The sequence below is a fragment of the Pelobates fuscus genome, chromosome 4, assembly GCF_036172605.1.
Source record: "Pelobates fuscus isolate aPelFus1 chromosome 4, aPelFus1.pri, whole genome shotgun sequence".
NCBI classification, from domain to species: domain Eukaryota; kingdom Metazoa; phylum Chordata; class Amphibia; order Anura; family Pelobatidae; genus Pelobates; species Pelobates fuscus.
In genome coordinates this window covers 312,441,757-312,730,114 of record NC_086320.1, presented here as the reverse complement: position 1 = coordinate 312,730,114, position 288,358 = coordinate 312,441,757, and the positions used below count along the sequence as shown (strand labels likewise).

At 40.5% G+C, this 288,358-nt stretch overlaps 1 protein-coding gene across 7 annotated transcripts; it reads right to left on the bottom strand.

Moving 5' to 3' along the window:
- Positions 1-60,893: 60,893 nt before the first annotated feature.
- Positions 60,894-254,570, bottom strand: SATB1 (SATB homeobox 1). Of its 7 annotated transcripts, none has more exons than XM_063452302.1 (11): positions 254,473-254,570; positions 158,600-158,835; positions 154,890-155,066; positions 153,972-154,098; positions 152,978-153,101; positions 142,209-142,320; positions 137,933-138,387; positions 108,487-108,699; positions 100,287-100,442; positions 72,125-72,328; positions 60,894-62,679 (listed from the first exon to the last, which is right to left on the bottom strand). In XM_063452302.1, exons 2-11 carry the CDS (start codon positions 158,808-158,810, stop codon positions 62,170-62,172), a joined length of 2,289 nt encoding a protein of 762 aa, XP_063308372.1. In that variant the 5' UTR covers positions 158,811-158,835; positions 254,473-254,570; the 3' UTR covers positions 60,894-62,169. The 7 variants fall into 7 exon arrangements, with proteins under 7 accessions (XP_063308372.1, XP_063308374.1, XP_063308375.1 ...); XM_063452304.1 differs by lacking the exon at positions 254,473-254,570 and adding an exon at positions 161,819-163,505 and having other exon boundaries at positions 60,894-62,676; XM_063452305.1 differs by lacking the exon at positions 254,473-254,570 and adding an exon at positions 161,819-163,505 and having other exon boundaries at positions 60,894-62,667.
- Positions 254,571-288,358: the final 33,788 nt, after the last annotated feature.

Genomic DNA, 288,358 nt, shown 5'->3' with positions numbered 1-288,358 from the left:
TACCTGTACCTACATTCACTGCTCTACCTGTACCTACATTCACTAATCTAGCTGTACCTACATTCACTGATCTAGCTGTTCCTACATTCACTGATTTAGCTGTACCTACATTCACTGCTCTACCTGTACCTACATTCACTAATCTAGCTGTACCTACATTCACTAATCTAGCTGTACCTACATTCACTAATCTAGCTGTACCTACATTCACTAATCTAGCTGTTCCTACATTCACTGATCTAGTTGTACCTACATTCACTGATCTAGCTGTACCTACATTCACTGATCTAGCTGTACCTTGGTTCACTGCTGAAGCTGTACCTACATTCACTGCTCTAGCTGTACCTACATTCACTGATCTAGCTGTACCTACGTTCACTGATCTAGCTGTTCCTACATTCACTGCTCTAGCTGTTCCTACATTCACTGATCTAGCTGTACCTACATTCACTGATCTAGCTGTTCCTACATTCACTGCTCTAGCTGTTCCTACATTCACTGCTCTAGCTGTACCTACATTCACTGATCTAGCTGTACCTACATTCACTGATCTAGCTGTAACTACATTCACTGCTCTAGCTGTACCTACATTCACTGCTCTAGCTGTACCTACATTCACTGATCTAGCTGTACCTACATTCACTGCTCTAGCTGTACCTACATTCACTGCTCTAGCTGTACCTACATTCACTGGTCTAGCTGTACCTACATTCACTGATCTAGCTGTTCCTACATTCACTGCTCTAGCTGTACCTACATTCACTGCTCTAGCTGTACCTACATTCACTGCTCTAGCTGTTCCTACATTCACTGCTCTAGCTGTACCTACATTCACTGATCTAGCTGTTCCTACATTCACTGATCTAGCTGTACCTACATTCACTGCTCTAGCTGTACCTACATTCACTGCTCTAGCTGTACCTACATTCACTGATCTAGCTGTACCTACATTCACTGATCTAGCTGTTCCTACATTCACTGCTCTAGCTGTACCTACATTCACTGCTCTAGCTGTACCTACATTCACTGCTCTAGCTGTTCCTACATTCACTGCTCTAGCTGTACCTACATTCACTGATCTAGCTGTTCCTACATTCACTAATCTAGCTGTACCTACATGCACTGCTTTAGCTGTACCTACATTCACTGATCTAGCTGTACCTACATTCACTAATCTAGCTGTACCTACATTCACTGATCTAGCTGTACCTACATTCACTGCTCTAGCTGTACCTACATTCACTGCTCTAGCTGTACCTACATTCACTGCTCTAGCTGTACCTACATTCACCGATCTAGCTGTACCTACATTCACTAATTTAGCTGTAACTACATTCACTGATCTAGCTGTACCTACATTCACTGCTCTAGCTGTACCTACATTCAAGGAATTAGAGGGTAGTAGACTCAGTTGTTTACATTTTCCTTATTTTATTTTAATTCTTATTTATTATTTTTCAAGTCAATGCTGGTCAAATAATAACATGTTACATATATAAATATGCAGTATATGACAGAAGATATCATGAGACATAGTGGAATATATGCAAAAAAAGACAATAAGGATTAACAATTATATGTAAGATAATACAACTGCGAGTGACCTGATTGACTATTATATAAAAATAAATAAATAATCAATTATCCGTAATATAGGAAAAGTAATGAATTCTCTCTTAATGTTGTCTGTGAAGTCATGATGAGTAATTTGTTTTACCAAACATAACGATAATGCACTCCAAGTACCAGACCATAAGTAACTGGCTCAGTATAAAATGCCTAGCTCAGGAAACACACAGAGCATTTTGCATCTCTCAAAGGTTGAAGAGACTCGCTGTTGTCTAATAATAACCCTAGGGCTTTTATATTCACAGGTTATTTGGCAGACCTACTGAGAAACTGAGAAAAATGGCACAAGGTGAGATTTGGAGTAGATGGTAGAGGTGAGAATTTGTGGGGAAAATAATACTGGGAGTATGTAGCTTGGAACAATTAATTGTAGAATATGGCTGAACTCAATTAATTAAGGGAATAGGGTAAAAGGAAAATGTAAATGGCTGAACAACAGGTTTGTGACGGAACAATCCAAGCACTGAATTCTAATTTATTCACCAATGGTATAGCAATGGAAGGGGTCACATCAAATTAGGGTAAGGATATTAGTAGGTATATTATTTGGAGACATTCTGGATTCGAGAACAATCTGGGAAGCAGTGGTACATTAACTGCTGGGAACAGCAGAGAAAGTAAAATATGAATTTTGGGACAGGAACTTTCCTTAAATAAATATATGTAGGATTTAATTTGGACATAGCTTTAGGATGTTGAGGTTTGGTGTGCCATGTGGAAGAATACATTTCATTTAGACACCAGAATATATTGGGCCAAAGCTGATTTTACATCCAAAGCACATCAATCACATCCCCTGTGTTTCTGAATGACAATGAAAAACCTCACTTCTATTTTTTTTTTATAAATCTTTATTTTTCAGTGCAGTAAAGAATACAAGTGTTTGGTATGGCCACAACAGCCATGTCAAAATATTCAACATTCAACATTCAAATATGGTATATGTCCATACATGTTAAAGGGTCGGGTTGCACCCTTTTAGATATGGGTAAAGGTCAGGTTTTGTCAAAGCTAGGTGGACAGGGGTGCATTCTGGGTTGCCCTCGGTGGTTATACCTGGCATCCCCGTGATAGCCCGATGAGGTTGGACCCCCGCGGTTTTTAGAGCAGTTGGCCCTCTGCGCTGCCGTATGTCCTGTAAGTAGGCGTGAGGTGTGTGTGGGCTGGGTGATATGCTATTGTTTGTGACAGTTGTTCTGTGTGAGGCACAGCTAGTCTATATAGTCTGGGTGAAGTGGGGCCTGTGTGAGCAGTTGTGGTCCGACTATGTGATCTGCAGGTTGCAGAGGCGTGTGAGGACAGACCAGTACTGGGCTCACGTAGGGAAGCTCCATGGAGTGTAGCCCCCCTGTACCTTGGGGCCAAGGGGGGTGGGGGGTGCAATATTGTGCACCGGAGCACAGAGACCCAATCTCTGGGTGTCACAATCATTTCCTAATGGCCTGGTGGGTAATGTAAGGCAATTAACTTGCATGAAATATGCCCAGCTGTCGGTATGTGAAGGCTAATTAAAAGTAAATCAGTAACATAACATAACATAAAGTGTCCCGGAGTTAAAATACAACTTTGTTGCAGTATTCTTGTGGTCAGGTCGCGTTGCCTCGTTTCCCTCTGGGTGTGGGGATGTCTGTGTCCTCCATGGGCGTTGTTCGAGGGCGGAGGGCGGCGGCTTCAGGTTGGTCAGCTAGGCCCAATGTGGCTAACAGGGCCGGGCCCTCCTTGAGATCTGAGGCCTTATAGTTTTGTCCTTCCTTAGAGACCCATAGGGTTTTTGGCGTTGCCCATCTATAGGTGATCCCTGCGTTCCGCAGCTGTGCGGTGAGTGGCTGCATTAACTTGCGTCATAAGAGTGTGTCTCTGCTTAGATCCTGAAAAAGGGATATTTGGCTTGTTTCAAAGTCATATGGGGTTTTTCCACGAAAAGCGGCCATGAGTCCTAGCTTGTCTGTCATCGAGCAGCAGCGGAGGATGAGATTGCGTGGTGCCAAGGTGGGTGCCTGTGGTGACTTGGCAATCCTGTATACCCAGTTGAATAGGAATTGTTTGGCCTATTTCGCAGGCAGGACTGAGCCCACTAGGTGCCTGATGTAATGAGGCATTTCTTCTAAGGGAAGCGTCTCAGGGATCCCCCTAATTTTTATGTTTTTTTCCTCCTGCCCCTGTCGTCCATTATGTTAAGCTGTCTGGCCATTGTGGCCTGTGTGGTTTGGATTTGTGGGACCTGGGCACTCAGGGTACAGTAGTCTTGTGTTAGGCCTGCGAGGCCTGTCTCATTAGCTTGGGTGCGCTCTGCCACTGCTTGTACTGTGGTGGTTAAAGCTGCTAGATCTGCCTTCCACATCTGTTTCAGGTTACTCTGCAGGCCTGTTAGCATGCTTTGTATGTCTCTTTTAGAGGCCGGGCCGGGATCCCCTGCCGTGTCTGTTGGCGCAGGGTGTGGGCTTGAGGGTGAGCTGTCTAAGTGAGTCTCATCGACCGAGGACGCTGGGGAGGCCGTGGTGGTAGGGCCTGTTGCGAGGGGGAAGTTGACAGCATATGGCTAATGTACCGGTGCTGTTTCGGGCTTTGTATAGGCAGTTTCTGTGTCTTGCGCCCCATCTAACCTTCCTCTCGGAAGGCCCAGGTATTCCTGTATGTCCCAGCTTCTGGATTGTCTGGTAAGGTCTCTAGGCAGGCCGCCCACGCGGTAGGCCTTAGCGCCTCGGGTTCGGGTTTTTGTGCCCGATGTGGCAAAGAAGGGCATCTGCGGGTTCGGCAGTAGATGCTGCAGCTGTTCCCTTCGTTTCCAGCCTGTGTCTGTGCAGGATGCTCTTGGATTTTGGCAGATAAGATTTTTCTATGCCGGAGCTCAAATTAATGGCGTCCTCTCCGGTGCGGTGACAAGCCCCGCCCCCTCACTTCTATTTTTATCCATACAAATTTGGACCACACTATGCTTCTCACGGCTTATCATTGCCTTACAAATTTGCAAGATGTAGTGATATTGGTGCCTAGAGGATCATTTTAAATGCATACATAGCAGCCATGCAGAATTTTAGCTTGAGGTATACAGTAGACCTCTGCTTATTTTTAAGTGTATAAGGGCAGTCTTAGCAGTACCCACAGCCATTCATACTAAGACTGATGATATTTGTGTGTGTTTGTGTTCTATATTCACAATATGGGTGGCAACATATGTTTATTCTTTTGCTAAGTAAGTATAATATAGTGTGATGTACATGACCTGAAGATGTGTCACAGTTTCCCATGAAGTTTTTCCTTTAGTTGATATTCAGGTACTGTTACCTGGCTTTAACAGCACAATTTAAAAAGTCTTTATATCTTATTATTATCCAAACTTAACTCCTGCTTTGATAGGGCATAATTGCTCTATTCTTTCTTATAAAGCCTCCCTTTTAATGACCTTCTGAAGAGAGATGACTAGCATTCTCCCCTTTACATGGGCTTAATCTAATCATCCTTAGATGCTGCTTAATCTATATATGGTCCTCTTTATTGAAACAATGAATATTCTCAATTTATTATCGTACCATATGATAAATACCGCCAAACGCAGACTTATATTAAACTGGAATTGATCAAAGGATGTATGTAAAAATGTATGTAAGAACAAGAGATGGATTTATCAAACAGACACTTGCTTTAAACAAAGCAGTTCCTGCAATGAAACGTACTTTAATTCTAATAAACCTGTTAAGCCATCTTGAAACCAGTGGCACATTAGAAGAGGCATGAATATTATAAAATATGTAAATATGAAGTAAAGGAGGTGTAAAATTAGAGGCTTGATTAATGTGAGTAAAAACTGGAGCCAAGAATATTTTTATGGCTCCTAAAGGCTTGATCTGTTAGCAGAAACTGTCTCCAAATATTTACATCCAGTTAAATAATTGCTAAAAAATTCAAGTTCATGGCTTGAAATTGTCAATATACAGTAGTTGAGCTTCAAAGCAAATGTGACTGTGGATCCACTACACTAATTTTGTAGGAACACAATTGCGACATTTACCAAATGTTTTTTTCTCACTAAAAATAGAGGATTTTGCTGAGACTATCAAGAGCTTTACCCAAGAATACACATGATATGTATACAACCAGAAGATTATTTTTAACTGTTAGAAACCCATGTTGATTTTAAGTGCTTTCCATGGTTAAAGTGGGAATGGAATCCATTGATGTAAGGTTGTTCTCTTAAACACTCTGTGAAGATCTTTTGGAAACTCTTGGCAATACCACCCTTCTGGACCTATAAAACTATATACCACCCAACATTAGGATGTATGAGATCAGGGCAATACCTGAGAGGGCATCGCCAGTGATGCAACTGGTGTTACTGACAACATCCATGATGGGTGTGCCCACTTGGCTGAAGCAATGTCTGCATAGTCCTAGCGCCCATTCACGGCACAAACACGTCTAATGATATGCTCACACTGTGCTGCTGGAAGATAATTTCTTCTAAACAAACTCATTTTCCTGGCACTATAGTGTTAATAGGTACCCCCCCCCTACCCTCATGGCCCCCGTCCCGCTGAGCTTAAGGGGGAGGAAGGGGTTAAAATCTTACCTTTCACCAGCGCCAGGGGAAATCTCCCTCTTCCGACGTCAGCGCTGAATGCAGCATTCAATCAGTCCATAGGAAAGCATAACTCAGTGCTTTGCTATGGACATTAGTGTCTTCTCACTGTGATTTTCACAGTGAGAAGCGCGGTAGCGCCTCTAGCGGCTGTCAGTGAGACAGCCACTATGTGCTGGATTAACCCTATTGTAAACATAGCAGTTTTTCTGAAACTGCTAGGTTTACAGCTGCAGGGTTAATCCTAGATGGACCTGGAACCAGGGCCGGTGCAAGGATTTTTGGGTACATAGGCGAAGTTGCATTTTTCCGCCCCTCCCCACCCCCCAAAAAAAACCATCTTCACCTATGTGCCTCTTAACCAGCCCCTCTGCCTTCCCTGTCCATTAGTGGCCCCCTCCCTTCCCTGTCTCTTAGTGTTCTTCTCCCCTCCCTGCTCTTTCCCCTGTCCCTTGGTGTTTCTCTCCCATTCCCTCCCTGTCCCTTGGTGCACCGCCCACCCCTTTAGTGGTCACACTCCCCTTCCTGGTGTGCCTCCTACCTCTCTTGTAGCATTGCCGAGCGTAGCAGATCCCCTACAGGAGCTTCACAGGTACAGGAAACAGAAGCTCCTGTAGCGCGCTCCGCTCTGCCACGCTACACTCAGTGGTGAATACACACTGACAGTCACACACTCAATGACAAACACACAGACGTCACTGACAGACACAGACTCATTGATCTGACACACACTCATTCATTGACACACACACACTGACAGACACACACTGATTGACACTCATTGACAGACACACTGATAGTCACACACAGACTTAATGACAAACATACTCTCACTGATTTGACAGACACTCACAAACACACACTCATACACTGACAAACACACTCATCATACACTGACAGGCACACTTATACACACACTCATACAATCACTCACAGACACACACACACTCAGTCACAGACACACACTCACTCACACACATACACACTCAGAGACACACACACTGTCACTCACAGACACACACACTCACTCACACATACACACTCAGAGACACACACACTCAGTCACTCACAGACACACACACTGTCACTCACAGACACACACACTCACTCACACACTCACGTACACACTCAGAGACACACACACTCAGTCAGACACACATCACATACATTCACTAATTATTATTTTTACAAATAAGCATTTTCCACCCAGCCTCCCTACCTGGAGAGCTGGTGTGGTTGATGGATCCCTGGGATCCAGAGGGGCTCCTGGTGGCGTGCAGCAGTGGTATGATCAGAGGCGGCGAAGGAGCTCTAATTTCCCTGCTCTCAGAGGGAGCTGAGCGGGGAAATTAAAGCTCCCTCGCCACCTCTGATCATACCACTGCCGCACGCCGTGCCGGGGGTCCAGAAGGTGGCCTGGCAGGAGGGAGAGCTTCCCTCCTGCCGGTCACTGAAATCTTGCGCCCCAAGAGCCGGTGCGCTCTAAGGCAGATGCCTGTGCCGCCTTATGGACGCGCCGGCCCTGCCTGGCACCCAGACCACTTCATCAAGCTGAAGTGGTCTGGGTGCCTATAGTGATCCTTTAAGGAGCATTACATTAGGAGATATTGTACATGCATGCTCTATAGTTCTCCCATTCATATGAACAGGAGAAACTGGACTGACTATGAGAATCCTGGCCATTGTCTAGTTGGCATGGTAGACTGAAGAGATGTCTGAGACGATGAATTGATGTAGATTAATTTAGAAATAAACAAATATGTTTAAATGTCTATCTGTTCCTGTCCAAATCTGAGATGATTAAATTGCGTATACGCAGAAGTAAGCTCACACTGACACATGGAGTTCAGGTTAAAAGCACTTCAGAAAATTTAATGGCATCGCGTTGGAAAACAGTTATGCAGACCTTTTTAAAGGCAAAATGACATCATCATTGAATATCAGATAATAACAAATAAACATCATTAATTGGATTAAATGTTATGTGACTATATCAGTGTCCACCCATCAATTTTATTAATTGGCTCAGGGGTTTGAGTGACTAGCTAGGTGTCCTCCCACCGGGAGGTGGTATTGTTCTGGACAAGGGTGCGGACAGAAGGCTCAGGCGCCATCTTTCCCAGCATGAGGTTTACTCGGTGGAAAGGGGGGCTTGAGCGTCATTTTACACAGTCAGTGATGTCAGGTCTTGTGGTCAGGTGCAAGGTTCTCTTATGAATAGAACATTTCATTAGTACAGTGTTCTCATGGCCTTGGCTCTGGCCTTGGTTATACTATGTTGCAAGTTAAAGGAAATTCAGCAGTTCCTGGGTTAGTCATGTCTTTATAGAAAATACAGTCTCTGTTCATTGTATTAAATGTTGCTGGGAAATTCTGTCATGTAATGTAGTTTAAGATGGAGGATCTGTCAGGTAATGAGAACAAAATGGAGGGTCTGTCACAGTGTAAGGTTAAAATGGAGTTAGTACAATAATTCAATACAAGTTCAATAAAGATTTTTAATAATTCTACATCAAACCTACTACAAACCTAAAAGATTTGGGTTGGGATTATCTTATTAACATATTTTATTGGATTTTAGTTCAGTATCTAAAAGGGTAAAAATCCCCTTATGGAGTGCCCTATAACATATTTAAATACAGACCGCAGACTGCCTCACTGTGTGTGCTGATTTGTTCATAATAACTTAGAAATTGTTGTTCATAACTATAAACATTTGTTCATTGTATAATATGGTAAAGAAATGCATTGCAATTAAAGAATTCCAACCTATGTTTCTGTTTATATGTTGGTTTATGTTAAAGGCAAACAATATTTGTTTGCTCTAATTAAAAAACAAAATATAAATAACAGTCCTTAACAACTTTCTTTTTCTGTGCTATATAAAATATTTGCACCTCATTTCTATTTAAGTCATCTTCTTGCAGTTAATACACAGCTAATCTGTGGATTGCATCATAGATATTAAAATCTAATTGCTGAATGTGAATCATGCGTGTGTGGCATATGTCTACAACTTTCAATTATGTCAACTTGGCTATAATCATCGTATTCAACAATAAACCCTCACTGTCCATTTTTCTCTCACATTGTACTTTAGGCATGGATTCTCAGTTCCTGTTATGTGTTACTGACAAAGAACACCCCAATATGTGTTCACCAATATCTCCTTAGTACAGTGATACCATCCATGTATAGGTGTGTCGGATTCTCTGGGGGCTAAAATACCTTATTTGGAGGGTGCGCATTCCAGTTTTCCAACTTGGAATTTTCACAGCAGGTCATCATGCAGTCATGTCCCATTTGGGACATTTTTTAAGCCGGCCAATGTAATTTCCCCCCATCAAACCATATATTTTTGAAAAGTAGATACACTAGGGTATTTCAAATGGTGGTATTTTAACACTTTCCATGCACTAATTCTACCACCAGTCTCTGTCAAACTTATGGGTAGTCATTTTTTGTGTTATTTTTTACACAAATTCTAGGCATTCTAGGCATGGATTCTCAGCTCCTGTTAGGTGTTACTGCCAAATAACACCCAAATATGTGTTTAGTGAGTACAGTGATACCAACCATGTATAGTTTTGTTGGGTTGTTTGAGGGGTGCAATGCCAAACATCTGACACGTGTTTTTCAAATTTGACATATCTTCTTTGCCTATCTTCTTTTTGGGGGCCTTTTTCTTGCCATGAGGGTGCAAATATTTGAAAAGTTGACACCCCACGGTGTTGTATATGGAGTGTTTTCATGCCTTTGTGGCAATTGTTTTAGTCAAGTATTGATTATTGCAAGAAAACACTCTAGGTTGTTTTCTGCAAGGCTTCCTGAGTATACCCATGTCCCCCATACATAGGGTAAACGTAACCAAAGAAAAACTGAACGGCAAATGTAAAAAAAAACTATCATTTGTGTGTGTTATCATTTGAAGCAGTCCCCAATGCAGAGTCCAGTCTTTCCAGGGCAATCAGGACAGTGATATACGGTATATTTTCTCTGCCCCCTCTTAAAGCAGACTCTGCATTTATTTTGGGCATTCTGCTTTGCTGCAGATGGAGGGATTTAAAAAATAAAATGTGTAGCCCCAACTCTGCTCTCTCCCATCATCATCGCTTTCTTGTGCTCTCAGCTCTGCCTCGTAGAGAGACCTCCACAGTCCTCTCAGTGTGGATGGTGGTAAGTCTCTGTACTTAACTGCCAACAGCTCCTCTTGGCGCAGAGCTGAGGTCTCCCCTCTTCGTAGCCAGGTGCGTGCAAGTTGTCCTGGGAAACCTGCGTGGTTATTTTTTATTGTAGCGCAAGCTACTGTATACAATACAGTAGCTTGAACAAAGGGACACATGTATAAAAATTGTCTGTATACAAGTGGTACCCTTTGTTCATCAGGGGGAATATCAGGTCCCAGACAATCTTGCCACTGGTTCCCATATGTTCTGGGCAACCTGGAGTGTCAAGGTAGCTATCCTTTCCCTCGTACACCCGGAAGGCCCAAGTATACCCAGTCTCGCTATCACAGAGCTTATACATCTTTTTTTTTTTTTTTTTTATTCTTTATTTATTTCAAGGTAGAACAGTACAACAAAAGTGTGATATTTCAATACATTTTTAAGGCATCGTTACATTGTGTATCCCGCAGTCCCATCAATCTATTAAGAGCCATGGATTAACACATCCAAGACTGTTACTGTATCAATGTATCCTGCAATGAGAACCATAGACAGGATCATGCTGAGTACCTGTTCTCCCTGGTATTTTAATTTATAATATAAAATGAGAAACAAATATAACATAAAGATGTAACATAGTACCATACAGGCAAAGCTTTGGTCGATAGATCATGCCTCATCATTTCCAGGTATCAAAAATGCGTATCTAATATATCGGTATCTTAAACGCTTACAAATCGATATCTAGTTGTGTTATTGAGCATAGGCCCATATCCTTTCGAAATGCAAGTCGGTTGCATTGTGCATGGTTCTATTGTTACATTTGCCATCATATTTTACGATAAGAATAGATATAGTGAAAGAAAAGAGAGAGGGGTAAGTAAGGGTTTTAAGGTAGAGATAAGCAGGAGAGGGGGTAAAGGAGGGAACTGCAGGGGGAGAGAGGGAGGGGGCCTCATAACAGCCCCCACTCCCTCGGTACAATCCTGTCCTGGGAGGTCTCCGTTGTGTGTGAATCAGGCACTCGCTGCGCTGGCCATCCAAGGGCCCCAAACTTTTTCGAATTTTGTCATCGTGCCTCTAACCCGGGACGTAAGGTCATCCATGAGATAATTATCCTTAATCTTCTGGATTACCACCGCCAATTCCGGAGCCTCACTCCTCAGCCACACCTGTGCCAAGGCTCTCCTAGCGGCTAGGGTAACTTTATGTAGTAAAGTCTGTTCCGCTCTTGTCCACTTATCAATAGATCTAGATAGCAAGAACACCCATGGGTCTAGTGGGATCTCTCTCTCAAAGATATCTTGCAATAGCTGCGCTATTTGCCGCCAAAAGACTTGCGCTATTGGGCATTCCCACCACATGTGAACATATGAGCCTTTGAGGCCGCACCCTCGCCAGCATAGGTCCGTAGTGATTCGGTTCATACGACTCAGCTTAACCGGTGTAACATACCAGCGAAATAACGGCTTATATGATTGTTCCTGCAGCGAGACACACATAGAGGACTGCGCGGCTGCCTCCCAAATTTCCTGCCACTCTATTCCTTCCAGCGTCTCACCCAAATCTGCCTCCCATTGGTCTATATATGTCAGTCCTCCCCATTCTAAAGTGGTATTGCACAACTGCGAGTAAAGTAGGGAGATCAGTCTGCTCGGAAACTGTTCCTTCGCACACATTCTTTCAAAAAATGTCATCTGTGTTACAGCGACTTGTTTAACCCGAGTGTCTTGAGCATAAGCTCTAATCTGGAGGTACCGAAAAAAATCAAAGGGACGCATAGGTGATTTGTTTCGCAGTTCCTCAAACTTGATAAACGACCCCCCCTCGTACAGCTGGTGTAATCTCTGTAACCCTGCCCGTTCTATACCTCTAAAATCTCGGGCCGTCATCCCTGGAAGGAAAGCCTTGTTCCTCAACAGAGGGGTCATTGGGGAGGGGGAGGACGCCAGTCCGTACTTAGGGGCGGCCATATCCCATATCCTCAAGGAGTTGAGAATCGCTGGGCATGAAACTTCGATATTCGGCCTGTGCTCCCTAGGGGTCCACATAAGGAACTGAGGCATATCTAACCCCATAAGGGACGCTTCCAGATCTACCCATCTCCTTTCCTCCGGTGGAGTGTGCCACAATGCCACCTGGGCTAGTTGGGCTGCCTCATAATAAAAATAGAGGTGTGGAAGACCAAGGCCACCCCTGTCCTTAGCTCGGTAAAGAATATTACGGGAGACCCTGTGTTTCTTATTCTGCCAATCATTTGTTGGAGTGGACCCAAGTCAGATCTGGTTATCTAATCGGGAGTGCTTGAAACAAGAACAGTAGTCTAGGGAGTACATTCATTTTCACGGAATGAATCCTCCCCATCCAAGATATTGCTTTATCTGTCCATTGCTCCATGTCCGTCATCAACGTCTTTATCAGTGGCGTATAATTCTGATGAAATAAGTGAGTCGGATTTGCTGTTAATCGTATGCCTAGATACTTTATGTGCTCATTTGCTATTCGTATGTTATACCTTGTCCCAATGTAAGTGATGTCCCGATCTAGCATACCTAAAGGTAACACGCTGGATTTGTCCATATTAACCCTGTATCCCGCCAATTTGCCAAAGTTCTTCAATACTTCCGTCAGCGCCGCCATAGACGCTCTCGGCTCGGTCAGGGTCAGCAATACGTCATCGGCGAACGCCGATACTACATAACTATGTCCTCCGACGTCCACTCCTTTAATGCCCGGGGTCTTGCGTATTGCCTGAAGGAGTGGTTCTAACGATAAGGCGAACAACAAGGGGGACAGCGGACAGCCCTGTCTAGTGCCGTTACTCAGCTCGAATGTATGAATCTGTGCTCCCGCGATGCGAATGCGCGCCCTGACGCTGGTATACATAGCCCGTACCGCCGTTGTAAACTGGGGTGGGAAGCCGAAATGATCCATTATCGCAAATAGATAAGGCCATTTAACCCTGTCGAACGCCTTTTCGGCGTCTAACGACAGTAACATCGTCGGTATTTTTCTTGTGGTTTGTCTCCAAATGAGATCTACATTGCGCCTGGTATTCTCGAAAAGTTGTCTATTTGGAATAAATCCCACTTGGTCTGGATGTACAAGTCTGGAAAGCATCGGGTTAATCCTGGCGGCCAGAATTTTCGCAAGTATTTTGGAATCGTGGTTAATAAGGGAGATCGGGCGAAAGTTTTCTGGGAGCGTCAGATCCCGTCCCGGTTTCGGTAATAAGACAATATCAGCCAGTGACATGTCCCTATCGGGGGTACCTCCATCTATCAATTCGTTGAACCAAGCTTCCATATGCGGCACTAAGTCTTCCCTAAAGGTTGTATAATAGGAGCCATCGAAACCGTCCGGTCCCGGTGCCTTGTTACTCTTCAATGCAGAGATCGCTGCATCTACTTCCTCTGCTGAGATCGGTCTCTTCAAGCCCGCCCTCTCCGCTCCACTTAGTTTTGGCAAGTCCAGCCCATCAAGGAAGGTGCAGAGGTTATCGCTCTCATTTCGCATTCCGGTTGGGTCTGTCGTGGAATGATTGTACAGTTTTGTGAAAAATGCTGTGAATACCTTCGCTATATTCGTAGGATCAGTATGGTGTTGACCCGAGGCATCCTTGATCTTAGTAATTTGGGTTCTATGCTGACGTGGTCTGAGCGATCTCGCCAATAGGGTGTCCATCTTGTTCGCTTTTTCAAAGAAAGTCCGTTTAGACCCTATAATTGCCCGTGCCGTGTCGTCAAGCAGCGTTTCCTTTACTGAGGTCCTCAATTCCTGAACCGCTTGGAAGTTGGCGGGTGTAGCGTCCGTCTTATGTCGCTGTTCCGCCTTACGTAAAGTGTCCAAAAGGGATGATAAAAATAGGGCCTTACGTTTCTTCTTCAACGTAGCCTCACGAATCAAGATGCCTCTGATAACCGATTTATGAGCCGACTACACCGTCACCCTCGACAGACCCGATCCGGCTTCTCTAGCAAAGTATTCAGTTATTTCCTTCTGCACCGACTCCACGATCGCATGATCACGGAGCAGCGACGTATTCAGTTTCCAGGACCACGGGGACGCCACGCTCAGTTTATCTAGTGTTAAGGAGACGTCCGCGTGATCCGACCAAGTGATGGAGCCCACCGACGACTCCGATACCTTGGGGACCAAGGATGGACTAATCAAAAACAGATCTATTCTCGGGGGGCGGAGCCTGGCAGAGTACCGGAGCAGACACGCTTTCTCCGAGCTCCGCAACAATCCATGAAAATCGCAAGTTTTGCGGCTGATAACGGGCACATAGACGGTCCACAAAACATATTTACGGTACAGCAACCGACATGGGCCGAAAAAACAAAAAGCCGAAAGCCGATAAGGACTTCCCAAGTCGAGATATCGGCGAACTATTCCGCAATAAGCAGCAGGCCGCGTGGGACAAGATGGCCGCCCTGGGAGAGGATTTCTCCTGTTCCTCGGAGGAATACTCCGTCGACCCGGAGGAAGGAGCTGCCGCTAACCTAAGTGCTTGCCCCGGGCACAAGAAGCAGGACGACGGGGAGCCTGTTACGGCAACTATGCTGAGGGCGATGCTTGCTGAACTGCGCGCCAACATTGCGGGAGACATGGCCCACTTCCAAAAGGCAGTGGACTCCGCGACAACCAAAATTGCCCAACTGGAGGCAGCGCACAGCACCCACTCCAGACTATCTGTAGTGGAGAAGAGGTTGGAAGAGCTGGAAAAGCTACACGCTAATACAACGGGCAGACTGGACACGCTGGAAGATGTGAGGAGAAGGTACAACCTCAAGTTCAGAGGGGTGCCGGAATCTGTAGGGGTCTCCGACTTACCTCACTTTCTTCGAAGGTTCATTGCGGCCTACATGCCGCCTAAACAAGCGAAGGCAGTCAAACTCGATGGTATGTTTCGTATCCCGGTACCAAAAACTGCTCCACCCTCCACAACTCCGGACATCATAGTTCGTTTCCAGTCGCTACAGGACAGGGCCCTGCTCCTCGCAGCAGTGAGGGGGAAGAATCAAATAACATTTGAAGACGCCACGCTGCAGATCTTCCCGGACCTCACCAGAAACACACTAGCCTGGCGCCGCTCCCTGCGCCCACACCTGCAGCTTATGCGGGCACAGGACATTACCTACCGCTGGGGCATGCCGAGGACTCTCCTTTTCCAGGTACAGGGGGAAGCATACCGAGTGAGCACCCTGCAAGACCTCAAAGAACAACTGCACAAGCTGGGCTTCCCCTCCCCGACTGCTACTTCTGGGTCTGGACTGGCTCGTATTGACCCGGCTGAAATCCGGGAGTTCGTGCCCCGCGCTGCACGGGTCTCCCCAAAACCCGGACCTGCGACCTGACTGCAGAATCTGAGACCGTCCCAACAGCAGCATACTAGGGCATTACAGCCCCTTAACTATCAGGACTAGCCGAAAGATGACATCCAAATGTTTTTTTTTTGTTTGTTTGTTTTTTTTACACTCAGTTTTATTACCACCGTATGGTCTTTCATTTTAATGTATTCTATTTCCTTTTTGTTTAAAGTACCGTGCACTTGCTATACTCTGCCATAGGTACACGCATACGATAACTACGACACATAGTCACATAACGGGGAGAGCTTTTTATTGCCTTATAAGTTTGCTTATACAGCTCGGAACACAGACCAAACCGGCCCCTAACACGCTGATACTCTGTCTAACATGACACATAATCTACTGAATTACCCCCCCCCCCCACCTCTCACTTATCATAACCCACAGGGACTCTTGAGCCCCCTAATCCTACCCCAACAGGGAAGAGAGGGTGACCCCATAGGTGGTGGCACCTATTAGTTCCCATAGAGATTTGCATCACCACCAATGTTATGCCTTTTCTGACACTAACTTTCTGTTAACATAAAAATGTGCTATGCTTATAATGTCACGTATGTATACAAATATGCGATTGTGAAGCCTGCATACGCTGTCGTGGCAATGTATGCTTCTATTGTTCTTTCCTGCACAACCAAAATAAAGAATTAAAAAAAAAAAAAAAGATCTATTCTCGAATAAGTGTCATGAGGAGCTGAGTAGAATGTAAAGTCATTATCATCCGGGTGGTGCGCCCTCCAGACATCGACGAGGCCCGTAGCTTGCATAAAAATATGTAACAATTTGTCCTGCCCGCCCCGTCTATGTGACCTGGGGAGACCCTTAGCAGGTCCCCTATCTCTCGCCGGGCATGGAACCGCGTTGAAGTCGCCCCCTACTATTACCATTCCATGCGGCAATGTGTTGATAATCTGGGTTATCCCCTCCCAAAACTCTTTAGACGGGCCGTTCGGACCGTAAAGATTTAGTATATGAATACTGTGAGAAAATAACGTCCCTGATAAAAGCACAAAGCGACCTCCCGGGTCCATGTGCACCTTTGAAACATTGAGCGGGCATCTGTGGTGTATCAAAATAGCTACCCCATTCCTCTTATTAAGGGCCCTAGACTCATATGTAGTGCGGTATGTATGGTCCCTAAGCACAAACTTTGCCGTCGCCTGGATGTGTGTCTCCTGCAGGAATGCTACATCGGGATTTAATCGTTTGAGCTCCCTAAACATGAGGCGTCGTTTTTTGGGTGCATTAAGGCCTTTAACATTCAATGATAGCAACTTCAGCGACATGGGACCGTCCTATGGGCTGCGCAACAATTAGGTGAAATGTTAAGCATGTGCTGTAAAGTTACCTCGTTTACCTTTTTCGTGGATAGATGGAGTACTGTGAGCCAGCGCTTCCTAGTCCGTTTAGAGCCCTTGGGATCAAGTAATCTACGTCGGGCTTTCCCCCAACTGCCTCCTCGTAACCGTCTGTACCGTCGGATCTCCTCCGCTCCCCCCCTGAGGGGTAGAATGTAAGGGATGGATAGAGTAAAGGGATGGGTAAACAGGAAAGTGTAGAATAGAAATAGAGGGAAGAAGAAAAACATGTAATACAAATATTGCCTGGTCTTACCTATAGCCAGGTCCAAACGGGGTATACGTCCCATCTCCCCCGGGTTGTATATACAATTTCCGGAGCAGCGGGGACGCAGACCAACCTACAAAGGTACCTCCAGGGTACCCACATAGTTACAAAACGCATCATATTATACATATAAGTGAAAACAACGGCGGATATAACAGTAACCACCGGCACATGAATTATGAGGCCATGAGGAGCTATGTCCCCTACATACATTGAACCTATATAAGCCCACCCTCTGGGGAACTCCTTCACCCCTTCTGTGGCTCCCCTCATCGCGAATGTGGGGTGTGCTCGGTCCCCCTCATGGCCCCCCGTTTTCTAGAGGGGAAGTAACCCCACCCCGTGGCCAAATGGGGGCTATAAACATAAGAAACTCACCCATAAGGCCCCACGTCCCTATTGGGTTCCCACCTATAAGTCGGCAGCGCTGCGGGAATAAGTAACCAGAGCGCTAAGTGTGGCCAAGCGAAAGGGGAAGGGGGGGGGGACCGTGGGGACAGGGGCGGACGGGAGGGGGAGAGAAACCAACAGATTACATAAAATTCGTACAGGGGGTTAACCCCATATGACCCTCCTCCACCCCCGCGTATTACCAACATCATCACAGTCTCAATTCGGGTAGTCAAATGTTTCAGTGGCCATCTCCATTGAGATTGAAAATTCGCTACCTTTGCCTGAAATCCACATGTAAGCCACCTGAGTACAGTCTCCCCCCTCCGCCCGACCCCAATGTGCAGGCCATCAGGCTACAGGCCCCTCCATCCCCCGCCCGCCTCCCAAACGCAAGCTTTCCAAAATGTGGTCCCCCCCTCCCAACCCCCACCCGCAAACAGTCACAATGCAGACCCCCCCCCCACCTCGGCCGCGGGCCACATCCCATCAAGTGGGGGAAAGCAGACCTCAATAAGAGCCCCCATATGCCTGCCGTGGATTGGGGACCGAGAACATACACATGAGAGCCCGGCTCCCGAGGCCTCTCCCCGCCGCCCAAACAACAAGGTATCTCAATCCGCCACCCTAGGGCCCAACCTTTATGTCACCCAAAAATAAAAAGTAACCCACCCAAGCAGCGCCTATTATTCCCCCACACCTTCTTCCAGTGACTCCAAGGAGGCCTCCCGCCCGGTTCATCATTCGTCGGCAGAGATCCACTCACGAGGAAGGGGTCTCAACTCCTCCAACAGTGGAGTAGACACCTCCAACTCCACAGGCTCCTGCACTCCCAGCTCCCGCAAAAATGTTGTCGGGTCGCCGTCCAGATGCAGGACTTTGGTGCGGCCCTCCTTAAATGCTAGTAGGCGGAAAGGGTATCCCCAGGCATACCTGATCTGATGTTTCTGTAGCATACTGGTGATCGGTCGCCATGCTCTCCTTTGTTGCAGGGTAGCCGGGGTTAAATCCTGAAACAGGGACAATTCCGCGCCCTTGTAGTGGATGGGGCCATGTCTACCGTGTCTCATGAGGGCTTCTTTCGTGGGAAAATGCAGGAATTTGATAATGACATCCCTGGGGGGTTGGTTCTCTGCCCGCCTCGCCCGGAGCGCTCTGTGGGCTCTCTCAATTTGCCACTGATGATCAGGGACCTCGGGCACAAGCGGCTTAAATATAGCGGTGACTACTGCAATCAGGGAGCCTTCCCCCTCCTGCTCTGGGAGGCCCCTTAAACGAATATTGTTCCTGCGCGACCTGTTACCCAGGTCGTCCAGGGCAGCTTCGGCCAACGCCAGCCTAGTGGTCAGGTGGTTGATCTGGGCCACGGCTGCGTTGTGGGATACCGTTGTGGCCTCCTGCCGCTGCTCAAGTGCCGCAGTTCTGGCACCCACAGCCTGAATTTCCCTCTTCACTTCGTCAGTGTTTCTAACTATTTCTGTGGCCAGGTATGACCTTACCTCCGCCAGCGTTTCCAGGATTTGAGCGGCAGTGGCTTCAGGTGGGTCTCGGGCTGGTGTAGTCCCCGGACTAGGTGGTGTGCGTGAGACCGTCGGGCTCTCCCGTCCGCCATCTTGGGTGCTCAGCCTCGTGGCGCGGGAGGCCGCGAACAGGTCGGACACCGTTGCGCCCTGGTCCACCAACTTTTTCTGCTGCTTCTTAGGGGGTCTCTTATCCATGGCCGCTCCCCGGTATTTTCTCTGCTAGTGTGCAGTTTTTTCGTGCTGTAGTAAGCTGTTGGTCTGGTGTTCCGTGCGGAGCTTCAGCCGGACACGTCCAGCTTGCTCCATCTGCAGACCACGCCCCCAGAGCTTATACATCTTTACACCATACCTGGAGCGCTTGGACGGAATATACTGCTTGAATCCCAGCCTTCCCTTATACTTCATCGGGGATTCATCCACGCATATATTCCTTCCAGGTTTATAAGCCTCTGCAAACCTGGCAGCGAAGTGGGTAATCAGGGGGCGGATTTTATACAGCCTGTCAAACTGGGGATGCTCTATAAGGTGGCACAGGCTGTTGTCGCTGAAGTGCATGAACTGTAGAATAATTTCATACCTCTTCCTCAACATACATTGGGAGTTAATGGGAGTAGAGCAGATGGGGCTACTGCTCCAGTAGGAGCAGGTGGAGGGCTTCTTTATGATGCCCATCAGCATAGTCAATGCCCAGAATCTTTTAAATTCTGGCACATCGATGGGAGCCCATTGCTGCTTTGCCAAAAAAAGAGTCGGGCTTTGCAGTATGGAACTGATGGGTATATAAATTAGTTTGGGCGACAATGTTCCCTAATACATCATCGCCCAGAAACACCACCGTAAACTGCTGAGGGCTAAATCCTGCGATATCACCGATGATGCCAGGATTTGTAGTGAAGGGTGGGATATCTGGCCTCTGGTGATGATGCACTACCCACTCCTCAGCAGTACTGCCAGCTGGAGCAGCACGTCTCCTTCTGGCAGGGGGACTAGCAGCCACAGATACATCATAACTAGATACATCACTAGCAGCAGACACTGTATCTAGTGATGTATCTGAGCACCTGGCAGATACGACACCCATCGAGGCACTCAGCACATGCAGAGCATCAGAAGCTTGCCTGATGGCTTCCGATGCTCTGCTGTACTGCCGGGTGCGACGTGGAGAAACCCGGAAGTGATCGCTCCGGGAATAGTGATCACCCGGTGCTCTCCAGGTGCCCGGCAGAAATGAGAGGTATTGCACGTTGCCTCGACGTCGAAGCATCGCTGCTATACCATCAGAGCGGCTGGAAGCAATCACGATCGCTTCCAGCGCTCAAAATAGCCGCGGACGTATCAGGTCCTTAAGGACCGTTTTTTGTCGGATGTACCTGATAAGTTCACAGTCAGGAAGGGGTTAAACATCAACTAGATGCATGCATACTTGCAAAAACATAATATTTGATTATATAATATTTTCAATTGTAGGGTAATAGGTTATTGATCCAAGGTTAAATCTGACTGCCATTTTGGGGTCAAGACGGATATTTTTTCCTAGTTTGCTGCAAAATTGGAAGTGCTTCAAACTGTTTTTTTTGTTTGTTTTTTTTTTGCTTGTTTTGGATCAACAGCAAAAACAAATGTGAGTAAGGCTGAACTTGATGGACACGTCTTTTCAGCCCATGTAACTATGTAACTAACTATCTAACCTCTCCTTGTTACTTTCTACGTCCATTTTATACACCAAACTAGAATTAACACGGGAGCGGCAAATTGCAACAATAATTGAACTGGAAAAATTACTGAGCAGGAGAAATGTCAAATTTTCTTGTGAAATTATAGCTAACTTTTTCCCTTTACTTATTTTTTAGTAAAGTTTTTTTTTACATTTCACAATTTTTGCCTAAAATGTTTTATTGACTTTAAAGTCCTAATAATTGCCATTTTAGTAAATAACTGTCAGCTGTTTAAACCTAACTAACTCATCATAAAAAAATATATGACAGCGGCAAGGGAGAGATATTTTTCAAGGTAAATGTTTTTGTCCAAGTTTTACATTTGCAGGTCAGATTCAAGTTCACACTGTAGCAAATGAATTCCATAAACATAAATAACATAAATATTGCTTTGGGGGCGGGGCCGGGCCGCCGAGCTGAGCGGTCGCAGGACAGCTCAGCTCCTGCACATAGGGCCGCAAATAGCCCACAAAAAGCCAATAAAACGCACTTTTAAGGGGAAATCCCGGCAACTACTTACCTGCGACCCTCGATGTAACCGGGCTGCCGAGCTGAGGTGAGGCTTGCTCCCGCAGTTCTAGTCCCTCGGAGGATGGGGCCCGCTGCACCAGGCGAGACCCATGCTGGCGGTGAGTGAAGCGGACGGCCGCCGCAGCACTATCCCGCCCGACGGAGCCCGACCCGCGTGAAGAGCCGGCGGATCCGGTCCTGCTTCCCCCCCACCGGACCGGGGGGGTGATCCCGGTCCAAACCAAACCGAGCCAGACTCCTCTACCCTCGGAGACACGGATAACGGGTAACCCGCGACCAGCACACAAGATGGCGGTGACCATGCGAGCACAGCAAGCTACCTTGAGCACAGGCCGACCAACAGCCTTCCTGTATTCCTGCATGAGGGGTAATGCCACACGGGGTCCCACACACCCAGAGATGCCCCTGACTTATGTCACCCTCCAACTACCACACCGATGCATGCCACTGTTTAGAGGCCCGCTCACTCTTCTTCTGAGCCGGGCGCTCACAGGGGAGGAATTTTCCCCCCACAGCCTGCCATACACCCAGGGAGAAGCCGGGGAAACTCCTGCTGTTTCGGCACTGATACCTTTAGCCGAACAACTGACCGACTACTGTACCGACCCAGCGGAACCCTGGGCCCACGGACCTGGTGATGGGCCCAATGGCAAAAGGCAAGAGCACCTACACAGGCCTCAGGCCGAAGACCAGCGGCCCTAGACAGCAGGGCAGCCACCAAAGGGAACGCGGCGTAGCGACGCCAGCCCACAGCGACCATCAGCGGACCCCGGGGCGCACATCAGCGGACTGACACCTAAGACCTACAAGCCAGGAATCGGCATGGGCCAAATGGGACTGTTCTGTGGACTAGTAATACCTGTTCTCTCTACGTCCCCCTGCAGGAACTCTCACCAACTCACGCTTTGGTTAACCAGTTATGCCACCCCTCACTGATTCTGGAGGGGCTACCATAAAGAAGCCTGCTACCAATCTTGTCTCCCTGCTTACCGCATGGTATAATGTTATCTGGGCTGCATAGATGCTTTTGCCAGCTAGCTTAACGTGATCTCCCATATAAGCATGTCTTTAAACTGTATGTAACCTATGGTGTAGTTTTACCGTGATTTCCAGTAACCAACACTGCAGAATCTTATGTGCCCTACTATACCTTTTACTGTAATACCCATAGTGTGACATCAGTACTTACAATAGCAAACGTAGTAAAGCAGGTACACCCATCGAAAGCGAGGACACTCAACGTAAATGTTAAATTAATGCTCTTAACTGATTGATATTCATTTGTATTAACAAAAAAAAAAGTGCTCTGTTCATCTATTACCCTATGTAACAAATGTTTTGAAACCTACGTATGGAATGCCGTTGGGGTACCATACGTAAGCATGTAATTACTATAAGCACTGCAAAAATAAAGATTTACAAAAAAAAAAAATATTGCTTTTTCTCTTCGTAAAACCATTATGACCTAGTATTTAGGAAGACCATAAATAATCATATCTGAAGGATTACCAAATAAGCATCGTATCTCGCTTACCTATCTTGCTAGAAAGGAGTTAATATGTTTTCTCTGACTTCAAGAACTGATGCACTTATTCAAAGCCACAAATTGACTTTATGTGGCTCTAAAATTGGTTTTGGTTTCCATCCCACAATACACAAAGGTGTATTTTTCATCCTGGCTATGATTGTTTTCAGTATAAATATAGTCCCACTTGATAAAAATCCTTTTAACGACGCCATTATTAATATTTGTATGTTACCCTATTATCGTGAAATTGCTTTGTATGTGTTGCTTTATTTCATACATCTTAATAGAAAACCGACTGGAAGAAAATTGAAATTTGCCTATTTATGAATCTGACTTGAGCTGAAACACACACAAAAATGCATTATATTCCTGTAGAGCTGAGAATCGGGTGGCAGTGTTACCTTATTTTGCTCTATCTAATACTCTAATCTAATTTGTTCCTTTGGCATTAACTCACCCAGTTTTAATCTGGAACTCTCAAACTAATATGGCACTATACTCATCAACACAAATGAGTGACACTTGTTAACACTTTTGACGGCTATTATTTAAAACAGCTCGTCTCTTTCTCTTACTCTTACAGTCAATGTTATGGGCATGTTTTGCTCTTCTTTTGCAAATTAAGGGTTAAAAAGTAACTCCGACTACAAACGTTATTTGCTGTTACTTTAGGGTCCAGTCCAACATTATCGTGTACTGCATGATCACAAATGAGCTTATAGGACTTCACTTACCCTGGTGACTTATGGAATTGTGTTGGGAACTTGGAAAGAGTCTGTGTTTCTTTTTCACAAATGAGATGCCATTTATTTAAATAATTGTTTATTAGATCCCTCTTGTCCATATAAGTACTTCCTCATGACATTTCACTTACATTAAAGAGACACTATATGCACCAAAACAACCTTAGCTTAATGAAGCAGTTTTGTTGTTTAGATCATTGACCTCTAGTATCACTGCTCAATTAGTAGTTAAATCACTTTGTTTATACAGCCCTAGTCACACCTCCCTGCATAAGACTTGCACAGCCTTCCTAAACACTTCCTGTAAAGTGAGATCCAATAGCTAAGAGTAGTTAATAAGTTTGTGGGCTGTAGGGAATGTCTGACCCTATTGTTTGCTGTATTACCAAATGTAAATGTGTCCAGTAAGGCTGTAAAACAGGACACAATCACTGTATAAAGGATAAAGCTTCCCAATTATTTGTAACATCTCCATCATTCTTTTGAAGAAGAGGGGAGTATTTTTTGTAGGCACCATGTACGATATGTATAAAAATATATTTTTTGTTGTTTAATGTGCAAAGTGGAATGGGAAAGTCCTTTATGAATAGTAAAAACATGGTTCCATTGATTAGAAGAGTATGTGCTGTTAAGATCATCTTCCCAAATGGTTTTAGAATGTCGGAATCTCATGTTGTAATATAATTGTTAATAAAAATATCTTGTCTGTTCTGCAAGGTGAAGCTTAGTTTGAAGGATATGACATTCCAACATAGAATCTGTTGACAAGTTGTGATATACGTGTGTGAGTAAGGGCTCTACCAAGATCTAGTTTTAAAGAAGGTATGGTAGTGCAGTGATAAAAACAGTCCCACTGGGGACTCTCTGTTGAGGTAAATATTGAAATAGTAGATGCAACTACTGTTGCGTGCAAATACAAAGAAGTGTTGTGTACTCCCAACTCCCTTAATTAGTGGGATCGTGCAACACCTTTGCTGAGTTCCTGCGCCTTTTCCCACCCACATGAATTTTGACATTTCTGTCTGTATTTCTGCAAATATGATGTAGGAAGGTATATGGGACTGCTCTAAATAAATATATGAGTTTGGATAATATGCACATTATGAAAGTAGATATCCTGTTCATGAGTTAAACAGATTTGTCCATTTACGCAATAGAGATTTACAAGAGGCCCAAACATTACTATAGTTATGTCAGGAATCACTAAGACCCAACACGCAGTGAAATACATATGTTGCCAGGCCTTAGACTTAACATAATTATAGAACGGTCAGAGACAAGACAAGGTCATGGATATAGTATGAGACAAGTACAAAAAGACTGGCCAATAAGTCATTACAGAAAGAAGAATAGTCAATAAGAAGCCAAGGTCAGAATAGCCAAATAGAATTTCCTGATAAACACACTGTCTAATCCCCATTAAATGTAAACCAGTACAGCATACAGCAGAAAATCAATGAGTTAAAATAGCCCTAGCATTGCAGGGATTGGTCAGAATAGTCCTTGTGACGCCAAAACATGCATGCAGGTCAGTCATGCGACGTCTTGAAAAACTCTGCTGGTATGATATTAGGATGACGGCCGTAGGTAAAATAGAAGAGAGACCAGAGGAGTGCTTACAAATACCAACAAGCGAGGTATTTAACCATTTTAATTTATCTATTTTGTTACACCTACGAAATGTCGGAATTTTTTTTTTTTTTTAAATTAACATTTCTGACCCTGTGTGAAATATTGCAACATAAAATACACTATATACTATCTAAGGAATTTTATTTTACAAATACTTTTCGAAAGGTTAGACAAATAAATGAAAAATAAAATTTTTGTAAATTTACATCATTTTAAATTTTATGTTTGTCTGCAAAGCAATCTATACACAAAATGACTGAGTAATAATATGTTTACAAGCTAGCTATGCATCCCATGTTTCAAATAAATCTTACGCTAGTATATTATGTAATCAAATAGTGCTCAGTAGTGAAGGGGTTAAGGAATTATAACATAACTAGACCCTTCTTGTCACGCTCCCAAAAGATAATTAAATTAATTAAACATCATAAATACAACACTGCTGTTTCAACAAGGTATACAGGCACTGCTCACTTTTGGTTGGTAAACAACATTGCCTCAGACCGGGCAACAACCAAGTCTCGCATGTACAGGTCTTTGTTCGAGGAATTCCCTTGAACATAGACTAGCTCAGTAGGGCAGGGAAATCCTCGAACTATGTTCAGGGAAATTACCTCGAACATAGACCAGCTCATCCAGCATAGGCAATCCCTCAAATCTATGTTCGGGGGAGTTCCCAAGACTCCAATTCGTGGGATTCCCAGCGCTAGAGAGCTGGTCGTATGTCCGAGCAGTCGTTAAGTGAGGACCACCTGTACTTTGAAGTCAAGTTAAAGATGACACATTGCAGGCTGCCTTGTGAGAATAACTGGACTCAGCTTGTGGATTTATTTTTCTAGCATAAGTGTTAACAATTCCCTTATGGATTTTAACTATTAAAATGAATGATGGGTCAAGCAATGCCCAGTATTCTTGTCCTAAGTAGTTAAAAGAAATTGTCAATCCTTAAAATGCTCAACCCTCTTGTGTCTATGTGTCCCCAATAAATGTGTCCCCAATAAATGTGTCCACAATAAATGTCCTTACCTTCCCCCATCTCATAACTGATGGAAACATTCACCCAACTGTATGAAGGTAGCATACATAAGCCTCACCGGTCTTGAATGCTCACTAACTATCACAGAGCTCTGATGGTCATATTTCACTTCATACTGACTTTGTAAGTAGCATGTTTACGCCATTATACATTATTTTGAGTTTTTTCCCCCCAGTAAAACTACAATGCATTTTAGTGAATAAAAAATATGTTCCAGTTCCTGTGGATTCCTACAGTGGTCTCATACTCTGGTTGGAACCCTTTACTAATTGGAATCTAGTGAATTGCCAGGATAGATAGGAAATGTTAGCCATGAAAGCAACGGAAAAATTAAGGAAACAAATTTGTTATTTACATTTAGCATTTTGTGTTTGTTGAAAACTATGAAGAGAGGAAACTTTGACAATCAAGAAGGAAGTAAACAAATCATTGAGGTAAAGGAATCAGCATTCGATAAAGACCAAACCATGACATTTGAGGGTGAAGCCGATCAGGGAGTTCCTTTGCTCAGCATTTCTGACTAAGAGCGTGAAAACAATTCTATATCTTTTCTTCGTCTCACCTGTATGGTTTTCTTATATTGGATATTACAGGTAACAGGGTATGTTTTGTGTTTTTTGAGTCTTTCATTTCTTGAATAAAAGTAGTTTTTATGGCAGTCTAACAAAACAGACAATAATCGATCATATCTGTTGTTTTACCACTTACTCCTGCAGCAGGATGAAGCTCTCTGTGTTCTACAACAAAGGTTTTAAACTATTTAAATCTTAATTTTGTGCAATTTCTCTAACATAGGTGTGTGACAGAGTTTGTAACTTAGAAAAAAGCAAAATAAAAAAAAATAAAAAATAAGATAATTTATTTACCTACAATTAAGAACACTCATTTATATTTTATCATTTTTCACATGGCAACAATTTTTAAGAAATTTACATCTTCAGTTAATTCTCCACAATTTCTACTTCTCCCCCGAAATTTGTTTTACAACAGACGGCAAGTAGTAGATTGGACCTGTTTTTATTTCTTGCTTTTATTCCACACTAATAAAGAAATTCCATTATGAATATTTAAATTCTTAGCATATTATCATTTAGATATTGTGTACTGAACAGATGTACCATACGGTTGCATGTTCTTTAAATCACATTTATATTGTGGAAATTAAGGTTATGTGAGGTTTTATATATACACATGTAATAATTGGACTTCTTGTTAAGAATCTGTTTTTTTTCCCTTGAAATCCATGTATATTTATAACTAAGAATGTCCCCCTCTGCAAACAAGAGATTTTATTAAAGGACACGGAGGCTCATATTATGCTTATCTCTTTCTTTATTATACCTCAGCAGCAAAGAGAAGGTATAAACATTCATAGAAAATTTTTTTAACAGGTTCTCCAAGGGTTGACACAACATTATACCCTTAGCCAATAGGAACAGTCCTTCTATCTATAACTACTCATGTGACCTTTCCTTTTCCTCTTTCTTTGCTGCTGCCTCAGCTAAGTACCATCTAACTTTAGCTCTCCTCAGAGCAACTTATTTAGATTGTTAAAGCTTCTTTTACTAATGTCTTTAATTTTAATGTGCCAAGGCGGATGGTGTTCACCCCACGGGACAGAGAACTCGTGTCGAAGGAAATCAGAGCACTGGAGGAGAAGGGAGCGATCTATCAGGTCGCACCTCACTCCCCTGGCTTCCTGAGCAACCTGTTCCTGGTCCCCAAGAAAGGCGGTGGGGTAAGACCAGTGATCAACCTACGCCCGCTCAATGCGTTTGTAAGATATCACCATTTCAAAATGGAAGGGATTCATTGCCTACGAGATCTTCTCAGGCTGGGGGATTGGATGGTCAAGCTAGACCTCCAAGATGCATATCTCACCATCCCCATTGCGAAGGAATGTCAACACCTCCTTCAATTCTGTTGGGACTCTCAGACGTGGAGGTTCCAGTGCCTACCGTTTGGCCTATCATCAGCACCATGGTGCTTTACAAAACTGTTAAAACCAGTGGTTGCGCTGCTACGCAGCAGAGGGGTTCGCATGATCATATATCTGGACGATATGCTGATCATGGCACAAGACACCCTACTACTACAACAACACTTATATTGGGCAATAACACTTTTACAAAACCTGGGATTTCTAATCAACTGGGAGAAGTCGGTACTAGTCCCCTCCCAGTCCTTAGAATTCCTAGGATTCGAGATAGGGGCGGTCTTAGGGACCCTAAGCCTACCACCCCCAAAGATAAAAATCATCAAGAAGGAGATCCGCAGAACATTGGCTCGTCCAATACTCACGGTCAGACAACTAGCCAGAATAATTGGACTCCTTTCCGCTTCCATACAAGCGATCTTCCCGGGACCCCTGCACTACAGGGCCCTACAGAGACTAAAAGCCGCACAACTACGCTCAGGACACTCCTACTCAGACTCTGTGCCACTCGATCACACAGCCAAGGAGGAGCTCAAGTGGTGGCTACAGCACATGGAAGCGTGGAACGGCAGAGCAATCTTCGGCAACAACCCGGATTGCGTAATAGAATCAGATGCCAGCACACGGGGCTGGGGAGCGCGCTGTGGACATACCTCCACAGGCGGAAAATGGTCCCAAGCGGAGAGGACACTACATATCAACAGCCTGGAATTAATGGCGGGATCGTTCGCGCTAAAGAGCCTGCTGGACCCCGCGACACATTGCTCCATCATCCTGAGGATGGACAACGTATCAGCCGTACAGTACATCAACCGCCTCGGCGGCACCAAGTCCAAAATCCTGGCAGACTTAGCCACAGAATTTTGGCAGTTTTGCTTAGAACGCAACATAACAGTACGGGCCGAATACATCCCGGGACTTTCAAATACCGTAGCGGATTGGAACTCCAGACACCTACGGGATACCAGCGATTGGCGCCTGAACCGAGAGACGTTCCTACGATTGCAAACACTATGGGGTCCGATGTATATAGACCTGTTTGCGTCGCGGTTGAATGCACAACTCCCAGAATTCTTCAGCTGGAGACCGGACCCAGACGCATTGGCTACGGACGCGTTCCTACAACCATGGCCGAACAAACGATTATACGCGTTCCCTCCGTTCGCTCTGCTGGCACGAACACTAGTACACCTCGACCGTGCACGGACGTCCCTAGTCCTCATAACCCCATTCTGGACTGCACAGCCTTGGTTCCCTTCACTTATGGAGATGTCCATAGATCTGCCCAGAATGCTACCCGAGAACCCACGTCTCCTTTCAGACCCAGATGGGAACCCACACCCTCTGATGACGCAGGGACAACTCAAATTGTTAGCATGGCTTCTTTCCGGGGACCCTGGGTCGTGCCAAACGTTCCGCAAACAACTCTCGAACTTCTGGCGGGAGCCTGGGCTCCTGGAACACGGAGATCCTACTCTAAAGCTTGGAACATCTGGAGTGGTTGGTGCATGGAACAACACGTGGATCCCGTATGTGCCTCTGTAAACCACCTGTTACGTTTTATTACACACCTATACGACCAAGGATTAGCATACCGAACCATCAATGTATACAGGTCAGCAATATCCGCTGGACACAAGGGCATAGAAGGATTCCCAGCGGGTAAACATCTGTTGGTATGCAGACTCTTACGCGGAATTCGATTGGCAAGACCACCACGACCCCGATATAGTACAGTATGGGACGTGAATTTGGTCTTAAACCTTTTGGAACAATGGCCACAGAACTCTGACCTCACGATGAAACAACTATCAGCAAAACTGGCCATGCTCTTATGCCTAATATCCTGCAAAAGAGTCTCGGATGTCAGGGCATTGGACGTCGACGCACGCACGTTTACTCCAACAGGAGTAACGTTTAATATTTCCAGACGTACTAAATCAGCGACATCATCAGTATCATATCCAGCATTCCCCCACAACAAAAAACTGTGCCCAATAGCCTGTCTCAAAGAATATGAGACACGGACACAGGCATTTCGAAACCCTGGACATCATGAATTATTTCTGGCCATCAACTCACCACATCAGCCAGTATCTTCAATAACGATAGCCCGATGGGTGAAGTGGATAATGACCTCTGCAAACATAGATACCTCAGTATACGGAGCGCACTCCACTAGAGGAGCTATGGCATCTAAAGTATTCAACTTGGGATGCAGGCTGGAAGACCTATTACGGACAGCAGATTGGTCTCGAGAATCCACCTTTAAGGAATATTATTTTCACCCTACAGACCACGTATCATCAACAGTCATTGCACAGCTTTGAACTAGCATAATATGAGCCTCCGTGTCCTTTAATAAAATTACCAGATTTTACTAATTACATGACGTAAAGTCATGATTTTATAAAGGACACGGAGGCGAATATTGGCCCACCCGGTAAGTATATCAAGCCTATATCGGCGAAAGAAGAGGGAAACTCCCACCCAATAAACAATAGAATAAGGGTCATTGTGGTGTCTTTTTTGTGTCTAGACTTAATTCATTTATATAGAACAACAGTTGCTTATATACTTGTGAGTCTGTAGTATCTAATACATATAGTAAGATTTAGTCACTACCATTGTGACAAACAGTTCCTAAGATCACATTTTACCACTTTTTTTCTCTATCCCATTACAGCTTAATCCACAATAAGCGACACCATGGATGACCAGTTGTCACCACAGTTCACACAGACAAGTTCCTACAAGTTCGATATGAGAATGTTCGACACAACGGATAAAGTGTTCCAGTGTCTTCTCAAGTTATAAAGATACAGCTTCGGCATGACCAAAGAAAGAGGGAAAGGAAAGGTCACATGAGTAGTTATAGATAGAAGGACTGTTCCTATTGGCTAAGGGTATAATGTTGTGTTAACCCTTGGAGAACCTGTTAAAAAAATTTTCTATGAATGTTTATACCTTCTCTTTGCTGCTGAGGTATAATAAAGAAAGAGATAAGCATAATATTCGCCTCCGTGTCCTTTATAAAATCATGACTTTACGTCATGTAATTAGTAAAATCTGGTAATTGTTTGCAGATCTTTAGGTCCTGCCCCTCCCCCTGCCTCCACCCTTCCCCCTCCCCCCTCCCCCCTGTGCAGTGAATAAAGGGATGAATGCATTAAAGCTTCCACCCAGAAATGCATTAAATCAACGCTTTTCTATGGGGTATTTAAAGAAGTTAGATGTAATTTCACCAAGTAAAACTCTGCTAGGAAGCAGGAAGTGCCTCTAGTGCCTGTCTGGAAGACAGTCACTGGAGGTAGACCTAACACTGCCATTTAAACATTGCAGTTTCTCTGAAACTGCAATGATTGACATTACAAGGTTAAGGGGACAGGTGTGCTTCACCTAAACCTCTTCAATGAGATGAAGTGGTCTGGGTACCTAGAGTGTCCCTTTAATGGCTCTCTGATCTATTGTAAAAGGTAATGTGCTATATTAGTTACTGCCATTTCCTAAAAATGTGGAAAAATATTGCAGAGGAGAGGGACAAAACATACAAACTAACAATCGCTTTGGTACAATAGTACATGGTCAAGATGGTTAAAGTAACAGCTCAAGTTTTTAGCATTACTCAAGAGGCAATAGATATCAGTCAGTGACTGTAATTGAAGAGACATCTCACTTCCCAAATACCATAAATAAATAATTGTTAGTAGATATTCCCTCAATCAAAACAAGCATACATTTAATAATGCATTTTTTTTTTTTAGATCTAAAAATTGCAAAGCTGTAGTTTTCTTGTCTGAAGAATTTGCAAACCCTCCCCTTCTAACCCTATCCAGACTTTCTCTTGCAGTCCAATCACAGACTTCCAAATGCAACTCAATGAGAACTCTTTGCAAGACAGGTGCTCTGATCAACTAACTGACTAATGGGTTTAGCTCCACTGAGCTAACCAAACCAGGAAGAAACAGGAACAGTTACCTGATTGACAATCATGAGGTGTTACAATGTAAATTTGAAAAGTGCCAATTTCTAATGAAATCTGTCCTTTTTGTAAAAAAAAAAAAAAAAAAAAAGGGGGGGGGGACGACGACACACTCTTCACACATAAAGCTTTTAAGCAAGCTAAGGACTGCATTCAATCTATTACACCAATGAAGGTATTGTGCTCGTGGTACACTTTGTGGGACATTGAGGCAATTTTGGTTTAGAGAATAAACCCCCTATGCTTCATTTTATTTCATGCGCTCACTATTTCTGGATTGCCATCACTTACTGAATCAACCACTTGCACGGTTATTCACTAAAATGAAATTGTCAGGAATGCGAAGCGAATTTCAAATGTAATGCCGCACCAGTTAAACTAGAAGCATAGTTGACTTGGAGAATTTATCAAGTTCAAATGTTTTAGCCTTAAAAAAACACTACAGGGACAGGAACAAAAACATGTATTCCTGACCCTATTCCTGACCCTACAGTGTTAAAAGATTTAGGTGTCTTGCCACGCTTAGAAGGGGTTAAACGTACCTTATTTCCAGCGCCGCTCGGGTCTGCTGGCGCTGGCCCTCCCCCAAATCCGCCTCCTTGGTGACATCATCAGAATTGACTGTTAACCATTGGGAACGCATAGAATTGGCTAAAATCGGCAAAGAGGCGGGATGGGGGCAGGGCCAAATGCCGTTTTGGCCAATCAGCACCTCCTCATGGAGCTGCATTGAATAAATGCATCTTTATGAAGAAAATTCAGCGTCTCAATGCAGAGTGTGGAAATGCTGACCGGCAGTGCTGCCTACTGTGCAGCACTGCCACAGGATACACCTCCAGTGGCCAACTGAGTGGCAACATGAGGTATCCCTTTTGGCAATGTAAACACTGCCGTTTCTCTGAAAATGCCTGAAGGTAATAATAATACTCACCAGAACAAATACATTAAGCTGTAGTTGTTTTGGTTATTCAAGTGTCCATTTCAATTTGAAATTCACTTTGAATTCCTGACAATTATCATTTTAGTAAATTACCCTGAAAAGCTTAAATGTTGAGAATTCAAAGTGATTTTAAAATTTTAGGTCAGATTAGCATAATATTAGGAACTTAGGAAACATGTCTTTTTTAATTTTTTTATAATTCTTTATTTTTGTCATGCAGTGGTGATACATCATTAAATAAAAACATTGGTTGCGCATATAAACAAAGAGGGAAGTCTTGCAGAGTTAACAAGTAATGCCTGGCTAAGCTGCTCTTTTTCTTTTTATATTCTTTATTCTATTGAGGTGAAATTTCGACATACAGTTCATTCAACGAGAGTGTAAGCATTCGTGAATATACACAGGCAAGTAGGAGCGACATACACTCCTTTCCGTTATACCTCGTTTCTTTTGTTGTTGTTTTTTTTAATAAACTTGTTCAGAACAATATAGGGACAGACATTAATAAGTTTTAGAGACAGATTGTAATTGTAGGAGGAAAATGTGTCCACTGAGCCTAATCTGTCTAGGATTGGGTGGTACTATTTTCCAAGGTCTTTGCTGTCTTCTATATGAGTTGGTGCTTTGAGGTAGTAAAAGGTGAGAACAAGAAAAGTTGCCCTGAATTGACAGGTCCTAGAGAAACCCTTCAGGCTAGACATGGGGTGTTAGTGTAAATTGGTTGGTGGTAGAGCAGCTCTGGGGCAATCCTAAAGATGGCCCACTGTTCCACTTGCCATGCTTAAGTGGTACAGGGTGCATTTTGTTGCTCTGTGAGGAGTATGTTTGCTGTGTTGAATGTCTACCGTTGAATCGAGTAAGTTCGTCCTAGGGTTATGAGTGTGTCAGGGTCTTACCTGAGTTGGGAGTCTGTAGCGCAGATATGACGCTCACCCTTGCAGATAGCCACAGGCCGAGGTGGTCAGGTAAGAATTCACCTGGCCTGTGGGTCTGTGCACGGGGGCTGTGCAGGATGCAGTACCAAATTCGCAGGACAGGCAAGGACAGAACCAGCAGGATAGTCGAGGGAAAGCCGAGGTCAAAGGATGCCAGAGGTAGAATAAACGTAGTCACAAGCCGAGGTCAAATACACGAAGCAGAATAAACAGGAACACTGGTACGACACAGGAACAAAGATCAAAGACTAGACAATGAGTGCAGGGCGAGGCTGGGTTTAAATACCCTGCTAATGGAGATCAGAGTCAGGTGAGAAGCAGGCAAGTCATGGTGCAGCCCCCGGTGTAGTAGCCAAGCCAGAATGAACAAGGCCGGAATCAGAAGTCTCAGGTAAAGCCGCTGTGGCTCAGAGGTAGAGAGCAGGACTGGGATAGACAAGTACCCCGGTTCAAGTCCCCTGTTGGGAATTCCAGGAGCGACCACGTCTTGCCGTCTGTCTCACAGGTGAGTACCCTGACAGTACCTCCCCCTTCAAAAACGACCTCTGGGCGTAAGCAGGCTCCTCATCGAAGTAATCCGTCTCACCAGTGTCACTCTCAGAATCCGTCGAGTCCCCATAGTGAAAGTCCTCAGTATGGGATCCCTGATTAGTTCGGGATTTCCCAGTACCAGCTTCTGGTACAGCTGACGATCGGTCTAGGTTCCGGGTAGGGGTGACAAAAACTTCCACCACTTCGGGAGGGACAGTGCTCGCAGCTAGCAGTGCTTTTTCGAACACTTCCAGGTCTTTTTTACAGACTGTAGTGCCATTAGAAGCAATGACACAATCCTTAGGTAAATCCTTTTCAAGTGGGCAGGAAGTAGTGGTGGTAATACAGGAAGCAACTTTGGTAGTAAAGGCAGACGACTCTGGAGCAGGAGGTCTAGGAGGGCGAACAGGACAAAGCGTGATGAAGTGTCCACCTTCTCCGCAGTAAAAACACAGACCATGGCTTCTCCTTCGGTCCCTCTCTCCCGGTGGGACTTTGCAGTGGACACGTCCAATTTGCATAGGTTCCTCAGGATCAAGTTGAACACAGGATACCTCTGGAGTTCTCCTGGGAACTGGATCATAAGAGGGTATCACTGGGGTGTGGTGACGTAGACTCCGCGATTTTTTAGTAGTTGGAGCTGGCTTGGGCTTAGTGATCCTGCACTGTGAGTCCAAAGCAATAATAAAGGACTCCCAGCTGACAAGGACAGGACTCTTCCTCTGCAACATTTGGTAAGACCAAGCTTTAATGCGTCCAGACAACAGGTTGATAGCCGCTCTGACCCTGATGAAATCCGTGGCGTAAGTTCGAGGCTTTAAAGAGAACAATACCTCGCAATCCATCCTGAATGACTGGAAGGACGTGTAGTTACCATCAAATCTGTCGGGCATGATGACAAAGGGTTCCGGAGCTGGATGTACTGCGCCTTTAAGAGATAAAAGTTCCTGCTGCAACTCCGAAACAATCTGGGCCAGGCTGGACACTTGCTGGAGTGAGGGTGAGCACATTTCTGCGGACTCCATATTGGTCAAGTCTTTTGTCAGGGTCTTACCTGAGTTGGGAGTCTGTAGCGCAGATATGACGCTCACCCTTGCAGATAGCCACAGGCCGAGGTGGTCAGGTAAGAATTCACCTGGCCTGTGGGTCTGTGCACGGGGGCTGTGCAGGATGCAGTACCAAATTCGCAGGACAGGCAAGGACAGAACCAGCAGGATAGTCGAGGGAAAGCCGAGGTCAAAGGATGCCAGAGGTAGAATAAACGTAGTCACAAGCCGAGGTCAAATACACGAAGCAGAATAAACAGGAACACTGGTACGACACAGGAACAAAGATCAAAGACTAGACAATGAGTGCAGGGCGAGGCTGGGTTTAAATACCCTGCTAATGGAGATCAGAGTCAGGTGAGAAGCAGGCAAGTCATGGTGCAGCCCCCGGTGTAGTAGCCAAGCCAGAATGAACAAGGCCGGAATCAGAAGTCTCAGGTAAAGCCGCTGTGGCTCAGAGGTAGAGAGCAGGACTGGGATAGACAAGTACCCCGGTTCAAGTCCCCTGTTGGGAATTCCAGGAGCGACCACGTCTTGCCGTCTGTCTCACAGGTGAGTACCCTGACAGAGTGTGAGTAGGGTCATTAAACCTTCATGGCCACCCCTTGGGACCCCAGGACCTGTACCTGTTTTGGCTCTGTGGGATTACATCCCCTAACCATGAGGGGGACTAGGGGGGGACTGAAGTCAAGTTAGAGCCTGTTGCCCTCTCCTAGAGAGCCCGCACTTTAGTGTGTGAACATATTAGGGAAGTACCCATTTGACTACGCTATGTCGTCTGTGAGAGGGAGGGGGGATACATTGTGTGCACTAAACAATGTACCAAATATAATGCTAATGTCAGAGTCACAGTTCAGGTTGGTGTCCCCCCGTTTTCCACTCCACTGGGGTAAAAGAGTGTCGTTCTCGCCGGGTCCCAGGAATGCAAAGAAGTAGGAGTTGCCTGTTCCATGGGTTGTGTGGGTAGCCTCAATGCTTGAAGGAAGGGTTCGGCATCCCGCATAGAGGAAAGTCTCAATGTGGCTCCCTCCTTATTTACCATTAGTGATCTTGGTAGTGCCCACTGGTAGTCAATGCCAGCTTCATGCAGGCGGCTTGTCACAGAGCCCATGGATCTGCGCCACTGCAAAATGTTTTGCGTTCATACATCTCATCTCCCCCATGTGTCTCATTACCCCAGCGGCCAAGTGTCTCTCCATGTTTCTCATTCTCCCAGCCCTCTACCGGTCTCATTCCCCCAGCCCCCTCATATGTCTCATTCTCCCAGCCCCCTCATGTGTCTCATTCCCCCAGCCCCCCATGTGTTTCAATCCCCAATCCCCCTTGTGTCTCATTCTCTCCTCTCCCATGTGTCTTACCCGCCAGTAATAATTTTGGCAGCAAATTTCAATTTAGGTTTAGTTATAGTCTTTTGACTAAAAAGCCTTTTTTAGTTTTAGTCGTATTTTAGTCATTTGAATTGCCTTAATTTTAGTCTAGTTTTAGTCGACTAAATCTTAAAAATTTTAGTAGACTAAAATATGATAGTCTGTAAAATAAATTAGGTCCAGATACCCAGGATTGCTGCAGAAAGGCAAGTTTATTGCAACAAAAAGTGCCATGTTTCGGCCTACACTTTATCAAGCTTGATAAAGGCCTCTGTATAGGCCGAAGCGTTGCACTTTTTGTTCCAATAAACCTGCCTTCCTGCAGCAATCCTGAGTGCCTGGACCTAATTTTTTTTATTTACCAAACTGGGCTTTGCCAACCCTTACCCTGATAAGCACCTGGATTCCTAAGTGTGAGTGTGGTATCCTCCGTTTGTGAATTACTAAAATTGTTAGTCGACAAAATTAACACTTATTCACTGGAAACTCATAGGCATGTGGTTTGATAACTATATTTTGAGAGATAGTAGCACTCCATTATTATTTTTAATATTGGTATTTATATATATATATAGCGCAAGCTTATTCTGCCGCGCTTTACATTAAAAGGGGAATTTAACAAATTAGAAAATATCGTAATGTTACAGGAACAACAGGTAGTTGAGGACCCTGCTCAAACGAGCTTACAGTCTAGTTTAATGCAGCAAAAGATGTAGATGTGTGAGTTTCTAGGATACATAGTTACATAGTTACATAGCTGAAAAGAGACTTACGTCCATCAAGTTCAGCCTTCCTCACATATGTTTTTGCTATTGATCCTAAAGAAAGCAAAAAACCTAGTCTGAAGCGCTTCCAATTTTGCAACAAACTAGGAAAAAATTCCTTCTTGACCCCAAAATAGCAGTCAGATGTCTCCTTAGATCAAGCAGCTATTACCCCACTAATTAGAAATTATATCCCTGTATGTTATGTTTTTGCAAGTATTTATCCAATTGCAGTTTAAACATCTGTAATAACTCTGACAAAACCACCTCTTCAGGCAGAGAATTCCATATCCTTATTGCTCTTACTGTAAAAAAAAAAAACTTTTCTTTGCCTTAGATGAAATCTCCTTTCTTCCAGCCTAAATGTGTGACCTCGTGTCCTATGTATAGCCCTGTTTATGAATAGATTTCCAGATAAAGGTTTGTACTGGCACCGAATATATTTGTATATTGTTATCATATCCCCTCTCAGACGCCGTTTTTCCAAACTAAACCTATTTAATTTTTTTAACCTTTCTTCATAAGTAAAATGCTTCATTCCTTTTATCAATTTTGTAGCATGACTCTGCACTTTTTCTAGTGCCATGATATCTTTCTTTAGAACAAGTGCCCAAAATTGCACAGCATATTCAAGGTGTGGTCTTACCAGCGATTTATAGAGAGGCAAAATTATAATTTCATCCCGAGAGTTTATGCCCCTATTTAAACATGACAAAACCTTACTGGCCTTAGCAACTGCAAATTGACATTGCATATTGCTTCCTAATTTGTTGTCTATAACAATTCCCAAATCCTTCTCATGTGTGGTTATCCCTAGTTCACTACCATTTAGGGTGTAAATTGCTTGAGCGTTCTTAACCCCGAAGTGCATAACTTTGCATTTCTCTAGGTTAAATTTAATCTGCCATTTTAATGCCCAGTCCCCCAATCTATCCAAATCCCTCTGCATCAAAGCAATATCCTGCTCACATTTTATTACTTTACAAAGTTTTGTGTCATCTGCAAACACTGATACATGGCTTTAAATGCCTATTTCAAGATCATTTATAAATATGTTATGTAATAGAAGCCGTCCCAAAACAGAACCCTGAGGGACACCACTTTCCACTTTTGTCCAGCCTGAAAATTTACCATTAATGACAACTCGTTGTGCTCTATCCGTAAGCCAATGTTCTACCCAAGAACAAGAATATTCATCAAGACCAATTTCTTTTAGTTTGAAGACTAATGGAGTGGAGGTTAATGGAGTGTTTAGGGTTAGAAGGGAATTTAGGATTAGGAAAGTGTTAGAGGTTAGGATAGGATGGTTTATAGGTATAGTGTTCAGATGAGACTTACAGGTTTATTCAATAAAGTAAGAATTCAAAGTAAATTTCTAACTTAAAGGGACACTCCACTGCCCAAATACAAAATCAAGAGAAATCAATGTTTAATAGATCCAAACATGCATTCAATTATATATCTAAAAATGGCTTACAGCACCTGCAGATCTCTTGTCTGCTGCCTTTGCAAGCCCTTGCCTTCTAACATGGCCCAGACGTTCTGTGGCTGTCCAATCACAGACATTCCAATGCAGCTCAAAGAGAAGTCTAAGCTTTGAGCAATTGCTGCCTCTTGAGTTTAGCTCCACTGAGCTAACCAAACCAGGAAGTAAAAGGACCTGTTGTTAATTTCTATTGAAGTATTCACTTTTTGTAAAATTAAAAAAGAAGACCCACTCTTCACACATAAAGCTTTCCAGCAAAGAAAGCAATAAAGCGCTTTTGGGTCTGGAGTGTCCCTTTAAGGTCAAAATAGACAAACTGTACAAATTCTCTAAGTCAGCTTTGTTAGTTTGGTCTTAAATTTGAAATTCACTTTGAATCCTCACTTTAGTAAGAAGAGAACATTTGAAGATGTGAGTATAGTATTTTATTGCATCCAACAAAAATCAGCTTTTTACATTAAACTGGGTCCTCTATTAATTTATTCTTATGTCTGGTTCTTCTGATCACTGACCATGATTCAGAATTATGATTATTATTTTTATTGGCTAAAGACTCCAATAAAACTTCTTGGAGCAATAAAATGCATATTAATAAGCAAATTGCATAGCTTTAACATTGTTAGATATTTATAGTACACATGTCTAATAGTGATGTCGCGAACATAAAATTTTATGTTCTGCAAATGTTCGCGAACGGGCGAACCGGGCGAACCGCCATAGACTTCAATAGGCAGGTGAATTTTAAAACCCACTTGGCCTCTTTCTGGCCAAAATAGTGATGGGAAAGTTGTTTCAAGGGGACTAACACCTGGACTGTGGCATGCCAGAGGGGGATCCATGGCAAAACTCCCATGAAAAAATTCTATAGTTGATGCAGAGTCTGGTTTTAATCCATAAAGGGCATAAATCACCTAACATTCCTAAATTGTTTGGAATAACGTGCTTTAAAACATCAGGTATGATGTTGTATCGATCAGGTAGTGTAAGGGTTACGCCCGCTTCACAGTGACAGACCAAACTCCCCGTTTAACGCACCGCAAACAACCGCAAACAGTCCATTTGCACAACCGCAAACTCCCCATTTGCACAAGGTTGGATACCAAGCTAGCCATGTCCCGTTCCTTGTCCTCACTGATATCATTGAAGGTCTCTTCCTCCACCCAGCCACGTACAACACCAAGGGTCCCCGAAAGGTGACAACAAGCCCCCTGTATTTTTTTTTTAAGTGTACACTACTGTTACACCAGATACTATATAATAAACACAGGTTACTGGCTATGGGGGGGGGGGGGAGGGGGGGGGGGGTAATGTATAATAAACACAGGTTACTGGCTATGGGGGGGGATAATGTATAATAAGCACAGGTTACTGGCTATGGGAGGATAATGTATAATAAACAGGTTACTGGCTATGGGAGGATAATGTATAATAAATACAGGTTACTGGCTATGGGGAGGATAATGTATAATAAACACAGGTTACTGGCTATGGGGGGATAATGTATAATAAACACAGGTTACTGCTATGGGGGGATAATGTATAATAAACACAGGTTACTGGCTATGGAGGGATAATGTATAATAAACACAGGTTACTGGCTATGGGAGGATAATGTATAATAAGCACAGGTTACTGGCTATGGGGGGATGATGTATAATAAACACAGGTTACTGGCTATGGAGGGATAATGTATAATAAACACAGGTTACTGGCTATGGGAGGATAATGTATAATAAACACAGGCTACTGGCTATGGGAGGATAATGTATAATAAACACAGGTTACTGGATATGGGGAGGATAATGTATAATAAACACAAGTTACTGGCTATGGGTGATAATGTATAATAAACACAGGTTACTGGCTATGGGGGGATAATGTATAATAAACACAGGTTACTGGCTATGGAGGATAATGTATAATAAACACAGGTTACTGGCTATGGGGGGATAATGTATAATAAACACAGGTTACTGGCTATGGGGGGATAATGTATAATAAACACAGGTTACTGGCTATGGAGGATAATGTATAATAAATACAAACACACACAAAAAAATAATAATAAAAAAAAGAATGCAGATTCAGAATTAATCTAAATTGTATGATGTCTAGGAGGTGGGAGGGTCTGGGAGGGAGGGTCTGCTGCTGATTGGCTGGAATGGGTCTGCTAACTGTGAGGTACAGGGTCAAAGTTTACTCAATGATGATGAATAGGGGGCGGACCGAACATCGCATATGTTCGCCAGGAACTATTCGCCAGCGAACCGTTCGGGACATCACTAATGTCTAATTTTATATTTAAATATTTTTAACCTTTTAAGACAAAGCTGCTTCAACACTACTGCTTCTAGGTTCTCCTGTCACCCCTACAATGTTTTACATTACTTTGCCTTGTAAAAGTTAAAATATTTACAATGTCTAAGCTCTGTTTTGTTATCGTAATTGTTACTCTCATTTTCTCACTTTTAGATTATATATTTTTAGTCAATCCAAATTTAAAACGGGGAACCTCTGTAGGGCGCAGAAACCCAGTTCCACCAAACCAGTTGCACATAAGAAAGAAATGATCTTGATTAGAACAATGATGGCAAACCATTTTGAGCCCTAAGTGCCCAAACTACAGCACTAAACCAACCTATTTAAATCTAAGTGCCAACACTGCAAATAAACCTTAAAAAGGAGGTTTCCTGGCTAATCATGGCAGCATCACTTATGGGTAGCTCCGCCCCAATCAGGAACAGGACAGGACAAAATCAATTAATCCAGACCAGACTGGGTATAAAAGGTTCCTCCTCCTTCTATCCCACAGTCTTTTTTCCTGTCCTTTCAGGACACACAGGATATTTTATTTTGGGCCACCTTCCCATGTGTACCATGGGCCTCCAGATGAAGTTCAGCCTCTCTTCATCTGAAGAACTCAGTAAACAGCCTGCACGGGCAGGACTAACTGAGTTTAGTACAGATTAGTATCTGTACTATATGGGAGAAATTATTCTAATTATATTATGATGTGGGGTCGGCTGTTGCCTTAAAAATTTCCCCTTATGGCATCCAACCCCCCCCCCCCTGATCTGAGGTCAGTGTTTTGGAGAAGCCAGGGTAAGTTTTTTATTATTGAAGAACTGTATTGGTGGATATAATTCTTTTTTCTACTTGTTCTGGGGTTTTCCCCTGGAAGAAAAGGGTCCGAGTCTTATTTCTCTAATGCTTTCTGCTCAATATAACGAATATCTCGTTCAGTTTGTTCCTGTTCCTCTTACCTGCTTCATTCTTTTGATTCTGGGTAAGACTGGCTGGCAGGGGCTGTGTTTTCCTCCGTTCCTGTCTCTTCTGTGTTCGGATTACCGGCGCATGCGCAGATCGGCCGCCGGCCGCCGACGATACTGCGCATGCGCGGGATTGTTGCGCGCTTAAAGCGATATCGCGCCAAAAAATCTAAAATTCTAAAATCACTCAGAATTGATCCTTGCTTCTTCCCTGATCAGCTGGTGACAAGGAAAGCTGCCTTTTTCCTCCAGAATCTGTTTTTTAAGGTAAAAATCCTATTTTAAATGTATCATTACTTTTTTCTTAAATTTACTTTAAGATTTGTTCTGCAATAAGCGTATTATTTTCTAGATGGCTTCTCCCTCTGCCTCAAGATCTCGCTCTAGAAGACATAGGTGAGCCGCATATATTCTTTTTAATTTAAGGGGGGGAAAGAGTGCCTTTACAGGCCTATAATATATTTCATATTGGCCTCTATTTCAGCCCAGAAAAATCTCAAGAGAATTCTCCCAGAAAATATCGAGAGAAATCTAACAGATGTGCAAACTGCAACCAAGTGGCTCCTCCAGGGAATAATTTGTGCAGATCTTGCCTGATGGAAGCAGCGAAAGACAGTTCCCCACAGACTGACTTAAAGAAATGGATATCTGAAGCGATTGCTGAAGGGTTTAAAGCCTCTAGTAAGATGACTATCCCTAAGCGTCCCAGAGTGGAAAGCTATGTGGAATCAGAAGAGGAATCTGATATGATGGGAGACTATTCCGAGGAAGAAGAGGATGAGTGTGACTCAAAATCACTGGATTCCAGGTCTGTAGATAAACTGGTTTATCTTATCAGAGACACGTTAAGAATTCCTGAAGAGAGCAGGGAGAAAAAGGAGTCTGACAGATATTTTGAAGATCTGAAGCCTAACAGACCCTCTTTTCCAGTACATTCGGCCATCAAGGAGGTCATCGGTGAAGAATGGAATAGACCTGAGAGGAAGGTAACTTTAAAGAGCAAAATTCCTAGATTATACCCGTATGCACCTGAGGACTGCAAATCATGGATTTCGGTTCCGAAAATTGATGCAGCGGTCATTCACATGGCGAAAAGAACGACTCTTCCCATAGATTCAATGGCATATTTAAGGGAGCCAATGGAAAAGCGATTGGACGCTGACCTGATTAAGGCATACCTGGCCTTGGGATCAGCATTACACCCATCCATTGCCCTTACCACCTTGTCCAGAGCTCTTAAAATATGGGTGGATAATCTAGAAGAGGATATTACTAGGGGAGTCCGTAGAGAACACCTGATGGAGGGCCTTAAAGATTTAAAACTGGGCACAGAATTCTGTTCTGAAGCTTCCCTGGATCTTACTAAAATGGTGGCTAAAAGTATGGCGCTGTCCGTAGCCTCTAGGAGAGCATTTTGGCTTCACTCTTGGGGGGCAGATTACGCCTCTAAGGCCTCTCTATGTGCGCTCCCTTTTCAAGGTGACCTTCTATTTGGCAAAGTCCTGGAAGATGCTATCCATAAAGCAGCAGATGGAAGAAAGGCTTTTCTCCCCCAAGGGAAGAGAAGATTTAGTGCTTCCTACTGGAAGGATAAAAAATTCAGAGACCGATCCTTTCGAGATGTCAGAGCATACAGGCCCAGAAGAGAATACTCCAGGAATTCTAATTGGAGAAACTATCAGTCCACTTCATCAAAACCGGTTAGAGGAAGAGGATCTAGACCAGCTAATAAAAGCTTCTGAACGTTTGCTGGCCCAGCCAGATGTTATAGGAGGCAGACTTCGCTTCTTTTATCCGGTTTGGGCCAGAAGTATTCAAGATTCTTGGGTTCTTTCTATCCTCAGAGAAGGATACAAGATAGAATTCAAAGAATTACCTTCTCAAACCTCCTTTATCCGTTCAAGAGTGGCAAAAGGAAGAAAAGAAGTTGCTCTGAACGACATTATTTCACAACTACTACGGAATCGTGTCATAGAGAAAGTACCTTACGGAGAACGTTACAGAGGCCACTACTCTACGATATTTTTGGCCCCAAAACCTCAAGGGAAATGGCGTCTAATTCTGGACCTAAAAGTTCTGAACACATATTTAGTTCCAAGAAAGTTCAAAATGGAGTCCATTACCACTATCCTGCCCAACATAAAGACAGGGACCTGGATGACTTCTATCGATCTCAAGGACGCCTACTATCAGATACCGATTCACATCAGTCATCGCCGGTTTCTGAGGTTTTGGATTTCGGGGAATCATTACCAGTTCAAGGGACTTCCTTTCGGCTTAAGTCTGGCGCCCAGAACGTTCACGAAAATTCTAGTTTCGCTGGTGGCCTTTATAAGGACGAAGAACATCAAGCTTTTTCACAATCTGGACGATTTTCTGATCGTAGGTCCATCCAGTCAGATAGTAAATGTCCACACGGCAATAACCATCAAATGCCTTCAAGATCATGGTTGGCTGATAAACCCCAAAAAGAGTTCTTTGGTGCCTTCTCAGAAGATGATTTTCCTGGGAGCCAACATAGACTCGGTGAATGGCCTGGTATCTCTGTCTACAGACAGGAAAGAACGTATAGTGAAGAAGATCAGAAGCCTGCGTCAGAAATCCTTCGTCACAGCAAGAGAATTCATGAGCCTGTTAGGGTCCCTTACTTCCACGATAGGCCTAGTAAAATGGGCCCAGTGGAGGATGCGACCCATTCAGAGGCATTTTCTCTTACAGTTCAAGACAAACTCCGGGAATTGGGATCAGTAGATTCATTCACTCCCGAGGATTTAGAAAGAGCTGTATTGGTGGACAAGAGAAGAACACCTTCTTCGTGGTTTCCCCCTGGAAGAGCCGGTTTGGATGACCATAACTACAGATGCCAGCCTCCTGGGATGGGGAGCACACTTGAACGACTCATGGATTCAAGGAGCTTGGTCATGGAAGGAGTCAAAACTTCATTCAAATTTAAGAGAAATGAGAGCAGTTCTCAAGGCATTAATAGGGTTCCATCCTCTATTAAGGGATGCCTAGGTGAGGATACATACAGACAACAGAGCAGTGGCATCCTACATAAATCATCAGGGAGGCACTCGAAGCTATGCTCTACTGATGGAATTATCCCCGATAATGAGGTTTGCGCAACTGCATTTACAAGGCCTAAAAGCGGTTTATCTTCCGGGACCAGAGAATTTTTTGGCAGATTACCTCAGCTGAACGAGGATTCTCCAAGGAGAATGGAAACTGCACCCGGAAATATTTCACTTGATCACCCTGAGGTGGGGTGTACCCCAGATCGACTTGATGGCTTCATACCACAATACTCAGGTGAAGAGGTTTTACTCCCTTCATGCAGATCATCGAGCTGTAGGACAGGATGCCCTGTCTCTTCCATGGGAATTCGATCTGGGGTACGCGTTCCCTCCCCTACCAATGATTTACCGACTACGGAGGAAAGTATGGAAGGAAGGCCTCAAAGTCATTGCCATAATCCCAATCTGGCCTCGCAGACCTTGGTTTCCCTTGCTAAACAAGATGAGCCTGGAACCTCCTTGGCCTCTTCCTCTCAGACCAAACATCTTGACTCAGGGACCAGCTGTTCATCCCAACCCCAGCCAGCTGAAATTGGGGGCATGGCTCTTGAAAAGGAGAGACTACTAGCTCAAGGGATCTCAGAAGCTGTGGTGTCTACACTCCTTAAATCCAGAAAGGTGTCAACTTCTTCCTGCTACCACAAGATATGGGAAGTTTTTCGTTCCTGGTCTCAAGTTAATAATGTGGATTTTCTTCAGCCATCTAACATCAATATTCTACACTTTCTTCATACAGGTCTGGAAAAGGGACTGAGTCTTAGTACTCTAAAAGTCCAAGCATCGGCTTTATCTGCTCTCTGCAACAAGTCCTGGGCTGGGTCTGGTCTTATTGACATATAAGACATTATTTCTGGTGGCTGTTACTACGGCAAAGCGCATGTCTGAAATTCATGCATTTTCCTGCGATGAAAATCACTTTCAAGTGTTCCACGACAGGGTGATCTTGAGACCCAGAAAAGAGTTTCTGCCAAAAGTCGTCTCGAATTTCCACATCTTACAGGAAATTGTTATTCCTTCCTTTTATCCATCTCCTTCTACTCCAGAGGAAGTGAAACTTCATGAATTGGATGTCAGGCAGTGCCTACTTAAGTACATAGAAGTTTCTACTCAATTTCGGAAGTCTCAACAGCTGTTTGTTCTTCCGATTGGCCCCAGGAGAGGGGAGGCAGCCTCTACTTCCACCTTGAGACGTTGGATTTCCAATACTATAGTCAAGGCTTATCAGTTGAAAGACCTTGTTCCTCCTAGCAGGATCAAATCTCACTCTACAAGGGCTTTAGCAACATCATGGGCTAATTGGGCAGAAGTTCCATCTGACGACATCTGTAAGGCAGCTACATGGTCTTCTCCTCTCACTTTCATCAAACACTACAAACTGGATTTGGCTTCTTCCTCTACGGCCTTTGGTAGAGGTGTTCTGTCCTCTGTGGAATCTATCTAAATTAAACTTTTTTCAGCATTATCTGGTTTGGAGTATCTGTTAATTTCCCACCCTATGGTGAAGCTTGGGTATTACCCATAAGTGATGCTGCCATGATTAGCCAGGAATACGGAAAAAAATTTAAATTCTTTATTTTTGTTTGTGCAGGTGGTTACAATAATTCAATAAGCGCCACACCAGCGTATTTCAGTTTTCATACAAGTTAAACAGTGGCATGATAAGTTGCACAATTTTAATATTTAACATGCTTAACTAAACAGTTGGAACAGGTGAGTGATATAAAATGAAGTAGATTAAAGTTATTGGATGCTTAACATTGCAGGGTCGCCTATGCTATGGTAGAGATTGCAGGAACACATTTAAGACAGAGCAGTATCTGGCTACAGTGTAACGAAAAGTAATCATGCTATGAATATTGAGGTAATAGAAAGGACATTACATGCAGTGACGAATTCAAGATACAATATATATATATATATATAGGCATAGCTAGGTAGGTAACGATTAGCAGTACCTCATTACTTGTATTAATAACAGGTTAGAACAGTGGGATATACGGCAAAAAGTGGTTATGGAGGGGTCGCTGCCAGGCCAATTTAAAGTAGCCGCAAGGGTTATATGGGACCCTGTAGCCACGACATCATGCTGTTAAGTCTCAGGGTGTGTGTGGCAGGACAGCCCAGAAATATAGGCGAGCAGTCAGCCTATGCCTAGGGTCTGGAAGCAAAGGAAAGGCAAGCGTAGGGCTTGGGGGCTTACAGTTGCCACTAGAGAGTCTTGTATGGAGTTCATGTAGCTCAGCAAGTTCAGGTGGAGGTCGGCATATCCCCGCCAAGGCGCAGTGCTCTTCCGGCCCCAGGTCTGTGTGAGAGCTTGCATCTGGGTTCTGGTTCTCTTGATCACCTTATCCTTCCGCCACCTGGGGTATGCAGGGGATCTGTGGGATGCAGGCAGCCGCCGGTGAGTGATCCTCCGCGCCTGTGGGTGAAGCTGTGAGGCTGAGCCTCGTGTGGCTCTCGGCCTATGAAGGTGAGTGGCCATGTTGTGAGGTATGTTAGCTGTGGGGATCCCTCGTGGGAGTTTGGAATTCCTCCCCAGCTCACCCTCCTCTTGCGGGTTTGCGGGTGTCCCATTCCCCCTCCGATTACTTCCATCTTGACCTCTTACTTGCTGCTGGGTTGGGGATGGTGCTGTGCGGGCCTCTATTGCTGCCCAGAAACGGTTAAAGATTTTGTCCAGTCGCTTTAATGATTGCTCCTCATAGCTCTGCTGTACACACCAGGGCTGCTTGTGCTCATGAGGTAAGGGCACTGTCGCCATCTTTGGAGATCCTGCAGTCGTGTGGGGTGATGAAGTGCCTGAGGGTGTCTCATGGCTCACCAAGATTTTCCCGGTGCGGCCTCCTGGTTCAGGCGTTGTGGTGCTCGTTTCAGCGCCCTGTGCGGACCGGGATATCCCCCACCGGTCCAAAGGGGGGAGGGGGGTAGGAAGATTGAGGAGTCTGTGAGCCTGGTCTCTAGCGAGGAGAGCGGCCGCCTCTCCACGCTTCGATCCCTGGTAGGCCTAATTTCTAGGGTTCCCGGCTAGTGTCAGGCTTGCTTCGGGTGTCGAAGGGTTCCCTCGGGCATCCCCTCCTCGCTTATTCTCCTCCAGAGAGTGGACGTGCCGGATTTCTGGGGTTTTTCCCCCCAAAACAGCAGTTTTGGTCAGGAGCTTGGGTCCTGCACGTCTGATCAGCCTGGAAGCTAGGCTCCGCCCCCGGAATACGGAAAATTTTATCATACTTACCGTAATTTTCTTTTCCTGGCTATTATTCATGGCAGCATCAGCGAACCCTCCCTTGTTATTGGAATTAGCTTTGGGACTAGACTGTGGGATAGAAGGAGGAGGGACCTTTTATACCCAGTCTGGTCTGGATTAATTGATTTTGTCCTGTCCTGTTCCTGATTGGGGCGGAGCTACCCATAAGTGATGCTGCCATGAATAATAGCCAGGAAAAGAAAATTACGGTAAGTATGATAACATTTTCTGTATTGTTTTATAGAAAAATCACTTCACACTGAACTAAGTAACTGCTTTTTTTATGAAGAACACAAAAAGAAAAGTTTTAGGGATACAAACATTTTTATTGAAAAAACCTGGTTATCGATTCTTATAAGTTAAAAAAAAAAAACCTCTTTAGAGTAAAAAAAAATAAAAAAAATAAAGGATCTATTTTTTAAATTAGTGGTTAATAGTTAAATGAATTGCAAAATCTAGCCTAAAACAGCTGAAGAGAAAAAACAAAATCTTCAATACAACACTTTTTCCTTATCGGTTGCCTTAGCCTTTTGCAATTCCCCAGCTAATTCACCATAATTCACATTTAAGTGAAAAGACCTGTAAATCTATTTATTACTGTCAGTCAGTGAGCCTGGCAGCTGACAGGAGCCAAATATATAAAACTATCTACTTACACAGAATAAGAAGCAGGACACTTTATTGTCTCCACCCTGGACAAAACTTTGTGTAGTCCACCAGATTCTGTCCTGTTTGTGTCAATCACAGGCCAGATGACTGCTGCAGACGTTTTATCAGTTATGTAGCAGTACCTGCAATGTGCCAACAGAGAGGCCTCTGGGTACCCATCGTTTCGCAGTCGCTTGTCTAGCACTATTGCAGTTGTGTGCCCTTTTACAGCAATGTATTGAGCAATTTTTTTGTCGTGACATTATTATTGCTGAAATATTGCTGTGATCACACACACAAATATGTGTCTTCGCTCTTATATAACTCTTTTTAGTCTCCATAACTTGGTAATGCAAGTCTAATATATTAATCAATTTTAAAATTACATAAAACTGCTCATAAAAAATATGTAACTGGAATTCTATATTGCTACATTCCAATGGCCCAGTGGAACATATTTAGAGATCACAAGCTAAATGTACTTTTTTTCTGTATGTTAATTTACCAAATCCTCAGATGTTTAATTTACCGTTTGCTCAGTAAATCTCCCTGGTATCATTTCTGGTGTTCAAGATTCCACAAGATAATACGTGAACATGTAATCAGTAGCGATAGCTTTTTTAATTTAATATAATAAAATATTAAAAGCATATGTGTAAACTCTAGGGTATATATAAATATGTATGTGTGTGTATATATATATATATATATATATATGTACAAAAAGATAAGTCCTACGGCCACAGTACACATCAGCCCCAATCAGGGACGGACTGACAGTGGTTTGGGCCCCCAGGCAAAATTAGGACCCGGGCCCCCTGCAGATCAATATATGTGCTGGTGTAGATGTACCGTTTATTTGATTGTATGTGCATGTAATGTGAATGTATGCTTCTGTGTGTACATGCACTGTGAACCCTGGTGTAATTATATATGTATGTCTTTGTGTGTCGTGTCAGGATATGTGGAATTAGAGTTTATTTAAAGGGAAACTATAGTGCTAGGAAAACAAAGTTGTTTTCCTGGCACTATAGCTACCCACGGATAAAAAAAACCTTCTGTCACTTACCTGAATCCAGCGCTGATGTCCCTCGGTGCTGGTTCAGGCGCTGCACTCGCATTAGGACTTCCCACATAGTAAAGCATTGTATAAAGCTTTCCTATGGGGTTTTGTATGAAGCTAGATGTCCTCATGCATAGCGTAAGGATGTCCATCGTCACTTAGGTAACCAAAAGTTGCCTAGCGAAGCAAAAGTCTCTAGTGGCTGTCTGGTAGACAGCCACTAGAGATGGAGTTAACCCTGAAAGGTAATTATTGTAGTTTCTCAAAAACTGCAACAATTGCCATTGCTGGTTTAAGGAACCTGGGACACTGCACTCAGACCATTTCAATAAGCTGAAATGGTCTGGATGTCTATAGTGTTCATTTAAATATATTTAAATAGATAAAAAGACCCCACAATTAAAAATGGGGGGGAGGGGGACTAGTAATTTCTACAACTAAATCATAGTAGTAATCACGTGGGTGTAGGGGACGGTTAGATGTCATAGCATAGGATGCAGGGTTATAAAGGCCATAATGGGTGCAGAGGTTAATAGGGGCTTTAATGAGTGCAAGGGGTAATAGGGGCTGTAGCGTGTGCAGGGGACATGGGGGATAAATGCTGCAGTGGATGCCAGGGGCATAGAAGCTGTAGTGTTTATAGGGACTTTAGTGGGGACAGGGAGTGATAGAGCCTATAGTGGGGGTAGGGGTAATAGGGGCTATTGTGGATGTAGGGGAGGGATAGGGGCTGTGGTAAGTGCAGAGAGCAATAGATGCAGTAGTGGGTGTAGGGGAAATGGTCTGTAGTTTGTGCATGAGGTTCATAGGGGCTGTAGGGAATATAACAGTTGTAGGGTGTGCGGGGATTTTAGGGGCTGTAGCGTGTAGGGATGCTGAAGGGGTCAGAAGGGCTGTAGGGGATAGAGGGGCTGAGGGGGGTAGACGGTCTGTAGGGGATGCAGATATTTGAAGGGCTGTAAGAGGTGCAGGTATTTTAAGGGCTCTAGAGAGTAGAGAGGCTGTAGGAGGTTTATAGACTGTAGGGGGGCTGCAGTGGTTAGAAGGCCTGCAGTGGGTAGGGGGGCTGCAGGGGATTAGAAGTGCTGAAGGGGGTAGATATGTTATAGGGGGTGCAGGGTTTAGTATGACTGCAAGGCATAGAAGGGCTGCAGGGGGTAAGAGGGTGCAGGGGGTAAGAGAGTGCAGGGGGTAGAGGAGTTATAGGGGCTGCACGGGAGTTGTAGGGGCTGCAGGGTGTAGAGGAGCTGCAGGCGGTAGAAGGGCTGTAGGGGTAGAAGGGCTGTAAGGGGTAGAGGGGTTATAGGGGCTGAAGTGCTTAGAATGGGTGCAGGGGGGCTACAGGGAATAGAGGGGTTAAAGGGGCTGCAGGGGTTAGAATGGGTCCAAGGGGTAGGTGGGCTACAGGGGATAGAGGGATTATAGGGGCTGCAGGGGTTAGAATGGGTCCAGGGGGTAGGTGGGCTACAGGTGTTAGAATGGGTCCAAGGGGTAGGTGGGCTACAGAGGATAGAGGGGTCATAGGGGCTGCAGGGGTTAGAATGGGTCCAGGGGGTAGGTGGGCTACAGGGGATAGAGGGGTTATAGGGGCTGCAGGGGTTAGAATGGGTCCAGGGGGTAGGTGGGCTACAGAGGATAGAGGGGGTTATAGGGGCTAGAATGGGTCCAGGTGGTAGGTGGGCTACAGGGGATAGAGGGGTTATAAGGGCTGCAGGGGTTAGAATGGGTCCAGGGGGTAGGTGGGCTACAGGGGATAGAGGGGTTATAAGGGCTGCAGGGGTTAGAATGGGTCCAGGGGGTAGGTGGGCTACAGGGGACAGATGGGTTATAGGGGCTGCAGGGGTTAGAATGGGTCTAGGGGGTAGGTGGGCTACAGGGGATAGAGGGGTTATAGGGGCTGCAGGAGTTAGAATGGGTCCAGGGGGTAGGTGGGCTACAGGGGATAGAGAGGTTATAATGGATGCAGGGGTTAGAATGGGTCCAGGGGGTAGGTGGGCTACAGGGGATAGAGGGATTATAGGGGCTGCAGGGGTTAGAATGGGTCCAGGGGGTAGGTGGGCTACAGGGGATAGAGGGGTTATAATGGCTGCAGGGGTTAGAATGGGTCCAGGGGGTAGGTGGGCTACAGGGGATAGAGGGATTATAGGGGCTGCAGGGGTTAAAATGGGTCCAGGGGGTAGGTGGGCTACAGGGGATAGAGGGGTTATAATGGCTGCAGGGGTTAGAATGGGTCCAGGGGGTAGGTGGGCTACAGGGGATAGAGGGATTATAGGGGCTGCAGGGGTTAAAATGGGTCCAGGGGGTAGGTGGGCTACAGGGGATAGAGGTGTTATAGGGGCTGCAGGGGTTAGAATGGGTCCAGGGGGTAGGTGGGCTACAGGGGATAGAGGTGTTATAGGGGCTGCAGGTGTTAGAATGGGTCCAGGGGGTAGGTGGGCTACATGGGGATAGAGGGGCTGTAGGGGTTAGAAGGGGAAGGGGGCTGATTATATTAATCTGTTTATCTTTCCCTTCCCTTACCTGTGGCATGCTGTATCACATACTGCTTGCTGTCTGTAACACTGCTCAGGCAGCTCCGCACAGCTCGTTGAACTTATGACACATGATGTCATTTCCTGATTAATGAGCAGCACGGAGCTGCCTGATCTGTTACAGACAGCTCTCGTGCTGTTTATCTTTCAGGCACACTTTGGAAATACCCCATTAACTGTCTCTCGGTGTGCCCTGCTGGGACCGGCAATGGGGAAATTGTATTTTGTAACAGGGGCCCGCGGAGTGCCGTGCGGGCCCCTTGCTGAGTATAGGCTGGCTGGGGAGATGTTTAACTCCCCAGCCCAGTTGTTACTTCACTGCACAGCGGGCAGAGTCTCGGGCTCTCGGTCCATGACCGATTTGCCCGAGTGCTCAGTCCGCCCATAGCCCCAATATATACAGCAAAAAACAAAGAAAAAGTTACCTGCGCTCTCTCCTTGTATATATGTATATTTAAACAAATGGAGGTCATTTAGTTACTCCAATAGCCATTGGAAAGAATGCCCGCCTGCCAACGTCAAGGCAGACCACCCTAGGCGGGTCCTACACTGACCTTTCACCTTGCTTCCTTGAGCTTCTGGCAAAGATATCTCTAATGAGACAGAGAGGGGTATTTTTTATATACATCCCTATATACTTATTAACCCTTAATAGGGAACACATGGGATGTATGTGTGTGTGTGTATATATTAAACACCTTTAAACCTAAAAATTATAATAATAAAAGAACAAGTTTAATACAAAATATTTGTAGGAGTAGACGTGTTCCAGGATTTTTGGGGAAGGAAATTTCAGGTCTGCACATTTTTCATAGTATTTTCATACTAGGATTTCGCTATTTGTTCATATATGTGAACCACTTAACCTTCCACTAAATAGCAAATACTTCCATATCAGCCAGAAACGTTTTGCAAATCCATTTCAAATTCGGTTTAGTGAAAAGTGTGAGCATGCATTGTCTCATTCTGTTGAAAACCAAAAAAAAATGAAAAATAGCTTATTTTAAGCTTTGATTGTTAATATACAATTTCACAGCTGACAAATGCTACTGATAAAATATGGTCATAAGGAAATGTTGGAATATTTTCACAAACGCCATATTGTCTGATAGACAACATGGACAAGACGGTCATCCCTGATCAATTTGTACCTAATATAAAGTCACTGTTTATTTGTCTTATGTAATTAGTCTCCATGGTTTGTTCATAAACTTGATGTATTGTAGTTTGTTTGTTCTATGTCCTTGAGCAGTAGTCCCTCTTTTAAGGGGTTTCCAATGGTGTCTGCTGACCCTCTTTAAGAGGCAGGTACCAAGGAATAAAGTAAAGGGCAGTCAGAAAAGAAAGGGAAAATAGAAAGAAAAAAATTACTAATAGAAATAAAAGATCTTGATGGGAACAGGGATAAAGAAAGGAGCCTCCACATATGACCAATAGTGGAAACACTGATGGTTTAGAGAATCCACAGTGCAGTCTAGATAAGGAAGCTCCATGAAGGTTCTAGTGCACAGCCTGGTCCATTATATGACTACTTGTTGCACCTCCCAATGGTGGCCCCACAGAATGGTAAGGCTATGTCAGCACAAAAACTCTACCCCTGGCTACTCCTGTTGATACTATCTCAATTGAAATCCACTGTAGGAAAAACATCTGCTTGGGCAAGATTTGAGCCAATTGTAAGATTTCAGAGTGAAATCCCATCTTTGATGCTGCTCTAGTCTGGTAGCAGCATATCTGAAGTCTGTGTGTTTTGGGTCATTGTCATGCTGGAATACCCATCCACAACCCATTTTCAATGCCCTAGCTGAGGGAAGGAGGTTCTCACCTAAGATTTGAAGGTACATGGCCTTGTTCATCGCCCCTTTGATGTGGTGCAGTTGTCCTTTCCCCTTAGCAGAAAAACACCCCCAAAGCATAATGTTTCCACCTCCATGTTTGACGATGGGGATGGTGTTCTTCGGGTCATAGGTAGCATTTCTCCTCCTCCAAACACGGTGAGTTGAGTTGATGCCAAAGAGCTCGATTTTTGGTCTCATCTGACCACAACACTTTCACCCAGTTTTCCTCTGAATCATTCAGATGTTCATTGGCAAACTTCAGATGGGCCTGTATATGTGCTCTCTTGAGCAGGGGGACCTTGTGGGTGCTGCAGAGTTTCTGTCCTTTATGACGTAGTGTGTTACCAATTATTTTCTTGGTTACTAGGGTCCCAGCTGCCTTGAGATGATTAACAAGATCCTCCCGTGTAGTTCTGGGCTGATTCCTCACAGTTTTCATAATAATTGAAACTCCATGAGGTGAGATATTGCATGGAGCACTAGACCGAGGGAGACTGACAGTTATTTTGTGTTTCTTCCATTTGCGAATAATTGCACCAACTGTTGTCACCTTCTCACCAAGCTGCTTGGCGATGGTCTTGAAGTCCATGCCAGCCTTGTGTAGGTCTACAATCTTGTCCCTGACATCCTTGGACCGCGCTTTGGTCTTGGCCATGGTGGAGAGTTTGTAATGTGATTATTATTATTATTATAATTTATATAGCACCAACAGATTCCGTAGCGCTTTACAATATTATGAGAGGGGATTTAACTATAAATAGGACAATTACAAATAAACTTACAGGAACAATAGGCTGAAGAGGACCCTGCTCGATCGAGCTTACATTCTATTGATTGCTTCTGTGGATAGGTGTCTTTTATACAGGTAACGAGCTTTAAGAGAGTGCTCCTAATCTCAGCTCATTACCTATATAAAACACACCTGGGATCCAGAAATTTTGCTGATTGATAGGGGATCAAATACGTATTTCACTCATTGAAATGCAAATCAATTTATAACTTTTTGACATGCGTTTTTCTGGATTTTGTTTTTTGTTATTCTCTCTCTCACTGTTAAAATACACCTACCATTAAAATGTTAGACTGATCATTTCTTTGTCAGTGGGCAAACGTTCAAAATCAGCAGGGGGTCAAATACTTTTTTCCCTCACTGTATGTCTTTCTTCCGTACAGGCCAGAAAAAAAATGTAACAACAGGGAAACATATAAGCAACATAGAAAACCACATTCACAGAGCAAACCAGGAGACGATATCTGGGGTGCACTGTCCTGTAACTTGAGAAAGTAGGTCAGGATTGGAGATTTCAATGTGGTGGTACCCAAAATGAACAGCTCAGTCAATGAGTACATTTGGCTTAGGAGACCATTGCTTATTGCTCAGTTATAGCACACATGTGAGAACATCTAAGTCCATATTCTTAGAGCCAAGTCTATATGAGACAAGGTAGTTAAATTTATTTATTTATTTATTACCGGCATTTATAAAGCACCAACATATTTCGCAGCGCTATACAATTGGATGATGTCAAAGCCTACTTACTTTAATGTGTATCGGTTTACTTGGAATTATTGATTTACTGGAAGGTTTCAGAGTGCATCCATATGATAATCGGAAAAGGAAAATGCTCAAGTAGATCTCAGGCGCTTTGGTGGTGGACAGGTACCATCATGGGTACTCTGACCTGTATTTTGCTACACAGCCCCGTAAGCAGAAAACTAAAATACCTCATGGCCAGCATCATGTTTTTCAGTAATTTGAGCTACAATAACTCTTTTGTATAATCGGACCACACAGACTAATCTTTGATCACCACATTCAATGAGCCTTGGGTGCTCATGACCCAGACGCCGGTCAGTGCACTGCTTGTCCTTCCTTGCACCACTTTTTAGAGGTACCAACTACTGCATCCCGAAAACACACAATTAGACTTGCCATTTCGTAGATGCTCTATTTAACCCTTGCCGAACTCACTCTTGTCAGATTTTTTCGCTTGCCCTGACTGTCCATTTGCTGCATAATATATCCCACAGATTGACAGGTGCCATGGAAATGATATAATCAATGTTATTCACTTCACCTGTCAGTCGTTTTAATGTTGTGGCTGATCAGTGTATGAAGCATCTCAAATTCTGCATTTACTCAAGTTGAGATGTATGTTGAGTCTTAGCCCCAAAAATCAGCCCAGGGAGTTAAGGGCAGAGCATGGCATCCCATTCACAGAGGCCTGCTAAAGTAGTCTCGGATGGAGAAAATGTCCTGTTTTGTTTCTGCAAGCAAATTTATTGACTCCTATGCAGTGCGTTTGCTCCCGCCCCTCCACAAAAGTGGGACATGGCTGTTTAAAGTGTGTTTAGCATGTATGAAGGAGCTCCTTGTGGTGTTGTATGTGTTTGGAAGCTGCATGTGGGATTGCTTTTGTATTGAGGAGGCTGTTGTTGCTGTACTGCGTTTCTTGTGTACTATGCGTGGCTATGAGCTGTAGTGTGTGTGTGCGTTTATTGACTGTAGAAATTGTGTGTATAGGGTTTGCAGAGTGCGTGTGCCTAGTGGGTATTGTGGGCGCATGTAGGGGCTACAGTGAGTGTGCATGTGTATCTAGGGGCTGTAGTGGGTTGTTTGTATCTAGGTTCATTAGTGTGTGTATGCATACAGGAATTGTAGTGCACATGTGTGTATAGGTGCTGTAGTGTGTATATGAGTATAGTGTGTGTGGGTGTGTAGGATTATATTTTTCTATTTATAGGGTGTATAAAGTGTATGTGTGTGTTTATAGCTTTATAAAGCGTGTGTTGTTTGTGTATAGTGCATGTGTGTGAGTGCAGGGGGTGTATGTATAGGGGTAGTAATTATAAAAAAATAAAACATTCACTCGCCCTCCCTCTTTTTACCTTGCAGCGAGGTGGAGAATGCTGGTCCCTGGTGGCCCAGTAGGCTAGTTAATTGGTATCTCTGCAGGGTGCAGTTCATGTCTAGCCCTCTCACTCGTCTGAACCTGCCCAGCCTTAACATGCAATAGTATAAATTATCCAATATGGCAATGCTATTGTAGAGGGAAACAAATGATACATATTGCATTTTATGAAGATAAACGATACCTTATTGTTTAGTTGGAAAGATGGATAGAAGAAAGACAGTAACTATATTGCTTTCTGAATGATCTGTTAATGACATAACAATAGTAGTAAAAAGATGTAGTTATAATTGTGCCCCTGAACCCCAATAATTCCACAGTGTGACAGATCCATTTTCCGAGCACTCTCCCATCGCACGCGGTTTTGTGTGCTGCTCAAATTTCTCCTTTATTTTTTTATTCTTAATTTTCAGTAGTTCTCCCATACGTGAGAGCAGCACTATACTAGTCAAGAGACAATGCAATTCAAAGGTTAGAAAGAATAATAAATAAATAAATGGAAATGAATAAACAGAATCCACTAAATCCATTCCATTGTTGCATATAAACATATATGCACTTACCCAGCCAGGACTACATTCACAAAGCATGCAGAGGTCATTGCATTAATGATCACATTACCAGGAGTTAATATTGTTTGCACAGTATAGAGATACGTTAATCTCTCTGTAAAATGCAAAGCTGACCAGCCAATTAAGAATGCAATACAATTATTGATGAGAGAATCTTCTTTTACAGTTTACGAACAAAGCACATGAGGTGTGCGGAGAACGTCACAATCAAGTCAGCAATGTGTTTTTACTATGTATGAATTGTGTTGATGTTAGTAATATGCAAACCCTGGCTTGTACAGCTGGCATACATATACTTGTAGCTATTAGAATGATGTTGCTGCCAAGAACTGTAAATATGCTTTTTTGTATTTATTTGCTTTTGGATAGACTTGTAAACTAATTATGTTGTCTTTACTAAGCAGATTTGTTAAAGGGGAAGTCCAGCAGTTAGTTCTCTTTTGCTTGTTACTAATGCTATTTTAGAAAACGCAGTTGCATTATTGATGGCCTTTGTTTCAAGCAATAGTTTCCTTAAAGGCATACTCCAAACACCTAAAGCACTTTGGCTTGCAGAAATGCTTTATGTGTAATAAGTGCGTCCTCTTTTTTAATTTTACAAAATGTACCGTTGTTTAACATTTTTTTTAATTTTTTTTTTAAATACTTTTTATAAATGAACCCTTTTATACCCCCCTGGCTGTTAATCATACAGCCAGTCCCGTTACTTCCTCCTTGTTTTACTCAGTGTGCAACTAATTGCCCAGAGCACCTGCCTTGCAAAAACTTCTCATTGAGCTACACTGTGAAGTCTGTGATTGGCTTGCAAAGGCAGCAGACAAGAGATGTGCAGCTATTTCAAACTGTTTTCAGGCACGGCCCTAAATGGAAACAAGCATAATTAAATGCATGCATGTTTTCATTGTGAGTATATCTCCTAAACAGTAAGCTTATATTATTTTGCATTTGGGCAGTGGACCGTCCCTTTAACAAATAGGGGCACCTTCACTGAACCTAGTGGTGAATTGACATCTAACATAGAAAATGTAGACCATAATAACTTTGCCAACTGAAAAAAAATTCAGTTTACCTTCAGATACATTTTGCAATTTGATTGGCAAATCATCACTGTTCAGTGATGTTTTACGCAGATTAAAAAGCTGAGCAAACGTTGTCCGCCCAGCTTGATCTACCCAAGTTTGTCATCACTCTGCTACATCCACTTCTAAGCCCTTTTATACTATCTGAAACACCACGGCAAGCTGAAAGACAATTCAGGCTTAAAAGTGGATGTAGAGAGTATGACGACGAAGGGCTGCCGAAAGATTCAGAGGAAAGTATCCAGAATCTTTCAGCAGCCCTTCGTAGTCATACTCTGCTACATCCACTACTAAGCCCGAGTTATCTTTCAGCTTGCCATGGTGTTTCAGATAGTATTGTTGATTCTGTAAAAATGTGATGATCGTGTACTTGGGTAGATCAAGTTGAGCGGACAAAGTTTGGATAGCTTCTTCATCTGGGTAAATCATCACTAAACAATGATGATTTGCCAATTCACTTGCAAAATGTATCTAAAAGGTAAACTGAACTGAATGTTCAGTGTACCCTTGTGTTTTGTCAGCAATTTGCAATGGCACTTGGGATTTAAGCAGAAGAAAGTGCAGTACCTTTCATTACAGTATGCACCCATGCCAATGATCTAAAATATATATATATATATATATATATATATATATATAATCTATCTATATATCTAAGATGAACATTTATTAAAAACAATCATAAAAGATTTTTGATTTTAAAATTACAAACTTAAAAAAATAAATAAAAAAAAGGAAATGTACAACACACTTTGTTTGCTGCAGTAATGAATGGTTGTATACAAAGACACAGCCAGTTTTTGTAAAAATCCAGAGTCCAGAGCCCAAATAGATATCCTGAATTACAATGTGAAGAGGTATACCTATCACACCCATTTCACACGTATCTGACCATGCAATTTTAACACCTTGTGTTTATTTCTGAAGTAAATATAATTTTACCTCGTCTTTGTTTCACAAATAGTTAATGCATAAATTATCCTCTCTTGTTAATTGCCCCTTTAAACACCAAAACAAACTGCAAGTAATATTTATAAAACAGATGTTACATAGCACCTACATCCAATCAGGAGTTACTTTATTATATTAAAAAAATAATTTTAAGCAACTTAACTTTCGCATTTAAGGGGACTGTAACTTGGGAGCCTACAGATGTTTTTTTGAAATGCTTGAACTTAAAGGAGATATATATACGGTACACAGAGACAAACCTTATATCATACCATACAAACAATTTTAATTGTGTAGTTACAGTCAATAACCACTCCTAGTCAGAACATCTTTGCATAAAGAAAATTGTGATACATTTATAAAAACAGCCAGCTGTAACAAAATAACTGGTGTTTTCATAGCAATAAACTCATAAAAAAAGAAATACACCTTTATACAGAAACTTTGTACAGATGTAGCTTGAAAATTGATTGTAAACCAAGGGAAGACACATTGCAAACATCAATTATTTTCACATTAATTGCATAAGTTTCTAAGGTGATCTATTAGTTTTATTTACCTAAGCTTGTTTGCATGATAGTAAAAATTGCATACCACAATAAGAGTGAAGCTTATATTATGAATTGCTTGAATAACATAGAGCACTTTTTTTTATAGGCAACTCTGTAAAGCACATTTTCTCTATTTAAAACTTTTAAGACACTTTGTTTTACTGCCCATCAAAATGCATATATAAATAAAAAAAACAAACAAAAACAACAAACAAAAACAAAATAGAATCAGTATGATAACAAAGATAAGCAATATTACATATAACAAAATTTTCCCCAAAATATAATTACAACTTGAACTTGCAAGATCTACAGATAAGTAAATGGGACTAAACGTTCACGGTTTATTCCTTTAATAACTTCTATATCAATGGAAAACAAACAAAAAAAAATCAATTAAATTACAGTGACCTTTTATTAAAAAAAAAAAGTAACGGCAGTGCCATATAACACAAGGCATTTGTTGGCATGTTATCACTTTAAACTGCATTTCACAGCATAGAGTTTTTCTAACTCTACAACTGTGCAAGAGTAACATACTCTCTTATTTATAGAAGTGTGACTTTCTGAAGATCAAGTGTGGAATAGTACCAGGAGAATATGAAACAATAAACAAAGCAAACAGAAAAAAACAAAAACAATAATAAAAAACAGTGAAGGTTCGTATGCGTATTTGAACTCCAGATTTGAAATCGCCTGCACTAGACGCATGCTCATCCAATACATTGTGGCCTATCCAGTGGACATACATATCAAACAATTTTCCAAGTTCTTATCTGGAGCTAAGAACAGTTCGTAGACAGCGGTAAAACATTTAATGTAGTCTGCATCGTTTCCGTGTTTTGTGCAAGTTTTTTTTTTTTTTTTCGGTTTCAGGATTCATTGGCCGAACAATGTACAATAAAATATTACAGACTGTACATTGGATGGAATTGTAATTAGTAATACCAGTGGAACATCTGAATAAAAATAATTATAATAATACTTTAAGATAAGTCTTTCAGGTCTGCAGTGATGTCTGTATTCCCTTCTCCAGTTAAATCGTCTTCAAGTTTAACTGAAAACAGTGCATTAGTACTTTTGTCCTGGATCCTTTCTTCTGAATCCTTCGGCAGCCCTTCGTCATCATACTCTGCAACATCCACTTCTAAGCCCGAATTGTCTTTCAGCTTGCCGTGGTGTTTAAGATAGTATCGTTGATTCTGGAAAAATTTGATGATCGTGTACTTGGGTAGATCAAGCTGAGCGGACAAAGTTTGGATAGCTTCTTCATCTGGGTAAAGGCCAACATCTTGAATAAAACTCTGCAAAATGCCCAATGCTTCCACCGAGATCTTTGTTCGTGGACGAGCTTGCTGGCGGTTTTCATCCTCTGATTCAGCTGGAGATGCCACAGTTGGCTGCCTTGGTGGCAACCTGGGACCAGGTGGTGGTGGTTGCTGCTGCTGTTGCTGCTGCTGCTGTTGCTGTTGTTGTTGCTGCTGCTGCTGTTGCTGCTGTAATTACATAAAAATATCAATAAAAAAAAATATCAACATATATATTTCAAAGGTAAAAAAAGAAAAGGCAAAATGTAAATGAACGCTTAAAGAGAACCTGCCATGTAAAAATGATCAGTGTAAAGAGAATAAAATGTATTGCTAACAAACTCCGAACACTTTTTTTTTATTTCAATCAGTTTGTTTTAATCTATTACCTTTATTAAATCCTATGAAAGTATTCTATATGTCTAGCTTAATGTAGTTGTTCTGGTGAGTATAATCATTATATGCAGGCATTTTTATCCAAACACAAAGGCAGTATTTACATTGTCCCTAGGGACACCTCCAAGTGGCCACTCCTCAGATGGCCACTGGAGGTGCTTCCTGGCTCAGTGCTGCACAGTAAGCAGCCCTGCCATTCAGCATCTCCACGCTCTGCACAAGGACACTGAATTCTCTTTATACAGATGCATTGATTCAATGAATCTCTATGAGGAGGTGCCGATTATCCAAAATTGTGTTTGGCCCCGCCCCTTGCTGATTTTATCCAATCCAATGCTTTTTTTTTAATGATGTCACCAAGGGGGCAGAGCCAGCGCCAGCAGACCATGCGGTGCTGGAAATAAAGCAAGTATTAATTCCTTTTAAGGGAGCTGGGGGGGAGGGGGTCTGGGCAAGCCACCCTAGATGGTGGGTTTAGCACTATAGGGTCAGGAATACATGGTTGTGTTCCTGACCCTATAGTGTTCATTTAATATGATGATTATTAATACATCTCGCTATTGTTTTGTATTCTTCTCAGTGTGTAGAGGGAAAGTTCTTTATTTAGGGAGGCTCTAAGGGAACATATTTAAGAGACAGCCACTAACACAAGTGTTGGATTGAAAACATATACAAACTAGGGGATGCATTTTAGGTTTCAAATATTTTATCAGTTTACAATGTTTTCATAAGTCTGTGTCATTCCTGCATTTTAGGTTTCAAATATTTTATCAGTTTACAATGTTTTCATAAGTCTGTGTCATTCCTGCATAGATCTCTCACCTTTATTTTCTGATGGGCCTCATGGATTTGTAGCGGTGAGAAACAGCTGCATTGGGTAACTCTATATATAGGCCATTCATATGTTTATTATTTCAGAAAAACATAACAAGAGAAAAAAGGCCAGGGATCTAAATTGAACATCGACTATAAAGAATGAATTAAAACTCTGTTTGATTTGTCATTTTATATAGTCTAGGTCCTTGACCTTTTTTCCCTTTTTTTCCTGAAATAATAAATGTTTATGGATATGGGTTATGTCCTTGGCAGTACCGGAGGACTTTTTTTTTTTCTTTCTTTTATGCACATACTTGTTTACCTTTGCGGATCATAGAATTAAATTTATCAAAGCAAAACAGCTGTAACTTTGACTGCGAAGGGCTAAATGTCGAGATACATTCTACTGGTTTTCATGGTGATTAATCTTTATATTTTGCCCTTTGCAACAGAATAGCACTGTTTTTAGCCTGGATAAATATCCCTCCTAATCTGTATACTATCATCAATATATTACTGGGGTAGTCATATTGCTTTTTTAACAGACTATAACCAGAACCGATTTTTTTGTAAAGTTTTCTGATACCATCCTTGGTTCTGATTGGTTTCATATTGACAGCCATCAATGAGATGCTGGCTACTTAGGAGCACTGTTTAAAATGGCCAATCAGCACCAAGGGAGCCATTAGAGATGTTTCAATGCATCATATTGGCTTTATGTATACTTCTTAATACCACAAGCATGGGTCGGCTACACACATCTGCTTTTCAACTGGCCTTAATACTGTTTTTCTATTGACTTTCTTTCAAGAGTTGTCTAAAAAGTCAGCGTTCAATGGATGGATGTCTATGAACTCTATTGTGCACCTGGGACATTGTACTATAATTATGAGCCCATTTTAAGATACAGTTCCCTGGGATTTGCACATTCTTGTACTGTGTACAAAGCAGACAATTGAGGAGTCTGGTGTCATGTTGCAGTAAGTGGCATAATAAGAACATCACTACCCTGCAGAATAGTATTTTTAAATGTATATGTGTAGGGATGGTATATGTTTATAGGGATAGGCTTATGTATTTAGTGATGTGTATGTGTGCGTAAACTTGGGTATGTAGGCATGAGTATATAAGTGTGGGGATATTTATATGTCCATAGGAATGTATGTGTGTGGCTTAAAATTTCAGTTTTTGCATAAGGCATACATTTTTAACTAGAACAGTTATTTTTTATATAATTTTTTGCCACTGTGTTTGGGGAAAAAAGTATAAATATCAGTCGTTTGTTATTGGGGACTAGCTATTTAAAGTTTCTAGCCTAATATTATCATTACTTCAGTAAGCAATACTGATAATCAGAATTCAAGCAATGCATGAATACTGCACTATACATATATATATGCCTTTATGTATTTTGTTTTATTTTTTTTAGCCACAGCTTATATTCGTTCTATTTTTTTGGGGTGGCAAGAATCTTAAACATATATGCAGAGCTATATCTCATCTCATCTAATTCGTTTGTTCTCAGTGTCAGTTGTTCATAAGCAATCAATATTGGCATGATTCTGTATGAAATAAAGGGAATAATTTAAATATAAAAACATTTCCTGTTAATGTAATTACAAATTGAGCTATGTATTTTAATTTGAATAATTTTACTGGCTGCTCAAAAAGGAAGTTTCTTGAAAAACAAGGATGAAGTTAGATTTATTTAGTAGGTCTCAAAGGGGACATGGGTTCTTAAAATGATTCATTAACATCAAACATCGGAGAAGAATGAGATAATTATCAAAGAACACTGGCATTATTTAGACAGTATTGTTTGACTTTCCAAGAAAATTCTCCAAGAAATCTTTTTTTTGAAATTTGAAGTTTATTGAGTTTTGGTAAAATAAAGTAAGGGTTGGATGGGGGAAGGGGTACAGAAGAGAAAAGGGTTGGGGTAGGGAGGGGGGGGGGGGGGATTCAAAGCAAGCAAATACCATATAGATCTTTATGCATTTTACGTACATTCATCAAGCATTGTAGAAGGATATGTGGTGATGTGGCCCTATCTACTTAATAGTGCTGTGGTGCGTTTCGGTATTGGCCTGTTGTGTTCGTCCACCGTGTATGGGTGGTATAATTCAATTGTTGACTTTGCGGTGTACCTTTCTACGGCCTATCCTGGGTCTTGTGCCCTTGGTTGGTCTGGTTTGCTACTCCTCCAGGTGGACCACAGGTCCCACGTTTCCTTGTTTTTTCGTGAGTTTGGGTGCAGTGAGCTATATTGCGTTTCATAAATTAGTTGTCTATCTATATCTTGAACTAGGTGGTGTATGGGCGGGGTGGTTGTGGACTTCCAGGATTTCGCTATCAGCTTTTGTGCTGTCAGCAGGATATGGTACATTAGTTTCCTCGCAGCGGATGGAACACTATTGGGTATGTCTAATAATAGAAATATCCGTGGGTCTAGGTCTACTGTGGTTTTTGTGGTATGTGCTATCATTCGTTGTATGTTTTCCCAGAATCTCTTCAGTTCTGGGCATCTCCACCAAATGTGTAACACAGACCCAACATCTTTTGTGCATCTCCAGCATGTCGGGGGTGTTTGGGGGAATATCTTATGTAATCGGGTAGGTACCATATACCACCTGTACACTGTTTTTTGGTGTTGGTCTATAAGTTGAGCTGATTTAACTAGTTTTTTTACGGAGACCAACGTGCGCTTCCATTGATCTTCCGTGATGTTGGTGTGGAGGTCTGAGGCCCATTGTTGTGCCTGTGTGGAACTGTGGAACGGTAGGTGTGGGAGTATTGTTTTGTAGCAATCAGATAGGGGTTTAAAATTGGGTGGGATCTTTCCGGAGATCCCTATTTTTTCCCATGTTGACAATCCACTTGTTGAGTCTGGTTTGTTTGTCTGTTCTTTGTGATAGCTATTAAGTAGGGATTGGAGTTGTATGTGTGAGTACTGCATTGTATGCGGTGCCTCATAGAGAGAGCAAAGTTTCGGGAAGGACATTAGTGTGCCTGCTGCATGTATGTGGGCTAGGTGAGTGACGCCTATAGTTTTCCAGGGTGTTGTATGGAATGTGTGGATGCCGTGAACGATAGCATCTATTGGAGTTGCCATGGATAGTGGGTGATTAGTCTCAAAGTGCGTTCTATGGGTTTCCCATGTTTGTAGTGCCAGGCTAATCTGTGCGGGTATGTTTGGGATGGTTGGTCTAGCGTGTTTTGGTAGCCACAACAGGTTTTGAACCCGGAAGGGGGTTATTGCTAGGTTCTCCATATCTAGCCACTGGGGTCTGTTTACTGTTGAAAGGTGCTGTAGCAAGGAGGCCAGTACTGCAGCTTGATAGTAAGATTTGACGTGGGGGAATGCCATCCCTCCGCTTCTCGCGGGGGCCATCAATATTTTTTGTGAGATCCTCGCTTTTCCTATACCCCAAGTGAATTGTAGCAGTTTCGTTTGGATGCTCTTGAAGTATGAATTTGGCGTTCTCAGGGGGAGGTTCCTAAAGAGATACTGGAGTTTCGGCAGAATGGACATTTTTATCGCTATTATGCGTTCCGTCCAGGACAAGTATAGTTGACTCCAGCTCTTCAGTATTTCCGTACACTCATTCCATACTCTAGTGTAGTTAGAGGGGAACATATCGTTTGGGTTTTTAGTGAATGTTAGGCCTAGGTATTTTAGATTCCCAGTGCGCCATTCAAAAGAATATTGTTGTTGTAGTCGTGTTAGTACCTGCAGTTCTAAGCGGATTCCTAGTGCTTGTGTCTTCGTTGTGTTGAGGGAGTAGTAGGACATCGTCCCATATTCTGTGATAAGACTCATAATGTTAGGTAGGGATTTTTCGGGGTTTGTTATATACAGTAGTATATCATCCGCAAATGCGCTAATTTTTATTTGGTTCCCGTGCCATTTGATCCCATCTATGTCTTGGTGGTTTCTAATCGCTACGAGTAGTGGTTCTAAGGCCAACACATATAGCAGAGGGGATAGGGGGCACCCCTGTCTCGTGCCATTCGTTATCTTGAAAGTTTGTGACAGGAACCCCGCTTGTAGTACTTGAGCTGTGGGTTGGGCATATAAGGCAAATATCTGATCGACAAGTTTCTGTGGGAACCCAAATTTTCTCAGCACCTGGTTGAGGAAAGGCCAGCCCAGGCGGTCGAAGGCTTTTTCAGCATCCAGTGCTAGTAGGAGACCACCTGGGCCTGATCCTCTCATTTTCTCTAATACTAGGGATAGCTTGCGGGTATTGTCCATCCCCTGCCTCCCCAGGACAAACCCGGTCTGGTCGTCGTGGATCAGAGTCGGGAGGATTTTGCTCATTCTGGTCGCTAAAATTTTAGCATATATCTTGGCATCTGAATTTAGTAGTGATATGGGTCTGAAGTTTTTGCATTGGTCTGGGGTTTTTCCCGGTTTGGGTAAGGTCACTATTGTGGCTAGGAGCATTTCTGGAGGGAGTTTTCCTGAGTATGTCGCTGCATGAAACACCTGTACCAGCTTTGGGCCAAGTATGTCAGCAAATTTTTTATAATACAGGTTAGATAGTCCGTCTGCTCCCGGGGATTTCCCTGTTGGTAGTTGTTTTATGGTAAGTAGGACCTCATCTAAGGTGATCGGTTCTAGGAGTTCATTAATTTGGGGCTGTTGGATTTGTGGGAGGGGAATTTTAGCTAGGTATTCGCGTATTAAGGTTTCATTTGGTGGTTTGGTATTGGATTGGTCTTGTAAGTTGTAGAGCGTTGAATAGTACTTCGCAAATTCCTGAGAGATTTCTAGAGGGTTTTGTATTTTCTTGCCATTTGTGGTATTTAAATGTGCTATTCTGGCTGATGCTTGCCTTGCTCTTAAGCGGTTTGCTAGGTATTTAGTGGCCTTCCCACTATGGTGGTATGCTGGTGCTTTAAGCCTGTGTAGGTAGTAGGCGGTTTTGGTGGCGTTGATTTCTGTTAGTCGATGTGTCAGATTCTGGACCTGTTGGGCCAGTGTTGGTGAGGGACTCAGTTTGTTTTGTGTGGTCGCTATAGCTAGTTGTTTCTGGCATTCTAACTGTGTCATTTGTCTATTCTTATTTAGGTAGGAGGCCCGTTTAATAAAGAGGCCTCGGACAACTGCCTTGTGCGCTGACCATACAGTTTGTTCAGATACTTCTCCGTTGGAGTTGTGTTGGAAGTAGTCGGACAGTTCTTTTTTAGTCTGGAGTAGGAAATTCTGATCGTATAAGAGCGATTCATTTAACCTCCATGTCCCTCTCCCTTTAAATTGAAATGAGTCGAATAGTTCTAAGTATACCGGGCTGTGGTCCGACCAGGTTATATCCCCTATGGTACAGGTTGAAACTTGGGCTAGTGTTGGTTGGTCTACGTAGAATGTATCTATGCGGGTATAGGTATTATGTACTTTGGAGTGGAAGGAGTAATCTCGCTCCCCCGGGTGTAGTGTTCTCCAACTGTCATATAGGTTATGGAGCATAAGTCTTTTTGTTAATGTTTTACATACAGATACCATCTGTTTCTTTCTTGCCCCCCTATGTTGCGCTGTCGTGTCTTCTTCGGGAGATGCGATGAAATTAAAGTCTCCGCAGAGAATCAGGCCGCCTAGTTTGTGCTGCTCAATCTTGTGTAATAAGCGTCTAAGAAATGTTTCTGCGCCTGTGTTGGGGAAATATGCGGAGACCAAGGTGTATTGGGTGTTGTTAAAAAGGCCTATCAGGATGATGTACCTACCCTGGGGGTCTATAAATTTATCCTGTTCTACAAATGCCACATTTTTGTGGATTAGGATAGAGGACCCTTTGGTTTTGTTCGTCGATATCGCGTGGTATTGATTTGGGAATAGTTTTGTGTACAGTTCCGGGGTTTTTGCGGCACTAAAGTGTGTTTCCTGTATACAGGCTATGTCTGATCCTTTGTTTTTGAGTTCCTGCAGTAGTAGCCTTCTCTTGTCCGGGGTGTTCAGCCCCTTAACATTATAGGTCACAATTTTCATGATTTATATGCGGAGTATTACAGTGTGCTATGGTTATGTGCTCAAAGATCAGTTGTGTTAGTAATGTGTGGTTAATACCACTATCCATAAATAAAACGCTGTGTATCTGCTTAGTAACCTGAGGTTGCGGGCGGTTTTTTGCTTGTCTGAAGGAGGTTGGGGTGGGGATGAGGAGGGGAAACAAAACTAACAGTGGGTGGTGTGCCCATTTCGGCGCCCAAATCCGGGGCCTTTTCCCGCGGCCTATCAAGTAGGCGCGGTTGGTGGGGGGGGTGCAGGTGAAAATGCCTAACATGTCGGTCATTCACCTGGAAACCTTAGAGCAATTACATTTGTAAATACATAAACCTTTTAGAACATAAATTAGCAAAACATAAATTTCGTCCATGTCACACACAATTTTAAGTGTTGAAAACATTTAAACCTCAATGGTGGAAAAAATTTTCGCCATCTACACCAATTTTCAGGGTTGTGTTCTGGTTGGTATTGGGCAGAGTCAGAGTCTAACCAGCATGAGTTGCTGCTATATTGCCAGTTCACAAAAATTGGTGCCATGTAGGATCGAGGCATATATGGCGGTATAAAGTGTGTAAGCTTTCAGTCATGTGTGTAACTTTTGGTACTAAGTTTGTGGTGTGTATGGTACATAGTTACGTATTTCCAAGATGGCTCACTGGGACGTCCACTCCGGCGACATTCTCGGAACCTTGCTGGATGGAACAGATGGCGTGGTAGGTAGAGGTATTCCCCATTCTTTCAGCTTTTGTAATCCTTGCGCCAGCTCTGCGATTGAGTGGATTGAGTCCTAGTGTGAGATTAGGAGTTTGGCCGGGTATCCCCATCTGTAGTTTATGTTCTGTTCTCTTAGGGCGGTGGTGATAGGCGTTAGCGATTTCCTAAAGTGGAGCGTTTCTGCCGACAGGTCCGCAAAGATTTTAATTGTTTTATATTCGTCTGGCATGCCTGCATTTCTACTAGCCCTCATAATTTTTTCCTTGGCGTGAAAGAAGTGTATCCTGGCTATTACATCCCTTGTTGCTGTTGGTGGCAGATGCTTCGGTCTGCGTAGTCTGTGTGCTCTGTCGATGATCAATTGGTCCGGGTGTATTTCAGGTGTGAGGGCCTGGAACATGTCGGAGAGGTAGTTGTGAAGGTCTGCATTCTGTATAGATTCTGGAACTCCCCGGAATCTGAGGTTGTTTCTCCTGGACCTGTCCTCAATATCTGCCAACTTTAGTCTCTGCGCCCCCAGGATATCATCCATTTCCTGGATCTTGTCTGCCAGACTATTATGTGCCACTGCGTATTCATCCATTTTGTTTTCGATCTGTGCTGTGCGGGTGCCTATCTCCTGTACCTCTTTGCGGAGTTCCGATGCCAGCTCTTGAAGCTGCTTTTTCATGATTTGCTGTATATTATCTGTGACTTCTGCCATTAGTGCTCGGATGCCACCTAGTGTCAGTGGTAAGTCCTCTGCCGTGCAAGGAGACGTTGTCCGCGGTGAGGGGGATTTTTCCCGCTTCTCCTGGTCGCCGCCATCTTGCGCTGGCTCCAGGCTCTCTCTCAGTTTGGAGGCCGCGGTTTTTGTTAGGAAGAAGGAAGCTCGTTCAGCCTTCCCAGCTTTGGTTTTTTGTCTCTGGGACATGGTAGCCTCTTTTCTCGTGTTTCTTGCAGGTTTTTTGCTCAGTATTCCGGTTATTTTTAGCTCTTTTGGTCTCGTCTCGGCGGAGCTGCTCTTACATGCGTCCGATCAGCTCCAGCGTCAGGCCACGCCCCCCCCAAGAAATCTTTTTAAAAACGATTTGTTCTGCCTTTTAACCATTAAAAATTACTATTTGCTTATAGTCATTTAGACCTTACAGATGCAGTTTTCTCGCTGAATATGGGAGGAAGCAAATTATTTCAATATTATTATTTTAATAAAGTGATCCAGCCCCATGTAATAAAATGAATAAATCTGTTGGGATTTGCACAAAAGGTTAGAATCAGCTGTGTAGTGAGAGGGATCCCCTTCATGATCTCAATGCAAACTCACAGCATTCCACATTCTTCTTCTTTAATGTCTCAGGACCATGAAATTCCAACTTTTTAATATTAGCATAGAATCTTTACGTTATATTGTTGTGGTTGTGAGGACTCTTATTGGTTTTTAAGAGAACGGTCAATTCCTATAGCGTTCCTTTCCTGGGTAATGCCATTTAACTGATCCTCAGTCAGAAGGAACACTTACCTACCTAAAGATCTTTCTGCTTTGCCTAACAGCATATGCACACCCAGCAATGGCGGCTGATGTGACTACTGAGAAAATCAGCGTAATCTTCGATTGACGATCACTGAACTGGCAGTGCCGAGGCAGGAAACTTTGTGGGAGTTGAATGTATGAGTTTGTAAGTTAACGTAGTATGATGATATTGGCTAGCGGCTAAATTTACTGACCTGAATCTGTTCAGCAGAAACATGGATCACATGAGATGGCCTTTCAGTGTGCTGATGAACTGCATTGCTCTCTTGCTCATAAATTACATCTCTTTCTGTCTGAGGAAGACTAAGGAACCTTCGAATCATTGAGAGATTTTCCCAAAGAGTCCTGTTTTCTGGTGAGGGATCTTCTTTCCATCGTAACAGTTCACACAGCCACCCCTTTAAGAAAATGAAAACATTGTGCAACATAAATAAAAATAAGATTTTTTTTCTGTAATATCAATTATCTAACAGACATACAAAATACATTTACATATTCGTGGCCAGTATAAAAGATCTTTGAGCAGTTGTTCTAACTGCACTTCAAATGAAACTATGACAAGTAAAATCATAAGATTTCCAGATTTTATGATGTAAAAATTAGGTTTGTTTCACCATTGTTTCTCAATTTACCACTGTTGCATTGAACACATTCCTCCTTAAATTAAAGGTGCAATGACAATTTCACTTTTGAATGCCATATTTATTTATATCCTATCAATTTATCATAAATATAAATGACGCATTACATTTACTTAAAGGGACACTACACTGCCCACATACAGAAGCAACAATCATTACAGATTACAATCAGAAGTAGATCAGTCCTCAGAGTCATAGCCCCAGTCCTGCAGTTTGAAGTTTCACAATTTTTCAACAAGCCACAGCATAGGTGTCTCAGCTGTACAGTAACTAAGCACTTTGAAAAAGATGATGGGTATGTGCAGTAGGGGTTAATGACATGCAGCACAGAATTTACTATAAGAAATGTCCCCCTCCCTTGGCTTTATACATCCACACACACACACACACACACACACACACACACACACACACACACACACACACACACACATATATATGTATGTATTTGTGAAATATTTATATATATTTGATCATTCCCTTGCTTAATCAGCCTTCAGAAAGTCACTGTGTAAAAGATAATACTATACACTTACATTTGTCAGGGAAAAGGACTCTCCCTGTACTTTCCCTGTGCTACTTCCAATATGGCTTCTTGCTTCTCTGTAACCCTACAGCTATGAGCGAATGTTGGCCCCTGAATAGAGAGCCCAATAGCATGCCTCAAATCATGGGCAGTTAGCTCTGCTGCACGAATGGCAACTCAATGGAAATTCCTGAAATTCTTTCTTAAAGGACACTAGGCATGTGCAAAACCTGCTGAAACGGAGCAGATTTCAAACCAGCCCCATTTTATTTTTTTTAACATGCCTGGATTCTCTCAAGTAGGCTTCTCCAAACAGCTACCAATGAAGCGGGAGGGGCCCTGCAGAAATAAAACCTATTACAGAATCAGATACAAATATCTTTCCATATTTTTTGGCTTACCAAGCTCCTCTCCAGAAATTGAATCACTGTTTCTAAACAACTGAATATAATTTTTTTTCCCTATAGAAAAACTGATGGGCGCTGCCCCAAGTGCCCCTATTAATGAGCCTCCACTGGCATGCATATAGTGGCTATGAAGAAAAGCAAGATAAGTCATCTTCGGCCCATCCAGTCTCAATCATTACTTGACAACCAATGCCATGGCAGTGTTGGAGAAGAATTTTTTTTTTTGTACATTTGCTAGCAATTCAATGCAAATTTTGATATGAATATCAGTTCAGTGTACCATAGCTAAGGTAAAGATTCACTTTAAATTTCTGGTTTAAATAGAAACAATAGGCAGTAGTATACCCTATAGTGCCCCCTCCCACAAACAGTGCAGAAAGGGTTAAAAACCGTGCTGTCTTTTTCCTTAATCCAGCGCCAATGTCCCTCTACTCTGGGTCAAGTTCTGCCTCCGCTCATCCTCCCCTGATGTCAGCTTATTTTGGGGGCCTAATGAACATGCGTGGCATGTGCTTGCATTAGGAGTACTCCATAGGAAAGTATTGTATCAATGCTTTCCTATGGGGTTTTAGCTAAGTCTGGATGTCCTAATGCTGTTTGTTAGACATCCACTAGAGGTGGAGTAAACCCTGCAATGCAATTATGTCAGTTTATAAATAACTGCAATAATTACAATTGCAGGGTTAAACTGACACTGTACCCAGACCACTTCAATGAGCTGACGTGGTCTGGGTGCCTATAGCATCCCTTTAATGAGCAGGGCCATTGGAATTTCCTGTACTGGCTTGTCCATCACTGTCAATTTAATGTTTGTCATAATGTTTAATTATTGTATTTTGTTCAGTGCATTCTTTATCCCTATATAGAGCACCAACATATTAATGTATTGCCCTAGACTAAATCACTAGCCATGTTGTAAACCCCACTGGCATACCTACAAAAGGCAAAATACATTTTACTGTAGGTACTCAATTTTCAGTAATGTGTACTTCCCCCCTTTAAGTGGGGCTTTTACTGTAATAGGCTTGGCTTGCTTCTACAAATTATTTGTGTGTCTCATTTAATAATAACAGTTAAAAGATAGGAAAATGCAAATTGTGACATTTCCATATATCCAGTGGGAGATTTGGAAGCTTGGATAAGTTTACATACATTGGAATGATAAAGTATGTGGGAAGACTGATAATGCAGATTGTCTCTGTAATATTAAAAAATGCTATATATCAAATTGTTGCATGGGACATTACGTTAGGTTATGAGATACATTACATTCAAAACAGGTAATTCTAATTACAAAACAAAACATTACTTTGTAAATGTAATAATTCTGATTACACAATGGGTGATATGCTAAAAAAAAAAAAACACTCCCTAAAGTATATTCAATAACCAGAAAAACTGGGAAATAATAGCTGGGTTGGTACAGAATTTCTAGCTCAGTTGAACTGGTTATTTTTCAGATCAACTAATTTAACATAAACTTTTGCAAATTAATTACAAATATGCAATTGTTTTTTTGTTTTTTTTTTGCATGTTTGTCTTTTATTAATTTAGATATTATTTTCATGGACATTTATATTTTCAAATAGAAAATAAATTCCAAATGGATTTTTTAAAAGAGAATTAAGAATGATTAAAAAAAAAAACAAAAAAAAATGCAACACCTTTTATGATAAATAAACAGAAATAAATTTGAATTTACAATGCTGCTAATTTTTTTTATTTTTTTTGACAAAGTTTAATTTGACACCTTCTGTTCAAAGCACCCTATGTGTTTCTTTACAAAATGCTTCCTTTAGCGGATGCCAGTAACCTTGCTCCCCACGTTCCTTAATTGTTGAGATGAACTGAAAATGCCATGCAGATGAATGCTGGGCTATGTTCAAACCTGCTATATACAACACAAATCCTGTAAAGTTATGTATTGTAAAGCAAAATTTATTGAGAAAAAAAAGGTTTTAAATCCATCTACAACACAAGAAATATTGTTATGCGTTGCATTGTAACCAAGCGCCATCTGCAAACGTCTTGCAACAGTAAGCAAGAAAATGCTCAAAATAATTTTAATTCAATTTTATTGAAAATTTAGGCCCAACACCATGTTTCTCCTGGTGCAATTAGCAAAGGGACACATCAACAACACTAGAACTATATATATCAGTTACAGAATATTACACCGATTATTCAGATTTGTTTTTTGTTGCCTGAATTGCAGGTGTACAAGTGAAAAAAACTACATATCATAAAATAACATGCTTTGTAGAAAAGTCTCATTCTTTGCAGTCTGGTTAGGGTTAAGCCCTTATTTTATGTCTAGCCCATTACTTGTACAGGAAAATAATCTCTAATCTAATATCCAGATTTCCTAGTTTAATTAAGTATTGACGCTAAGCATGGCCAAAATTCACGAGCAATGATAAAAAGCTGGGACGGTGGATAGTTACTAACCGTTACAAAAACACACACTCAAAAACATAATATTGAATTGTCACCTCTCACCCAGACCACTTCAGCTCAATGAAGTGGTCTGGGTGCCAGGTCCATCTAGGGTTAACCCTGCAGCTGTAAACATAGCAGTTTCAGAGAAACTGCTATGTTTACTTTAGGGTTAATCCAGCCTCTAGTGGCTGTCTCATTGACAGTCGCTAGAGGCGCTTCTCCCTGTGATTTTCACAGTGAGAAGACGCAAGCGTCCATAGGAAAGCATTGAGAATGCTTTCCTATGGACTGACTGAATGCGCGCGTGGCTCTTGATGGCGACCGAAGGAGGAGGAGAGTCCCCAGCGCCGAGGGAGTCCGGCACTGGAGAAAGGTAAGGGATTTAACCCCTTCCTCCCCCTTCAGTCCGGTGGGAGGGGGGCCATGAGGGTGGGGGGGACCTATTAATACTATAGTGCCAGGAAAACAAGTTTGTTTTCCTGGCACGATAGTGATCCTTTAACAAAACTATTATATTGTGAGTCAATGTAGAATTTATACCAGGCTGGAATTCCAAACCTACTAATTTCTAGAAGCTAAGACCCACAAACTACAAAGCATTACCTGATTAAGTCGAACAAAACCCATTAGTTAAGAGTAGCCATATTCATGCGTCAGGTCATGGACATTAATATGTTAGTGTTGGATTCATTATTAATATATTAAATGATTTAGCTTTTGCAAGAGTGTGGGTGGAGTCCATAGTTTGCACAACATCTTAATTAGTTTTGTCGCTCCTACCGCCGTATAATTCCTCATACTTCTCTAAGCTTTTTCTGAGTCTCTCACAAATTACAGGGATTTGTTAACAAGGGTGGAGTACTGAGACAACTCAAGCTTTAATATTAGTATAATACTATATATCATTTTAAAGAGTTGCTGAAAACCTTTAATATTCGCTTTGTGTGTGGGAGAGCGCGATGACCTTTATTTGATCTCTTTCGTGACATCAGTGCATGTCAAGTTTTCAATTCTTACAGCCAAATCCCCAGTAAGTACAACAAAAATCACGTGGCTTTATGGTACCACAGGAAATTAAAAGACAATACAGATTGTCTTTTAGATTTTTTAAAGACAATACAGAGAGATATCTGCATTGTCCAAAGTAATTTCTCAGTAACATGTTGTGGTTTATCATGTTGTATGTGTTATGTGATTACAGTTATAGGCAGTTTTTGTATACAATCTATTATTTTATATTTATGTTAATATATGCAGTTCAAATACACCAGAATGGCAGAATGTAATCTGTAAAGATGGACTGTTAGCGTTTCGTGCAGGATTTTCTAATGTTCCTAATACCTTTGCCATTAAAAAAAAATTTGATTAGAATATTGACAAAATTATAATTAATACACAATAGTTTTGTACAACTGTTGTTCTATTACTAGTGTCTAACAAGACTGAATAATATTAATAATAATAATATAACCCCTTTGTCCCACAAAGTACACTGTTTTCGGTTTAAAGTGAATGTGTCATGCTAGATTAAACTAAATGTGTAACACCTCTAAAGCAACAAATATATAATCATCAATATCAATGTTCTATTTGATTGCTTTTTGGAATTGTTATACACTTACTTACCCAATGTCCCTTGCTCCACAACCACCATTACTGGAGAATCAGTGGGTGGTATATCCAGTCCTCGTTAGTGGCCCTACACTTCCTCAAGTAGGGCAATTCTATCTGAAGACACCAGCATGCTGACTTCCATTGATGTCAGAATGTTGTTTCATCAGTCACTTTGATAATATATTATTTCATCAAGCATTTCTAATGCTTGCTGGGGGAATATCTGTGAAGGAAAGCAGGAGAACCATCTGCAAATGCATTCTCCTACTCTACCCTGTCACTCAATTCTTCGGCAAAGAGGTTAATGCCGACTCTGACAAAGAACTGATTGACAAGTCGCAGAGGGGCCATCAGTTTTAAAGTGCTCTAACTTTAAATGTATACATTTGGTAGCATTTTGCTTGTACAAAGTATAGATGAAATTTAATGCTGTTTAAACTAATATGTGAGTACCCTTTAACCAATTCAACAGGTCATAAATAGATATTTCATTTATCCAACTTGACTGTACTCATGTCATCAAATTCCAAAAGTCTGAAAAGTTTTCACCCTGTTAGGCATCAAACCTGTGGCCCAGAGGTTTGAACCACCAATGCATTTAAATCTACATTTAACTACATTTTATTTATATGCATTCTTACTAGGGTCGTTTAAAATTACTTTCTAAAATATATACTTGTTAGAAACAGGTTATTTTATTGTGAATGCATTCCAACCATGTTAGATCATGACTACCACACCTTTACTTTTAAAACAACTATCCTTTTCACTAATGGGACACTATACGTTGTATAATTTTGTCTGCCCTTGTTCTTATCCACAAAGTTCTCCATTGCTTTATAGAACGCTTCACATTTTTGAAAGCAAACAACTTTAGGTTAGTGCCGTGCCCTGCAAAATAGAGTCTATATGATAAACAGATTGCCTGAGTTTGTAAGTGGGAAAAAATTGTGTTTATGGTTACATGTAATTATAGCTATTTAGACTAAGTTATATTGTGAAAAAAGGCCTCCACATAAGGAAACTATATATTCAGCTACATAATGCTTTAGATTGCAAGCTCACGGGCTATCTAATAATGCACTTTGTATAAAAGAGCATCAATGACTAGACCTTATTATCTCTGTGTATATTATACTGTCCTCCTTTCCACCAACTGTACAGCGCTGTGGAATATGTTGGCGTGTTTCTAAAAAAATGCATATAACAATAAAAGCTGAGGTAATGCTTTCCATAAAGGAACCCTATGTTTAATTCTACTTAAATCTTTTAAAAATAGATTTCCTACCTTCTACTGAACACTGCCTTCCTCATATATATATATATATATTTTTTTACATTTCCTGCACTCCGAAACATTTTTATAATTACAGCATGAAAATATGTCCTCTCTGTACGCTGGGTAAAGTGACCCAGTAACATTTGTTAATGCGGTGTATCAGCAACACAACTACAGGATGGGCCTGTAAGTCCTTACCCATCCATATCTTATGTATCCAGTGTATCTGTGTGCTGGATAGGGACTTATGGGCAACACTGTATATTTTAGATATGCAGAATCATACACATTATGAATTTTTTGTAGTGCTGTACATTTGTAAAGCTAGAACACGCCCTTTATATCGCTAGTAAACACAGGCTGAAATGTCAGCATAGTGTGAATGAAATGTTAAATAAAATGCAAATTTCATCAACTTTGCATTGAAACTATACTACTTTTTTATTTTGACAGATGCCTTAGCCTGTAGGTCTGTGATGAGATATAGACAGACCCAAAATATTTTGAGGTCACAACGTATTGTAACTTGGGTTCAAACTTAGCAGATTTCCTTCATACTTTATAAACTTAGTAGAGTTTTAGGTCATGTTCACCGAATGCTCCCACAGTGAAGGAACTTGCTGACAGCCAAGGCAGAAGGTTCCTCACAAGTATAAATTCATCAAGATTAATCTTGAGTTTGTTTTAAAATCATCTCAGCAGAGCGGAGGTAAACTTGCAAACAGATGCTTGCAGTAGTATTCAGTCTCATGTTCACCAGAAGTTAAGTAATCTGACTTGTTTCTTTAGATTTAAGATATTCTGACATACCATGGGACCCTCCAAGGAACTAACCAGGCCTCTTGTCGGTAGACCAATTAGGGCAACCATCCATCTGTTATACTACAAATTCAAAATGACACAGGGACATTGAGAATAGCAAATATTGCAATATTAAAATATACTGTACACATTGCCAGAATAAGTTAATTGTCAATGGAAGGTTAAGAAGCTATCCTAGAAAAATTACAAGTACATACAAAAACAGGCCCTATGTAATGATTAACAAGCAAAAAAAAAATTATTTATTTATTTATTTTTTTTTTTTAAAAGCACAGCGGATCTAAAAAAGTTGTGTCACTACATTTCTCCACAAACAACATGCAAACTATACAGCAGTAACAAAAGTAGTATAGGTGTTACATTTTCTAATTTTCAACCCACATTTTGTTTGCAATGTTTTATAATAAATGTCAGAATTTCTTACAATAAATTTACATAGTTTTGCCCTGGCAGCATCAAGGGTTATCAATAATCTCCCCTTATAAATATATATAATATATATTTATCCACCAAGTATAATGCAATTATGATTCTATGACAACAAGAAAAATAAAAGCATTGAAAGCATTTTAAATTATTTACTAGGTTAAAAGGGTGAAATGGCACTTTAAATACATCAGATTTTATCATCTCTGCCATATTTTGGTGGCAAAGTGGTATTGATCTTTGTAAATGCTGAAAATTAACTATTTCCAGAAGGTCATTATTTGATTAAAGACATTAGAGTTGAGGGCAAAAACGGTGCACTTTGTCTTCCTTACCATTTCAATCACAATGTAATTTAATATAAAATATGCCTTAATGATAATGATAAAAAGCTTCCCGATGCTGTAAATGGTATTCTGCATTTTCACATGTAAAACTTTGCATCCTCAAGCCATACTGTACTGTAGCCCAAGTTTAGCGTGTTTATTTATAGGTTCATTACGAACAGCGATGCCTTGCCATTTGCAGAAATAGTATAAAAAAATGATTTGCTACAGTAGCTATTTTTTTTTTTAAATATACCCTAAAAAACAAACAAAAAACAAAAACAAAAAAAACTGATTTTCACGTGGGAAAATAATTTTTTTTTGCTTTATTATTTTTAAAAGATTCCTAAAGATTGAATACCATCTATGCACTCACATAATCTCATTGTGTCATCTTTTGCAGTTTTATAATGAGAATTTATTTTTCAAACTGATGCAGAAAGCAAACGTTGGTAGCTGACATACAAATGGGCATCTTTTTAAGAATGGCTAAGCACAACTCCTTCAACGCCTGTAGAAAAGAGCCATATCCAAATTCCTTACAAACTGTTCTCTTTCCCTGAGCATAAGGGACAAATTATGAAAATTGTTAGGTATAAACCAGCTCTTTAGTGTCATTAATGCTTAAAGATTAGTTCAGGTTTAAAATAACCTTTCCACTCGAGATAGCATAAAATGTAAAAATATAGACGTCTCTAAGTGTTGAAAATGTTGTTTGCAACTACGTCACAATTAAAAAAAAAAAAAGTTTCCGGGACTTTAAGAGAAAAATCACATGAATATATAGAAAACTTTTCAACTATATCATTTTCTCATTTAGAAATGGCAAATGTTTTTGTGTTCATACCTTAGATTACTGAGATTTTATCAAATGTATTCAAATCTTTTACCCTTTAGTTAATGCTTTTACTGTAACCTGTTCTGTGACATTTTATACCAATATTTTATGTCAGATTGTTTGCATATAAAATGTTCTATTTAACTTGCTGACTGTATTTTATTTTATTTTTTTTATCAACTTTATATATTATCCATCAGGTGTAATTAGTGCATACTAATTAGTCCAATCAAGACTAGGATAAGACAAAAAGCCACTGTCAGTAGGCAAGGATAAGCATAAAATGGAGGAGAGTGGGTGGAACAAGCCACCTTTTCACATACTCGGAGATTATTATACTGCAACATGTTCAGCAGGTGAGTCCATTTTTGTTGGTTAAATGAGTTGAGCATGCCCACGGATTGGTGGCTTCTGGGGCATTGAGCTGAAAATTACCGAAACTTCAGCAGCACTATCTGCACAGTGCTGATAGCAGGGGCAGGACAGGCTGCCTGTCAGTAGACTTTTGGGGTTTAGCTAATGGCATGTGTTGCTAATGGTGTGTGTTGTGCCACTGGTAACACCCCCCGTGTCTGCGCTCACCCATCCGGATTCACCCCAATGGAATGTTGGAAGGTATGTATTGAGAGACATCAAAGAAAAAAGGGTCTGTCTTGTGCACATTGTGAACCTTACTGCACACATAGGGAAAGTAGCATGAGGCAAGTATAAACATATCTTCTTGACTTACGGTAATACCAATCCTACTGTTCGTTGGACAACTCTATAATATATGAATGGTCATAAAACGGCAACTATAATGTATGGATGGAAATAGAATGGCTAAAAAAAGAAACTTGAGGAATTGTTCTAGTTTTGCTTTGATAAATATGGCTCTGTCTTGATATATTTAATTTCCTCTTCTCTAATAATTAACATCACTTCTGCTAGGATTTTTCTTTTTCATAGAAAATGTGATCCCCGTCTAAAATTACATTGAAACAATGAGCAATTATCAAAATGACACAGATAGTTTTTAAGCTTAAGTTTAAAATCACTTTAATCATCTTTGAAATACATAGTAAGTCCTTACTGCCAAATGTTTTATTTATTTAGGCATTTGCCTATTTTTCAGTGTATTTTACTTTAATAAAATACACTGAGCTGTCTAAAAAAGACCAAACATCTGTTTTTATCCCCCAGAGAACAGTAACGTTTGTGGTAATATTTATAAGCAGAGCTTTTTGTCTGGGGATACTCATAGGTACTAAGTACTCGCGACATTTCTAAAATCAAAAATAAGTATCTTTTGTCAAAATCAAAAAACGCTGCTGAATGGATGGGTAGGTTTGGATGGACAGACAGGAATGGACAGGTTTTATATTTGAAATGCTGGAACACTACTCAAATCACTTATATGGTTTCTTGTAGAGAAACGCATTACCTAAAAAAAAGTCCCAGTCTCAACCCAGCTTCTAAAAATAATTAAATTTTAACAATTATGAAAAATAAGAAATTGCATATTTATTAAAAGGTGAGGCCAGGTAGCTGAAATAGGCCTATATCCTATTCTATCAATAGACTCTCCATTGACGGTGTGTAATTTTGCCTATATAATACCCCATGGTTTAATATATGCTTACAAAGAGGAGCATGTTTGTTTTGAAAGTTTCTCCCCAACTAGATATTATTTGGTTCCTACAAGGACGAAGATGGCTGTGGAGAAAAGATGGTATCACTGTTAATGATAGGTATTGAGCTAATGTTACGGATTGTGTGTCAACTTACAATTTCTTGTTGATTTTATAATGTATGAGGTAATTTTTGACGAGGAAAAAAAAAACCAAAGCGACAAACAACCAAAAGAAAACCGAAAAAGTAAATGAGGAAAAAGCATGACAGATCTGCTTTAAAATCGATAAAACAGATGCAGGTAATACTGTAAGAAAAAGGGAGCACAAGAAAGTTAAAAGGTTAAAAAGTCTGCTTCTCCACATGTGGTTTTCATTTGTAAAAAAAAATGAACAAGCTGTTTGTGGTTAAACTGTCTAATCGGTTGTTATCAACCTAGCACTGCATTTAAGATTTACAGGATACATCAGCTTCTGTGCAACATTAGCTGTAAAAAGGAGGGGAGGAAGGAACACAAGGAGGAGGGAGCTTATCCTGAGGAATAATATTTCCAATGCAGCCGCTCTCTCAATATCTGGTTGCGCCGGTAGCAGCAGTTAAATTGAAATATTTCTCAGCGTGTGTCAGAAACATGCAGAATGGTAATTATGACAGATCTGATTAAGCCTGAGTGCCACTAAGTCCCTGGCCAGCTCCGGTTGTGCAGGTGTGACCTTGTGCATGCCTGCGTGTGTAAATAAAATTAATTACAAGAGAGAGGGCGAAGGCTTCTGTGACATCACAAAGCAGAGGAACTCCCAAGGGGGAGACCTAATGGAATATTTTCCCTCAGTCTAATAATACAGTTCATATTGACTTGAGGTAATTAGTGGGATCATTAAAGCAGTTTTCCCGGCGTATTTGGCTGCCTGATCAGATTAGTGAAAATGTTCTTCAGAACAAGCCCTGTGTGGTCTGCCAGAGGAGAAAGAAATCAAAAGCAACAAAGCATATTTTGGAATGATAAGCAGTTCGAGCCCTTCAGGCCTTCATAAAACTATGCCCTCTCTAGGGTGCTCAAATCTGGTGGTCTTCGCTACTTTGTTGATGTCAAGAGTGTCCTACAGTGTCACAGTTCTCTTCCTACTGGAAAAAAGCCACTATTTTAATACTTGAAATAATTGAGACAAGCAGGAAAAAAAAACTATAAAAACTGAAAAACTGGCACACTATTAAATTTAGCAGTCACAGATACGTTTAAGACCCTAAATAAAGGTTTTCTTTAATTTAAAAAAAAAAAAGTTATTACATCATCATTTCAAGAACATTTAAAAAAAAATTCATTAAAATATCTGTACAGAATATGAAATATATTTTCTTTGCATTGCAGTTTTTTATTTTTGAAGTTACAATAAACAAATATACATACACTATACACACACACACCACACAGACAGACCCTTTTCCGCGGTCAACATCTAAAAGTCGTGTTTTATACAGTCACTCCTTATTTCCCTGTGTTTTGTATTGTGATAGCGGAAGAGGAAAACAAAACTGACCATAACTAACCGATGAGCAAAACAATCAACCGCAGATTGCTCTAGACGTATTTACACAAGGCTGTAATAGTGTATATTTTGTTGCAGCCTGGGGCAAAACGTCAGGGCATTGCTTTAAGGAAAGAATATGACTGCAGTGAGCATGCTCTGCTCTGGTGTGTAAGTGAAATATGCCAAGCGCTGTCGCAGATGGCAAGATTTGACAGTTCCCATCCGTGCCGTAGATACTCGACAGTTCAGCAGAAGATCAGTGACATTCTGTCTCATTAGAGCCACGCTAATTATCACAGCTAGTTTCAGGGGAAACCATGTGTTGCAATGGTCAATTTGAAGGAGTCTGTGCATCAACAAACTGGTAATAAGGATCAGACACCTTATTATATGACAACATGCTGCCTATGATCTGATTTGCAGAATTAAGGGAAGTAGCAGCATTGAGGCTTGATTGCTAGTGCGATTGTGTTTAGAGAACATAAGTAAATACGTGTATTTTGTGTAGCCTTAAGTGCACATGTATATGCAGGGCATATATATTTATTTAGAACAGCTAAAAAATGCATGCAGAATATTTCCTGTTACTATATGCGGTTACAACATTCACAAATTAGGCAATAATATTAGTCTTTCTCACATATACATGTGCTGAAGTATTAAATACTCTGTCAGCTTTCGGATTGTGTAATACTCTAGTTTATAGGTAACTTTTACAGATTTATGTTTTTTTGCTATATTTTGAAAAGATGTTATTTTGTTTTCTATCTATCTATCTATATATATATATCGTTTTCATATCTGGGACACACACACACACACACACCAAACTATCACTATTACATTTCTTTTAACCTCTTAAGAACACAGTTTCAGAACTAAAAGGCCAACAGGAGAGCTAAAATCTATCCAGTAGTAGATATCAGCAAGATTAAGAGCAAAGAATCTTTGAGTGCTGTCTCTCTGGTTAGTGTCAAACTGTTTTTGGAGTTGTTTTCACAGAATAAAAAGCAGGGTTCTCTAAGGTCTGGGCCGGCGCTTCCTATAAGGCGAACTAGGCAGCTGCCTAGGGCGCCATATAGGAGGGGGCGCCCTGCGCCCCCATCACCGGCCTTTTAAATGCTGCAGCCGCCTGAGCGCTCTATAAAGAGCGCTCAGACGGCTGCCGCACTGCCTCACCTCCCCTCCCCTGTAGCGTGGCCGAGCTCCTCTCTGGTCCGCGACCCGGCCGGACTGACAGGAAGTGCACACTACGTGTGCACTTCCTGTCAGTCCGGCCGGGTACAGGAAACAGAAACTCCTGTACCGCGGACCGGAGAGGAGCTCGGCCACGCTACAGGGGAGGTGAGGTTAGGAGGAGAACTGGGGGGGGGGGGGGTATGAAGAACTTGGGGAGGGGAGGGGGGTAAGAAGAAGAGGGAAGGTGGGGGAGTAAGAAGAAAATAAGGGGAGGGGGGAGTAAGAAGAATACAAGTGGAGGGGGGAGTAAGAGGGGGAGTAAGAAGAGGGATGGGGGAGTAAGAAGAAGAGGGGTGGGGGGAGTAAGAAGAAAGGGGGAGGGGGGAGTAAGAAGAAGACAAGTGGAGGGGGGTGTAAGAAGGGGGGAGGGGGAGTAAGAAGAGGGGTGGAGAGAGTAAGAAGAGGGGTGGGGGGAGTAAGAAGAAGAGGGGTGGGGGGAGTAAGAAGAAGAGGGGAGGGGGGAGTAAGAAGAAGGGGGGGTAAGAAGAAAGGGGGTGAGTAATAAGAACACAGAGAGGGGGAGGTGAGAACACAGGGAGGGGGGAGTGAGAAGAACACAGGGAGGGGGGAGTGAGAAGAACACAGGGAGGGGGGAGTGAGAAGAACACAGGGAGAGGGGGGTGAGGAGAACACAGGGGTAGGTGAGAAGACACGGGAGGGAGGTGAGAAGAACACAGGAGAGGGGGTGAGGAGAAAGGGAGGTGAGGAGAACACAGGGAGGGTGGGTGGGTGTGAGAAGAGAACCCTAGGGGAGGGTGGGGGGAGAGGGGAGAAGAGAGACCACTAAGGCGCAGGGGAGAGCTCTTTCACACTACGCGCACACACACACAATGCATCCCTATACATACACAGAAACACACAATACATCCCTTACACACACACATGCAAACACACACACACACTGCTTCTCTTACATACACACAGAAACACAATGCCTTTCTTACACACACTCAATGCACACACTTACAGACACACACCTTGCATCCCTTATGCATACAAACACATATTCACACACTGGATCCCTTACACACAACTACAAACACACACTGCTTCCACTACACACAAACACACTGCATCACCTACACAAACTGGTATGCCTATAACACATAACACATCCCCTACACACTATACTCCCTGTGAGCGAATTTAATGGGTGGAACATATAGGTGGACTTATGGGAGGGCCTTATGGGTATACTCACCGTCAGGCCCTGGGACCCAGACCTTGAGCTGTGTAAGGGGCCTCAAAAAATGGAGCTGCTTCCTGTTCTCCCAGAACATTGAATTTTGTTACCGCAGTTACAAACAGCCTCCAGAGATCCGGTTCTACACCAGACCAGTGGAGCCAAACTGCAGCTAGTGCCCATCACCATCCTCATCTGATTGTAAGTAGGCAATCTAGTATATTATTAGTGACACTAATCTCTAATTAACCTCACATTAAAGGGACACTATAGTTGGTGGTTCCGGTGTCTATAGCCTGTCCCTGCAGGCTTGCAAACACAGTGTGCAGCACTGGCGTTAGTTCATATGGCAGATCATATGGGTGGGGCATTGTGATGTCACATGGGGGGGGGGGGGAGCGGCAAATTTTTCTTTTGCCTAGGGCGGCAAAAATCCTTGCACCGGCCCTGTCTAAGGTGTTGCCTAAGTGATGAACACTTGGCTAATGGTGAAGTGAACATTCATTTTAGCGAAGTTTGGAAGGCAGTGATATAAAAACAGCACTTGGAGCAGGTTAGCCCAGAGCTCTCATATACATGTGTATACATACACAGAAACACACAATACATCCCTTACACACACACATGCAAACACACACACACACTGCTTCTCTTACATACACACAGAAACACAATGCCTTTCTTACACACACTCAATGCACACACTTACAGACACACACCTTGCATCCCTTATGCATACAAACACATATTCACACACTGGATCCCTTACACACAACTACAAACACACACTGCTTCCACTACACACAAACACACTGCATCACCTACACAAACTGGTATGCCTATAACACATAACACATCCCCTACACACTATACTCCCTGTGAGCGAATTTAATGGGTGGAACATATAGGTGGACTTATGGGAGGGCCTTATGGGTATACTCACCGTCAGGCCCTGGGACCCAGACCTTGAGCTGTGTAAGAGGCCTCAAAAAATGGAGCTGCTTCCTGTTCTCCCAGAACATTGAATTTTGTTACCGCAGTTACAAACAGCCTCCAGAGATCCGGTTCTACACCAGACCAGTGGAGCCAAACTGCAGCTAGTGCCCATCACCATCCTCATCTGATTGTAAGTAGGCAATCTAGTATATTATTAGTGACACTAATCTCTAATTAACCTCACATTAAAGGGACACTATAGTTGGTGGTTCCGGTGTCTATAGCCTGTCCCTGCAGGCTTGCAAACACAGTGTGCAGCACTGGCGTTAGTTCATATGGCAGATCATATGGGTGGGGCATTGTGATGTCACATGGGGGGGGGGAGCGGCAAATTTTTCTTTTGCCTAGGGCGGCAAAAATCCTTGCACCGGCCCTGTCTAAGGTGTTGCCTAAGCGATGAACACTTGGCTAATGGTGAAGTGAACATTCATTTTAGCGAAGTTTGGAAGGCAGTGATATAAAAACAGCACTTGGAGCAGGTTAGCCCAGAGCTCTCAGTCAGCTAATGTCATCCATAGTTGGATGGCAATTGTGGTAATCCATGTTTGCCTTATCTGTGCCAGCTTTTGTTAAGCCACTTGAAAATAGTTTGGCAGAGAAGAGACTGTGCCTAACGACTATTTGTATCACTTCAAACACCATAACCACTACAGCCCACTGCAGTATTTATGCTGACAGGAAAATCCTGGTGTCATCTCACCATAACCTATCCTGGCCATTTTAGCATGGCTTGGCGATTACCTGGGTTCTGCAGAACGTCTGTGGTGCTTGTGATGTTCTTGAGCTTCAGAAGCTGAATGTTAATTTTGTGCAGGTCCTCACTCAGTCACAAAGCGTGCTCAGCTAATGCTGAATTAATGAATTTCTACTATGCACAAAATGGACATCCAGCTTTTAGAGGATGAGAAGATTAAAAGCAGCATGGGTGGCTGCCAGGAAACACTCAAATATCAAATGGTGCTGAAACAGTTTAATCGGTCCCAGTGAAATAGCACCATGGTATTCTTGGCACCATATTCACTACAACAGGCTGTAGTAGTTATGGTGCTTCATTATTAAGGAATAATAGGCTAGACCAATCTGAGACAATGGGAAGTTACCATTAAAACTCAGTTTGTTTAATTATTTATGGTGTGTGCTTTTTATAACATAAGTGTCCTTGTGAATTCTCCTGGAACTTATTTCTTGATTTTAATTCTTTATTTCAGCTTCTTTGGCATAGTTACCAAGCAGCAATCTTTGCACAGGATTCTAAAAGCTTGTATATTACCAAAGCATTCATTAGGGAATAACTACGATTCTAAGCAAAGAAAATCAAAAGTGGGTACATCGCTGTATCCAATCCAGAGGTCTTCATATCTGCACTCAGTAACCAACAAAAGACCATTATCTGAGGATATGCCACACTCCCAGAATGCTTTTTAGCAATATACAAATAGAACACTGCGAGGGGGCATATTGTCGACCACAACTGGGAAATATTTGTAAACATAAACAGTATGCAAAAAAATAAAAAAATAGTTGCAACTCTATTTATACTTAAACCATCAAGAGCCAAGACAGCATATAAAATGTTGTTACTCTGATAGTGAACAAAAACACACACTGTAAATAAAATTAGCATAAACCAGTATGTTAAAAACCAAAACAAAACATTTTTATTATGTAGTAAGCCAATAGGCATGTTAAAGGGTCACATTAAGCAACCTAATCATTACAGCTCACTGTAGTGATTTGGTTGACTAGTAACCCCAGGAGAAGAGTTTGATATAAGCCAGGGTTCTTCTGGCATTTGAAGACCGCCCACTCTAGATTACATTGATGTTGAAGGACAAACACTTTTGCATTATCAATGTCAACATGGATTCCCTATTAGGCATGTGTAAATCCAGAAGAGCCTCAATATATATTTAAATATTCTTAAATGGTTTGGTAATAAATATAAGTGATGGCACCTAATCCATAGACAGGTTCAATTTAAAGGGGCACTTAGCGGTTATGCTGCCTACTGTGTAAAATCACAATCCCTCTTTTCCGAAACTGAAAAAGACTGGTGGTCTTCCTAGCACCCAGGGGCAGCTCCCTACTCAACAACAATGCGGAGTTTACACATACTCAACATTCTCAGTGTCAATTCCTTCCAACCTGATGTTATTGATTGGTGGATAGTGCTAGGCTATTCTCTCCCCAGCACTCTCAGCCAATACAAGGAAAGGTTAAAGGAACTTAACATGTATAGCTTGGAGGAAAGACGAGACAGGGGGAATATGATAGAAACGTTTAAATTCATAAAGGGAATCAAAACAGTAAAGGAGGAGACTATATTTAAAAGAAGAAAAACTACCACAACAAGAGGACATAGTCTTAAATTAGAGGGACAAAGGTTTAAAAATAATATCAGGAAGTATTACATTACTGAGAGGGTAGTGGATGCATGGAATAGCCTTCCAGCTGAAGTGGTTGAGGTTAACACAGTAAAGGAGTTTAAGCATGCATGGGGATAAGCATAAGGCTATCCTAACTATAAGATAAGGCCAGGGACTAATGAAAGTATTTAGAAAACTGGGCAGACTAGATGGGCCGAATGGTTCTTATCTGCCATCACATTCTATGTTTCTAGTTAAAACATCACTGAAATGCTATAGATGGCAATAGTCATTTGCCCTTCTCAAATCTACAATTCACCGAGTAAAAAACAAACTGGTTTCCTGATGTGTACACACACAATATGGCGCAAGAAACATTTGACCCCAGGTTTGTTAATTTATGAACAAAGCAGAAAAGAAAACCACAGAAAGCTTTAATAAATAACAGTCCACCGCAAATTAAGCTCAAAAAGTAAATAAAGGGAACGATATGGCACAATACTCATCTAATATATAATTTTTCACACGTGAATAAAGACATCTAAAAGGAGAGTGCAGGTTCCTGGATAAACAAAACATTCTATCACAATTAGAAACATTTCAAAAGCCCTGTAATTTCCAATCAAAATTACAGTAATTTCTGATATACAAGCCCTTATTCGTGACAGCATTTTACACTCCATAAGAGATTACAGTGGCCTGATGTATGACATGCTGAGCACTGAACCAATATAAGCAACTGAGTTTAATGTTTAAATAGCATCAACACTTAGAATTCAACAAGGAAAGTATTGTAGCAATTACCACTTTTACTCTCATTAAGGGTTAGGGAGGGATGAGTCTACAATATTTGTATACATGCACAGACAAACACCGCAGTGCATTGTGTGCAAACAGACAAATGACAGCATTTTTAGTATGTATACATAAAACGGAACACTCCTGGGTCTTACCTACAGAAACAGATCTTGATGAAAGTAATTTTATTTGGGTGAATGTTATTTTCTAGGGTGACAAAATAAAGCCAACTAGAAGAACAACATAAGCATGGGCACACCCAATGGTTTCTTAATAACAGGCAGTGTTTTATTTGGAGTTTAAAGGAAACATCATAATTTCGGCACTGTCCTGTGCCTATGTCAAGTCAGACTTGACAAAGGCACAGGATAGTGCCGAACGTTGTCTCCTCTGAACTCCAAATAAAAGACTGCCTGTTATTAAGAAACCATTGCCCAGACGTATGTTTTTGTTCCAACTGGGTTGTTTGGGAGTTGGCCCTCCAGGTTTGGAGTGCCCCAACGAGAGTAATCCCCTAGTGAGTGTGTTCCATTACTCTTGGAAAATTCCATATGCTTGGGAACTTCTAGACAGCTCCTGGGCTCAGATTTTACTTAAAGGGACACTCCAGGCACCCAGACCACTTCTGCCCATTGGAGTGGTCTGGGTGCCAACTCCCACTACCCTTAACCCTACAAGTGTAATTATTGCAGTTTTCATAAACTGCAATATTTACCTTGCAGGGTTAAGTCCTCCTCTAGTGGCTAGACAGCCACTAGAGGACACTTCCGTGTTCATAGAACACGAAAAGTGTGCTATAACATCGCTGAACATCCTCATGCTATGTGAGGACTTCCAGCGTCACTAAAATCCCAATAGGAAAGCATTGAAAGCATGATTCAATGCTTTCCTATGGGAAGGTCTAATGTGCATGCGCGGCACTGGCTGCGCATGCTCAATAGGTCTCCCTCACCGGATGATGTTGGCGGGGGAGGAGCGTGGGCGGACCCTGACCCAGCGCCGAGGGACATCGGCGCTGGATACAGGTAAGTCACTGAAGGGGTTTTAACCCTTTAGCAACATGGGATGGGGGGTGGGAGGGAGAGGGGATCTGCAGTTTCAGGAAAAAGGTTTGTTTTCCTGGCACTGGAGAGTCCCTTTAATGAAAATTTCAGGATGAGAGCTCTTTGAGATTGGATAGACAAACAGATGAAAACTGAACTAAATTACTTGCAGGGTGGTCAACAAACTTGAAAATTATTCCAGTCAGCTATGTTTCTAAATCAGCTATCCAGGCCTAAGCTTTGCAGTTCCCAAGTGAATATCTGAATATTCACGGTTCAGTGAAATAGCTTCCTGGTGTTTTCATACTAGGAAATATAGTGTAAATCATTCTACTGTGGAACCCAAACATGGATTCTTCACAAATTGGTCAAAGCCAAACCGCAACTTAATGTTTTTTTAATATTTTCAAAGAATTTCAGGTGACATACAATTCAGTCCTTTGGTATAAACATTATGCTCCTATCTTAGAAGCTTTAATGGCTAAAAATTTAAAGGGAAATTGTTACAGGATTTCTAATATTATATTTACACAGATCATTTATTTAATAATTATTTATTTGTGGAAAAATAAAATTAAATGGGGGGCAAAAGTCTTTATCCTGCAGTTTGGCTCTCTATGAATCATTGTTATAAGCTCTGTCATTCGCACCTGGCAGTCAGCAGAGAAAGCATAAGGAGAAAAGGAGAAATAAAGCAATATTTATATTTTTTTCCTCCTTATTTGCAATGCGTGCCCAGGCAGATTTGTGCTGTAATGTAGTTTGCTAAATGTTTAATCTACATTTAAAATAAAAAAGTTATTGTTAATTTCCAATATTTTATTCAATGGTGTAATGCCCAGAAAAATGAAAAGTTCACCTTTAAGAGATTCAGTGTATAGCAATCGTGTGCAGAAAGGCGACGATCTCTTGTCTAATGTATACATATGCACATTTCCAGAAACACTGTTAACCACCTTCGAGACTAATTCTATCACTCTTAGTACGGAACACAGGCATTATATACACTTCAGAGATTTCTCAAAAGGATATCATTCTGCTCATTACCTACACACAGCAAAAAGAAATGTGGCAATTAATTTGGCTAAAAGATTGCATCTCACACTTCAGTTTTGCTTCCCATGAGTAAGATAAACCAATATTACATTGGAATAATCATCCTGTAATGTACTCTTTGGGGTTTATTCACTAAAGTCGGAATTTGTAACCAAAGTGCATAATCTATGTTCAAGAGTAGAACTGAATGAAATTCAATAACTACAATTCAGTCAATTTGGCATTGTGTGTCCCATTTATCACATTCAGATTGTTTGGGAAAAGGTACAAACACAAGCTATTCTACAAGTCAACAGTCAAACTCTAGCAAACTTTAAATAAATAGCTCTAGATTACCAAGACAAAATCATATTTGGTTATTCCAATTTGATAAACTTTAGATTTGTAACTGACATTAGAGCTCAATTCAGGTAAATAGCTGAAAGGGTTTTAACCCCTTCAGCCCTGCGGGAGGGGAGGGGGCCCAGAGGAAGGGGGCACTCCAGTAGCCTATAGTGCCAGGAAAATGGGTTGTGAAGCACACAAAAAAGGAGCTTGACAGGGATGTAAAACTCCAGCCCTAGACAGGTTTATAGACTCCAACTCTACAATTCCATGAATTAGATGGGCACGGCTAAAATTATGGGAGTTGTGATTAATTCTGCAGTAAGAGGCCTGGCTGTTGCCATCTCCATCACCCCCTCTTCCGAATTTTTACTCATGCAATAAAAAAAATAAAAAAAATTGTGTGTGATTGATATAGACCTCCATTTATGTTGCTTTAGCAAGATTTTTCATCTTTCAGTTTAGTACAGTAGTCTTTTTTTGTTTCCTTATTTTAGCCGTTGATAAATACAAGTTTATTCACTAACCTTGCACACGTTAGTGATTCCTGCACCCCTACCTATATACCCAAGAATTGGATTGAGTAGATTTAGATTTATGTACTGGCTTATTTACTTAATTCAAGCATGTGAATCATGCACCGCTCAATATGTCCTGTTCCCTTTTCCCTATTCTCTTTGTATTATTATATTATAAAGCTACACCCAAATGGTCTTGGTTATTGCAGTAATATTTCGCCTTTAAAAAGTGAAGAACATACAATCAAGAAATAATTGGTCTTGGAAGGTACTAGATATAGTTTCCACTCTAATGGATATTTGGAATAATATGAGCTAACTTGCTGGTTTGCATTAGAAATGCTAGTTATTCAGATGTTCTGCGAGAACCCAAGAAAAGAAGAATGCAAAATAACTATATATCACTTGTACCTGTGCACAAGTAACATCTCAAGAGGAGCAAAATTCATCCCTGACTTCTGATTCATCTACTCTTGGCTTGATCACATACAGCAATGTCTCTCTAGAGCTAGGAACTCACATTCAAATTTACCTTTGGGTGACAACATGAGAGCCAACTAAATATCAGCAGTGTTTATATCTAAAACAAAATTGGCTTTCCTACTCTACTTGGCTTCTACCTTGTTAAAGGGACACTATAGGGTGAAGAACACATTTATGTCTGACCCTATAGCATTAAAACCACCATCTAGGCCCCCTGGTTTCCCTTGCCTCCCTAAATATAGTAAAATCTTACTTGTATTCAAGTCTGTAGCTCCTGGCTCTGACCCGGTCTGCCTTTGACCTGCCTGCTGTCATCAGAAGTGGTGGTCTGAGCCAATCACAATGCTTCCCCATATTATTGTCTGAGACTGTTAAGGAGGCAGATCATGGGCAGAGCCAGCACAAGTCAAACACAGCCCTGGCCAATCAGCATCTCCTCATAGAGGGTGGAGACACTGAATGACAGTGCTGCATACAGTCCTGCCCCAGGAAGCATCTATAGTAGCCATCTGAAGAGTGGCCAGTGGAGTTATCACTAGGCTGTAATGTAAACACTGCATTTTCTCTGAGAAGACAGTGTTTACAGCAAAAAGATTCTACTCACCAGAACAAATGCAATAAGCTGTAGTTGTTCTGGTGACGATAGTGTCCCTTTAAAGCATGTAGAGTGATCACTGCCTTTCAACCCTCATACTCCTGTTCTAATATCAACACTTCCTAGTGCTTCCCAACATATGTACTTGGTGCTAACTGCATATCAAACTCAGGTTAGATTTCATATGATGAATTCATATCAAGATGGAACCAGCTGGGGCTCTAATAAAATGTATGTATTTAGTAAAAATGCGGGACGTTAAAAGAACACGACCTTTAACATTAACACATTTCAACACAGGATTAACGTTGTTCCTGCATAATAACAAAAGGAAAACAATGCAGCTCTGAAAGAAGAAATAAAATGAGCATCTTGAATTGTCAGATTGATTATTTTATTAAACAAAGACTGTGCTATGGTTTATTTCACAGCTGAAATCTTTCATGCATAACCGACGGGTATCACACCAACTGTAAAAAAGTGATTTCCCTGTAATAGGCAACATACTTTTAATAAAGCCGTTTTCATGTTCCATGCATACAAGCTGCTTTGCATTTTGTTTTTAAGAGTACTTATTACAGCAATGGAACTCTTTAACCAATGCTTGGCTAGTTTACAGGAACTGAATTCTAAAAGCCCCTAATAACACAGATGTTCTGGTTAATTTCTGATAACCTTTCGTTCTACATGTTGGATTATTGTTGTTGGCTCCTCTGCTATTTATTGGTTTAATTAGCTAGCCTTGGTTCTAATTCTAGTATATAGCCAGTAATAACTATACCAATCAGCTAGTAGTTATAGAAAGTCTGGAGAGAAAAAAAAATTACACAACAAAGCAAAAACAAACCAAAATACCCCCAAACAAAACAACAACAAAGAAAACAAAATGCAACGGAGCAGCCCATTCAAATATTTTGTGGCTATGGTGATACAATTTCGGCTTTGCTAGGCACAGGTTACAAATTGTATCCCCAATTTTTGTGTTTTCTGATCAGTTACACTAAGAGATTAAGAAAATATACAAATAAGATACAAAAGGAGCAGAAGGTTAGGAAAAGCATTAAATTTGCATGCTGGGATATATACTCTAAGAAGAGGAACAGTAAATGTAAATATCACTTTTGTTGTTTTGTGTGTGACAGGCCCTTTATGAAAATACGTATTGCATTATTATACATATATTAAATACTGTATTTCCTTTTTTTTTTCATTCCACAAGAAAAACAGCCCACACTTAACTTCGTACAATACGTATGGATGGTGACAGTTTATATTTCTTTTATACATATTCAATGAAATCACTGTCTATCTTCTTATAGGGTTGGGTTATAATTTCAAGTTAAGTAGGGAGGCTAAGAAATGTTTAAACTGTGTGATGACATATGGATTCTTTTTTTTTTTCAACTGGACAGCACATTAACAAAAATGTTATTCTTTAATTGGTACACTAGTCAGATAATCGGTCTTAAAAAAAAGGATGATAAGACAAATAATCATCATTTAGTAGGTGGTTAAAACACAATTACATTCCAACAGGGCAGTAAAACTCTTGGTGCAAATACCTTGCAAAAGGGAGTCTGCATTTTTTTTCTCTTGGTAAAATCTTTTGCCTTAAAAAAAAACAACAACTTTTTTATTCTACAAGAAACAATGATGGTTGAGGAACTCACCCAAGCAGAGCTTCATTAAATTATATGTATATTATTTAATACGTCGTTTATCAATCACTGTATGTATTTATTATTTTACTTGGCCTGTAGTAAACACAATTTTTTTTTTTTTTTATGACAGAGAGTTACCTTCACAGTATAATCTGTTTTTCTCTGTACACAGAATGGAGGAATAATTCCAGGAAACAATTGGAGAAAAGAAGGACTATTTTTTTTAAAATGAACTAGTAAGATAATATGAAGCCGTGATAGCCAAAGAAATATTGGCTGCTTTATTGTCAGTATTATTTCAATAGGAGCTGTAGACGTCACAAATCTGCCATTTTAATAATTTTCTTTAATTCTCCGGTTTCTCTGAGGAAATCAGGATTACCGTATTTCTTACCTCTCACACCGATTTCCTGATTTTGGGTCTCTGTGTTGTCCATTTTACTATTTCTGTACCCTGCTTGCTTCCATATTTCCTATTCAATATCCCACTCTCTTTGTAGCCCATTACCTACCGACTACCTACCAAGGGTCAGTGTAGGTCAGTAATGGGGTACAAAGATTCCATTACCCCACGTCCTCTAGACTGTAAGCTCGTTTAATCAGGGTCCTCAACTACCTATTGTTCCTGTTACACTTTGTTATTGTCTCATTTGTTAAATTCCCCTTTTATTGTAGAGCGATGTGGAATCAGTTAGCGCTATATAAATACTACTACTACTACTACTACTAATAATAATAATAATAATAATGCTTTTTTACAGAAATCTAGGAAATTAACTGAAAGTGCCCAGACCATTTGCCCATTCCAGGCATCTCTTGGCTTCCAGCTTTATGGTACTCACTTCAAAGGGTTACTCTAAGCACTATGACTACTTCAGTAATTTGAAATGGTTTAGTTTTTTCTTTATTTCTCATTTCAATAGTTGTTTTGAAGGAAGAGAATTCCTTTAAGTTTCCCATGTTTTCCATCTATCATGTTTCTCTATGTTTTTCCTACCCTCAGTCCTCTTACCTCCACCAAGTTCACCCATATACATCTTTTCCCACCCTTTTCCCCCAATCATTTTACGTTACCCAAAATCAGTCTCTCTTTCATTCACCATATCAGTTTCAAATCACCAATCAGTAACCACTGCAGATGGTAACAACCATCTACATGTATTATATCCCCACGAGATACACCACATTTCCCATTTTGGATCATCTCTACCCATCTGCTTTCCAGATTCTGCAATCCTTGAAATGCTTAATGTTAGCTTTAGAGAGAGGGTAGTGGGCGAATGAAATGGCTTTCCAGCTGAAGTGGTAGAGGTTAACACAGTGAAGGAGTTTAAGCATGCGTGGGATAGTCATAAGGCTACCCTAGCTATAAGATAAGGCCAGGGACTAATGAAAGTCTTTAGAAAATTGGGCAGACTAGATGGGCCAGTTTGGTGGCATTCATGCGGGTAATGGCATTGGTGCAACAGGTTCTCCATCACTAACTAGTACAGGATCCGAGATCTTTACATCCCTCAATCAAGTGGAGATGGCTCTTTTTGGTAGGGATAGATTTGTTAGAAAGACCCAAACATGTATTTCTCCATCAATACACATTCTAAAATCCAGTTCTATCAGACATACTATAGGACACATTTTTAAAACAGGCAAAGATGTGTACATATATTACTGTAAACTCATTCAATTTTGTATTGCTTCATTGTCAAGGTGACTTTATGATAAATATGTGCGTAAATTAGGCTTTGTCAAAACAGGGAAACAAGCAAAACTGCATTTGAGACTTGTTATGTGGGTATGTGAGCACTTTAGAGATAAAAAAAGAAATGCAAGAATTCCTTATCAGCAAGTCCTCTTAACATATTTTAAAGTAAGTTGTATCTGTTAAGGTAAGTGGTAAATGATGGAGTCAGAGAGTGAAAAGAAAACTGAAAATACGGATCATTATATTTGATTAAAAAAGCATATGCCTTTTGAACATTTGCTGTTTGTGCAGCAGCTGAATTTAGAACAACTGCAATGACCCAAAACCAACAAAATAAACCAGAAAACCTCAACTTTGGTCCCGGAGAATCTTTATTCTTTTCAAGTCAACACACTGCAGAGCAGAATAATGAATATCTATACAATCTAAAGCTATTGAAATACAGGCCATCCAAATAAACTGCCTAACAGAAATTACATAAATAATTAACAAAACAGAAATATTGATAACAATTGACAAAACACAAGCACAATTTTTTTTATTTATTTTTTAAAGAAACACATTAATATATAAAGATCAGATTTTTAAAACATCTGCTGACCAAATAAGGTGTGTCCCTCTTACAGGAAGAAGGTCTAGTTATAAGGAGATGCCATTCAGAAATTAAATATTACACACTATTTCACAATCTAGCTAGGTGATGGCTAACCATGACAATTGAAATGTTTGTGAACTACATTTCTAATTATACTTAGTCATCTTTGAAGCATTAGCAAAATGCAATTCACAAACATCTGTGTTGCTGATTTTTGCCAACTCTGATCTAAACCAGCCCTATCACTGAAGGCTAGCAATATGTACAGAGATGGACTAGATATTGCAACTATTATAGTGTACAGTTTTCATAACAGCAATATAATGAATCACCACATTAAATGTCACATTGTTAAATATCAGCTTGATAATAATTGACCTTTTTAAAGTATATTACTGTTGTCCTTAAAGGGACACTATAGTCACCAAAAACACTTTATATTAATGAGACAGCTTTGGTGTATAAATCATGCCTCTTCAGCCTCACTGCTCAATTCTCTACCCAATTTACACCTCCCTGCACGTGGCTTACACAGTCTTCATAAACACTTCCTGTAAAGTGAGATCTAATGTTTACACTTCCTTTATTGCAAATTCTGCTGAATTTTGAATTTCTTATCTCCTTTACTGTTAAGAGCTTGATAAACCCTGCAGGAGCCTCCTGTTAGTGATTAAAGTTTAATTTACAGAGCAGGAGATAAAAAATCTAAATTAAGTTAGCTTCTGATTGATAAGCTAAGCCTCTTTTCATGCAGGCTGTGTGAGTCACAGCCAGGGGAGGTGTGCTGCATGGACAGAAAATAATATGATTTGTAACACCTATATGGAAGGAATGTAACTCCTATTTGTAATGAGCAGTGAGACTTCAGATGTGAAATCTATACACAACATTTTTCATTTAGCTAAAGTTGTTTGGCAATCAGTGTCCCTTTAATTGCACAGCATCATGCTATTAAGGCAACCTGTCGTAAGGCTTAAAATAATTATTTTACTAAGCTTCCAAATATTTAGCTTCATTAATCCATTACTCTATAAAAACTAAGTGGAAGCAATTTGATTATTAACGTTTAACCCCTTAAGGACACATGACATGTGTGACATGTCATGATTCCATTTTATTCCAGAAGTTTGGTCCTTAAGGGGTTAAAGTTATAAACAAGATGAACAGCTACTTGTAAAACATTGCTTTGTGAAACCTTACGGTATACAAAGAGTTAAACTGTATAACATATATAGGATTTTAAATAGTAAGGGATGATCTAGCAGCCACCGGTATGTTCTAAATATGTACGGCAAATGGAATAATGTTTATTTTATTTCTGAATCTGGATATAATGTACCTGGCTTTTGGAAGCTGCAACCTTTGCAAATAGTGCCTGGGATACTTTAGCTCGTTTCATTTCCTGTTGGATCTCATCATAAATGGAAGCATTAATATTCATGCTGCAATTCTCCAGGTTTCCGTTTCGCTCTGTTGCAATAGTAGCCGTCTTTACCTGGAACACATGTGTATATAACACAATGTTATACGATTATACAAAATGTATACATGATGCCAAGCAGACAAACCAACATGATCTACCAAATTACATACAAGCAACAGTCCCCATGCTCACCACAACAATATTTACAGGATCTGGGTGAAGTACTGAAAGTAGTGGTGGCCAAACCGTAGGCATTCCTGCTGTTTTAGAACTTGAATCATAGTTTTCAGCTTTAAACTGTAGAATACCAACTGGGGGGTCAGAAGTTGGCAAAGCAATATGGGAGCTATATTACTTTTTTTTTTTTTTTTTTAAAGCTGGTAGGGCTTTGCAGCACATAATGCTGATAGCTTTATAAAGTCAACAATATTCAGTATATAAAAACAAAATAAATGTATTATTAAAGCACGCACAGGGATTTGTGGAATGGCAGGCAAGCAACCAGGCATGTCAACCTCCAAGTCTTGAGGATGGAACGCAGCTTTTTATTTGTGAATTTTCTGACTTAAACACAAGTGTATTAACCTAAATAAGTGAAATTGATTTATTTCCCTCTAATATCTCACACACTCTCTCTCTCTTTCTCTCTCTCTCTATGTGTGTGTGTGTGTGTGTGTGTAGCCCAATCTGCTTGTCCTGACACAAAAATAATAACAATTTAAATCTGTATAGCAAAATTGAGGCAAAAATAATGGATCTGGAAAAATTAGCCGCAATTTGAGAAAATGTGGAGTTTAGTGAATTACCCTAGTGTCTCAACCTCTGCTCTGCCCAGCCTTTCCCTTGGTCCTTGTCCCATAGTGTGCAGTGACTGTTTGTAATGTGTGTGTATATATGGTGTGTGCTGGCTGTGTGTAATATGTGGGTGTATTTGGTATGTGATGAGAGTGATGCAGGGAGCCCAGGAAGGTGTTGAGCAGGCCATGAGCTCGTGCAGGCAATTTCCATAGCACAGTAGTGACAGGGCAGCCGGCATACAGCCTATGCTGCTCACCAAGTGACCCCTCCCCCTCACAACCTGCCCCGGAAACTCCTTACCCATCTGGGAGGATTTTCCTGAGTTGGGCACGCAGCTCTAGTACTACCCAGACTTCACTTCCCTCTCCAGGGGTCTCACTGGCCTCCAATCAACTGTGTCTTTAATGTCTACTGCTATTCTCGACAGCTTTAACTCTTCACCCCTACAGCACAGAGCAGATCTGCACCTTGTAAATCCATCTGTAATAGTCCTGCCACTTGTTCGCAGCAGGGCTAAACTAATAAAACATTACCTGCCAGGAACTACATGTCTCATGCTATATAAATGCCTCTATCTATCCATCTATATAAATATATGTAGATAGTTAATACAATGTTAAACAAAAATCTTCACACCAGTCAAGCCATAAGACTTGCTTTTCACACAGAAATCACACATTTGCAGTGATGTTAATACCACAAAGGATTCTGGGTGGGCATTGGCAAATTAGTTTAACAAAGAATCACATTTTTGCCTCATTCCATTTTAAACATGGATTCCCTTGAGTCTGTGCTTGTTGTATACAACAGCTTTGAAACACAACTTCAGAAAAGATTGAATTAGGCAAAAATTTGATTCTTTGTTAAACTAATTTGCATATGCCCACGCAGAATCCTGGAAGGGATTTTCAATCACAATTTTTTCCCCCACTATAACCTTTTTGGACATGGACACACGCACGCACGCACGCACGCACACACACACACACACACACATTATATAAAATGTAAAAAATTAAAATGTACAAATGCACACTTCTTTTTTCAGCAATCTCTCAAGTATTCAAGTAACATGACAATATATGTTATGCACAGTTCATATCATATTTGCAGGGTTTGAAACGTTTCACACATTCAGAGAAGGTTAATACAACATGATCATCACCATTGTCAGGTGACAACACAGAATTACAAAGTCATAAAACAAGTTTGGTGGAAACAAGCCAAATATTTTCACAGAGCCGTGGAACCGAAAGCTTTCTGCAATTAATGAGAAAGAATTTAAGCCATAAGTCTTAACAAAGACTGGCTTATCTTGAATAGCGTGCAACATAGTTGTCATGATTTATGTCTGTGATAAGAGCCTAACAGTGACATCTTAAATTTCCATATTTTTTCTGCATTTTCTTACTAGAATAACTTAACCTTGCACTATTAGCTTTTACATAAAACATAGATCAGACATAAATCCGGTATATATACACATACAAACATATATGATACACACATATCGATTTATGTGCCAAAGCCATATTTTGGTGCCTAATGTTTTTCTATAATAGTTTTCTCTGAATATACCGTATTTATCGGCGTATAACACGCACTTTTTTCCCCTGAAAATAGGGGAAAAATCGTGGGTGCGTGTTATACGCCGATATCCCATAATTACTTACCTGTCCTGAAGCGTGGGCCGGCTTCACAGCGCGCACCGCGGTACAGGAACTTTAATTTAAGGTTCCGGTTTCCGGCGGGACTGAAAGGAAGTGTGCACAATAGTGTGCACACTTCCTTTCAGTCCCGCCGGAAACCGGAACCTTAAATTAAAGTTCCTGTTCCGCGGTGCACGGTGTGAAGCCGGCCCACGCTTCAGGACAGGTAAGTAATTATGGGAGGGGAGGAAAGTACACTATGGGAGGGGAGGGGGAGGAAAGTACACTATGGGAGGGGAGGGGGAGGAAAGTACACTATGGGAGGGGAGGGGGAGGAAAGTACACTATGGGAGGGGAGGGGGAGGAAAGTACACTATGGGAGGGGAGGAGGGGAAGTACACTATGGGAGGGGAGGAGGAGGAAAGTACACTATGGGAGGGGAGGGGGAGGAAAGTACACTATGGGAGGGGAGGGGGAGGAAAGTACACTATGGGAGGGAAGGGGGGAGAATACTATGGGAGGGGAGGGGGGGAGAATACTATGGGAGGGGAGGGGGGGAGAATACTATGGGAGGGGAGGGGGGGGAGAATACTATGGGAGGGGAGGGGGGAGAATACTATATACTATGGGAGGGGAGGGGGGGAGAATACTATGGGAGGGGAGGGGGGGAGAATACTATGGGAGGGGAGGGGGGAGAATACTATGGGAGGAGGGGGGGAATACTATGGGAGGAGGGGGGAATACTATGGGAGGGGGGAGAATACTATGGAAAGGGGGGAGAATACTATGGAAAGGGGGGACACTATGGGATGAGGGGGGAATACTATGGGATGAGGGGGGGGAATACTATGGGATGAGGGGGGAAATTTCCTGGAATTTCTTTCTAAAAATGAGGTGCGTGTTATACGCCTGTGCGTGTTATACGCCGATAAATACGGTACTTTCCCATGAAATGATGTGTTAATATTTATGACCAGAGAAGGATTTTGATTGGTTGGCAGAAATATATTTCTTTGGAAATCTGTCAAGCATTTGCTATAACAGCTTACATTCTAACATGATCATGTAACAATGCAAGGTTCTATATTACAAATAAATAAATAATAATTTAAGCACACCAAAATTACATGAGAAAAAGCCAGTAAAAACAGACTGCCAGGGCTTGTCTATTTATATCCATACTCGACACATTTACATTACATTTGCAAGCCAACCTGTACATTATGGATGAAATAAAGCTGAAGTTTCTCAAAAAAAATGCAATATATGGGAGAGGGCAGACAGTAAAAATGTAAGCCTTTGGGTTGGCAATAGACTGCTGGATTAATGGGAGAAATTAAGCATAAGTTTACAAAATAAATAGTAATTTTACACGAAGAAGAAAAAGAGGCGTGTGGGGGGGACACACTATTTCCTACTACATTGGACCAAAAGTAAAACTATACAACGCTATAAGCAAGCATAATATAAAATGTAATAATATAGACACAGTACCAGAACCTCACCACATCACATACTTGAAGATGGGTTCTGGGTCCTTGTCTTAAATTTTCACATTTGCCCACCAGCTCAAATCTGTCAGGCAGATTTAAAAATGAACAAAAGGACATGGCACCAGAACCATACACAGAGTGGTTCAGATGTGCTCTCTTTGCAAGGTATACTTTAATTGAGAAATTCATCAGTTTGCCTAGTCACCCACTTTAGTGGCAATTCTGCATAGTTCCTCTTCCACCATTTCGGGGACAAGCCGAGCATCTTTGCTAAACTGTTCTGCAGTGATGCAGAAGCTGGTGCCCAAAGACTTCAGGTACTACAACCACTTCAGAGAGTTTTAAAGTGCATATGGTGTATACAGTGCCCCTTTAAAATGGCTGGTAAATTTACCATGGAATTAAGGAGAGGTCAGCCACAATAGTTCAGTCACCTAATAGTCGATGTGCTAAAATATATCTTAGAATGATGTTTATGGGGATTTTAGTTTTTGAGGTAAAAAAGGTACAATAGAAAAAAGTCAAATACTACATTTCTTTCAAAATGTCGCACACATATGCCCCAACACTACCTTTAATGTTATGTTTACTTGGCTTGACAATTGTATCACTCTTTATGACCAAATATTTGGTCAGAACAGATATATTTCAAGCTAAGACTAAAAAAGGAACATGAGATATTGCACGCTGAATTATCTCAATCTAAAAGAAAGTACATTAAATTGAGCACACAATCTTCACATTCATAGGATGATAAGTAGCTTTACTATTAAAGTATTTTGCTCTGCAAATTTTTTTAATTTTTTTTTTTTAATTGTGTAAGCATGTACATATTTATTGAAGTTCGTGGAAAATATGAATGTATTTTCCATGATTCTCTTTGCTCTCTCATCTTTTGTGTGTAAAATGCACAAATCAATGCACCAATAGATGTTTTATATTATTTTATACTATTACCAAATCATTTCCAGATTGTGATACCTGTTGGAGCAGCGTGACAAGAAATTCAGTTTGCACAAAAAAACAACACTAACAGTGCTAACTATCAGGCTGATCAGGTATGTCCTAGGTAACCGAGCTACACTTCTGGATCCCTTTACAGTCAGAAACTCTGATAAATGAACAACTTCTGTATACATTGCAATCTCCCAGCAAATACAGCAATGCAAAATTAGACCTGGCAATTTCCTAATTATGGAAAACAGGCATTAACAACAGTTACTACACTACACTTCTCAGTGATCTTTTAAAAGGGCCACTGAAAGTTATAGTGGCTTCCAGATTGGCTGATTGTTTGCTTTTTTTTAAAGCAGTGGCAACTGTTATCTAAAGCCTTGAGATTTATTGCAAATGCAGAAAATTCTAATATGAATGACTTCTTATTTTTGACTGGTTAAGTGCATTGTTTGTGCAAGTCATGTTAAAAAAAATTTAATTTTTTTTTTAAATGAATCGGTCCATGTCAATACTGCTTAAATAAATAAGTCATACATTAGATAAGTCTGCTCATGGATAAACAAGTGCAAGTGAAAGAAAGCATGTCTTATGAGGAGGGTGTTATATTTTAAAACACATTTTTGCTTTTTACTTTGATTTATAAGACTTTTGAGATTTAAATTTAAATTTGCAAATTCCTCAGAATATTACCAATGCAAATCATCTGACTACATACAAGGGGGCCTATCTGTATACATACACTTCATTTAGTTCACTATGTAACTATAATTGTATCTTTACAGCTTTTGTGGTTCACTATAGCTGGTTACACCTGGAATGGGTTTGGTTTGCAATTGCTAAAACAATGTCAACTCATACGAGTAACATATAATAGATGTTACAACATCTGTAATACGGACCATGGCACTAGCCTCCATTATTGTTCGACATCTTAAACATTATTGCAAATTTTCTGTGTCTGTCCGTGAGACCTGCAGAATCACTGCAGCACAATTCAGTGAAGCTTGAGGCAATGCTAATTATTAAATCACTCTAGTTGAACAGACAGATCACTTTTTTTTTTTTAAACAGCGTATTTTTTTTCTCTTCCTTATCTCTAAAAGGAATCTTGACTGGACTTCAGGCTAAAGTCCATTAATAGTAGGCTAAGACCATTAGCACACTATGTTCCCTTTCAATCAGGAAATTTACTCTCTTTCTTGCAATACATTAGAGCCCAAAAGTAGCAGCTTCCTCCTGTCGTCCATCTCCAACCTGCGTTATTTATTAGTCCTGGAAGACATTTGGTAATCATTAGCTATAAACGATCCCACATATCAAGAAGAGAAGCTATTGTTTCTGATGATCTCATTTATTTCATAAAGCACAATAAACCTACATACTGGATTATGTAGTGAAGTAACATTTTCCAGGTTCAGATACGTATCAAACACAATTATTACATTTGATGGATGGACCATACCATCCCTAGTACCTATATTAAAAGTCCAGAATGATTATTGAACTTTGCAGTTCAATGTAATCAGCAGGTGGTAGACGAAGGTTCCAAGTAGCAAAGACTCATAACATATAATATTTAAGGAACACTTTAGAACTAATGTCTATTTTAGCATGGTTTTATTCTACTAGTGATTGGAAATGCTTGGGTTATACCAAAACTTTGTTCACATAAGGATGAAAATATTGTCTCCCACTCCACCATAACCATTCATACATAGTGGTATAAATAGCAATAAATATAATAAAGAGTCTTTGAAATAATTAATAACACTAATCAGTTTACAATAAAAAAAAAGAATGCCTTAGAGGGGTTATGGAGGCCTCTTACTAAGCCACAAGACCAAAAAGTCTCAGATGGCCATTCATTGGGTGAGGCAGATCAAAGCCATAATGTGGTTACGATAGAGCACATGCTCTAAAGTAGCCACATTTTCTTAGTTTTAAAATCAATTGCGATTATCTCGCTCCAAGACCTTTGTAACAATACACGTTATCTACTTATCTCATACACAATGGGGAGGAATGTACAAGAAATGAGACACAAATCAGAGATAAATAGTACCAGGAGCCCAAACATGCACAATATGTATTGACCACATTTTGCAGTTTACTGGAATCTACTAATAGAATTGTTAAACTTCAAGGGGTTTATTTGCAAGACACCGAACTCTAAACCGAAATTAAACCAGATATCGCAATAAATGCAAAAACAGACAAGATGGAAAAGTATTTACAAATCAGAATTTTCAACCCTACATTCACTCGCTAAGTTTGCAATTTAATTTACAATTCTCTAAATATAGAGTTTTGAATTACACCAAATTAAGTATATGCAAGAAAACATTTTAATTTTATACAAGTACTGTGTAAATATATTGCGGTGTCTTGTGTACATGTAGAGAGAAATGTTTGTAAACCACATTTTTCTCAAAACATCCTGTCTTGGTAAAATTGTATAGAAAGAAAGAAGAAGAAGAAAAAAAAAAAAACTCTGCACTTACAGCAAGCAAAAAATGAACAGGTAGGAGGGAGCTGACAGGTACATATTACTACCAATTCAAAAAGCTTTGTTCAACAACAAAGAGGTTCCCGAAACATTACTACAAGTTTTAAATTAGTAAGAAACTTTAAAAGTAGTTTTAATTACCATTTAATGGTATAATGGTCTTACAAAGTCGAGATAGCTATTTTAGTAGTTCAATAAAACTTTTAATCCATCATAGACATCGTAATTAAATAATCCACATGATAAAATCAGTCAATTCAATCAGAAATTTTCAAGTACACTCTAGTGGTTATAGTGCTAGGAGTTCATTGGCGCTGTCCCAATGTAAGGTGTCAAACCATTTTTGAATGGATTGACCTTCACCTGGGTCCATCGTGTGTCTGCAGTCCTCCAAGTCATCTCTCTAAAGTGGAAATTCCTATTCTGTTTTAGCTATTTAAATGTTATCCCTATTAGGACTTGATTCGTTGGTTGAGAATGTCAAGTGATACTTTCAGCCAATGAATGATGTCCAAAGATATTTTTTCTTGTGTCTTATTAAGTTATTGTTGTGTATATATGAGCCTTAAGGAGATGGGAACACAATCTCAATAAAACATAACAAAACATGATATATGTTTTGGTTGACTATAATGAAACGAGTAATATGGCAAAGTTAATTAATTTTGGCGGGGTAACTCATGAGGTCCTGTTTGGGAAGGATTAGCCATTACCTGTGGAGGACGGCTTGGTGGTGTGCTTATCAAAGGGGCTGGACCCATGGTGGATGCTGCATTGAGACTTCTTTCCCTTTCATCCTGGTAAATACGGTCTCGTTCGGCCTCTGGTAACTGTAAGAAATTCTGCATCGCTCGAAGGTTTACCAATAGAGATTGTGACGCAGTCTTGGGGTCTTCTTCCTTTCTCAGTATTTCTGAGAGCAAGCCCTACATGAATTTAACAAAAAATATATTTACCATCCCAGTTACACTCTGCTTTAAGAACCAGTAACGAGAAAACCGAAATCTAGCTCAAATAAGAACTCCACTCTTTAGTTTCCTATTTAACTAGACATTTTTTTTCAGTTATATTATTTTACAGGAGTAGAAAACAAACAAAAAAAAAAAACCCAAGTTAAGAGCAATATTTTCATTAGAAACTAGATTTAGAGATAGAGATTAAGATTAGTCAACTAAACCTGTGACATGTGAAAGCTATTAGAGCTTGATCAATGTTTCATATAGATTAGTGCTGAATTGGGTTTCGGCTGGCATAAACGAATCAAATGCGCCCAAACAAATCAATCAGTCTGGAATTTACCTGTGTAGTTTGATAAGGCTTCACAAGTCAGTCCTAAATGGATGCACATGCGTTATTTGATTTGTTTGTATTAGCTGAAACACATTTGCTTCAATTAAAAACATTGATCAAGCTGGAACAACTTTCAGATGTCACAGGTTTAGATGACTAATCCTAATCTCTATTAAAAATAAGGTACGGTTCGGGTATGTGCACACAACAGGGAAGTATACATACAACTGCTGGAAACGCATTGTCTGTGGGTGCAGTGTTCAAGACTGAATCCATTGTTTCTTAATCAACTCAATGCTACTAGCAGACCTGTGTGTCAATGACACAGAAAAAGAAAGGGCCAAAAATGATATAGAGTTATCATAAGCTCTTTGCCTACAAGCAGACTGCTGAAATCCTACTACTCCTGTTACTCTTAATAACTGTTATGCTGGTTGCACCGTAGTAAAATATCAAAGCTTTAGTATGGTACAAACATTTAATTTGCGTGCAAATTACAAAGTTGTATTCCTGGCAATATAGTTCCCTCTGGCCTCCCCCTCCCCTTGACCCCACACCCCTCACTCCCACCTCCCACACTGTAAGGGTTAACATTACTGTACTCACCTGATTCCCTCTGCGCTGTGTCGGCGCTCCGCCTCCTCTGTCATCACACGCAAGCGCATTAGGCCCTCCCCATATGAAAACATTGCTGCGATGCTTTGCTATGGGTTTTAAGTGACGCTGGATGACCTCATGCAGAGCGTGAAAACGTCCAGCGTCAGTTACGTGACTGAAAGTCGCCTCGCAAGGAAGTGTCTGACAGCCACTAGAGGCAGTCTTAATACTGCAATGCAATTGTTGCAGTTTCTAAGAAACGGCAATAATTAACATTACAGGGTTAAGGGGACAGGGACATTGTACCCAGGCCATGTCAATGACATGAAGTGGTCTAGTTGCCTATAGTGTTCCTTTAAGTGACACTTAGTCACATTGGCCATCTCAGGCACAGGTTCAATGTTTCACAACATCAAACTACTCCTTTAACATTTTTTTAAGAGCTTGCATTAATTGTTTAGTTTTTATAAATATATGCATTACAGAAGATGAGATCTTTTTAAATTAACATTATTGAAGAACCCGTTTCTTATTTACCTTATTCTAGTACTGAAGTCCCCCGGCACTGGCTCCTGATGTCAGCTCCAAGGGGAACCTAATTGCACATGTGTGCTGTGCCCATTAGACCTTTGAAAGCAATGGGGGATTTGCAAGATGCTGGATTTCGTCATACAGAGCATGAGGACGTCCACAGACATTTCACAGAGTCAAACTCCATGAATCAGCAGGAGGCACCTCTACTGGCTGTCTGGTAGACAGCCGCTAAAGGCTGAATTGTAGGGCTAAGGGGGACAGGGACACTGCACCCAGATCACTTCAATGAAATTAAGTGGCCTGGGTGCCTATAGAGTTCTGTTAATGCCCTATTAATTCTTGCAAAAATACATGTTATGTAGTGAGTAGGTTTTTATTTCCCTCCGCTGCACATTTGACCCTAGTAAACACTTTTGTTATTGGTTTGAATTAGTCACTCACAAAAACCTCCTGAACATGAAATAAACTTTTTTCTTCATTATACAACTGCCGGTTAAATATATACTAGTAAGCAACTATAAAAAGAACAAATCTAAAAAAAATAAAGTAAAATAAATATAAAATTGCGAAAAGAAAAAAAACGCAACAAAATTATTTTTTACAAAAAATGAAAATAAACTAGCATAATCAAATGCTAGATGCAATATTAACCACAAGCCTGCAATGCCACTTCTAAAAAGGTTTCAATCCAAGCCAATATTAACTTCTATTGCTCTGCTCTAAATAGATACCACTCTAGGGACACCATTTAGAAGATTATGACCTGTGTTCACCATCTTCGTCTTTTCCTTTAATTGTATGAAGGATCAATCAACACCAACTGGGATTTTCCGTTTAATACCAGAGTAATTGCATCAATATAAACTACATTCACTGGCTAACAATAATTGTCACACAACTGGGATTGTTCACATGGCAATAGACTACAACCTGTAACTTTTATATATAGTTGTATAGGCGCACTGTATTGTTTATCTTTCTCGAACCTGCTGCAAGGGTTTATACAAATTCTAAATGCATATTTCCACTACTGCAACAGCTTAGTATTAACACTCTTTTAAATAAACAAAAAGCACAACACATTTTGCGTTACACTAAGCGGTTATACAACTAGGTATTAGGCATTATAATGTTCTAAAGCAGTTTAAAGGGAACTTGTCAAACAAATTGTGTGGCTGTCAATTTAATATTCTAAAATGTATAGATTTGTATTTCATACTAGTTGCCAGAAATATGCCCTATAAAAAGGAGACGCAAAGATCATTTTAGGAAGCAGGAAAACATATATCATTTAATACCGTATGAAGCAGTGGTCAAGCACTGAGACTGTTAAGGAAGTATTATTAGTATATAAGTGGCTCTGTCAATTTTCAGACTTTCATAAAGAAATAATATTTATGATATACTCGTATTGACTGCATTGCATTTTCATTGAAATTCCAAGACAATCAAATGATATCACAAGACAGAGTTGGGATTATTGTGTCTTATGGTCAAAGCCTGTGCTTGACAAAAATGTTGGCAAAGTCCACAACTGCGGCCAGCAACAGCTGTTGGAAAAGGCGTTTTTCAAGCAAATCACAATATAAGGATGACGGACTAGGAGCTGAAGTTGAGTGCAGGAAAATAGTTGGTGTAGAATGCTAAAAGTGACAGTCACTTAAAATGTAAACTGCATGGTGTGGTTGTTATAGGATTCTTTTCAAACACTTACAAAGCGTTCTTATAGGGAATACTGGTTTACATTCAAAGTTTACTACCCACTGCAATTCAATTATTTTGGTTATTGGATATGTAAATAATACTATTAAAAAATAAATCTTAAAAAAAGAATATATATATATATACGTACATAGAGTATAAAAGTATTGAACAGTACTATACATGACTACAGACACATTTAAAAAGCTTTCTTCATTACTATTTTTTAAAGTGTTAAAGGCAGTCTTCAGTAATTGAGAAAGATATATACGGTAATTGATAATGCAAAAAAATGTAAAATAAGGGCCGACTGCGAGACTGTACGGACGTGTCCCTGTGGAGCTTCGTCCGAGCAGTGGAAAAATTGACGGTTTTAACCCGTCAATACACGCCAGACGAAAACCCAAAATATTGCCCCCACCAGAAGACAACATGGGCCACAATAAGAAGTTTCGGGAGCCTGAGAGTCCAAAATTCCCAGATTTTAGACTCCTTCGAGAGACACACGCCATGAGAAACACCTAAGATGGCGTCTGAAGCGAGACCCGTAGCGGAAGACTCAAAAGGAGTCCCAGGAGGTGGCAGAATCACCTGTTTCTCCCTGCCACTGCGAAGCAGACCAGGACTCAGAGTCTGAGGAAGACTTAGCACTCTCCACAAAAGAGGATATTAAGAGGCTACTCCTGGACCTCTGCAAAGTGTGGAAGCCAGATCTCCATGAGACCCAAAAAGAGATGGGCATCGTGACCCAGAGAGGGAAAGAGCAAGGGAGGAAAGGCTACAAGCCACAGAGGCACACATGGAGGAGCTTACAAAGCAAGTCCAGCAAATGCACAGAGCTATGGCCTCCATGGAATCTTGGCAGAGACGCCAGAATGTACAACTGAGAGGGGTCCCGAGCGGAGGGCAGTGGGGAGGAACTATTCCCCTACACCCTGAGGCTGTTCATATATATATAGGCCTTAAAGGAGGAAAAGACCCATATATGCTGTGATCAGCACTCCGGATCAGAAAGGCTGACACAGCCCCAGCTGAAACTCCAAGAGATATAATAGTAGTAACCAGAGACATAGCGGTTCACTCTGCGATTATGTGAAGTGTCATGTTTGAAAATAGTGAGGTGACAGAGGGTGACATTTACCCTTTGTGGTTCTTGCAGAAAAGTGCAAGCTGGCTTTTGTTGCTACAATATTGAGAGACCGTTCATTCCGATATAGATGGGGCACAGATGGAGCCTTGCTGGTCCACACGGAGAAAAGACCTTCTCCCTCACATCAGACAAAGACCCAGAGACACTATGGGAAACCCTCCTGCTACCAACCTCGAACCTGACTGTGCCAACTACGACGACGCATACAATAGTGGCTAGGAAAGACCCAGATGAAGGCACCTCAGGGGCACGACCTGGACCACAAGCACTCAGGAGAACACGACCGTGACGAGGGATTATTAAATGCGACCGCATGAGACTGTCCTCACCACTACTAATTACCATATACTCCCTGCTGGCTTACCTAGATCTGCTCCCTAACCCACCGAGACATACCCTCCATTTATACAGATAACACTTATGTTATAGTGTCTATCACAAAATATGCCTATAATTCTTATGTAATGCTGCTTAGCACATTATGCCACCTATGTTGTCTGAATTTTATTTATATTGATTTCATTACATCACTTTGATTACCAGTTACGGATACCATTGTATACAGGTGTATACTACGCCAATAAAACACAAATAAAAAAAAAAATAGGGTTGGATAACCTTTTATATGACTGTTGGATTAGTAAGTTGCAAGTTTGTCTTATGTATTGGATCTATGATACTTACTGATGTGAAGCACCATTCTCTTTTTATGTACAAGGGTGTTCCCTTTTCTGTACATGTATAAAGGGATGTATTTAATTTAAATACTCTCTTTGGCTGTATGGTTGCTATCACCATATTACTGTATTTTTATTTTACTATGTTTATTACATTAGTTTATTTATGTTTCGTTACACCATTTATTTTTCTTTTATTATTTTATTCCCATTATGGTTTACCATATTTCACTTTTGCTTTTGTGCTCTTCTTCCCTATTTATTCTTGAGTTTTCTTTTTATTTTCTTCTTTCGTTATTTATGCCTTATTAATTTCTTGCTTTTATTTATTTGGTTTTCATTGTTTTTATTTAGTTTGGGGAATTATGAGTGCTTCTGTAGTGACTATGTGGTGCGCATATTGGATTCCAAGCCTCGTTTTGGTTTAGCCACGCATGCACGGTAGTGTTTGTATGATTCGGCATGGTCTTGGAATGCATATTGCACTCCAAGTCTCATTTTGGTTTAGACACGTATGTGCAGTAGTGTTCACCGGCGGACACTTCTGCACTCCACCAACATGATCATTCCCTTAGGGGGACTTAACAATGTATGTGAATTTAATCACATAAGATGTTGTGTAAGGCAGTCCTTTGGATCTCCTATTGTTTATTAGGTACTGTGATTTCTCTGGACTTAAACCAATCACAGTATTGTAGTCTGGATTGGCGTGTTTTCTTTTAGAAGTGGGTGGCCAGTCACTTCTCCAAATGAGACATATCATTATATTACTTTATTACTATATATGGTGATTACCTGACTGTTTTTGTTATTCTGCCTTGAGAAAGACATTTTAGGAAAATAGTTTGGGGATATTGATGTTATTTTGGTATAGGATCCTTTATAATAACATTGTATCACTGTATGTCCATTGTCAGGTATGCAATCCTAGTTATGTGTGTGTTTTTGTTTTAGTTTTATAAGTCAAAGTTAAATCTGGAACATTGATACCGGTTAAATTTTGCAAATATGATAATATAACATTTTGTTAATATATTCAGATTTTAAATGAATTTATGGATTACTGTTAATCTGAATATTCTAATAAAAATTGTTGATTTAAAAAAAAAAAATTAAAATAAATCAAATACTCACAACAAGTGAGTATTTTTTTCTAGGCAATCCTCTATTGTGGTTCTGTCCTACACAGCAACTAGAAGCAGCTGATCAATTTCAGACACTCAGTACATATCAATACAAAAGTGTAGCACTTAGCATGACACCCCACATAGGGTGCATGATATTGTGCATATGTTCTAGATCGGAATGCTTTCCTAAGGAGAGCACTTTGGGATATGCAATTCTTACAAGTGTTTCCATGGAATTCAATGAATCTGCTATACGCACACAGGTACCATTTATCCTGCCTTCCCATATGAACGATGTAATTCCTCTCCCTTCAGAAGTCAGCCTAGGACAAAAATACAGAGCATTTAATAAGTCTGTTTCACACTATTTCACCAAACTCCACATCATAGAAATTTGTTTAGAAAGATCTGCATTACAGACTTGGCAACAATCTCTGTTCTCCTCTGGATACACTGCTGTCAGAAAGTTCTTATGTGTTTACCAATTGTATAGAGCTGCAGCAATAGTTGTCATTTTATAAATGAAAATAATAAAAGGATAATGCACCGTGTTCTAAAGCATACATAATCTCAAACTGCTTCTACAAACACAGCAATTACATTTGTTTACTTCAATTGCCTGCACGGTCATCAGATCTCATTTCAAAGCAGTTTTAGTATGAGGTAGAACGGAAGACAAGCATAAATGTAGAAAACGTGTGATGCAGACATGTCAACAAAAAACCCCAAGACATATTTCTAGGACCTTAAAGAATACAGGCTGACCCAAAACCAGGGTCTGTCCTATCCATAGGCAAGTGCAACCAATTTCATTTTTATTTTTAATGAAAAAAAAAAAAACTAGCAAACGTTTAACCATTATAGGGCCTTTAGCTAAAACATAGCTTAATCTATGGCAGGCCAGGAACATTCGCACATCCATCCACTCCTGCCATTTAGTCAAAGAATGGTGGAAGATGATGTGGTGGGTGGCATAGCACACGGCATTGCTGGCCATTCCGGCATCTCTTGTAGCCTACTATTATGTTGTGATTTGTGCCCACAAATCCTTCAAGCCAGTTTGGCGCCTATGCCACACAGCACTACGGAAAAGGATGGAGTGTATCTGCGTACTAGGACTTGTTTGATGCTCAAGAGCTGCGGACCTTTTACAGAAATACATGATTATTTACTAAAGAGAGTATAATCATGGAAGAAGATTGCCATTATACAGAGAAGGTCGATGGCTACTGTGAGCACCACTGTGTTAGTTTATAAGACAACTAAAATGTATTATTAGAATGGTCCTTAATTCAATATATACAATGTTTATAGATGAAATTAGATTAAGTGTTTAAAAATGGATTCATGTTCAACTTATTTAAATCAACTACCAAATCAAGATTCTGTTCAAATAATAGAACACTACACATGCCAAATGTCTTATGACAAAGAACACTGAACTGATAATAGATATCTAAGAATTTTGTTAAGACTTATCTTATCTATTAGTTGATAAATAAGTAGCCCTGTTAGATTATCTGTAACACGGGGTCCCTCAACTGCTTTCAACCACACTCTCATTAAGGTTGACAAGAGGTGCAACGTTTAAAACATAGTGTTGTTAACCATCAAATGTAACAGTTTATCCCTTTGGATTTCCTAAATGTAAGTAAATCTAGGGCAGTGCTTTTTACAGTAAGCTTCTAGTGGCCACCTTACCAATTTTCTAAAGTTAACGTATACTGGTGAGCAAATTTCATTCACATGCAACCACGATGGTGGCCATACATTGGTAACTACTGACCTAGGTTATGTTTTCACATCAATATAATGTTTAAGGAGTATAACATCAGCAAATTATATTCCATTTCACTGTATCAATTAATACATACGTTTTAGTAAAGTCTTTGGCAGTTTGTGTCTAGGAATCGAACGTAGTTATCTTGCTTTGAATAAACCACTTCTGTGGATGCGGTCCAATGCACTGCCTTAGTCATTGTGTCCCCACCCTATCGTTACAAAGATTTTCTTCCATTTCTGTCACATTGTTTACTTTCCACTCCTTATCCACTGCCCATTCCCTGTGAACCACTCCAAATAATGGCAAGAGAAAGTTTATACAGACTTGCCTTGGATATCTCCCATTAAAGTGTTACACATTGGGTCCTTCTATAAAAATGTAGCCGACCACAATCTTAAAGTGGTGCAATCACCATGGAAACAAATGTAATATTCTTGTTAATGTATTATTATTATTATTATTTTATATAGCGCCAACAAATTCCGTAGCGCTGTACAATGGGATCAACCTTTAGAACTCCACGGACTATTTGCAAAGAGAAAGTTTGGAGCAAAGTTTATGTGTACACACTTGCATTAAAATAAAAATTGTCCTTAAAATTAAAGACTAAAATAAATAAAATAATATTAAAAAAATCACTATTAACAACCTCTACGGATAAATCACAGTTTAAAAACTCAGCACCCATCATTAGGGCAGGATGCTACTACACAGAAATACACTACAAATTGTAGGAATAGATTTTTGTTCCACTAGATGAAATTCCAATTAAGTCTTGCAAACAGTACTATATCTTAGGTAAACCTCTATTAGCTACTCATATTTCAGATAAGCACATGGCAATAACTCATACATTTATAATCAAAGAACAAATAACCTCCAATCAAATTGTTGATAGGGTCAGGGTAATTAATTGGGCGTGTAATTTATTGTGCAGTCATAAAACAAAAAGAAGAGATCTGTGTAACTTATTGCCATCTGACAAACTGCGTGAATTTTGACTCCCATTTCTTTTTCTACTCTTATTGATGTCCCATCCATATTTGCTGCATCACTAACTTAAGAAGTTATTTTTATGTAAGTAAGTAGACTTTTTGCACTCTGCTGTTTTTCTTTATCTGTAAAATTGGTAGGGCACTAACAATGGCATAACTGGCGCAGCGCAGTGTTTTGCTTTCCTATGGGATTGTATTGGATTGGCTGAGATCATCAAAACCGATGATTGCAGCCACGGAGGAGGAGCCAGCCACAGCTAAATTGGCATGGCATGGGGAAAAAATTGAGTAAAGTTACTGCACAGAGAGGGGGACGGTCACCTAAACAGCCACTTCACCACTATAGTGCCAGGAATATATCCTTGCATTCCTGACACTATAGCGTTCCTTTCAGAGGTGGGCATTTCCTTTTTTTCTCCTACGTTATTTTTACTGAAGGACTAGCACACCTTATCTTTAGATAACTGAGTGAAGGAGACTATTTATATTCATACATACAGACTTCATGCGGAGTGCAAATAATTAGTTTAATATATAGATTAAAAAAGAAATAAAAAGGTAGGTGAAAGGTAGTGAGAACGAAGTGCAGGCAAGCCTCTGTAAAAAGGTCACTCCAACCCTAATTATAACATGTAAACGAAAATAGAAAATACAGGGCGCCACAGTCACTATATGGGTAATCCAATGAATGGGGAAAAAGGTAGAATAAATATAACAAAGTTTATTGAAGATATAAAACAGTCTAAGCACACGATATGTGCAAAAGATATATATATATATATATATATATATATATATATATATATATATATATATATATATATATATATATTTAGAAAAGCCACAATAGGCTATAGGACACTTAGGTGTAGCAGCTCAATATAATCATGTCAATCCCAATGCAGATAAAATCTTTAAAATCAAACTCTCTACAAGCATTACAATGTTTAGGTACACTGTGCTTCATGTTCTTATTTTTAATTCCATTAAAATGTTCTAGTAATCTTAAAGTTAACTCTTAAAATTAATTAAGAGTTAATTTTTTATCAGAGAAACCTAATGGGTTTTTTAGATGCGGAAGGTGCACTACATGCAAATTCCAGAAAAATAAAGTTACGGATTTTTGCAGTACAGTGACCAAAGAAACCTTTAAAATTAAGCACTTTATTAATTGTCAAAGCAGATTTGTAGTTTATATGTTACAGTGTAAATGCGGGGTTCAATATGTAGGACGCACTATTAGAAAACTGCACGTAAGATTACTAGAACATTTTAATGGAATTAAAAATAAGAACATGAAGCACAGTGTACCTAAACATTGTAATGCCTGTAGAGAGTTTGATTTTAAAGATTTTATCTGCATTGGGATTGACATGATTATACCACATTGGAGGGGTGGAGATACTGAGAAAATGTTGGCCATGAGGGAGACGGAATGGATATACAAAATGAAATCCTCTGTCCCCTCAGGACTCAACACGGATTTGGATATATTGGCTTTCATGGATTGATCGATTTTGTACTAATCCCTCTCTCTTTTTTATTTCTCATTATTATATTTTATATATTTGTTATCTCTTATTATTACATAATATTGCACATATTTTCATCTCTCATTACTATATGGTGTATTTTGTATTATTGTATTTTTTACTCCAGTGTACTCTTGATCTTCTCTGATTTTTTTTTTCTCTTCCAGGGTATTTTAGTGTATTTCAATGTATTTTTTAAATTTTTAATATATATTTCGATATATGTCATCCATTAATAATTATACACATATTTTATGATATTCTATGCCCCCACTGTTTAATTTTAATATTATTATTTATTTATATACAAGTATGCATTGTACTATGATCCTTGATACTTTGATATTTTTATATTTACATATTTATATATATATATCCGTTATTGTGTAACTATATATATATTTGATTTCATGATAGATATACTCCCACTATTGATACTTCTCAAGTCCTCTGATATATAGCTAGATTACTACTATTATGTATAGATAGCCATTATATATGTAATTTATGTATTACTTTTATTTTATGCTTGAAATATAAATGGACTTATTGTTATACCATTTCTACAACATATGCTTATTTTTCCCTATACTTTTTTCCATTTCTTTCATATAATTTTTCCATTTATTTTTATTTCTACTTATATAATTTTTATATTTTCTACTTCTTTATATATATATTTTTTCATATACCGTATATACTCTAGTATAAGCCGACCCAAATATAAGCCGAGGCCCCTAATTTTACCCCAAAAAACTGGGAAAACTTATTGACTCGAGTATAAGACTAGGGCGGGAAATGCAGCGGCTACTGGTAAATTTCTAAATAAAATTAGATCCTAAAAAAATATATATTAATTGAATATTTATTTACAGTGTGTGTATAATGAATGCAGTGTGTGTGTATGAATGCAGCGGGTGTGTATGAATGCAGCGTGTGCGTATGAGTGCAGCGTGTGTGTATGAATGCAGTGTGTGTATGAATGCAGTGTGTGTGTATGAGTGCAGTGTGTGTGTATGAGTGCAGTGTGTGTGTATGCGTGCAGTGTGTGTGTGTATGAGTGCAGTGTGTGTGTGTATGAATGCAGTGTGTGTGTGTGTGTATGAATGCAGCGTGTGTGTGTATGAGTGCAGCGTGTGTGTGTATGAGTGCAGCGTGTGTGTGTATGAGTGCAGCGTGTGTATGAATGCAGCGTGTGTGTATGAGTGCAGTGTGTGTGTATGAGTGCAGTGTGTGTGTATGAGTGCAGTGTGTGTGTGTATGAGTGCAGTATGTGTGTATGAGTGCAGTGTGTGTATGAGTGCAGTGTGTGTGTATGAGTGCAGTGTGTGTATGTGTATGAGTGCAGTGTGTGTGTGTGTGTGTGTGTGTGTGTGTTGCAGAGCCTTGGTGGGGGGTGGGCAATTTTATTATTTTTTTTAATTATTTTAATTTTTTTATATTATTATTTCTTATTATTATTTTACATTTAATTTATTATTATTTTATTATTATTATTTTTTTTTTTGTCCCCCCTACCTGCTTGATATATGGCAGGGAGGGGGGCTCTCCTTCCCTGGTGGTCCAGTGGCATTGGCAGTTCAGTGGGGGGAGGGGGGCTGGCAGAGCTGTAACTTACCTCTCCTGCAGCTCCTGTCAGCTCTCTCCTCCTCCGCGCCGTCCGGTCAGCTCTTCTGTCTGCACTATGACCCCGCGGCTCTCGCAAGATTTACACTGGGAGCTGACCGAGGTGCTGAACGGACCGGCGCGGAGGAGGAGGGAGCTGACAGGAGCTGCAGGAGAGGTAAGTTACAGCTCTGCAGCCCCCACAGCCCCTGGCTGTGTTATGGCAATGCAAATTGCCATAATACAGACTATTGACTTGAGTATAAGCCGAGTTGGGGTTTTTCAGCACAAAAAATGTGCTGAAAAACTCTGCTTATACTCGAGTATATACGGTATATATTTTTTTATCCTTTTTTCTTTAACCCATCCTCCATCTATTTAATATACCCCATCAGTCCTATTTATATTTAATTTGTGGCTGATAGTAATTGATGTTAGGGGTTAGCTGGGAGTCAGGTAGGTCTGTACACACATACTGCATAAAATGTGAACGTCTTTGTTGTAGGACGTTCTTAATGCAGATGTGTATAGGACCAATAAAGTATTTTTCCAGTGTTCCAGCGTGGTCACGCATGCACGGGTCGGTCACGCGTGCGTCATGACGTGCGCATGCGTGATTACGGCAATGGAGTGACAGACCGACGGACCGGCAGAATTTAAAAAGGAGAGAAGATGGGAAGAAGGAAGAAGCTCCTGAGGGCGTCGCACAGATGAAACGCGTTAAGCAACAGCTGGCACCCTGCAATTTGGTATTAGCAGTCTTTTTTCCCATGTACTTTGGTTACAATTTTTGTGCTGCGAAAGTACTTGACCGAGTGCTGTTTTATCTATACCAGTGATTGGGTTTTTGCCTTTTCACTTTGTTGGTTTTGCACTCTAGCATTTGCACTTTTTAGATTCTTTATGTACCTTTGTACTATGTTATATTGAGCTGCTACACCTAAGGGTCCTATAGCCTATTGTGGCTTTTATATATATATTATCTATTGCACATATTGTGTGCTTAGACTGTTTTATATCTTCAATAAACTTTGTTATATTTAGCCTACCTTTTTCCCCATTCATTGGATTACCCATATAGTGACTGTGGCGCCCTGTATTTTCTATTTTCGATTACATAATATATAGATTATTAACATATATGAGAAATAAGAAATATGCAGGCATTTTACTTGTGCTTCCTGGTAATTCATACTACACCTCAATTTTTTCAAGAGTAGCTCCAAATTTAGAACATGAAAATGAAATGTAAGCTGGTTTATTCTTGTTACAGATTAACAGTGGAACTCCTGGCCCTTTTAATTGTCCCTTATAAAAATGACACCAGGCAGTCTTTGTACCAGGAACTAATTGAGAATACAAAATGGGTCCACGTGGAAGACTATTTGATGGTTGACATTCGCAATCTATTTGGCCGCCGCCAAACAGTCATACTTTTCCTCTCTCATTAGTTCATGCTCCTGCAATCCCAGGCGTCTCTTTGACAACTTTCTTCTTCGCCTTGCTGTGGCCACCCCTCAAACTAGCCTTACAGCCGATAGCTTTGCATATTACTTTACCAACAAGATTGAACAGCTAAGGAAAGAATTCTCCCCTCCTTGCCGTTCTTGTTCTCAAACTCACGTAGATCATGCCTTTCCTACCCTTCAGACTTTCTCCCCGGCTACTGAACAAGAGGTGGCTGCGCTTCTCTTTTCCTCTCACCCCACCACTTGCCCACTTGATTCTTTCCCATCTCACCTTATCAAATCTCTCTCCCCTTGTCTTGTGCCTTCCTTAACACACATCTTCAACTGCTCTCTCTCTTCTGGCATTGTCCCTGCTGACATTAAACATGCCACTGTGGTACCTATCCTGAAAAAAACATCTCTTGACCCGTCCTCCCCCTCTAACTATTGTCCCATATCCCTGCTCCCTTTCTCTTCAAAGCTTCTGGAAAGACTTGTCTTTTTTTTTATTATTCTTTTTTTTTGTTGTGCAGGTAGGTACATGACATTTTAAACGCCACAACAGCGTACATATATATTCATATAGATTGAGCAGTGGCATGAGTGCGTGCACATTTTTAAATACAAACAATATAACAGGCTTAACATTGATGAATATTTACTGCCATATAGTGTAGCATGTGAAAGAGTTAAGGTTGCTTAGCTGTACACTATTGCAGTATAATGAATGCTGGGACATACAAGTCTGCATGGAAAACAAGGCTGATGATTCAATCGTAGGATATAGCAGACATGAGAATTTCTTGTTAAATATATTAGGTAGGCAGATGAGAAATCTGGCCACATTGAGTGGCTAGTACATTGAACCCCCAAGGCTTTACACCCTTAAACATAGCTGCATTATACGCTTTAACACATGACTTCTAGCCTCTACATTGTCGGAATCAGTATGACAATCAGAGACTATGAATTGAGTTGTCAGGAGTAGTATCATGCTAAATGGTACATCATTCCAACCAACCAGGTAGTTATGGGGGGTTGTGTTTAAATTTAAATATTAGTTGTTCAGTCACAAGCTGAGCAGACAAGAGTTATTATGAAGACCCTGGGGTCGAGCTAACTGCTCTGGGGATAATTAGCTAAGCAGTTGTTGTAATTCTGGGCCAGAGGTGTTCCCTCAAAGCCTGCCTCCAGGTTAATGCTTCACATAATAATAAATAAGGCAACACTTAATGTGAATATAAACTATACAAACAATAATGCAAACAACATGTGTAGCAATACCAAGGCAGAAAACTCTGGGAGGTATGACAGGCTTGTTACTACTGGTCAGAGCCCTGCTATGAGGGTCAGTGGGCAGAGAGATTATTAAGTAAAGATCATCGGTATTGACTACATAGGCTATTAAATATTTTCACGCAACAGTACAGTCTCATAGGTGGTCTGTTGCAGTGTGTAGTTCAGGGTTTCCCCCTCACGGATCAGTCCCATAGCCTGACTCAGCCTATGCCAGCAGGGTGTACGACGCAGTCCCCGAGTGCAGAGGTACACTGCCTGTCACCTTGCCACAATATGCTCCGGTAGGTTGGGGCTCGTAGCTTGTGTGGATCGCTGCTCAGCCCTTTAGGTTGTGGTCCCGCTTGAGTGCGCTTGGGCGATATCTTCGGCGCCATTTTAAGGCTCTGCACTGAGCTTCTCCAGCTATTTTGGAGAGAATGTCTCTGGGGGCTATGTCGGCCCTGGGGAACCCAGGTGAACAGTACTGTACCTTGTTTGGGGGACTTGCTCCCCGATGCGTCTTGAGGGTAAGTTGGTGTTTGCCGGGTGTTGGTAGCGTTGTGCTCTCAGGCCCTCGGAGCCTCCAACCCTTCCTTCCGCTTTGGGCCTGCATCCATTCTGAGTATAACTGTGGGTGCTTGTTATTTGCAGTGGCGAGCGGTGGGTCAGCTTGTGCTTGGATGCCACTTTGCTTGCAGCAGACTCGGGGAGAGGGCTTTCTTTCCCTCTGGCTTTGGCTCTCCTGGCAGCCACCATTTTGATTGATGCGTCTGGGCCGCGTTGCAGGGTGGTAGTGTCGCTGGGCTTGTTCTGAGCTCCAGGGTGAGGACCGGGATCACCCCCACCGGTCCAAAGGGGGGGGGACAGGGTCCAGTCCGCCTGGCTTTGGGCCCCTGGCTGGGTTCCATTTGGCAGGATAGTGGGGCAGCGGCTGTCCGCCCCACTCACCGCCGGAGTAGGCCCCAGTTGGGTTATCGATGATCGCTCCACCAGGGGACTGCAGCTCGAGGAGCCAGCCTCACCCTGGTTCCTGTTTCTCCTCTGCATTAAGGATTGTTGCTTGTGGTCATTATTGAGGCAAAAAAATCTTGATTTTAAGGCTTTAGGCTTATAATCTTGCAGGAGCTGAGTGTGCATGCGACTATCCAGCTCGGCGGTCCGACCCCGCCCCCCGGAAAGACTTATCTTTGACTGTGTGTCTCACTTCCTTATCTTTTTCCAACTCTCTCCTTGACTCTCTTCAATCTATCTTCCAGCCCTCTCCACTCTACTGAGACTTCTCTTATCAAAGTTAGCAACGACCTAATCGCAGCTAAATCCAAAGGCCACTACTCCATACTAATTATTCTTGACCTCTCTGCTGCCTTTGACACCGTTGACAATGCTCTCCTTCTTCAAACTCTTCAGTCACTCGGTCTGAATCTGTCCTGTCGTGGTTCTCCTCTTAACTCTCCCATCGCTCATTCAGCGTCTCCTTTCTAATGACACTTCCTCCCATCGTCCTGTCTCGGTTGGAGTCCCCCATGGCTCTGTCCTTGGTCCCCTGCTATTTCTCTTTATATTACCTCTCTTGGCAAACTTATTACCTCTTTTGGATATCACTCCCACCTGTACGCTGATGACACCCAGATTTATCTCTCCTCCCCAGACCTCTCCCCTGCCATCCTGCAATGTGTCACTGCTTGCCTATCTGCAATCTCTGACTGGATGTCCTCCCGCTTTCTGAAACTCACTCTCTCTAAAACTGAGCTCCTTGTCTTTCCTCATCCTGATACGGATCCTCTGCTTTCGCTCTTACTTCAAATTAGTGGTATCCGCTTAAGTCCATTCTTGCAAGCATGCTGTCTTGGCGTCATACTTGACTCTGGCCTCACCTTTGAGCCTCACATCCAGTATGTTGCCAAATCTTGTAGATTCCATCTTAAGAACATAGCCCGCATCCGCCCCTTTCGTACGCAAGATGCTACCAAGGAGCTTGTCCATGCTCTAGTAATTTCCCGCATGGATTATTGTAACCCTCTCCTGATTGGTCTTCCCAAAAGCCGTATTGCCCCTCTACAGTCTGTAATGAATGCTGACGCCAGACTGATTTTCCTCTCTAGTCGGTCCTTTCACACCTCACCCCTCTGTTAGTCCTTACATTGGCTTCCTGTATCCTATAGGAGTCTATTCAAAGTGCTAACCCATACCTATAAAGCACTGAACAATTCTAGCCCCTCTTATCTCGCATCACAGATCCAAAAGGTATGCCCCTTCTCGGTCTCTCCGCTCTGCCCAATCTTCTCCTGCCTACCACCATCGGACTCTATACCCCACCTGCTATAGACTGTAAGCTTGTTTGAGCAGGACCCTCTTCAACCTATTGTTCCTGTAAGTTTTCTTGTAATTGTCCTATTTATAGTTAAATTTCTGCTGCTGCCTCCTCTTCAGGCGGAAAATTCTGCACTGGCCTGAATTTGCCCATTCAAGGCCGTGCTTATTTCCTAAGCGCATCCAGCCAATAAGCTCATTTGAGCACGTTATCTGATGTTCTCAAATGATGCTGCAGGGCAGGTGACTACAGGCGCCCAGCAAACCCTAGGTAAGCTGAATAATAAGAGTGTCATAACAAAAGTTTAAACAACTTCAACACTTAAAGGGCACAATAACCACTTCAAAAGTGACAGCAGAGCTGTGATTGCTAGGGGGCCGTAACTCACTGTTAAACGAATTGGAAACCATTTAGTAATAAACTGTAGGACAATACATGGGTACTCAATGAGTTGATGTGGTTATGGTGCCTAGACTATCCCTTTAAAGTACAAAGGCCTTCAACCTACGAGTGCTAGCCAGCACACAGACTGCCAAAGTTAAAACTCATGCGATGAACAGACCCACAAAGGATACTTGTGTCATGAGAATATTCGAGTGAGGCCCTCTTGTAATGTAAGGAGGCAGCTAAAGCCCCCATCGCACATGTATACCTGGCAATCTATTTTTGGATAAATCTGGTGCCGTGCAGTGCAGCTTAAATAAAGGATTACCCATGAACCAGCACTGCATAATTAACACCTTGCTAAGCTAATTTCAGAGTTCTTTAGAAATGTAACATAAATAAGAGACAGTATAAAGACGTCGCCTGTCTGGCTTCCAGATTGTCTCGTCTTTACGCATAATCATTGATTGGAGCAGAATTGATCAGCCTCAAAGAACTTCAAAGCACCCAGCACAGAAAAAAAAAACACACATACACACACACATCTCAAGATATGGCTTTTACAAAAGGCCAATCTTCAAAATATGTAGAAATGCTTTTCAAAGATCATGTTGCCATAAAACTATATCCACTTTCTAGGTAGAGGATTAATACAAGACTCCACCCACCTCTTTGGGCCAATGCCAAAACAACATAGAACATTAATCTGTGTCTTCTGCAAACACAAGTACAACTGTGATGACAGTGTAATAGCACCTTCTCTCTCTCTTTTTTACCTTTTATTTGTTAATTGAGATGGTCTTCTTATATATAAATTATACTACAAAGAATTACACTGAGCACAGTTGTAATTAAGTAGTTACGCTTCTTCACCACATTATTTACACAATCTTATATTCACTACAAAACTGCACGATTGCCTATTATGAGCAATCATTCTAAATGTGGTATTTTTTACATTTGAAGAAAAAACAAAACATTAAAACAACTCACAAAAAACATAACCCACTCCAAAGATGGCAAGTAACATTCACGTTCTAAAAATCGTAGGTTTGAATTTGTATATTTTTTTTCCCGCAGTAATTATGTATCATTTATGTTGGATACTCCGTTCTAACATTTAAAGATTCTATATTTAAAGTGGTTTAACCACCTAATATTTCATACTTAATTTATTTAGCGTTTTAAAAAGTAGTGAATCTAAGCTAATTTTCCTAAAAGAAAAAGTATATATTTTTATTTTTCCCACTTGGTTTTAATTGGCATTCTTGTATTACAAAAAGGAGTCTAGCAACTGGAATTGTTAGAAGTAAGAAAACATAAATACGATTTGGTTTCTATTATCTTAAAGGGACCACCAAAAAGCATGTATAGATCATGCCCACGCAGGCTCAATATATATATATCTACACATAAACACAGAAAAATTGGTGCTGTGCATCACCATTCTTATCTTAAGTTGGACTTAGTGGGGTGAAATCTGAATCCCCAACCCCCAACCCCTACCTACCTAAAGGAAGATCAAGAAATGCTCTCAATGAAGCATATCAATTTACAACTTCCAGTAATATTTTTCCAATACTGAGATGGTACTTATGAGAAACATGGAAATCATTAGCATGGAGGTTACACTATGTTAGACCCCATTAAATAAGAAAATCTGATCTAGACCAAAAAAGATGTGGTTTTACAAATTAGGTGCTCTCGTAAAACCTCAATCTCCCCGTGGTAAATATAGCAATAGAATATTAACAACCAGGATACATTTTTTTCAATCCATGCTAAAATATATAAATTTACAAAATAATGCAAAGAATATACTAGAAAAAAAAAACCCACAAAAAATAGAAGAAATAGAATATAGGCAATTCAAACAGAAACCTAAGCCGTCCTGATGTGAGTGATATTAAACAAATTTGTTGAATATATCAAGACATGAACCAGACAGACATCACAGATAACATTCCAAATATACTGTCAAAACCAGTGTAAGAGAGGCAAGGGCGGACACAAAATTAATGAGGGGACTGGGATTAGGACCGTGCAAAGACTGTTTTAACAAAATGTGAGGAAGGCTGAACTTGATGGACACAAGTCTCTCTTCAGCTATGTAACTACGTATGTAACTGTCAGTCACTGTTTTGGGACCCATGGAGGGACCGACCCAACCCTTGCACAATGCTCTGTGCCACTTGCCCTTTCCCCTGCCCACATTGCAAGATGGAACACTGGTAGGTGTGATCTCGGTGTCCCTATTTCCAAAAGGCCTTAGGGGTTTAGGCCTTATGTAGAGTGTAAGGTTTTCAGAGAGTTCACAGAGATATTTTTTTTTTTTTTTCTGCAGAGGTCACTGCAAAAGCAGCAAATCCTGGAGATTTTCTGCAAAGAATAGACACACAAAGTTATTATTTTTATTATATTTAAAGCTCATTATTTCTAAGCCATTAGTAATGCTTTAACAAGGGTGCTTGAGTTAAAAAGTTTCCTACAGCCTTTGCTAACCTGCTGAGTATTCTTAAAAAGCAAAGCTTGTAATAAAGAATTATTTTTTTTTGGGGGGGGGGGGGGGGGGATAAACCACTAAATAAGGAGCTTTGCTTCAATTAAAAAATGTAGCCTTTTTGCTTAATTATTTAATGGACACTGAATGATGCTTGCCCGGGGCAACAACCACAAGGCAAGTTAATAACTATGGAAAAAGTATACCTGGTATGCAATGAATCTACAAGAAGCATTCTGCTGTGGCAATTTCACTGACAATAATGAATCTCAGTGCTACTCTTGATATAAAGTAACACATTGGGGTATAATTTTGTATTATTTGAATTATGTTCACTATATCCTCTTCTGTCTAGTGAATCAATGCACTTTTTAGGCAAAGCAGCTATAAAATTTATAATTATGCAGAAAATGTATTTTAATAAATTGACAAATGATACACCATGTACAATAACATCTCTAGGGTGGAAACCAGAGGAGGATTAACCATAAGGCAACCATAGGAGACTGGCCAAGGCCCAGGGCTTAGACAGGGGCCCTGGAACCATTAATTTGCTTAGCCCCATTTACCAATCCTATAAGAAGGATGAAGGGGGGTCCCAAACTGGAAACTTGCCTAGGGTCATGTAGGATCTTAAAGGGATCCTATAGTGCCAGGAAAACAAACTCATTTTCCTGGCAATATAGGCTCCTCGAGTGCCCCCCTCCCTCAGGGCCCTCCTCCCGCGGGGCTGAAAAAAACCCTTTTAGCCACTTACCTGAATCCAGCGCCGATGTCCCTCGGCGCTGGGTCAGGCTCCGCCCATGCTCTTCCCCCGCTAGACCTAATGCGCATGCGCGGCAATGGCCGCACGCGCATTAGACCTCCCCATAGGAAACCATTATTTAATGCTTTCCTATGGGGAAAATCTGACACTGGACGTCCATGAGGACGTCCAGCGTCAGATAACGTACCAAAAGTCTATTTGGATTCCGGAAGCCCTCTAGTGGCTGTCTGTTGGACAGCCACTGAGGGCAGACTTAGAGCTGCAATGTAAACATTACAGTTCTCTGGAACTGCAATGTTTACATTGCAGCACTTAGTGCAAAAGGGTCACAGCACCCAGACTACTTCAATTAGCTGAAGTGGTCTGGGTGCCTACAGTGTCCCTTTAACTCTTCTCTGGCTGCAACAATTAATTTTGTAACAACATTGCTACTAGATGTCACATGTTTAAGAAGACAGTGTATTTTTGACCAACATTCTACCTTGACCCTCTTATCTTTCAGTATGGGATTTTTAGTTCATCACTAATTTTACACTAGGACAGAAAATTAGGATGTTGGAATCTGGGAATGTTCCAGACAATCACTCCCAAAATTCCTATATGCATTTTCCAATTTTTAAGATTGACAGTTTGAATTCTAAAGAAAATCCATTGTGACGTACATTGGATACTTGCTTGCTTGCTTACTTCTACAGTAGCAGTGGGGTTAGTACTGTAAATATAGGATAAACTAAATTAAAAAGCAAAGTCTGAATTGTAATTTATTAATATAAGCAAAACATGCAGCTAATAGAATTAAAATAAAAAAACAACAAATCATTTCAGTGACCATTTATTCCTCAATATCTGACTAATTATAAAAAAGAAAAAAAAAATTTTTTTATTTATGTTTTTTTTTTTTTTTCAAGATCAGTGTAACAGGCATGCATTTCTGCTCTGTATGGAGGTCATTTGTAAACAAGAATTTTTACTGGACTCATTTTAATACATTAATGGTGTGACTCTTCCCCGTAGCAGAGTGATTTATAGCGACTTAAAGATGTTCAGTAAGGCAATTAGCAGCCGCATTTTAACTATTAGTAGTATTTAATGTGTTTTGCCAGTGCTAATGATTGAAGTAACGGTGTAAAAAGTTATCTCATTTTGTTTTACATTACTTACTAGCCCATTACATTTACGGATTAATTTGCCCAATTATTTGTAAACATTGCACAGAGAAAATATCTTGAAAAGTTTAATCAACGCTTATGAGAACAAACCAGCTGAGTAATATGAGTAACCAAATATTACATTTTATTAGGTGCATCAAAGGAACAGTATATCAGCTAACCTTTCCTCATTGCAATTTTACTAACAAACATCGGATGATTAGACTTGCTAAGCAACATGGTAAATATGGTCCACAACACATTCAATGCTCAGACTCTCTAAGCATCATGGGAAGTTCAGTTCACAACACATCTGATAATTAGGCTTATGGTTATTGTAGTTTACAAAGCATTTAATAATTAGGCTATCGTGACAAGTGTAGTACCCCCTATCCCAACCCCCCACGATCAGGCCAGCTGAAAATCATGGATGTATAGTTCGCACACACATACTTGATGATCAGGCAAGCGGAGCATTAGGGATGTGTATTTCGCACACATTGTTTGATCAGACTAGACTGCCTGGTCTTCCAGGAAAGTCAAGTCCACACACATCTGATAAGCAGACTAGCTAAGCATCATGGAAAGTGTAGTGTGCACAAATCGTTTAGCACCAATTTCAAAGCTTACTTTAACATTCTAGTGCCAGTAATCGCGTCAATACACACAAAATAATGATAATAAGCCAAGCCTAATAAAATTGTAGTTAATGCAAAGTACATCCTTTTAGAGATCTAAACAGGTTTTGTGTTTAAAGTCCAACTGATCAGCCTTAGCTTAACCATACACCCTGGATTTGTCCAATTGACCCTATTTGCCATCATCAGCCTAAAGTAATAACTGCTATGAAAACCCTGCAGTCATTCTTTTTTATTTGTTTTAACAGAATGAGAGTATAAACACTGTGTGATTAGCAAGAAATCAAGAGAACAGAATAAAATAAACAAAAAAAAAGCTACCACATTGCAAACCTACTCAAAATTATGTCACAAACATGTCACATACCAATAAATACTCTTTGGTTAGAGACTACTTTTGGTTAGAGACATAATCACTGTATATTACCTGAAAACTGTTCACCCTATTTCACCTGCCAATACAAACAGACTAAATCTACAAACTAATGATGCAAACTAAAGATTTTATTTTGTACTTCACAATCTTTGCCCAGATTTATAAGAGTTTCCGTCACCAGCATTATATTCTGTGCACCTATGCCTTGGTTTAAAAATCAGGAATGCAGATATCCGAAGGGTTATTCTCTAGTGAGAATGTTGGGAAATCCAAATTAATTTAAATGTTAAGACCAAAGTAGCAGAACTGGAAAAATACTCCAAATCAAGTATGCTTGCAGTTAAGTTATATTGGACTTAAATCTGAAATTCACTACCAGGGGGCTTTTACTACTATGAGACAAATTGGGAATTCAAAGTCAATACAAAGTGAATTTCAAACTTAAATGGACACTTCACTGCTCAAATAATAATAAAAAAAACAATAAAAACTACAGCAACTGTTTAGTAGATATACCCCGATCAAAACATGATTGCATTAAAACCCCTTAGTGACCAGACCATTTTAAAATTTTCTTATCGTTAAGGACCAGGGCTGTTTTTACATCTCTGCTCTGTTTGTGTTTGCTGTAATTTTCCTCTTACTCATTTACTGTACCCACATATTATATACAGTTTTTCTCGCCATTCAATGGTCTTTCTAAAGATATTATTATCATCATATCAAATAATTTACTATAACATTTTTATAGAATATGATAAAAAAAAAAACTAAAAAAGAGACACCTTTTTTTAACTTTGACCCCCAAAATCTGATGCGTATCTGCAGCCGCCAAAAAAAAACCATGCTAAACAGTTTCCAAATTTTGGCCTGAATTTAGAAATACCCAATGTTAACATGTTCTTAGCTTTTTTTTCATATTTATATATTTCAAAAATGCATTAATAGTGACGTTGTAACACTGCTATCTGTCATAAATCTCTGAACCACACCTCACATGTATATATATTTTTTTAAAGTAGGCAACCCAGGTTATTTAATATGGGGTATGTCCAGTTTTTTTTAGGAGCCATTTAGTCAGAAACATTGGCCAAAGTTAGTATTTATATCTGTTTGTGTGTTAAAAATGCAAAACACTATTATGAATGCTAACTCTGGCCAGTGTTTGTGACCAAGTGGCTACTAAAAAAGACTGAACATCCCCCATTTGCAATACCTTGGGTTGTCATCTTTTGCAAATGGTATGCCATAATGGGGGTAATTATCATACCTGGGCTACCATACGCTCTCAAAGGAAACATAACCAATCTGGCAAATTTCATTGTGAAAAAAAACAGAAAATCATTCCTTATATTTGACCCTGTAACTTTCAAAAACACTATAAAACCTGTACATTGGGGAGTACGGTTATACTCGGGAGACTTCGCTGAACGCAAATATTAGTGTTTAAAAACAGTAAAACGTATCACAACAATGATGTCATCTGTGAAAGTGCAATTTGTGTGTAAAAAATGCCAAAAAAACTTCACTTTCACTGACAATATCATCGCTGTGATATGCTTTACTGTTTTGAAACACTAATATTTGTGTTCAGCGAAGTCTACCGGTGTCATGGAAAGCTACAGGGTTAAAAACAGCGCTAGCCAATTACAGTCTCTAGACTTTCGGCCTGAGTTGTCAGGTAGGTCCCTTAATTTTCAATCAATAAAATTACTTAATCATGTAAAAATATTACATAAATACACACGTAGAATTTAAATATTTATACATATTTATATATTTGAAGTCTACGTGTATATTTATGAAATTATTTATGTAATTATGTATATGGAAATATATTTCATATTATTTTTATTTATATATACATAGATATATATATATATATATATATAATTTCATTCTAAGTATTTTGATATATATAAATATCAAAATACAGTTAGAATAAAATTACATATTTGATTTTTTTTACTTGTTTTATTTTTATTTATTTATTTATATTTTATTACTTATACACACATATATATAGTTATTATATATATATATATATACACACACACACACGTGTGTAATTTTATTATAACTGTATTTTTATATTAATATAAGTGTATATTAATATAAAAATACACTTAGTATGACATATATACACACACACACACACACACACACACATATATATATATTTATTTTTTTCAAATACACACACGTATTGTACATATATATTTTTAGTTATTTATTACTGGCATTTATAAAGCGCCAACAAATTCCGCAGCGCTTTACAATTGGGAAAAAATACAAAATACAATAAGAACAGACCGATACAACAGGTAGAGGGCCCTGCCCGTGAGCTTACATTCTAAAGGTTAAAATGGGGAGATGAGACGAGAGGTAGAAGAGGGATTTGTATGTGATGGCAGAGAGAGTTAATGGTATAACATGTGAAGGTAATAAGGAGGTGATTGGCTGTGGTTCCAAACAGCTAGAGGTGCATGCTATATAGTTAGAAGGAACCAGGTTGGGCGGGTAGAGCAGAGTAAAATTAAATGGCCTTCATGTTGCAGGAATAGATGGTTTGGGACTAAGGAAGAGAGATAAGACAGTTACTTTACTTAAAAGGAATTTACTGCTGGGAGTGGCAAGAGGGGGGAGGAGGAATGGAGCAGGCCAGCCATTCGTTATAAACCATTATCAGAGCAATCACATGACGAGGTGGGAGTGTCTGGGCTGTTAGGCAGTCCCCTCAGCCCGGGAGCAACACCGATAGCTGGTGGTGGAACTGCTGAGATCGGGTAAGTAATATATTTGCCGCGGACGTACCCTTATAATAAGTAATATATTTGCCGCGGACGTACCCTTATAATAAGTAATATATTTGCCGCGGACGTTTTTGTTGGGCTTACCTAGTACATCCACGGTCCTTAAGGAGTTAAATTATGCATTTTTTTCATTGGGGTTATATCTAAAATCAGCTTGCAAATGCTGCAGATCTGTTGTCTGAAGCCTTTTCTAAACCATAACCCTGCAAAGACTTTCTGTGGCTGTCCAATCAAAGATTTACCAATGCAGCTCAATGAAAAGTCTTTGCAAGGCAGGCGCACTGAGCAATTGTTGCCTCTTGAGTTTAGCTCCACTGAGCTAACCAAAACAGGAATGGTAATATGTAACAGGATAAGTTGTCTTATTGACAGCCAGGGGAGCTAATTTATAAAAGGTCCAAAAAGAACTCACTCTTCAAACATAAAGCACTTCAGCAAGCGAAAGTGCTTTAAGTGTCTAGAGCAGTGTTTCCCAACCCAGTCCTCATGGCCCACCAACAGTCCAGGTTTTGCCAGTATCTCCATTGGAATAGAAAATAGAAATACATAAATACTAGATGGGCCATGAGGACTGATTTGGGAACCACTGGTCTAGAGTGTCCCTTTATAGGACAACTGTCACCTCAAAACTATTTTCTAATATAATAATCCTTTCATCAAGTATTGAAACTATTTTTTTATTTTTTTTAAATAAAGTATATGTGAAAAAAAAGAGGAAGGAAGGAACAACTCCCTGTCCTTAGTATATGGCAAGAGCCAAAAACAAACACCCTGGAAGTCATAATTGTCCTTTAATGTCATATAGCCAAACCGGAAACATTCTCCTAGACAGCTATGCTTCTAACTCAGCTACTTTGTCCTTAAAAGGGACAATGTAGACACTACAACCATTTAATCTCATTGAATTGGTTAGAATGTCTGGAATCGACTGACACTGTCACTACATTCAATGTTAAACCATTTTCAAGCAATATAACACTAATTAAGGGTCTCTGGCCATCCACAGTCCGACCCCAACTAGAGGTATGGTTATGATTATATACTTCCTTCTAGCCATGCCAGTTTATCCCATCAATGGGCGCTGTGATATGCTAAAAGTAGTCAGCTGACACTCTCAGTCAATCACGCCCACCTATTGCTGCTCAAACTATTGCCTCCTCACAAGCCCAAGCGGCACAGAGGGGACATTGTTTAGCATTAAAAATGTATGAATGCTGAATGAAATGACAACTCCAGGGGACATCATATACTATCACCACTTTAATGAGATGATGCTGTTAGAGCACTTACAGTGTCCCTTTAAATTTGAAATTCACTCAGAATTCCCGACAATTCCCACTTAAGTATTCAATCAAGGTTTTTTACTAAACAGTTGGCACATGAATGAATACTGCTGCCAGTGTGACTAAGGAGCATCACTTAATGCAATATTCCACAACAAGGACAAAAAGAGCAATTGTTCAGAACATAGAATGTGACCATATAACAAATCTGAATGCTGCCAATTTTAAGGACATTACATTCTTTAAAATAAAAACAGGAACATAACTATAAAACTCCACATCTAGGCAGGTAATGCAAATTACAAAATAAAGGTTAGGCCTTTTACTGAATTCCATTGCTACGAGTCAAGTTGTCTACACTGGATTTTTTACCGAAGTGTCACTACTGATCCAATAATGGTATTTTGTGTTATTGTGGTGACTAAGATTATTTTTCAGCATTAGCATTATTTCAATATGAGCCTCATTTATACTATGTGTCATTAATACGTTCTACTTATTTGGCTACAGAAGGGAGCTTCTTGTTTTAAACAAAGTAGACATTCCATTACAATATAAGATCTTTACAATACAAGTGATAGGAAGGCATTGATCATCAATTATCCTCAACGATTTAAAGGAACACTCCAACATGTCAAATATATTTATTTTTAATGCCAGAGTGTTTATTTTTTATGTTACATTATTGGGACATCCTGGTTTAAAAAAAAAAAAAAAAAAAAAAAAGTGCCTTAGGTGTGTGGATTGTCCCTTTAACTGCAGAAAACTAATTGTAATCTAATTGTAATCTAAATTATGTGTATTCACGTTATGAATCAAATCATCAATAAAATCACATTGTAACCAATATCTTCTATGGTTTGCAGACTATAAAACAACATTTAGACCTTGAACTAAGTTCAGGAAATATTATGAAAACCAAACATATTCCTTCAATGTTGAAATTAGGGACATCCTGAGCTAATTACGTGAATGAAGCGTTATGATAATTAAAAGAGGGCTACAAGACACTATTATTACTTAAAATTCTATAAAGTAAGATGTAAAACCTTTTAGTGACCATTTGCTTTGTCTTTTTACCTGTGTTCAGCTGGACACTCCTCCTTGCCTTTCTCCTGCTAGGCAGGGTTAGCTCAGTTACTGAGGGTATCAGCTGATCACTCTCAGACAATGAGATAAGCCATGCACCGGCAGGCATAACTCAGGCAGAGAGCTTCAAGCATCAGGAGAGGTAGGGAGCAGCACCCAGCAGATCAAGTTAATAAGTCAAACTGTTACCACATATACAATTGTTCAGCATTAACACTCTCAATAAAATAAAGCATATATATATACATATATGTACGGTGAGTGCTGGTCATCTCTACCATTTGGGTATTAGAATTTCCCCCAGACTGCAAGCACCCGGATTATATACTTTGAGCCTGTGTGCAAGGACTTGGTCAAACATAGCCTACAATACAGTTAATCTAGAAAAAGCAGCACAATATAAACACATGATTTGTGTATGTTATTAAAGACTGGTGCCTCAGTGTCAATGGCTTAGATTTCATTTGGCACACAGACAAGTTCACATATGTATTTAAATACTAAAGGTACTTTGCAGAAGTCCTGCATTACACACTGTAATTTTAGTTTAAATCTAGTGAAAATAAATTAATGCGAAAATACAGACTTCAAGGTGTCATAAAAATACCTGTTGCATAGCAAGTTCTGCAAGTTACGGTATATATGAGTGAACTTCTCCAAAAAGACATTTTTATTTAAAAAATGTATTTAACTGAAAATATCATTAAATCTTTAAACTTCCATAAGCACACAGAGATATGATAAAATAAATAATGGCAATCAGGCATGTCACCAATCAAGAGAAAGGCTTACTTGTCTACTAGTATCTAATGGTATTGTACCGAATAATACTATAGCTTGTCCTGGTCTTACGCAAATGGGAATCGCCATGTACCACTGTTCAGTGGAATGCTTTAATCATCTGTGCAAAAGCAAACGCAGTAGTAATCTTTTGCTTTTATTGCTAAATATTTTTATGAAAATACAGCCATTCAAAAAAAAAATTGTGCACAATCACTGGCACGCAAAAAAAACCATAAATCGTCAACAAAGCACAACATTCAGTTTGTCTAACAACTGCCAACACACACAATCCTTTTTACTTTTAATGACAAATTGATTGTTTTAAAATTAAACTTTTACACTTATGATTACCTGAGTTCTGTTGAAAGCCACACGTGCAAATACTGCCTGCGATATTCCTGCTCTTTTCAATTCATCACGGACCCACTGGTAGATATCGGAAGACACCTCTGTGTTGGGTGATACCTGCTGCTCCAAAGGCTTGGTGATTGATCTACTGACAGGAGGAGGATGGTTCAAGTACTGTTGGTTTAAGGATTGCTGGGCTAAAAGTCTGTTCACTGCATATTGCTGGTTCAGTAACTGTGCCATTACCAGCTGCTGATTTACTAACTGAGGGCTGATGGGGGTAGATACAAGTCCCGGGTGCAGGTTTGGAAGTGGGGTGCGCACAGATGGCTGGCCACCGTGAGCATGCTGTACAGGGGAGGAAGGCTTTTCGGGAGTGTTAACAGGAACGGGCTGCTGACCAAAGTTCGCATGATTGGAATTTTGTTGAGATAATTCAGCTAGATCTTCCATATCAACTAAAAGGAGACAAAAATATTCAGATCAAGAACAGTACGTTTCAAATATATAAATCTATGGGTGTTGAACCTAGAAATAGAACACAACACATAAAAAAAAAAAAAAAGATTAAAACAATAAAAAAAAACTAGTTTATAGAATAGCACATCAAATTTAAAAAAAACAGATCCTTTGCTTGGAAGGAATTAAGAACTGCAGTACCATCTTAGAATTACTGGTTAATTATAGTACAATTAATACCTCAGCCACACTGGTGACATATGACATTAGGCATAACAAACATATTATGCTGGATTTTATTGGCCACGGAATTTGACTTAATTTTGGCATCTGGCACATTAAGAGGAATCATTTTCTTAAATGGTTGTAGGGTCATTGCATTAATACAGCAATGACCTTGTATTTGAAAAGTTCAAATAACTGATGAGCCAGTTTGAAAATAGATTTGGCATGGAGCAGAATTCTGTGATTAATTTGGCTTTGAGATCATAAACGCAAAGTTCATCTGCTGTACACACATACATACACACATTATATAGACCTATATAAATATATGTTGACTCATTTTTATTAAAGAGCCATCTTTATAACATTAACTCTTTAAGGACAATCCATGTTCCATAACAATCTATGTCGTCAGGAAACACCCTGCTTATTTGTAGAGTCCTGTGAGTGTTAAATGTGTAGAGCATTACAATTTAGCGTGGGATCAGTTTGTGATGAAGAAAGATTGCTGAACGTCTTCAATAGGTTAATGGTTAAGTGAATTTTGACTACACGTACACACCACATACATTTAGTGTTCAGAATCCGTGTTTCAGGTGTCAGATTATTATTGTGAAAAGACAAATGAGTTTAACGATACATAACGACATAAAGCACTCAAGCATATCTATGCCACAATCAAAAACGATCCCCAAAGCTCAACCCACATGTGAACTGGGGTCATAAGAACATTCATTTGATTGGCTTTTAAAGATGAATAATGACTTTTCTAGTCTAACCTGAGTTTTACACCAAACAGATCAGCCAAGAGCTAATAAAAAGATGTTGCGACATAGATATTTTTTCATAGTTCTCTATTGAGAGGGGGAGAATGGAAAAAGGGGAGAGCAACAGAAGAAGATAGAAGAAGAAAGAGAAAGCATTTAATTATTGGACAAAGTTCTAAAACTGACACATTATCATATAAACTAATGGATAATTTATATCTAGTTTAATGTACACTTTCATAATGTTCCTTGGTTTTCATGGTGACTAGTCTTCTTTTAGAATTCTGTCCCATGAATACATTTCTACATTATAACCGAGCATTGTAAAGTGTCTAAATTCCATCAAAATGCTAGTAGCACAAAATAAAATTTAAAAAAACAAGCATCGCCATGAAATTAAAAGAACACTCAAACATTAAAAGTAAATATATTTATTTAGAACAGATTATTTTTTCTCTTTAGTGTCCAAATGCTTTAAAAAAACAAACAAACAAAAAAAAACCACACCACACCTTAAAATATGCCTAAATTCCAGCACTAGGATAGCCTACTTGCAGCAGTCTCTGCCTTCTGTGAGAACATCGGGATTGTTGACCTATGTCCAATCCAAAGCTTCTCAAAGATGAGCACTGGGTAACTATAGTGCAAGCAATAGCTGTGATCCAATTCCCCTCTATGAGAAACATTACCTAAGATTAACACCATCAGGCTGTGCATGAGATCGCTAAATGTGAAGAACTTTGAAAACAAAGTCTTAAGGAGGAGATGTCTCTAGTGGTTGTCAGTCTGGTAGACAGACTGACAGTCAGTAGAATTGTGCTCTAAGACAGATGTCAACTTTGCAGTTGCTCAGAAATGGCAATGTTTTACATTGACCTTTAATATTCCAATAAAAATAATATACAATAATAATACAATTAAATGTAACCAATATTTTGATTTCCATCTATTACAAGTAAAAAAAAAAAACCAACAACTCATCAGTTTTTCACAGTCAGTTCTTTCTGTCATGTAAAGACTGCTCATATAGCCCTAGTGACACCTGGACACTCCTGACATACAAACATAAGGGGCTCGTTGATTTGAATAATGTTACTGCTGTTAAAGATTGAAAAGGCACTCCAAGCTAATGACCACCTTCAATGACAACTGTTTGTTCCCAGGATTTTCTGGGTGCCTCTATTTTGTCTCTGTCGGGTCATCGTTATAAATGTTGCCCTTTTTGCCACTGAAGAAGGCAAATGGAAGAGGAGAAACTAAAACAATGGTTTACGTTCTTCTTTTCAATTTTACGGTGTGGCCTGGCTGTGCAGGACTGAACAAGATTGTTCAATAACTTACTAAATTTTTAATATACATTTTAAAAGAATATGGAGCGTCACATAAAAATGGTTACAAGTATAGGTGGTTTTCAATGTTTTATTCAGTAATAATTGCGCTTTAAATAGATTATGGTTGGACGAATTCCTCAAATATTGCTCCAGCTATGAACATACTTCCCAACTCCAGGCTATCACAAAGAAGACAAAGCTTCACCTGAATTGTACAACATTTAATTTGGTGTGTGTTCTCACACACACACACAATCTTTAAAGGAACTCTATAGTCACGAAAACAACTTTAGCTTAACTACGCCGTTTTGGTGTATAGATCATGCACCTGAAGTCTCAAAGCTCAATTCCCTGTCGATTAGGAGTTAAATCACTTTTGTTTCTGTCCACACCTCCCATGGCTGTGATTGATACAGCCTGCATGAATTTTTTTTTATTATTATTTTCAATAGGATGTTAACTAACTTTAGAAGTTTTCATCTCCTGCTCTTTACACTAAACTTTCATCACACACAGAAGGCCCTTGCAAGGTATAGAAAGCCATTAACCGTGCAGGAGATAAGCCATTCTAAATAAAACAGACTGTGCAATGAATGAAGTGTAAATATTAGATCTCACGTTATAGGAAGTGTTTAGGAATTTGTGTAAGTCGCAAGGAGGTGTGACTAGGGCTGCATAAATAAAGTAATTTAACGCCTAAATGGCAGAGGATTGAGCAGTAAGACAGCAGGGGCGTGATCTATAAACCTAAACCACTTCATTAAGCTAAAGTTGTTTTGATAAGCTACTATGCAACTTAAGATTAGCCACACAGCATCTGCTCATAACTTGCTGAAAGGTCATCCATGTTTTTCATTAATAAAAAAAATGCCCAGCAGACAAAATACACATCTTGCTGTGCAGAGGTTTATGCGATAAAAGAAAAACTACCTGACAAACCTGAGGCACTTCTTGTAAGCTTCTCTAAGAATTGATCTGTGATACTGGATTTTCATGTCTATTTAAGAGAGGGGAACCAGTTGAACTGTATCCTATCAATTTTACGTGAAAACAATGAGTCACACTACACAAAAGCAGCGCATTTCGGTGGCCAACCAGACCCTGTCGGCTTTCACAGAAGTAGATTTCCCAAAATTCTTGTTGGACTGTAAAAAAATAACGTTAGCCTTTATAGAAGAGCTAAAAGGATTTTTGTAAATTTACCGATACACTAAAATAATTAAAGGCCACCAGATATACAACCTAAAGTAACAGGATTAAAATGATTACCCGTTTAGTGCCAAAGGTATCTATTATGCATTGCAAATCAGTGTGTTGGGCACCCAAGTTTACATTATAATACCTTCAAATAATTAAAGCATCGAATATATCTGATTGTGCGTGAATACCTCCTAATAAAACTCACTTTGGCGAGTTAGTCTAAACAGGTTTGTAGCTGATTGACATTGACAGAAAGAACAATGAAGGAATCTTTTCTGCAAGTTTTCTTGCGCTTACCCATCATATCTTTTGTCTTCTTGAAATGTTTATACCACCTTCCAAATTCTTGACATTTTGCTGCTGAGACATTTGCATAGTAAGTGCTGTTCACAATGGAAGAAATCATACTCTACACAAAAAAAACAAAAACAAAAATGATGTATCAGGTGCACTATATAAATATTGACTATTCAAAACTAATAGCAATTTTAGAATACAATTCCATTCCTAAGAATACTGGGCAATTGATTATATTGGCAATTGGAAAAAAAAAAAAAAACCACACACACATGGATGTCACAGTGTACAAGAACAATATTTTATTCAAGTCTCAAAATGTACAGATTTTGTCAGTGGAATGTTTTTTCAAAACACATCCTATGCAGGGAATATGTAATGGTTAAATGTTGGAGAAAATAAAGGAAAGGCATTTGAACCAATTATATTGGGGTACAGGTTGCGTTAGACTGGTCACCTTACAATCAACATAATTTTTTTTTATTTTTTTTTAAATCCACTGTTTCGTTAGTGCTATGTTTGTGCAAGATTCAAATAAAAGTTAAGATTTGTGCTGCTTTTATGAAAATAAAAGTAATGTTTTTTTTTTTTAGTTATTGCCAATTACATAAACGTCATTAAATGTCACCCAGCTCCGCTATAACAGCCAAACATTTTGTGTTTGTGCTGCTTTGTTTTTTTTTGTTTTTTAGTTATGAGTTTGTGTTTTGTTAGGAGAAATTGTATAACCCAGGACTTGACAAATTTGCTAGGACTCTAGGAGTCATCTAAAAAAGTTTGAGGCTCTCAGTTATGGAGATAGAGCCAGCTGTGGCGTCGCCAGCATGGAGTGGGAATAAAGGGGAGAAAAAACACCTTTACTATGTGATTGGACGGGGGCAGGTACCCTATACATACACACTCACTGACAGACACACACACTGACAGACATACACACTCAGTGACAGAGAGAGACACAATGATTTGATACAAACACTCACTGACAGAGACATGCTGAGACACATGCACACTGACACACAGACTCACTAACTGACAAACACAAACACACACACACACACAGATACTGCAACACTCATTCACAAATTATTACTTTTTTATTTTTATTTAAATCCACCCAGCCTCCCTACCTTTGGGAGAGCTGGAGTGGATCAGCTTTCCCTGGGGTCCAGTGGGGCTGCTGTAATCTCCCTGCTCTGCTCCCTAAAGTGCTGTTTAGTAACGTGGGGCTGGAGTGACATGATAACCCAGCTCCCGGCATCACTGGATAGCGCCGCACTCATTTAGTCTTCCTCAGATCTCCATGAGCCTTCAGCCTGCCTCAGCCCTCAGGGAATAAACACACTCACAAATCCCAGGTCATCATGACGAAATCCTAAATTTCTTGGCTGTCATGGCAACCTGGGATTTGTCGAACCATAATGTAACCTGCTGCAACTTCAGCTCTGTGAAGTTGGCACCCCATGGTATATTTTTATTCACATTTTAAAAACATGGGATGCCAACTTTACACAGCCGAGTCGAATTGGTTACTTAATTTTCCCTAACAAAAACAAACTGTTACAATAAATTTTTTTTTTTTTTAAAACTGCACAAATAAAAATGTTAACGGCACAAATCAGCAAACACGCAGCACTAACTAACCATCCCCGTTTCATTTTGTTTGGCTGTTATAGGGGCACTGGGTGACCTTTTTTTAATTGATAACCAATTGCTATTATTGTAATAATAAAAGCAGCACAAATCTTAATTTTTATGGCCCAAATGTAGTACTAAGGAAATGCAGTGGATATTTTTTTGTGCTGTTTGTAGGGGGGCCAGCTTCACAGAGTCTTGGACACACAGTATTAAAGTGTATTTGTCAAATATAATGAGACAACATATTCTCATTTTAAAGAGCATAAATTATCACCTATACAATGTGTGCTGATAATTGCAAATGTAGACATTTAAAATAAAATAGTCAACTTTCCCCATTTTGATTCTTAGCATACTCCACTATGTTGATTTCATAGAGTAGGGGTGCCCAAAAAGTAGATTCCCAAATGTTTTAAACTACAGCTTTCGTGATGCTTTGTCATTCTAAAGGAATGCAAAGCATCATGGGAGTTGTAGTTCTACAACATCTGGGGATCTACCTTTTGGGCACCCCTGGCATAGAGTGCACGTTAAGGATTGATAGATAAGAAGAACCCTTGTACAGTTAAGTATCCTACTTGCCTTCATCTGAGCTATAATGTGTCTGTAGTTGGTGTGAATATCCTGGCACTTAGTTAGAGAAATATAAACTGATTCGGGAAGTGCTGCTTTAATAGGGTAGGAGTGTATGACTAAGCAGAAGGTGTGTACTAGATCTACTGTAGAGAAAGGACATATTGTCCGTCATGATAGTGATTGGGTAAATACTTAATGAAAAAATTTGTAAGCAAATCTATCATTTATCTTTATGACAAATTATATTAATTTCTTAATGCAATAGAATAGACACTATAATGATGTATACTATTTCATAATGTGTCCTATAGATATCCTTGCATAACTACAAAATGCACAGTAAAGATTATGCAATATTGCTCTAATAATACACTTAGATTTTAAATTAATAAACAGACAAAGTGATTTACATTTCTAGCTGTAAGGAAACGCTGGACGTAAGAAAAACTTACCCTGAAGTTTCAAAGCAGAATAAAAATAAGCAAAAAAAAAATGAAAGTTTTGTCTGTTTGAATATTGTTGTTTTGGTTTTTTTTGTCTGTTTGAGGTTTTTTTTTTGTACACTTCTCTCACTGTCCTGGATTATTTCAGTTTAGCATTTCTAAAACCCTATAGAACCAATATGCATGACAACATATGCCTACCCCACTGGTTATTAAGGAGACACCAGAGGAGCACATGGAAAGTGTCCACAAACCAAGAATAATAAAAAGAGGAAGGATACTCACAAAAGGATAACCAAATTGTTAAATACACGTTTGAGCAAAAACAGAAGGTAAACATTTTTTTTTTTTTTTTTTTTTAAAAAGAAACAATATTTGGGTTCTGGAATATTTTAAGAGCACACAGATAAAATCTGCGAGTCCAAAATCTATAGGCTTCCAAAACACAATAATACCCACTGTAGGAATCCTAATAACGTGAGCCGCAACAGCTCATGTTACACTATTAAATAAAAATAATGGGGGCAAACAAGATTGCTTATATTCAGATGAAATATGGCCCAGTGATTTGTAAACATTACAGAATACATTCTAAAACAAATAGGGTGAAATCTTTAGCAATACAATAATACATCTAAAGCCACCCTGAATTAAATTAGATTATTGTTTTAATTGGGTTAAAAAAAAAATCAAGCTTATTATGGGATTTTTTGCATGAAAATGTAATATCAATAAGCATTAACAAGCAAATTGCATTTGTTTTTTTGTTTCCCGATTGTTCAGTAAAGGGAGAAAAATAAATATATAGTTCTAAATCTGGTTTTCCCAGCCTTTCAAGATTTCAAGCTCTGTAAGTAGAGAGGGCAACGGCTGAAACAACTTATTTACACAATTATCTAAATACGATTAAACAGCTGACGGACAAATATTAAACTCAAAAATGTATAGTCATTTCAGCTTAATGTAATCCTCTTTCTGTAAACACCCACGATGATTTTTCCCAACCAGAACAGTCCTGACATCTCATAAGCCTAAGGGTGAATAGCAAGAGATTGTTTTTGATAGTTATAAATATTCAAGAGACATGTAGACCATCTGCTTTCCTAATACAGGTAGAGTAAGGCTGAAATGGAGAACACTTTGCAAAATGGTTCTTAACAAAGTCTTCTTCTCTTCCAAAAATTTAAAGACAGATGTCAAAATGGTTTAAAACTGGGTAATCTGGACATTACAAAATGCTATATGTCTTTCATATCACAAACGCCAGTACTTTCCCCATCTGTGAGGTTTCAAATCACTGCAACATGTACATAATTATTCATGCGGAGAAAAGGTTATGTACCAGTAAAACCAAAACTTTAGTGCCCTACCTGACAGAGTGTGGCAATAGATCTATATTTGTGTACAAACTGTGCATATGTAGAACTGCCTAACTGCCGATGAAACGTCCCTAACTTTGAAAGTGCTGTCATAGCCTTTTTCCTAGTCGTTAAAGCAGCGCGGCCACGTATGAAGTTTTTTTTTTTATTAAGACTGAATCTTTAAGAAAAGTTCATGTAGACTGCATTGGAATTTAAATAAGGACACACGAGACACAAACAGAAGGCATGCAGACACACTTTTGGGTCATGTAAGAGCCAATATGTGGTTAACAAAACAGAGCTTTAATCAATTTCTGCAAACATTTCTTGTAATTTCATATTAGCTGTTGCAAACGACAAATGATGGGGATGAACATCATTTCATGGGATCTTCCATGGAACCCCATTTTGTATTCTCATATTAGCAATACAGGCTTCTGGTAAAATTAAGCCACCAGAAGCTGAATAGCGTTGAAGAGGAAGATGGCATGCCAAAGAGACATGTACAGGTAATAAATACATCCACCTTTCCCTTCTCCTCCATAGAAGTCTGTTTTCATGGTGGGTCTTTGTAAACAACGCCAAGACCTCACAAGTTACAATTGTAAAACTGAGCTTGTGAAACGGTCTCATTTATCTATCATATACATTTGTAGAGAGACATATCAGAGAGAGAAAGAAAGAGAAAAGATAAACCGTATCCTACTGAGATTTAGAAATCTGCTGGGGGTAATGCATAGCTCTAGAGACCAAATATCCCACATACTGTGTATAAACACATATTCCTCCTTATTGTCAACAAAACACTCGAACCACTAAATATACTGTTGATGGAGGGAAGAAAGTAGACCAATTATACCATTCCCACAATACACATAACTCGGGCGGGGGGGGTATATATATTTGATACATTTTTAGGCAGATTATTATTTAGGATCCTGGTACTGCAGTGTTTGTACCTGGGATTAGTGGGCGTTCTATGGAGCTGTACCTGCTGCCATTTTTATGACCCTAACCACAGTTAGTGCTGGGACATATATCTCCCAAAGCTGCACATACAATATCATCGTCGTCTTAACCCCTACACTACCCTAACACACTATAAATATCCTCTATATTATCTAAACTCACTTCAAATTACCATTAGATCATCTTAAAATAAAACATTAACCCTTAAAGTACCCCAACACTAACCATTTCGCTATCTTAACACTTACTCTAACTACAACCTAAAATATCATGTGATATAACAAATACAGACATATTTGGAAAGGATACACAACAGTGAGAGGTGTATTATGGGAAAATTATGCCACATGGGGATCTGAGGATAAACGTTGAGTGGTTTATTAAATGTCTAAAGAACTCCCTGATTGTATTATTTTTTCATAGTAAATGCCCGTTACATTTTTCTTTTAATATTACACAATATTTTAGGTTAGCTTTAGTGACAATTATTATTATAAGGTTACACATGTTTAAGCCAGTTTAAAATGAAGTCTGCTCTATATATCATCCTCATTGGTGAATATGTGTCTGTAAATATTTGTGATTATATATATTTATACAAGGCTTGATAATGGTCTCAACTACTGGACCAAACCTTGATGTTGGAAAGCAATAGTTTTTTTATCATGAAAACAGACACAAATGTGGTATAATACGTGCATCGCTGTTTTTGCACATGAACAATAAAGATAATGCCAAGCTATTGTACAACAACTATTCAAGTGGTTACTAAGTAAATGTAGCATACTGCTGCCATTCATCAATTATTATAAATTAGGAAAGTAATTGAGAGAAACCAATTCCAGCACTATCCTGAACTATGGACATTTTTAGTAACCCCACTAGTATTTAGTAACCCCTTATTCACTACCAGACTACTATGCTTATTTATAAATTTGGAAACACTACCTTGAATTTTATTAGAAAATGAATCAGTACTTATACAAGCATGTGCCCTAAAGAAGAAAGTGGTTTTTTTTTTGGTTTTTTTTTAAATGTTGTTCTCCGCCTCCAAAATGTTGTACAAGAGCTGATGTTCCATATTCTTTCTGCTGTTTTCTTTAAAGTTATGTTGCCTTGAGCACTTCAATTGGATAAGTGGGTTGGGGGACTATTCTCAGAAAAATAAAAGGAGAAAACCAAAACATACATTTGTTCGGAGCACCATAAATAACTACCGCCATTAATTATACAGGAGAGACTATAATTGTAGAGACCTAAGCTCTGGCACAGAATAAAATTTACGAAAGCAAACATTATTTTAATTAATGTCTCATAATGAGGTTTAGCAAATAGAAGAAAATATTTTAACTGGCTCGTCTGTGGAAAGAGTTTTTAAAAGTTGGTTTTAGTACCGAACTAAAGAATTCTTATATAAACAGTATTCATTTAAACAAGAAATATAATAGCTTTATGTAGAATTATTTAAAAAAAAAAAAAAAAAATAAGAGGCACTGTAACGGTCACCTACATGTGTGGTGAAAATATATTTAATTTAATAAATCGTATAAATTATAAAAGGATAATAAGGAGTATTACAGCAAGTACTTATTGTAACATTTGAACTACATGGGGAATATTAGTACTCCCAAATTTTAATTTTAAGGTTGTACGAATTATCAGAAAGCTTCTTATGGGACATCTAACATCAATCTTGATTTAATACCAAAATTATTCAATGCAAACTTTCCAAATTATTTAGCTGCAAAAATTCCCATAGACTTTAATAATGAGCTGTGCATGTAAATCATTTGGAAAGTATTGAATCAATTGGAAATCTTATTAAATCGAGGGGCGCTGTAAAAGTATAAAGCTGAGCTTCGATTTTAAGGCAGTATCATCTGGGAATAATATAGTTATGTCCACATATATTTCAACAATATAGATACTTGTAATTCGTTCGGTATTGCTCTAGGTGTCTGGATTCTAAAGTACAAATATGCAGGGGAGCAATGCAATTATTGTAATTAAAATTACAAAAGCATGGAAAAGAAACAAATAAAAAAAAGGACTTTGAACGTTGTTAACGGTTTATTTTTATTCTCATTAGTATTTCAATTAACAAATGATGGAAAGTCTGCACTGAACTTAGCTGCAAGTGTCATAACCTGAAAAGATGCAATGTTCCACTGACCTATTCTTTTATAGAATGTACTGTAATTTTCCTTCCATTAAAGGTTTCCAGTTAAATGAAATTGGATACTAATGTATTGTCTAGTGAATGTATAGATTACTATATGAATAGATAGAGACAATGGGTCATTCAGCACAGATGTAGCACTAATCATCTCTTCATCTTAAAAGGAGTGCAAGTGCATGCTGCGGTTCTAATGCCGGGGGACATTTTTGGTGCCTACTTGCAACAATATCTAGAATGAGAAGCGATACGACTATATTCAGACAAGCCAGACAGAAAATAAAACTTTTATTGTGAGCATGTTATTCAGAAAGTAACACACCAATCTATCACAATAGCTCACATTTGTTGCCATAATAAAACTGAAATGTATTTTTACTATTTTCACTGACATTTCAAAAACCATTCCTGAATTATGCCCAACTACCTTTACAATAAAAAAAAAATTAATAAAAAAAAAATCCATTCATGGAGAAGGTAGCTATGATGTAGCTATAAATAGGAGCATGTTTGCGTGGGTTTTTAGTAGGGCACTTAGTTGCAAACTGCGTCGGATTATAAAAGTAAATGATTATGAACGCTTTAATAGTCACCGCACTCATGATCAGAAATACACAAAGAAATTTTAATTTGGGATGAAAACAAGTTTCAACTTTCTTAATATTCTTGAATCATGAGACATTTAATTAGGGGCTTATTTTTCTAATAATTGTCTATTATGAATCCCTTCACAACAACAATTGTAATCATGTCAAATGTTGCCCTTAATATTTTTTAGCAGGGCCATTTTAATTGTGGGCACAAGTCATGTGATTAAATAGAGAAGGTGATGATATACTAAAGTGTGGATGCAATGAGGTGGGGTGGGGGCTTCTTAGATGTTTATCTGTTGATTTATATTTTGTTTTAAATATTACCGTTAGAGTGAAATAAAAGTTCTGGGAAATGTTTTTTTACTTGACATTTTAGACGTGATTATGTTGTGTCAATGGTAGAGCGCAAATTAAAAATGTTTGCTTTTAAAGTCATTTAAGGATGCATTTATGTTTAGTCATTTTGCCTGGTTACTGGGCGGCACCTCTGTTGCAACAGAAGGGTCATGAACTGAGAAATGGGATTAAAACACACTTGTAGACAATCATTTTTAAATTGTTCAGGATGGTAACATGCACAATGTAAATATAATTTGTAAATTCCAGCGGGCAATTGAAAGACAAGAACAGATGTACATAGACTGCTTCCTCCTTGTTGGCTACAACGCTTATCTGTACTTTGACACCACATTACTATCAGTTCTGTGCACATTATACACATACAGATGATAAGAGAACCCTACAATATCAACCTTATCTTGACTACAGAAAATATGTTTCCCTTAAGTAAACTGCATGTTACCCTTACTATATTGCCATTGTGTTACAAAACAATGAAAAAACTAAAAATATATTTATTAAACTCTTCTTGTGTTCAATTTTACGGCAAGTGTGCCGTAGCTTTTCCTTGATATGGTTTAAACGTCTTACCTTGTAGTTTTTTACCTATTGTGAATTGCAGTGAATTAAGTGTGGACTTAAGAAAAATACAAACAAAAATATGCGAGGAAAGACAAAAACAAAAATCTAAGCAGCAGGCTGTAAAATTGCTCAGATTCTGCTGTCTGGCCTAGAAAATTTCAAGTCTGTCCTCCAATATTTGTTACTATGTTTATTGAACAAACTCCTATTACCCTAAACGCAAAACTTGTAGTTACCTGCACACTGTCCCAAATCCCTCTGCGCATTTAAGAACTGGAGGGTTTTTGTACCACTACAATGGCCATTAAGGTGCAAGCTAACCTGCCACATCACAGCAGTGTAGGAGTCCTACACTAACAATTCAAACTGCTGCTTTTAGACAAAAAAGACAAAATCTCTAATGAGACTTTTTTTTTGTCTTAGTGAGTACTAAATAACTAAGCTCGGAGCAAAAAATATATATATATATTTTTATTTTATTTCATTTTTAATGCCAGCACGACAAACAAATCTTAATTACAAATTATTGTCAAAATTATATATTTTTAAAATAATAATAACAATAACTCACTGGTTAATGATTAAGCCCTCTTCCAATATTAGATGCTGATAAGTGCAGCATGGGGAATATATGGAATCATGGAATAAGCAAATGTTTTTTTTCCCCATTAGTACATCCTACTCAATTCCCGAGTGTGTTCTACCACCTGGGTATACAATGGCTGGTTGTGAAGGGGTTAACTGCTTTTAATAATGATAAAAATTAAAAAAAAAAATAGGTGAGGGAATTCTATCTGTATTACCCACAAGCAGAAACAACAAACTCCTACAAATTTGTGCATTATGTACAAACGTGGCATCTCTGTAAACACACTGCTGGAATGGTTTACACAGAATACAATTTTAATTCATTACAGTCCAACAATTATTGAACACGAGCCATGAGACAAAGAAAAAAAGTGAAACATAGTCATGCAAAAATGTAAAGGACAAGCAAGTTATTTGTCACTTGCAACATGTTACTGGAGACAAAAGTAAAGGAAATTAAGTAATTTTAAATGCCCAGCACTCTTTTTGTTGGGGAGGAAATTATGCTAAGATGGTTGTGATAATTCTCACAACATAACTCATGCAGTAACTGAGCATGTGGCACGTAGTTTGCATTTAAAAACGTCATTAAAATACAATCCTGGGACAAACAAAAAATAAACATTACCAGCCCAAATGCGTTATGGATTCCTATATCTGGCTATTTGATGCAATTCTGTCTGCCACCATAATATAGACTGCTTTGCAGATTAATGTCATTGATCATTTTTCAACACGCTTCCATGACAAAATTTAATTTGGAGCCAGGGAAAACAAGATACATCTGATTTATCAAAATAATTTAAGATAAATTAATTTAACAAAATCACGAGAATCACTAAAATCACAAAAATATAGCAAAATGCTTCAATCATGACAAAAATCATGACATCCTCTTGCAGTAAATATAAGCCTTACAAAACCTCAACCCAGTTATACAGGATCAGTATTTAAAGACCAGATTTCAAAGGTTTAATTTTATTACTAGAATATTTTAATTAGATTATATGACAGGATTCTAATTGTGTTGCTTGTAATTATTCTGAGTCCCACGAGGAATCTTTTTCTCACCTTTTTACTGCATGCATAATTCATTTCTTGGGTGTAGGATTTTGTACTTACGCGGCTGCCCCAAAAAAATATATTAAAGAAAATAAAAAAAAATAAAAAGTGGTTTTCTACAATTCCGGACAAAAATAAATAAATAAATAAATAGAAGTACTATGATGGCTAATGTGTCTCAAGTTTGTTGAATGATAGCAGATACAAATGCAGGCTTGAGAAAACACTACTTGTTATATAATGTTGCACACTAGTGGCTACAGTTCCTAGAGGTGCCAAACATCCATAGCAGCTTACTGAGGTCATTCATGACAATGTCTAAACTGCTTAACAATGGATTAGTCACCAGTGTGCCACGTAGGTGTACAAAGGATTTTATAGAAATGTGCCATGCACACCACTGGCAATCAAAAGAGGTTTTGCAATTCTGTTACAAACATGGTACCTGTGACAGGGGGCACTCCTTAGCCAAGGAACTCTGGTTCATATCTTTCAGTAAGTCCTTCAGGGCATTGCGTACTGTTATGTGGGACCACTGTTCAGGAGGCAAGTCTTCTAGTTTAGGGCAACTATTAGAGACAGATTAGAGAAGGGATTATTACAAGATTGCATCCTGCTGCAGAACATTCCTTTAAGACAGACAGATTTCATTTTGCGCATCAAGCAGATGCATCTGGAGATTGCTCTCGGTCTCCTGATTGTTCCGATTAGTTAATTACTTTATACAACACATCTGCTGTATTGATGCATGAATTATACATCAGCTGCATGTGGTGACTATTTTTTCATGTTACTTCTACCTTCCTGCTCTGATGCGCTTGGTAAAACAATTTAAGGTGCAATTCTTTCTCACAACTTATCTCGAGAAACGGGCTTAATTTTTTTTGTTGTTTTTTTTTATTATTTTTGTTTTTAAAATCATGTATGTCCCTGCTCATCTCTTCTGTAACCAGCACTACAAAAACAATTAAAAGAAAGGGGGAAAAAAAAATAATTTAACATCCTGGATTACATTAAGAATGGTGAAGTCATTCTTTTGCAGAATGTACCCAGATGGCATGGTACAGGATATGCAAAAATATTTTTCTGTTAAGTACATTTTATGTAAAATACCCATTTGTAATGCATGCATTCAATTAATTGGCTAAATATAACTAATTTATAGCAAGACTGTAATAAAAAAAAAAAAATCTAAAAGGAAATGCATATTAGGGTAAAAAAATAAAATGTTTCTTAATTTTTTTTTTTTTTTCCAAGTTTCATTCTTATGACAGAGACATCACTACATATTATTTTAACCTTCACAATACCAGAAGAATGAAAGGCATGATTCCTTCCTCACCCATCTGGCATGAAGGATGAAACACTGCAAAGTGGGAAGGAAGCATGTCTGCTTGCTGATAAGCAACAAAGTAATTTTGTGTCAAGTTATGACTCACCTGTGAAGCTGTATTTTCAGTGTGACCACATGAAACACATCTTGAAGCATGTCTGCTACAGTAGCATCGGGAGCATCTGTTACACAGGAGAGAGGAACCGGATTCCACTTTCCGACCTGGATTAGTCCTGTGTCATAAGGAAATAGTATGGCTCATCAGGAAAAAAAAAAAAAACTACGCATACACTTTTCAATTGTGCAAATATCACATTTTTTTCAGAAGTGTAAAACACTGAATATCTGGCAATATAAATAAGACAAACTGTATATTGGTAAGGACAGAGAGTAAAATTCTCACTACAAGAAAATAAAAAAAACAAGAAGGAAAAGTATTACATTTACCAGTTCTTTTCAAAATCTGTTACACAAAACATTATTTTGCATATATATATATATATATATATATATATATATATATATATATATATATATAATTTTATGTCATACATGACATTTTATTTCAGGTAACTAAAAAAATAAATATATATATATAAATATATCAAAAAAAATCTGAGACTAAATTTGTGAAACTGCATTGTTTAAATAATAATGATATAAAAAAAATAAATAAAAAAAACGAGAAAATAAAATTGAAGAGAAAAGCACGGAGGTATTCAGGCATAAATGCAAATTGACTCTCAATGTTCCATCTGCTCAGACATGCTCAGATTTCTTACAGGATCCTCAGTGGAGCATATTATTAAGGTCAATAGGCATGCTAATGATTCGGTGATAACATTCTACCTTCTCTACAACTAGAAGCATTACTTACAATTTGCTAATCAAAACAGTCAAAAAGTGAAAACTCTTTTTCTTTTAACTAAACAAGAGATCGGCAAAAGCAACGTTCAAATTACAACACTTTGCAAAAACATCCATTCAGAGAGAATTCGGTAAAGTGTTTTTATAAAATAAGTACCTTTGGCCTGAGCAGCTGCGCTGTGAGAGTATCCAAGCGATAGTAGAGCCATTTCTATCAACTGGTTAAACAGCATGTCTTTCCTAACCAATACAAATTCTGCATGTTCCTCTTTGCAGTCGTACTCAATGAAATTTTCATAATGTTCCACGACACAGAAAACTGGAAGCATGTTCCCTATGTACATGAAGAAGAAAAAAAAAATAATCATTTGTATTACAACTACACAACAAGTAGAAAAGAAAACACAAAACGTCAAATCGTGCATGTTAATAATATACGTATTATACTCTCAGAAACTGCAGTACAGAAGACTACCTGGCTACACAGCCTTTTGCTATAGTTACAAAAATAGTAAACGCTAGAGAGATCTAAAGGAAGGAGGTGATACGATAGCAGTAACTAGCTTGCCACTGCCCTTTCTAGTGTGTTCAAAGTACAATGTAACAAGGTTTTCGCAGTCGAGGGAAAATAAATAAGATTACTTAGGTGATCTAATGAACGTTGTTTTAACATATTTAGCAAAACTTCATGGGCAGAGCCAAAAAAAAAAAAAGACAAATAAAGTTCCATGATCAAACATAAATAAATTAAAAGAAATCTCTGATGACTGGCAATGGTGCACACCGCAGTAGTCCAATGGAACCAGCTTAAAGGCAAGGCACTCCCCGTAGCCAAATGATCATTTATTTGGAATCACTAAATAATGCTTAGAAATCATTGCAAAAAAAAAATAAAAATAAAAAAAAATACATAAAAGCAAAGTAACCCACCCCTCCCAAAAAAGCAAAAAACACACAACCAAGAATTTATAACGACCCCCCGCCCCCCCCCCCCCCACCTACCCCCCTCCCCACCACCACCAAGGAAAAAAAAAAAGGACAAAATCAAAGTAACTGAATAAAATATAAATTTCTATGTTTAAACAAACGCTAGGTTTTTGTTCATCTCACCACATCTGGTGAGAAAACATGAACACCTTTCAAAGAGCGACAAGAGGGTTTCATTTTATAGGGCACACAACATTGGACCATTCTGGTGAGCACTCTACTGAACTCACCGATACCTCACAAGTGTGAGAGCTGAATGGATGCTTAACCCATTCAGTGACAAATGAGAGTGAGAAAAGAAAGGCATTGAGGTTACGTTGGCCCTCACAAGTTTAGAATACTGACATGTTACGGCGGGAAATTATTTTAAAAAAATACATATATATAAAAAAAGACAAGCAACTTTAGAATAAATGATATCAATAAAATAGGAATACAAAAATGTGTATTTTAAGTAATAAAAATAAGGCAATTCTTCCGGTCTTTTAGCAGAGCTTACACATCCAGGGATAAGAATGTTCAGGTACATTAATGGTTTTTCTCTAAAGCAGAGCTATTTAAACACCCAACACTTTAAAACTGAGAGGAAGCCCAATTCTGTTGATGTTGGGATTCTGACAGCACCTGGACAGTAAGAGGATGCACGAGACTGGTGTGGGAATCACTGCCATTTAAACAAACCACAAACAGGTCTGATTTTTCTCAAGAGAGAAACAAGGACCTCCAATGAACAAACTGCCTTACTAACCTAAATGTCTGAGTATTCTGATCATTCATTGCAGCCGTAATGCTTTTAGGAGATCTGATCAATGCTAGGTGTTTGAACAGAAAACTACATTTTCACAAAAAAAGATAATGCCACTGAGATACAGTAGAAAAATAAATCATACTAATTATAAATTCTTCTGCTCAACCACACTAGAACCTTTAATCTAGATATGGACGCTGCTCAGGCAGCCTGTGGTGGGGTTTGTAGTCAGAAAAAAAAAAAATGTCTCCTAGAAGTAGCAATCTATCCTTGATCAGCATATTAACAACACTTGCAAAACTTAAGCAAATGGTTAATTTTAAGCTTTTTTAAAAATTCTTTATGTATCTTAAAAAATTATATTATTATACAGTATATACATACACACACACACACACAGGATTTCAAAAAGAAGAGGGGCTAAATGACTGCTTTTAAATTGTATGAGGAGAATCCAGTCCAGAGCTGGTCACCTTAAGACAGTTATTTGTTTGGTTAATTAGAGTTGTGCTTTATAGTGCCTGGAACTCTACTACTGAATGTCTACAGTAAACAAACTTTATAAGGAAACCAATATTAAATACGGTATCTAACACAAAGCTATTTTCTCACCCACGTTCATACAACGTTATGTATTCTATGTACACTTTCTTACCGAGTAAAGCATTTCAGTGAGACAATTCTACGTACAAAGGTAAGCCGTTTGCCATGAGCTCATCTCATTTCCATGTCAATACTTACAAGAGGTAATGTGAGGAAAGGATCAAATGCCAAAAAAACTATGACCGCATTTCATCAGCAGAAGAGTGGCAAGTGTCCTACTACAGTGATTAGCATTATATAGCAACATTCTCAGATTGCTGATCTCCCCTGACCTAAAACTTGGCCTTAGATCTCAGTGCAGCAACTTTATAACTGTCCTGCATTAGAGGGGTGGATAGCATTGGTTAGTGCTAAAAATACATCATGATCCCAACGTGAAAGTACTGTTCGACTTGCTCTGGTCGTTTATGAGTCTATGTACACAACACATGTACCATAAGAAGCAGAAAAGTCTGTAGAATCCTTGTCTAAAACTGGCCTGGCATTGAAGTTTGCTGTGCAAATATCACATAATACCACAGACAGCTGAAATCTCCTATTTAGGAATTTATAGAACTTATACGTTCACAGGCGTCAGAAAGTCCTTTCATATAGCATTGCTTCAGCTTCTCAGTACAATATTAATGCACTCAGTTTGAAAAGCCATAATAAATTATATTTTTAATGCTTCTACCCTGGCTTTCTTAAGATGCATACATTCTTGGCAAACAATCAATAAATAGGGTAATCATGAAGAGAGGCCAAAGAATTTGCTGAAGCGCTGTTTTTCCATTTTAATAGATAAAGATCTAACAATACCAACTGCTGTGTCTGTTCATTTGAGGATCAATATATGCATTGTTTTCGCCAAACTGAATGCAAAATGAATGATTGTATGATAAATGTTACACATCGAATACAATGAAATTCCACTGCCTTCAACTGTCTTCTTGAAATTATCAGCTGTCTCAAAAATGTTCACTGCATTCCAATGGGTGGGGGGGAATGTGGAAAAAAATATGTATTTTTTAAACTAACCATGTAGATGATTGAAAAGAAAAATAGATGGCGGAAAGGGGGGTACGACATTTTGTTACTATTATTTTTCTTGTATTTGGTCAATTTATGATAATGATGAGTTTAAGCAAAAAAAAAAAAAAAAAAGTTTATGGACAGATCCTGTTTTAACACGAATATTACCAAAGCATCCAAGTATGCCAAAATGCAATATTTAAAGAGAAAAAAAAAACCTTTTTGCAAACGCAGTGCTACAAAAATGTATCAAAAATGATTGAATTAGTTTAATAAATCCAAACTCCACGTTACAGCTTGATAAGATCTGCTTACAACCATTCACCTGCAAGCAAGTTCTGTGTATATTGTCAAATATTCAAAAAATATATATATAATAAATCTCTTTTTGGAATTTGCACGGAAGACATACCAAACCTCAGCCATCAGATGGAAGCAATGGTAATCAAAAATGTCCAGATGATGCTGATTCAACCTGCAATTTGAGGATGTGTAATGAAGTATTTGAAGAATGTTACCTTTTCTGATATTACTTCTCATCATGTGTGCAGAGTGTCTAAGTGGCACCCCTTGCATTTTTCCTCCTGTGCTTCCAAGTCTCCCTCTTCCTATAGGACTTCCATTCTGCTCAAGGCGGGCAATTTTAGCAGGTGGACCCTTTGGGTCGTTTACATTGTTAGACATTTCTGAATGTTCTATCCCCTGAGTTGTCTCGTTCGAATGATCCATGCTCAGTCCCGCCTCTAAGGATCACCTGGCACAATTATAAAAAAAAAAACACAAGTATTTATAAATCTATGATGCGACCTAATCTTTTTGTACCACAAATGCAAATGATTACCAATTTTACTTGTGTAAACATATGTATAAAATATGCGTATGTGGTCAAAATGGGATGTAAAGGACTGCACTGGACAATTGTTGCAATCCAAAAAAGTCTTGTTGGTAAAAAAAGATTTTAATTACAGCAATAATTTAAATAAAAAAACCCTTCTCCCGCTTTTATTTTTGCTTTTAAAAACTGATATTAACCAGGAATAAGTCCAACAAAAAGTTCTGCAACTATTTCAATCAATGAATGTTATTTGCCAATTCTAATACTTGCAATGAGAATAAAAAGATAAGAAAGAGTCAAAAAGGAATATTGCACGTTTTTTCCCTTCTCTCTATTATGATTGCGCACCCAGCACCCTTTACGCTTCATTAACAGGTGTTCCCCCCCATCTATTTATGCCTGGAAATTACTGTTAAAAAAAGAAAATTATCACCGCAGGAATGAAATAAAAAGAACAAACAAAAAAAAAGAAGAAAAATAATTTTAAAAAACACAAAAAAAAACACAACACAGACTTCTTACTAAATTAAGTGTGCAGATGCATTTCCAAAACCACAATGCCATAGAAGTATTGTGTGATTACTCAAATAATATAAGAAGTCAGAGGAAATACGAGGAGTCTTCTGTATGCTATGTGATGTTTAATAACTGCTTTGTCTTCTGTGAAATGCACATATTTTTAAACTCTGTGCTCATGCAACTCAATATGAATACAAACGTGACTAACATCCCATTACGAGCGAGCATTATGCTACCCAGATTACATTACACAAGCATGTTCTTCCAACCGCAGAATCTCAAAAGTTCGCCAGAGAGGGCCCTTAAACTTGTGAGAGTGTCAAATAGGATGAATACGCTTAAAGCACTCTCATTTCTGAAGTTCAATGAGGAATCGGTTCTATCTCAACACACAATCAACGTTTCATAGCAAAGGGTGTTATTTCATTAAAAAAATGCAAATGAGAGACCACAGATTTATAAAAAAAAAAAAGAACTCACTCATGTCTTTACGTGCCCCCATTGCAATCAAACGTATTAAAACGTCAGTTTATTAGATACATACCTGAGGACTTCAGCATAGACGACTAAATGAAATATTGATCATTTTAAAAGATATCCTTTTAGATAAAAGTATGTATAGATATATATATATTTTTTTTTAGCAAATTCTCTGCCAGGCATGGTGAGAATCCAAGTTTTAAAAGCTAACCTTTCAACTTTATTACAGCCCTCGTGTAATGAATATGCTTCATTTAAATGATTTTATTACATTTATTTAAACAAGGTCCAGAGATCAAATAAATTACAGCTGCTCTCTTAAGAATGCCCTTACCTTTTATGCACTAGAAATTATACTATTTTGACCTTTTGGGAACAGTTGATGTATGCATGGTAAAAAAAAAAAAGCCTAATTCTACTGACTTTGAAAATCTCTTGCTGCACAAAATAATGACTCTCAAATATATATATTTAGCGATCAGATATTTAATCTGCACAAATGAATGGTTAAAACTGCCAATTTCAGCTTGGACTGTATGGGATAATTAAACATGACACAGCTATTCATTATGAACATACTGCAATGTAGACTTTTAAAACATTATTAGACTAAAAACCAACTCCAGTGTGCACAGTACACCTAAATTACTTATTTAAACATCCTGCCTTGGGCTAAGGTTCCCAAAACCTCAGTTCCAAATTATGATGAACACTGACCAACATACAGTCCCCAACACTGACAGCACAATAGTATCACTGTTAAAGCTTGTTATCCCTGTCATTCAGAGAGCTTACGTCTGTTTAACCCACTCAGGATGGGCATGCAAAGTATTTAATCACATACTGCAGCCTTTCTACATCACTTAACTAAACCATGAAAAAAATAGATTTGCAACCCTGATGATTTTTACAATACTAAGACACAGTAAGATATTGCTTTTGATTTGCCTTAGACCAAAAAAATTTAGGTCTAGGTATAAAGTTAGTCAACACTTTTTTGGATAACCCACTCCAACCCCCCCAAATAGACATATAGAAAGCAGAAAACTGCTGGGTTTAAACTGATGGACATGTTTATTATTATAAGCACTATAATGTATGTATATAATATATATATATATATATATATATATATATATATATATTGTTTAGTGCAGACAAAAATGGGTTGATTTTTCTAAATGACTATAAATAGCAAAAGGAGTGTGTGAGTGAGTTCTGTAACTAACCCATGTGCTCTTCTCTGACAGGGGACTATTTAACCCCAAACTGTTTATGTTAAGTCATATTAAATTAATATTCTGGAAGTTCAAATGTTGAAATGAATTCCATTACATCTCCATGCATGCAACCATATCCTCAAAAGGGTAAAAAAATAAAATAAAAAAAAATTGTAAACAGTACCTCTATAAAAATAAAAATGCATATAATAAAAAAGCAATTAATTTAAAAATTATCCTGAATGTACTGTTGGTTCATTAACCTGCCATGGCTGTTTGCTGAAATATGATATTATAAGGTATTTTGCTACAGTTCCACAGACAGAAGTTATCATGGAACACCATAATGTGCTAAGTAATCATCACAAAATAAAACACAGCTTAAAACACGCTTCTTTGGACCCTGATGTCACAATAACAAATAGCAAAAACACATGTGTGCAAGCGCGACAAGGAAGTCTCTAGAGGCACAGGAAGCCAAGTGGTAAAGTTGCAGCCCCATATTAGAAGGCTGGTGTACCTTCCACTCCCTGTGACTGCCACAATCCCAGCCAGGATTTCCCTTGACCTTTTAAAGAGACAAAGGAGCAAAGTGCCATCTCCAATAGAGAAACTCTCTACCCAGTCCAACACTGTGATCATCACCGTTTGACAGAAACAAAATTGCAATAAATGAAACTCACCACTTCAAAACGTGACAGCATATAACTGAAAAAGAAAGCACAGCTTCCTTGCAGTGGGTTTGTGGACGAGAAGTTCATGCGTGGGGTTTTTTTTTCTCTCCTTGTTAGATCCTTTTTAGTGGCAGTCCTCCTGATGACATTACCCTGAAATGTTTAGTTTTTTTTGTTGTTGTAATGTATCTATATTTCCTAATATGCTCTCCCCAAAGAGGGGGGAGGGAGTAAATCAACGTCAAGCATTAACACAATGTGCAATTAAAGAGCTGCAAAATGGGGACAAAAAGGGGGGGGGGGGGGGGCTGACGTTTTTTTGAGGAGGAAACCGGATATATAAAGAAATAAATTAAAATTATTATATATACAAATGTACTAATAATGGCGAAATGAGATGCTTCTTAAAGGGAGAGGCGTATGACAGCTGGTGAGGTGTCTTGGAAGCTCGCAATCAGGAAGAGCCACAGCATGGTGACATCAGGGACAACTAGGAATTCTCTTCACAGTGAAGGGGACATTTAAAAGGGGGTTAAAAAAAAGGGGAAGAAAAATATCTATAGTTGATGTCAGAGTGATCCAACTGCACAATCCCTGACAATGGATACTTAGAGCATCAAACTTTCTTTCTAGAATATCACAGAGATTAATCTATAGATCTAAAAAAAAAAGTAAAATAAAAAATTATTATAAGCAACAGTGGTGCTCTTAGATCCCTACTTTTTATCGTAAGGTTTCTAGGGGGAAGAGAAATAAATATAAATAAAAATAAAGAGCGAGGGTGACCTGCTTTCTCCCTCTCTTCGTGTACAAGTAGATGGGAGGTATCCTTTTGGGGTGGAAGGAGGGGTGGTGAAGAGGAAAATAATAATGATCAGAAAAATAAATAAATAAATAAATAAAAGCCAGCAAAGTGAAAGATAAGCTCACTCCCCCTCGTGATATCAAAAGAGAGAAAAAAAAGAGGGGGAGAAGTGGAGGAGGAGAGATCAAAAGAAACTGCTCAGTAGTTTGGTAAAATGAAGGCAAAAATGTGTCTTCTCTTCTGTCCTGGCTCTGGGCTGCTTTGCTCTCTTCAATTCATGCATTATTTAACAATAGGCACGCAGATAATGAGGAGTTCTTGTTTGGGTTGTTTAGATAATGTTGTTGTTGTTGTTGTTGCTATTGTTTTTCCAGGCCGGTTTGTTGTTGTTGTAGCTGCTGTTTCGGGAGGTTGTGTAGCAGAGAGTGTGTCTGCTGAGTGTGTGTGTGTTTGTTTGTCCAGAGCTGCTTTGCTGCTGCTGCTTCTGTGTCTCTCTCTCTCTCTGCGTTTGTGTGTCCCCATTAAATTATTAGTTGTATTGACTCATCACTCCTCCTCCTCCTGCTGCTGCCGCCGTTCCCTACACTCTGGCTTCTATTATTGCTCTGGTTATTAGGGATGCTGCTTCTGCTGCAAGTGCTGCTGCTGCTGCTGCTGTTGCTCTGGTTGTTGATGTTGCTGCTTCTTCTTCCTCCTCCTCATTTTAATACAAAATAACACCAGCCAGGCCACCGCCGGAGCTCCAGCTCCCTTCCTGCAGCCCCCCAAGCCCTTCCCTGGCGGCCCCGGATCAGCCGACGTCCTGGGAGAGAGACAGAGGAGGAGGAGGAGGAGAGACATGATGAGAGGGGGGGAGGAGAGCAAGCAGCCAAGGCTGGGATAATGGGATCAGTAGAGGGATCACAGAGAAGGGAGAATAGGTAAAGCAACATTATATTAAAATAAATCAATAAAAGGGAGAGAGACTGTGGGGGCAGAGGGGGAAATGAAATAAGTTTTGGAGTTTAAGGGGAAAATGCAGTAGAGAGTTGAAGAATGAGGTGAGATGGATGAGGGGGTGTAGTGAGGAGGGGGGGGGATTTTGGGATTTCCGGACGCGCAAGAATCTCTAATCTTCTTGATTAGAGTGAGGCGGCTGCGCGGAGATGATACACAATAGCCAGAATAACTGGGAGCAGTGTGAGGGGAAGGGCGGCTGCATGGAGGCGGCGGAGAGGCATGGCCAGGGAGGCAGGCTGAGCTCACACAGTGACACACACACTCACACAGGAGCACACAGGCAGGAGGAGGAGGAGTAACACAGCCACTGCCAGGGCAACTCGCAGCTTAACCCTTGATGGGCAAGAGGAGGGAAGGCTGGGAAATAGGTGTCTGATAAATTACCCTCCGGGGAGTACAGGGTTAGCAGGTCCCGTTTTCAGGTCGCTGGCACGCTTGCAGGAAAACGGTAACCGTTCCAGGGACTGAACTCCAGCTCCGGATATCAAAGTGTCCAGCTTGTGGGAAGTGATACATTGTCACTAGTGCACCTGGGAGGATAGAATGCGGCGAGGATCAGGGACTGAGAGCTGGGCTGCTAGGTCTGTTTGACAAGAATGGAATTATGAGAAAGTTCTAAAAAGTCTCTCAATAAAAAACTGGCAGCATTAGTATTCCTCTCAAAGCAGGGTTATTAATGGTCCTTGATTCAGATGTGAATTTAGTTGGCATTTCTAGAACCTAAGTAGTTTGCTTTTTTAATGGAAAGTTGCAATTATGAAAATTTGACATAGGATGTCATTGGGGAGTTTTAAGTGGAGGTGACATTTTTTAGGATTTTTATTATGTTTACTTATACCATGTATTTACCAAATAGTATTTCTGAGGTGTGAAAAATAAAGGTAGAAATCCATACTCTGATCCTGAAGCTGGGCCCATCCATCTTATCTCCCTTTCGAACATTACTATACACTTGGTTCTTTGCACCTGGCAGTCAGCAAAGAGAAAACATAGAGAAGAAATCAAACAATGGGACATTTATCAAAGTGTTTTGCTATGAAAAGTGATGCAAAAGGAGAGGTTTCCGAGGTGATCGCTTCACTTTTAGTAGTTTTGACCACTTTTTAGAACAGAACAGTAATAAATCTCTTCCAGTGTTTTTGACTGTGCTTGTGCTAGGTTGACTGTCATGTCCCTTGAAAAAATAAATTTTACACCAAACAGACCTTTGATTTTCAATCTTTTATTCAATAGTGTAAATTCCAGAAAAGCAACCAGGGCTCGAGTCCTGCAGGAACGCGTGGGAACGTCATTCCTGCACTTTTTCCACAGCAGGAAACGCCGTTCCCGTTGCTCCTCCAGGTCCAGGGCCGTCTTAAACTGCAGCTGCCCTGGACGCCTCCCTATCCTACCCTTCACTATGCGAGCGGCATCGCTGCATAGTGAAGAACTTGGACTTACTTGCTCCTCCTCCTGACCTCCTCTGCCCTTTGCGTACGCGGTTACGCACGATCCGTGACATCACGCGGAGTCACGGCAACGCTGAGGTGAGCCCCAGGTCACAGTGCTCTCCTCCAAGAAAGAATTGCAGAGCAGCCTCACAGGGTCACCACACACTCCTTCCGCCCGGCCTAAACCCTAAGCCCAGAGCACAACAGTGATCCTTGAGTCTGCTGAGCCTGTTCTTCAGAACTATAAGAGAGGGGAGCTATTACTTGTTTGATGGGGGTAAGGAGGTGTGTGGTTGGAGGGAGGAGTGGGTGGGGGCTAGTACAGTATTATCTGGGTATTAAAAAAAAAAATAAGTAATCTGATAAATACAAAACATTTGTGTCAGAAGTTATGCTTTTTTAAATTTTGCCCAGAATTAGAGAGTAATATATTTTACAGCTGAAACTGGCCCACAGCACGTTTTTTACATGCCAGTATTTGCACATAATACAAGGATTCATGAATGTGCACTGTACATGCAAGGAAGGCCTTAACTCAGATAAGGAACATCTCTGACAAAAGTGGACATAAGAGAGACTCCAAACATGCTCAGCTGGTGGCAATCACTCAATGAGTTAATCCCTAAATTCTCTTACAACACGGGCATCGCCAGTGCACACATGGCACCATAACTACTAAGGTCATCTCTAGTGGTTATGGTGCTTGGAGCTTTCTTTTAAAGAGTTCCCACACTTTTTTCCCTAGGACTTGAACCCTGACAGCAACGGTTCTACTGTAAGGTGATTAACTATTTTTACTTTTTTTCTGATACACATCACATAAGTGTTAGCATTACTGCTATTCTGTGTGACTGCAGGAAAACATATCATCAGTAGGATTGCCACATTTCTTGGGAAAAAAAAATAATGGCCTTGCTAATTTCCATAATTAATTATATATACATGTCATTATATGATGTTGCGTAACATCACAGGTGGTGACATAAGAGAGGAAAAGAAATAAGAAGAAGTCTATTCCCTAAATCACTAAAAAAAATATATACTTACAATGTGTATGGTATGGCAGTGCATCTAGCATTATGTAGAGAATGTGTGTTTTTGTCTGTGCATGTATACTGTGTATGTTTTGTTTTTTGGTGTCTATATATAGCAATGTGTGTACCAGTCATGTAGAACAGAGGTAGATCTTCTGACTCCCTTTCTCTCACCAAGGTCTGAGAGTCCAGGTAGTGGAAAATATCGGCATTTGTATTGCCTGTATTTTTGCAAAGCGGCATTGGCCAGACAGCCTAAAATACCGGTTGTGTCGCCAAATACCGGCCAGGTGGCAACATCAATCTTCAGGTTGACAGCACTTGCCACATGTTGTCTTAGCATGTACCTTGTTTCCAGTAGTCAGCTGCACTTAGCCACAGTAAGTGCGGATTTGGAATTCCGTTGTACCCTTTGTTGCCCCACTAAGCTTTGCACTGAAATTTCAGCAATCCAGCTGACTGTGATTAATGATAGTAGTTGTAGTCCACATAATTTATAATGGAAGAAAAATAAAAACGAACTCCTGAAAGCCCTCTTTTAAATTTAACTTCTACCACTAACGTGCATAACTGTAGCTTAACCATCTATGTAACTCTCATTACTTCCATCCTAACACTAACACAACCTTAACACCTAAGACAGGTGTGATCAAAGGTAGATCTCAGATTTAAAAAAATCAACAGTGTACTATAATAATCATTGAGTAAAACTCACATGGCACCATGAATGTATGGGGTGTATTTGTGTATTTAGGGGCCAATGCTAGTGACATTCAAATAGCCGAGGTGAAATTTCCAAGTTGCTAAGGTGAGCCCCAAAATTCCAATGTTGACAATTAAACATTACACCTTTCATTGTTGGATTTTGCCTTTTTTTTGTACCAGAGCAGCCAGAGGGACGTATGGAAGGTTACATTTTACTGCCGAGTTTTAGTTGCTAAATTACTATAACCTATGATATTTCAGCTCTCATAAGCAAATGATAATCCTTCCCATTATATATAAAAAAATGCCAGTCGATGCTGCCGCACTGTCTTGCAAAATAAATAATACTTACACATAAAAAAATAGCTGCTGACAAGTTATATTATTTCTAATAGTGTGCAAGGTGAACTCAGCTTTGTTGTGTTTACAGTAATTACAGTAGCTAATTATATGGATGTTGCATTTACTGAAATGTACTTTAGATAATTAATAATGATATTAATATGGCTTCTTTTTCTTTGCACAAGATTGAGGTACAAGAATACAACAGCATTAAAGAAAAAGAAAAAAACATTTTGGGTTTACAAAGTAAACTCCAAAGATTAAATTGATTATTGAAGAAAAAAACATTTAAAAAGACATGTTTTGGCCTTGCAATATATTGCTTGAGCCATCTCATCCAAACACTGCACCCCTAATAACTAAGAATGATAAAAAAAATATTTAAGCAACTTTAAAAAAACAAAGACAAGGTAAGTTGTCTCGAATTGGCCGACCCAGAAAACCTTTGTCCTGTGCTCTGCATCCAGTCCCTGCACTCTACAGTCACATACAGCAAACGCACACTACAAGAGCATACATACATTCTATGGTTTCACATACTGCACACACATCAGTCCTACCCAGTACACAACATTGTCACAGTACCAGAGAATTCACACACTACACACAGCTTTTATAGAGCATTCATTCTCACACTGCAAAAAAATAAAAAAAATATTTCACATCCACACACTGCCTATACAGAAAAGCATGTATTTTTTTCACGCACACGAATTCAAAACTCATATTCACAGTTATTTATTTTTTTAAATTCGGCTCAAATGTTTTTTTGTGTTTTTTTTGCGGTGTTTTGAAATTTAGGACAGAGGGAACTGAGGTATGACCTGGATATCTCAGAGCAAATAATGCAGACCTGTGTTTGTGGAGTCTGAACAGCAGATGTTTGTTGGTAAATCATGGCCACATGGGGTGTGAATTAGATTTTAGGACCACGGACAGTTATGCACCTGCAGATCAAGGTTTATAGTGGGAGTTATAAGAAACATTAGCTCATTTAGACAGAGTTGTAGTTTTCCTGTCAACAAATATCTTGCAACAAATTTGCCACTTCAGAGAGCATGAAGAACAGGTGCATTGCCTAATAGATTTGGGTTATTTAGCTTTAAGGAAACAGAAATATGCTTTAAATGCGTTCCTATGGCTTGACATGAATTAGAATTGTCTCTTGGCAATCAATTTCCCCTTTTATGAACTATTAGACTGCCAAACAAGATTACCCCTTAGACATCCAAAGATTTAGGATTGTTATATTTGCTTTATTAAACACAATCTGCCTAGTTTCAAACACAAAACTGGTATTACTTTAAACTGCAGTTTGAAGCTTCTAATTCAACTACACACTTATAGCTATATATAAAACACCAGGATCATTTTGCCGGGTATTTTGTGGATGGGACAAAGGCCTAGTGGCCATGGAGAGGACCTCTTTATTTAAATGAACATTTCATTAACGCTACACAGCCCACAGGACAAGAGCCACACAGCTATACATTATCAGAGAGGCAGGTCTCCTATGATTTCCCCCACTACGCATTTCAGAATTCTAGCAGACTATAATTCACTATATCATAACTAACTATATATTGATAATGCAACAACCTGCACTTGATTTTGATAGGTTTTGGTTTCAGTTATATGCTGTATGCTAAAATCTTATTTTTGCACAAAAAAATAAATGTTTTACAGAATGCTGCACCATAAGCCTGCCTCCTTAACCACACCCCCACTCCAGAAAAATACTTCCTTGTCAAATGTATGTGCACAGCTCAACCACTGACAGTAATGAATGAGCTGAACTACACAGCACCCTACTTTAGAAGGAGAGGACACCCAAGGAGACATAGAGTAAGGATATCACTACTTGTGTGTCTGTAGTTACACTGTGTTTTTGAAGGCAGGTTGCGAATTACAAGAAACTCACTCAGTACTGTTAGGGGTGGTGCTATATACGTACTCTGATATGGAAGTCTCTCTGGCAACAGGGGGCATTGCTAAGAAGAAAGATTTCTGATGCAGCCTTCTACAAAACATTTATGCTTTGGGTTTTTTGAGTAATTCGGGTCAATCATTATTAATTGGAGTTTAAAGTTTACTTAAATGGACACCATAAGCAACCAGACAATTTCAGCTTATTGAAATGGTGTGAGTGCAGTGTCCCAGGTCCCTTAATCATGCAATGGTAATTATTGTAGTTTTTGATAAACAGCAATAATTACCTTTAAGGGTTTACTCCACCTCTTGTGGTTGCCTACCAGACAGCAGCTAGAGGGACTTCCGGGTGGTTATGCGCTGAGGACATCCAGCGTCACCTGAAACCTGAAACCTGAAACCCCATAGGATAGCATTTTACAATGTTTTCCCATGGGGGGTGTCCCATTTCGAGCAGGAATGTGCATTAAGTCCCTCTGCCGACGGAGGAGCGTTGGCCGAGCCTGAAGCTGTACCAAGGGACATCGGTGCTGGAATCAGGTAAGTGACAGAAGGGATTTTAATCCCTTTCTGCACCACAGGGGGGGGGGGGTATCCTCAACAGAGGGGGGCACTGTAGAGAGCTATAATGCAAGGAAAACAAGGTTTCCTGGCACTATAGTTTCCCTTTAGTTCCTCACTTGCATTTCCAAAAATTATGTCAACACAATGATGTCAACGATCTGCACCAGTGTGGCTACCATGAAGTGTGATGGATGCTAACATGCCTAGTCACTACGATCATGATGATAAACAGGTAAGGGAGTCACCTGGCAACCATGATGATTAAGTAATGCAGAATTTTGTTTGCCATACTTAAAGGAACACTCAAGGTACCATAACCACTACAACTTGCTGTGGCACCTCAACACTTTATGTAGTCATGCTGTTTTTTAATGGTTCTTGGGGTCTGCCATGCGCTGCTTCCCATCTCCATTACTAACACAGAGAGCTGGATGCGTTGGCTGAGAGCATCAGCTGTTCACTCTTAGCCAATGTGCTAAGCCGTGCACTGCCAGCAGGACCGGTGCTAGGATTTTTAGTTACACAGGCGAAGATGCATTTTGGTGCCCCCCACCCTCGTTTAAAATAAGGTTCATACAAACACAGAAATAATCATACAGAGACATACAGACACAGACAGAGACATACATGCAGGCATATAGACATACATACAGAGGCATACCGTCATACAGACACATACATACATACATAGACAGACATACAGAAACATACATACAGAGACATCCAGGCATACAGACACATACATACATACAGGCATACAAAGACATACACGCATACAGAGACATACAGACACATACATATATACAGGTATACAGAGACATACAGGCATACAGACACATACGTACAAAGACATACAGGCATACAGACACATACATTTGTACATACAGAGACATACAGGCATACAGAAACATACAGACACATACATGCATACAGAAACATACATACAAAGACATACAGGCATACAGAGACCTACATACATACATACAGAGACATACACAATTACATACTAGTTCAATCTTGTCCCCTGGATGCATGGTGTCTGGCTCCTTGGAGTCCTGTCCTGCAGCCCAGCCCCATCACAGGGCGCCAGCCGCGCTGTGTGGTACACAGGGAGCAGGGATATGATGTCATTCATATCCTCGCCCCCTCCAACACATGGCGGCGGGCACCTGGTCGCAGGGGTTGCAGGGCTGTGACCCCTGCGACCGCGGTATTTACGCCAGTGCATGCAGATGCACACACAATTAAAGGACCACTACAGACACCCAGATCACATCAGCTCAATGAAGTGGTCTGGGTGTCAGGTCCCTCTAGTTTTAAGAGAAAAGGGGTATAGGATCAGCGCTGGGTGGTCTGTAGGAGAAGATACTGGAAAAAAGCTGCAACCTATGGGTATGAGGTTCCCTCTAATGTCCTCAATAAAGAATATGAAAAAAACAAAGTAATAGGTCGCGCTATACAGAAAAAGTACAATTGAAGGATACAATGAGAGATAAAGGATAAAATGTACTCACATATAAATACACAATAAAATAAATATAAATATGAGCGTAATAGTCCCAATATGTAGTGGATTCCAATAGACTGATGAGAACTTGATACTGTAGTCAAATAAAACGCTGGATCTTCTATGGTATAGGTAATCTTAACTCAATGATGAGCATGCAAATAGAAAGACAGGGAGACTCCAATAGTGCAGACTGTATAAGCGTACATAAAATGGAATAAAATAGAATGGGTGTAGGGGAGGTATTTCACTCACCTATGCAAGAGCATGAACTTGCTCTAGTATAATCAGCATTCAGTGGCGTTTATCCCCCACTGGCGGGACATAGATGTGGATAATTCCTCGAAATAAGGGAAAAATAAAATATAGTGCTCACTGTATATAAAGTATAAAAGTAAGACTTAAAAATAGAGAACGTACTCACATTTGAGTGAGCAGGATATACTGCTCACTATGATGGCGTGGGTGGTATAATCCCCACCTAGGATTCTTTGGACAATAGTCGGCTCCAAAACGACGTGTAACCAGGTTAAAAAAGAGAAGAGTAATATAATATAAAATATAATAAAATAAAAGGTATATGGCAAATGAATAGTGAAAAAAAGGGCCAATATTCCTTTATTAGTACAAATATAAAATATATATAAAATTAGCCAAAACGCGTTTCGCCACACAGGGCTTTATCAACTGGCAATACAATAACCTGGTAAAAACAAGCTTATATAGACTTGAAGAATACATGATTGTTCGAATTTTGGCGCCAAAATGACGTCATCAATACAATGAGAGTAATACAGAAATATTAATAAGCATAAACATAACTTAAAAATAACAAGAGCATTACTTTATAATATAATTATTAGCTGAATGCTATGCATAACAATTTAAAACGAGTGGTTATAATGTTAAAAAAGAGTAAAATAAATGGTCATGTGATCGCGAGCTTCCGCGATCACATGGTGCGTCCCAATGCTTCTTGGGAAATGTAGTGCGAATGTTAGTGGTCTGGGGAGACCGGAAGGGTAAAGAACACGTGACCGCGATCGCTCGCGGTCACGTGATATGGCATGGTGATATGGCATGGATACGTCTGGACGGAGGCTGGCTTGTGAGGGCACACCTCCGTCCAATAGTAGCTAGTATGGGTGTGGGACACGTGATCGCGAACGCGCGCGGTCACGTGTTATGACACAAAGCACTATGGGGAATGTAGTGTCTGTAGAGGCACGTCCCTATTTAAAGTAAAACGGTCTAAAAAAGGTTGATTATATATTGTAATGAAAGGGAAAAAAGAGAAAAAGTATGATAGGGGGAAAAAGTGAAAAAGAAATAAATATAAGGGGGAAAGAAAAAAGGGCTTAATGCTAAATAGCTAAAAAATAATAAGGTGGGATTAAAATAAAAAGAAAAAAAAAAGGAAGGGAGAGAAAGCTATACATATATAAAAATAAAGGGGACAGAGAATATTCAAGAATGAATGCAAAAGATGAAGAAGTAGTGGGTAGAAATAATAATGCTTATTAATATTTCTGTATTACTCTCATTGTATTGATGACGTCATTTTGGCGCCAAAATTCGAACAATCATGTATTCTTCAAGTCTATATAAGCTTGTTTTTACCAGGTTATTGTATTGCCAGTTGATAAAGCCCTGTGTGGCGAAACGCGTTTTGGCTAATTTTATATATATTTTATATTTGTACTAATAAAGGAATATTGGCCCTTTTTTTCACTATTCATTTGCCATATACCTTTTATTTTATTATATTTTATATTATATTACTCTTCTCTTTTTTAACCTGGTTACACGTCGTTTTGGAGCCGACTATTGTCCAAAGAATCCTAGGTGGGGATTATACCACCCACGCCATCATAGTGAGCAGTATATCCTGCTCACTCAAATGTGAGTACGTTCTCTATTTTTAAGTCTTACTTTTATACTTTATATACAGTGAGCACTATATTTTATTTTTCCCTTATTTCGAGGAATTATCCACATCTATGTCCCGCCAGTGGGGGATAAACGCCACTGAATGCTGATTATACTAGAGCAAGTTCATGCTCTTGCATAGGTGAGTGAAATACCTCCCCTACACCCATTCTATTTTATTCCATTTTATGTACGCTTATACAGTCTGCACTATTGGAGTCTCCCTGTCTTTCTATTTGCATGCTCATCATTGAGTCAAGATTACCTATACCATAGAAGATCCAGCGTTTTATTTGACTACAGTATCAAGTTCTCATCAGTCTATTGGAATCCACTACATATTGGGACTATTACGCTCATATTTATATTTATTTTATTGTGTATTTATATGTGAGTACATTTTATCCTTTATCTCTCATTGTATCCTTCAATTGTACTTTTTCTGTATAGCGCGACCTATTACTTTGTTTTTTTCATACCCTCTAGTTTTAACCCTGCAGCTGAAAACATAGCAGTTTCAGAGGAACTGCTATGTTTCACCGAGGGTTAATCCAGCCTCTAGTGGATGTCTCACTGACAGCCGCTAGAGGAGCTTCCGCTATTCGAAAACACTGAACGTCCATAGGAAAGCATTGAGTAATGCTTTCCTATGGGCGGTTTGAATGCATGCGCGGCAAGAGCATTCGGAGCTGAGAGGCGGAGGGATCCCCAGCGCCAAGGGAGTCCGGCGCTAGAGAAAGGTAAGTGCTGAAGACACACACACACTCTCACGAACAGATGCATACACACCAGCTAACAGACACACACATTTACTGACAGACACACTCAGCGACAGACATACATACACACTCACTTACAAAACATACACTCTCACTGACAAACACTCACTAACAGACATCAAACAGACTCACTAATACACACACAAACACACTCAGTAAGAGACACACAGTAACACACTGACACTCACTAGCAGACACACTCACTGACACTAGCAGACACACTCACTGACACTCACTAGCAAACACACACACTGACACTAGCAGACACACTCACTGACACTAGCAGACACACTCACTGACACTAGCAGACACACTCACTGACACTAGCAAACACACACACTGACACTCACTAGCAGACACACACACTGACACTCACTAGCAGACACACACACTGTCACTCACTGACACTCACTAGCAGACACACACACTAACACTCACACTAACACATGTTTTTTTTTTTTATTTAATCCCTCAGCCTCCTTACCTTTTTGGAGTGCTGAAGGGATTCCCTGGGGTCCAGTGGTGCTGCTGGGCTCCTTGGCTGGCTGGCTCCCTCCCTGGCTGGCTGGCTTTTTCCCTTGCTGGCTGGCTCCCTCCCTCCCTCCCTCCCTGGCTGGCTGGCTCCCGGGCGGGCGCGAGGGAGCACTCTCCCATGTGTGCTTCCTCTTCAGCTCCCTCGTGCACCGCGTAGGGATGCCGGCGCCGGAAGATGACGTCATCTTCCGGCTCCGGTATCAGTATGCGGCGCGCGAGGGAGCTGAAGAGGAAGCACACATGGGAGAGTGCTCCCTCGCGCGCCCGCAGAACCGGGCGCTCGGCCACGCTACAACAGGTTGTCGGTTGGAGGGGAGCGCAGTGCGCTTCCCTCCTTCCGGTCAGCCTGATTTTGCGCCCCCACGGCCGGTGCGCCCTAAGGCGGCCGCCTGGGCCGCCTTATGGTAGCGCCGGCCCTGACTGCCAGTACCAGAGGCGGGGAGTGGCACCCAACAGAACCCAGGTAAGAAGTCAAACAGTTAAAACATGGTTTTAACAAGCTATAGTGGTTATGGTCCTTGGAGTGTCTACCAACAGTTTTTCACTGTCTATCAAATGAGCACTCACCGCAGTCCTACCAAAATACATTATACAACATGTTTTGCATACAAAATGGCTATGTCTAGGTATTAAAGGACCACTCTAGTGCCAGGAAAACATACTTGTTTTCCTGGCACTAGAGTGCCCTGAGGGTACCCCCACCCTCAGGCACCCACTCCCGCCGGGCTCTGGGGGCAGGAAGGAGTTAAACTTACCTCTTTCTCCAGCGCCGGGCGGGGAGCTCTACTCCTCCTCTCCTTCTTCCTTGCGACGTCATCGGCTGAATGCGCATGCGCGGCAGGAGCCGCGCTCACATTCAGACGGTCGCATAGGAAAGCATTTACAATGCTTTCCTATGGACGCTTGCGTGCTCTCACTGTGATTTTCAATGAGACAGCCACTAGAGGTTTTGGAGGCTGGATTAACCCTCAGTATAAACATAGCAGTTTCTCTGAAACTGCTATGTTTATAAAAAAAAAAAAGGGTTAATCCTAGAGGGACCTGGCACCCAGAACACTTAATTAAGCTGAAGTGGTCTGGGTGCCTAGAGTGGTCCTTTAAGATCCAGCACAGGGAAAAAAAGATAATAAATATAAGTAAAGACAAGTGACATGGGAGAGAGTACCATCATTAAAAGTTACTTCAACCACCATGAAGACTTCTGCATTTAGAAGTGGTCATGGTGGTATGAGTCAGTATTTGTAGTGTTTCTGCTTGAAACACTGCCAGTAATGAGAAACCTGCACTTGTATGCTGGGAGCTAGTTGAAAAGACAGCCTGTAACTGTTTCAGTCAGTCTAATGTTAATCCTGTGCATATTTTACATCTGTTGCAAGCATGCTGCCAACAGGGGTAATCTGACTCCTTACTTGCAGGCAAAGCTTGGAGCATGCTGTAAGTGAAGCCCTCACTCCCTCTCCCCTTCATATACTTGTCGGTAAGTTACACTGACAGCTTTCTCTCTGTCTGTGCAGCTCCCCTCCCCTACAGATGGGTCACATTGCTGGAACACAGGCTCTCTCTTCCTCCATGCAGCTCCCCTCCCCTTCACCAGTGTCTGTTTTAAGTGTCAGCCCTCATTATATATGCAGCCTCCCTCCCCTTCACTTACAATAATCTACAGAGTCCTCTACTCATGCAGCCCTCCCTCCCTGCGTGTGATTGGAGAAGTGACCCTGAAAGATGACGCATGGAGATGACAAAAGTGGCGTGGAAAAGATTTGCAAGCACTTGGGCCAGCGCTGAAATTAAGGTATGTTTTCAACTTTTTTTCCAGGCTTTTATTTAAAGGGACACTATAGTCACCAGAACAACTACATCTTATTGAATTTGTTCTGGTGAGTAGAATCATTACCTTCAGGCTTTTTGCTGTAAACACTTTCTTTTCAGAGAAAATACAGTGTTTACATTACAGCCTAGTGATAACTTCACTGGCCACTCCTCAGGTGGCTGTTAGAGATCCTTCCTGGGTCTAAAATGCATCCAAACATTCAGTATCTCCTCCCTCTGCACGAGGACACTGAACTTTCCTCATTGATTCAATTAATCTCTATGAGGAGATGCTGATTGGTCAGGGCTGTGTTTGAATCATGCTTGCTCTGTCCCTGATTTGCCTCCTTGTCAGTCTCAGCTAATCCTATGGAGAAGCACTGTGATTGGATCAGACTGCTTGTTCTTCTGAGACAAACAACATGCAGAGTTACAGCTTCAGGCTTGAATACAGTAAGATATTGCTATATTTATGGAGGCATGAGGGGCCTAGGGGGGCTAGATGGTGGTGTTAACACTATAGGGTCAGGAATGCATGTTTGTGTTCCTGGCCCTATAGTGATCCTTTAATAATACTCAGGGGGACCAAGTGACAAATGCCCCATAGAGCATTACAAATCAAAACATCTCATGAAAAAAGGGTTGGAGTAGCCCTTTAAAATACAGAAAGCACAAGAAAAGAAAAATCAAAATTAAACAATAGTGACAGTACCACTTTAAAGTTCCTGGTTTGGTGACAAAGTGTAATAGAACAAAGAAGATCGTAAATGAGGCTAGCGTGAAAAAGAAGAAAAACAATTAGTTGGATTAAAATAAATTAAAAACAGGAGTTGACTGTGGTTATACAGAATATTTAAATATAATAGTTTATCTCTAGGTAGCTTCTAGTTATTAGTGACATCTAAACACCCAGGTATTCTCTATGGCTGCATACATTTTGGTAAGAAAGGTTTCTGACAGTGTATGGAATTTTTCCTCTTACAGTCACATACTGCATGGAAACTGCAGAATGTTTTGAATCCAGGTAGGACATCAATTAAAGATTTACCACAATCGTCCAGCATAGGCCTCAAGGTGGAGGATGGTCTCTACCTGGCATCAGTGTATGTCTATAAAATGTATCTGTGTAATAGCATTGTAAAAGTAATTGTGAACCGAGAGCCACATTTTTTTTTATGGATCGAGCATTAAATACTTCAGTAGGAACGAATGTAGACACAAAGCAAACCAACCTGCAGCAAAGATATGACAATGAAATATTAATCATACTCAATAAAAAAAGGAGAGGGCATTACAATCCAGACAAAAATAGAGATAGATGATGAAATATTCATAAGCAACAGTTTATAAAATCAGGCACAATACCTGTTATACACAGGCCCAGTGAATAGATGAAAGGTGGTAAAATATTTATCTCAACAGAAGAGAAATGGAAAAAATTACAAATGACCGTCTGAATATGACAGATTACAGACTGGTGTCATTATGCAGTATTGTACATCGTAGTTTTTCGAGTTTGCGTTATGAATTTGCATGTGTTTCTGGATTTAATGTAATTGTTGGACTGATGTGCAACATAAATTGTACCTGTGATACAGTACTTCTAATCGCGTGGGGTTGAAAAGTTTCCAAAATTTAAATCAAGACTATCATAATAAATTCAGAATGTTAAAGGACCACTCTAGTGCCAGGAAAGCATACTCGTTTTCCTGGCACTAGGGTGCCCTGAGGGTGCCCCCACCCTCAGGGACCCCCTCCCGCCCGGCTCTGGAAAGGGGAAAGGGGTTAAAACTTACCTTTTTCCAGCGCTGGGCGGGGAGCTCTCTGCCTCTGATCCTCCTCTTCTCCTCCCCGTCGGCTGAATGCGCACGCGCGGCAAGAGCTTCGCGCGCATTCAGCCGGTCGCATAGGAAAGCATTCATAATGCTTTCCTATGGACGCTTGCGTGCTCTCACTGTGATTTTCACAGTGAGAATCACGCAAGCGCCTCTAGCAGCTGTCAATGAGACAGCCACTAGAGGAAAAAGGGGAAGGCTTAACCCATTCACAAACATAGCAGTTTCTCTGAAACTGCTATGTTTATGAAAAAATGGGTTAACCCTAGCTGGACCTGGCACCCAGACCACTTCATTACACTGAAGTGGTCTGGGTGCCTAGAGTGGTCCTTTAAAGAAAGAGGGGATGTATTTTTTTTTTTTATTTTTATTTATGATTCGTTTAAAAAAAAATGTATTTAAAAAATATTTTAAATAAATCTATGACATGAGAAATGCAGTTTTAAAAGAGGCACTGCGTTTGTTGCAAATTTGTGCTAAATCCCTACCATTCCCTTAAATCGTTATGCACTGCAGTGTTTAAATTGCACAGGGTTATTCGTGAATTTGTGATAGCCAAGTTGGAATAAAAAGCAAGTTAGAGTACTTTTTGAATTCAGAGATTTTGAAATTAGAGAATTACTAATCAATTGCCATCAATTCTCAGTTTTGTGAATAACCCTATAGGTAGCACATATCATGGCTATTAAGTGCAAATGGAAGGCTATATGTGGAATCATATGAATATGATGTTTGGTCCCTTGTGAGCTTACATAATGGTGCAAGTTCTGCTATATACTCCATATAAAAAAATTAAGACTAAAGAAACTTTAAAGGAACACTATAGTGTTGGGAATAAAAACATGTATTACTGACACTATAGTGCTGGAATGCAGTATAAAGGTCTGTGGCCCACCTCTCCAGATATTAAAGGTGATTTTTACTCACCTTTGCTCCCGTCTCAGTGGCTGAGAGCAACAATTTTCATGATCTCAGCCAATCCAATGCTTTCCCACAGGACAGCATTGAGAGATCATTGTGCATGCGCAGCAAAACACCATGTTGCACCAGTCAGCACCTCCTCATAAAGATGCATTGAATCAAGTTCTCTATAGTCAACATTCAGCATCTACATGCAGTCTACAGCGTCTCTGAAAAGGCAGTGTTCACAGAGCTAAGCCTGCAGGGAATTACTATAGACACCAGAATTAAGTTGTAGTTGTTCTGATGATTTATAGTGTCCCTTTAACTTGTGAAAGCCATGGATGTAATAGTTCTTTTATATCCAAAGTTACATCAACTGTAATAAGTGGGCACAGTCTGGGAGCTCCAAAATAATTAGTGAGAGCCAGTAAACAAAAACCTTCTGCCCCTTATTTAATGCTTATAATACAGAAAGAATATCAAACAACGTTTTCATTGTAATCTGGGATTATTTGGCAAATTCATTATTTATTTTATTTTGCTGCACAAAACTTTCTTTTTTCTTAATGTATTCAAATAAAGGGTGCCTTGTTATCTCTCTAATTATATCAGTCTCAATAAAGTGGGGCACATTGTATTAAATTATGTGATGCCCTGGATTATCCAGACAAACTAAATGAGAGTTACAGAGTAAAATGTTACTAAAGAATATAGTATTAAACAAAAAGTAGTCCTTGAATTCCAATGTTTAGATATCCAATTATGTTTGTATAAGGGAAATATAAAATCTGGTTAGTTAGCTGTTAAATGAACACTACACAGCCCAAATAAAAAATAAATAAATAAATAAATAAAAAAACAATCACTGCTTAGTAGATATACCCAGAGCCGGATTTACCCTTCTTGCTGCCCCAAAACCTGTTTCCTCAGTGCACCCCCCTTTTATATATATATATATATATATATATATATATATATATATATATATATATATATATATATACAGGGAGTGCAGAATTATTAGGCAAATTAGTATTTTGACCACATCATCCTCTTTATGCATGTTGTCTTACTCCAAGCTGTATAGGCTCGAAAGCCTACTACCAATTAAGCATATTAGGTGATGTGCATCTCTGTAATGAGAAGGGGTGTGGTCTAATGACATCAACACCCTATATCAGGTGTGCATAATTATTAGGCAACTTCCTTTCCTTTGGCAAAATGGGTCAAAAGAAGGACTCAGAAAAGTAAATCTTGCAGAGGGATGCAGCACTCTTAAAATTGCAAAGCTTCTGAAGCGTGATCATCGAACAATCAAGCGTTTCATTCAAAATAGTCAACAGGGTCACAAGAAGCGTGTGGAAAAACCAAGGCGCAAAATAACGTCCCATGAACTGAGAAAAGTCAAGCGTGCAGCTGCCAAGATGCCACTTGCCACCAGTTTGGCCATATTTCACTGGAGTGCCCAAAAGCACAAGGTGTGCAATACTCAGAGACATGGCCAAGGTAAGAAAGGCTGAAAGACGACCACCACTGAACAAGACACACAAGCTGAAACGTCAAGACTGGGCCAAGAAATATCTCAAGACTGATTTTTCTAAGGTTTTATGGACTGATGAAATGAGAGTGAGTCTTGATGGGCCAGATGGATGGGCCCGTGGCTGGATTGGTAAAGGGTAGAGAGCTCCAGTCCGACTCAGACGCCAGCAAGGTGGAGGTGGAATACTGGTTTGGGCTGGTATCATCAAAGATGAGCTTGTGGGGCCTTTTCGGGTTGAGGAGTCAAGCTCAACTCCCAGTCCTACTGCCAGTTTCTGGAAGACACCTTCTTCAAGCAGTGGTACAGGAAGAAGTCTGCATCCTTCAAGAAAAACATGATTTTCATGCAGGACAATGCTCCATCACACGCGTCCAAGTACTCCACAGCGTGGCTGGCAAGAAAGGGTATAAAAGAAGAAAATCTAATGACATGGCCTCCTTGTTCACCTGATCTTAACCCCATTGAGAACCTGTGGTCCATCATCAAATGTGAGATTTACAAGGAGGGAAAACAGTACACCTTTCTGAACAGTGTCTGGGAGGCTGTGGTTGCTTCTGCATGCAATGTTGATGGTGAACAGATCAAAACACTGACAGAATCCATGGATGGCAGGCTTTTGAGTGTCCTTGCAAAGAAAGGTGGCTATATTGGTCACTGATTTGTTTTCGTTTTGTTTTTGAATGTCAGAAATGTATATTTGTGAATGTTGAGATGTTATATTGGTTTCACTGGTAAAAATAAATAATTGAAATGGGTATATATTTGTTTTTTGTTAAGTTGCCTAATAATTATGCACAGTAATAGTCACCTGCACACACAGATATCCCCCTAAAATAGCTAAAACTAAAAACAAACTAAAAACTACTTCCAAAAATATTCAGCTTTGATATTAATGAGTTTTTTGGGTTCATTGAGAACATGGTTGTTGTTCAATAATAAAATTAATCCTCAAAAATACAACTTGCCTAATAATTCTGCACTCCCTGTATATACAAACGTTTAGGGTATGCGATTTGATGCGTTAATGCAAGGGTGAATGTATGTGTGTTAAGGCTCCTTGTGGTGTTGCATTTATGGGGAGAAGCTGCTTGTGGCCTCGTATTTTTGTTGAGATGCTGCTTGTGGGGTTGTGTGTGTGGGGTTGGCTGCTTGTTGTGCTGCATTTGTGAGGTTGGGCTACTTGTGGTGTTGCTTGTTTCTGGGGATGCTGCTTGTGGGATTGTTTGTGTGTGTGTACTGTTGTGTATGTGGGGGAAGCTGCTTGTAGGGTTGCGTGTGTGGGAGAGATGCTGCTTGTGTGTTTGCTGGTTGTGTCTGTTTGTGTATGGGGCTGTTTAGTATGTGTGTGGGAATGTAAATAGGGACTGTATTGTTTGTGTGTTGAGGAGGATAGAGGCTGTAGTGTGTGTATTTGGGAGGATAGGGCCTTTTTGTGTTTTTGAGGATAGCAGCTGAAGGGTTAGTTTGGGGGCATAGGGGCTATAGTGTGTGTTTTGGAAGAAAAATGGGGCTACAGTGTGTATGGGGGAATTGAGGATGTTTTGTGTGTGTGTGCCGGAAAATTGAGGTTGTAGAGAGTGTGCCGGAAAATTGAGGTTGTAGAGAATGTTCAAGTCTGTAGTGTATGTGTGCAGGAGACAGGGTTTGTAGTGTGCATTTTGGGGTGATAGGGCCTGTTATGTATGTTGGGCAGACGGTGGCTGTTATGTGTGTGTTGAAGGCCTCTGGTTGGGGAAAAGGGAGTATTGGGGCTGTAGTGGGGTGATAGTGACTATAGTGGGGGGGGATAGGGACAGTGAGGGGGGGCAGAGGCAGTAATGGGTGGGTACAGACTGTGGTGGGTGGACAGGGGTAGGTGGGGCAATAGGGGAGTAGTAGAAGGGTAGGGGCTGTGTAGTAAGATGACAGGGGCTGTGGTGGGTGGATAGGTGCTGTGGTTAGGGGTTAAGGGCTGTGGTGGGGTGAATAAAGGTTGCAGTAGAGTGATGGGGCCTGTGGTGGGTGGATGGGTGCTGTGGTGGTGGTATAGTGTCTGTAGTGTGGGGGGGGGGGGTTAAGGGCTGCAATAAGGGTGGATATTGGCTGAAGTGGGAGGACAGGGGCTATAGTGGGGGAATACGGGTAAAAGCTATGGTGGAAGGACAGGGGCCTGTAGTGTGAGAACTAGCCAGGAGGGTGTAACCAGGTTCTTCCATAAAAATGCTAATTTCTTCCAAAATCTGCCCTTTTTGTAGAATAAAAAAATAAAAAAAAGGACAAACTCTTCACTCAAGCTGAAGTGCTTTAGGGGTCTGTAGTGTCCCTATAAGGAGAGTCAATGTGAGTTGTACTGTTCTGTGTTAATTTTGACAAAGATGGTTGCACACTTGCCAATATGTGATATAATTTAAAAACATTCTGGACATCCCAAGTAACAAGAAATTCCTAAAAAAAAGATATATAATATGATAGTTTTGGAACAAGCCAGGAAGATCAGTATGTATATATTATATAACGTTTTATTTTATTAGTTATTTCTTTATCCCATCTTTACTCAGAAGTCCAACACAATATTTGTGAACAATTCCTTTTAATTTTCCGATTATTAATTATTATTATTATTATTATTATTGTTATTATTTTCTGATTATGAGGAGAGTTTAGTTCATTCTATTTATTTGTCAATTGTCCCAGACCCCTTAAGTATTGTTTTAATATTACATCAATAAAGAGCTTGTGATAGCAGATAAACATTGATACTTGTTGACATAAACAACGTTAAAAAGGTGACTGTCATTAAAGCAACATTATAATGTTGTCACATTGAACTGTAATTTGTCTTGACAAATATCTTCAACCTCGACACACTTCTCTTTGTAACTAAGCACATTTTAGCATTGCTCAAATTAAGGATAATACTAATAATACATAAATAACATTAAAAAATGTTTTAAGTGTATACCAAAAACAGGCTAAATAGTTTTGAAATTGTGGTAGACCCAATGCAACCATATATCAGACCAAGGAATGATGATGTCTGTACACTGTGATTTCAGACTTATTTCAATACATCCATGAGCTATTCAGCTATACGATTATTATTTTTGTACAGTCTGCAGAAATTTTGGTTCTTTATGAATAATAACTATTAATAATTGCAATTTTGTGAGCGGGGATCTTTATACATAATTTATGAGTTTGATTCTGTCTGTGACATTGAATTTTGTAAATTTATGACCCTATATTAATAAATGGAAATAATATCAAAGTTATATTGATCCATTTTCTTCATGAGTGCATATATTGCTTTTATATCATTATTATTTTTAGAGGTAAGGCACATTTAGCTTTCGCTAGTTTTGTTAGTTTCCAAGTACATCCTGGGGCTAGATGTCATTATCTAAGTTAACAGTATTCATTTTACCAACTTCGGAAGGATGGAAGGCTAATTTGGCACTACAAGCAATCAAACCTGCTACTCGGAAGGTGCATCTTAAGTTTTATCCATTGACCCATCTCTCCAGCAATTAATCTATGATATTCTAAGTTTACACATGTATGGCAAAGTAACTGTTGGTGTAGCAAGGTGATGGAGACATTTAAAAGCAGCTCTGTCACCAAAAAAAAAAAGGACACTATAGTCAAAAGAACCACTATAGCTTAATGTGTTGATTCTGGAGATAAGAGCCTGTACCTGCAGAATCAGCAATGTAAATGCTGCCTTTTCAGAGTTACTGCCTAGTAACACATCTAGTGGCTCCAGGGCCGGCGCCACCTGTAAGGCGACCTAGGCAGCCGCCTAGGGCGCAACTTACCAGGGGGCGCCGGATCCCTGTCCCCGCTGCGCCTCCTCATGCTGCGCCGCATGAGCACTTTAAAAAGCCCCAGGCGACGCAGCACTGCTGCATGGAGGGCGGCCGGGTTTCAGTGACCGGCAGGAGGGAAGCACAGAGCGCTCCCTCCTGCCGGTCTCTCCATGTAGCGTGGCGGGGCGGCGCGGAACCCGGGACAGGAACCTCTGTTTCCTGTACCCGGCCGCCGGCGGAATGACAGGAAGTGCTCACTGAGTGAGCACTTCCTGTCAGTCCGCAGGCGGCCGGGTACAGGAAACAGAGGTTCCTGTCCCAGGTTCCGCGCCGCCCGGCCACGCTACATGGGTAGGAGGGGAGGGTAAGGACCACTATGGGAGGGGGGGATAACGGACCACTAGGGGAAGGGGGGGGGAATAACGGACCACTAGGGGGGGGAATAACGGACCACTAGGGGAGGGGGGAGGGGGATAACGGACCACTAGGGGGGGATAAGGACCACTGGGGGGGGTAATTACCCCTGGGGGGGTAAGGACCACTAGGGGAGGGAGGGGGTGGATAGGGACCACTGGGGTGAGTAAGGACCACTGGGGGGGTAAGGACCACTGGGGGGGTAAGGACCATGAGGGGGCGGTAAGGACCACTAGCGGAGGGGAGGGAGGATAAGGACCACTAGGGGAGGGAGGGAGAGGGGGGGATAAGGACCACTAGGGGAGGGAGGGGGTGGATAAGGACCACTGGGGGTGGGTAAGGACCAAGGGGGTAAGAACCACTGGGGGGGGGTAAGGACCACTAGGGGAGGGGAGAGTAAGAACCACTAGAGGAGGGGGAGGAAGGACCACTAGGGGAGGGGAGGGAGGGTAAGGACTACTAGGGGATGGGAGGAGGTAGGAAGGACCACTAGGGGAGGGGAGGGTAAGGACCACTAGGGGAGGGGTGAGTCAGGACCACTGGGGGAGGGGGGTGAAGGAACACAGGGGAAACGGGGGTGGGAAGGTAAGGACCACTGAGGGAGGAGGAGGGGAGGTCCACTAGGTGTTTGGGAGAGGGAGGACCACTAAGGGGGGGAAGGACCACCAAAGGGGGGTAAGGTGGGAGGACTCCTAAGGAGAGGGAAGGAGGGTAAGGACCACTAAGGGGGGAAGATTACCACTAAGGGGGTGGTGGGAGTAGGGGAAGGTCTACTAAGGGGTTTGGGAGAGGGAGGACCACTAAGGGGTTTGGGAGAGGGAGGACCACTAAGGGGGGGAGAGGGGAGTGAGAAGACCACCAAGGGGGACTGCAGAGGGACAGGGGCAAAGGGAGAGCACTAAGTGACACACACACACACACACAGAAACATACAATGCATTCCTACTCACACACAATACATTACGTTCTCTTACATAATTAATGCACCTCTTACAGACACACACTGCATTCAATTACATACACAGAAACAAACCTTGCACACCTTACACACACACACACACACACGCACAGAAACATACAATGCATTCCTTACACGCAAGCACACACTACATCCCATATAAACACACTACATCCCTTGCAAAAATTGCACACATAAAAAATCCCCAACTCATGGATGGGCGGGGGGCGGGGCCTGACAGCCAACATGGCCGGACGTGTCTCCTGAGAGCTCCTGCATCAGCGAGTGAACAACAGCGAATCCTGCAAAACCTACCCATGTTAGCGGTACACAAAGCCCCACAAACGGAGCAGGACTGCATGGGGAGCATACTGATACCCGTCATGTACCACGGCAAACAAAGGGCACACGGACCGGCCACGTGGCCTACCTACGAGCGGAGACTGAGGCCTGGGGGAGACGGCCGACCCCCTGGCGCGATTCCCGACAAACGAGCGCTGACTACAGCCCTGCTACCCCCCCCTCCGGACCGGTGGGGGATATCCCGGTCCCCGCTGGGGACGGTTACCCCCACAAAGCGTTTCAACCAAGCAAATATGATTGCACCCCACAGAGTTACCGAAAGCGAAAACAAAATGGCGGCAATGGCGCGCCCGACGCCACGAGGCACCCTCATTCAGCCACCCAAGCACACCCAGGAGTTTTTTGCCTGACTATGCCACAGCCTACGGACAAAGCTCCACAACAAGGGACAGTCCCTCTACCTAGCCATGAAGGCAGCAGCGGCATGGATTCGGCCATCTACACGGCGGCGCCTGAGCAGCAACGCAACACGGGCCTCCAGGCTGACCTCCAGCCAGAGATGGAGCCGGGAGACAAAGTGGCGGAAAGCGGAGAAAAAAACATCAAATCCTGTTACACAGTCTCGCACGCACCAAACCGGGACCACCGAGCCCACTCACCACTCAGCAGCGACGGAAAGCATCCACCAGCGACAGGCGTCCCCACAGATGGTGGTCCGAGCACTCCAGACTCAAGCCAGCGACAGACATTGGCGGAAAGCCTCCACGAAAGGAAGGGAGGACAGCGCCCTACAACGGCAGTTATCCCACCGTTGTCCTCAGGGCGACCGCCAAGCCCCCATCGCAGACCGACCGGAGCGGGTCGCGAAGAGACTAAACACAGGAATCGGCTGAGTGCTGATAAGGGGCCATCAAGCTGCATCTGCCTGAACATGGGACTTAAAGAGAGCTTAGCGGCTGCTAGCTCCATATTACGGGACATTTGTAAGCCAGCCAGATGAAGCACTTAAAGCGGCACTGTCATGCCGAATCCCGTTTTTTTTTTAACCCCCCTCCCGCCTCCACTACATCCAATCGACCCCCTAGTCACCCCCAAATGCCCCTAAGCCCCCCACATTACCTCTTTTTAATTCTTTATCTTCTGCCCCGATCTTTATTCAGGGCGCCGCCATCTTTGTGTGGGTAGGTGAAGTCCCTGTGGGACACGTCATCTACCCACACTACACAGACTGTGAGATTCCCGCACATGCCCAGTGTAACACCTGGACATGCGAACGGGAATTTCACCTATTCATTCATTCATCAGACAGACGAATGAAGGAATAGAAAAAATCAGACGAACAAACTAACACTGTGTATCAGTGTTAGTTTGTTCGTTCAGTTTATTACAAGGAGGGAGCTACCGGCGTGCAGCTCCCTCCTTGTAATATGTAACTATAGAAGCGGCAGGGAGCAGTGCTCCTCGCCACTTCCTAAGCCCCCCATGTCCCCCCCTCACTCTATGGGGGTCAATATGACCCCCATAATAGCACAAGGGAGATTAAAATCTCCCCAATACCCCTACTCGCTATACCGCGAGTAGGGGCATGTCCACTAAACAGTGAGCAGCCTGTGTCTGCTCACTGTAAAAAAAAAAAAAAAATGGTAATAAGGGGGGGACCTACTGTCCCCCCCCCGGCCCCCACCCCTGCGCGGTGGGTGGGGGCCCTAATAAAACAATAAGGGGGGGGACCTATTGTCCTCCCCCCCGGCCCCCACCCCTGCGCGGTGGGTGGGGGCCCTAATAAAACAATAAGGGGGGGGGACCTATTGTCCTCCCCCCCGGCCCCCACCCCTGCGCGGTGGGTGGGGGCCCTAATAAAACAATAAGGGGGGGGGAACCTACTGTCCTCCCCCCCTGGCCCCCACCCCTGAGCGGTGGGTGGGGGCCCTAATAAAACAATAAGGGGGGGGGACCTACTGTCCTCCCCCCCTGGCCCCCACCCCTGCGCGGTGGGTGGGGGCCCTAATAAAACAATAAGGGGGGGGACCTATTGTCCTCCCCCCCGGCCCCCACCCCTGCGCGGTGGGTGGGGGCCCTAATAAAACAATAAGGGGGGGGACCTACTGTCCTCCCCCCCTGGCCCCCACCCCTGCGCGGTGGGTGGGGGCCCTAATAAAAACAATAAGGGGGGGGGACCTACTGTCCTCCCCCCGGCCCCCACCCCTGAGCGGTGGGTGGGGGCCCTAATAAAACAATAAGGGGGGGGACCTATTGTCCTCCCCCCCGGCCCCCACCCCTGCGCGGTGGGTGGGGGCCCTAATAAAACAATAAGGGGGGGGGACCTATGGTCCTCCCCCCCGGCCCCCACCCCTGCGCGGTGGGTGGGGGCCCTAATAAAACAATAAGGGGGGGGGACCTACTGTCCTCCCCCCCTGGCCCCCACCCCTGAGCGGTGGGTGGGGGCCCTAATAAAAACAATAAGGGGGGGGGACCTACTGTCCTCCCCCCGGCCCCCACCCCTGAGCGGTGGGTGGGGGCCCTAATAAAATAATAAGGGGGGGGACCTACTGTCCTCCCCCCTAGCCCCCACCCCTGCGCGGTGGGTGGGGGCCCTAAATGACCCCCCCCCCATCAAGGTGACTAGGGGTCCCAAGCCCCTAGTCACCCCCCACCCAACACATTCTATCCCCTACCTACCCCCCTCACCCTAAAAATAGTGAGGGGGGAATAAAATAACTAACCTGTAAAAAAAAAAAAAATAAACTTACCATTTGACGTCTTCTTTTTTCTAAATTCTTCTTACTTCAGCCCCCCAAAAGGCCAAATAAAAATCCATAAACCCGTCGCACTTTAAAAAAAAAAAAAAAAAAAAACGAGCGCAAACAAAAATTAATCCATCTTCACCCATGGAGGGCACGCCGCGTACTGAGCTCCGCAGGGCGGGTCAAGGCTTATAAAGCCTTGCCCCGCCCTGCAATTAGGCTTAGAACACAATGATTGGTTGGTTTAAGCCAATCAGAGTGCTCTGTGTCATTTTACACAGCGTGGGAAAATTCAAAAGAACTTTCCCACGCTGTGTAAAATGACAGATCACTGTGATTGGATGGTTTTCAAGCCATCCAATCACAGTGCTCTGTGTCATTTTACAAGCGTGGGAAAATTCCAAAGAACTTTCCCACGCTTGTAAAATGACACAGAGCAGTGTGATTGGATGGATTTCAAGCCATCCAATCACAGTGCTCTGTGTCATTTTACACAGCGTGGGAAAGTTCAATTTTCCCACGCTGTGTAAAATGACACAGAGCACTGTGATTGGATGGCTTGAAATCCATCCAATCACACTGCTCTGTGTCATTTTACAAGTGTGGGAAAGTTCTTTGGAATTTTCCCTCGCTTGTAAAATGACACAGAGCACTGTGATTGGATGGCTTGAAAACCATCCAATCACAGTGATCTGTCATTTTACACAGCGTGGGAAAGTTCTTTTGAATTTTCCCACGCTGTGTAAAATGACACAGAGCACTCTGATTGGCTTAAACCAACCAATCATTGTGTTCTAAGCCTAATTGCAGGGCGGGGCAAGGCTTTATAAGCCTTGACCCGCCCTGCGGAGCTCAGTACGCGGCGTGCCCTCCATGGGTGAAGATGGATTAATTTTTGTTTGCGCTCGTTTTTTTTTTTTTTTTTTTTTTTTAAAGTGCGACGGGTTTATGGATTTTTATTTGGCCTTTTGGGGGGCTGAAGTAAGAAGAATTTAGAAAAAAGAAGACGTCAAATGGCAAGTTTAATTTTTTTTTTTTTACAGGTTAGTTATTTTATTCCCCCCTCACTATTTTTAGGGTGAGGGGGGTAGGTAGGGGATAGAATGTTTTGGGTGGGGGGTGACTAGGGGCTTGGGACCCCTAGTCACCTTGATGGGGGGGGGTTCATTTAGGGCCCCCACCCACCGCGCAGGGGTGGGGGCTAGGGGGGAGGACAGTAGGTCCCCCCCCTTATTGTTTTATTAGGGCCCCCACCCACCGCTCAGGGGTGGGGGCCGGGGGGGAGGACAGTAGGTCCCCTCCCCCTTATTGTTTTTATTAGGGCCCCCACCCACCGCGCAGGGGTGGGGGCCAGGGGGGGAGGACAATAGGTCCCCCCCCTTATTGTTTTATTAGGGCCCCCACCCACCGCTCAGGGGTGGGGGCCGGGGGGAGGACAGTAGGTCCCCCCCCCTTATTGTTTTTATTAGGGCCCCCACCCACCGCGCAGGGGTGGGGGCCAGGGGGGGAAGGACAATAGGTCCCCCCCTTATTGTTTTATTAGGGCCCCCACCCACCGCTCAGGGGTGGGGGCCGGGGGGGAGGACAGTAGGTCCCCCCCTTATTGTTTTATTAGGGCCCCCACCCACCGCGCATGGGTGGGGGCCAGGGGGGAGGACAATAGGTCCCCCCCCTTATTGTTTTATTAGGGCCCCCACCCACCGCTCAGGGGTGGGGGCCGGGGGGGAGGACAGTAGGTCCCCCCCCCTTATTGTTTTATTAGGGCCCCCACCCACCGCGCAGGGGTGGGGGCCGGGGGGGAGGACAGTAGGTCCCCCCCTTATTGTTTTATTAGGGCACCCACCCACCGCGCAGGGGTGGGGGCCAGGGGGGGAGGACAGTAGGTCCCCCCCCTTATTGTTTTATTAGGGCCCCCACCCACCGCGCAGGGGTGGGGGCCAGGAGGGAAGACAATAGCCTCCCCCCCCCCAATCTTTAACCCCCGCGCAGGGGAGGAGGGGTGTTTATTAGTTTTTTTTTTGTTTTTTACAGTGAGCAGCCACAGGCTGCTCACTGCTTACTAGACATGCCCCTACTCGCGGTATAGCGAGTAGGGGCATATTATTTACTAATACTAAGTAATCTTTACTTAGTATTAGTAAAGTTGGCTGAAAGACCAATTCAGGTATTTCAGCCTTTTAGTTGATAGCTCCCTGATACCGTGGGAATTAGGGAGTTATCTACTAAGCGGCTGCAAGATGCAGCCGCGGCAATGAATAGGATCGGAGTTTCATTGATTAGAATGAAATTCCGATACAAACAAAGTACCGAATTGCATCCTAACACCAATGGAGAAACAGTGCTCATTCTGTTAGGATGCAATTCGGCAGTTTTGCCGGCGTTCTGTCTAAGTGACAGGACTTTCGGCAATACTGACAGGAAGCATTGTGGGAACAGGGAGGAAAGCTAGGGATCATGGGAAAATTGCTCTGACCAGCGGAAATGAAGCACACTTTGCTCCTCCGCTGGTCAGAGCTGGTCAAGCGGAGGAATCCCATAAGACAAAGAGTCCCTACTTTGTCTTATGGTTTTAAAGAAAACTAAAGAAGACAGGAAGAAAAGAAGAACAGATCCTGAGAGAGGGGGAGAAGAGGAAGAGATTGAGGAAAGGTAAGTTCGGCATGACAGTGCCGCTTTAAAATAGTCATAACCATATGTATAATCCGTAATCCATAGACTACCTATGCTTAGACTAGCCTAGCTCTCAGCGAATGTTATACTCTTATGTTCCTCTTTATTTTTAATTGTATTTTTCTTAAATTTCCTTACGTTAGTGCACTCATACTAAATAAGCTACTTAAAAGCAAGGCTCCACGAGCTATGTTTAATCTTTTAGTCAAGCAGACCTAACACAAGACTCACTATCCCCAGACTAGCTGTGATACAAGCGAGATTTAACCTATTGGTGCCCTTGCTGTCCGCAACTTATACTCTGTAACATATATGTGTATTTCAAGTTTTGCAATGTCATTCTACGTTGCTGATTGTTATAATACAGCTAGGCACTTACAACGCAACTAATAGAACGTTTTACTAGATATCAAGCAAACTACAAGAGTATTATAAGCATATTTTAAGCAACATCAAGCATAATACGCGTTGAAACGCGATCTTTTACTTTATTTGCTGTTTCGTATATGGCATTTCATACTGTTAATATAACTAATACGACCTTAATTTTTACTCATTAGCTATGTGCCCCAGTTTTGCATAATCTACTGTCACCCTCTAACTATATATCAGGATGGGCACTACTGCTAACAGTAACACGTTTTTGTTAACACTAAAAAAGAAAAAATGAAGCATTCTTTATCAGGAAATGTAACTGTTTAAGCTACCGCTGTATTCACCCTGTAACGTACCAGATATTGCATTCCCCTCTCTCTATTTTGTACCCAATCTGATATGCTTCAATAAAAGAAAGATTGACAAAAAAAAACAAAAAAAACCTCATGGATGGGCCATGTAGGTGGATTTATGGGTGGGCATTGTAGGCGTATGCCCCCTGGGGGCCCAGACCTTGAGCTGTGTAAGGGGCCCTAAAAAATGGAGGTGCTTCCTGTTCGTTAATTGTTGTGAGCACTGTTAAAAACAGTCTCCAGAGAGCCTCTTCTACACCAGACCTGTGGAGCCAGACTGAGACCATCATCAGCCTCTTGTCCTCATCTGGTGGTAAGTAGGCAATCCAATATATTATTAGTGGCACTAATCTCTAATTTACCTCACATTAAATGGATACTATAGTCACCAGAAGCACTACAGCATAATGTAGTGGTTCTGGTGTCTATAGCCTGTGCCTGTAGGCTTTTTAATGTAAACACACTGTCTTTTCAGATAAAATACATTTTGTGAAGACTGGCGTTGGCCCATATGGCAGAGCATATGGGCGGGGCATTGTGATGTCACATGGTGGGCAGGACATATGGGGGGGGCGGCAAAATTTTTTCTGGCTCTCACTCAGGCAGTTAGTAGAGGGTCTTCCTCAGTTAGGTTCTGCAATCTATGTAGGACCTACATTCAGTGTCTCCATGGTAACATCTCTAGTACCTATGACTCAGCTACTAAAGGGACTTCCTGGGTTAGGTTCTGCAATCTATAAAGGACCTACATTCAGCATCTCCACGCTCTGCATGGACACTGAATGCTCTCCATAGAGATGCATTGATTCATGCATCTCTATGAGTCCAGGATCAGGCATTTCTTTGCTCATCATGAGATATGATCTATGAAGACTTCTGCAGAATCCTCCATAAACATCAGTGTTTTACTCTCACATATGTGCGAGAGTACAGCACTGACGTGGACTCCTCACAGATGAAGTGCCAGGGGCTGAAGAAAGAACATGGTGGCACCCATGGGGGACAGCTTCAGGTAAGTAATACTTACTTCTGCTGCACCCCCAAGCCATCACACCACCAAGTGGCAATGTCCTCAACAAAATATGCCTACGAAGGTGACTGAGCCACTTTAGAATAACCTATGATTTACATTTATGTGCTATATGTTTGTGCCTCAAAATATTGAAAGGTTGTTTGTAGACCCGTTGAGTTTATATTAGCACCATATGCAAGTGATGTTCTTTATACGTCAATCAGTCCTGTGTATTAACCAAGTACTCGTAATTTTAAGAATTTAACCCCTTAAGGACCAAACTTCTGGAATAAAAGGGAATCATGACATGTCACACATGTCATGTGTCCTTAAGGGGTTAAAGTTAATTCTTTGTTTTTTCCGTAAAGTGTGGGATGGTTTAATATTACTCCAGGTTACAGCATGGCTGCCAAATAAAGATCATCATGATAGGTCAGGGATGGTTGGGAGGAAGTGAGCGATGTATGCCCATTCACCATCTCTCCATGACATTCCCTGCACGTACGTTACAGTTCAAGACACAACCTAAATGTCACAGTAATGTGCTAACCTTGACAATATGCTTTACAAATAAAAATTATGTTTACCTACTACACAAGCAAAGGTAATTTTCAAAATGGATTTAGATAAAAATCTAAGTATAGTAAGTTCCAAGATGTTCAACTAGTATCACAGGCTGACATAATTAACATGTGTTTTCACTGATCATTTTATAAAGAAATAAGTATCCTTTTTGCTCTATGGAACCAAATGTTCATCCTAAGTGCGCCCATAGGCAGAAAATCTAGTCCTCATACATCCCATGAGATGGAGAAAATGTGAAATGGAAATCTATTACAAAAACAAACGATATATTAGCCAGGAGAGTGGACCATTACCAGCAAAGATGCAGATTTTCCTTCAAAGTATCAGAGCTGCAGATCTGCCTAATGCCTTGTTTGCCGATATATCCCAGAAAACAAACCAGAAAAATGCTGGGGATAACCCAGTTACTGAATGAGTTAGAACAGGAGGAGGCATGCGTGTTTACTGAGAACCACTGCACACATGAGCAGAATCAGGAAAGGTGAGGAGATAAAATTAGCACCCTTCTCTATATTATAAACTTGGCACCCATCTGTATATTATAAACTGCCTCTCCCACCCAGAATTGCTTTCTTTCCGAGGCATCATCTGTGCCAACCATTCTGCGACAGTTAAGAATCTCCTAATAGTCTGCACAACCATATTTTGTCATTTTCTTATAAGTAGAAAGGCCGAGTTTTTGTAGTGTTGCCTATGGCCCAGCTACTGCAAAATCAATCAATGACAGTACAGGTTTATGGTAGACGGTCACCTAATCTCCACTGGTCTTACAGTAAAGTCACCTGCATTGTTGGTGGCCTTCTGTAGTCCCACACTCCGGGCCCTACAACCAGGGAAATTGAGAATGAAATCTTGCAAATTCCCAAGAATATCCAGTGGAGAAGGAGGGGGGGGCATAGAAGAATGTTTGGATCCTGGAAAGCTGCCCCTTTAGCCAGGTTAGGAAATAAACAACAAAACCAACCACGTGTATACATGTGATTGATGGAGAAACGGTTAAACTCATGTTTGTTTCCTGAAATCACGTATGTATTATGTAACCCTGACATTAAGAAGGAACAAATATTGGTTGTTTATCAGATAATGTATCTCTTCATTTAAAAATTGATGTAAAGTCAGAGAAATATACAGCTAAAATTGGTTGTTCATTTATTTATATATTCTACAAATTAAAATGCAAATTTCAGTACATTTGAATAGACTGCCATGCAAACAGAAATATTTTGGGTTCTAAAATCCATGCAAACCACTGTGATAATAGCACTCTATAGCTGCATTTGCAAATAACTTGCTCCCTTGTGTAATTATTTTTATCATTTTGAAGCAAACAACACATTAAAGGAACACTATAGCGTTAAAAAATGCAAATCTATATTTCTAATACTTTAGTGTCCCTGTTCCTATCTAGTTTAGTATCCTGTTCACCATGAAGTGATACAATTAATAAAATAAAGATTTTATTTGCCATTTTCCAGTGCAGAGGCTCCCTCAGTACAGCAAGCCACTCCTCCTCCTGGAACGTCATTCTGAAGGCATGGCCTCCACCGGGCGATGGTCCAGTCCAAGAACCTGAGGTGCATGCGCAGCGAGCGCTGCACGTGTATCCAATGCTTCTCATAGGAAAGCATTGAATTCAATGCTTCCCTATAAACTGCCACGTCACGTTCTGCGTAAGCGCCTTTAGTGCAGTGGTCAGTGCAGCGGTGACTTTAGTGATCCTTTAATAATTACAGCTATTTTTTTTTTATCTTTTAACAGGTTAGGTGATTTCACTTACATAATTAACTTCAATGTCTTTTTATGCTATATTTTTACATTAATTATGTTATTAATAGATTCCTCTGTGCTCATTAAAATATCTGTCTTTTTCTTTCTTCCTTGTCCCTGTTATGGCACCTACTCCTTTTTATCCCTTAAAAGGTTACTCCAAACAACAGGACCACTTTATTGATTCAATCTTCATGTGCAGCGTTTCACTATGCACTATTATGCAATTGCTATACTGAGAAAATGCACTTTGTTTTGTAACTAAACATGAGCAAACGTAAATTCTGTGCATAGTTGACATCTGTCATCAGGATACACAGCACGCTGGCAACAGACAGCCAATGGTGGCATGGGCCCCCTCTGTGCCGCCAATGACCTTCTCTCAACCCATCCTCCCTGAAATCCTTCCCCCTCCAGGGATATGAGAACTGGATGAGAACTGGGCTGCTAGGAGAACTGGGCTGCTAGGAGGACTGGGCTGCTAGGAGGACTGGGGTGCTAGGAGCACTGGGCTGCTAGGAGGACTGGGCTGCTAAGAGAACTGGGCTGCTAGGAGGACTGGGCTGCTAGGAGGACTGGGCTGCTAGGAGGACTGGGGTGCTAGGAGCACTGGGCTGCTAGGAGCACTGGGCTGCTAGGAGAACTGGGCTGCTAGGAGGACTGGGCTGCTAGGAGAACTGGGCTGCTAGGAGGACTGGGCTGCTAAGAGAACTGGGCTGCTAGGAGGACTGGGCTGCTAGGAGAACTGGGCTGCTAGGAGAACTTGGCCTTGGCAATGCATCACAGACAGGAGGAGGAGCGGGGGGGGGGGGGGAGAGTAGGGTGGTGCATGCCAGGAAGGGTTACTCCACACAAAAACAGTGTTACTAAAACACTGGTTTCGGTTGGAATAATCCTTTAACCTTTCCCCCTTTGAGGATATTTCTAGCTCATCTGTCAATCAGTCTACCCATCTTATCTCCGGATGCTCCATGTCCATGAGTCCTTCTTGTCCATAATCACATCATTGATTATGTGATTATTTCTTGTCTCCTGTTTCATGTATGTATTTCTCTTTTCCATGAGTGCAACTTATGTGTCCATCCATGGTGCTCATCGTGTTGCTCAAGTTTGGTTGTATTCATTGCCATCACTGACTCTTTTCTTTTTTTTCTGGAGATTAATCATCGTGTTCTGTTCTAAAAAGTGGTGCAAAAATAGAAAAAGGGAGGATTACCAGTAGAACTTGTCTACTGTTTCCATAGGTTTCAATTACCATTGCCCCATTTCTAGTAATTGTCCTATTTATAGTCAAATCCCCCCTCTAATAATATAGTAAAGCGCTACAGAATCTGTTGGCGCTATATAAATCGCAATAATAATAATCATAACAGTACTTTAGACCACTGTTTAGAAGAGGACACTTTGATAAATCTCCCCCAAACATGGAAAAAAGAGACAGAGGGTGAAATTTTCCAAAGTGTTTTTTTCTGAAATATTTATATTTATTACATTGTTCTAAAAATATTCAAAAAAAATGTTGGAACATTACAAATATTTGTAAATCCTGCCATGTATTCCCAGAAAAATGAATATCAGAAAAGACTGATAAATTGAGCATTGCAGAAACAAAAGTGGAAAAGTGATTTCGAAAAAATGTTTGACTCGAAAAAAGATGGAAAAATGCACAGTGTCACTGAAACAATGGCATACATTCACCATTGATGTTTATGGTGCCAAAAGGCATACATACAAAACTCACAAACGTATGACCTACTAAAGTGAGTGTAATTATTCTGAGACAGAATAAGGATACGTTGCTTCAAAAATGGCAAAGATGCACAGATGCCCACACAGGATTTATGAAAAGGCTTTCAAACACATTTGTACAAGTAAATTCTTAGTTCATGGATGATAAAACAGCCCCAAGCTATCTTGGCCCACTAACAAACTGTTGATTTGGACTAAATAAGAACGAAGATTACTCATGTGAGCACCAGAGTGGGATTGGCATAGAGCAGGTTCTCAAAAGGGCTTAGAGGTGCAGCTGATCTGAATTGCAGGATTTGTTAAATGGGTTATGCCGTGTTGAAAATGCCTTTATCAGTGTCTTCCTTATGAACTTTCGTACACAGTGACTTTGTCACAGAAGGGGTTAACTCGAATGAATTAGACATATTGCATATTATCTCACACAAGATATAATGTTTATTTTTCTCCTAGGTATTGCATGGATATATACAGCTACCCAGGATTTCAGTTTAATATCAATACAATTAGCCACGATTGCCTTGGTAATTTTTAGCTTAGCAATATCACTTTTAAGGGGATTCAGCAGAAATTGCAATAACATACACAGACAAATTGGAAGAGAATAAAAAAATAAGAATGGGGTCTGCTAAACTGGCAATTATTTCAATCTATTCCACTGCATTATAACTAAAATTTAAATATCTAATTGATTCTCAAGAATAATGATATTTTACCTAAATAACTACTTTGTAAAAACAATTTGCTGAGTCTCTTTCAAATCAACCTTTTAGCAGATGCACTCCTGTTGTGTTAAATATCTTGTATGAAAGGAGCAGAACAAAAAAAAGCCAATGCACAATGAGCTAAAATGATACATCGACCAAGGGAGTAGGTACCGAGTAACTAAGGGTGCGGATATTGTAACTAAATTACGGCAAGTTCTAATGCAATATCAGTCAGACATATACGTCCAGAATCAATCTATCAGTCTGTCTGTCTCTATACCTATCTATCTAGATATATAGAGAGAAATTGAAATCTATACATATATTTATATTGTATTACAGGAGACACATGTGGGAATGCAGTCCTCTGTTGTCCAGGCAGAGACAAGACACCGTTAAATTGTTGCAAAAACACAAAATTTTCACCTTTTATTTAGCTAATTCCAGATTACAAGTGTAGACCACCAAGACGTACCTACATAGTAATCTCCTACACATATTGCACAAATTCGTCTTATATATGGCTAAAGAAAAAAAAAAAATTGTTGCACTTGCACCAACATAAAATGACTATTTCTCAGGGTGATTGACGTGGACAGTTGACTTTTACTTCAATCATCTTGAGAGAGACAGTTGTTTTTTGTCAAAACCGGTCAGTGCAACCCCCATGTAACAGTGGTTTTTGTACATGATTCCTTGTGGTTTTAACTCATTTTTTTGTACTGCTCAAGTATAATATAACATACATTTGTACAATTAAGCTCTTTGGTACATATATTATAATAAGATACATATTTTGAATATATTCCATGTATTTTACACAGAGCACTATAAGTTTAAGCCACAGAGGGTCCTCATACTTGATTATTTCTCTATGTGGCAAACAGTAGAGTTAGACAATTCTCTAAAGTCTAACCAATAAATGGATGTTAGCCAGTAGTGATGTCGCGAACATAACATTTTCGGTTCGCGAACGGCGAACGCGAACTTCCGCAAATGTTCGCGAACGGGCGAACCGCCATAGACTTCAATGGGCAGGCAAATTTTAAAACCCACAGGGACTCTTTCTGGCCACAATAGTGATGGAAAAGTTGTTTCAAGGGGACTAACACCTGGACTGTGGCATGCCGGAGGGGGATCCATGTCAAAACTCCCATGAAAAATTACATAGTTGATGCAGAGTCTGGTTTTAATCCATAAAGGGCATAAATCACCTAACATTCCTAAATTGTTTGGAATAACGTGCTTTAAAACATCAGGTATGATGTTGTATCGATCAGGTAGTGTAAGGGTTACGCACGCTTCACAGTGACAGACCAAACTCTCCGTTTAACGCACCAGTCCATTTGCACAACCGCAAACTCCCCATTTGCACAAGATACCAAGCTAGCCATGTCCCGTTCCTTGTCCTCACTGATGTCATTGAAGGTCTCTCTTCCTCCACCAAGGAAGCGGGAGATGGAAAAAGATGCTTGGTCGTTCCTCCTACTTCAAATTTGGGGCACTGCTCGTGCAATCTAATGTGCCACCAGATAGGAGTGGTGTGTTAAGTAGTACTATTCCTATCAGTTTAGTCCCTGTTACGTCCCTTATCAGGGGACGTGTATATAAGGCATCGATTTTAGGAAGCGGGAGATGGAAAAAGATGCTTGGTCGGTCCTCCTACTTCAAATTTGGGGCACTGCGCGTGCAAGCTATTGTGACACCAGATATGAGTGGTGGCACTGGGCAAGTGGGCACAGTATACACTGTGAGCCTGACACACACGCTGGCAGACAACTAACTGCTATTCAATCTATTACAGTCAAAATTTTATTTTTTTTACAAAATGTACACTACTGTTACACCAGATATGAGTTGCACTGGTGTGACACTGTGCCCTGGCAGGCCCTGAAACGCACACTCGTGAAGGAAACTGACTGCTATTATATTACAGTCCAAAAAGTTTTTTTTTTTTTTAAATGCAAGCTATTGTGACACCAGATATGAGTGAGTGGTGGCACTGGGCAGGCCCTGAAACGCACACTAGTGAAGGAAACTGACTGCTCTTATATTACAGTCAAAAAAGTTTAGTTTTTTTTTAAATGCAAGCTATTGGGACACCAGTGAGTGAGTGGTGGCACTGGGCAAGTGGGCACAGTATACGCTGTGAGCCTGAGACACACGCTGGCAGACAACTAACAGCTATTACATTACACACACAAAAAAAATAAGCAGACTGATGTTCTAGCCCTAAAAAGTCCTTCAGGACTGTAGTGGACACTGGATACACTAGCCTAGCTATCAATTTCCCTATCAAATCAGCAGCAGCTACACTGTCCCTACTCTCACTAAGAATGCAGCTTCACAATGAATGTAAAATGGATGCTGTCCAGGAGGTGGGAGGGTCTGGGAGGGAGGGTCTGCTGATTGGCTGCAATGTGTCTGCTGACTGTGAGGTACAGGCAGGGTCAAAGTTTACTCAATGATGACGAATAGGGGGCAGACCGAACAGCGCATGTGTTCGCCATCTGTGGCGAACAAGCGATGTTCGCCGGGAACTATTCGCCAGCGAACAGTTTGGGACACCACTATTAGCCAGGAATCGTGGAGAACTGGCCAAGAAATTTGAAGCCAATATCGCCAAACTCTAGAAGTCATCGAGTTGGCTATTTTGGTTAATGAAAGGTACTATCCCCTTGCTACTTTGTATTTTAGTACTTGTTTGCTTTTAATCGTTGTCTCTATGCAATTGTTGATCGTTTTTTCTTGTTTCCCTTGTATTTGTTTTTCTATCTCAATAAAAATCTAATTTTAAAAATGGTACCAAAGGTACCATCCCCCAGTTAATTATCCACAATTAATGGGTAATTTTAAATGGTGCCAACTCTTTAGTGAATTTGCTGAAAAACTCGTTGTTGTGAATTAAGAACTAGCAAATGTTAGGTCAAAATAGCAAAGCTAATTAATTTTCTAAGATTTTACTATTTTAGTCTAAATTTCCAAAACTGAAAATGAAATTTTCAAGTGAGCACATGAGTCTGAGCACATGGTCATGAGTTATGGTAGTCAACTGGCTATTTTTGGTATTGTTAGATTATTACTATTAGATTCTGTTAAATGCTGCATTTTGCAAAATGTGTGATATGTATCATGTTCGGTTGAATATGTTTATAGGCTGTGAACTCAACACTCAACACATAGTGCTAAACCACAAGTTAGTAAGACAAAATACCTAGAACAAGCAAATGATATTTGGTCAACATGAATATTCAGATTTAAAAAACAATGCAAACATATGCCAAGATGTTTTTTTAATACAATAACCACAGATATACCTTGCATTAGGGAATTAAAAAATGAGAGGCAAAAAAAACCAAACAACAGAGCTATTTTTTTTTCTAAAAAGAAAACAACATCATAAAAGCAACACTCATTGCAAGCTAATTGTATAAAAAAAACAGTGTTATGCTTGCAGATCAAATGTGTTTTTCAATTGTAAGCCACATTTTCTTAATAAACAAGGCATTAGGCAATAGATCTTGGCATGTTTACAATGCCTGACCACAAGGAGAACGGAAAAAGAAAAGTACTTCAGATATTTTAACCAAGAACGGAAGCAGGGGTGTGGGTATCTGTTATTCCATTAAAGTGATTAAATGGCAAATACAGTGCCCGTCATTTGTAAACACATACCCTGTGAAATTTGTTCAGAATTTAAAAAAAGCAAAACAAAACAAAGGGATGGAACCGAACATTGTTCAATACTAAAAGGGGGGATTTAAGACTTTTAGGGGAGAGAAGTAAAACATATTTAGACATGATCCTTCTCTAAACAACTTATACAATTTAATATAATTTACATCAGTATTTACATTTTTGGGAAGAGTCTAATAAACCTATAGTAAATAATATATTTTGCTATATGTTATACTATGTTACGAACATGGGTTACTGAGGTCATCTTTCAATAAAAGGATGTGTCATCAGGCTAATGTCATGTTCAGTACATACTTTGGAGATTTGGAAAATGTTTAAAAGGTTTCTCCAACCATCATAAAAACTACATCTGCTATAGTGGCTAAAGCACCATTTCCTGGTAATGAGGCAAACCTTTTTTGCAACCGTTTTCCCTCATACCTGGTCCTGCCGGGCGCAGGGTCTCCACTAAAGCAGGATTAAAGACATCTGGCTTCTGCAGAGCTGCATGTCTGGATGCTAATCTTACCACTTATTTGTTGGCTGATAATGTCAGCTGACCGCTCTCAGCCAATGAATTAGATTCTGTGCATTAAAATTTGCACAGAATTTACATTAGCAAGCCCAACTGGCTGATGACCCCTTCTCCCAATGATACAGTTGGAGTTGGAGTTACACCTGCGGCAACAGAGGGGCTAAACTTGGTATTTGCAGCATTTGAAAAAGAAATTCAGCACATACAGACTCCAGGAACCATAACCACTTTATATCACTGAAGTGCTCATGATGTCTTTAAGATCCACTGCACTATAGTGAAGAGCACCCATTGGTTTATGATCCCTGACTATCATGATGAGAAATGTAATTCACAAACATCTACAGCACCAGTTTTAGCTACAACTTGCCTGTATTCTGTAGGGTGCATTCACCAAGCTGGGAATTAGAGGTCATAGACAAGGAACGTTGGAAATGTTATCGCAGATAACCGAGAATTATGGCCACATAAGGAAATATAGTCTACAAAGAAGAAGTATCCATCAAGTTAAGTAATTATACCTTTTTTTCTTTTTTTACAATCTCCCTATCACACCACACTTGATTTTAAAAATGGATCTATTAACAGGGAATCTGTATCACAGCAGACATTCCTTAGTTGCATATGTTCTTTAGGGACCACATTGTGATGAAGGCAAGAAATATCATGGATACTATCTTTCCCTGGAAACATGATTCCCGACACTTCATGGAGGAAGAACCCTCTCTATGCAATAAACACTAAAATGTTAAATGTTAAATAAATTGCTTTGCATGGTGAAACTTTTGAGAAATGGTCTAAAATCTGACAGTTCTCCCCCACAATTCAGGTAAAGTGAATAAAATCCTGTGTTGTAATTATTGTGCAATATTAGAGTTTTGAAAATATTACTTGTTTTTATAAACTATTTTATTAATGGAGACACACAAGGCACAAATGAAATAAGTAATGGTCTTCTCCTGGTACTGTTGGGGGCTATGAGAAAGAACCATTTAGACCACTATGCCAAGTAAATAATCACTCCAAAAACCATAACCAATACAGCCAGCATGTTATGGTGCCAGGAGTACCCTTGCGCTGTCCCACTGTAAGTAGTCGCACCATTTTAGAATGGTTTGATAACTTACGATAAGCACCAGCGGATGCAGCCCCAGCTTCTGGGATTCTCCTTTAGGAGAATCCTATAAGCTACACAGAGCTGAGCAGGGCTAAGGATCTATATCAGTCCTTCTTAGCTCTATGGATAAATATGTTTTCCTCTGAGAAGACCGTATGTGGAGAAAGTGTCCGGGGGGACCCAGATAAGTTGCCAAACCATTCTAAAACCGTTTGACAAATTGCACTGGTACAGCGCCTGAGTACGTCTGGAACCATAATTACTACAGTGGGCTCTAGTGGATTTGGTGTTTAGAGTGGTCCTTTAAGATCAAGAAGACAAGGTTTATTGTATTCTTCCACTGTAACATCATTACATTATATTTCCCATTCATGTCATAACTACCTATACTCAATTTTCAAATTAGATGAGGGCTTGGATCATGTATTTATACCATGATAGAAACTAAAGGCTTAATGGGCATTTCAGGGCTTATGCGGTTGTGACACCTATTTTCTCTTTCAATTAAATCACCCAAAATAAATGTATCTACAATTATTGCGCTGAGAGTATGTACTACCACAATGACATCACATTTGTATGAATCTGATATATTGGCTCTTACGTAAACAACACTTATGTGCTTAAGTCAAATCTGACAGATGAGTCAATATACTTCTCCTTTGACATAATGTAAAGCAGGTTACAACAATAAATGAGATGAAAGCCTTTCCACATTACATTACAAATACACTCTCAGGTAAGTAACCTAATGTCTGACAACGCCAGTGCAAACTCTATATCTATTTCAGATGCAGATGGGCTATGTTATGTCAAATTCTTATTTACTCTACTTTATTTGTGTGATTTAAAGGGACATGTTCAGCTATGGATTTACATGGCAGGTGCCTGTAGGCACAACATTCTTGTAGGAACAAAAGAGGCACCCATTGCCCCCCAACCACAAGATAAAAACGAATAAAATAAGTGTAATTAATTGGACACCACAGGCCTAAAACCATCTCAAACTGTCATATTTGACAATTGCATATATATATATATATATATATATATATATATATATATATATATATATATAAATGTATCTATGTGCATATATCTACTTGTAATGTATTGTGTTTGAAGCTATGAGTACACACTGATCATACACACTATTAAAACCACTGACAGGTGAAGTGAAAAACAATGATTATATCACTACAATGGCACCTGTTAAGTGGTGGGATATATTAACAGTCAGTTCTTGAATTTCATGTGTTGCAAGCAAGAAAAATGGTCAAGAGAAAAGATCTGAGTGTCTTTGATAAGGTCGACTGGGTCAGACATCCATAAAACAGCAAGTCTTGTGGGGTAATCCTGGTATGCAGTGGTTAGTACCTACCAAAAGTGATGCAATAAAAGGGCAATCAGTGAATCAGCTTCAGGGTCATGTGTGCCCAAGGCTCATTAATGCATGTACGGAGTGAAGGCTAACCCATCTGGCCCGATCACACACACAAAACTTAATGCAAGCTATGACAGACAGGTGTCAGAACACAGCATATGTGCCCGTGATGACCCCTGTCCAACGCCAAAAGTGCCTTCAAAGGAGACATGAGTGTTAGAACTGGACCATAGTGCAATGGAAGAAGGTTTGCACTGGTCTGATGAATCATGTTTTCTTTTAGATCCGGTTGGATGACCGGCTGTGTGCGCGTTGTCTACCTTGGGAAGCGATGGCAGCAGGATGCACTACTGGAAGAAGGCAGGCTGCTTTGCTGTTGTTCTGCTGGGAACCTTGGGTCCTGGTATTTATGTCCTATTGAAAATTTCATTTTGTTTGGGAGACATTTAGGTGTTTTAATGTAATTACCATTTAAATAGTTCTTATTTCCTAGCTGGGAAGAAAGTGCTTCACCACTGTCACCATAGAAAATTAAATTGAAGCTAATAAGTACACTGGCGGGTGTTTTGAAAGATTTTATAAAAGAGAAAAGGTTAGGGAAGCGTTCCACATGGACACAAAATCATTGCAAAAAACGATGTTGTAGAACGAATTCTTGACAAGCTCAGTTGCATTTCCTGATCCAATGTAGCCAGTGGTTATTGTATCTTCATCACATGGGGAATATGCTATGTCCAAGTAGCGGTGCTCTCAAATATATTGCACAGAAAATGTACTTTGGCATACTCTAACCAACCGAAACTGTTGCAGTCAACATGTGGTAATGTTGAGTATTTTTACTCTACAGACTCCTATCGTTGTCCCTATTGGCCTCAAAAATACAAATGATTGAAGGCTTGATGGTCTCAAAATCACTGGTCTCATTTTAACCCACTCTTTTACAACTAGTTTTTAATTATCTCACCTGCTGCATATATAAACTCTACGTAATGCACGTGACCTGAGTAGCTAAAAGTTTCCATATATAAACAGACAGAAATGTGTGAATGACGTATCAATTTTTGTTTGTCAGGTGGAGACCAATTTCCTGCAGCAGAGAAGTAACTGAATTGTGTAGGCAGTGTAGATATTAATAAGAACACTCCAAGCACCATTCCAACCCTATATTCACACTTCCCACCCTCCTGGTAAGGGTGCTTGGAATGCCACTTTGATGGAAGGTGGATTGAGAGGGCAGTGGAATAATGAAAATGGTGGAGAGCAATCAAAAATTTGGTTAGGAGAAAAGTGGTAGTTGGTGGAGAAAGGAGGGTGAGAAGTGTGAACATAGGGTTAAGATAACACTTAGAGTTAGATATCTAAGCATGACCTCAATGTTTTTAAATCATGACTTGTAACCTAATAAGAATTCCAAATATATTGTTCTAAACACACACACAATAAAAAAATCAGTTCAACTTGAAAAGGAGGTATGCATTTTATCTAGTTTGGCCTGTAATTATCTGGATTAGTCAGAAAACTCCATAAGTCTTCTGGCTCTCATTTTCCAAGTAACTATTTCTCCCTTCAACAATATCTGCTGTTAGATAGGTTTGATGTTCACTGTCATCTTAAGAATGAGAAAGAAAATACTATATTAGATCGAGTTTGTTATGAGAAGCATACAGCAAAGTTATAGAATGAGAATCAGGTTATTAATATTAGTGTCATATTGTAAATACCTCCAGTGGCAATATGTAGTACTGCAAAAGAAAAAAAGAACCATAACATAATAGTCCAATAATATTTAAAGCGACACTGTAGGCACTATAAACATTTCATCTCATTGTATTGATTGTAATTCCTACCACCCATTGCTGCTCAGGCTAGTGCTTTCTCGTTAGTCCAAGGAGCACAGAGGGGATGGGCTCCTGGGAACTTGCGTTTAACATTAAAACAGTAAATATAATTTGACTATGACTAGAAGGATGACGCCAGGGGATTCCAGGCACTATAACCACTTTAATGCGATGAAGCAGTAATAGTGCTTACAGATTGCCTTTAAAGTGAAGTATCCCACTGAGCATTCCCCCTACTCAACAGTAGGTCCTGAGCATGTCTACTTTAAAATGATGCTATGCGAACTAGAGTTTAATAGAATACATTGGATAACAAGAGTGAAAAAAAATAGGGAGGCTGTAATATTTTTAAAAACAAATAATTAAAAAGCATAACAGAACTTAACATATAAAACCGTGATTACTGATTAGTAATACAGCTTTGTATGATTTAAACTAGTAAACACATTTATACGATTTTGAAATACAAACAAGACAAAATTCCATGCACATCAGTATATATAGTAATGGTAATACGTATCAATGTAGGAATACCTGCTGACAAAATCACAGCTACAACAAGGTCAAAATAAAGCAGTTAGACTTGTCAAATAGCGGTCAGCACTTGTAGGATGCGGATATAGCATACATCCTTCAAACAATGCAGTAATTGCTCGCACTCTTGGTAGAATAATGCATGCTATTATAAAGACAGCATTTTAATGTCAACATTTTTAAAGCGAATCAAGACAAATTCCACTCGAGTTAATCTACTTGCCACTTTGTTGCTCGATATGCTTCAATAGAGAAAAATCAATTAGTATTTCTCGGAGCAATTTCTCTAAGCGAAAGGGCAACCATTGAAACCCCTTTTTATTATTTGAACTCTACATTAGCTTGCAACTCTTCTAGCACAGTATTCATTGCTCCCCACAAGTGTAACAAATACTAGCTAACATTTTTTTAGATCAGTTAAATATTATTTATTTTTATTGCTGGCTATGTTCAGGGTAGAGTGATTCTTTGTATAATACACGGATTTTACTTTCACAGATATTATACGGGCTGCATATCAAAATGTCAAGAAATATACTGGATTATTTTGAATGCGTAACAACCAACGTACATTTCTGTATCTGTTTGGTTTGAAACCCCAAATTTTCTGTGCGTAGTTTAGAATTGGCTTGGTCCCTTCCAATATACCCTGAGGTTATTGGGTGGTATCCTAAGCCTGCCACTTCAAAAGGTTTGGCTTTTCCACTTCTGCTGACTGTTTATCTGAATTGGCAAGATAAGCAATGGGAAATGACTGTGGCTCTTTGATGACTATGGGTTATTCCCCCCAACTTTGATGTGCTCAAGACTCTTATTTTCAGATACTTTATTTACGCAAGCCAAAGAGGCAGCTGGAAAAACAATTTTGGTATAAAATCACTGAAAAGCCTGTAATCTTTTATCATATTGCCACAAAATATCTCAGGCTGTTCACTGAAAGTGCTATTATTGGAAGCAAAGTGCATCTACAAAGTCCTAATGTAAAATGCCGCACGTTTTAGAAAGAAAAAATAAATACTTTGAACAGAAGGACTTCATTAATGAGTGATAAGTGCCCAACGTAGGTTTTCTTATTAAAAGATGAAAACAGACATATGGAAGAGTGTTCTGATATTAACTTTGCTGTGGTTAACCACCAAAAATATCACAGTTGTAATGAATATCGTAGTCTGCAAAATTTAGCTTTTGAAATTATTGTAAATGGTAATGCCACTTAATTGCTGTGTACCTATATACGTTCATATGCCACTCTTTTAGGTCATCAAGCCATACAGGATATTTTGCATGATGTACCGAGAGTTGATGTAAATTCTGATTATTTTTAATGTCATCGTGTTTTGCAAAGGTTTCATTTTTGTATTTGGGCTGTTATGTTGTTTTATCCAAAATTATTCATCTAAGAAAAAAAAACAACTTTGAAAAACCAGTAGGTTTCAGAAGACTTAATGGGTTGAGGGCCTTAAATAGTTAGTAAGTAGGTGTCAGAAGACTTGATGGGTTGAGGGCCTTAGGTTTCTAGTTCGGAAGTAGGTTTCAGAAGACTTAATGGGTTGAGGGCCTTAAATAGTTAGTAAATAGGTGTCAGAAGACTTGATGGGTTGAGGGCCTCAGGTTTATAGTTCGGGAGTAGGTTTCAGAAGACTTGATGGGTTATAGGAATTAAATAGTTAGGGAGTAGGCTTAAAACACTTGATGGGTTGAGGTTCTTAAGTTTATAGTTATGGAGTATTTAGGGTTAAGGGAGGATTTAAGGATACTTAAGATGGTGGGATACATGCCTTCAAGGTGTAGTGGACTGCAACTCTGATCACTTGTATCCAGCATGTAAATGTACTCTTCAATCCCTCATGCTCATATTCCCAAGTTGCCATGAGCCTAAACACCCCTAACCCAAATTCCCTTTAAAGCTGCCCCCACCTAAGTGCTAAAGGATACCAAAGCATTAAACAATTCTCTAACTCTGCATCCTATTTTATGGAGATTTATTTAGTCACCATGGTTTATGACCTATCCGGGCCATTGCCCATGTCTCAGAATCTTTTTATTGCTTACTGGGAATTGTGAGGTTACTTTTCCTATCATGACTACCTGGCACTTTTCATTGCTTTCATAAGCATTTAATGAAAAATAATGTCTATATACAAACATGTAGCGGTGTGCACTCGTACTCAGAGGCTGCTGTGAACCACAGATTCATAATCCGGTGAAGAGTAAGCAAAAATATATATGGTCCAGCACACCTTCTAAGTAAATGCAATACTTCTATTAAAACAATGACATGTCACTGTTTTAATAAAATGATTCCATTGACTTAGAAGGTGTGCTGGACCGCATATATTTTTGTGCTTACTCTTCAGCGAAAACGAATGTCTGTTTGTCTATCAATACATCCATCCATCCATTTGAAGATTTATACAGTTGAAAATGCAATGGAAGTAACGAACTGCAATTAAGTGAAAATCAGTAATACAGTGATATTGTTAGATGTGGTGTTGACATGAGGTGTTGATTTTGAGAAACTGGCTAGTGCATATTATAAAAAACTAGAAAGCTACAATTTCTGGGGAAATTGTGTGAAGTGTTCTTGCCTCCACCAGTAGTCTACAACTGGAGTGGGTGGAGTAACTGTTATTATTTATTTATTGTTGTCACATTAAATTGCAACATTGTTGCCCAAAGTGCTTCACAGTTACATTAAAACATACATTTATAAAAACATTAGCAGGTGTACAAAAGGCCCTGTCTATGACATCACATGCTGCTCCAGCCTGGCACAGGTCAGAGTATTTTGGCGGTTACCATCTTCAAACGGTCGTATTTTAAAAACTAAACTTATAAATCCTACAGCGAAGAGCTTTATATTGTGAGAATCACAAGACCCAGACCTACATTTTGATGCATAGTATGTCTCTGAAATATTAAAAATGAAGGCACAGTCGCAGTTTAGAAATTGCCCTTCAAATTTGAGCTTTCTAGAGTGGAGTTTCAATGAATGTCAATGGACGGCGTGAGTTGCAAACAAATGGTCATATTGTGAAAACTATCAGGACTATGGCTTAGCCGTGGACATGTTTAGTGGCAGCAGGGATAGCTGAACGTTTTGATATAAGATTTGTGTAGGTGGGCTTGAAAATGAGGGAGTGGTGGCAGTTTAGAAATCATGTCCTGATTTCTCAGCTTTTGACAGCTCCCACTCTAGTTTTGAATATTTTGCCATTCATTCCTATGGAACCAATTTCGCCACAAGAACGACGCTATTCCATGAACCATTCAGCGAAACGTTCCACAAAGTAATAGCAATCCAATCGGGAACAATCCGCACATTTCGGTATATTTCTGTCTATGTAGTGTAAAAACTGTGGGAGGAGTTAGGGTGGCAAATTTGGCTATAATAATAATAATATATATGTGAGATAACATTAAGTGGTCTTGCTATGCAAGAACACTTAATCATGACGTACTGCCCATCAGTTTTTCTGTCCTTCTGGATATTTTGCCTAATTTTCAGGCAGCTGGTTCCTTGTATGGCACTATAGATCAGAGGTCAAAGTCTGCTTTCATCTTATGAAAGATGTGCCTCTAACAGTCACAACTTGCGTTTTTAACAAGGATGTATTGTATACTCAGAAAGTATATTAACATAAATGTAATTATTTCATAAAGACATTAGTTTTAAAAACTGTTTAAAATTTATGACCAATACTCTTCTTCAAGTGAACAGTAACAAGACCCTCTGATGCACTCTTTCTTATCTTCTCTCATACTCTAGGGACAGAGGTTGTGGTCAGGTGCATTCATATATTCATATGTGGTGGAGGTGTGATCAGATTTTTTACCATAACCTTCCTGAGATAGGGGGCTCTATTTAGCTTGAGTATACAATGCAAGGGTAAAAGCGATTCATATAATAAGAGATTAGGCCTGGGATGAAGCTATATGTTGGACCTACCAAGATCAACGTCAAATAATGTGTTTGTTATAGACTTAAACTAATAAACAATTGGAAACTAATACCAAACTGCATATTGAAGCACTCTATAACCTGTGACTTTGTATTTTTGGTGGAGTGACCTTGATATGACCTCAATCACAATGGTGGCTGGTACGATTTAACAATAGTGGGGTGCTAGCTTCAACTCCTAGAAATTGACTCTTCTTCTGGATTTTGGGTTATACCCACCTAATTCCACAACCGCATATATGTGTGTATTTTGGCTGACAGCAATTACATTAAAGAGGTCCAACTCCTAGATGCTCTTAACCAATGACATCCCTAGAAGACAGGACACTATCCAGAGCTGTTTTTAGTGTGTCTAAAATCTGAAAGCCTATTATAAAACCAAGGACTGATGTCAGAAATCCTTTTAGAGAAGAGTAAGCAAGTTTGAGGGATCTACAATAACAAAATGGGGCATTTTCTCAAAAATACTCTGACATCTTGCCATGATGAGTTGCTCAGGCTCTCAGCAGCATCTCAATCAATTCAGCATCATCACTAGCAGATTAAAAAACAAAATTTGTGCATAATTCAGAAATAATATTTACTCATAAATATATAATAAGATTAATTTATAATAAAAAAAGGAAAACCACAGCTACTAACTTAGATTTTATAATAAATGTAAGTTGCTCCAAGTAGCCCCTACATATATAGCAGAGTTAATAGAGCAGGTCCAATTTTTGGGCATCACTATTTTTTCTTATTAGCTTAGAGTGAGGAGTAAGTACTACTAGCATCTCATGCTTAGGTAGAATAAGTGTTAACAGAGGATTGTGCAAATGTCCATGATTCCCTTTTCTTCTCACTGTGGAATGAGAGATACTAAGGATGCCCATTCCTCTTCTTCTTCTGAGCTGTGGGATGAGGGCTTACCAAAGGTTAATGGGCTGCATGGTCTCTAGCCCTTTGACCTATATCTATTCAACCCTTCCAGCTACCCAACATCTCATATTAATTTCTGATGATATAAAAAGTTAACTGATAATTCTTCAGGGAATAATTTTGAGTGGCAGAGCAATAAATCTGCAGTCAACAAATATGTCCTGTCACACTTAGTTGCTTTCCAGGTGTTATTCATTAGATATGATCTCTACACGCTATGAGTTTAGATTTATGTAAACATGTGATGGAACTTCTGTATGTATCCTGTAGCATTCTAAAAGACACACAGTACCCATTTAAGGTATCTTATACCATTCTAAAAGACACTCAGTACCCATATAAGGTATCTTATACCATTCTAAAAGACACACAGTACCCATTTAAGGTATCTTATACCATTCTAAAAGACACACAGTACCCATTTAAGGTATCTTATACCATTCTAAAAGACACACAGTACCCATTTAAGGTATCTTATACCATTCTAAAAGATACACAGTTCCCATTTAAACATCTCAATAAAGTCAGTATACTACATGTTCAGTATAAACATATTAATTTCCAATATTTAACAGTATCAAATGATAAGGTTTGAACCTGATTTGATGGCATCCCCTTAAAGAACATGGTAGCCCGTCTGAAACATGGATTAGAGAAACCTATAATTGTCTTTGTCAAGTCTCTTGGCCACCAAGAGAAAATGCATTGATTGGGGGCACCCTCAGAACATTTATTGGTGCTGATGGAGCGGGTAAGTGGGTTAATCTCATAAGGATAGGCCTTAGGTTGTTATAGTATTAAATGCCCAAAGTATGGTACAATAATGCAGTTGGAGACTAATGCAATGTATGATCGTATACTGTAACTAGATCTCCATTATTATTTTTACCAAAACAAGGTTTTTTAACCTTGAAAACACTTTGTGGGCTTTGAAGACAGCTTCGAGGAGAGTTAGCAAGTGGGCTGTTGTATAAGTAGGTCCTACCAGCACCCTTATTATGTATACATGTTCAGAAGACCTTTCTCCTCTTAATGGGATAGTCCAGTACACACTAGTAGTTTTGCTGGTGATTAGGCATTAATGAAACTTTTAATGCATTTTAATAAACTTTTCAGTGCATCTTCCAAGGCTGACTGAACCGCTTCATAAATGAAGCATATGTTTCCATGAATGAAGCTGTTTGCAAAGGCGAATGCACGAGATGCATGGCGCTTCCATGGATTACTATAAGAAAGCTTTTTCAAGTTGCTAATGGCATCACCAAGCAGATGATGCAGACATAAGAAACAAGGGAAGCAATGACAGATGAGGTCCTTGCACCAGAACGTATATAAAGAACATAAGATTGGATTGTCCTGGACCATATTTATCAAAGCAAAATTAAACATTACTATTTTCTGGGAGCCTGGGGTGTTGAATATAGGGTACTATCTCTGACAAAATACTTGAAGTAGAGCAAGATACAATAATTGAATTTCCATGGTTACTGCTCGTAATTGACATAGTATAGTCACTAAATGGTGAGTTCTTCTGTGTCAACAAATCACTCGCTACAATGTGGTCAATAAAAAGTAGTAATAAATATTTTTGTCTGTATCCATCTGCTTATGTTTCAAATAAGAGTTTTGTGTAGCCATAGGAAGATAAACAGTGCAGAAATTTAATTTCGCACTAACTGCATGAAGTCTGCCAATGTGAAAGTTTTGTGACCCTTATTCTTAGTCTGACGTATGTAACGCGCATACCAAATCATGTAGAAGACATTTTCTTTAGGTTTTGACACACGAATAAATGAATAAATCTTTGCAAGGTCAAAATAATGAGATGAAGTTACTGCTCACAAGTTTTTTATTAATGCTAACTAAACCATTAATGCAGCCTTTTAGTGCACAATGCCATATTTGTTGCTTACAAACATTTCTTTCAGGATTCACATCTCAGACAGATGGCGGCCCAAAAATGCTGCTCTGGTGGACTCCCAAACCTACGATTGTGGATTAATCTAATACATTTACTGCGCTGACAATCAGTGTTTTACCTGAATTTCTGCATTGCATTGTGTAAGAGCTGAATTTCCACAGAACAGATTTGAGGTAAACTACCAAAATACACTACAATAATACAAAACCCTAGGGCATTTCCTTGTAAATAGGTCAAATATCTTTTTTTTTGTAAACAGCATTGAAAAATGAAACAGGGAAATGAACGAAAGAAAAAAAATAATCACCTTTTTACAAAGTAACAGCTAAAAATGACATGATAATACATTTACCGGGACAAGACCCTGTGTGTTTATTTATATCACGTATGCCGCTATAATGGCATTTTGACAGACTTAAGAAATGAAGAAAAAAAAAACACTGGTCCTTTACAGTTGCAATAAATAATCCACGTGCATTCTACCATAAAGCTTTGTGTGTTACACTTTGCAACAGATCCAGTGCAAAAAAGCAGAAGGAGAATTCATATGTCAACAATGTACTTCCGAATGTCCAAATTGCCGAAGTGCTGAATTGCAGAGGTCCCAAAGTTCCGAAATTAACGAATTTCCGAAGTGCTGAAGTGCCAAAGTTGCCGAAGTTCCGAAGTGTCAAAGTGCCGAAGTTCCGAAGCACAGTATTGCCTAAGTACTAATATACTTACCCAGTGAAAGAAGAAGAATGTTACATTGTAAATAATTTTAAATAAAAAGTATACAAACATAGCCAGGATTCAGCTGTAAGCATTTGCAACACTTAGAACAATCAAGTAACATACATTCATATAAAATGTAAGTTACTTAGCCTGTCAATGTAATGACCGGAATGAATAAGTAGAAAACTCCCTAATTCCCATGGTATTAGGGAGCTATCTACTAAAAGGCTGAAAGACCTAAATTGGTCTTTCAGCCAAATTTACTAATACTAAGTAAAGATTACTTAGTATTAGTAAATTATGCCCCTATTCGCTATACCCACCGCCTGTGGCTGCTCACTGTAAAAATTAAAAATAAAAAATGAGTTCCCCCCTCCCGAGCCCCTGGCCCCCACCCCTGAGCGGTGGGTGGGGGCCCTAATGTAAAATAATGGGGGGGGGGAACCTATTGTCCTCCCCTTGGGCCCCCGCCCCTGAGCGGTGGGTGGGGGCCCTAACTTATAATAAGGGGAGACCTAATGTCCTCCACCCTGGCCCCCACCCCTGAGCGTTGGGTGGGGGCCCTACAGTAAAATAAGGGGGGGACCTAATGTCCTCCCCCCTGGCCCCCACCCCTGAGCAGTGGGTGGGGGCCCTAAATACTAATAAGGGGGCGACCTAATGTCCTCCGCCCCCACCCCTGACCGGTGGGTGGGGGCCCTAAATACTAATAAGGAGGGGGACCTAATTTCCTCCCCCCGGCCCCCACCCCTGAGCGGTGGGTGGGGGCTCTACAGTAAAATAAGAGGGGGGGACCTAAGGTCCTCCCCCCTGGCCCCCACCCCTGAGCAGCGGGTGGGCGCCCTAAATACTAATAAGGGGGGGGCCTAATGTCCTCCCCTTGGTCCCCACCCCTGAGCGGCGGGTGGGGGCTCTAAATTGAAATAAGAGGTGGGGACCTAGTGTCCTCCCCCCTGGCCCCCACCCCTCAACGGCGGGTGGGGGCCCTAAATTCTAATAAGGGGGGGGACCTAAGGTCCTGGCCCCCGCTCCTGAGGGGGGGGAGGGGACGTTTAACTAAGTACCTGTAAAAAAAAAAGTAAACCTTACCATTCAATGTTTTCTTTCTTCTAAAATCTTCTTTTTTCAGCCCCAAAAAAGGCCAAATAAAAAAACATAATAACCGACGCAATTCTAAAAAAAATAAAAAAAATCCTTCTTCTCCCGGCGAGGGCTCCGCGCAGACTGAGCTCTGCAGGGCAGGGAAAGGCTTTTAAAGCCTTGCCCCGCCCTGCAATTAGGCTCAGAGCACTCTGATTGGTGGGTTTAAGCCATCCAATCAGAGTGCTCTGACAGGTAAATGAAGACTGACAGGTAAGTCTCTATATTTACCTGTCACAGCACTTTGATTGGTTGGTTTGAAATCCACCAATCAGAGTGCTATGTCATTTTACACAGCATGGGAAAGTTCTTTGGAATTTTCCCACGCTGTGTAATTTGACTCATAACTCTCTGATTGGTGGATTAAGTAACCAATCAGAGAGTTATGAGTCAAATTACACAGCGTGGGAAAATTCCAAAGAACTTTCCCACGCTGTGTAAAATGAGGGGTAAGTAGGGGGATAATTTTTATTGGGGGGGAGGGGGTGACTAGGGGTTTGGGGACCCCTAGTCACCTGGGGGGGACATTTTTTTATGGCCCCCACCCGCCGCTCAGGGGTGGGGGCCAGGGGTGAGGACCTTAGGTCCCCCCCCTTATTAGTATTTAGGGCCCCCACCCACTGCTCAGGGGTGGGGGCCCGGGGGAGGACATTAGGTCCCCCTCCTTATTAGTATTTAGGGCCCCCACCCACCTCTGAGGGGTGGGGGCCATGGGGGAGGACACTAGGTCCCCCCCTTATTACAATTTAGGGCCCCCACCCGCCGCTCAGGGGTGGGGGCCACAGGGGAGGACATTAGGTCCCCCCCTTATTAGTATTTAGGGCCCCCACCCGCCGCTCAGGGGTGGGGGCCAGGGGGGAGGACCTTAGGTCCCCCCCTTATTTTACTGTAGGGCCCCCACCCACCGCTCAGGGGTGGGGGCCGGGGGGATGACATTAGGTCCCCCCCTTATTAGTATTTAGGGCCCCCACCCGCTGCTGAGGGGTGGGGGCCAGGGGGGAGGACACTAGGTCCCCCCCTTATTACAATTTAGGGCCCCCACCCGCCGCTCAGGGGTGGGGGCCAGGGGGAGGACATTAGGTCCCTCCCCCTTATTAGTATTTAGGGCCCCCACCCACTGCTCAGGGGTGGGGGCTGGGGGGGGACATTAGGTCCCCCCTTATTTTACTGTAGGGCCCCCACCCACCGCTCAGGGGTGGGGGCCAGGGGGAGGACATTAAGTCCCCCCCTTATTATAATTTAGGGCCCCTACCCACCGCTCAGGGGTGGGGGCCAGGGGGGAGGACATTAGGTCCCCCCCTTATTCTGATCTAGGGCCCACACCCGCCGCTCAGGGGTGGGGGCCAGGGGGGAGGACAATAGGTCCCCCCCCATCATTTTACGTTAGTGCTCCCACCAGCCGCTCAGGGGTGGGGTCCGGGTCCGGGGGGTACTATTTTTTTTTTAAAACAGTGATCTTTACTTAGTATTAGTAAATTTGGCTGAAAGACCAATTTAGGTCTTTCAGCCTTTTGGTAGATAACTCCCTAATACCGTGGGAATTAGGGAGTTATCTACCAAGCGGCTGCAAGAGAAGTCCCGAGGTGCCGAAGTCCCGAAATTCCGAAATGCCGAAGTTCTGAAATTCCGAAGTGTCGAAGTGCCCGAAGTGCCAAAGTTGCAAAATTTCCAAAGTGCCGAAGTTCCGAAGCTGCTGAATTTCCGAAGAGTCGAAGTGCCGAAGTTCCAAAGTGCTGAAGTTCCGAAGTCTTGAAGTGGCGAATTGCCGAAGTCCCGAATAGCGAAAATCCCGAATTTCGGAATGCCAAACCAAAACGAAAATTTTCCCCATGCACATGCCTAGTCAACAATGAAATTTAGCATACTGGGTCAAGGAATTTAAAACCTCATGCCAATAGATTAAATAGCAGGGGGAATAATACACCTAATGAGAACATTCCTAAAATTGAAGCCTTTGGGGAGAATATCTTGCCTAGATGTAGTCATGTAGCACTTCTAACACCCTCTTAGCTCTGTGTGCAATGATGTTAAGCTCCCTCAATGAAGTGGTCTGGATACCATGTCTCTGTCATTTTAAACCTGTAACTGAAAACACCGCCCTTCTGCAGGAGACAATGTTTACATTACTTGGCCAAAATGTCTCTGACAGCCACTAGAGGCACTTCCACCGAAATAGCGAAGTGGCTATTTCAATCAGATAGTCTCATAAAAAACGATTTTGCCATGAATATGCACTAACCAATGCTTTTGTATGGCAAAGCATAGGATTGACCGAGATCATCAAGGCTGATGATCTCAGCCAAGGTGGAGGAGCTTTGGCACAGGCACTGCTGTGCTGTGGGATTACTTACTTTTTAAATCCTCATGGCAGAGTGGGGATAGTGACAGGTAGAGGAAAACTACAGCATCAGGAATACATGTTTGTATGAATTTAATTCTTCTTGAATCTCTCTCCATCAGGGTTAATACTCCCAATGGGATTGTCAACTTACATACCACTCATCTGTCTAAACACTGGAGGGACCATCTCTGTTTGGTATAAGAAGTACACCACCCATATAAAAGGACAAAGAGAACAAAAGCAAAAGGCAATACACCTATTGTGAATGTTGTAGAACATACTTATTTGCAGATGAGCTAATCTCAGAGTGCTTTGCACATTTGATGTGTATATCTAATTTCACAGAGGATGACTTACTGACTGGCATCAAACCTGTCTGTATTATTTCATGTGTATTCCAATCCCGACAATTACCTTTTTTTGAAGCTCTTCTCCTATGTGAGGGGTTAGGGTAATAGGTGTCTCATTGACATATACGGAGAGAGATGATGGAGGACTGTTTGTGGTGAAATAGATAAGGAGTTCAGTTTTATAAAGATTACCAGGATTCATCACTTAAGTCCAAATGACTCTTGTACCAAATGGGTCAATACCATCCGGCTGTATAGAGAACCATTTGGACTGAAAAATCCAGATACTGTTCACAGTATGTCTGGATTTTGCAACTCTGCTCCCAATGGGCCGGAATTTTGTACAATATTTTGCTGAACCAAACACTTCTAGGATGGCTGAAATCCAGAACGAGTACTTCAAATTCAGGTCCAGATGTTTCAAAAATATTTAAAACTATTTGCCCACTGGTGGGGACTATTTGATAAAATAAACAGGGGGAATCTTTAGTGTTTGTGTGTGTGTGTCTGCCAGCTGCCACTACCCACTGGTGGTGGGTGAGTGTCTTTACAATAATATTCAGAGGGGAATATCAAATGTCCTCCCCTGGCCTCCCCCCCATTGGCCATTTTTTGAGGTCCTAGTTATAATACCAGGGGGGTTCCTAGGCCCCCACTTATTGGCAGAGGGTGGGTATTTTAATATTTAGCCTTATAAAGGCTTTCCCACGTTATCTCAGCTATAACAACACAAGGGGAAATTTAGTATTCTATGTAATATCAGTAAGAATGCTCTGATTGGTTGGCTACTAAGAGCGCTCTGACAGCCAGCTTGCATAAGCCAAAAATTGGGGGCTGGTAGGAGGATATTAGATCTTACCTCTGAATATTATAACTAGAGCCTCTTCCAATGAGTGGGGCTGGGGGGGAGGACATTAGGTCCTTCCCCTGATTATTATAATTAGGGTCGTCACTCATTGGATCCACAAACCCTAACTAAAAGCTTGATTTGCTTAGTGCTAAATCTTTTTTTGCTGGCACTTATGGTTTATGGCTTAAATTAATTTTGCTTAGTTCAGCTGATAAAAAGACCCAGAGGGAAAATTTAGGACTATTGTGCTCCGATTCCTTTGGATGGGACCGATCTGTCAGATTTTAGACAATTTGCAGTTATGAAATTAAAGTTGGACTTTTGATTGTGACATATGAGGCCTGAGCTTGCTCCCACAAACAATATGGCCATCACCTCTTCAACATTTATGCCCTTGGTGACCTTACTGGCCAGATTACTCAGGGTTAGTCCATGCTACAGAAGTGATAATGATAAACTGTAACAAAATAAACAATACAAATAATAACTATAATTGTAATGAATCACAAGCCAGGGTTTCTGTATTTGATGAAGAATTCTATGGGACTATATTTAGTAATTTATAGAAATGAATTTTCAGCCCCCAACAAATTAAACAGATTATACAGTATGAATGTGTTTTTGTACAAAATCAGTAAATAATAAAATAGCTGTGAAAAAACTTAATAAAAAATATAGGTCATCCAATAATTAACTAATTGTATGTACAGATTAACGACTTTTTTTTGCCCTTCAAGTTATGAATAATATGTTTCTTTGTATGTAAAGAGGAGAAAAATTGTGCAATCAAAATAGAGGTACAGAGATGGGTTATGATTATATAAGAAAATGGTATCATCGATAAACTACAAGTAAGGAGGAGAGGAAAGAGGAAGGTGGAAACTAATCTGTGAGCTATTATCACTGCCAGTGTATTGGCAATGAAGCAGTGTCCTTTTATTTCAATTTTAATCATTTCTGCATTTTAATACCCGTCTTCTTTTGTAATCCTCCTGGCATTCCTTGAATGCATTCATCCCAGCCAAAACACCAGTGTAAATTGCATGAAAACCACTATACCATTGATGCAGTTCTCCAAAATGAACCAAGTGGTAACAAATGACAAGAAAGGGACATGTCCACCTAGCGTTTATATGGTTCTAAACACTGTATCACTTATCTCATTTAACTCACTTTTTTTTATCAGGTAGATAATGTAGAGAGCTGTAAAAAAACCCATAAAATTAGCCAGTTATAATGCAATAATCAGTGACCATCAGTGCCTGGAAAAATGAGTTTGCTCTCATTGGCACTAAGGAGCATCACATGATTATTTAATTACGGCTCTAATTTTTGTCTTGTGGATGGCAACATATCAACAATTAATAGGGCAAATAGAGGAGACTGCAGTTTTAAAGGCACAGAATCGTGAAAACAGAATGTTTGGTATTAATGAAAGTCGCAGCGCTATGGCATTGTTGTCGACTGAGCAAGTAACCCTTGCTGTGCCAGCTTGGCTATGCCAGCAGTTTGGCACTCTGCTACATTCCCCTTTGACAAACAAGCATTTGAGATGAATAATAAATATGAAATCGCTATTATTCTCGACTCCCTTACCTCCGATAGCTTTATATTCTGAAAGGCAAGGAAAAAGCATTCTGTACGGGGGATTGTGCTGGGCACCATTACATTAACAAACTGGATTGTCTTTATCACAGCCCCACCTTTGTGTTCGAATATAATTGTATGCTGACTCATATTTGAAAATAATTTTGTAATTATAACGTGCAAGGGACACAATATAGTATGTAATCAGCATGGACACACATTAACTCTTGATAGGTCAGAGAAGTAAACAATGCATGTCATACAGGAAGTCCACCTGAATGGATGGTGACCTGATCTAATCTGACTGCACAAGTAAGGATCTTGATTTTTTTTCTTTTATACTTGTATAAATTCCTTTTTTTCAGCATTTTTATGGATATTTTTCCTTGCCATTGAGGTTGATAGGGGGCCATGGATTATGTAACCTAGTTACCATGAATAATATTTTGTGAATGTAGACACTGATGCACTTCTATGTGTCCATAGTCATTTACTGAATCAGGACACTAGGTGGTAAGGTAATATCATATATTTCATGTAATGCACATGTTAGGTAAGTCATGATCTCCTTCACTGGTCCTAGGCAAATCATGATAAGATAAAAAAGAAGGATGAACTGACTTTTGGCAATATAAATATAAGCGCAGGACTTTTCTTTTTGTATTTGTATTCACTTTTTGTATCACACAGCTAGGTTACAATGCTGCCGCCCATCCCATGTGTTCTCTATTAAGGGTTAATAAGTATATAGGGGTGTATATAAAAAATACCCCCTTTTGTCTCATTAGAGATATCTTTGCCAGAAGCTCAAGGAAGCAAGGTGTCTGTCTTGACGTTGGCAGGTGGGCATTCCCTCCAGTGGCCATTGGAGTAACTAAATGACCTCCATTTGTTTAAATATACACAGGGATTAAGGAGAGAGCGCAGGTAACTTTTTTTTCTTTGGTTTTTACTATATGTATTGGAGCTGATGTGTACTGTGGTCGTTGCTGCTGCCCTGGAGTGATGAGAGTGAGCGCAGGACTTTTCTCTTTGTATTAATATAAATATAAATGTTTTTATAAGGTGGGGTACATTTCTCTTTTTCTAAGAAAGGGGTAGGCAACTTTCCACACTCCGAATGTTGTGGACCACATCTCCACCGATGCTTTGCCAGCATTATGGCATCAAGAGAATTATGGAAGATGTAATCCAAAACATCTGAAATGACAAAGGTTGTCAACCCCTGTTCAAGATATGATATTATTGTGCAACTCATCAAATTATCATGTTATGAAATGATGAATCAATTCCTTGACCCTGGTGTCTGCACAGACTCTACCACTGTAGGATTCAATGTGTCAGATAGCTCCTGGGCTCCACAGATATGTTAACGATAACATATTTTTATATATATGGATTTTTTATTTATTTTTTTAAATAAATAAACTGGACTCATGTGCAGTTCTAAGTAAAAATAACAGGCTAAGCAAGTTCAAAGTGAGAAACTCTTACTGTACCTTAGTAAACTCATTTTATCTTACTGGTCAAAGGGTAAAAACAAAGTTTATAATGTATTTGTCTTTGTAAATTTGGACCAAAGATCAGAACAACACATCACAAGAGGTCTCTGAAATCTACATCAATTGAATGCTTTGATGCAGAATTTAAAATATTTCAAAATAAGTTATAATAATTGCATTCTCATATGGTGGATAAGATAGTTTAACAAGTATTTACTTGCATGTAAACATATTTGGCATTCCACTCTGCTTTCAACGCTAAAAAACACAATTTACACACTTTACTATTGAATGCTTATGATTAAGTAGATCAATTATATTTTGGAATAAATTGCAAGGTTATATGGAATTAACAGATTTGATCTTTCACTATACAGTGATTTGATATCCTCCCTGGTCAGAATACCATAATTGGAGTAGGAAAAGTTTTTACAACTACAATTTAAAGGAACACTATAGAGTCAAGAACACAAACGTATTTCTGACCATAAAGTGTTAAAAACACTATCTAGTTCCTCTTCCCCCTCCCTAAATATAGTAAAATCTTACCTTTATTCCAGTCTGCTGGTGCTGGCTCTGCCCCCAGGGCCAGATTAAGAGCCCATTGGGCCTGGTGCTGATAATTATGATGGCCGTAATTACAGAATCTTATCGACAGAAAACACAAAAACAGTCATACCTCCCAAGCATCATGCATCTGGTGGAGGTGGTGCTGGAGGAAAACTCACAAGATGCAGCTATAAGAAAACACATACCCTATGCTAATCTCTCGCATACATTTTTCAGGTAAATCCATACCCCCTAACAGCAGTGTCCGGTGAAGCAAGATGTCAGTGGGCAGGGTAAAAGGGTGGGCCACTGACACAAATCAAGTAAACAGAACCTCCAAAAGGGTCCAACATGCCCCAAAAATGTGAAGGTCAGTCTGGTGCGAATGCATGAAATGGCCAAGAAAAGGGCATACTATGCAGATAGCACTAGGGTTGCCACCTTTCTAGGAAAAAAAAACAGCCAAAAAAAAAAAAAAATTCGGTAAAATCAACCAAAAAAACTACTTACAGTCGATTCTGCTGTATCAACGGATTGCTCCCACTGTCTCGCAGCGTCTCTGTGTCTCGCAGAATCTCAGTGTCCCCATGTCTGCCTGCAGCCTGTCCTACCACTTATTTCACCTACCCCATCCCTCTCTTACCTGATCTGTAGGCTGTCTCTGCAAGCTGGGAGCTGCTGGCTGGACTCTCTGTGCTGTGTAGCTCCTCCCTCTTGAATCAGTAAGTAGAGAGAGGCACTGATATGCTGTAAATTCCTATCCCTGCCTCTCTCCACATATGCCAGTATTGCAATCTAATCTCAGTTTATACTGAGAAAAATGTATTGCCAGTATTCCTGCAATACCGGCACCGGCCAGGCGGCCTCAAATACCATCTGTGCTGGTAAAATAACGGCCAACAACCTGAGCTTGGCATAAATGTGTCTAATGATGTGCTCGCTCCACGCTTTCTAAGAACTGTCCCCTAGCACTGAGTTGTCCACCCCTCTCCTTACCTACTTACTAGCAGGCAGCAACTGCTGTTATACCGTTTTGGACAGAGAAAGGGTGTATGTAGTGAGTGTAGAAGAAAGGCCCCCGTGCTGATTTTAGCCAATCCAATGCCTATGGGAAAGCATTGGATTGGCTAAAAATCGGCCATTTTGATGATGTCACAAAGAGGGCGAAGCCAGTGCCGGCGGAACCGCCTGAAAATAAGGTGAGTTTTAAACTTTTATAGGGGGATAAGGGGGTGGGAAGATATCTATATGGTGGATTTAGCACTATAGGGTCAGGAATACATGTTTGTGTTCCTGACCCTATAGTGATCCTTTAAACTGTAAATCCCAAGATTTTCTGTGCAGTCAACTATTTAACTAAGGCATGCTATTTCTATATTGCAAAAAAAAAAAAGTAATCATTTAGAAGTTACAGAATCTCTCCTGAATTTACTTGCAATTCACCCTTTGATTGATGACCAGGACACTGATTCTGTCTCTACTATTCCCTGTCTGTATTCCTTATATACTGATGCATTTTCTGAGACCAACTGGTTTTAAAGAGACAATTGGTCTCAGGAAAATATTAGCACATACCTGTATTGCTAATTGAATGAATATATATATATATATTGATCATCGATTTCTAAAGCTATTTAGTCAATAAATCACTGTATGCTATGATTTAGCAAAATTCTGGACAAACTCCCCAGAGTTCCAGAATCTTGCAAACAAAGTGCAGGTGTCTTATCACATGACTCGGACTCTCTTTGGGCATTTGGTCAGCGCTCCCGAGTGGGCTGATGTCTTCTATTTTTTGAGTACCTGCACTCTCGCATGTATGAAATGCATGTCACTTGCATAAAAAAAATATATTTTTTTTAGAGTATTGACAGAAGCTCCACCTGTAAGCAGATGTTCTGTGCAGGAAATCTCCTGATTAATTTACTCCTGGCAAAGGTTGACCGGAGCTTCCCAGTCTAAAGTATGCATAGATGTTGATCTTCTGCATTTATCGGTGATTTATTGCTGTACAGTTGGTACAGCCCATTGTCAGTTCTCCTTTCCCAGGTGATCCTGTTCATTGTCATCAACCCTGATGAGCCTTCCATTTCCCAGGCCTAGGTATTCTAAATATATGTCTATATATAGCAACACCTGATCTCTTCCAAATTGGTCTATGGACTTGGAATCCCAATAAACTGTCTCTAAAACAAAAACCTATGCCTGACGTTCTCTCACAAATGTGCTACACAAGAGTGATTATTTGCTGAGCTCTGTATGTGCATCAACATTTTCTGGAGAAAAAGTCCCCAAAAATATCCAGATTTGACTTAAATTTGCAATTGGGTACTTCAAACATCTGCTAGAAATTGATATTAGCACCATATGTGCCCACCAAACGTCTGGATTACATTCAACATAATATTCTGTGACATACATGCTGTGAACCACATGTACAGTTTAAAAATCTAGAAAATCAGAACCATCTTTACATAGGGATAGATTTGGGAAATGTTGCTGAATAATCTGCACTTTTTCTGAGATTTTTTTTCGCATGTGAACTATCAGTTCTGATGGTATTTTGCACTTTATGCAACCTTTTCAGATATATATTTTTTCAGAACTTTTTTTTTACTTAAAAAAAATAATATATTCTAGATTTCTCTAGCAATACTTCTAATTTGACATAGAGAATGAGGCAGAATAATCCCAGAATATTCACACAGTTTTTGGAGTTAGAGAATAGGGTCTTGAAAGCAAGTCACTAGGTTGCGGCTAACTGGTATCATTATAACTGGATAGCTGAATTCTGACTGGTTTCTAACCATGTCACTACAGTTTAATAGCTTCTGCTAAAACAGCACTGTGTCCCCACCTCTTCCCCCCCCCCCCTTGGAAAATTTGTATTTCATAACAACAGAATCTTTATGAAATACTAATTTTGACTATATTGGAATTTCACTGAAATACCAACCCATTCAAGAAATATACAGAGGCAAAAAGGGGCTACTTTGTCTTTGTATATCTCCTCCATCAACGACTGTAGGGCATTGGCTGTGTCTATGGAGGACCACGCTGTCTCATAGTATAGACCTCAATGTGTAATCTTGCATTGAAGAAGAGAAGAAGAGTAGGTCGAGAAAGATGGGGGCACCTGCAAGGGACAGATTCAGGTAAATAACTCTTACCCTACCAAACCCCCCCAGGCGATGTCACTGTCGGGGGGGCTTTGCGAATTTGGCAAAATCCGTAGATGGTGACAATGCCGTGCTAACATTAGCCTCCGACCTGGTACAAACACCTATTTTCCTAAACATCCTATAGAAAAAAAAGCAATGCATAAATACAGACAAAAGTGAAAATCCACATTAACACCCACAGTAACAAAGAATATATGTAAACAAACATATTCTTCCGGAAAAGGTATATTCTCCAGGACTCTTACATATCCTCAAACAGCTGCAAGAGTATTCAGGGGGTGAAATGCTGGATAGGTTAAAACTGGACAGGGTGGGTGGAAAGAAGATTAAAATTGGCAGACTGGCTGACAGCGAACTTGAAAATAAGGCATAATGAGATAAAATGGGGTGAAATGAGACAAGAAAAAGGAACCAGGAACAAATATTAAAACAAGATCTTAGAATAAATTGTAGAATCTGGTTGTAGATCCGAAACAATGTTCATTTAAGCATTAATAAATAAATATATCTTAAATCTTATGATGGTTAAATATAAACAAATACCTCTTCCTTCTGGTGTGATGATTATAATTTGCATTTTAAAGGATTAATATTAAATTAATGTTGTTTGTTTCTTAAGCCTCCCTTCTGTTTCTCTGCTGCAAAGCAATATATACAGACTATCATATTTTTGATTAGCAATATTCCTTATCTCCCTCTCATTACAATAGATTGCAAAACACACAAAAGCTGCAACAGCTTACACTCCTCATGAATTGCCCATAGATGTTTTCTCTAAAGACCTGGTTAGGCCAAATAAACAAGTAAGATGACAATTCTGAGGTTATCACACCTTATCATTACAGGTATTTACTTAAAGGGGCACTGCGTGCATCATAACAACTTTATCTACACAAAGTTGTTTTGGTGCCAGGAGGCACCCATGTGCACTCTTAACTTTAAGGGTTAAACAAATCTCAAACTGTTTAACCCCAAAGTGTGCCTCCTCAGGTACCCCAGTGGCATCTGGCTTCTGGAAACTCACCTTTTTTTAAAGGAAGCTTTATGAATGATTGGCTGAGAGCGTCAGCTGCCCGGATGCCACTGAGGATTGGCGCTGGAGGCTCAATTTGGGGTTTAACTGTTCGAGAATGGTTTGACCCCTAAAGGTAAGTGAGTGTCCAGGGGCATCCTGGTTCCATAACAACTTCATTTGGATGAAGTTGTTATGGTGCCTAAACTGTCCCTCTAAATGAGAGCTATAATAAAAAAACGGTCTGGGCACCATAACTACTTAATCTCAGTGAAGTCTGGAGTTCCCAGGCTCCATCCTAGCTTCAAGTGTAAAACTGTTTTTGACCCTAAAGATGTGTCACCAGGTGCTGGTCTATTGCCTCTCCTCCTGTGTTCGGGCCAATGTGGAAGCTTTAGCTGGATCTGCGAAGAGGCAGCTGTGATAGAATGAGACCATCACCCTGATACGCTCAGTTTATTACTGGATACCCAGCACTAGTAAAGCTTAAAAATGCGCATACATTTACTTGCAATGAGTGACCACTAAGATACCAATCACAACTGCCCCTTCGCTGTTCGAGTTAATGTACAGGATGGTAAAATGGCAGTTGGGAACTCCAGAAACCATAACTACTTCACTGAGTTCAAGTAGTTTTGGTTCCCTGAGTTTTCCTTGCCATATATTTGTCAGGATCGGGACAGGGATCCAACACGCAGAGTACAAACAGTAGCCAGATACGTATACCGGACCTTAGAATGGCCGGACTAACGTAAGTAGTACAGTAGAGAATAGTCAAAGACAAGCCGAGGTCGAGGGTAACAGAAGACAGGAGAATAGAGCAAACAAGCCGGGTCAAAACCAAAAGGGATAACTAGAAAACAAGAGCACTGAGTGACTAGAACAAGCTAGAACCACGACAGGGCAATGAGCTAATGAAAGAAGCACTGTTAAATGCCCTGTTCAGATAAGTAGACACACCTCCGTCGAGTCCTGATTGGTCCTGAACCAATTGAGTGACAGGTTGTTCCGGGTTGACGTCCTGACGTAGAAATCCGGGCGTCATGCTATAAAAGGGAGTCACTCCCTCGCGGCCGGCTTTGCATGACCGGATGGACCGCGAGAAAGAGGAAAATCAGGCCGTCCGGATGGATGAACGACTAAGTCTCTACCTCTCTCGGAGGTAGAGGCCTCAGGTACCCTGACAGTACCCCCCCTCTCAGATATGCCCACCGGGCGGAAGTAACCAGGACGAGAAGGGAAGCGAGAGTGAAATGCCCTGCGGAGACGGGGAGCATGAACATCCTCCTGAGGTACCCAACTCTCCTCAGGACCATATCCTCTCCAATCGACCAGATATTGTACTTTCCCCCGGGAGATTCGAGAATCGACGATGGAATTGACCTCATACTCCTCCTGACCCTCCACCTGAACAGAGCGAGGAGGGGCGATCGTGGAGGAGAATCTGTTACAAACTAGTGGTTTCAGCAACGAAACATGGAACGAGTTAGGGATGCGTAAGGTAGTAGGCAAAGCTAGACGATATGCAACTGGGTTAATTTGAGCCAACACTCTGTAAGGTCCAATATACCGAGGAGCGAACTTCATGGAAGGCACTTTTAACCGAATGTTTCTAGTACTTAGCCATACTCTATCGCCTGGAACAAACACCGGTGCTGCCCTTCTACGTTTGTCAGCGTGTTTCTTCACCAGCATAGAATTGTGCAGAAGAATTTGTCGAGTCTGGTCCCACAACTTCCTCAAATTGGCAACATGGACATCAACCGACGGTACCCCTTGGGAAGAAGACTCCGAAAGGAAGAATGGAAGGATGAAAGCCATAATTCATGAAGAAGGGGCTAGAATGCGTAGAATCACAAACGAGATTGTTGTGTGCAAACTCCGCCCAAGGAATCAAACCGACCCAATCGTCCTGGTGTTCAGAAACGAAACAACGTAGATATTGTTCAACCCTTTGGTTGGTGCGTTCAGCAGCTCCATTGGACTGAGGATGGTAGGCAGAAGAAAAATTCAATTTGATGCCTAGTTGAGAGCAGAAGGATTTCCAAAAACGGGAAACAAATTGGGAACCTCTGTCCGATACAATTTGGGAAGGTATCCCATGTAAACGGAAGATCTCCCCAGCGAATATCTCTGCTAATTCGGGCGAAGATGGGAGTTTAGGTAAGGGAATGAAGTGAGCCATCTTAGTAAATCTGTCCACCACAGTGAGGATAACAGTCTGCTTTTTAGAGATAGGCAAATCAACAATGAAGTCCATAGCCAAACAGGACCATGGCTTTTCAGGAACCTCTAGAGGGTGCAGAAATCCGCATGGGAGCGAATGAGGTAGTTTAGTCTTGGTACAAACCTCACACGCCCCGATGAATTCTTTAATATCTTTACGTAAATCAGGCCACCAGAAGTCTTTAGAGATCAAAGCATACGTCTTGCGAATGCCAGGATGGCCAGCCACCTTGCTGTTATGGAAACAGCGTAACACTTCTAGTTGGAGAGTGGTGGGAACGAAGTGTCGATCCCCAGGAGTCTGTTTGGGCGCAAGATGCTGTAATTTCATGATCTCAGTAAGCAACGGAGAGTGAATCCTGAGATTCGTGTTAGCGATGATGTTACCCTTAGGAACTATCGAGGAAAGGACTGGCTCAGTTATAGTAAACGGTTTATATTGACGAGACAAAGCATCGGCTTTAGAGTTCTTAGAACCAGGTCTGTAAGTAAGTACATAATTAAAGTGAGTAAGGAACAAGGACCAACGAGCTTGTCTGGCGGACAGGCGCTTAGCCTCCCCAATATAAGACAAGTTCTTATGATCCGTTAAAATAGTAACAGGGTGTAATGTCCCTTCTAGTAAATGTCTCCACTCCTTTAAAGCCTTAATGACCGCTAACAGTTCCCTATCACCGATGTCATATCTGCTTTCAGGCCCAGATAATTTCTTAGAGAAGAACCCACAAGGGTGTAACGGTTTATCCACCCCTAACCTTTGAGACAGAACAGCACCAACTCCCGTCTCAGAGGCATCGACCTCGAGTAAGAACGGCAGAGTCGTATCAGGGTGGACTAGAATGGGAGCAGAGGCAAAAAGTTCTTTGAGAGTCTTGAACGCAACAAGAGCCTCCGTAGACCAAGTCTTAGTATCAGCCCCTTGTTTGGTCATATTGGTAATAGGCGAGATGATAGAAGAGTATCCCTTAATGAAGCGCCTATAATAGTTGGAAAAACCAATAAACCGCTGAATAGCCTTGAGTCCTTTAGGCAACGGCCAATCTAAAATAGACTGGAGTTTGTCAGGGTCCATTTTAAAGCCTTCCCCAGAAATCACGTAACCAAGAAAGTCTATCTGCGACTGGTCAAAGCTGCATTTCTCCAATTTACAGTATAGACCATGTTGCAGAAGTTTGTGTAGTACCTTTCTGACTTGTCTATGGTGAGTCTCAATCTCCCTAGAGTGTATCAGTATGTCGTCCAGGTAGACAATAACACAATCATGTTGAAACTCCCTAAGTACCTCATTAATCAAATCCTGAAATACTGCAGGAGCATTGCAAAGTCCAAATGGCATAACTGTGTATTCATAATGGCCATACCGAGTATTGAACGCCGTCATCCACTCGTGTCCATGCTGGATCCTCACCAAATTATATGCCCCTCTGAGATCTAATTTGGTGAAGATTTTGGAGCCCTTAAGACGATCAAACAACTCGGTAATCAATGGGATAGGATAGGCATTTCTGATAGTTATTTTATTCAAACCTCGGTAATCAATACAAGGCCTCAGCGTGCCATCCTTCTTTTTAACGAAGAAAAACCCAGCCCCGGCAGGAGAAGAAGACCTCCTAATGAATCCTTTCTCTAAATTCTCACGGATATATTCCTCTAGAACAGAGTTCTCCTGAACAGATAAAGGATATACATTACCCCTCGGAGGCATAGTACCAGGTAGAAGCTTAATTTTACAGTCAAATGGCCTGTGTGGAGGTAATGAATCGGCATTCTTCTTGTCGAATACTGCCTTTAAGTCTTGGTACAGGGGCGGTATCTGTCTCTCAGTGGACTGAGTAGAACTACCTGGTGTATTAATATTCGCCAATGGAGAAACCCTGCGTAAACACTTCTCCTGGCAGCTCAGACCCCACGAGAGTATCTCCCCTAATTCCCAATCGATAATAGGGTTATGTCTCTTCAACCATGGATACCCCAGAACTATGGGAACAGAAGGGGACGAAATGAGCATGAGAGATAAATTCTCCACGTGTAGGATACCAACATTTAAGTTAATGGGTATGGTCTCACGAAAGATAACGGGGTCCAGTAATGGTCTACCATCTATGGCCTCAACGGCCAAGAGTGTCTCCCTTAACTGGGATGGGATATTGTGTCTAGTAGCAAAGGCTTGGTCGATAAAATTCTCAGCAGCTCCGGAATCTATCAAGGCCATAGTCTTTACCACTTCTTTCTCCCAGGTTAAGGAAACTGGTAGCAGAAGCCTGTGATCTTTGTAATTAGGAGTAGAGGACAAAATAGAAACACCCAAGGCCTGTCCTCTAGAGAAACTTAGGTGCGAGCGTTTCCCGGGCGGTTAGGACAGTTCGAGAGTAAATGACCTCTGGCTCCACAGTACATACATAACCCCTCCTTTCTCCTGTACTGTCTCTCCTCCTCAGAGAGGCGGGTATAGCCCACCTGCATAGGTTCAGGGAGCAATGAGACCGTGGAGTCAAGACTTGGAAATGCGGGAGCTAACCTAAAGGAAGGTCTCCGGTTCCTCTCTCGAGTGTTCTGTCTCTCTCTTAAACGTTCATCTATACGAGAAATGAACGAAATTAAATCCTCTAAATTCTCAGGAAGTTCTCTAGTAGCCACCTCGTCAAGGATTACATCTGATAGCCCATTCAAAAATACGTCCATATACGCCTGCTCATTCCACTTGACCTCTGACGCCAGAGACCTGAACTCTAGTGCATAATCCACAAGTGTTTGGTTCTCCTGTCTCAGGCGTAACAGTAATCTGGCTGCATTAACCTTTCTACCTGGAGGGTCAAAAGTTCTTCTAAAAGCAGCTACAAATGCGTTATAGTTATATACTAACGGGTTATCGTTCTCCCACAGTGGATTGGCCCATCTCAGAGCCTTCTCAATGAGTAAGGTGATAATAAATCCCACCTTTGCCCTATCCGTAGGATAGGAGTGAGGTTGCAATTCAAAGTGGATACTAATTTGGTTTAAAAAACCACGACACTTCTCAGGAGCACCACCATAACGTACTGGTGGGGTAATGCGAGAAGAAGCACCTACAGTGGCTACTTCTAGGCCTGAACCTACAGGAGAGATAGGAGTAGCACGTAAGTCTTCTGGTGGATTATTGGCACGAGATAATAACGCCTGTAGTGCTAGCGCCATCTGATCCATTCTGTGATCCATGGACTCAAACCTAGGATCAGGAGAACCAAGCTGACTGTTTGTACTTGCAGGATCCATTGGCCCTGTCGTAATGTCAGGATCGGGACAGGGATCCAACACGCAGAGTACAAACAGTAGCCAGATACGTATACCGGACCTTAGAATGGCCGGACTAACGTAAGTAGTACAGTAGAGAATAGTCAAAGACAAGCCGAGGTCGAGGGTAACAGAAGACAGGAGAATAGAGCAAACAAGCCGGGTCAAAACCAAAAGGGATAACTAGAAAACAAGAGCACTGAGTGACTAGAACAAGCTAGAACCACAACAGGGCAATGAGCTAATGAAAGAAGCACTGTTAAATGCCCTGTTCAGATAAGTAGACACACCTCCGTCGAGTCCTGATTGGTCCTGAACCAATTGAGTGACAGGTTGTTCCGGGTTGACGTCCTGACGTCGAAATCCGGGCGTCATGCTATAAAAGGGAGTCACTCCCTCGCGGCCGGCTTTGCATGACCGGATGGACCGCGAGAAAGAGGAAAATCAGGCCGTCCGGATGGATGAACGACTAAGTCTCTACCTCTCTCGGAGGTAGAGGCCTCAGGTACCCTGACAGTACCCCCCCTCTCAGATACGCCCACCGGGCGGAAGTAACCAGGACGAGAAGGGAAGCGAGAGTGAAATGCCCTGCGGAGACGGGGAGCATGAACATCCTCCTGAGGTACCCAACTCTCCTCAGGACCATATCCTCTCCAATCGACCAGATATTGTACTTTCCCCCGGGAGATTCGAGAATCGACGATGGAATTGACCTCATACTCCTCCTGACCCTCCACCTGAACAGAGCGAGGAGGGGCGATCGTGGAGGAGAATCTGTTACAAACTAGTGGTTTCAGCAACGAAACATGGAACGAGTTAGGGATGCGTAAGGTAGTAGGCAAAGCTAGACGATACGCAACTGGGTTAATTTGAGCCAACACCCTGTAAGGTCCAATATACCGAGGAGCGAACTTCATGGAAGGCACTTTTAACCGAATGTTTCTAGTACTTAGCCATACTCTATCGCCTGGAACAAACACCGGTGCTGCCCTTCTACGTTTGTCAGCGTGTTTCTTCACCAGCATAGAATTGTGCAGAAGAATTTGTCGAGTCTGGTCCCACAACTTCCTCAAATTGGCAACATGGACATCAACCGACGGTACCCCTTGGGAAGAAGACTCCGAAGGAAGAATGGAAGGATGAAAGCCATAATTCATGAAGAAGGGGCTAGAATGCGTAGAATCACAAACGAGATTGTTGTGTGCAAACTCCGCCCAAGGAATCAAACCGACCCAATCGTCCTGGTGTTCAGAAACGAAACAACGTAGATATTGTTCAACCCTTTGGTTGGTGCGTTCAGCAGCTCCATTGGACTGAGGATGGTAGGCAGAAGAAAAATTCAATTTGATGCCTAGTTGAGAGCAGAAGGATTTCCAAAAACGGGAAACAAATTGGGAACCTCTGTCCGATACAATTTGGGAAGGTATCCCATGTAAACGGAAGATCTCCCCAGCGAATATCTCTGCTAATTCGGGCGAAGATGGGAGTTTAGGTAAGGGAATGAAGTGAGCCATCTTAGTAAATCTGTCCACCACAGTGAGGATAACAGTCTGCTTTTTAGAGATAGGCAAATCAACAATGAAGTCCATAGCCAAACAGGACCATGGCTTTTCAGGAACCTCTAGAGGGTGCAGAAATCCGCATGGGAGCGAATGAGGTAGTTTAGTCTTGGTACAAACCTCACACGCCCCGATGAATTCTTTAATATCTTTACGTAAATCAGGCCACCAGAAGTCTTTAGAGATCAAAGCATACGTCTTGCGAATGCCAGGATGGCCAGCCACCTTGCTGTTATGGAAACAGCGTAACACTTCTAGTTGGAGAGTGGCGGGAACGAAGTGTCGATCCCCAGGAGTCTGTTTGGGCGCAAGATGCTGTAATTTCATGATCTCAGTAAGCAACGGAGAGTGAATCCTGAGATTCGTGTTAGCGATGATGTTACCCTTAGGAACTATCGAGGAAAGGACTGGCTCAGTTATAGTAAACGGTTTATATTGACGAGACAAAGCATCGGCTTTAGAGTTCTTAGAACCAGGTCTGTAAGTAAGTACATAATTAAAGTGAGTAAGGAACAAGGACCAACGAGCTTGTCTGGCGGACAGGCGCTTAGCCTCCCCAATATAAGACAAGTTCTTATGATCCGTTAAAATAGTAACAGGGTGTAATGTCCCTTCTAGTAAATGTCTCCACTCCTTTAAAGCCTTAATGACCGCTAACAGTTCCCTATCACCGATGTCATATCTGCTTTCAGGCCCAGATAATTTCTTAGAGAAGAACCCACAAGGGTGTAACGGTTTATCCACCCCTAACCTTTGAGACAGAACAGCACCAACTCCCGTCTCAGAGGCATCGACCTCGAGTAAGAACGGCAGAGTCGTATCAGGGTGGACTAGAATGGGAGCAGAGGCAAAAAGTTCTTTGAGAGTCTTGAACGCAACAAGAGCCTCCGTAGACCAAGTCTTAGTATCAGCCCCTTGTTTGGTCATATTGGTAATAGGCGAGATGATAGAAGAGTATCCCTTAATGAAGCGCCTATAATAGTTGGAAAAACCAATAAACCGCTGAATAGCCTTGAGTCCTTTAGGCAACGGCCAATCTAAAATAGACTGGAGTTTGTCAGGGTCCATTTTAAAGCCTTCCCCAGAAATCACGTAACCAAGAAAGTCTATCTGCGACTGGTCAAAGCTGCATTTCTCCAATTTACAGTATAGACCATGTTGCAGAAGTTTGTGTAGTACCTTTCTGACTTGTCTATGGTGAGTCTCAATCTCCCTAGAGTGTATCAGTATGTCGTCCAGGTAGACAATAACACAATCATGTTGAAACTCCCTAAGTACCTCATTAATCAAATCCTGAAATACTGCAGGAGCATTGCAAAGTCCAAATGGCATAACTGTGTATTCATAATGGCCATACCGAGTATTGAACGCCGTCATCCACTCGTGTCCATGCTGGATCCTCACCAAATTATATGCCCCTCTGAGATCTAATTTGGTGAAGATTTTGGAGCCCTTAAGACGATCAAACAACTCGGTAATCAATGGGATAGGATAGGCATTTCTGATAGTTATTTTATTCAAACCTCGGTAATCAATACAAGGCCTCAGCGTGCCATCCTTCTTTTTAACGAAGAAAAACCCAGCCCCGGCAGGAGAAGAAGACCTCCTAATGAATCCTTTCTCTAAATTCTCACGGATATATTCCTCTAGAACAGAGTTCTCCTGAACAGATAAAGGATATACATTACCCCTCGGAGGCATAGTACCAGGTAGAAGCTTAATTTTACAGTCAAATGGCCTGTGTGGAGGTAATGAATCGGCATTCTTCTTGTCGAATACTGCCTTTAAGTCTTGGTACAGGGGCGGTATCTGTCTCTCAGTGGACTGAGTAGAACTACCTGGTGTATTAATATTCGCCAATGGAGAAACCCTGCGTAAACACTTCTCCTGGCAGCTCAGACCCCACGAGAGTATCTCCCCTAATTCCCAATCGATAATAGGGTTATGTCTCTTCAACCATGGATACCCCAGAACTATGGGAACAGAAGGGGACAAAATGAGCATGAGAGATAAATTCTCCACGTGTAGGATACCAACATTTAAATTAATGGGTATGGTCTCACGAAAGATAACGGGGTCCAGTAATGGTCTACCATCTATGGCCTCAACGGCCAAGAGTGTCTCCCTTAACTGGGATGGGATATTGTGTCTAGTAGCAAAGGCTTGGTCGATAAAATTCTCAGCAGCTCCGGAATCTATCAAGGCCATAGTCTTTACCACTTCTTTCTCCCAGGTTAAGGAAACTGGTAGCAGAAGCCTGTGATCTTTGTAATTAGGAGTAGAGGACAAAATAGAAACACCCAAGGCCTGTCCTCTAGAGAAACTTAGGTGCGAGCGTTTCCCGGGCGGTTAGGACAGTTCGAGAGTAAATGACCTCTGGCTCCACAGTACATACATAACCCCTCCTTTCTCCTGTACTGTCTCTCCTCCTCAGAGAGGCGGGTATAGCCCACCTGCATAGGTTCAGGGAGCAATGAGACCGTGGAGTCAAGACTTGGAAATGCGGGAGCTAACCTAAAGGAAGGTCTCCGGTTCCTCTCTCGAGTGTTCTGTCTCTCTCTTAAACGTTCATCTATACGAGAAATGAACGAAATTAAATCCTCTAAATTCTCAGGAAGTTCTCTAGTAGCCACCTCGTCAAGGATTACATCTGATAGCCCATTCAAAAATACGTCCATATACGCCTGCTCATTCCACTTGACCTCTGACGCCAGAGACCTGAACTCTAGTGCATAATCCACAAGTGTTTGGTTCTCCTGTCTCAGGCGTAACAGTAATCTGGCTGCATTAACCTTTCTACCTGGAGGGTCAAAAGTTCTTCTAAAAGCAGCTACAAATGCGTTATAGTTATATACTAACGGGTTATCGTTCTCCCACAGTGGATTGGCCCATCTCAGAGCCTTCTCAATGAGTAAGGTGATAATAAATCCCACCTTTGCCCTATCCGTAGGATAGGAGTGAGGTTGCAATTCAAAGTGGATACTAATTTGGTTTAAAAAACCACGACACTTCTCAGGAGCACCACCATAACGTACTGGTGGGGTAATGCGAGAAGAAGCACCTACAGTGGCTACTTCTAGGCCTGAACCTACAGGAGAGATAGGAGTAGCACGTAAGTCTTCTGGTGGATTATTGGCACGAGATAATAACGCCTGTAGTGCTAGCGCCATCTGATCCATTCTGTGATCCATGGACTCAAACCTAGGATCAGGAGAACCAAGCTGACTGTTTGTACTTGCAGGATCCATTGGCCCTGTCGTAATGTCAGGATCGGGACAGGGATCCAACACGCAGAGTACAAACAGTAGCCAGATACGTATACCGGACCTTAGAATGGCCGGACTAACGTAAGTAGTACAGTAGAGAATAGTCAAAGACAAGCCGAGGTCGAGGGTAACAGAAGACAGGAGAATAGAGCAAACAAGCCGGGTCAAAACCAAAAGGGATAACTAGAAAACAAGAGCACTGAGTGACTAGAACAAGCTAGAACCACAACAGGGCAATGAGCTAATGAAAGAAGCACTGTTAAATGCCCTGTTCAGATAAGTAGACACACCTCCGTCGAGTCCTGATTGGTCCTGAACCAATTGAGTGACAGGTCGTTCCGGGTTGACGTCCTGACGTCGACCTCCGGGCGTCATGCTATAAAAGGGAGTCACTCCCTCGCGGCCGGCTTTGCATGACCGGATGGACCGCGAGGAAGAGGGAAATCAGGCCGTCCGGATGGATGAACGACTAAGTCTCTACCTCTCTCGGAGGTAGAGGCCTCAGGTACCCTGACAATATTGCAATACAGGCCTCAAAATTTCATGTCCAATGAGCTTGGTCTAAAAGTAAAGCCTTGTATAATGTGATTGCTGGTAAAACAAGGTAGCAGCCATCCTGCCCCCCAACATGTGAGTGGACATTGGGAGTTCCAATATACTTTTCACAGCGGCCCATGAAATTCACATTTAGCATTTACTACTATGAAAATCATGTAAAAATAAATAACTTTTTTTTTTTAATAACTTTTTAGCTGTACATTTTAAAGCAGTTTTTTTTTTTTTAGTGATATAAACGTCAATCATAGTAAAGTAGCCATGTGGTTAATAATGTTCTGCATTCAAGCAGCACTGAAGATCCTCACTGGCAGTTGGGTGTCCTTGGCATGCTTACCAGGTAAAAATTTCCACTCGACAGGGTTACATTTGTACTCGCCAATAGCGAGTGTATATAGATAATTGTAACTGAACCGCTGGCACCCCGACCGGGTATCTTCCGCTGATGGATGCTCCTAGTGCTTTCTGAGGTCTCCAAGCACTCCACCTGACATCATAACCACTGCAGACCCCACGAACCGCCACAGCTTGGTTGGGGTCTTGCCGTCTCCACCCACTCTGGGCCCAAGACCAGGGTCCAGCTTCCAGTGGGTCGACCTCTCCAAATTCCAGAGAGCATCAACAGGAACAAGCTCTTAGCAGAGCTTAGGGATTATACCCTGGGGAGTAGAGTGATTATAGCAATCCCGAGAGTGTAGTTCTCCAATCCCCCAAACATGAGCCAAAACTTCATGAAGGTACAAGATGATCTGACTCCAATGAGCGTTTATTACTCCTTATATACAAGTTTTCAGGCCAGAGGCACACCCCCTGGACCTGGTGGTAAACTGTGACAAAAGGGACACAAACCAATGGGAACACTAATTAACATAATAACACTCCCACATACACAATGAAATCCCTCCTCTCCATCCTGGAGATAATTGGCTTAAGGCACTGCAGTAAACTCAATGATCTCCAGGTACAGAAAATATCTACATTTTACACTAACAGCAAACATACATAAAAGTACATGAAAATACAAAATTCTTATTATATTACACAGAACCCACACATTTAACCTATCTGCAGATAGTTCGGATCTGAACGCCCAATATAGGTGAACAGCGCTCAGATTGCATGAACAGAGTACATTTGCCATGGGGTAAAACATAGCAAGGGTGGTTGAGAGACCAAGGAGGGACAAAAGCAGTCAGTTCCAACTGGTTTGGCAGTTTGTCTGGGACAACGCCCTGGTGGAGAACAATAGGCAGGAAACGGGGGAGAGGAAGAGACGCACTTTCTCATGGATTCAAATGGGCAGAAACAGTCTTTAGAAGCCAATAAGCCCCAAATAGTATTTTTAAATGGCAATACACCCTAGGGCCATAGTCATGAGGAAGGAGGCTGGCAATCAGGCTCCTCCAACAGCCGGGGGCAAAGGGTAGCTGGTCACCTAACAATCCAGTGACAAAAGGCATTTCGTCACAGCCATATAGTTAAAAAGCATTACGATTTCTGGTGTTGATTAATTTTCCATCCTCCAGTTTGCTGGGATTCCTGAATATTTTTCAGACAGCAACTGGGCTAACATACACTTTATAAAGGGTGCACAGGGTGTTCAAAAATGTGATGTCATCAGGAGAGGATGGATATTGGAAACAAATACTCAAAAATATAAGAATACATTAACTTATATTACGGCACCATTAAAGTTAATTTTAAATACTAGTTTCTTTTTAACGCACACTTCTTCACTTGCCCCTATAGGAAGAATGCTGGATCCTTCTGGCAATTGAGGTATTGTAGCGTTAAGATGATTATATGATGCTGTAAATAGCTAACCTGACACCGTGACTCAGCCATCCAATTGTAACTGTAGAGTTATGTTCTGATCTAGATGAATGGAGAAACTAATAAATGCTCACATTTGGTAAAGCAGACTCAAAATTAACGTGAATTCTGTCTAATGGCTGGAAAATCATGGAAATATCCAACTGGATAGATGCATTTAACAGAATTGACCTCTATTTGCCTGAGAATTCTGTTGACCAAAACGGAATAATACAATCTAGTACAGGGGTCCTCAAACTCCGGCCCCCCAGATGTTGCTTAACTACAACTCCCATGATTCTTTGAATTACATAGATAGCTAGAGAATCATGGGAGTTGTAGTTCAGCAACATCTGGGGGGCTGAAGTTTGAGGACCCCTGATCTAGTACATTACAACAATCTGTTATTAGCACGATATAAAAGTTTTCTAGAGAGAAAGAAGGGTACATTATAACCCATTAATTAAAATATTATTTTATTTATTTATTTACATAAAGCATTGTAGTGGTTCTGGTGTCTATAGCCTGTCCCTGCAGGCTTTTTAATTTTCTAAAAAGGCAGTGTTCACATTACTGCCTGGGCACACCTTTAGTGGCCACTCGTCAGACAGCCACTAGAGGTGCTTCCTGGGTCAGTGCTAAACACTGTGCACACACGCAGAGCTTAATTCAATGCATCTTTGAGTTTGGCTCCACCCCTGCTGACAGACCAGCATGGCGCTGGAACTAAGGAAAGTTATTACTAGATTTATGGACGGCAAGGAGGTACCGGTAGTGCTAAATAGTTAGTTTAACACTATAGGCTCAGGAATTCCCCTTTTGTGTTTCTGACCCTATAGTGTTCCTTTAAATCAATATTACCTAATATTTATTTTTTAACCCTTTGCTGACTGGCTTCTATAGGCTCACCTACTAAATGTAGGTGGATTTATTTAGCGAATTTGCTATTCAGTTTTCACACCATTACAAGCTGGTGTTTAATAGCCATTTTTATTTAAAATCCAAAAAAACATTCCTTGGGAAATGGTATTTTCCTCAAAACATTGTCAATAATGTATATTGTAAATATACTAAACAAACCCCAATGAACGTTTTTGTTTTGTTTTTTTGTTTTTTTGGATTATAAATAAAAATGGCTATAAAAGCACGTGTCTCCGTTATCTTAAAATATCCAGGGAGTTGAACAAGCAAAAAAAGACAGTCAATCCATCATAAGACAGCTTTCTAGTTAACCTTTGAAAAAAATAATAATATTGTGTTTAAGTACCTGCATATTATATCCTGTTTTCAGTAGTCTACACTTGTCTGCAATCATACAATGTAAAAGGCATGCTAAGCATGTATTCCGAAAGCTATGATTTCCCTTTTCATCTATGACTTAGCTATGCAGGGTTAGAAAAACCCAGGAATGTTTTTGTAGACTGGGATTTCAGCATGCCACTGAAATGGAAGGCCTTTTAGGTCGGAATAATAACTATATTTGAGCGAGGAAGAGACAGGTTTTGTAGATATTACCACAAGTAAATATTAAATTGCAGACAAAGCCATTATTTAGTGGTGTTGAGGATATGTTTGTTTGTGTGTATCATGCACTAACCCGCAAAATATTGTTTATTTCAGGAAACTGCTTGGCTTATTACCACTGACAGAACGCATGCAGTAAATTGTAGCTGTAAGATATTCGAGTTAAGCTTTGATTTAAAGGTAAAGTAGCATTTTATACGTACAAACAACAATAGTTAAACAGTTTTGACTGTGATCAAAATAAATCTGCCACCACAGGCAGGACCAGACTGGGACAAATGAAAAGGCCCGGGTAGTTAAAGTACAGTAGTCCGTTTTGAAGGGCCCACAAAACAAAAAAAATTTTTAACTTAAAAACCACAATCTCCTTCCTAAAATCCAAGCGTGAACATTTGCCCACTTGATCAATGCCTCTGTTCTCACATCAAGACTCTACTCCTTCGCATTAAAGCGACCCTGTATTCACCAAAATAATTGAATCTTAGCGAACTAACTTTGGGATATAGTTTCTGCCTCTGCAGTCTTTTCTGAGAAACTGTTTATATTTTGTAATGCCCACGTCTCTACTGACTGTCAGACAGGAAGCCACTAGCTGCTTCTGAGAGAAATAAATTCAGTAATTAAATGATTTTGCCCAGTGTTTGCAGGTAAAGCATGCTAATGCTAGGCGCTGGTTGTGTATTTAGTGCATCCCTATGTCTTCACAGGAGGAGAATTGGGCTTATTAGGGGAGAGTGTTCCTGTGCTGGATTACAGGTAAGTTTTATGAGTTTTGTATTTATTTATTATAAATTGGGACCCAGTATCAGAGATGTCAGGGGGGACATGATAGAAACATTTAAATACATAAAGGGAATCAACACAGTAAAGGAGGAGACTATATTTAAAAGAAGAAAATCTACCACAACAAGAGGACATAGTCTTAAATTAGAGGGACGTAGGTTTAAAAATAATATCAGGAAGTATTACTTTACTGAGAGGGTAGTGGATGCATGGAATAGCCTTCCAGCTGAAGTGGTAGAGGTTAACACAGTAAAGGAGTTTAAGCATGCAGGGGATAGGCATAAGGCTATCTTCACTATAAGATAAGGCCAGGGACTAATGAAAGTATTTAGAAAATTGGGCAGACTAGATGGGCCGAATGGTTCTTATCTGCCGTCACATTCTATGTTTCTATGTTTTTATGTCAATAGGAAAGGAGTTTGTGATGGTGAGTTGGTTTTGCCTATACAGGTGGAGCTGAGCTTGTCTTGGCCAGAATATACACAGACTGACTATTTTTGTGCAGGTATAGTCCTGGTAGAGGCTATAGGCAAAGGGCAGATTATAAAGGGAAATGTGCAGAGATATTGGCTAAACAGTGAAATGTAGTGAATTAAAGTCTGGATTTCAAAACATAGTTCAGCTAGCTGAGTTGGGGATGTTTTTCAAATCAGTATTTATCTTGCCTAAATGTTGCAGTCTGGTTACCAGTTCACTATTTTACAATTTGGTATTTAGTAACTAAACAATATAATATTATCGATCACATTTCTTGTCAACCATTTTTTTCTGGAAGTACAAAAAATTTCAGGACACCCAAATGTCGGATGATTGTTTGTTTGACTCAGCAGAATTTTGGAAACAAGACTTAGATTTGGAAACCAAATCAAAAAGGAAGAGCCAATCAGTCTTCTGCAAAATATATAAATAATATATGTCTTTTGGTTCACGGGTCAAGTTAGAAAAACAGGAGGAGCTGTAAAAAACCCTAATGTATAAATAATAACTATTAATTAAATATGGTTTAAATATTGTATATATAAATACATATACCTTACCACTCCTCTTTTTGTTTACTCTATTGCTTACTTCTCAGTTAATCTGTGAATGAAATCAACACTTAGTGACTGTCCCCTAATTGCAGCTTAGTCCGAAACTAATCTCCATGTGTAGTTTCTAGCAAGTTGGTTTTCATTTACTAGACAAATTTTCTTTCCAAATAATTACATAGACAGATACTCTTTTGCCAATGTGTACAGCTTAAAAATGTAGTAAATAATACATTTTAAAATATATATGCTTGCCTTTATCTCTTAACATGGTGTGGTGGGATTCCTTTAAACTCCCTAGAAACTGGAGCAAGTTGTTTGTTGCATGCTTGTTTTTCCACCATTTCTCAGTATGCAGGAAGGATAGTAATCAATACTGCATATTGAGTGAGGTTCTCAGGTTAGTGGACTCCTCTCCACTTTTTTGATTAAATGAGCCTGTTGGATATGGCATTAGAGGAACACTATAAAGTCAGTAACACAAACATGTATTCCGACCCTATAGTGTTAAAACCACCATCTAGCCCCTCTGATCCCCTTGCCTTCCTAAACATAGTAACAACTTACATATATTCAAGTCTGCAGCTGCTGGCGCTGTCCCTGTATGTCTCTGACCTGCCTGCTGTTTGCTGACATAATCAAAAGTGGTGGTCTAAGCCAATCACAATGCTTTCCTATAGGATTTTCTGAGACTGTCAAGGAGACATATCAGGAGACAACACAGCCCTAGCCAATCAGCATCTCCTCATAGAGATTAATTGAATCAATGAATCTCTATGAGGAAAGTTCAGTGTCTGCATGCAGAGGGAGGAGATACTGAATGTTTGAATGCATTTTAGGCAGCCATGACCCAGGAATGATCTCTAACAGCCATCTAAGGAGTGGCCAGTTGAGTTGTCACTAGGCTGTGATGCAAAACACTGCATTTTCTCTAAAAAGACAGTGTTTTCAGCAAAAAAAAGGTAATGATTCTACTCACCAGAACAAATACAATAAGCTGTAGTTGTTCTGGTGACTATATTGTTTCTTTAACAATAAAACAAACAGGTTTATGGGCACCCAGAGCTCAACCATATAATCTTATTTACCAATGTTGTGGTAGTGCAGCTCCCAATCTGAATGCTCTCTTCTGCTCAGTCATATTCCAATGTCCCCTACAAAGTAAAAAATTACGGATAACCAGTTCAAGACCATCAAAAAGAAAAAAGAACCTAAAAACTAAAAGGAACCTTATACAAATGTGTATTCCTGACACTACAGTGTTAAAAACACATTTAAGGTGGCTGTCTCCTCTGCATCCATTAAAAAGTAATAAAATGCAACCATTATTCCAGCACTGCGTGGGTCCACTGCAGCTGGCTCCTCCCCTGCTCCACCTTCTTAGCTGAGATCATCAAAATTGATAATCTCAGCTAATCCAATGTTTTCCCATAGGCAGGCTATTGTGCATGCGTGGCAAAATGCAGCAGTGAATCGATGTGTCTCTATGAGGAACGTTCATCATCTCCATGCAGGGCGTAGAGATGTTGAACATCAGTGCTGCACATTGTGCAGCAATGACTCAGGAACCACCTCTAGTGGCTGTCTGAGTGACTGCCACTGGAGGTATTCCCTAGGCAACAAAGTAAACACTGTTTTTTCTCTGAAAAGGCAGTGTTTACATTAAAATGTCTGCAGGGACATGCCATACACACCAGAACAACTAAATTAAGCTGTAGTTGCTCTGGTGACTATAGTGTAATTTTAACACATTAACACATAAAAGGACCTATATGTATGTAATAAAGATTTATAAATTTACTGTAAACTTTTTATTGCTCAGATTGCATTGTTTGTACATTGTACATTTTGACTGGTTTATTTCCCTACCACGAGTAAAAGACATTAAAAATGAAATATTTTTACTTATAATATTTATTGGGAGATCAATTTAGTTTACACTTGTATTATAATACAAACATAATATAAACCCGTGAACACCCACACATAACACACTATCATATATACAGTAAATGCAATATATTTCAATTTGTGCTTGATATATACCATGTCTTATCCTTCATAATTCCAGCAAGCAGGCCACCAGATCTTCTTCAGTCACTATTACCAGTTACACTGTGTTACTTTACATCGGTAACTATGTATTTACTGTGTGAATTTCCCTACTATAGACTATTTACCCAGATACGGCTCCTTTGCTTCGAGAGCAAACTGAGCAATTCCCTTAACCCCCTGGGCTGCTCTCACACTGAACGTTTATCATTTTATCCTTATGTATACAGCTTAGTTATGTGACATCACCTCAGAGTCAGTAGGGGAACAGAAGGCCCAGCAAAGCTAATTGCTGTCTTGGGAACATGGAAAACTGCTCATCTTAGTTTTCTTATGCACTACTGAGCAAGAACGGCCTACCCTCTTCTTGTTTCTCCATTTTACTAAATCAAGATAAACACAATGGCATGGAACTTGCAGTAAATTATTAAATAATTCACACGGTATATTCAGAGACAGTCACATGCAATGTAGTGATGCTCGTAGCGAGATTCTGGGAAATGTGTAGAGGTGTTGTGTATTAGACTTAGAGATTCATTTAGTTACAAACTGCAATTTATTTGAATTTAAGTCGATTGAATGATTGTATGGAGTCCCGAACTCTTAGCCAAATTATCATCCAGAGGAATTGCCCAATGGAGAACATGTTCATTTTGATCTTTGATTCAGAATTCCACCCACGGCATTAAAAAAAAAAAAAGAGGTGATTTAATGGAAAGGGATGATTGGTGGCTAGGTGAATACAGAAATCGATATATAAATATCGATTTTTACTGCTCCTACTTTCTTTTCCCCTCTATTGGTTACTTTTTCTCACTTGAACCAAATGGTGGAAAAATGTGCCTATCAGTGTACTGCAAAATATATGCATAATGTTTATATTATATAGATATCTTTTTGCAAGACCCTGATTGGACCATTTCCCCTTCATTTCGGTTAGCAGCTCGATCCTCCTTCTCCTACAGAACGCCGCAATTGTGGAACGACCTCCCGCACACTTTAAAATCTTCCCCAAGCCTAAAATACTTTAAGAGATCCCTCTCTACATACCTCAAAACAGAATGCACCTGTCATGGTTGATTATATATTTCCTACCTGTTCTATGTTAAAGTTTGTATATATTGTGTAGTAATATTGTTTTTGTATTTTATTGTACCATCATGTATCAATGCAATGTTTTGTGGACCCATGACATACCGGTACTTGAAAACGAGAGAAATCTCAATGTATCTTTCCTGTTAAAATATTTTATAAATAAATAAATAGTCTGATTTGTTTTCCTGAATCTTTTTTGCTAACAAATTTCAGACCAGCTGAACTGCCATATAACCGAACTTCGGCTGTCCTGATGTTTTTTTGGTTTTCTGATGAAGTGGTTTGGTCAAAATGAGTTCTTCCACTGTGTATAGAAGAACTCGTTTTGACCAAACCATTTCATCAGAAGCAGTAGACATGAAGTGATCCTGTATTGATGTGTGCGGATCAAGTAAAGGTCTGCCAAGGTATAGACATACTAAAACTGTTTTTTTTTTTTTTGTCTGCATACCTCATTCATATACAGAATCCAGTGTTTTAAAGCAGCATAGGAGTATTTAAGATTCTTACATTTTATTTAAATAAATTGCAAGTCAAATATTCACAAATATAGCAACCATCTGAGTACCGTGTTGACTGTGGTTTCTGAAGCTTTTTTAGTTAAAAAAAAAAAAAAAAAAGACTCATGTGGGCTAAATGGGCACACCTGCTACATCCCTTCTGGGATTGAGTACTCAAGAATATCTACCGCAATTATGCTTTGAAAATTGTAAACAATACATAGCTGAATAGAAGGTGAGGTTTAAGATGCAGGCCCTAGTTTGTACCATACTTGGTATTTTGAATTGTGAAATAATTCAAACCTTCAGCAGTATATTTTAATACACTGCATATTTTAGGATTTGATCAGTTAGAGCAGGTAGTCATTTATGATTTATTAACCTGTCAAAGACAGAAGGATATATCAAAACATTTAGGAATAAATTGTGACATGCTATCGTCCTTTAACACTATTTTAACTTAATTTTAATGCTTAATTTTAATTATTTTAATAATTTTAATTATGCGTGTGTGTTTTTTTTAATCCAACACACCCTTAGCATCTCATTCACATTATTGCCATATTTATGAAGAGATTTATATGCTCTATAGTATCTATCTAAATTTTTGTCTTTGCTTTTCAGTTTCCATCAGAATTTTTTGTCTCTTCACCTGCCTCATTTTCCTTTCTCTCCCAATGTTTTTCCAATTTCAACTCCCACAAGGTTGTACACTAAAGTCAGAATTAACAGGAATTCAAAGTGAATTTCAAATTTTAGGCAAAAATAACCCATTAGGAAAGCATTTTTCTAAATCAGAGTTTGTCTGTCTTGGGCTAAAATTTGAAATTGAGTTTAAATTGACTCATTTACATAGAAAAGCTTGCATCTAAACTTTATCCAAAACTAGGTGCCCTGTACAGAAACAAATCCTGCCTAAGCCCTTCAGTAAAGGAAAAGATTGTACAGCAAATGCTGATGCCAATCATTGATTATGGGGATGTAGTATATGCATCTGCATCGCAATCCCACGTTAATAAACTCAACACATTGTATAACTCGTTCTGCCGATTTGTGCTACAATGTAATTACAGGACCCACCATTGTGACATGCTAAAAGAACTAAACTGGCTGTCGCTGGAATTCAGACGCACCCTTCATCTTTCCAGCCTTGTGTTTAAGAGCTTTTCTGGGAAACTCCCACCCTACCTGAACGCAATGCTTTCCCCGGCTGTTCCCACTTCCTACAACCTCCGATCCAGTACCAACACTTTACTTAGTCTACCTCAATATAAAAAGAAAGCAGCCCGATCCTCCTTCTCCTACAGAGCACCGCATTTGTGGAACGACCTCCCGCACAAATTAAAATCTTCCCTAAGCTTAAAGTCCTTTAAGAGATCCCTCTCTCCATACCTCAAAACAGAATGTACCTGTCATGGTTGATTATATATTTCCTACCTGTTCTATGTTAAATTTTGTATATATTGTATATTAATATTGTATTTGTATTTTATTGTACACTAACTGTAACAATGCAATGATTTGTGGACCCAGGACATACTTGAAAATGAGAGAAATCTCAATGTATCTTTCCTGGTAAAATATTTTATAAATAAATAAATAAATAATTCCAGACAAATCATTATTTACAATCAACCTGTCAGTTACTACCCATCTATATATTCTACTGTGTCTTTACACCTCTCCTAACGTTTTCCTATGTCTTTCCAAAACCATGTTGTCTTCTCTTTCACTGTGACTGGTACCCTAAACATCATTCTATTAACAACCCAACAGATGTAGCAAGATCCTGTGCAGAAACTGTTTAAATTTGACCTATAAACTCTGTTTCTGAATAATTTTTAATGTTATTCTTCTGTTTGAATAATCTGATAGCTAAAATCACTAGGCAAGAGGTAGGCAACATTCGACACTCTAGATATTGTGGACTACATCTCCCATGATGCTTTGCCAGCGTTATGACTGTAAGAGCATTCTGCAACATATAGTCCACAACATCTGAGTGCCAAAGGCTGCTTCCCCCTGCGCTAGTCCACCATGATGCTATTTTAAAGGCATACAGAGCAATGCACAAAATGTCAAGAAAAATCAATAGGTTATGCAATTCCATGGAACCTTAGTACTGCAGATGTTTCTGCATAGCCCTTGATGTTCAGCCAGTAATTCACTAACATTTGCCAAATAAATGTTTTTAAGGCAGTGATAGAATTACTGCTAATGCCACCTTACAGAATATTGATGGCTTCTGTGCAATAACAAACACATGTACTGACAACATTCTCAATGGCTTTGTTATATTTTACTAACTCTAGAATGACCAACAACATTATTTAGAGTCGAAGAAACAACAAAATCATCATGAGAAACTAAAATGCTTAAATATTGCGTAGACAAAAAAAAATTATATGAAGGAAATCTACAAATACATTGATGGACTGAATACAATTCACAAAAACGCTATGATACATTTGAAGTTTGAAAATAAAAAAAGATATGATTACATTAAAAAAATAAAAATTAAAAAATATTTTTTTTAAATGATATATATATAGTAATATTTGGAATAAGTTCCCAGTAAAAATTTGTAAAGTTTATAATAATAATAAACATTAATTGTAATATGCATGAGATGATTTGCTGTAATATTATATATGTGTAGGATGAAAGATTTGTGAATTGAGAAATGAAGTGGTTTCGGCATCTGAAATGGTCCTTTAACCATGTTTGATGAGGTAAAGTTGGATGACAACTGTTACTCCAAGTCAGATGTTTGAAGGTGATTCAAGTTTGAGCTATTCTCATGTAGACCAAACATGGAAACCAATATGCCAACTTGACCAATGGCTGATGATCTGTTTTGACCCTGACGGTATTTTTCAGTTCGAGTTGTTAAGAAACAGCTGACATACGCATGTTGAAAACAAATAAATATGACAAGGTTCAAAATGACCCCCCAGTTAAACTGTAAGCAAGTCTGATCATAATTCACCCCACTTTCATATGCACCAACTAGGGTGGGTGATAATGAGACCACTATTTTCTTGTTAGGATTGTGGTGAAAATAATCTAATCACTTCTGACTTCATGTGGGAATTGGTATGTACCTTGCATTATTTTCTTTTATTTATATGATTATTGCCAAAATACGAGATAATGAAACACAGGTAAAATGTATGATATGAGTTTTATGGTTCTTTAAAAAAAAAAAAAAAAAAAAAGCCAATCCTTCCTGTCGTTCCTATTTTCTTTTTATTCGTGAAACGTGACCATTTCTCACTCTTTTATAACAACCTGTTTCACTATACTGTTTTCTGATATTTTTCCCAAGGGAAGTGTTACCTATGAGTATGTCTCAAAGTATACTTTAGTTAATAGTAGGCTGTACACTGATTACTGTATACTGCACTGCTATTACATAATCAATAAAGGTTTGGGAAAATGCCTTTAAAATTACCCACTTGGGCCAAAATAGCCAAATTGGAGATATTTGGAACTCAGCTTCTTTGGCCTAAATTTATAAACTACAATGCTATTGTGTAACCCCATGAGTATAAATGATGAAAGAATGGACCACAATGATAAGTAAAATATATTTTTAACATAGTGTAGTAGAAGAATAGTTTTCTATTTATTATAAGAGATAAGAACAGTAAATAATGTATATAACGAAAAACTAGACTAAACAAAGACAACAAACACAAGATTTTTCATCGTAGAATATACTGAGCACATTTTCTTTCTGATACCTTTTTCAAGAAAGGGTTAATATTATATTTAAACAGCCTCAGACATCACCACATACTTAGAGGTGCATCTGCCGCCTTTCTCTCTAAAATTGAAATTGTCAACAATACAACCTGGGCTACATCTTGTTTACTATAAACAAAACTCAGACGTTCTTATATTGAGGATGATGTATAAACAAGAATTCTGTGACATTCTACAGATCAGGGTGAAGTAATGATCGTGGATTCATATAGAATGCTCCTGCTGCATGCATTGCTTTTAGCACATTCCCCCAGAAATGCTCTTGAAACCCAAGCCCCTATTGTGATCTTACAATTATAAGTGTGGAATGTAAATGTTGCAAGCCAGCTTTTCAGCTGTGCCAGTTAACCCTTTGTGTGCCAGGTGATTATATTAATAGGATGACTTCACAAAGTGCATCTTATATACCTGCCAATGAAGACCCCTGTCATTACTGATCAAATCCTATCTCCCAGGCACTGCAACATTTAAAGGTACACTGAGACTAATACAGTTAGAAAAAAACTGAAAAATATTCCATTATGAAGATACTATGCAAGCAAGGATTTAAAAAAAAAAAAAAAAAAAAAAAAAAAGTCATATATGGTGATTGTGATTTACATACTATTTTTTTTTGTACCAAATAAATTGATTAAGAGAAATAAAGGAATATTCCAGTAAGCATTTTAATATGCCTAATTTACAGCACTCACTGGTGACCTTGTCATTTTAAAAGTGACAATATTTTAACAAGACAGAACTGTGTAAAGACCAGATTTAACCAAGCTATGTTAAAACACAAATAACTGCATTCCATCTGGCTGCCCATACACTGACAATACAGTTTTGCATACAAAGAAGTATTATTTTATAAATATTTCTAGATGTAGGACTATGTAGGAATGTATCTACAGATCACAAATAACAGACTTTTCACACCCTTTTGGATCCATTTTTAGATTTATTTTGTACACAACAACAACCCTCTTGTTTAAGGAAATGTATAGTGGATGTAAAAATAAGAAAATTAATGCTTGCTTTTTTTTTTCTTCTATAAAACTATTCTCTGACACAGTCAAAGCACTTGTGCTAAAACAAATTGACTTGTAAATGTTGGAATATTTATAGATTTGACTTTGATCAGCTACCTGCTTTAAAACATGTATATATGTTTTGCATTTGAAAGGTATGCAGTTTATGTTTCCATTTGGACAAAATGAACTCCAATTGTATAATACAAAACGTGATGGTTACATTTTTATAGCTTGTTTAAAAGGGGATTTTAGTTTTCCTTGAATGTAATTGCTATGGCTTGTAAAATGTTACAACTTTTATAAACAAGCTGCAGTCAAAGGTATCTTGGTATTTAAACGACAAAGACCAGAGGACACATTTAACATTCTATTTACTGAAGAATCCACCCAGTCTTAAACATATCTAACTTTACAATTGATTAGAACATTAGAGAAACAAACTACTGCTAATATTTTCCATTGGATCTAAGCATTCTCCAAGACTGGATTCTACAGGTCCATAAAGAACAAAGCTGTCATAAATAACAAATTGCATCTAATAAAATGACATAGACAATAAATAAATCAGTTAATTCATCCCTGGACCTTAAAACATTGAAAGACATGCCAGTAGGAGAGGACTTAGTCTGGGACTGAATATTGTTTTGAACTACTATCCCCATGATGCTCACAGAGTTTGTGGTCCACAGTGGTATGTGTCATTATTAAGGGTAGTCATCAATGTTTTTTTAGTCATATAAACCAAACATTCCCAGTTAACATAATAGGAGTCCCACAAGCAAATTCAGAAAATAATATTAATTATATCTGTAGGTATAGCTACGAAAATAGTGCTTCTAAAAGCACATCCATAAACCACATCTACATACCCTACCAAACCACTCATTTCTTAAATATTATCTTCCTGAAGATTTAAGACCCAACTGATGGTCTAATAATCTGTATTTGAGATGAACACCAGAAAAAAATGGACTTCATTAATCCTTTTATCTAAAGTGATCGTGAACATTTCTTTACACCCTGACAGTTCTATGTAGTCACCTGTCACGAATTGGTTAATATTACAGAAAGAGGAGATTCAAGAATCTGTCAAAAGGCAACCAAACTGGCTGAATGACAAAAGCTGCACTTATAATAAGGAAGACAATAAATAATAATTGCTTGATACATTGAGTTATTGATGTACCTGCCTGCCTGACACACTGTTTCTCTCTTCCTCTATACCTATATTAAATGAATGCCTTAACTCTCTGGGTACCAGAGGTCTGCCCAACACATTGCAAGGGGTTAAAAAGCTTCAAAATTCCAACGTGACCCTCCAGGTCCCTGGTCATTACCTTACACTCTTGTGTTTTACAGATATATACTGATTTTGTCTGATAAAAAGAGATAGGTGATGCATCCATCCATTAAATGAAATAGCATGGGTCCCTTATCATGGGTCCCTGTTGAGATCAGAAATTAAACAAGTACAATTACTTATGTTCTCCACCCATTTAAACCACTTGTGGTGTTGCAGCTATTTTGGTCTTAGTGTTGCAATATGATTTCCATATCAACACAATTAACTGTTTAGTGAATAAGTCATAGTTCGTTAACTTAACTGTTTTCCAAATATGTGAGTCAGCTTGGTTTCACTATAGCCCATATGTATTTATTATTTTTACTGTAGATTTAAAAAAAATATATATATATATCTGAAAACAAACATCATAGAAAAATAAGGGAACGATTAGTGTGCATGATAATTAGTGAATAACTGTCCAATGAAGTATGATTTAATTACCATTGATAAATCACACTCCTTGTTATATGGGGGCAAAGAGAGCATCACTCAGACCACTGGAAAAAAAAATGGACTTCAAAAATTGACTAAAAAGAAATTACAGGTATGTAACACAATGACTAAATTTTGATTAACTCCTGTATTGCCATGTCAACCTCTAAACTGCCTCTAATCCATGCACAGTTCGGAAATGATAGATTATTTTAGATGAGAAATTGTATATATAATGGTATAATAAATATGAAGCTTCACTACTCTGATTATCTATAATTTGAATCCCTGACTCTTTGGAGGGACAACTGACAATGGGTTAATGGGCAGTCATTGGTCAAGAGGCACTAAAGACCTTCCTTACAGTCTGCATCAAGTGCCATACTGGAATCTGTCATGCTACTGAGATAGGTTACTCTGGATTAGCCCAAATTTATACAGTACACACAGACACTGAATAGCTTACAACACGGCACAGTAAAACATTAGTGGAAATATAAATCGAGATTGAAAAATGTGTATAAATAAATATGTATATTCATACATATATTTTACTTTTTATTTTACATACTGCTGCTTTGTAGTCAGATTTTGGAACTGGGAAACTGAGCACAATGTGAGCATTAAATGGATAAAAAAAAAATTAAAACAGTAGAATGTGTGGGGGGGGGGGGGGGGGAAGGGGAGTTAAACTTTGTAACTTTCAAATCACTTCTGGACCGAGCAAGAACTGTGATTCTGGACACTTACCAACACACACTTTAAACACAGCATGGTAATAAGAACAGTTTAAATATAGCATGGACATATGCACCGGTTAACTAAAACATAATACAAAGCACAGTTTATCTACGACATGGTGACAAGCACAGTGTAACTATATTACCTGTATTTCTTCAATCCTGACACCCAAAGAGTTAACACAGGTACTATCAGTTTGCCTACAATCAGAGCAGGACTAACATGGGTTAATCCACTGAGCGCCATACGTTAAAAGCACACATGGCACTCAAAGGGTTAATGTCCCCAGACCCTTTTTTCGAGAAGCAATCTGTAATAATCACATTAACCATTCCATAATTGCCATATCCAATCCATACTGAAGGACTGGCTGTCTAAATGTATCACTCATAGGTGTCATTGTTATCCCCCACACACAGCCTCCAGCATCCAAAGGGTTAATGCCGACTGCATTTGACAAGGCTCCCCCTGTCTGCAGTCTCTGCACTCCCACACAACATTTACTACTGTACCTCGCCACCACCTCTGTCTTCCTTCTTCACAACTTCACTTTCTCTCTTCTTTCTCCATCCAAAAAAAAGTCTCTCACACAGAAAATTAAATAAAAATAAAATAAAAACAAAACTAGTTATAATAAAGCAATAAAAATAAATACAAATAAAATAAAAAACAATTATAAAGGGGAGTTGGTTGTCACTTGGGATCTTCAGTACTTTCTCTTGGAATGAGGGGGTTAATTTCCTGGAAAGAAGGTTCTCTTCCTGAGGAATGCCCCAATAAATTGGAAGTAAAGGGGGAGATCTTAGGAGGGTTTGTTAGTTATCTGTCCCCAGCCCTGTGTGTGCGTTTTGTCTGCTCTGTGGGAGGGTGAGCCTGGCAGCTGTGCGTGTCAGCATGGAGATATGTACATAGATATGCATGGCTCTGTGTGTGGAGAGAGGTGTGATTGTGCTCGCACGTTGCGCCGCCCTGTGCACCTCCCAGTCTCCCTGATTGTGCTCGCAGACACAGATCACTCGCCAGGGATGGGGTGGCTGCAGACTCGTAACGTTGTATCAAGGTGCACCTGCAGCAATATAATCCATGCACACCCCCCCCCCCCCCCCCCCACACACACACACACGTGCAGCTTCCTGGGGATCAGACACAGATCAGTGACACAGGTGGCTGACCCTTTGCTCTCATTTCATCCTGAGCCAGGTGGCATAGCTCATGATGAAACCCACCTATTGCAACAATCTTAACATCAGTTTAATGATAAAAAATAGATAACTTTAGCCTTGTATTAGGAAGTATGGATGTCACAGCTGTAATATAACAATTACTACAGATCAGGCGGTCCTATCTGAATGGGGACACACAGTGAATTAGTGTAGATGCTCCTTCCCACTGGGACTGACTGAGTCTGACTCTTCCTCTCTCCTACATGCTCTTTCCCAGGAATAAACAGGGGGTGGGGTTATGGAATCCTATAAAACACCCCTTAGATTCCTTCTCCAGCCCATTCCATCTATACCCAATGCCAAGTTCAGGGAGGATAATGAGGTAGCAGGCACCAGGCTTGAAATGTGTCATGCAGCCCCCAGGGGGAGTCAGATTAGTACTGTAACAGAGGATGTGTTAGTTATTACACACATGGAAGCAGGGAGGGGTGTGTGAACTGTATTTAACCTGTGGTTGATGATGTGGAGTTAAAGTAAGCATTTTGGGCTATGAGATGGTGAAAAAAAGTCTTTGCGTTTATGTGACAAGAAGCCAAAACCACTTCCCTCGACATGACCTACATTAAGAAGTGGCATGCTCCCCTCATATGATGTTATTAAATAATGGAATTTACCCATTACTGAAGGATGAGTGTGCTGAATACTGGAATCACAACACTGTATTTTTTTTTTCATTTGCAGTTTAACCCTAGTGACGCAAAGCAGGTCAACCAAGCAGATTACGTTTGAAGTAAAACAAGTTTAGACTATATACATCTACACTGTAATTGATCATTTCACAAATATTACTTTAAATCTGGTACCTCAGCCTAATATCATTCTGGGGGGAAAAAAATAGAACAAAAATAAAATATATTTATTAGGAATATACCATATATAGTTAAATACCAAGAGTTACAACTATTTTTACAACACTTGTTCAACAGGAAAAACATGTAAAATAGAGTTGCTGCATGTCCCAGATTGGCTGTACACCATTTGAACAGCATCTTCAGTCCATGGCAGGACGCTTTGAGAGATGAAGTATAATTTTAAGACTCTGCAGCCTGGTTATAAACAACATGTTAAGTAATTGTGCTAAACACACAGAAGCAACTCTCTGATGTAGGAGACTGGGAGGTGAATATCGGTGGTTTCTGCCCAGTGGTCAGCAAAATGTAATGTGGGTGATTAATTTAATAAATCATCACATTTTTGAGCATCTGGCTTGAATTACTGAAGTGAAGTACAGGAGTAATGTGTACACACATGGGCTACGTAAAACTCCAGTCTGTATTTTGATCTGATAATCTCTTGAAATTGTGCCTTTACATGGCAGAAATGAAATGTTATAACCTTGATTTTTACCGTACAACAACATTTAGGGTTATTCACTAAAGTGACAATTCAAAGTGAATTGCAAATCCAAGATAAAAGTAGTCGAAACAGAAGAATTCTCTAAGCCAGCTATGCTTCCAGTTCAGCTACTCTAGCCAGTGGTGTATTTTGGATTTGTGCTGCCCTATCAAGGCCGCACTTTGACTGACAGACACTTTCTTACTGATGTATTCACTGACATACACTCATTAAAAGATACAGTCATTGGCACACATACTGTTTAACCAACACATACTTTCACTGACACACACAAATACACACACACACACACACACACACACACACAAACACACACCCACTGACAGACACACACTCTCATATACACTGACAAACAATGACATACATAGTCACTAATTTGACACACTCTGACAGATACACACTATTACTCAGACACACACTGACAGACTCACACTCACTGACAGACGCACACTCACTGACAGATGCACACTCGCTGACAGGCGCACTCACTGACAGACACTCACTCACAGACACACACACACACACACACAGACACACACACACACACACACACACACACACACACACACACATACACACACTTACAGACACACAAACATACTTACAGACAGACAGACAGACACACACACTTACAGACACACACATATAAACACTCACAGACATACACACACATTCACTCACAGACACACACACCATTTCCTCCAACACTCACAAATTATTATTGTGACAAACTCCCCTTTTCCTGTGAGTTTGCCACGAGTGTTTGGAGGGGCCTGTTTGCCAGTCTCCTACCCTGTGACTATGGCCCCTTCAAAACCTGGCTAAAATACTTTAAAAAGGCTCTGCTCATGTGAAGTATGTACTTTTGTACTCCAGACAGAGAGACAGTTAGCACTAATTCTCTGGAAATGGGACCATGTGAACGGTTGGTCAAAAATAAGACTTCCAGGAAATTCCTGAACCCCTGAACTGATCTGGGTGATTTTTGGATATGTTGGTAACCCAGATCAGGGCTACCAGGGGATGGGACATTTGTGGGGTTTTATGTATTGTTAGGGTACTTTTGGGGTGTTTTTTTGTTGTTGGAGATAATTGGATTAGAATTAGTACAGTTACTGATCCAATTATCTCCCAAGCAGAGGGGAGGGATTGTGTGCTATGTGTGGGAGTGCCTTACATTGTAAATGCGTTATTATTGGTTTGTAAGTTTGTGTCCCTGTCCCCAACAAGATCCATGTGGGCGTACACCTTGCTTGGGGACTTGCATAAAAGGCCAGTGTGGCTCCCGTTAAAGCGAGATTTGTTTACTCCTTCATGAAGTCTTGGCTCATGTTTGGGATATTGGAGAACTACATTAACTCCTGTCCTAACGTGTCTTATACCCCACCTCCTATAGACTGTAAGCTCGTTTGAGCAGGGTACTCTTCAACCTATCGTTCCTGTAAGTTTTCTTGTAATTGTCCTCTTTATAGTTACATCCCCCCTCTCATAATATTGTAAAGAGCTACGGAATCTGTTGGCACTATATAAATGGCAATAATAATAACTCTGGGGATTGCTATAATTACTATATTACCCTGTGTATAATTACTAGCTCTTATAAGAGCTGTTCCTGCTACGTTCTCTGGACTAGGAGAGGTCTACCCACTGGAAGCTGGATCCTGGTCTTGGGTCCAGGGTGGGTGGAGGACAGCGAGACCCCAACCAAGCTGCGGCGGTTTGTGGGGTCTACGGTGGTTATGGTGTTCCAGTACAGTGCTTATGGTGCTCACAAGTACTACGAAGCAGCGATTGACGGAGGTACCCGGTCAGGGTGCCAGGCGGTCCGTCACAATTATTATCTTTTTTAAATTTGAATTTAAATCCACCCAGGCTCCCTGGGAGAGCTGGAGTGGATTACTTACCTGTGGTCCAGTGGGGCTGCTGCGCAGGCAGGTAGGGGGCAGACAGCAGAGTAGGCGGCGAGGGAGCTCTAATCTTCCTGCTCAGCTCCCTTGCGCGCCGCTAAGTGATGCCTGAGTGACATAATATTCCGGCTCCCGGCTTCATTAAGTGGCGTGCGAGGGAGCTGAGCAGGAAGAACTCAGGTGAGCATGCTCCCTTGCCGCGATAGAAGCTGCCACCCGCCTCGGACAGGCTCAAAAGTAGCCAGCAGGCCAGATCTTGAGCCGCCCAAGACACAAGGCAAACAAGGCATCCACATGGGCGTTTGGGGACGGCTTTTTTTGCCGCCCCCTGCAAAGTGCCGCCCAAGGCAAAAGCATTGTTTGCCTCGTGTAAGATACATCGCTGACTCTAGCCTTAAATTTGTCATTCCCTTTGAATCCTCACTTTAGTAAATAACCCTGACACAGTTAAACACTAAAGTGAGAATTGTTAGGAATTCAACTTAAACTTCAATTTAAGATTAAAATAGCCAAACTGGAAATATTCTTCAAGTCAGCTACACTTCCAGTTTAACTACTTTGATCTTAATGTTGACAATTTGAATTCCTGACAATTCTCACTTTAGTGAAAAACCCCTACAGTGTTTAAAGGAATAATATTATGATAGCTAAAATGCTGAATGTTCTATAAAGAGATTAAATCAAGTTCCAAACAAGACTTGGACTATTGAATTCACTAACACAACACAAATACACAAACTGCCATTTAGGAAAAACCCAAGAAAAAAAAGTTACCTGCGCTCTTTCCTTAATCCTTATGTATATTTAAACAAATGGGGGTCATTTAGTTACTCCAATGGCCACTGGAGGGAATGCCCACCTTGTCAATGTGAATATTTAAATATAAGGAAAAAACAGTAGTGAGTGAGAGATTAATTATTTAAGCATGCCAAGCTGAAAGACAGTCTTCCAGGAACCCCCAACCTACAGAACTATAGTACAGAGTGCACTTCTGAAGCATGGCTATAGTGCCCACTGCACAGTGTGAGCATGTCTAATGTTGTACTTTTCCTGTGTAGCCCACGTACAGTTCCCTGCTATCCCCGGATACTAGGGAACTAATTTAGGACAGCTTTTCAGAACCCTGAATTCAGAGACTGCATTAAAAGTGGGACACTTCGGGTCTCCACCTATAGCGATAAAAAACTTTAACTCTGTGCTGCTACACCATCCTCACCACTATTGGTTTTTGGTGGTACACAATGAATAACCCACAAAATCAAAGGAGGAATAAGGTGAAACTAAGATGCAAGGTTCACCAAGGTGCCACATAAATGCATTGTAGAACAGATAGTAATGTCCTTTCTGATTTTTTGGTTTTCCATGGGCAGTATGGATATTTTAGAAATCTCAGTCGGAGGGCAACCTGCTGCACACTTGCTTCAAGCCATTGTGGATGCAGACAGATTATTAACAAGATAACCTTCCAAAAGGTACACTATGAGCATTATTTATTTGCAGTGTGCAAGGAGATAAAACCAATGTAATGGTGCACATGCTTTCCCTGCACTAGGTTACTTTCTTGGTAACTCACTAAATTCCAATTGAATTCAAAGTGAATTTCAAAATTAAGGCCAGAGCAGTTTGGCTTGGATTTTTTTCCAGTTAGACTGTTGTGGTATTAAATTTGAATTCTCACTTTTGCCAATAATCCTGTATTTTTTTTTTTTTTTTTACTTTTTGACTGTTACACCTATGGTACTCAAGGGATTACTAAGGAGTGTCTGAACTTTATAAACAACACAAGTCTCACACAAAACCACAACATTTGTAGGAGTGTAATTCCCCCATGGAATTTTGGGCAAAATGGAAAAACTATTTCTAACAAATGATTTGAAATCCAACTTTCCTTCAGTGCATACGTCTACAAGAATGTTCTTCTTGAAATGACATCATACAACGTCTGAGGTGTGTGTGATGGGGTATTACAGCAGTCTTCAAACATAAATGCTTCCAGTTGTCTGAAAAAATAAAGAAGTAAAAATCCACGTTGTGTTAGCTGTAGATGGACCTAATGAGCCAAAAAGGTGGTTACCCATATCATTAAGGAACCTTTATCATGTTAACAGCTCTTAACAGCCTTTGCAATTCTCCAAAAGGAGAAATTAAAGGGACAGTATAGGTATCATAACAACTTCATCAAAATTAAGTAATTATAATGCCTTATGGTGCTAGGAGTCCCCCTGGGGAAATCTTACTTAAAGGAGTTAAACCATAATCGAACAGTTTAACTCCCAAAGTTGCCTCCAGTGCCAGTCTTAGCTCTGGCTTCTGAATTTTCACTTACAGGAAATGTGGAATGCCGCCAGGCATGGGAGCGGTCAGCTGATGCTCTAAGCCAATCAGTAACTCCCAATTCCCTTAACTGGCTTGGAAAGGGTATGTTTCCTTCCATGCAAGTTTATCCGAAGTTGTTTTGGTGCCTGGAGTGTTTCTTTAAGGTGAAAGTTCACTCTTAAGACCCTATAAAGCTTTGGATTGTTCAAGAGTCAATATTTGTGTTCCATACAGGTATTTGTAAGTTGGCTTTGGATTCAGTAGTTGCTCTGCTATAAATTCCAAGAACAATTAAGATCCTACAGGGCAGCAGGTAGGGTACAGCCCCCCCCCCCACCCCCTCTTTATTCTTCACTTAAAGATGGTAAATGGTGAAAAGCACAATTAGGGTTTGTGGCCCTTCTCTAACCTGTGAGCTGTTGGGAGCCAACCAGGGTCACCTAATGGATGATCCTGCTCTGCACAAGTTACATCTTTGACAATCTTATTACATGTTTTAGCATTGTTTGGGGGCAAAAAGTGCTGATTAAATATGATGATATTTGTTACTCTGTGCTATTCTGATGTTTAGCAACTCTCCCGGTATGTGTCCATTCATACGTGTTGGTGAGTTTTGACTGGTGACTAACATTTTATTATTTTGATACAATGAGCAGCGTATGCTGTCTTTATTTTTAAGAGAAGCTAATATGACTCACTTATGCAGCACTTTTGTAATTATGATTTAGTTACTCTAGCGCTGTAATCCTTAGTCATGTTGTGTTCCTTTTATTCCATCCATCCCATTTCACAGCATGCGATGTTAATTATGAGGGAATATCCAGTATCATGGCAAACTCCCTGCAATAATTATTTCAGATTACTTATGGTTCTGTTATTTAAAGGTGTATTACGCTAACTGCTAAATGCTTATTCAGAGGTAATGAATATTAAACGTGCATTTAATTTATACGGAAAAACTTCCAGAGAAGTTTATCTCATATTCATTGTATGCACAGCATGGTGTATCTGTGCAGCAGATTCAGTTTAGTCCTGTGCTGATCAGAAAAAAAATATAACATAAAATCTGTCTGCTGATATTCCAAGCCAAACGTGTGAACAAATACTTAATAAGACTTGGTCACAAGTATCATGAAAATGGTTTTTGTTTTCTGTTTGTTGATGTTTCACGATTTTAGTTTGTTGAAAGGGTCATTCTAGAAAAGCTTTAGTTTTACAGTATTTGGCCAAGTGAAGTGTTTTTGGAAAAAATCAATTTTAAAATTAGAATACAATTTTGTGACTAATTTAAGAACTGTTTGGGACTCCCAGTAAATTCTTTTAAAACTTTTTTTTATAATTCTTTATTTTTGTTGCGCATGGATGGTACAAAACATAATTTTGCACGGTTAAACGGCATAAAACAAAATAAACAGGTTAGGAGAAATCTAAGAGATTACCAGGGTAGTATGAGGAGTAAAAGCACTGCATACAGAAGCTGAGAGATTAAAGGCTCAATTACCTTGAGTAGTATCATGCCAATGCTGCCAGGAGATTTATACCACCAGGAGCCCCCCTTAAGGTCAGAAAGACAACACACATTTGTAGGAAATGAAGATAGAGGAAACATTAAGTAGCTTAGTGTGGGCTAGGGGCGAAGATACTGCCGATCAAGTAGAGGTGCCGTGGAACCACTATTATCGCTTGTCAGGTGGGAACATGAAATGCAAGACTGAGGTATAAGCACCATCCCGGTGCCAGTAATTTCTTAAACTAACTGACACATGAGGGTCAAGCCTGGAATGGCCATGAGGCAAACTGGGCAAAGGACCAGTGGGCCCCGATAGCCATAGGCTGACCACAACAGGATTTCCCCAGTGCTATCCAAGCACCAGTCTTGCTGTGTGCCTTCACAAAGTGGTGGTTAGATCAATGCTCTTCTTCTTGCATCTTTCAGCAGGAGAGAGGAAAACACAGGAGACTCTAGTCCAGTAAGCTCTGGCTGTTTAGAGCATTGCCAAGGATTACTATGGCAATTCCCCAATACATCACAATACTAGTGTGCACTTAGTCAGCACTCTCAGAACCACCAGGGTTTTGGCCAAATGTAAGAACAAGGGAAGGGGGAGATAAAGTATTTTGCTTTTTAAAAAATGTATAATAATAATAATAATAATAATAATAAAAAAAAAAAACAACAACATATATCTATATATATCATCTACACAAACACTAAATCCCCTATAGATAAACACTAAATCCCCTATAGATGCACACTGTGCCATCTACAAACACTACATCCTCTACACACTCTCTACATTCTCTACACTCTAGATCCTTTATACACACACATTAGATCCCATATAGACACACACTAGATCCCATGCACACAAATGTACACACTATATTCCCTTAACACACACACTTTCTACAGCCACTACACACACACACTCCATCTCCTATGCACACACATACATACTGAACCTGTGCACAAACTTGATACATCCCCTATAGTCAGCACCCTTACACACACACACACACACACACAGCACCCTCACACACAGCACACTACCAGCACCCTCACACACAGAGCACCCTCACTGTCATGCCCAACTACCGGTAATTCCTTGTCTCTTCCGGGTTGACAGAGTTTAGCCACACCCCCTCTCTGACGCGGTCTCGCCACGCTACATAATGCGACCGCGCCAGATACAAGACGCTGGATTATTGAACAGCGTTACCGCGATATCAAACCGGCTGAAAGTTTCTGAACTACCGGCTGAACTAACCTCCTTCTCCTCTCCTCGACCACGGCTAGTATCTGGACTTCTCTCATCCTGTCTCAGAAAGAACCTCCCCGGAGGAGAACTCCGGAACCTGAATTTCACCCTCTGGAAGCTAAGTCAATTGTTTCATCTGTGATAAGAACTTTCCTTCTCTCAAGCCTGCTGAGCATTCCTTCCATAGTCTGCTCTCAAGTTTTTCCAAGCATTTCTGCTACAGCCTGCTCTCAAGCCGTTAAGCATTCAGGCACCAGCTGCTCCCTGACCTGCTATCTTTAAACCCAAAACGAATCTCTGATGTTACAACTTCATTTATAGCTTTCTTTATTAACCTAAAACTTGCAAACACCCAATGTGCTAGATTGCATGTATATAGGAAGCTGCTTACTCCAATTAAACCAACAGCGAAGTATTTAAAGATACAGTACCTATATTTCCCTATATTGAATAGACAATTCCTATTTTATTCTCTAATTTTCTAATCAACAATTTAAGTCCTAAGAAATCTGCAGTTGTGCTCCATATCAATCTATGTAAACATGACAGAATAATCCAGCCTCTGTAATGGAACCAGCAGATTTCGATTCAAAATTTACTATGCTGAATCAAAGAGTCGATACACTTGCCCAAGGCATGCAAGACATCCAGGTTACAAATGAACGGATTCTTACTTATGTCAGAGACTTACAAACCCATACTCTTCATACTGTTATGCACTCAGCTAGCGACCCTGCTGTCTGTAATCCCGAAAAGTTTTCTGGAGATCCAAATACAGGGAGTTTCTTAATTCCTGCAAGTTATTAATTGCTCTAAAACCTAGATCTTATCCCACTGAAAGATCTAAGGTTTGTTCAGTTATCTCCTTCCTAAGAGGTGAACCTATGGCCTGGGCCCACTCCTTCTTGGAAAATGACGATCCCATCTTAGACTCATTGGATGAATTTTTTGAAGCTATGTCGCTTCTTTATGAAGATCCTAACAAACAGTCTACAGCTGATTTAACCATCAGAACCCTACAGCAAAAACATAGACCTTTCGAAGACTACATTGCTGAATTTAAAAGATGGGCAATAGAAACTCAATGGAATGACATAACCCTGCGCAACCAGTTTCGAATTGGGTTATCCGAAGCAGTAAAGGATGAACTTTCTAGAACTGAACTTCCTACTACGTTAAACGCGCAGATTCAACTATCAATCAGCATTGACAGAAGGCTTAGAGAAAGAAAGGCCGAAAAAGCTCTCTCGGGTTCATCATGGAAAAAAACATTTAGTCCTTCAAAAACAACTGAAAAACCATCATTACCAAATGAACCTATGGAAATAGGCACTATAAAAAGTCCTCTCACACTAGAAGAAAAAACTAGAAGACGTCTACTAAACCTCTGCATGTATTGTGCCTCGCAAGATCACTTGATCCCAGATTGCCCCTTATTGAAACGGCCAAAGGGCGGTAAGCATGCTCATACCACTTCTATACTAAGTGCACTTCCTTCTAAATCAACCACTCAATTTTCCTCTATTTCTCTCATATTACAGTGGGACAAAGAAAGAATTACGACTGAAGCCAGGGTCTGGGAAATATGTTTACCTGTTTTAGTAGTCTTAATGCAAACCTCACAGCCAGGTGTGTCGGTACCTCTACCTTCCTGAATAATTAAAATCACAAATATATACATTATCAAGAGCATTTCTTTCGACGTCTTCATCCTCATTCTTCGTCCGTGCGATGGCACCTCAGCTTCCAGGATGTAAGGGCTGCAAGGAATGGAGTTCTGCAGGTCCTCTCTTCCCTTCACAGAGGTCCCTTCAAGACACCCTGGCTATGTCACGTGGGTAAGTGGTCAGGCTTTATTATGGCAGTCAAAACACTTACTTGCTGATCTCTTTAAACACACTTGAAATCACGATATCTCCTCGTCACTCCGACTGAGTCGTGCGCTTTAACCGGATCTTGCAGGGATTCTCTGGATCTGGTGTAGCTTGCCAATAATCTACTGCTGCTGGTTTAACCCTAGAGTGATGAATCCACGGAGTCACTTCAGCCACCTTTATAGCTGTAGGGGTAGACAAAAGAACAACATAAGGACCCCTCCACTTAGGCCCTAACGGTACACTGTTCCACTCTTTTATCCATACTTGATCTCCTGGATGATAACTATGAATAGGGGGATAAATATTCACAGGTAATCTATCTTGTACCCATTTCTGTACCTCCTCCATAGTTTTACCCAACTCTACAACCTGCTGCCGAGTAATTCCTTCTCCCAACTGACTCAAATCCCCCCTTAAGTTACTAAGTACTGGAGGTGGACGCCCATACATGATTTCAAAAGGTGAGAGACCCATCCTTCTGGTAGGTGTGCTACGAATACGCAACAGAGCTATGGGTAAAAGAACATTCCACTTAAGCTGAGTCTCTTGACACATCTTTGCCAATTGGTTCTTAATAGTTCTGTTCATCCTTTCTACTTTACCAGAACTCTGAGGTCTATATGCCGTATGAAGCTTCCACTTAATACCTATCCTATAGAACATGGTAGCCCATATCAGGGTATTATTTCTCGCAACAGGAATCGTACAACTTCTCCTGCTTTCTCTGTACGAGTAGGACATGCTTCTACCCAACCTGAGTAGGTACACACAACTACTAGTAGGTAGCGATGTCCACCGGATTTAGGCATTACCGTATAGTCTATTTGAAGATCGGACATAGGGAGTCCCCCCATATACTGGACTCCTGGTGCTTTCACTGGTCCTTGCCTTGCGTTATTCTTGGCACATATCACACATCTTCGTACAATGGCTTGAGTCAAGTTGGACAATCTTGATATATAGAAATGTTTCCTGAGAGATTCTTCCATACTATCTCTTCCAGAATGTGTCCCGTTATGATAGTTCTGGACAATTTCTACAGCTAGTGATGCTGGAATAACTATTCTTCCATCTTCTAACTGATACCATTTGTTCTCCAGGTACTTCCCAGCTTCAGTCTTTAACCACTCTTCTTCTTGAGCTGTATAAACTGGAGTCCATTGAGACAGTGGGATCGGTATAAGAGCTGCTATATGTTCCACATACTCCTGTCTTCCTTATTCAGCAGCACGCTTAGCTGCATTATCTGCCATCCGATTTCCTTTGGTTACATCACCATCACCTTTCAGATGCGCCCGACAATGTATAATACCAACTTCTTTCGGTTCCCACACGGCTTCCAGTAGTTGTAATATCTCAGCTGCGTACTTGATTTCTTTACCCTCTGAGTTCAATAATCCTCTTTCTTTATACAAAGCTCCGTGGGCATGAGTGGTTAAAAACGCATACTTGGAGTCCGTGTAGATGTTCACTCTTAAACCTTCTGCCAATTGTAACGCTTGTGTTAGTGCAATTAGTTCTGCCTTCTGTGCCGATGTTCCTTTTGACAATGGCCGAGCTTCTATCACCTTGTCTATGGTTGTTACTGCATATCCTGCATAGCGAATCCCTTCTTTTACATAACTACTGCCGTCCGTATAGTACTGGACATCAGGGTTCTGAATGGGAAAGTCACGAAGGTCTGGTCTACTTGAGAATACTTCATCCATCACCTCCAGGCAATCATGTTGACTCTCAGTAGGTTGTGGCAAAAGGGTAGCTGGATTTAAGGTGTTAACAGTCTCTAGATGCACTCTTGGGTTTTCACATAACATAGCTTGATACTTAGTCATGCGGCTGTTACTAAACCAATGATTGCCTTTATAGTCTAGCAACGTTTGTACTGCGTGCGGGACTCGCACATAGAGTTCCTGACCCAGAGTGAGTTTATCAGCTTCGGCTACCAGCAGGGCGGCAGCAGCTACGGCTCTTAGACAAGGTGGAAGACCACTGGCCACTGCATCCAGTTGTTTGGACATATATGCAACAGGTCGTTGCCATGATCCCAAGTACTGTGTCAATACTCCCACAGCCATTCTTCTTTGCTCGTGTACATATAAGTAGAATGGGCGTGTATGATCAGGTAGTCCTAATGCTGGGGCACTCATCAAAGCCTTCTTCACATCTTCAAATGCCTTTTGCTGTTCAGGGGTCCATAGGAAGGGATAGTGCTCTGTACCTTTTAAAGCTGCATAAAGAGGTTTCGCCAATATCGCATAACTGGGAATCCATATCCTACAGAAGCCTGCTGCCCCCAAGAATTCCCGCACTTGTCTTCTATTCTTGGGTATTGGTATTTGGCATACAGCTTCTTTTCTCTCTGGCCCCATTATTCTTTGACCTTCAGAGATATGGAATCCCAGATACTTGACAGTCGGCTGACACAACTGAGCTTTCTTCCTGGACACCTTGTATCCTGCCTTCCAGAGAATGTGTAGTAAATCATGTGTTGCTTGCTGACATATTTCTCTAGTAACTGCCGCTATCAACAAATCATCCGCGTATTGCAATAGTACACACTCTCCTGGTATGGACTTGAAATCCAGTAAGTCTTGACTTAAAGCTGATCCAAATAGGGTAGGTGAATTTTTAAACCATTGGGGCAGTCTTGTCCAAGTCATCTGGCGTTTCGAGCCCGTTACAGCATTTTCCCATTGGAATGCGAAGATACACTGGCTTTCCGCAGCAATTCGAAGGCAAAATAAGGCATCTTTGAGATCTAGGACAGTAAAATAGGTAGCCCCGCCTGGAATTAAAGCAAGCAGGTTATATGGATTGGGCACAACTGGGTGTATACTTACGACCGCATCATTGACTGCTCTCAAGTCCTGCACAGGGCGATACTCTTCTGTACCGGGCTTTTGAACAGGCAACAATGGGGTGTTCCAGGGGGAAGTACAGAATTTTAGGATACCATACCTTATGAACTTATCCAAATAAGATTGTATGTTCTTCTTGGCCTTTTGTGGGTTATGATATTGTCTTAAGCTCACTGGATAAACCCCAAGTTTCAGTTCAATTCGAATTGTTGGAATATTGCGAGCAAGTCCTGGTGGGTTGTTCTCTGCCCACACTCCTGATATATTGAACAAGGATTCATCACTCTTAGGGTTTTGGCTAGTCAACACTGTATAAAGTCGCCACTCTTCTTCCTTTGGTACAGATATTGTCATTATACCTGAAGGTCCATTGAACTTTAAAGATGTTGTTCCATTAGGTAGAAACATTATGTGTGCTTGTAATTTTGACAACAAATCACGTCCTAGCAGTTGGACTGGACATTCAGGCATATAAAGGAATTGATGTTTCACTACGTGGCCTCCCAATGTACAGAGTCGACTTTTAAGAACCGGTTTAGCAGCACTCCTTCCAGTTGCTCCTATTACGGTGATAGTTCTTCCAGATGGAGGAGCAACTAGGTCAGTAACCACCGAATGTTCAGCACCAGTATCAATCATGAAAGCACTCCTTTTTCCCCCTATTGCTACATCGACCATAGGCTCCACTCGGCCAAGGGGGATGGAGCCCGGTCGGTATCAATAGTCCTCCATGACTGTGTCCGCCAAACCTACAAAGTCCCTATCTTCTCTATCGCGGGGTCTCTGCGCTGCTGGATAGTACCTGTCTCCACTAACACTTCCTCTATTATTACCACTATTCCCTCCAGGACCTCCTCTACCTCTCGATCTGCCTCTATAATTACTATATCCTGCCCTAGGCCTGTCTCTCTCATACTGTTCCCTTTGTGGACACTCACTTCTCCAATGCCCTTCTTCCCTACAGTACGCGCATTGATTCCTACTCAAGGGTTCCCTATTCCATTTACTCTCGCCTTTATCCGTTCCCCTATACACTTCCTTTTCCCTTCTATCTACGCCTGCGATAGCTACTGCTAGCATATCTGCTTTTCTACGCATCTTACACTCTTCCTCCTTCTTTGTCTCGGTTTCCCTATTCATGTATACCTTGTTTGCTACCTCAATTAGTTGGGTTATGGACATCCCTACAAACCCTTCTAACTTTGGTAGCTTGCGCTTTATATCTCCGTAGACTTGGCTGACAAAGGCAGAGTTAACCATCCGGGAATTCTCAGGAGCCTCTGGATTAAAGGGGGTATACAAACGGTATGCCTCCAATAATCAGTCATAAAAGACACTGGGCGATTCATCACATTTCTGTAATACCTCAGCCGTCTTAGACATATTAATCACCTTCTTTCCTCCAGCTTTCATGCCAGCAATAATAGCGTCCCTGTAAGCTTTTAAATGGACCATGTCTGCGCCATTGGCATTCCAATTTGGATCAGTGTTTGGATAATGGGCTGTGGCCCATGCTGCCGGGTTGGCCTGATTTTGTGTACGGGCCACTTCTTCCAGCGCTTTAATTGCCGCTTGATTTATCCTTGTCCTTTCCTCATTATTAAACAATGTCATCAACAATTGCTGGCAATCAGCCCAAGTGGGATTGTGTGTCTGGACTATTGAGGTAAACAAATCCGTCATGGCTTGAGGCTTTTCAGTGTAAGAGGAGTTATGGGTCTTCCAATTAAAGAGATCGGTGGTTGTAAAAGGGACATAGACGAAGACTGGATCAGCATATTGTATCTGGCCGTCACCGTTAATGTGTGTCGGGCCAGGAGTCAATCGAAGAGGCATCTGATAATGTCGGGGTTGTAGGGTACCAGTCATTTGTCGGGTTAGTATGGGGCTTCATTGAGATACGTCAGTTAGGGGTTCCGGTCGAGGGGTAGTAAGACAAGGGGATGGAGAAAAATATGTATACAGATTAACAGGGCGCCACAGTCACTAAATAGGTATATGTGGGGGAAAAGAACCATATAATAAATATACTGGTTAAAATAGTAATTTATTGATACAGAAGTAGATAAAAAATATATATTAATAGCACAATAACAAGTGCTCAAATTATATAAGACAGGAACCCATAGGTATAGCAGCTCACTAATACATAATGCTGAACTGGGCAAATAAGGTGCAGATAGTAAAAGTGCAAAGTGCAGTGTAAGTATAAGGTACAAAATACTAGTACCAAAAATGCAGTATTTTTGTACCTTATACTTGCACTGCACTTTGCACTTTTACTATCTGCACCTTATTTGCCCAGTTCAGCATTATGTATTAGTGAGCTGCTATACCTATGGGTTCCTGTCTTATATAATTTGAGCACTTGTTATTGTGCTATTAATATATATTTTTTATCTACTTCTGTATCAATAAATTACTATTTTAACCAGTATATTTATTATATGGTTCTTTTCCCCCACATATACCTATTTAGTGACTGTGGCGCCCTGTTAATCTGTATACATATTTTTCTCGTTATTGGATTTGGAGTGTCCAATCTACAGAGGCTAGCCTGCACTTGGTTTACATTGAATTTCCTTTCCCACTCACCCACCTTTTCTCTCCTTAAGGGAATGGAGACGCTTTACTAAGGGGAAGGTTGGTAAGTAAAATATTCCGGGCCGGGCTAGGAGGAGCCTGACCGGAAACTAGATATGGCGCCAAATCTGGGTAGGTGGAGTTAACGGAGGTAGGTACCGGAAGAGGAGGGTTTAAAACAAGGGAGTTGGGCTCTGAGCTAGAGGAAGGGGTAGGTGGGGACAGCGGGGCAAGGGGAGGAGCGTTTCCAACAGCACCTCCTCTTCCTCTTCCTGTGGAGGAGGAGTAAGGGGGCGGCATGGGGATCTCAGACTCAGGGGGCGTGTCCAAAATGGGCGTGATTACGGCCTTAGTGGACAAGCGAGTCCTGGCCACCATGAGGCGACACTGTTCCTCGTGGCATACTCGGATCCATTTTGGCGAGTCATTTACGGCCTGCCTCCAACAATCAATATATGGAAACTGGCCGTAAAGTTCAGGCCTACCTGATACAGCCACGTGTACACGCTGTACCAGATTAGGATCCGAACTGCCACATGGTGGCCATGCGGCAACCAAAGTAGGCCATTCCCTACTACACAAAGTAGTCAGGCGTGCTGGAGACATCTTTACCCCAAAATCACATACAGTATATCCCTTTTTGAAGTTTTTTAACATACATCCTAAGGGATCCAAAATCGTTGAATCTGACGCGCCCATACTTAACAATGAAGCGTCGTCTCCAACAGAAACTAAACAAACACTCTTCCAACGGTCACACCCGTTCCCTCGGCAACAGCACCACGTGGTACAGTTACTAAACGAAACGCACACAACAAAACACTCAGGGAATTCCCGTACATACACAGCTGTTACACCAGTAACTAAGTAACTAATACTGTGCCCTTTGGCGAAACTATACGGTCACCCACGCTATAATTCCCTATATCTGAATTACCCGTCTATAACATACCCCAGTAACATCGTCTTTACAAACAGCAGTTATAGTACTTTTAGCATTGGTTAGAGTACAATTTAAAGTCACAGTTCAATTAGTAATGGTGTTAAACATACAACATAGACGACAGTTATTAGCACTTATTCACAGTATCAGTAATTATACATGGTTATGGTACCGTGCGCTATAATACAATTACACACTATTCACACTCTCGCTAGACGGCAGAGCTCACGCTATCTAGCAATATATACACGCTACTACAACAATCTTTAGCACATTTACAATTCCCAACTAATCTATTGGCCAGTACCTTGATGGACTACCTAAAACTATCTACATACGTTTTGGTTAGCCACACTGCCCAGGCACCACATATAGCGAACTAGAGGGCGGATTTTACAACAGTACCCTCTTAGTCTATCTACTCTATCAATAGTCTAGTGGGTTCCAATTTTACACGCCTTCCCACTTAGCCAAGATAGGTTGAGATCTAGCGAACCGAATTTACACAGGCGCCGCTTAGTCTCCCGGTCCCTCCGACCTAGCGAACAAAATATACACCCTAGAACGCTAGTCTAGACAAGACACCGGTGTCCGGCTAGGGCGATTTACACCAGAACCCCGCCTGACTCCAAACCAAAATTAAACGGGCTGACTACAGGGCGTTTAATTGAGCGGTGCGCCTTTGCTCCTTCCCTCCACTGGAGGGGGCAGATTCCAAATAACCCCTTATGGGCCTACCGCACAATCGGTATCCAATACCCCTAGTGGGTCCGCCGTCTAAAACAGCGGTCGTCTTACCTCCTCGTTCCTGAACCTGAGTTCACACTCATCGACGGGGACACCCCAGCACTTACTACGTAGAGGCCGATGATCTCCTGGACAACAGACCAGTGGCGCAGAGACGAAGGGAGGTCCACGCAGAAGTTCAGGGGTGCAGCCGTAGAGAACGTGGGCAAAGATAGACCGTCTCACGCCTCTGCTTCTCAGCTACCGTTGAACGATGAGCTTCCCGGCCAATGCACCAAATGATACCGGAGAAACTGACGGAAGCCAAGCACAGAGAGATGGACACAGGTTTCTACAGGAAGGAAGAGATTCTTTATTCGATTCACCGAACGGGACTCAGAGGGACTAATGTCACCAAAATACAACAAGATCTGAGCCCCGGACAATAGTGTAGGCTTCTTATATGGGCATGTAACTCCACCCATAATTAGCTCCACCCACACATACTCTTACCCAATCAATCGAACAAGAACTAACTTCCTGTTTGACCACATGGCTTGCCCAGCACAATGGAGGAGGGGAATACTACATCCGGTATTCTGGCACATGCTCCGTACACTACTGATTGTATCTTGGCCACGTGCAACCAACCGACCGATACACCAGTATATGCACGTACACATGCCACGTGGTAATCTAGGCCTACTAAATTTTTTTTTACCGAGATTCCACCACACTAGAATCTTGCAACATAAGAATCACACTGGTTAATTTCATTGTGGTGGTATGTTTCAGTACAATAATGTCTCCCTGTAGGTTTATTTAATATATATTTTATAATATACATCCTAATATTATTAGATTTTATCTACTGTCTGACCTGTGTGCGTCTTTGGATCTCAGGAAGGCACTATAAAAAAACTCCACTTGCTCAAATCGATTGTGGATATATATATTAGATATTGTTCATTTTGCTTATGCACAAAGCCATTTATGAGTTTGCTAACTTCTGAAATATTTGCTAATGTGATGAGAAGTTTTTTCAGTGGTTATCAAGTGATTTTGACTGTTGTACTTGATAAGTGAAGTATCCCTTTGTGCCTTTCTGGCACTTTTGCTATACATTTGTGTATTAAAACCTTTCTCTCAGTACACCCATACACAACTAGTTTTTTAAAATGACAGATAGGGCTTTCCCCCAATTACCCGTATTTATACATAAAAAGTATTAAAAAAATAAATAAAAATAAAATGGAAAAACATTTTCACTGTTTTGCTTCAAAGACTTTCTACACAATTAGTGCAACCAAAGTAAAGTAACTTAAAATAGCTTGCCTTATTAGTCCTTCGTAACTTCCAGTGACGTGTCGTGTCCATAACGTCACTTCCTGTGACGTCTTCACACAGGACAATCTCCTTTGGCACATTTTGGCATCCATGTATGTCTCTCATGCTCGACCAGCAGGGGCCATTTTACAAAAGGGCATTAGTCCATATATGTCATACACAGAAGAAGGGCAAGAAGAAAACAGGGAGTTAAGATACACAATAAAACATAGTTAAAAAAAATAATTTAAAAAATCAATAAAAGAATTCCAAGTAAATCAAAGCTAAAATAAAGAGAAAAAGGGAGAGTTAAAGCCACAATAGTAAAAGGAGAAAAATATATTTCATAAAATGGGATTTATCTCAAAATCAATATTGAGTCCCTTAGGAACCAAGGTACGTAATTCAAAAATCCATTTAGTCGCCTGTATACTTACATTTTTTGCAGTATCTCCTCCCCTCCAATGAGTGTTCACATTTTCTATTGCACAAAATTCTAGGTGTCTTGGATATGACATGTGCTTTTCCAAAAAGTTCTTTGATATGCTATGATTTAAAAAAAACTAAAAAATTATATTCCGAACATGTTCACTAATTCTTACTTTGATTGGTGTAGATGTCTTGCCTATATATTGTAGCCCGCATGTACACCACAAAAGATAGATAACATTATGAGAGTGACATGTGATTAATGATTTAATTTTATATTCTTTCTTAGTAATGCAAAATTAAATGTAAGAACGTTTTTGTTAGATATTCTTGTATTCCGACATGCATTGCATATCCTACAATGAAAAAAACCTTTATGTTCACGTGACCAATCTGTTAGAAATTTTCTAAGGTTTCTTGCACCTCTAAAAATAAATTTTGGCTTTTGGCCTATGTATTCTAGTATATCATCCTCTTGTTGAAGGAGGTGCCAATTTTTGTTAATTATTTTTTTAATTGTGCCCACATTGCTAGAAAAGTTAAAAATAAAGGGAATTTGGTCATTATTTGTCTTTTTTTTTATTTCTATATTTAAGTAAAGGGGATCTATTTAAATTGGCGACCTTATCTATATTGCTTTACAACTCATCACTATTATATCCTTTCTGTTCAATTTTTTTTTTTTTTTAGGACAGCAGATTGTGCAATAAAATCTACCTGGTTGTTGCAGTTCCTGCGAATTCTCAGGAACTGCCCTCTGGGTATATTTGATAACCAGGGACAATGATGACAACTATCCAATTCAATATAGCTGTTGACATCAACTTGTTTTAAAAAAAATGTGAGTCATAAGAACATTATTTAAAATATAAATATTTAAGTCTAAAAAGTCGATGCTCAAGTCGCTTACACTCTTAGTAAGAGAAATGCCCCAATTGTTGTTATTTAAATAGTTAAAAAAACAATTACAAGAATCACTAGATCTTTTCCAAATAATGAAGATGTCATCTATGTACCTTTTATATAGGACCAAGTTTGTGCCAAATCCATGTTCTTGATAAATAAAATGTTTTTCCCAATATGCCATAAAAAGATTGGCATAACTTGGTGCAAACTTCCCCATAGCAATACCTTTTATCTGTAAAAAGAAATCATCTTCGAACCAAAAATAGTGATTTAAATGATTTAAAATCATTTTTATTCCCTCTAAAATAAAAGCCTTCTGTTTATCCTTATATTTATTTGATAAATCTAAATAAAAATTAACAGCCTCACTGCCTTTTTGATGTTCTATAATTGTATAAAGATGGGTGAAATCACATGTAATTAGAAGATATTCATTATTCCATTTAAAATTGTTTAAAATATTTAAAAGACACATGGAGTCTTGTAGAAAAGATGGGCATGTTTTCACCAAAGGCTGTAAATGGAAATCAACATATTGGGACAAACAAGATAAAACTGAATTAATTCCAGACACTATTGGTCAACCCGGGGGATTATTGGGGTCTGTACAGGGAGTGCAGAATTATTAGGCAAGTTGTATTTTTGAGGATTAATTTTATTATTGAACAACAACCATGTTCTCAATGAACCCAAAAAATTCATTAATATCAAAGCTGAATACTTTTGGAAGTAGTTTTTAGTTTGTTTTTAGTTATAGCTATTTTAGGGGGATATCTGTGTGTGCAGGTGACTATTACTGTGCATAATTATTAGGCAACTTAACAAAAAACAAATATATACCCATTTCAATTATTTATTTTTACCAGTGAAACCAATATAACATCTCAACATTCACAAATATACATTTCTGACATTCAAAAACATAACAAAAACAAATCAGTGACCAATATAGCCACCTTTCTTTGCAAGGACACTCAAAAGCCTGCCATCCATGGATTCTGTCAGTGTTTTGATCTGTTCACCATCAACATTGCGTGCAGCAGCAACCACAGCCTCCCAGACACTGTTCAGAGAGGTGTACTGTTTTCCCTCCTTGTAAATCTCACATTTGATGATGGACCACAGGTTCTCAATGGGGTTCAGATCAGGTGAACAAGGAGGCCATGTCATTAGATTTTCTTCTTTATACCCTTTCTTGCCAGCCACGCTGTGGAGTACTTGGACGCGTGTGATGGAGCATTGTCCTGCATGAAAATCATGTTTTTCTTGAAGGATGCAGACTTCTTCCTGTATCACTGCTTGAAGAAGGTGTCTTCCAGAAACTGGCAGTAGGACTGGGAGTTGAGCTTGACTCCATCCTCAACCCGAAAAGGCCCCACAAGCTCATCTTTGATGATACCAGCCCAAACCAGTACTCCACCTCCACCTTGCTGGCGTCTGAGTCAGACTGGAGCTCTCTGCCCTTTACCAATCCATCCATCTGGCCCATCAAGACTCACTCTCATTTCATCAGTCCATAAAACCTTAGAAAAATCAGTCTTGAGATATTTCTTGGCCCAGTCTTGACGTTTCAGCTTGTGTGTCTTGTTCAGTGGTGGTCGTCTTTCAGCCTTTCTTAACTTGGCCATGTCTCTGAGTATTGCACACCGTGTGCTTTTGGGCACTCCAGTGACGTTGCAGCTCTGAAATATGGCCAAACTGGTGGCAGGTGGCATCTTGGCAGCTGCACGCTTGACTTTTCTCAGTTCATGGGCAGTTATTTTGCGCCTTGGTTTCTCCACACGCTTCTTGCGACCCTGTTGACTATTTTGAATGAAACGCTTGATTGTTCGATGATCACGCTTCAGAAGCTTTGCAGTTTTAAGAGTGCTGCATCCCTCTGCAAGATATCTCACTATTTTTGACTTTTCTGAGCCTGTCAAGTCCTTCTTTTGACCCATTTTGCCAAAGGAAAGGAAGTTGCCAAATAATTATGCACACCTGATATAGGGTGTTGATGTCATTAGACCACACCCCTTCTCATTACAGAGATGCACATCACCTAATATGCTTAATTGGTAGTAGGCTTTCGAGCCTATACAGCTTGGAGTAAGATAACATGCATAAAGAGGATGATGTGGTCAAAATACTAATTTGCCTAATAATTCTGCACTCCCTGTATGTATCTTAGACAAAATATAAATCACTGGAATCCAAAAATAAAAAAGACAATTCACTTTTATTAAGAATATTATTTTCTAAACCCTTTTCTAAAAATGTTTCATTAGTTGGTGTCAGGGTACCTGGAGTCTCTACCTTTGAGAGAGGTAGAGACTTAGAAGTTTATCCGTCCGGACGCCATGTCTCCTCAGTCTCCCGCGGTTCACTCGGTCGTGCTAACGCCGGCCGCGAGGGAGTCTCTTCCTTTTATAACAGGAGGACCGGAGGTAGACGTCATGACGCCAACCCGGAACATCCTGCCACTCAAATCTCGGGAGACGAATCAGGACTCGCCGGAGGCGTGTCTTCTCTTCCTAGCCAGGATACTTAACAGTGGTTCTCTCATTCACTCATTGCCCTGTCGTGGTTCTAGTCCGCCTAGTCACACAGTGCTTTATTATTCACTTGTCTTTTGGTTCTGACCCGGCTTTGTTGTTTACTCTCCTGCCTCTCTGTTGTCCTTGACCTCGGCTTGTCTCTCGCTTACCTGTCCTCTCGTTTCCTCGACCTCGGCTTGTCTCTGACCATTCTATTGTAGTTATACGTTAGTCCGGCCATTCTAAGGACCGGTATACGTATCTGCTACTCTTTGTACTCTGCGTGTTGGATCCCTGACCCGATCCTGACATTACGACAGGGCCATGGATCCTGCAGGTACAAATTGTCAGCTTGGTTCTCCTGATCCTAGGTTTGACGCCATGGATCATAGGATGGATCAGATGGCTCTAGCACTACAGGCGCTGCTGTCTCGCCCTATTAATCCACCTGAGGAGAGGCGTAATACTTCTGCTTCTTCTGTGGGTTCGGGGTTAGAGGTAGCTACTGTAGGTGCTTCTTCCCGAGTTACCCCACCTGTACGTTATGCTGGTTCTCCTGAGAGGTGTCGTGGCTTTTTGAACCAGATCAGTATTCATTTCGAGCTACAGCCCCGTTCATACCCTACTGATAGGGCAAAGGTGGGATTTATTATTACCTTACTCATTGAGAAAGCTCTGAGATGGGCTAATCCGTTGTGGGAGAATGATAATCCATTAGTCTATAACTATAATTCCTTTGTAGCTGCTTTTAAAAGAACTTTTGACCCTCCTGGCAGGAAGGCCAATGCAGCCAGATTACTGTTGCGCCTTAGACAAGACAACCAAACACTTGTGGATTATGCACTAGAGTTCAGGTCTTTGGCGGCAGAGGTAAAATGGAATGAACAGGCCTATATAGACGTATTCTTAAATGGATTATCTGATGTAATACTTGATGAGGTAGCGACAAGAGAGCTTCCCGAGAATCTGGAGGACTTAATTTCCTTTATCTCTCGTATTGACGAACGTCTAAGGGAGAGACAGAATACTCGAGATAGAACCGCTAAATCTTTCTCTAGACTAGCACCATCATTTCAAGTTTCTGAAACCAAAGATCCACAGGTTTCAGAACCTATGCAGTTAGGCCTTACTCGTCTCTCAGAGGAGGAGAGACAGTACAGGAGAAGAGAGGGACTGTGTATGTATTGTGGGTTCAGAGGTCATGTACGTTTGAGCTGTCCCAGCCGTCCGGGAAACGCTCGCACCTAAGTTTCTCTAGAGGACAGACCTTGGGTGTTTCGATTTTGTCCTCTACTCATAACTACAAAGAACATAGACTCCTATTACCGGTCTCTTTAACTTGGGAGAAGGGAACTTTAGAAACTATGGCATTGATAGACTCCGGCGCTGCTGAGAGTTTTATCGACCAAAAGTTTCTCACCAAACACACTATCCCATCCCAGTTAAGGAAGACACCCTTGGCTGTTGAAGCCATTGATGGTAGACCTTTAGTTGAGCCTGTGATTTTCCGGGAGACCACACCTCTTTACTTAACTACTGGTATTCTACACAAGGAGGAAATATCCCTACTACTCATTTCATCCCCTTCTGTTCCCATAGTCCTGGGATACTCCTGGCTTAAGAAACATAACCCCGTTATAGATTGGAGATCAGGGGAAATAGTTTCATGGGGTCAGAATTGTCAAGAGAATTGTTTAAAGAAAGTGTCACCTCTTTGTAGTGTCAACTCACTTAATAACGCTACTGACTCTACCAAAGTACAGATACCGTCCTTGTATCAAGATTTAAAGGCAGTATTTGACAAAAGAAAGGCTGATACCTTACCACCACATAGACCTTTTGATTGCAAAATTAATTTACTTTCTGGTACCATGCCCCCCAGGGGTCATGTATACCCTTTGTCCACGAATGAAAACTTAGTTCTAGAAGAGTATATTCGTGAAAACCTAGACAAGGGGTTCATTAGAAGATCCTCCTCTCCTGCTGGGGCTGGATTCTTTTTTGTTAAAAAGAAGGATGGTTCTTTAAGACCTTGCATTGACTACCGAGGTCTTAACAAGATAACCATCAGAAATGTTTATCCGATTCCCTTGATCACCGAGCTGTTTGATCGATTAAAAAGTTCTAAAATTTTCACTAAGTTAGACCTTAGAGGTGCTTATAATTTGGTGAGAATCCACGACGGTGACGAGTGGAAAACTGCATTCAATACTCGATATGGGCACTATGAGTATACTGTAATGCCTTTTGGTCTCTGCAATGCTCCGGCAGTATTTCAGGACCTTATTAATGAGGTTCTTAGGGAGTTTCAAGATGACTGTGTGATTGTATACCTTGATGATATTCTTATACATTCCAGGGATATTGAGACTCACCACAGACAAGTCAGAAGGGTTTTACACAAACTTCTTCAGCATGGCTTGTACTGCAAACTAGAGAAATGCAGCTTTGACCAATCCCAAACTACCTTTCTTGGTTATGTGATTTCTGGGGAGGGGTTTGAAATGGACCCGGAGAAGCTCCAATCCATATTAGAGTGGCCTTTACCTAAGGGTCTCAAGGCTATCCAGAGATTCATTGGTTTCTCTAATTACTACAGACGTTTCATTAAGGGATACTCCTCTATCATTGCTCCCATCACCAACATGACCAAACAAGGGGCTGAGACTAAGAATTGGTCTACTGAAGCACTTCTGGCTTTTAAGACACTCAAAGAGTTGTTTGCTTCCGCACCAATTTTAGTTCACCCTGATACTACTCTACCTTTCCTACTCGAAGTTGACGCTTCTGAGACAGGTATAGGTGCTGTTCTGTCCCAAAGGTTGGGTGTAGATAAACCATTACATCCTTGTGGATACTTTTCCAAAAAATTGTCAGGTACCGAAAGCAGATATGACATTGGTGACAGGGAACTACTAGCGGTTATAATGGCCTTGAAGGAGTGGAGACATTTATTGGAGGGTACTTTGCATCCTGTTACTATTTTGACAGATCATAAAAACTTATCCTATATTGGAGAGGCTAAACGACTATCATCTAGACAGGTTCGTTGGTCCATATTTCTCACTCACTTCAACTACGTACTCACATATAGGCCAGGTTCTAAGAATTCTAAAGCCGACGCCTTATCTCGCCAATATGAACCTGCTGCCGTATCTGAACCGGTTTTGTCCTCTATAGTACCCAAGTGTAACATTATCGCTAACACTACTCTCAAAGTTCATTCTCCGCTACTTGATCAGATAAGGAACTTGCAGCATCTGGCACCTAAACTGACTCCGGTTTCCAGACTTTTCGTTCCCCCTGAACTTCAATTGGAGCTCTTACAGTGTCTTCACGAGAGTAAGGTGGCTGGTCATCCGGGTGTTCGCAAGACGTATTCTTTGATCTCCAAGGATTTCTGGTGGCCGTCGTTACGGAAGGATATTAAGGATTTTATCGGGGTTTGTGTGGTCTGTACTAAAACTAAACTACCACATTCGCTTCCTTGTGGTCTTCTACAACCGCTGGAGATTCCTGACAAACCTTGGTCCTGTGTGGCAATGGACTTTATTGTGGATCTGCCTGTTTCTAAAAAGCACACTGTTATCCTTACCGTAGTCGATAGGTTTACCAAGATGGCACATTTCGTACCTTTGCCTAAACTCCCGACTTCCCCTGAATTGGCGGAGGTCTTTGCTAAGGAGATTTTTCGCTTGCATGGGATTCCTTCGGAGATCACTTCTGATAGAGGCTCCCAATTTGTTTCACGTTTTTGGAGGTCGTTCTGTTCTCAATTAGGCATCAAATTGAATTTTTCGTCCGCCTATCATCCTCAGTCTAACGGAGCTGCTGAACGAACCAACCAGAAGATTGAGCAATACTTACGTTGTTTTGTTTCCGAACACCAGGACGATTGGGTCGGTTTGATTCCTTGGGCAGAGTTTGCGCACAACAATCTCGTTTGTGACTCCACGCATTCAAGTCCCTTCTTCATGAACTATGGCTTTCATCCATCCATTCTTCCCCCGGTTTCCTCTTCCCAAGGAGTGCCGTCGGTTGATGTCCATGTGGCCAATTTGAAGAAGTTGTGGGATCAGACTCGACAGATTCTTCTACACAATTCTGTACTGGTTAAGAAACATGCTGACAAACGTAGAAGGGCGGCTCCGAATTTTGTTCCGGGCGATAGAGTGTGGTTGAGCACTAGGAATATTCGTCTTAAAGTTCCTTCCATGAAATTCGCTCCTCGTTATATTGGTCCCTACAGGATCTTGACTCGAATTAACCCAGTGGCATATCGTCTAGCTCTTCCAGCTACTTTACGCATCCCGAATTCCTTTCACGTGTCATTACTGAAGCCTCTAATCTGTAACAGATTCTCCTCCACAATCGCCCCTCCTCGCCCTGTTCAGGTGGAGGGTCAGGAGGAGTATGAGGTTAACTCCATTATTGATTCTCGTATCTCCCGGGGGCGAGTACAATATTTAGTTGACTGGAAGGGATATGGTCCTGAGGAGAGGAGTTGGGTACCACAAGAGGATGTTCATGCTCCCCGTCTTCGCAGGGCATTTCACTCCCGCTTTCCATCTCGCCCCGGCTCCTTCCGCCCGGTGGGCGTATCTGAGGGGGGGGGGTACTGTCAGGGTACCTGGAGTCTCTACCTTTGAGAGAGGTAGAGACTTAGAAGTTTATCCGTCCGGACGCCATGTCTCCTCAGTCTCCCGCGGTTCACTCGGTCGTGCTAACGCCGGCCGCGAGGGAGTCTCTTCCTTTTATAACAGGAGGACCGGAGGTAGACGTCATGACGCCAACCCGGAACATCCTGCCACTCAAATCTCGGGAGACGAATCAGGACTCGCCGGAGGCGTGTCTTCTCTTCCTAGCCAGGATACTTAACAGTGGTTCTCTCATTCACTCATTGCCCTGTCGTGGTTCTAGTCCGCCTAGTCACACAGTGCTTTATTATTCACTTGTCTTTTGGTTCTGACCCGGCTTTGTTGTTTACTCTCCTGCCTCTCTGTTGTCCTTGACCTCGGCTTGTCTCTCGCTTACCTGTCCTCTCGTTTCCTCGACCTCGGCTTGTCTCTGACCATTCTATTGTAGTTATACGTTAGTCCGGCCATTCTAAGGACCGGTATACGTATCTGCTACTCTTTGTACTCTGCGTGTTGGATCCCTGACCCGATCCTGACAGTTGGGTCTTTTTAAAGTTTTTTTTATCACTACCCCTGCCCCTTTGTCTACAGGTTTAATAATAATTGCGGGGTCATCTTTCAATATATCTATGGTTTTCTTTTCTTTAATAGATAGATTTTGCCCAAATTTTGAAAGAGGTTTTTTATTGCAAATTTTAAACAGGCCTGTCTGATTTTAAAAAGGAAGGATAAAAACTAGACCTTTTCTTAAAATTAGAATGAATAATATCAGAGGGTTCAATATTAGATTCGTCATTCAGAATACAATTGTATTCATTATGATTTTTCTTGAAACATTTTTTGAGGCACAATTTTCTGGTCTAACGATTTACACCTAAAAATGTTTCCAATTTGTTAACTTGGCAACTAGGTGAAAATGTAAAACTTTTTGTTAAAACTTTAACCTGGGTTGGTGATAAAACTTTTTTGGATAAATTAAAAACTTTTATATCATTATTCTCTTCTTTCTGATATACGTTCTCCCTCCTCGTTTTCCTCGTCTGATCTTCTGTACCTTTTCCTTGGGGTTCCTTTTGTTGTATTTTCCCATCTTGCTCATTGTCCTAAAAAAACTTCCTCATCTTTGTCATTTGTATCATTTCTAAGTATCTCAAAGCGATTTATTAGAGGAGTGTGGGGGGAGTTTTTAGGGAAATGTGCTTTTCTGTTGAAATTTGTCCTTTCATTTTTTTTCTTTTCTATAGACTTCCCTCTCTATAGACCTTGATCTAATCTGGTTTTGACAATTTTTTGGAGTGAAATAATCATTTTGAAAACGGTAGTTTCTCTGTATTGGTCTTAAGTTCCCTCTTTTTGTTTGAAAGGGACTGTTATAATTTCTTTTTTTTTTTTTATAAGGGGATATATTCTCCCTTGGTATAAATGTTTGCCTTTTCCTCACTCTATTGTTGGCATAATCGTCTAAGTCTCTTTGGAATCTTTTCTTTTTATTGGCAACCAAAGAGTTTTCAATTTTCTCTATATTATTTTTAACCCTTTCTGATAAATTATCAAAATCTTTAGTCCCTACAAAGGGTTCAAGCTTAATTCTGATCTCTTTGATCATCTTGTCTATTTCAACCAAATTTTCTTTCCTTTCGTTTATGATTATAATTATCATTGTAATCGAAAAGGATTCTAGAGCGGAAGTCCATATTTTGTGAATCTTAGCCCTCTTGGGGTAATTTCTCTTTTAAGATATTTCTCAAGAGTAAAAAATTCCCATTTGATTTTTACTTCTCTAATTAATTAAGATATCATCTCATCTAGGTTGTCACTTAAGACAAACATTGGTTCCGTTCTAAAATTTTCCCTTTGAAATTTTTCTGATGCAAATTAACACCAGTTTTGCCTTTGTTCGAATAAAGACATTTTTCACTTAGCAGCCCAAACTATAAAGTGACAAATATAGTAGAGATTTACAGACAGACTATAGGTGGCGCTCAAGAGTAGAAAGAGCAGTGCAGCTAATTCACCCAAGTATATTTGTCACTAGATATACTTAAAAGTGCAAAACAGTGTGAAACTAAACAACATGGTGCATATGTGTGCACAGTGAGAGAGAATACTGAGTTTGCCTGTGAGCATACAGAATTTTCCTGTTAAATGCCCAAGCACACTTGTTGTGCAAGACTCATCATGGGGCAGTAAAGCCCTCAAAATGTGGATGTGAATGAAGAAAGGGAGGTGTAACTGCACCATTCCTTGCTGATGCAATATATGAATTTGGGCAATTACCCTTCAGTTCAGGATTAATCAAAGGGATACATGTTGGTCATGCAAGTGATTAATTTCAGACAGGTGTTTCAGAGGTTTTTATGGTGCTGATTTTAATTGGTTGATACTTGTGGAACTAAAGCCACAAATTCAGTGCGCCAAGACGTGAATAGGATTTTGGCACACATTTGCTGTAACAGGTTTTTTTTTTCTTTTAGTCTTTTAGTATTTGATGTTATGTATGTCTTCAAGAGTGTGTTAGTAAAACGAAAATGAAAGACATTTTTTTAACTGAACAATGTTAAATATCAAAGTTAAAGCGACGCTTTCACCTTTTTTTTTTTTTTGGCAGATAGTGACTGCTCCATTTGTGTTCCAGTGGCTGTCGGGTGCACGGTAAGGTCGTTTTAGAATCTGTCCCTGATGACCGTTGCCATCTTCTTAAAGCGACACTTGCAAAATACGTATTTCATAAAGATAAAATCTTTATGAAATACTCACATTAACTGTGCTAGGATTTCCAACCCAGTCAAAAAATAGGGACTACTTTGTCTCAGTATTTATCCTACACCTGACACTTCTAGACACTGGGCGGAGCTACAGCTGTCTAGAAGTGTCAATACCTCAGCTGTCACCAGTGATGGCTGCAGGATATTGACTGTCTATGGAGTATCTGTGGTCTCGTGGGACCCTCCTTAGATCTCAATGCTGTACACTTGTGCATGCACAAGAGTATAGCAATGATGTTGGCTTTTTGCATTGAAGCGTCAGTAGCAGAAGAGGACCAGCTCAAAGAAGATGGCGCCCGCAAGGAACAGGTTCAGCTAATTTAAACTCACTTTTAATTGTACCCCCTGATCCTTGAAACCCCAGTGTTGATATCACCATTGGGGATTTTTACAAATTGTGAAAAGTCCACAGGTGGTGACAGCTCCGCTTTAAGAAAGTCCTCTTCAGCTCATGGTGCTTCATCTGCCCAGAGCCAACGTCAGTGTTGTACTGCCATGCATGCATATCTTTGGAGAATCCCCTGACATCTCTAGATCCTCCATAAAAAGGGCATTTTCTCTTCCACCTGTCACTAGTGATGGCTGAGGTCTTGACAAGTTTTTTTGTCAAGCTTTATCAAGAGTAGAAAAAATACCTACTTTTTGATATATTTTGAATAGATTGGAAATGTAATTTTAGCGAAATGCCAACACACTCTTTATGAGCACTTCATAAAGATTTGATCTTCAATTCCTTTAGGGGCTTACCTAGTAACCCCTTCCTAACGTTAAGGAGCATGACAGCAAATTTCCGTAATTTGCAGCAATCGCGTGATTAACGCTACTCCTGTCTGCCTTGTTATCCGAACGTGTCAGAGCGAGCACATGTGCTGCAGGGACTCCTGATCTGCCTCCCTTCGCTTCCACGTTCAGTGTGAAGTGCAGGGAGACAAATCAGCCCTGATCTGCCTTTTCCTGTGTAAAAAAAAAAAAAATTTAAGTGAAATCCCACCCTTCCTTTCCCCTGCTTTCATCGAAATTAACCCCTTTCCTGTAATTGATCACTGACTAAAGTATCCATATAGCAGGGACTACATTTTACTGTGATCTGATTTTTTGTAACCCCTGAGGGTTAACTTTTTTTCTAACCCTTAGAGGTTAAATTGATTAAATTAATTTAAATATTTTAAAATTATATATTTAGCTAGCTAGGGTGGGTGGGGAATTTGATGTTAGGCTAGTAAGGGGTTAACAGTAAAAAAAGTTTTAAGAAAGTTTAAAAAATGTAATAAGTAAAACAAAAACTATAAAAAGTTTTAAAAAGTACATATATATATATATAAATATAATGTTTGCAAATATACAGTAGAAACTCACTGTATGGGTCAAAAAGGCAGAAAAAATGCATATTATCAATACACTTGGTACAAAATATCGAAAAAATGATCCCATGCTAAGGTTTAAAATCAGCTTTTTGAATTACTCCAGGGTGTATTTTTTAAGAAATGGTATGTGTTTGTGGGGTAGAACCTGCTCAACTACTCCAGAATGGGACATGGACACAGCTTAAAAATTCAAAGTTTGAAAAAAAAACTAGAAAGGCTATGTCTCAAATGTGCCTCTTCAACATCCACATATACCTGGCAAAGGTACATACAGGGGTATTGCTGTACTCAGACGACATAGCTGAGCAACTTATGGCATATTATACAGCTGTAGCACAGATAAGGTTTGTAAAATATGCTGTGCAAACTCACTTTGTGTGTCAAAAAGGCAGTTACCTTGGTACAAGCTAGTGGAAAAATTATCCCACGCTAAGATTGCCTTTTGAAATACATCGGGATGTCTTCTTTAAGAAATGGTATGCCTTTATGGTGTAGTTGGAATATGTTGCCTGCTAAAGTGCTCCAAAATGGAACATGGACCCATCAACATCATCTATGAAAAGTCACATTTAAAAACCTGAACTTGTCATGTCTCTTTTACAGCACTGTAACTTCACAAAAAAGTCATACATTGGGCATATTGTTTTACTCAGAAGATGTAACTGAGCATAATTTGAGGGGATTTTTTTTTATCTTTCCTCACGTCAAATGTTGACATAAATTGGTGAAAAATTGGGACAAGTTAAGGCACAAAATATGCCATATAAGATACACTGGAGTGCCTGCTTTCTCAAATGGAAGCCCTTTGTGGGGTTATTTGAACAGTCAAACTGCTATAATACCCCGAAAATTAGACATGGGCCTATCAAATCCATCCATGAAAATTCTAACTAAAGAACCTTAAAGAGCCTTGTCTCTTATATGGCATTGTAGCTTCACAGAATAGTGCTAAATGTATACAATGGGGGTATCGTTGTAATTAGTAGATGTAGCTGAACACAATATGAGGTTCTGTGCAGCACACACCAGCTTTACAATACACATTAAAAAAACCTTTGTCAGGGCTCCGCGGGCAGCGGTGAGGGGAGGCTGCAATCCGCTCGCAGCACTCACCCTCGGTCCGTCGCTGCCCGCGGTCCCCCCTCCTCTTACCGGTCGGCGAGCGGCGTCCTCTCTCCTTGACACGCCGCTCGCGTCCTCTCCTCCTCCTCCCCCCAGCGGCAGCATGTCTAACGCTGCACGCTGGGAGCCGGCACCCATATCAGTACGCCGGGGTCACTCACGTGACCCGGCGTTAAAGCGACGGTACAACAATCACAGTGGGGGGTATAGATACCCCCCACGTGTGTTTGTTAATTCTGATTGGAAGTTATCCGATCAGAATTAAGGAAAGGATATTTATACTTACCTTTCCTGTCTCTCAGTGCCCTGTTGTGGTCTTTGCTTTATTGATACTGAACGTGTGCTTTCTGGTTACGTACTCCCTGGCTTGTTATACTGACTTTGTGACTTTCTCCTACCCTTTGACCTCGGCTTGTTTCTCGTTATTCCGTTTTCTGGTTCCCCTTACTCGGCTTTTCTCCTGACTATTCTGTGTGTGCTTAGCCCGGCCACTCTAAGGTCCGGCACTGCACACTTTCTGTGTGTGTGTCTGTGTGTTAGCGTGTTGGGTTCCCCGAATCGTGACAACCTTGTTATGGGGGCCGGGTATGAGTTCATGGCGGCAGGGCGCATCTTGCTAGAGCTCCTGCTTTTCAGCTACTACTCTATGAGTCTTCTAACTCCTATCACCCACAGCCAGCCCTGAAGGCACTCACTCAAGTGCCTGTACCGGACTGGGTGCGTTGGATCGGTACTTTACAGTGCCTGTCGCCGGATTTATTTGGGTTACCTGAGAGGCCTGATGA

Coding starts and splice junctions, on each gene's coding strand:
- SATB1 (XM_063452302.1), bottom strand. CDS start 158,810: ATGGATCATTCGAACGAGACAACTCAGGGGATAGAACATTCAGAAATG. Junction 154,099..154,889: donor CGCAGCTGCTCAGGCCAAAG/GTACTTATTTTA, acceptor CTTATGACACAG/GACTAATCCAGGTCGGAAAG. Junction 138,388..142,208: donor GAAGACAAAAGATATGATGG/GTAAGCGCAAGA, acceptor GTCTCCTTTTAG/TTGATATGGAAGATCTAGCT.